Raw genomic sequence first — 288358 nt, 5'->3', positions numbered from 1 at the left:
ATTCCATCCTTACTTTTTACAGTGCCTCATACTTTCTTACTGGAAAGGTTAAAAAGGGCTCAAAGCATAGACAACCAAAAAGGGACTTGAAAACACCCATCGTACAACTTACAGACAATCAACCTAAATACCGTGACGAATCTTTTTCTGGATCAATTCAAGATAAATTAAAGAAATAAATGAGAAAGACAAGAAATTAAAAGGGCTTTGGAAGACTTTTATTCATGATATAAGGAAAGATTTCTTTCTTTCTTTTTTTTTTCTTGAAATGGAGTCTCACTCTGTCTTCCAGGCTGGAGTGCACTGGCGTGATCTTGGCTCACTGCAACCTCTGCCTCCCAGGTTCAAGCGATTCTCCTGCCTCAGTTACCAAAGTAGCTGGGGTTACAGGCATGCGTCATTATGCCCAGCTAATTTTTGTATTTTTAGTAGAGACGGGGTTTGTCATGTTGGCCAGGCTGGTCTCAAACTCCTGCCCTCAGGTGGTCTGCCTGCCTCGGCCTCCCAAAGTGCTGAGATTACAGGTGTGAGCCACCGCACCTAGCCAAGCAAACTACACAATTCTTTATTAATCAAAATGCTTGGAGAATAGTGTGGAGGGTATCTCCATTTGAAGGAAAGACAGATGAAAAGAAGTGTGTAATTTTTTTAAGGACCCCCAATATTATTTAAGTGTGGCAATCTCTTTTTATTTCACTAAGGGCTGTAACAAGAAAGTGTTGGCTTTTAGCTTTTGAATAAAGTGATACATATTCCAAACATAGAAAGTAATGCTGGTTTAGGAGTAGGGAGCAGCATTTCAGTTGTCATTTTGGTACTTTCAACATATGAAAATCTATTATGCCCCTGCTACAGGTATAATAGAACCTGTGGTGGAGATTGTGATTGTCTTCATTGGGTTTTTAATACTCATCTTTATGTTGCCCTGAATGCATACATGAAGTTTTTGCACCAGAGACAGATTATGATAATTACTGTGCTGGATTCCCTTGTCCTAGTTCTTATCCTTGGAGGCATGCAATGAGAACCAGATGTCATCCTCTATGAGGTCTGTACTGTAAGTGAGGAATTCTGAGAAAATGAAACTGAGCATTCATATAGAAGAGAAAGACAGCTGTCCTCCCCTTCTAAAAGAAGAGAGAAAAAAGGTGGGCATGGTGGCTCACACCTGTAATCCTAGCACTTTGGGAGGCCAAGGCGGGTAGATCACCCGAGGACAGGAGTTCAAGACCAGCCTGACCAACATGGAGGAACCCTGTCTCTACTAAAAATACAAAATTAGGTGGGCATGATGGTGGGCACCTGTAATCCCAGCTACTTGGGAGGCTGAGGCAGGAGAATCACTTGAACCTGGGAGGCAGAGGTTGCGATGAGCCAAGATTGCACCATTGCACTCTGGCCTGGGCAACAAGAGCAAAACTCGGTCTCAAAAAAAAACAAAAGAGAGAAGAAAAAAAAAAAAAAAAAAACCTTTACCCCTGGAAGGCAAGATGGAGAGGATCCTGGGTTCTCACTCTAACTTTTTGATTGATTGATTGATTGGTTGAGACAGGGCTCACTCTGTCCGCTAGGCTGGAGTGCAGTGGCATGATCATGGCTCATTGCAGCCTCAACCTCCCAGGCTCAAGCAATCTATCTCAGCCTCCCAAGTAGCTGACACTACAAGCGTGTGCTGTCATGCCTGGCTAATTTTGTAGAGATGGGGTCTCCCTGTGTTGCCCAGGCTGGTGTCAAACTCCTGGGTTCAAGCAATCCTCCCATCTTAGCCTCCTGAGTAGCTGAGACTACAGGTGTGCCCCACTACGCCTGGCTAATTTTTGTATTTTTTGTAGAGATAGGGGTCTCACTATATTGCCCATGCTGGTCTCAAACTCCTGACCTCAAGTGATCCACCTGCCTCAGCCTCTCAAAGTGCTGGGATTACAGCCATGAGCCACTGTGCCCAGCCTCTCTGTCAATTTTCTCTGGGTCATCTATATAGTTCTATCTTCAAGTTCATAGAATCTTTTCTCTGATATCTATATTTTGCTATTGACCACATTCAGTGAGGCTATATTACTTACATTTTTCAGTTCCATAATTTCCACTTATGTCTCCTTTATATTTATTTGCTGATACTTTCTACCTTTTCATTTGTTTCATGTTTGTAACTGTTCATAGAAGCTTTTTTTTTTTGAGATGGAGTTTCACTCTTGTTGCCCAGGCTGGAGTGAAATGGTGCGATCTTGGCTCACTGCAACCTCTGCCTCCTGGGTTTGAGCGATTCTCCTGCCTCAGCCTCCTGAGTAACTGGGATTACAGGCATGTGCCATGATGCCCAGCTAATTTTGTATTTTTAGTAGAGACGGGGTTTCTCCATTTTGGTCAGGCTGGTCTCAAACTCCCAACCTCAGGTGATCCGCCCACCTCGGCCTCCCAAAGTGCTGAGATTGCAGGCGTGAGCCACGGCGCCCGGCCTGAAGCATTTTTATAATGACTGCTTTAAATTCCTTGTCAGATAACTCTAGTGTCTGTGTTATCCCATTGTTGATATCTGTTAATTGTCTTTTCTCATTCAAATTGAGATTTTTCTGGCTCTCAGTATAATGAGTGATTTTTCCATTGTGTCCTGGACATTTTGGGCATTGTTAGGGGACCCTGGATCTTATTAAGTCTTCTTTTTTAGTAGGGCCCTGCTGATGCTGCCAGCAGGGAAAAGGGGTAGAAATCTAGGCTACTCATGTGGCCTCCACTGACATTCCACCCTACTGGAGGGGTTGGGGGAGGCCAGGGAAGAGCACTGTTACCATCAGGTGGAGGGCAGAACTTTAGGATCCCTACTCTTACCTCCTCTGCACCATCCCAGAAGAGTAGTGGAGGGGAGCCTCATGACTGCCAGGCAAGGATGAATGTCTAGGCTCTCTACTCAGTATTTGCTGAGGGCGATGGGGGTAGAAATATGTTTCTATACAATTTGGCTGGATTAGGGCAGTTTTGTCAAAAGGTTTCTGTCTTGCCAGACTGTTCCTTTCCTCATCTGTTGGCAAAAGAAAGCAGGCTTTATGGGGGAATTTTTTTGTCTACGTGCATTGACATTTTTGGGTTGTGGACTTCTCCAGCACCTAGCTCAGAATATATAAGAGGCAAAAAGAAAACCCAGAGAACTAAGCACCATGTTATTCCTTAAGTTTCAGGGTCCCTGGCCATTCCACTTCCTTTTCTCCACCTTTCAGAATCTTCTTATATTTGCTTTATATATAATGTCCAGGGGTTTTAGCTTACCTAAAGGGAAGAATAAGGGAAAATTCATCTGCTCCATCTTTTCTGGAACCAGAAGTCCAGCTCGCTTAACAGAAGATACTGCTTTTTTCCCCCTGGGTAACACTACTGTCTATACCTGGAGGAATGGGAGAAACTTTTCCAGCAAAAATAAAATCTAGGCTGGGCATGGTGGTTCATGCCTATAATCCCAGCACTTTGGGAGACTGAGGCAGGTGGATCACCTGAGGTCAGAAGTTCGAGATCAGCCTGGCCAACATGATGAAACCCCATCTCTACTAAAAAATAAGAAAAATTAGCCGGGTGTGGTGATAGGTGCCTGTAATCCTGCAACTCAGGAGGCTGAGGCAAGAGAATAGCCTGAACCTGGGAAGTGAAGGTTGCAGTGAGCCGAGATCATGCCATTGCGCTCCAACCTGGGCAACAAGAGCAAAACTCCATCTCAAAAATAATTAAAAAAATAAAATAAAACAAATAAAATAAAATAAAAAATGAAATTTAGAAATGTCTCTGTTCTTCCAAACAAGTTGAGGGGGTCCTTCCCAAGGGCCTCTGCTGCCCAGTATGCCCACAGTTCACTAGTGGAGGAGCAAGGGAGGCCCCTTAGAAAAAGTAGAGCCAGTGCAGATTTATAAGAGAAAAATGATTTGTTAGGGTTGGATTATCAGCATTTTTAAAATTCCCCCACATCCCACATTTCAGTATATAATAGGGAAAGGAAACATACATTTAGAAAGGGGACTTTAAAAGGTCACAACTAAAGCATTATGTACTTTTTTACACTTAATTTTTTTTTAGAGATGGGATCTTGCTGTGTTGCTCAGGTTTGTCTCAAACTCCTGGCCTTGAGCAATCCTCCCACCTTGGCCTCCCAAAATACCACTGCACCTGGCCAAAAACACTATACACTTTTTTCCCCCAGAACTCCCCCTGCCCCCAGGCAATGATTAAATAAAGAAAAAAAAATGTTCCCTTGTATTCTGGTTTTAATTTAGATCTTTACTTAATTGGACCTGTAACTTCTCACTCTAGGCTGTCTATCTAATAATTACAAAAAAAAAAAACAAGCAGATTGTAAAGGTGAAAAGTTATGAACCTGATGTAGACACAATGGTCATCAAAGACCGGACTTACATAACTGCTGAGGTAATGAGTAATGTAAGTGTTAATCTTCTTATTCTATAACTTTTTCTTGGTTGAATCAGCAGATCTGCCCAAGGTCTGATGATTGATCATGCCTGACAAGCTGGATGTATCAGATGTAGTTTTTTAAGGATTCACCTTTTCGTCTGCTTTTGGTATTTTCTATCTTAGGCTGCTAGCTGACCTCATTTTTCCCCTAAGAGCTTTTCTTGCAACATGAATATTGAACTGGTTATTGCAAGCTTTCTTATTAAGACAAACATCCAGGCTTCTACAGGATCTGTCTTTTTTACGAAACGTACCCTTCATTTCTTGCTTGTTCTGCTTATACATTTCTACTTTCTTTGCTTCTGATGGCTTCTGATTTTTCTTGTCCTGTTTACAGTTTATCTGAATTGGCTTCTCTTGCAGAGTTCCCTGTTTCTGATGATGGAGTTCCTTGAGAATCTCTACTCTCTGCTGTAAGATTTGGCATTCATTCTCTAGCAAAGCTGCCATCAACTGCAATGAATAGGTGTCATGGCTCAGTTTCTTCACCTGTTCCTCCAGCTCATGCTTAGCTGACACTTCATTATTTGGCTGGGTTTGGAAGTCGACTCCATTATTTCTGAGAGTTTCACTTACGTCTTTCTGAGATTTCTGATAGGATTTTATCAGTTCACTGAGCTCAGTATGTTGTTTACTCCAGTGTTCTGCTTCCTGTAGTAATTGCTCCATGTTGTTCCTAATTTTCATAGTTTCTTCTTGAACATTAAGGAGCCTGTTTTTCGCTTTTTCCTGACTTTGTTGAGTTTCGTTGACTTTTTTTTCTTCTAAACGATTTACCAAATCTCTTGCAAAAACTTGTACTATGTTCTCAGAGTCCTGGTTTTCCAATATCATCTCCTGTTTATGTTCATTCTCTTCTTTCTCTGGGGCTAAATTAACAGGCAGGTTTGTTGATAACATTTCATTGATTTTGTCAAGTCCTCTGATATTTTCTTTGTGGGCTGACACATCCTCAGAAATATTGGTTTCCTCAAAAAGTTCTTTTGCTTCTGTGATCTTCTCTTCAAAACCTGCCATATTTTTAAGAATATCTTTAATTTCTTTCAAGAGACTGTTAAACTTCTCTGCAGTCTGTTGTTCTGTAACTTGATGGCTGCTATTCTTTAGGGAAGGGAGAGAGCCCCAGGAGGAAGGGGAAAGTGATCCAATTTCGAATAAGGCAATGGTAATCCTAGGGTCCAGAGATTCTTGATGAGGATCAGGAGTAGGGTTAAGGGTTTTGGAGATGGTGGGCATCTCAGCTGACTTCGCAGAGTTGGCCATTGGGACAGAAGGAAAGCAGAAAACCTTAGAGATTCCAGGATGGACAGGTGATGTTCCTTCGTGCAAATGTGGCTGGAGATCAAGCAGAAGTCAGGGACCAAAGTTAAGGATTAAAATTGGGGAGCTGATGTTTAGGTGGAAGGTGGCATCTCAGACAGCCTTGTGGGGAGGAAGGGTGGGAAAGGGGACCAGGGCTGGGGCTCCATCTCTTCTCCTCTAGGCACCCGGTGTTTATTCTCTGGCCCTAGCAACCAGGTCTTTATTTTGTCACTGCACCATTGTGGCCTATCCGTAGCGTCACAATGGAAGTCTCTTAAATTCCTGCCCAGTGACTCCTGCATCAAAATCCACCTTGAGCTACCCCTACTCCTCATGCCAGAAAGAGCTCATCAACAGCTCTTCCCCTCAATTTCTAGGTTGCTATTCATCTCAGTCTAAATGCACTCAGTTACTTCCCTACCTCACCTCTATCCCCTCACAATCCTGACCTCAACCGCAGCATGTTTTGACCACTTAAGGGCATTGCTGAGACCAGTCCTCTCTGGTGAGGTACCCATCCTTTCATGGCACCCACAGGCTTTATTGCTCCCATCCTAGGAGAGATGTGACTGTAAGAGAAAGTTATCCACACAAAACAAAACCCTGAGAGTGAGAGCCTTTTGTGATTTTAGGAAAGTAATGTCAGGAGTCCCTCCATTCAAAAATATTCTACTGCTGCAAGAAGGGACTATCTGAATGGTTATTTATAATAGCAACACAATTACAAACTGGGACTTTTCTTGGCTTTGAATATAGGCATCCTTTAAGACAGGCTTGGCAAGCTTACTCGCAAATCATTTACATCAGGTGATAGAAAACTTTGACCATTACTTTTCACAGTAACTTATTTGGGGATTTTTTTTTTTTTTTGGCTCTTTTATTGATCCTCTAAGATTTCTACACTCTACACAGTAACTTGTTAAAATGACACAATTATGTTTCTAAAGTGTTTGATTAGCAGGGCATGGTAGTGTCTGCCTGTGGTCCCAGCTACTTGGGAGGCTGAGGCGAGAGGATCACTTGAGCCTGGGAGGCTGAGGCTGCAGTGAGCCATGACTATGCTACTTATTGCACTCCAGCTTGGGCAACACAGCAAGATCCTATCTCAAAAAATTAAAAAATTGGCCAGGTGCAGTTGACTCATGCCTGTAATCCCAGCACTTTGGGAGGCTAAGGCAGGCAGACCACTTGAGGCTGGGAGTTCAGGATCAGCCTGGGCAACATGACGAAACCCCATCTCTACTAAAAATGAAAAAATTAGCTGGGCATGGCAGCACACACCTGTAATCCCAGCTGCTCGGAAGGCTGAGGCATGAGGCTTGCTTGAACCCGGAAGGAGGAGGTTGCAGTGAGCTGAGATCGGTGACAGAACAAGACACTGCCTCAAAAAAAAATTGAAAAATAAAAAGCATTTGAAACAGGTAAATCTATAGTGGGTTATAGGAAAGTAACAAGTTTATTAAAATTCTTATATTTTAATAAACTGCTTTCTTGTCTTTTTGTTCTTAGGAGTCAGGTCTTGAGAATATAGAACTCAATCAAAGAAAACACTTCTTGCATATTACTTTTTCCTGGCCTTCAAAACCTTGCTAGCAAGCACTTTAATAGAAATTTACTTCCAATCTTAAGGGAAAACTCATACTCAGGTTTTTTTCCCCTAGAGAAGAGAAATTTATATGTTTTCTTTCTTCTCCAGTTACCAACTCACTTTGGCTCTAATTCCCTAAAGCCTCATGCTCATCTTTCAGCCAGCTGGGCTCCAGGCCATCGTCACTCAGATAGAGCAGGGTTGGTCTCTGTTTTTACTTGAAAAAGGAACACCTTTTCTAATTCACACAATGACAGCACAGATGCTAGCAACTGTCCTTATGCTTTAATTCCATTTTAGAAGTTCAGCATTGGTTCTGATTTCCCCCTTTGACTCAAGCATCATTTAAGACAATTTTTTAATCTCCAGGACAAGGGGAATTTTTTCTGATTCGATCATTAATTTCTAGGTTTACCATACTGTATTCAGAAAATGTCTGTAATATTTCTGCCTTTTGAAATTGATATTTTCTTTCTGGCCTAATAGATGATCAGTGTTCATGTATGTTCCCTAGATACTTAAAAAGAAAATGTATTCTCTATCCTCTTGTGCTTGCAGCTTTTTAATGCTCTCAGACATAAATCTAATATTGCTCTTGTCTTGATTTTTTTTTTAATGAAAACTGGTTTGAAGGTAGCATGGTCAAGATACGAAGATAATTTTTTTCTTTAATCTGAAAAGAGCCAGGCACAGTGGCTCACATCTGTAATCCTAACACTTTGGGAGGCTGAAGTGGGCGGATCACCTGAGATCAAGAGTTCGAGACCAGCCTGGCCAACAGGGGGAAACCCCATCTCTACTTTAAAAAAAAAAAAAAAAAAAAAAAATTGGCCAGGCATGGTGGCGTGCACCTGTAATCCCAGTTACTTGGGAGGCTGAAGCAGGAGATTCGCTTGGACCCGGGAGGTGGAGGTTGCAGTGAGCCAAGATTGTGCCACTGCACTCCAGTCTGGACAACAAGAGTGAAACTCCGTCTCAAAAAAAAAGAAAAAAGAAAAAAAAAGAAAAAAAAAATCTGAAAAGGATTTAAATATTTCCTTTCCCCTACAACTAGAATGAATTCCAATTAACAGTTGTTAATTTTATTGGAAATGTGTTTATGTTAGACACTGAAAGGTATATAGATGTTGAGAAACAAGAGCAGTCCTCTTGTCTCTATTGACCCATATTCCCCAGTGGATAACCACGAAGATTAAACACATTTGGACTGTTTTACAATTTCTATCCACTAAATTTCACATAGCTTAATGACTCATGAAAGAAAAAATTGGCTGGGCATGGTGGCTCATGCCTATAATCTGAGCACTTTGGGAGGCTGAAGTGGGAGGATCACTTGAGTCCAGGAGTTCAAGACCAGCCTGGGAAACATGGTGAAACCCCCATCTCTATTAAAAATACAAAAATTAACCAGGCATGGTGGCGCATGTTTATAGTGCCAGCTACCTGGGAGGCTGAGGTGGGAGGATGGTGTGAGCCTGGGAGGTTGAGGCTGCAGTAAGCCGTAAGCATGCCACTGCACTCCAGCTTGGGTGACAGAATGCGACATTGTCTAAAAAAAAAAGAAAAGAAAAAAAAGAAGAAAGAAAAGAAAAAGAACTGTTTCTAAAATTGTTAAGGTGACAACTTGTGTCAAATTTTTCTTTCATTTTCTGTTTCTGGGTTGGGGGACAGTGTCTTGCTCTGTAGCCCAGGTTGGAGTACAGTGGGGCAATCATGGGTCACCTACAGCCTCAAACTCCAAGGCTCAAGCAATCTTCCTGCCTCAGCTTCCTGAGTAGCTAGGACTACAGGCACGCACCACCACATCTAGCTAGTTTCGGTTTGTTTTGTAGAGGCAGGGATCTCACTATGTTGCCCTGGCTGGTCTCAAACTCCTGGGCTCAACTAATCCTCCTGCCTCAGCCTCTCAAAGTGTTGGGATTACAGGCATGAGCCACTGTGCCCAAATTTTTCTCTCTTTAAAACAAGACTGCCTTTACAAAAATATAAAATCAATGTTCTCCTTTAATACATTTGAATTTCAAAGTGAGTATCAAAATATAGAATGTAGGCTGAGCACAGTGGCTCATGATTGTAATCCCAGCACTTTGGGAGGCCGAGGCAGGCTCATCACTTGAGCTCAGAAGTTCGAGACCAGGTTACACAGCTTGGTGTAACTCCTTCTCTACTAAAAATACAACATTAGCTGGGTGTGGTGGTGTCTGCTTGTAGTCCCAGCTACTCGGGAGGCTGATGTGGGAGGGTCACTTGAACCCAGGAAGTAGAGACTGCAGTGAGTCGAGCTCCCATTATTACAATGCAGCCTCAGCCACAGGAGTGAGACCCTGTCTCAAAAATAAATTAATTTAAAAAAATAAAATATAGAATGTTTCTTTTTTTTCAATAGTACATTCTTTTTTTAATTTTTTAAATTATTTTATTTTATTATTATTATTATTATACTTTAAGCTCTAGGGTACATATGCATAACGTGCAGGTTTGTTACATATGTATACTTGTGCAATGTTGGTGTGCTGCACTCCTCAACTCATCAGCACCCATCAACTCATCATTTACATCAGGTATAACTCCCAATGCAATCCCTCCCCCCTCCCCCCTCCCCATGATAGGCCCCAGTGTGTGATGTTCCCCTTCCCGAGTCCAAGTGATCTCCTTGTTCAGTTCCCACCTATGAGTGAGAACATGCGGTGTTTGGTTTTCTGTTCTTGGGATAGTTTGCTGAGAACGATGGTTTCCAGCTGCATCCATGTCCCTACAAAGGACACAAACTCATCCTTTTTTACGGCTGCATAGTATTCCATGGTGTATATGTACCACATTTTCTTAATCCAGTCTGTCACTGATGGACATTTGGGTTGATTCCAAGTCTTTGCTATTGTGAATAGTGCCGCAATAAACATACGTGTGCATGTGTCTTTATAGCAGCATGATTTATAATCCTTTGGGTATATACCCAGTAATGGGATGGCTGGGTCATATGGTACTTCTAGTTCTAGATCCTTGAGGAATCGCCATACTGTTTTCCATAATGGTTGAACTAGTTTACAATCCCACCAACAGTGTAAAAGTGTTCCTGTTTCTCCACATCCTCTCCAGCACCTGTTGTTTCCTGACTTTTTAATGATTGCCATTCTAACTGGTGTGAGATGGTATCTCATTGTGGTTTTGATTTGCATTTCTCTGATGGCCAGTGATGATGAGCATTTTTTCATGTGTGTGTTGGCTGTATGAATGTCTTCTTTTGATAAGTATCTGTTCATATACTTTGCCCACTTTTCGATGGGGTTGTTTGTTTTTTTCTTGTAAATTTGTTTGAGTTCTTTGTAGGTTCTGGATATTAGCCCTTTGTCAGATGAGTAGATTGCAAAAATTTTCTCCCATTCTGTAGGTTGCCTGTTCACTCTGATGGTAGTTTCTTTTGCTGTGCAGAAGCTCTTCAGTTTAATTAGATCCCATCTGTCAATTTTGGCTTTTGTTGCCATTGCTTTTGGTGTTTTAGACATGAAGTCTTTGCCCATGCCTATGTCCTGAATGGTATTACCTAGGTTTTCTTCTAGGGTTTTTATGGTATTAGGTCTAATATTTAAGTCTCTAATCCATCTTGAATTAATTTTCGTATAAGGCGTAAGGAAAGGATCCAGTTTCAGCTTTCTACTTATGGCTAGCCAATTTTCCCAGCACCATTTATTAAATAGGGAATCCTTTCCCCATTTCTTGTTTTTCTGAGGTTTGTCAAAGATCAGATGGCTGTAGATGTGTGGTATTATTTCTGAGGACTCTGTTCTGTTCCATTGGTCTATATCTCTGTTTTGGTACCAGTACCATGCTGTTTTGGTTACTGTAGCCTTGTAGTATAATTTGAAGTCAGGTAGCGTGATGCCTCCAACTTTGTTCTTTTGACTTAGGATTGTCTTGGCAATGCGGGCTCTTTTTTGGTTCCATATGAACTTTAAAGCAGTTTTTTCCAATTCTGTGAAGAAACTCATTGGTAGCTTGATGGGGATGGCATTGAATCTATAAATTACCTTGGGCAGTATGGCCATTTTCACGATATTGATTCTTCCTATCCATGAGCATGGTATGTTCTTTCATTTGTTTCTGTCCTCTTTTATTTCACTGAGCAGTGGCTTGTAGTTCTCCTTGAAGAGGTCCTTTACATCCCTAGTAAGTTGGATTCCTAGGTATTTCATTCTCTTTGAAGCAATTGTGAATGGAAGTTCATTCATGATTTGGCTCTCTGTTTGTCTCTTACTGGTGTATAAGAATGCTTGTGATTTTTGCACATTAATTTTGTATCCTGAGACTTTGCTGAAGTTTCTTATCAGCTTAAGGAGATTTTGGGCTGAGATAATGGGGTTTTCTAAATATACAATCATGTCATCCGCAAACAGGGACAATTTGACTTCTTCTTTTCCTTACTGAATACCCTTGATTTCTTTCTCTTGCCTGATTGCCCTAGCCAGAACTTCCAACACTATGTTGAATAGGAGTGGTGAGAGAGGGCATCCCTGTCTTGTGCCAGTTTTCAAAGGGAATTTTTCCAGTTTTTGCCTATTCAGTATGATATTGGCTGTGGGTTTGTCATAAATAGCTTTTATTATTTTGAGATATGTTCCATCAATACTGAATTTATTGAGCATTTTTAGCATGAAGGGCTGTTGAATTTTGTCAAAGGCCTTTTCTGCATCTATTGAGATAATCATGTGGTTTTTGACTTTGGTTCTGTTTACATGCTGGATTACGTTTATTGACTTGCGTATGTTGAACCAGCCTTGCATCCCAGGGATGAAGCCCACTTGATCATGGTGGATAAGCTTTTTGATGTGCTGCTGGATCCGGTTTGCCAGTATTTTATTGAGGATTTTTGCATCAATGTTCATCAGGGATATTGGTCTAAAATTCTCTTTTTTTGCTGTGTCTCTGCCAGGCTTTGGTATCAGGAGGATGTTGGCCTCATAAAATGAGTTAGGGAAGATTCCCTCTTTTTCTATTGATTGGAATAGTTTCAGAAGGAATGGTACCAGCTCCTCCTTGTACCTCTGGTAGAATTCAGCTGTGAATCCATCTGGTCCTGGACTTTTTTTGGTTGGTAGGCTATTAATTATTGCCTCAATTTCAGAGTCTGCTATTGGTCTATTCAGGAATTCAGCTTCTTCCTGGTTTAGTCTTAGGAGCGTGTAAGTGTCCAGGAAATTATCCATTTCTTCTAGATTTTCTAGTTTATTTGCATAGAGGTGTTTATAGTATTTTCTGATAGTAGTTTGTATTTCTGTGGGGTCGGTGGTGATATCCCCTTTAACATTTTTTATTGCATCCATTTGATTCTTCTCTCTTTTCTTCTTTATTAGTCTTGCTAGCGGTCTATCAATTTTGTTGATCTTTTCAAAAAACCAACTCCTGGATTCATTGATTTTTTGGAGGGTTTTTTGTATCTCTATCTCCTTCAGTTCTGCTCTGATCTTAGTTATTTCTTGCCTTCTGCTAGCTTTTGAATGTGTTTGCTCTTGCTTCTCTAGTTCTTCTAATTGTGATGTTAGAGTGTCAATTTTAGATCTTTCCAGCTTTCTCTTGTGGGCATAGTGCTATAAATTTCCCTCTACACACTGCCTTAAATGTGTCCCAGAGATTCTGGTATGTTGTATCGTTGTTCTCATTGGTTTCAAAGAACATCTTTATTTCTGCCTTCATTTCGTTATGTACCCAGTAGTCATTCAGGAGCAGGTTATTCAGTTTCCATGTAGTTGAGCGGTTTTGATTGAGTTTCTTAGTCCTGAGTTCTAGTTTGATTGCACTGTGGTCTGAGAGACAGTTCGTTTTAATTTCTGTTCTTGTACATTTGCTGAAGAGTGCTTTACTTCCAATTATGTGGTCAATTTTGCAATTAAGTATGATGTGGTGCTGAGTAGAATGTATATTCTGTTGATTTGGGGTGGAGAGTTTCATAGATGTCTATTAGGTCTGCTTGGTGCAGAGCTGAGTTCAATTCCTGGATATCCTTGTTAACTTTCTGTCTCATTGATCTGTCTAATGTTGACAGTGGGGTGTTGAAGTCTCCCATTATTATTGTATGGGAGTCTAAGTCTCTTTGTAAGTCTCTAAGGACTTGCTTTATGAATCTGGGTGCTCCTGTATTGGGTGCATATATATTTAGGATAGTTAGCTCTTCCTGTTGAATTGATCCCTTTACCATTATGTAATGGCCTTCTTTGTCTCTTTTGATCTTTGATGGTTTAAAGTTTGTTTTATCAGAGACTAGTATTACAACCCCTGCTTTGTTTTGTTTTCCATTTGTTTGGTAGATCTTCCTCCATCCCTTTATTTTGAGCCTATGTATGTCTCTGCATGTGAGATGGGTCTCCTGAATACAGCAGACTGATGGGTCTTGACTCTTTATCCAGTTTGCCAGTCTATGTCTTTTAATTGGAGGATTTAGTCCATTTACATTTAAGGTTAATATTGTTATGTGTGAACTTGATCCTGCCATTGTGATATTAACTGGTTATTTTGCTCATTAGTTGATGCAGTTTCTTCCTAGCCTCGATGGTCTTTACATTTTGGCATGTTTTTGCAATGGCTGGTACCGGTTGTTCCTTTCCATGTTTAGTGCTTCCTTCAGGGTCTCTTGTAAGGCAGGCCTGGTGGTGACAAAATCTCTAAGCATTTGCTTATCTGTAAAGGATTTTATTTCTCCTTCACTTATGAAACTTAGTTTGGCTGATACGAAATTCTGGGTTTAAACTTCTTTTCTTTAAGAATGTTGAATATTGGCCTGCACTCTCCTCTGGCTTGGAGAGTTTCTGCTGAGAGATCTGCTGTTAGTCTGATGGGCTTCCCTTTGTGGGTAACCCAACCTTTCTCTCTGGCTGCCCTTAAAATTTTTTCCTTCATTTCAACTTTGGTGAATCTGGCAATTATGTGTCTTGGAGTTGCTCTTCTTGAGGAGTATCTTTGTGGCATTCTCTGTATTTCCTGAATTTGAATGTTGGCCTGCCCTACTAGGTTGGGGAAGTTCTCCTGGATGATATCCTGAAGAGTGTTTTCCAACTTGGTTCCATTTTCCCCCTCACTTTCAGGCACCCCAATGAGACGTAGATTTGGTCTTTTTACATAATCCCATACTTCTTGCAAGCTTTGTTCATTTCTTTTTCTTCTTTTTTCTTTAGATTTCTCTTCTTGCTTCATTTCATTCATTTGATCCTCAATCGCTGATACTCTTTCTTCCAGTTGATCGAGTTGGTTACTGAAGCTTGTGCATTTGTCACGTATTTCTCGTGTCATGGTTTTCATCTCTGTCAGTTCACTTATGGCCTTCTCTGCATTAATTATTCTAGTTATCAATTCTTCCACTCTTTTTTCAAGATTTTTAGTTTCTTTGCACTGGGTACATAATTCCTCCTTTAGCTCTGAGAAGTTTGATGGACTGAAGCCTTCTTCTCTCATCTCGTCAAAGTCATTCTCCATCCAGCTTTGATCCGTTGTTGGCGATGAGCTGCGTTCCTTTGCAGGGGGAGATGCACTCTTATTTTTTGAATTTCCAGCTTTCCTGCCCTGCTTTTTCCCCATCTTTGTGGTTTTATCTGCCTCTGGTCTTTGATGATGGTGACATACTGATGGGGTTTTGGTGTGGGTGTCCTTCCTGTTTGTTAGTTTTCCTTCTAACAGTCAGGACCCTCAGCTGTAGGTCTGTTGGAGATTGCTTGAGGTCCACTCCAGACCCTGTTTCCCTGGGTATCAGCAGCAGAGGCTGCAGAAGATAGAATATTGCTGAACAGCGAGTGTACCTGTCTGATTCTTGCTTTGGAAGCTTCCTCTCAGGGGTGTACTCCACCGTGTGAGGCGTGGGGTGTCGGTCTGCCCCTAGTGGAGGATGTCTCCCAGTTAGGCTACTCGGGGGTCAGGGACCCACTTGAGCAGGCAGTCTGTCCGTTCTCAGATCTCAACCTCCGTGTTGGGAGATCCACTGCTCTCTTCAAAGCTGTCAGACAGAGTCGTTTGCATCTGCAGAGGTTTCAGCTGCTTTTTGTTGTTGTTGTTGTTGTTGTTTAGCTGTGCCCTGTCCCCAGAGGTAGAGTCTATAGAGACAGGCAGGACTCCTTGAGCTGCTGTGAGCTCCACCCAGCTCAAGCTTCCCAGCTGCTTTGTTTACCTACTTAAGCCTCAGCAATGGTGGGCGCCCCTCCCCCAGCCTTGCTGCTGCCTTGCCGTTAGATCGCAGACTGCTGTGCTAGCAATGAGGGAGGCTCCGTGGGTGTGGGACCCTCCCGGCCACATGTGGGATATAATCTCCTGGCGTGCCTGTTTGCTAAGATCCTTGGTAAAACGCAGTATTGGGGTGGGAGTTACCCGATTTTCCAGGTGTTGTGTGTCTCAGTTCCCCTGGCTAGGAAAAGGGATTCCCTTCCCCCTTGTGCTTCCCAGGTGAGGCGATGCCTCACCCTGCTTCAGCTCTCGCTGGTCGGGCTGCAGCAGCTGACCAGCACCAATTGTCCTGCACTCCCTAGTGAGATGAACCCAGTACCTCAGTTGAAAATGCAGAATTCACCTGTCTTCTGTGTCGCTCGCGCTGGGAGTTGGAGACTGGAGCTGTTCCTATTTGGCCATCTTGCTCCGCCCCCCAGAATGTTTCATTCATTATTCTTTTTTAAAAAACGAAAGGTCTCACGTATTTATTACTCAACCCAGCCAAACAACACGCTCATAACTGATTCAGAGAGAAAAAAATATATTCCCAATAAAACGTCCAACTCTCCAGATAGTGGTGACATTTTCAGCTTGATATGGTAACGTGATCGTGACCTTCAGACAGCATAAATATGTGTGCCATCTCATGTGCAATTCCTTACAGACCTAGCTTGGTTCTTCTCCAATGTCTCCTTTTGGAGTTGTACCTGATTTTATTACCAGTTTTCATCCGAATCCACTGGGGAATGGGACGATTTTGCTTTTGTTTTTTAGCCAGGAATCACTTAATCCTGAAAGTCTTGTGAGAAGACATGGTGAGAAGCGGAGTCAGGCACACACCACGATGACGGAGAAAGGAAGAGCTCATTCATGACTCTTTTGGTATCAAGTGACAGAGACTAAACTCAAACCGGCTTAAGCCAAATAAACTGAGACAGAAAGGGTGGAAGGTTGAGAGTATCAGTGACTCATGCTTAACATGGTTAAGTTAACCAAGAAACCTATGGTTTCTGACATACCTAGGTTCAGGGGCTGAAGTTACATAATTAGAGCTGGACCTCACCATCTCTGAGGATTCTTTCTCTACATGGTGGTATCGGGTAGCTCCAGGTTTATATCCTACAAATTGAACAATCCCAGAGGAAAACAAATTTATCTTTCCTTATAGTTCTAGCAAAAGTGCCAAGGAAGGCACTGATTGGCCCAGGTAAGTCATATGTTCATGGAGTTTTGGGGTGGGTCAGCTCATGAACTGGACCAGGGAGGGATTAAGTGGCATAACGGGGGGGCAGTTATCAGAAGAGAGGGGAATGTGGTCGGGCACGTTGGTTCACACCTGTAATCCCAGCACTTGGGGAGGCTGAGGCCACAGACCCACTGAGGTCAGGAGTTCTGGACCAGCCTGGCCAACATGGGGAAATGCTGTGTCTATTAAAAATACAAAAATTAGCCGAGCATGATGGTGGGCACCTGTAATCCCAACTACTCGGGAGGCTGAGGACAGGAGCAATCGCTTGAACTGGAGAGGTGGAGGTTTCAGTGAGCCAAGATCATGCCGTTGCACTCCAGCCTGGGCAACAGAACAAGACGCCATCTCACAAAGAAAAAAAAAAAAAGAAAGGAAAATAGGGGAATGAGTGTCTGTCTGGCAAAACCAATAGATGCCTACCACACTGTGCCTACAACAGAATAATAGCACAAACCTCTGCTTTCTATCCAAATTAAAGATACGCTGTACCCCTTGGAGATTCTGGTATCTCCTATAAGAGTTGTGCAACCAGGCCAGGCACAGTGGCTCGCACCTATAATCCCAGCACTTTGGGAGGCCAAGGCAGGCAGATCACCTCAGGTCAGGAGTTTGAGACCAGCCTGACCAACATGGAGAAACCCTGTCACTACTAAAAATACAAAAATTAGCCAGGCATGGTGGCGCATGCCTGTACTCCCAGCTACTCGGGAGACTGAGGCAGGAGAATTGCTTGAATCCGGGAGGCAGAGGTTGCAGTGAGCTGAGATCACCCCATTGCACTCCAGCCTGGGCAACAAAAGCAAAACTCTGTCTCAAAATAAATAAATAAAATAAAAAGACTTGTGCAACTGATAATTACCCTTGATAATAATCGCTTATATTATTAACTCAGAGATAATCCTTTTTTATGTGGGAATCATTTTTTAACCTTTTATTTAGAAAAATTTTAGATTTAGAGAAAAGCTGCAAAAATAGTAGAGTTCCCATGTATCCTTCACCCAATATCCCCTAAGTTTAACTTCTTATGTAATTATAGTGCAATTATCAAAACTAACCAGCACGATGCTACTAAATAAACTACAGATTTTACTGGGGTTTCACCAGTTTCCTCTCTAATGTTCTTTTTCTGTTCTAGGATCCCACACTGCATTTTGTCATGTCTAATTTCCTCAGTGACAGGTCTCAATCTTTTCCTATTTTTCATGACACTTCTGAAGAGTACTCCTCAGTTATTTTGTAGAATTTCAATTTTCAGACAATTTTCCCTTTAGAATGGCTACCTACAAAAGCACTACTACTTCTAAAAGCATCATACAAATAATGATTAAAATCACACCTTGCATTGAATCCTTGTAAACATCAAGACTAACCCTTGAACAGTCACCAGCAATCAGTTATTATTCTTTGGTTTTTTTAAAAAACCTATTAAACAGGCCAGGAGCGGTGGCTCAGGCCTGTAATCCCAGGACTTTGGGAGGCTGAGATGGGCAGATCACGAGGTCAGGACATCGAGACCATCCTGGCTAACATGGTGAAACACCATCTCTACTAAAAATACAAAAATTAGCCAGGTGTGGTGGTGGGCGCCTATAGTCCCAGCTACTCAGGAGGCTGAGGCAGGAGAATGGCGTGAACCCAGGAGGCGGAGCTTGCAGTGAGCCACTCCAGCCTGGGTGACAGAGTGAGACTCTGTCTCTAAAAACAAAAACAAAAACAAAAACCTATTAAACAATTACATAAAATTTATATATATGTATATTTTGGAGTCAGGATCTGGAGTGCAGTGGTATGATCATAGCTCACTGCAGACTCAAACTCAGGCGCAAGCCATCCTTCTGCCTCAGCCTCCTGAGTCACTGGGATTACAGGCATACACCACCATGCCCAGCTCAAATATTTTTCATTATACCAAAAACTTTTCATGATATTAAAATTATTCAAACATATTTGAGCAATAAAATAAATGACTGTATTGGACTATAACCTAAATAATAAAATAAATATCTAGCCAAGTGCGGTGGCTCATGCCTGTAACCCCAGCATTTTGGGAGGCCGAGGCAGCGGATCACCTGAGGTCGGGAGGTGAAAACCAGCCTGACCAACATGGAGAAACCCGTCTCTACTAAAAATACAAAATTAGCCAGGCATGGTGACGCCTGCCTGTAATCCCAGCTACTCAGGAGGCTGAGGCAGGAGAATCACTTGAACCCGGGAGGCAGAGGTTGCGGTGGGTGAAGGAAGCCGAGATCGCGCCTTTGCACTCCAGCCTGGGCAACAAGAGTGAAACTGTCTCAAAAAAAAAAAAAAAAAAAAAAAAATTCTATGAAACCATAGGTTGTTGAATGAGTAAATAAATACAGGAAAAGAGACACTTCTTCTTCACCAAATAATTCCAATTAATATATAGCAAAGGAATGAGGGAAACAGAAACCATCCTTAGAACACCACTGTAATAACTGTTGCAGACAAGATCCTCCTATGGGTACTAAAATTAGGAGAAACAGGAATTTGCATAGTCTCAAAGTAATTAACAAGATGTTTGTTAAATACAAACGAAAAGATAGTAACTTCATAGTCGATAAACCCAGTAGATAGCTGTCTTACTGAGGTGATCAAAGCTAACATAACCAGAAATTAGACATATTCACATCATGTACCCTTTTGTATTGATATAGGAGTTAAAAAGAAATTACTTAAGCAGATAGGATACAGAAATCCTGGGTAAGGTTTCCCTTTTAATGAGAAGCAGCCCCAGGGCCAGGCACGGTAGATCACGCCTGTAATCCCAGCACTTTGGGGAGCCAAGGTGGGTGGATCAACTGAGGTCAGGAGCTCGAGACGAGCCTGACCAACATGGTGAAACCCCATCTCCACTAAGAATACAAAAAATTAGCCACGCGTGATGGCAGTCACCTGTAATCCCAGCTACTCGGGAGGCTGAGGCAGGAGAATCGCTTGAAGCCAGAAGGCAGAGGTTGCAGTGAGCTGAGATCATGCCACTGCACTCCAGCCTGGGTGTGACAGAGCAAGACTCTGTCTCAAAAAAAAAAAAAGAAAAAGAAAAGCAGCCCGCCAATCATTTCCTTTTCTACTAAAGAGCAGCCTGTAAAATCGAGCTGCAGACGTAAACAAGCAAGCTGGAAGCTTGCACCGGTGAATGCCAGCCGTTGTGCAAATAGGAATATACCACCTGGGACTAGGCATGTTCAAAATGGCGGCTCCATCTTCTGTTTTGGCAGCCACGTGTACCCTAAGGAACAGACAAGATGGCGCCAGCCCATTGGCAAGCTCATTTGCATAATAAGATTAGGGTAGGGCGACCAGCTTTCCCTGGCCTCTATGTAAGTGTCACACTTGGTCAAACCAATATGTGAGCCCAGGTAAACCAGACACCACCTTCTTCTCAAGCCTGCCTATAAAATCTGCGGCAGTCGGCTGCTATTCTGTGTTTTGGAGCCTCTGTCTCCCAAGTAGCTGCTCTCCTCTCTCCTTTCTGCTACATATTAAACTTTCCGCTCCTTAACCCAAGGGCATGTCTCTGTCCTTAATTTTCTTGGCGCAAGATGACCAACCCCAGGTGTTTACCCCAGACAATGATGCTGCTTCAAAATGATACGCTAAGAACTTACCACATCTGTGGCATTTTTACCAAAATTGCATCACCTCAATCTAATAATGATTAGAAATTAGACAAACACAAATGGAGACAAACTGCCATTATTGTGTTTTATGCGCAATGTGGTAGGCATCTGTTGGTGCCTCTGACAGTCATTTCTCATATGAAAAACTTTAATATGGAAATGTTTTGGTATAATAAAAAAATTTTATTTTATATAATTGTTTAACAGATTTCTTTAAAACCAAAGAATAATAGCTGGCCATGCATGGTGGCTCACACCCGTAATCCTATCACTTTGGGAGTCCGAAGTGGGAGGATCTCTTGGAGTTCGAGACGAGCCTGGACAACATAGTGAGATGTTATCTCTCCAAAAAAAGAAAAAAAGGGTAAGAATAATAGCTGCTGATTGGTGATAACTATTCAAGGGGTAAAGTCTTTACATTCACAAGGAATTCTATGCAGGGTGTGATTGTAAGCATAATTTTATGATGCTTTTAGATGTAGTAGTACACCTATAGGTAGCCAGTTTAGAGAGGAAATTGTCTGAAAATTGAAATTTTTATTCAAAAATCAAAAATTACAGAATCTCCTTTCTTCAGCATGTCCTTTTCTGTAACCACCAGGTGGTGCCATGAGCTTTAAAAATTACTATACGAATGTTACTTTTTTTGGTGGCGTAATACCTGAACTCTAGAATACGTGGAACCTTGGAGATCTTCTCATCAAAAGTCTTTTTTTTTTTTCCTAAGAGGCTTGCCCAACATTACAGCTAGTTGTGATGAGAGCTGGGATCAGAGTCCAAGTCTCCTGCCTTATTAAAGTTGCTGGAGAGGCAGGTTCTGCAGACAGGAGGCTACAGAAGAATTTTTAAAAATACCTGCTAAGTGTTATACAGAAAATGGATTATGAGGCCAGGTGCAGTGGCTCATGCCTGTAATCCCAGCACTTTGGGAGGTTGAGGCGGGTGGATCACCTGAGGTCAGGAGTTCGAGACCAGCCTGGCCAATATAGTGAAACCCTGTCTCTACTAAAAATACAAAAATTAGCTGGGTGTGGTGGCACGCACTTGTAATCCCAGCTACTTGGGAGGCTGAGGCACGAAAATCACTTGAACCTGGGAGGCAGAGGTTGCAGTGAGCTGAGATCGCACCACTGCACTCAGCCTGGGCAACAGAGTCAGACTCTGTCTCAAAAAAAAAGAGAAAGAAAGAAAGAAAAAGGATTATGAGGAAGAGCAGGCTTTCAACATTGGTGAGACTGACTTGCTTTACAAGGGCACTGGCAAACAAACCTATGTAACACAAATGGGATTTCAACTGACAAAAATGTTGAGACCGGAGGCTCACAAGAACCTCACCCTGTATTGCTCCGAAAGCTATAGTAACCACCAGTTCAATGTTTGGAGTGACTTGGTAGATTGTAATTACTGCAAATGATGAGAATCAACTCTACGTAGAAATAAATGTAATAAAAAGAAGTGCAATACTTCTGAAAACTCTAAAACAGTGCTGAAAGATATTAAAGCTTCAAATAAGTGGAAAAAGATCTCATGTTCATGGATTTGGAGACTTAATATTCTTAAGATAGCAATATTTCCTAAATTGATCCACCAATTCAACACAATCCCTTTCAAAATCCCAGCTGCCTCTTGCCAAAATTGACAAGCTATACATCCATTTGACAGACCTGGTGCAATTACTGTGTGCTGCTAAGTTTCTCACTACAGATGCAAGTGTCTTTGTACTTTCTGTCTGTCTTATTGTGGCAGCCAAGACTGAATAGAGGAAAACAGAGGAAAAATATGGACAGAGAAGTTTCGCAGATCAGAAATAACCTTGTAAACAGTGAAGAGCCTGTTTCACTTCAAAGAAGAACCCAAAATTTGAGTATACATGAGAAGTGTTGGGAAATATCTCCTACCACCCTCACCTGGTTGATCGCACTTAAGTAAAAGCTTAAAGGTTAGGCTAATGAAAAGCAAGTTGGGGAATGTGGGGGGGATAAATTGGCAAGCTGATCCCAAAAATCATATAGAAATTCAAGGCATCTAGAAAAACCAAAACAATCTTAGTAAAGGAGAATGAAGTAGGAAGGCTCATATTCACTGACAGTGATCAAGGCCGTGTGAAAGGATAGCCACATAAGGCCAGGCACGGTGGCTCACGCCTGTAATCCCAGGTGTGATTACCCACCTTGGAAACCCAAGGTGGGTGGATCACTTGAGGTCAGGAGTTCGAGACCAGCCTGGCCAACATGGTGAAATCCCATCTCTACTAAAAATGCAACATCAGCCAGGTCTAGTGGCACATGCCTGTGATCCCAGATACTTGGGAGGCTGAGGCAGGAGAATTGCTTGAACCTGGGAGGCGGAGGTTGCAAGAGAGCCGAGGTCGTTCCATTGCACTCCACCCTGGGCAACAAGAGCGGAAACTCCATCTTGAAAAAAGAAAAAAAAAAAAAAGAAAGGACAGACACATAAACCAGTGGAACAAAATAGAGAGCTCAGAAATAGAACCATACTAACATAGTCAACTGATTTTTATCAAAGATACAAAGGCAATTCGATGGAGAAATAGTCTTTTTCAACAAATGGTGATGAACAAATTGGACATCTATATGCAAAAACAATAAACTTTGACACATCTCACACCTTAGAAAAAATTAACTTTAAATGAATCATAGATTTAAATATAAAATACAGGCTGGGCGCAGTGGCTCACGCCTGTAATTCCAACACTTTAGGAGCCCAAGGTGGGTGGATTACTTGAGCTCAGGAGTTTGAGACCAGCCTAGGCAACATGGCAAGACCCAGCTACTTGGGAGGCTATGGTGGGAAGATCGCTTGAGCCCAGCGGGGCGGGGGTTGCAATGAGCAGAGATCGTGCTGTAAAACTGCTAAAGAAAACACAGGAGAAAGTCTTTGTGACTCCTGATTTGGCAATGACTTTTTAGATACCATATAATCTATGAAAGAAAGGTTTAATAAGTTGGACTTTCTAGAAATTAAAAACTTTCACTTGTGAAAGACACTGTGAACAAAATAACAAGTCACAGACTGGAAGAAAAAATTGCAAATTACATATGAAATCTGCTTATAAAATCTTCTGCAGTAGATTTTGGTATATATGATCATACACCAAACATAACATTCTCAGACTCTGAACCAAGTGAATGGACCCCCTTTAGCCAAGGGCATTCCAAAGGAGGCCTGAAAAACTAGTTCAGGCCATGAGGGGAAGAAGGGATTGGTTGAAGGGATTGCCTCGTTATACTCTCTGTCCTTGGAATTTAGGCACAGCTGACCAGCATTAACATTAAAACAGAGCTCTTAAGCTGTCCGCTGACAAAGCTGACTCTTTGTAGCAATAATATACCAAATTCCAACCTGGCTCTAGTGTAACATCACATGCCAGATAGCAGGCCCTGAAAGTGAAGTATTTTACCCCGAAATATATTTGCTTTTTGGTTTTTGGTTTTGTTTTTTTGAGATGGAGTCTCACTCTGTCACCAGGCTGGCGTGTGGTGGCATGATCTCGGCTCACTGCAACCTCTAACTCTCTGGTTCAGGTGATTCTCCTGCCTCAGCCTCCCAAGTACCTGGGATTACAGGCACGCACCACCCTGCCCAGCTAATTTTCGTATTTTTATTAAAGACCAGGTTTCACCATGTTGGCCAGGATGGTCTCAATCTCCTGACCTCGTGATTCAGCCGCCTCAGCCTCCCAAACTGCTGGGATTACAGGTGTGAGCCACCATGCCCAGCCTCCTTGACGTATTTTTTAAATGGCCCTGCAAAGCTGACTTTTATGGGGGAAATCTACATTCTGTAGAGAACCCCCTTCCCTTTCCAGATCTTTTCCTGACTCAGGAGAGATTAACTAAGAGTCTAGCACCTTTTATTTGAGACGGTCTCACTGTATCACCCAGGTTGGAGTGCAGTGGTGCAGTCTCGGCTCACTGCAGCCTCGATTTCCTGGGCCTCAGGTGATCCACCCACCTCGGCCTCCCAAAGTGCTGGGATTACAGGCATGAGCCACTGCACTTGGCCAACCGCTTATCTTAATCCAGAGTTCCTTTCTATTGATTCCAGATCTTTAGATAATAACATAATGTTTTTCAACCAACTGCCAACCATAAAATCTTTGACTCCATCTATGACCAGGAACCCTCCCCGTCCCCACTTCAAGTTGTCCCACCTTTCTTTCTTTTTTTTTTTTTGAGATGGAGCCTTGCTCTGTCGCCAGGCCAGAATGCAATGGCGCGATCTTGGCTCACTGCAACCTCCGCCTCCCAGGTTCAAGCTATTCTCCCGCCTCAGCCTCCCGAGTAACTGGGACTACAGGCACCTGCCACAACGCCTGTCTAATTTTTTATATTTTTAGTAGAGACAGGGTTTCACCGTGTTAACCAGGATGGTCTCGATCTCCTGACCTCGTGATCTGCCTGCCTCGGCCTCCCAAAGTGCTGAGATTACAGATGTGAGCCACCGCACCCGGCCAGGACAGTCTATAAAATTACTGGACTATTCAAAAAAGTCAAGATCGTGGCTGGGTGCAGTGGCTCACGCCTGTAATCCCAGCACTTTGGGAGGCTGAGGTGGGTGGATCACCTGAGGTCAGGAGTGTGAGACCAGCCCGGCCAACATGGCATAACCTCGTCTCTACTAAAGATACAAAAATTAGCTAGGCATGTTGGCGGGCGCCTATAATCCCAGCTGCTCAGGAGGCTGAGGCACCAGAATCGCTTGAACCAGGGAGGCAGAGGCGGTGGTGAGCCGAGATCGTGCCACTGCACTCCAGCCTGGGCAACAAGAGCAAAACTCCGTCTCAAAAAAAAAAAAAAAAAATCAAGATCATGAAAGCAAAGAAAGACTGGGGAATTGTTTAAAGGAGACTAACGAGCCTGAAAACGAAATGAAATATGCAATCCTGGACTGGGTCATGACTGGAAAAAAATGATCTATAAAAAGCATCAGTTAAATTTGAATACAGTCTTCAGATTGAAACTCACGCATCAGTACTTTTTAAAGTTCCTGGTAGATTTCCAGGTGTAGCCAAATTTGAAAATCAGTGGAGTTTCTCCCCTGGTCTTTATTTAGACCTCACTACAGGCCCAATTAAACCAGGCAGTTTCTAACTTCTGCATAGTGTCTTAGAATGTTTAGGAAGCTCTGAAGACAGAGAGATTATAAAGATGACATGCTATAAACCTAATATTGGCATGCTTTTATGGTAATTAATAAGACAAATGATTATGAAACTGCATTAAAAGAATTGCAGAGGGCTTGAATGATGTAAATAATTAATCTTTTTTCCTAATTACAATGATGTTCCTTAGTCATCAATTCTGCCTTCTTAATTTCTAAAGACAAGCTTCGATTGCTAAAGAGGCTGCAGTGAGCTGAGGTCACGCCATTGCACTCCAGCCTGGGCGACAGAGGTGAGACTTCGTCTCGTCTCAAAAAACAAAAAAGTAAGAAGGGCACACAATGAAATCAGCACGAGAGTTAAGTTTAAGAACCAAAGTAGCTTGTCTCTAGGTGTCAGATTTCAGTTCTCTTGACTGTCAGTACTAGAAGCCATCCCATGTTTTCCTCTGTTGTTGTTGTTGTTTTGTTTTGCTTTGAGATGGGATCTCACTCTGTTATCAGGCTGGAGTGCAGTGGCATGAACTTGACTCACTGCAACCTCTGCATCCTGGGCTCAAGTGATCCTCCCACCTCAGCCTCCCAAGTAACTGGGACCACAGATGCATGCCATCATGCCTGGCTAATTTTTGTATCTTTTGTAGAGACAGGGGTCTTGCCATGTTACCCAGCCTGGTCTCGAACTCCCGAGCTCAAGCGATCCACCCAGCTCAGCCTCCCAAAGTGCTGGGATTACAGGTATGTGTTGCTGCCCCCAGTCTCCAACTTTTCTTTCTTATTTCCTCTGGGCCCAGAACACCATACTGGGCCTTTTCAACTCCTCAAAGGTGTTTTTCACTATTTACATGTGCTGAAATTGCCAAGAAATAAAAAGCAATAGCACTGCCACGACATTCATCCTCCAGCTAGGGCTCCGTCTCTCCGCACTTTCCGGGCAAACTGCTGAGCACTTTCCATTTCCTCACTCCTACTCGCTCTTCAAACCATTAGAATCGGCCCTCTTGCCCAGAACTTTACCAGGTTCCCCAAAGATTTCCTTGCTAATAAACCCAAAGGACAACTTTCCATCTCTGTTAACTGGTCCTCAGCTATGTTTTACACTATTGGCCATTCCAGACACGCAGACCCAGAACAGCTTTGAAGTCAGACAGCCTAAATTCAAATCCTGGCTTGGCCACTCACTAGCCCAGCAACCATAGCCAGTTACCTAATATTAGAGCCTCCGTTTCCTCAAGCGTTGCATGGAGATTGTAACAATATGTACCCCTGGAACAGGTTGCCGTAAGTGCTGAGCACCATGTCTGGCGTTTGGTAAGCACTCAGTGAATTATGACTTTCTAATAAAAATTTCTCTTGTCAGTAGGCATGGTGGTTCATGACTGTAATTCCAGCACTTTAGGAGTCCAAGGCAGGGAATTGCTTGAGCCCAGAAGTTTGAGACCATCCTAGGCAACAGCAAGACCTTTTCTCTACAAAAAGAATTTTTAAAATTAGCTGGTGTGGTAGCACGTGCCTGTAGTTCCAGTTGGGAGGCTGAGGTGGGAGGATTGCTTGACCCTAGGAGGTCGAGGCTGCAGTGATCTGCGATTGTGCTACTGCACTCCAGTCTGGGCAAACAGAGTGAGATCCTGTCTCAAAACTGATCAATTCATCAATTGATGGACATTTGTGTTGTTTTCCCTTTTTGGCTATTATGAATTATGTTTTACTATGAACACTCATGTACAGGTTTTTGTGTGGACATATGTTTTCACCACCCTTGGTTAGCCCAGCAACTGTAGCCAGTTACCTAATCTCAGTTCTACTTGGAAGTAAAATTACTAGGCCATGCAGTAACTGTGTTTAACATTCAGAAGAACTGCTAAATAGTTTCCCAAAGTCATAATACCAATTTACAATCCCACCAGTAATGTAAGAGAGTTCCAATTTCTCCATATTCTTGCTAACACTTATTATCTTTTTAAATTTTAGCCATTCCAGTGTGTGTAAAGTGATATGTCATTCTGGTTGGGTTTTTTTTTTTTTTTTTTTGAGACAAAGTCTTTCTCTATTGCCCAAGCTGGAGTGCAGTGGCATGACCTAGGCTCACTGCAACCTCCACCTCCCAAGTTCAAGCGATTCTTGTGCCTCAGCCACCCAAGTAGCTGGGATTACAGGCACATGCTACCACGCCCAGTTAATTTTTGCATCTTTAGTAGAGACAGGGTTTCACCATGTTGGCCAGGCTGGTCTGGAACTCCTGACCTCAGGTGATCCACCCGTCTCAGCCTCCCAAAGTGCTGGCATTACAGGTGTGAGCCACTGCACTCAGCCCTCATTCTGGTTTTGATTAGCATCTCCCTAATGAATAGTGATATTTATTGTCTTTGCATATACTTATCAGACATTTTTATACCTTCTTTGGAGAAATATCTATTCAAATACCTTGCCAATTTTGAAAATGAGTTATTTGTCTTTTTATTGTTGAGTTGTAAGTGTTCTTTATATATTCTGAGTACTAGCCTCTTATCAAGTCAATAGTTGGCAAATATTTCCTCCCATTCTGTGGTCTGCCTTTTTCACTTTAAGAGCGTCTTTTTTTCCCCCCTCTCCAACTTTTATTTTAGATTCAGAAACAAAGCTATTTTCCCAACATATCCAACATGCTTCTGGCTCAAGGCCTTTGCACTGGCTATTCTCTTTGCCTGGGGGACCTTTCCCAGATCTTCACATGGTTCCCTCCATCTGTCCATTCATGTCTATCTCCTTAGGGCAGCCTTCTCTGACCACCACATATAAAGTAACATTCCCATGACTACCCCTTTCCTCTGCTTAGTTTTCCTTTGTAACCCTCATCCCTGCCTGAAATTGTATTATCAGTTTCTCTATTACTTGTCTGTTTCCTCTGTTAGAATGTAGTTCTACAAAGACTAGAACGTTGTCTTGTTCCGTGTTCTATCTCCAATGCTTAACAAAATCCATGAGTCATGAAAGGCACTTAATAACATTTTGTAGAATGAATGAATAAATGTAAGAAGATGGTGAGTTTCCCCAGTAAGGTTTACCGATGAAGCTATCCCAACATGCAGATGAGAGATAGACACTGTTTTAGATACCTGAAATGATCACCGGGGACTAGGTATAGGACCATCCACAGACACAGTTTCATTTTAACACATCTGTTTCACTAACACAAGAGTGAGGCCGGGTGTGGTGGCTCATGCCTGTAATCCCAGCACTTTGGGAGGCTGAGTTGGGTGGATCACTTGAGGTCAGGAGTTTGAGACCAGCCTGGCCAACATGGCAAAACTCCATCTCTACAAAAAATACAAAAATTAGCCAAGTGTAGTGGTGCATGCCTGTAGTCTCAGCCACTTGGGAGGCTGAGGCACAAGAATTGCTTGAACCTGGGAGGTGGAGGTTGCAGTGAGCCAAGATCATGGCACTGCACTCCAGCCTGGGTGATAGCGCAAGACTCTGTCTCAAAAGAAAAAAAAAAAGACAAGAGTAAGATATTCCATACGGGTACAATATCAGTAACAGAGGAGGCTTTCACCAGGTTCAAAGGGTGGGCCAACGATCAATCTTGGATTACTAAACATCTCTCTGAAAGATTTTGTCATTTTGGTCTTCCTGAAGTTTGTCGGAAATTCCTGGTTTTTTTTTTTTTTGAAAAATTATTTAATTTTGATATACACAGATCTGTCTCAGTCTAGCAGCTTGCATCTTCTTGCCAGTTAGAGCTCATTCTGGGTTATATGTTGTCAACTAGCTGTCACAACTTTTCTTAGCACCAAGAGAAACCTGGGTAAGATCTTTGCTTTCTGCCCTTCATCCTCCATTCCTCGAATTCTCTACTTGCAGAATTTTACCTACTCTGTAGCTGGTATGTCTTATCTTTCCCTTCCCTTCCCATTCTTTTTTTTTTTTTTTTAGATGGAGTCTCACTCTGTCGCCCAGGCTGGAGTGCAGTGGCACAATCTCGGCTCACTGCAGCCTCTGCCACCGCACCTGGCCTTGATGTAAGGTTTTATATTCATTTACTAGCAGATCTATGGCTTGATGCAACAAGCAAGAATTGTGATCCAACTTCTCTGTTTCCCAGCCCTTGCCAAGCCATCAACTCAGCACTCAGTTTGGATTAGAAATGGTCTACATGGTTTTCGACTTTGTTTGTTAACAAAGATTCCTTTTGTGAGACATGCATCGTCTGTTTTTTAATTTCTCAGTCTGGTCACCTGCAGCTATTTCAGCTGCACAATGCCATTACTCAAAACTTGAATTTCATTTTCTTTGTGAACAAGAGCACTTGCTATGTCTTTTGGAAATTTCTAACAGTGTTTGATTAGATCACCAAACTCACTTCAGTCTTCTGCTTCTTGTTGTAAGTATTCAAGTCTCTCTCTTTTTAAAATAGTTGAGGCCAGGTGTGGCGAGTCATGCCTGTAATCTCAGCACTTTGGGAGGCTGAGGCAGGCAGATTGCCTGAGCTCAGGAATTTGAGATCAGCCTGGGCAACAAGGCAAAACCCGTCTCTACAAAAAAATACAAAAATTAGCTAGGCATGGTGGCGTGTGCCTGTAGTCCCAGCTATGCAGGAGGCTGAGGTGGGAGGATCACCTGAGCCGGGGAAGTCAAGGTTGCAGTGAACCATGATTGTGCAACTGCACTCCAGCCTGGGCAATGGGATTGAGACCCTATCTCAAAAAAATGTATATATCCAAGTGTGGTGGGTACATACCCATAGACCCAGCTACTCGGGAGGCTGAGGCAGGAGGATTGCTTGAGCCCAAGGGGTTTGAAGTCAAAGTGAACTGTGATGGCATCACTGCACTACAGCTTGGGTGACAGAGCAAGACAATCTCAAAAAAAAAAAAAAAATGTAGGCTGGGGCAGTGGCTTATGCCTGTAATCTTAGCACTTTGGGAGGCTGAGGTGGGTGGATCACTTGAGGTCAGGAGTTTGAAACCAGCCTGGCCAACACGGTGAAACCCCCGTCTCTATTAAAAATACAAAAATTAGGGCAAGCACAGTGGCTCACGCCTGTAATCCCAGCATTTTGGGAGGCTGAGGTGGGCGGATCACCTGAGGTCAGAAGTGTGAGACCAGCCTGGCCAACATGGTGAAACCTCATCTCTAGGAAAAATACAAAAAAATTAGCTGGGCATGGTGGCACGTTCCTGTAATCCCAGCTACTCGGGAGGTTGAGGCAGGAGAATTGCTTGAACCAGGGAGTTGGAGGTTGCAGTGAGCTGACATCATGTCACTGCACTCCAGCCTGGCGACAGAGTGACACTCCATCTCAAAAACAAAACAAAACAAAACAAAACAAAAAAAACGACAAAAAAATACAAAAATTAGCCAGGCACGGTGGCGGGCGCCTGTAATCTCAGCTACTTGGGAGGCTGAGGCATGAGAATCGCCTGAAGCTGGGAGGCAAAGGTCCTGCCACTGCACTCTAGCCTGGGTGACAGAGCAAGATTATGTCTAAAAAAAAAAAAAAAAAGTTTAATTGACAAAGATCATATATAGTCAAGGCATACAACATGATGATTTGACATATGTGTATAGATTTTGTAATGATTATCATAATCAAATTAACGCATTCAACACTACCCTTGCTGTTCAGTAGATCCCTAGAACTTGTTCATCTTTTTTTTTTTATTTAGAAGTGGGGGTCTGAGCCAAGCTCAGAAATTGTTCATCTTAGAGCTGAAAGTTTATATCCTGTGATCAACATCTCTTCATTTCTCCTACTCCTCAGCCTTTGGCAACTGTCGTTCTACTCTGCTTCTACGAATTTGACTTTCTTAGATTCTACAAGTGAAATCATACGTTATGTGTCTTTCTGGGTCTGGCTTATTTCACTTAGCATGATGTTTTCTGCTTTCATCAATGTTGTTGCATATTGCAAGATTTTCTTCTTTTACGTGGCTTGAATAATATCCTATTGTATATATACACACCAAAATGTTCTTCATTCATTCATCCATCCATGGACACTTAGGTTGTTTCCATATCTTGGCTATTGTGAATAGTGCTGCAATTAACATGGGAATGCAGATACCTCTTTGAGATACTGATTCCATTTCCTCTGGATATATATTCAGAAGTAGGATTGCTGGATTGTATGGTAGTTCTATTTTTAATTTTTTTTCCCAATGACCTCTGAACTTTGTATTGGCCTCCTGCGCCCCGAAGGATACCCGGCTTCTGCTGGCTTAACGTCTTAGCACTTTGGTGTCGTTGGTCTCAGACACCCCTGTGCCGTCCACTATCCTGCGGGTGGTGGTCTTCTGGATGCTTTGGATGGAGTTGCTGCTGTCCAGGGCATCACCAGGATTGAAGCCCTCCCCATCTTCCAGCAGGCAGTGGTAGGTGGCGATCTCAGCCTCCAGCTTGATCTTGATGTTCAGCAGAGCCTCATACTCCTGGGTCTGGTGCTGCCCCTCTGCCCAGGTCTGTGCCATCTCCAACTCCAGGTGCAGCAGAACCCTGTTGAGCTGCTCCATCTGCATGGCATAGTGGGTCTCCACCTCCCTCAGGCTGTTCTCCAACCTGGCTTTCAGATTTCTCATTGAGTTCAGGTTGATCTCCAAGGACTGGATTTTACATCTCAGCTCCGTGAGCATCATCTCAGCAGCTCTGATCTCAGTGGACTGCTTGGTGCTCTCCTCAGTCTGCTAGGACCAGTACTTGTCCAGCTCCTCTCAGTTCTTCTGAGCCAACTTGTCGTATTAGGCCTGGATGTCTGCCATGATCTTGGTGAGGTCCTGAGATTTGAGGGCATCTACCTCCACAGTCAACCCAGAGCTGGCAATCTGGGCTTGGAGGCCTTTTACCTCCTCTTTGTGGATTTTCTTCATGAAGAGCAGCTCCTCCTGGAGAGCCTCAACCTCTGTCTCCAGCTGCAGCTGAGTGACATTGGTGTCATCAATGGTCTTGCGGAGCCCATGGACGTCACTCTCCTCAGACTGGCACATGGCCAGTTCTGTCTCACACTTGACTCTAAAGTCATCAGCAGCAATATGGGCATTGTCAATCTGCAGAATGATGCAGGCACTGTCCACGGTACTTGCGAAGATCTGAACCCTCAGGTCCTCAATGGTCTTGAAGTAATGCCCCTAGTCTCTCACCTGGGGTCCCTTCTTCTCCAGATGCTACCGGATTTTGCTCTCCAGCCTCCATTTATCAGTCTGCAGTCTCCTCACTCTGTCCAGGTAGGAGGCCAGATGGTCGTTCAGGCCTTGCATGGTCTCCTTCTGGATTTCCCCTATTCCCACCAGGTCCCAGACCGCAAGCCGCCCCAGAAGCTTGTGGAGTGGGACACCGAGATCTGGGAGCCTGAGCCCCTGGCACCTGCATAGATGCTGGCCATGCTGCTGACCAGCTGGGCCATGTAGCTGGGCAGCTGGACAGAGCCCAGGGACCAGTAGTTGGTGGAGGAGGTGGTGGAGCGAGTGGTAAAGCTCATGCTGTCTGGGAGAAAAGCAAGAGGACAGGACTCAGGTTGTGCCTAGGACCTAATTTTTTTTTCTTTTTTCTTTTTTTCTTTTCTTTTCTTTTCTTTTTTTTTTTTTTTTTTTTTGAGCCAGAGCTTCACTCTGTTGCCCAGGCTAGAATGCAGTGGCAAGATCTCAATTCACTGCAACCTCCACTTCCCGGGCTCGAGCAATCCTCCCACCTCAGCCTCCCGAGTATCTGGGACTATAGGTGTGTGCCACCACACCTGGCTAATTTTTGTATTTTTTTTATAGAGATGGGGTCTCACTATGTTGCCGAGGCTGGTCTCAAACTCCTGGGCTCAAGCAATCCCCCTGCTTCAGCTTCCCAAAGTGCTGGGACTGCAGATGTGAGCCACCACACCTGGCCCTATTTTTAACTTTTGAGAAACTTCCATACTCTTTTTCATAATGGCTGTACCGACTTACGTTCCCACCAACAATATACAAAAGTTCTTTTTTCTCCACACCCTTACCGAAATTTCACGTTCCTTGTCTTTTTGATAACCATTCTAACAGGTGTGAGGCAATACTTCATTGGAGTTTTGACTTGCATTTCTCTGACAATGAGTGCTGTTGAGCACTTTTTCACGTGCCTTTTGGCCATTTGTATGGCTTCTTTGGAAAAATCTATATTCAAGATCTTTTGCCTTTTTAAAAAATTGGGTTATTTGTGGCCAGGCACAGTGGCTGATGCCTGTAATCCCAGCACTTTGGGAGGCTGAGACAGGTGGATAACCTGAGGTCAGGAGTTTGAGACCAACCTGGCCAACATGGTGAAACCCCATCTCTACTAAAAATTCAAAAAATTAACCAGGCGTGGTGGCGGGCACCTGTAATCCCAGCTACTCGAGAGACTGAGGCAGGAGAATCACTTGAACCCGGGAGGTGGAGGTTGCAGTGAGCAGAGATCACGCCATCATACTCCAGCCTGAGAAACAGAACGAGACTCTGTCTCAAAAAAAAAAATAATAATAAATTTTAAAATTTGGTTATTTGGCTTTATGCTGGTGAGTTGTATGAGCTTCTTATTTTCTTTATATAACTCTTTTTTTTTTTTTTTGAGACAGAGTCTCACTCCATCACCCAGGCCTAAGTGAAGTGATGTGACCTCGGCTCACTGCAACCTCCGCCTCCCAGGTTCAAGCAATTCTCCTGCTTCAGCCTCCTGAGTAGCTGGAATTACAGGCATGCACCACCATGCCCGGCTAATTTTTGTATTTTTAGTAGAGACGGGGTTTCACCATGTTGGCCAGGCTGGTCTTGAACTCCTGACCTCAAGTGATCTACCCGCCTCGGCCTCCCAAAGTGTTGGGATTACAGGCGCAAGCCACCGCGCCCGGGCTATATTTTCAGATGTAAGGTTTACAGATATTTGCCCTGATTCCATAGGTTGCCTTTTCATTTTGTTGGTTGTTTCCTTTGCTACACAGAAGCATTTTAGTTTGATGTAGTTCCATTTGTTTATTTTTACTTTTATTGCCTGTGCTTTGGTGTCACAGCCAAAACAAAATTATAAAGACCAATGTCAAGACACTTTTCCCCTAATATCAAGAAGCTTTTTCCTGTGTTTTCTTCTTGGAGTTTTGTATTTCAAGTCTTACATTTAAGTCATTAATCCATTTTGAATTAATTTTTGTATATAATGTAAGGGTACAATTTCTTTCTTTTTTTTTTTTTTTTTGCATGTGACATACAGTTTTCCCAGCATCACTTATTTGTTTGTTTATTTATTTTTAATTTTTTGTTGTTGTTGGTTTTTTTTTTTTTTTTTTTTTTTGAGATGGAGTCTCACTCTGCCGCCCAGGATGGAATGCAGTGGCACGATCTTGGCTTACTGCAACACCCTCTCCCAGGTTCAAGCAATTCTCCTGCCTCAGCCTTCCAAGTAGCTAGCATGTGCCATTGTGCCCAGCCAATTTTTGTATTTTTAGTAGAGACAGGGTTTCACCATGTTGGCCAGGCTGGACTCAAACTCCTGACCTCAGGTGATCCACCCACTTCGGCCTCCAAATGTGCTGGGATTACAGGCCTGAGCCACTGTGCTCGCCCTATTTGTTTGTTTGTTTATTTATTTATTTATTTGAGACAGAGTCATACTCTGTCACCCAGGCTGGAGTGCAGTGGCATGACCTCAGCTCACTGCAGCCTCTGCCTCCTGGCTTCAAGCAATTCTCCTGCCTCAGCATCCCGAGTAGCTGGGATCACAGGCGTGCACCAGCACGCCCAGCTAATTTTTGCATGTTTTAAGAGAAATGGGGGTTTTGCCATGTTGGCCAGGCTGGTCTCAAACTCCTGACCTCAGGTGATCCACTCGCCTCAGCCTCCCAAAGTCCTGGGATTCGAGGCATAAGCCACCGCACCCAGCTTCAACATCACTTATTGAAGAGACTTTCCTTTTTCCATTGTGTATTCTTGATACCCTTCTCAAAGATTAGTTAACCATGTATACATAGTTTTATTCCTGGGCTCTGTCTATTGTTCCATTGGTCAATGTGTCTCTCTTAATGCCAGTATCATATTATTCTGACTACTATAGCTTTATAATATAGTTTGAAATTAGGGAGTGTGATGTTTCCAGAATTGTTTTTCTTTCTCAAGATTGCTTTGGGTATTTGGATTTTGTGTGTGTGTGTGTGTGTGGTTTTGTATGAATTTTATGATTGTTTTTCTATTTATTTCTCTAAAGAATAGCATTAGAATTGTGATAGGGATTAGAATTTTGATAGGGATTGAATCTGTAGATAGCTTTGTATACTATAAACATTTTAACAATATTGATTCTTCCAATCCATTAAAATGAAATAGCTTTCTATTTAGTTGTTTCCTCTTCTTCCCCCTCCTCCTTCTCCGTTTTCTTTGTAGAGGTGAGGTCTCACTATATTGCCCAGGCTGTTCTTGAACTACTGAGCTCAAGCAATCCTCCTGCTTCAGACTCCCAAAGTGCTGGGATTACAGGTGTGAGACACCATGCCCAACTCTATTTATTCTCTTTCTTTCATCAATATTTTATAGTTTTAAGTGTACAGATTCTTCACCTTCCTGGTTAAACTTATTCCTAAATATTTTCTTCTTTTTGGTGCTATTGTAAATGGGATCATTTTCTTAATTTCTTTTCTGGACAGTTCACTGTTAATGTATAGAATGTGTGTGGTAGGAGTAAAGGTATATAGATTTTGTATGCAATTGAAGTTAAATTGTTATCAGCCAAATTAGAATGTTATAATCATAAGGTGTTTTCTATAAGCCCCATGATAACTATAAAGAAAGAACCTCTGGTAGGTACATGCTATAGTTTGGATGTTTCTCTCCTCCAAATCTCATGTTGACATTTGATCCCCAGTGTTGGGAGTGTGGCTTAATGAGAGGCGTTTGGGTCATGGGGGCAGATTCTTCTTTAACAGATTAATCTCCTCTCTGGGTGGGGTGGGGAGGATAAACGTGTTGTCTCTCTGTTAGTTCCAGAGAGAGCTGGTTGTTAAAAAGAGCCTGTCACCTCCCACCTCTTTGTCACTTCCTCTCTCACCATGCGGTCTCTGCACACGCTAGCTCCCCTTCACCCTCCACCATGAGTGGAAGCAACCTTAGGCCCCTACCAGATGCCTATATTGAACCTTTCAGCCCCAGAACCATGCTAAATAAACCTCTCCTTTATAAATTACCCAGCCTTTTTTTTTTTTTTTTTTTTTTTGAGACAGAGTTTCACTCTTGTTGCCCAGGCTGGAGTGCAATGACTTGATCTCGGCTCACCTCAACCTCTGCCTCCCGGGTTCAAGCCAATTTTTTTTTGTATTTTTAGTAGACACGGGGTTTCTCCATGTTGGTCATGCTGGTCTCAAACTCCCGACCTCAGGTGATCTGCCCACCGCGGCCTCCCAAAGTGCTGGGATTACAGGCGTGAGCCACTGCATCTGGCCTCAGCCTTTCCTTTATAAATTGCCCAACCTTTATAGCAACATAAAACAGCTTAGGCTGCCGGGCGCGGTGGCTCAAGCCTGTAATCCCAGCACTTTGGGAGGCCGAGGCGGGCGGATCACAAGGTCAGGAGATCGAGACCACAGTGAAACCCCGTCTCTACTAAAAATACAAAAAATTAGCCGGGCGCGGTGGCGGGCGCCTGTAGTCCTAGCTACTCAGGAGGCTGAGGCAGGAGAATGGCGTGAACCCAGGAGGCAGAGCTTGCAGTGAGCCGAGATCGCGCCACTGCACTCCAGCCTGGGCAACAGCGTGAGACTCCGTCTCAAAAAAAAAAAAAAAAAAAAAAACAAAAAAAAAACAGCTTAGGCTGGGCATGTTGGCTTATGCCTGTAATCCCAGCACATTGGGAGGCCGAGGCGGGCAGATCACGAGGTCAGGAGTTTGAGACCAGCCCGATCAACAAGGTGAAACCCCATCTCTACTAAAAATACAAAAATTAGCCAGGCGTGGTGGCGTGCACCTGTAGTCCCAGATACTCAGGAGGCTGAGGCAGGAGAATGGCTTGAACCCAGGAAGCAGAGGTTGCAGTGAGCCAAGATTGCACCACTGCAGTCCAGCCTGGGTAACCGAGCAAGACTCGGTCTCTAAATAAATAAATAAATAAATAAATAAATAAATAAATAAAACAGCCTAAGGCTGGGTGCAGTGGTTCACACCTGTAATCCCAGCACTTTGGAAGGCCAAGGCTGGTGGATCACTTGAGACTGGGAGTTCGAGACCAGCCTGGCCAACATGGTAAAACCCTATCTCTACTAAAAATATAAAAATTAGCTGAGCGTGGTGGCACATGCCTGTATTCCCAGCCACTTGGGAGGCTGAGACAGGAGGATCATTTGAACCTGGGAGGCAGAGGTTGCAGTGAGCTGAGATAGTGCTATTGCACTCCAGCCTGGGTCATTAAAAAAAAAAAAAGAAAAAAGAAAGAAAAAGAAAAAAAAAAGAAAAAGAAAAAGAAAGGAATCAAAGCATACCACTACAAAAAAATTCAACAAATCACAAAGGAAGAAAGCAAGATTGAAAGAAACAACAAACTAGTCAGTAAATAACTAACAAAATGACAACAGTAAGTCCTTACCTATCAATAAATACTTTACCTGTCAATAATTACTTTAAATGTAAATGAATTAAATTATCCAATCAAAAGACTGAGTAGCTGAATAAATTTAAAAAAAAACAGATCCAACAATATGCTACTTACAAGAGACTCATTTTAGCATTAAGGGGACACACAGACTGAAAGTGAAGGGATGGAAAAAGATATTTCATGCAAACAGTAACCAGGGGAGAGCAAGGGTGACTATACTTACATTAGACAAAACAGTCTTTCAGCTCCCTCTCTCTCCTTCTGCTCCTCCCCCCTTGTCCCTCCATGAAAGAAAGAAAAAGAAAGAAAAAAGAAAAAAATAGACTTTCACTCAGTCTGTCATGAGAAACAAATAAGGTTAATATGTGATGATAAAAGGGTCAATTAATAGAGGATATAACAATTGTAAATATACATGCACCCAACACTGAAGCACCTAAATATAGAAAGCAAATACCAACAGAACTGAAGAGGGAAACAGCAATACAATAATAAAGAACTTCAGTACCCCACTTTTGACAATGGAATCATCCAGACAGAAAAATCAGTAAGGAAACAGAAGACTTGTATAATGCTTAGACCAAATGAACCTAACATCTGTTCATATATACAACATGCCATCCAATAGCAGTGGAATACACGTTCTTTTCAAGCACACGTGGAACATTCTTCCAGATAGATCATGTTTTGGGCCACAGAACAAGTCTTAACAAATTTAAGAATATTAAAATCATCTAAAGTATTTTTTCTGACCATAATGGTATAAAACTAGAAATCAGTAACTGAAGGAATTTTTAAAAATTAATATGTAGAAATTAAATGATATACTCCTGAACAAATCAAGAGTGAAATCAAAAAGTATCTTGAGACAAACAAAAATAGAAACACAACATGCAAAACTCATGAGATGCAGCAAACACACAGGTAAGGGGAAGTGGATAGCAATAAATGCCTACATTAAGAAAAATGAAAGATCTCAAATAAACAACCTAACTTCACGTCTCAAGGAACTAGAAAAAGAAGAACAAACTAAGCCCAAAGTTAGCAGAAAGGAGAAAATAAAATTTAGAGCAGAAATATTTAAGTATTTTAAATCCAAGGTCTTAATCTTGGACCTGTTTTGACCCTTTTGAATTCAGGCTTTGTCTCTTTACTTAAATTAACTTCATTAAAGTATGTTTCATTTCTGAAAGTTTTGCAAAAGCCCTTGTAAAAACTAGTGATATTTCCACTGAGTTCTTGTTTTCCAATAATTTTTTCTGTTTCTTTTCATTCCTGTTTTTCATTGTGGCCCAAAATAACAGGGGGATTTGCCACTGGCATTTGATTTGTTCCTTCAAGCCATTTGATTACATCTTTAATCCCTCAAAGAGATTCTTATGATTCTTATTTGTATCTTGGATTTCACAAAAGATTTCTTTGTATCTTTGATGCTCTCTGATAATCTGACAACTTTCTAAGACTTTTTTTTTTTTTTTTTTTTTTGAGACAGGGTCTCGCTCTGTCACCCAAGTTGGAGTACAGTGACTCGATCACAGCTCACTGCAGCCTCAGCCTTCACAGGCACAGGTGATCCTCCCACCTCAGCCACCCAAGTAGCTGGGACTACAGGCACACACCAACACACCCACCTAATTTTTTGTAGAGAAGATGAAGTTTCACCATGTTGCCTAGGCTGGTCTCATATTCCTGGGATCAAGCAATTCCCTCGGCCTCCCAATGTGCTAGGATTACAGGCATGAGCTACTGTGCCTGGCCACAGCATTTCTTTTTGTCCTGAAGAGGTTTTTTATTTCTGCAAGCATACTACCAGTCACTTCATATCTTTTTTTTTTTTTTTCTTTTTATCGACAGAAGCGTTCTCCACGAGGAAAATGCCAAAGTAATTACTTCCTAGTATGGCAGTTATAATTTCCCAAGGCACTTATTACAACTCAGGCCATGGAGATTAGACTGGAGGACAGTGATGTGGCAGAGAAGAGAGAGAAGTGCCAGAGATAAGAGCCTGGGCCCAGGAACAGGCAGTAGGTGACTAGTTGAAGCTGATTCCTGGCAGAGCCAGGGTGAAAAGAAGAGCCCAAGGGAAGAAAGAGCTGGAGCTTGGAATCCATTGCTCCCCACAGGAATGCCTGCTGTGTAGTATCTGGCTGTGGTACCCAGGACTGAATTATAGAATCAAGTAAGGCAGGCACATCCCCAGATCTTATTCCCACCCTGATGCAATTGGACCCTCTCCTCAGCAGTATGGCTAGTACTAGTGGTACCTTTCCAGAATGTTCCTTCAGGATTCTTTGCTGTCATCTGCCCCCAAGATTGTTGTAATACACACACAAATCTGCAATAAGTATGATGTGACTGGTACCTCTGAAAGTCACACCATCCACAACTTGCACAATCATATACAGTGGACTGTCCCTCCTACCTCCTGTAATGTGACCCCCTGCTTCCTCAAAGCCCCCTTGGGCTTCTTTAACTCCCTACCCTAACTTGATCCTAAAAATAAGCATTCCTGGCTGGGCACAGTGGCTCACCCCTGTAATCCCAGCACTTTGGGAGGCCAAGGCAGGTGGATCACTTGAGGTCTAGAGTTCAAGACCAGCCTGGCAACATAGGGAAACCCGGTCTCTACTGAAAATACAAAAATTAGCAGGGTGTGGTGGCACGTGCTGTAATCCAGCTTCTCGGGAGACTGAGGCAGGAGAATCTCTTAAACCTGGGAGGCAGAGGTTGCAGTGAGCCGGGATCACGCCTTTGCACTCCAGCCTGGACGACAGAGTGAGACTCTGTCTCAAAAAATAAATAAAAATAGGCATTCCCTTACTTCTGGGAAAGTTTGCGTCTCTAGCACATTTCATTTGACCTGCCCTCCCTCTTCCTTCACCCCCTCCCAGTATTGCCACTCAAGACAGAAGGTAGACCAGGCTTGGTGGCTCACACCAGTAATCACAACACTTTGGGAGGATTACTTGAGCCCAAGAGCTTGAGACGAGCCTGGGCAATGTAGAGAGACCTCGTCTCTAGTAAAAATGAAAAATTAGCTGGGCATAGTGGCCAGTGCCTGTAATCCTAGCTACTGAGGAGGCTGAGGTGGGAGGATTGCTTGAGCACAGGACGTTGAGGCTTCAGTGAACCATAATCATGCCACTGCACTCCAGCCTGGTGACAGAGAAACACCCTGTCTCTAAAAGAAAATCAAAGGAAACAGCTGGGCACAGTGGCTCACACTTGTAATCCCAGCACTTTGGAACACCCTGTCTCTAAAAGAAAATCAAAGGAAACAGCTGGGCACAGTGGCTCACACTTGTAATCCCAGCACTTTGGAACACCCTGTCTCCAAAAGAAAATAAAAGGAAACAGCTGGGCACAGTGGCTCACACTTGTAATCCCAGCACTTCGGAAGGCCGAGACAGGTGGATTACTTGAGGTCAGGAGTTCAAGACCAGCTCCGCCAATATGGTGAAACCCTGTCTCTACTAAAAATACAAAAAATTAGCTGGGCATTGGCCGGGCGTGGTGGCTCACACCTGTAATCCCAGCACTTTGGGAGGCTGAGGTGGGCGGATCACAAGGTCAGGAGATTGAGACCATCCTGGCTAATATAGTGAAATCCCATCTCTACTAAAAATACAAAAAATTAGCCAGGCGTGGTGGCGGATGCCTATAGTCCCAGCTACTCAGGAGGCTGAGGCAGGAGAATGGCGTGAACCCGGGAGGCGGAGCTTGCAGTGAGCCGAGATGGCGCCACTGCACTCCAGCCTGGGCGACAGAGCGAGACTCTGTCTCAAAAAAAAAAAAAAAAAAAAAAGCTGGCCATGGTGACTCATGCCTGTAATCCCAGTTACTTGGGAGACTAAGGCAGGAGAATCACTTGAACCTGGAAGACAGAGGTTGCAGTGAGCTGAGATCAAGCCACTGCACTCCAGCCTGGGCAACAGAGCAAGACTCTGTCTCAAAAAAAAGGAAATGAAAGGAAATAAGGTAAGCCCCTGAGGTCATAAGCATCCAGAGAAGCCCAGAATCTTAAAGGAAATAGTTAAGCTGCATAAGAAATTGAGTAGCATTTGATTTTGCTCATGAGAGAGAAGTGTAAGGAGGAGGGACTGGATATAGGAAGGCCCGGATCCGGGCGCGGTGGCTCAAGCCTGTAATCCCAGCACTTTGGGAGGCCGAGGCGGGCGGATCACGAGGTCAGGAGATCGAGACCATCCTGGCTAACACGGTGAAACCCCGTCTCTACTAAAAAATACAAAAAACTAGCTGGGCGAGGTGGCGGGCGCCTGTAGTCCCAGCTACTCGGGAGGCTGAGGCAGGAGAATGGCGTAAACCCGGGAGGCGGAGCTTGCAGTGAGCCGAGATCGCGCCACTGCACTCCAGCCTGGGTGACAGAGCCAGACTCCGTCTCAAAAAAAAAAAAAAAAAAAAAGGAAGGCCCGGATCCCAATCTCAGGTGTGCCATTAGCTGAACTCGTGTTTTACCTTGGGCCTTTTACTCTGGACTTCATAGATATCACCTGTAAAATAAGTGGCTTGAACTAGATGATCATGAGGGTACTCCTACATGTGTCCAGTGGTCAGGGGTTAGTGACCAGACTTTGAAGGAATAGTGATAAACCTAGAAAAGCGAACTACTCTTCTGGGAGGAGCTGACTTGGGGGAAGTTGCTCATTTGGGAGAAATAACTAACGGCGTATTACCTAGACCTGGACAAGCAGCCTGACTCTTTCCTTGTGTTATTTTCACACAAAGTCAGAGCCACATCTAGCTTCTAATTATGCAGAATTCCAACAAGTGTTGAATGTCTTAGGTAGGGTCCATTAACCAGGTTAATTAAGGAAGTTTCCTTCTATTTCTAGTTTGTCGTGAATGAATATTGACTTCTATCAAATGTTCTTTGATTTCCACATCTATTGAAAGGACCATGTGGCTTTCTCCTTAAATCTGTTAATCTGGTAAGTTAAATTATGTTGATATATTTCCTTCCCTTTCTTTTTTTTTTTTTTTTTTTTTTTGAGATAGAGTCTTGCTCTGTCACCCAGGCTGGAGTGCAGGGGTGCAATCTCAGCTCACTACAATCTCTTCCTTCCAGGTTCAAGCGATTCTCCTGCCTCAGCCTCCCAAGTAGCTGGGATTACAGGTGCACACCACCACTCCCAGCTAATTTTTTTGTATTTTCAGTAGAGACGGGGTTTTACCATGTTGGCCAGGCTGGTCTTGAACTCCTGACCTCTGGTGATCTGCCTACCTGGGCCTCCCAAAGTGCTGGGATTACAGGTGTGAGCCTCTGCACCCGGCCTCTTTTTTTTTGAGACTGAGTTTCACTCTTGTCACCCAGGTTGGAGTGCAGTGGCACAATCTCGCCTCACTGCAACCTCTGCTTCCCAGGTTCAAGCGATTCTCCTGCCTCAGCCTCCCAAATAGCTGGGATTACAGGTGCCCGGCTAATTATTGTATTTTTAGTAGAGGCGGGGATTTAGCATGTTGGCCAGGCTGGTCTTGAACTCCTGACCTCAGGTGATCCACTAGCCTCAGCCTCCCAAAGTGCTGGGACTACAGGCGTGAGCCACTGCGCTCAGCCTCTTTCTTTCTTTTTGAGACAGGTTCACCCAGGCTGGAGTGCAGTAGGGTGATCTGGGCTCACACAACCTCTGCCTCCCAGATTCAAGAGATTCTCCCAATTCATCCTCCTGAGTAGCTGAGATTACAGGCACTTGCCACCACGCCTGGCTAATTTTTGTATTTTAGTAGAGACAGGGTTTCACCACCTTGGTCAGGCTGGTCTCCAACTCCTGGCCTCAAGTGATCTGCCCACTTTGGCCTCCCAAAGTGCTAGGATTACAGGCGTGAGCCACCGAGCCTGGCCACATTGACATATTTTCTGTTGTTAAACCATCATTGTGGGGTGGGGAAGAGATGGAAGATTTAGGTCAAAAGATGCAAATTAGTAGATATGTGGAGTGGACAAGTCTAGAGATCCAATGTACAACATAAAGTCTATAGGTAATAAAGTTGTATTATATTAGACATTTTTGTTAAATAAATAGATTTTAGCTGCTCTTGTCACACACAGAAATGTAACGATGTGAGGTAAAAGTTATGCTAATTTGCTTCACTACAGTAACCATTTTACTATCTATATATATCCTGTTACATCATGTTGTAAACTTGAAATATACACAATAAAATTTATTTTAAAGAAACAAAAACACTGGGCACAGTGGTTCTCACTTGTAATCCCATCATTTTGGGAGGTTGAGGCAGGAGGATTGCTTGAATCCAGGAGTTCAACATTAGCCTGACGAACGTGGTGAGACCCCCATCACTATAAAGAATAAAGAAATGCAGCTAGGCGTGGTGGCATGCACCTGTAATCCCACCTACTGGGGAGGCTGAAGCACGAGAATTGCTTGAACCCAGGAGGCGGAGGTTGCAGTGAGCTGAGATCATGCCACTGTACTCCAGCCTGGGCAACACAAGGAGACCCTGTCTCAAAACAACAAAAACAAAAAACCCAAAACACCCATCATGGAATTATTATTATTATTATTACTATTATTTTGAGATGAATTCTCTCTCTGTCACCCAGGCTGGAGTGCAGTAGTGTGATCTTGACTCACTGCAACCTCTACCTCCCAGGTTCAAGTGATTCTCCTGCCTCAGCCTCCCGAGTAGCTGGAATTACAGGCATGTACCACCATAGCCAGCAGATTTTTGTATTTTTAGTAGAGATGGGGTTTCACCATGTTGGCCAGGTTGGTCTTGAACTCCTGACCTCAGGTGATCTGCCCACATTGGCCTCCCAAAGTGCTGGGATTACCGGGCTGAGCCACCATGCCCAGCTATGGAATTATTTTTGAATCATGTTATTTTTTTCTAGAATTGGATTGCTTGTATTTTATTTGGGGATTTTAACACTATGTTTATGAGCAATGTTTTTCATTTTTGCTTTTTAAGAACAAAAGAGAATTTATTGGCTCATTTAACTGGAAAGTTCAGTCATAATTCCCTCTATATTTATATATGAGAATGATTTTTAATTTTGTGTGTGTGTGTGTGTGTGTGTGTGTGTGTGCTGACCTTGTCTGGTTTGAGTATCAAAGTTAAACAAGTCTTGGAAAATGATTTGTGTAACTTTCCTTCTTTTCTATTCTCTGAAATACTTTGTGTAAGATGAAGATTAGCTGTCGTTTGAAGTTGTATTAAACACATCTCTGAAAATATCAGGGTGAACCACTCCTTAGGCAAGATGGTGTCTACATATCATGGACAAGCTTCCTAGTAAAACAACTACACAGGCAGGAGTGAATATTTTTAAAGTTATGTAACTGTATTGCTGAGCTAGCCAGAAAAAAAAAAAAAAAGGCAAGGGAAAGCAGGAATTCAGAGGAAGCAAGAAACCAGAACCTTCCCTCAGGACATCTCCAAATCTTGGTGAATTTGAATTTTAGTTTTGTTGGCTGGGTCAAATGCAGGAGGGTAGGTGACAAGGCCATCTCAAAGTCTTTTTCTTTTTTTTTTTTTTTGAGATGGAGTCTCACTCTGTCGCCCGAACTCCTGACCTCATGATCCGCCCACCTCGGGCTCCTGAAGTGCTGGGATTACAGGCGTGAGCCACCGTGCCCAGCCTCAAAGTCTAACAGAAGGTTTCCTCATAAAGTTGGGTCTACAAAGGCTAATTAAGCCCTCTGTGTGCAGGTAAACTAGAAATAAATGTTCTTAAGGGAACAGTAAGGAAACTTACTTATCTTGACCTTGTTGCTGAGTGGAGGGAGGGGGAAATGATTGCCTTGAAAATGTAAAACCAGTTTTTATTTGGTCACAAGGCTGTCTAGAGTAAATTTTCCAGTTGTCTTTGCAACTAGATATTGTCATGGGACTACATGTTCTAGCCAATGGGATGAAAGTGGAAGTGATTCTTGTATTTCACATAGGAATTTTCCACATATGTCCATGAATGAGATTTTAGTGTTCTTTTCTTGTGTTGACCTTGCCTGGTTTGAGAGTTCTTAGAAAGGACAAGGGTATTGGGGTGAATAGCTAGCAGTTTCTGCCACAGGAGTGCAAGATGTGAATGAGACATAGAAAGGGGTATCACAGAAATAGTATTTTCACATGAGCAGGAGGCATTTTTATTATTATTATTATTATTTTTTTTTTTTTGAGATGGAGTCTTGCTCTGTTGTCCAGACTGGAGTGCTGTGGAATGATCTTGGCTCACTGCAGCCTCCACCTCCTTTGGGAGGCCGAGGTAGGTGGATCATCTGAGGTCAGGAGTTTGAAACCAGCCTGACCAACATGGAGAAACCCTGTCTCTACTAAAAATACAAAATTAGCCGAGTGTGATGGCACATGCCTGTAATCCCAGCTACTCAGGAGGCTGAGGCAGGAGAATCACTTGAACCCGGGAGGCAGAGGTTGCAGCTAGCAGAGATGGCACCACTGCACTCCAGCCTGGGCAACAAGAGTGAAACTCCATTGCAAAAAAAAAAAAAAAAAAAAGGTTGTCTCAGGGGCATCAAGAGCATTGGTGAAGCAGCATTTCCTAAAAACTGCTCACTCTCGTCTCAGAAATTTTATTCTAAGCCACTGACATCTGTTCTTCAAGTTTTGATGCTGGCACTTTCTTGCTGTTACCAGAAGGTGTCAGGCAAAGATAACCATGGCAAGCCCACCACTTGGCCAACACAGAGGGTAACATGCATCTGCATTTCAGAAATATCGGCATGGCCGGGTGCGGTGGCTCATGCCTGTAATCCCAGCACTTTGGGAGGCTGAGGCAGGCAGATCACAAGGTCAAGAGATCGAGACCATCATGGCCAACATAGTGAAACCTCCATCTCTACTAAAAATACAAAAATTAGCTGGGCATGATGGTGCATGCGTATAGTCCCAGATACTCAGGAGGCTAAGGCAGGAGATTCGCTTGAACCTGGGAGGGGGAGGTTGCAGTGAGCTGAGATTGTGCCACTGCATTCCAACCTGGCTGACAGAGTGAGATTCTATCTTTAAAAAAATAAATTAATTAAATTAAATTAAATTGTATAGTATATATAGGTGCAGGGATCAATAAATAGACAAATAAAATGTAATAAAGAGCCCAGGAAACAGGCCCATGCATATATAGAAACTTGATTCATGACTTAGAGAGCATTGCAGACGAACAGGGAAAGTATATTTAATAATAGGTAGAGGAAAAATTGGCTGGCCACACTGGGAGAAAATTAGATCCCTACCTAAACCTACACACAAAAATAAATCATAGAAGATAAACACTGAGAGCAACACTATATAATTTTAAAAATATATACACGAGGACTATCTTTATTCTCATGCAGGAGAATCTCTCTACAACTTTACATAGGGAAGGATTTCTTAAGACAAAAGGAATCTTCTACATTAAAGTGAAGAATTTCTCAGCCGGGTGCTGTGGCTCATGCTTGTAATCACAGCACTGTGGGACACCGAGGTGGGTGGATCACTTGAGGTCAGGAGTTCAAGACCAGTCTGGCCAACATAGTGAAACCCCGTCTCTACTGAAAATACAAAAATTAGCCAGGCATAGTGGTGGGCGCCTGTAATCCCAGCTACTCAGGAAACTGAGGCAGGAGAATCACTTGAACTTGGGGGGCGGAGGTTGCAGTGAGCTGAGATCGTGCTATTGCACTCCAGCCTGGGCGACAGAGTGAGACTCCGTCTCAAAAAAAAAAGAAAAAAAAGTGAAGAATTTCTCATAATCAAAAAACACTATAGGTGGCATGTGCCTGAAGTCCCAGCTGCAGGAGACTGAGGTGGAAGACCACCGAGGGAGAATGGCTTGAGCGCAGAAGTTCAAATCCAGTCCAGGCAACATAGCGAGATTCCCTATCTCTCTAATAAATTGTTTTAAAAACCAACTAAATACTATAAAGATAGTAGCCACATACTAGGAAAAGACATATATAACTAACCAAAGATTAGCAGTGTTTATAGTAGTAGTAATACTACAATGATGATAATAATAATAGCAAAAAGGTATATAAAACTAACTATACATCAGGACTGGTTTTTTTGTTTTGTTTTGTTTTGTTTTGAGACGGAGTCTCACTCTGTTGCCTACGCAGTGGCGCGATCTTGGCTCACTGTAACCTCTGCCTCACAAGTTCAAACCAATTCTCCTGCCTCAGCCTCCCAAATAGCTGGGATTACAGGTGTGTGCTACCACACCAGCATTTTCTAACATTTTCAACACTTGTTATTGTGTTTTTAATTTTTGCAATCTAGTAGATGTAAAACGGTATATCATTGTGATTTCACTTTGGCTAGCTCAGCAATACAGTTACATCATTTAAGAACTATTTATTCCGTATCATTTACTTGATATCTCTCACCACTCCCATTTATTATACTGTGGGGAACTTGTTTCTTTTATTCCTTCACCACCACTTAAAAGAGGAAGTATAGATACCGAGAAAGAGGGGAGATAAAAGTTGTCATTCAGTTTGCCTTTTTTTTTTTTTTTTTTGAGACAGTGTCTCACTCTGTCACCCAGGCTGGAGTACAGTGGCACAATCATAGCTCTCTGCTGGGTTCAAACCATCCTCCCACCTTGGCCTCCCGAGTAACTAGGACTACAAGCACATGCCACCGTGGTTGGTTAATTTTTTATTTGTATTTTTTGAAGCGATAGAGTCATTACGTTGCCTAGGCTGGTCTTGAACTGCTGGCCTCAAGGCATCTTCACACCTTGGCCTCTGAAATTGCTGGGATTACAAAGCGTGCCATTTCAAAACCCCAATCCTCTTGTCATGTGTTTTTTTTGTTTTTTGTTTTTTTTTGAGACAGTCTCACTCTGTGGCCCGGGCTGGAACGCAGTGGCACAATCTTGGCTCACTGCAACCTCTACCTCTGGGTTCAAGCAATTCTGCCTCAGCCTCCAGAGTAGCAGGGATTACAGCACACGCCACCACGCCTAGCTAATTGTTGTATTTTTAGTAGAGACGAGGTTTTACCATGTTGGCCAGGCTGGTCTCAAACTCCTGACCTCAAGTGATCAGCCTGCCCCAGCCTCCCAAAGTGCTGGGATTACAGGCGTGAGCCACTGCATCCGGTCTGTTTTTGTTTTGTTTTGTTTTTTGTTTTTGAGACAGAGTTTTGCTCTGTCGCCCAGGCTGGAGTGCAGTGGCATGATTTTGACTCTCTACAACCTCCGCCTCCTGGGCTCAAGGGATTCTCCTACCTCAGCCTCTTGAGTAGCTGGGACTACAGGCATGCACCACCATGCCTGGCTAATTTTTTTTTGTATTTTTAGTAGAGATGGGGTTTCACCATGTTGGTCAGGCTGGTCTCACACTCCTGACCTCAGGTGATCCGCCCACCTCAGCTTCCCAAAGTGCTGGGATTACAGGCGTCAGCTACTATGCCTGGCTCCTTTGCTTTAAAATTATTTCACCAGAACAAAAATATAAGGCGAGACTAACTGTGTGAGCTGTCCTCTTCCTGAAATGCCCTTGTGAATCTTACCCTGCATTGGACTTAAGAGCAGAGATAAGGCTCCAAATGTTTCCAAACAGACAAGTTTGGAAATAAGTGGGTCATGATGGGATTCCCTTGCCCTGACATCCTATTACACAAGAGATAGTGGTTCTTGGTTCAGGTTCTTCCCTGCAATCGGAGGACCCCAATGTCAACTATGGTACACAGGGGTCACAGGGATTTACATCCTAAAATATTGATACCATCTGAACAAATGTTCAAATACCTGTTTGCCTGCAAGTACTTCCTGGGTGAATGATTGCCAGAGTTGGAGAACTTCTCAGATTAGGGTAAGGCAGTCTCCTCTTGAGGGTTCCCATGGAGCAGAGCTTAAAGGGAAGATGGAGGCAAACATCACTTATTGTACAGCTGCTCCAGCCAGGCTGACCACCAGCTTCTGGCTGCAGTGAGTGCATAGGCAGAGGCTGCAAGCATTTGACATTCTTAAAGACATCAACACAAAGAGGCTTTACAATGTCTACTGGTATTTTTTCTTCCCAAGCAAATAACCTTATGCTTATTCTTAGGGTAGCAGGTAAGATATTCTACTCTGTCTCCTATTTTTTCTTTTTCTTTTCTTTTTTTTTTTTTTTTTTTGAGATGGAGTCTTGCTCTGTTGCCCAGGTTGGAGTGCAGTGGCACAATCTTGGCTCATTGCAACCTCTGCCTCCTGGGTTCAAGTGATTCTCCTGCCTCAGCCTCCCAGGTAGCTGGGACTACAGGCACCCGTCATAATGCTCAGCTAATTTTTGAATTTTTAGTGGACACAGGGTTTCACTATGTGGGCCAGGCTGGTCTCAAACTCCTCACCTTGGGTGATCTGCCCACCTTGGCCTCCCAAAGTGTTGGGATTACAGGCATGAGCCACCACACCCGACCTGTCTCCTATTTTTTCAAAAGCCCTTATATTTCAAAGGCATTTGAAAATAATAGTACCAGGAAACCTTGTACCCTTTTTTTTTGAGACAGAGTCTCGCTCTGTCACCCAGGCTGGAGTGTAGTGGTACATCTCAGCTCACTACAACCCCCTGCCTCCTGGGTTCAAGCAATTCCTGTGCCTCAGCCTCCTGAGTAGCTGAGATTACAGGTATGTGCCACCATGCCCAAATAATTTTTGTATTTTTAGTAGAGATGGGGTTTCACCATGTTGGACAGTCTGGTCTTGAACTCCTGGCCTCAAGTGATCCTCCCTCCTCAGCCTCCCAATGTGCTGGGATTATAGGTGTGAGTCACCATGCCTGACTGAAATCTTTTTTTTTTTTTGAGACGGAGTCTCGCTGTGTCGCCCAGGCTGGAGTGCAGTGGCTGGATCTCAGCTCACTGCAAGCTCCGCCTCCCAGGTTTACGCCATTCTCCTGCCTCAGCCTCCCGAGTAGCTGGGACTACAGGTGCCCGCCACCTCGCCTGGCTAGTTTTTTGCATTTTTTTTTTAGTAGAGACGGGGTTTCACCATGTTAGCCAGGATGGTCTCGATCTCCTGACCTTGTGATCTGCCCGTCTCGGCCTCCCAAAGTGCTGGGATTACAGTGAAATCTTACTCTTCTAAATGAGAAACCTCTCAAAGTTATCTCCTTGATGAGGGTGTGAAGTCGTCACCAGTAACTTTTCAGGAGCCAGATGGTAAATCTGGAGGTTGACAACAGCAATTTTCACAAATTGCTACCTAAAGTTTTTGAGAGAGAATCCAGTTGAGCCTTTTCTCTGCTCAGTGGACAGCCTTTTACTTTCTTCCTTCTCTTAGTTTTACCCTTCCACTTTCAAGTCTACAATGTGGCTTTAACTCTGTGCTTTCCACTAATTGGTCCCATGTCCCAGTAAGCAAAATTTGATGCCTGTTGCCTGCCTCAGATTACTGTGGCTCAAGTCACATACACCTATGTTGAATTTCATATTTTGATTGGTAGATCAGAAATGAACATGCTTAGGACACCATTTGCTTCTTCAGAAACATAGTCTGAAGATGGAGTAAAGTCCACTGTGGTTTTTTTTGTTGTTCTTGTTTTTGAGACAAGAGTTTTGCTCTGTTCACCAGGCTGGAGTTCAGTGGCATGATCTCAGCTCACTGCAACCTCCACCTCCCAGGTTCAAGCGAGTCTCCTGCCTCAGCCCCTGAGTAGCTGGGGTTATAGGCGCGTGCACCACCAAGCCCAGCCATTTTTTCTATTTTTAGTAGAGATGAGGTTTTACTATGTTGGCTAAGCTGGTCTTGAACTCGTGACCTCAGGTGATCTGCCCACCTCAGCCTTCCAACGTGCTGGGAGTACAGGTGTGGGCCATCGTACCCAGCCAGTCTGCTTCTTTTAAATAAAGCAAAGTCATAAGAACATTTACTCTTGGCCTGGCACAGTGGCTCATGCCTGTAATCCCAGCACTTTCGGAGGCTGAGGTGGGCGGATCACGAGGTCAAGAGTTTGAGACCGGCCGGGCGCGGTGGCTCAAGCCTGTAATCCCAGCACTTTGGGAGGCCGAGGCGGGCGGATCACAAGGTCAGGAGATCGAGACCACAGTGAAACCCCGTCTCTACTAAAAATACAAAAAATTAGCCGGGGGCGGTGGCGGGCGCCTGTAGTCCTAGCTACTCAGGAGGCTGAGGCAGGAGAATGGCGTGAACCCAGGAGGCGGAGCTTGCAGTGAGCCGAGATCGCGCCACTGCACTCCAGCCTGGGCAACAGCGTGAGACTCCGTCTCAAAAAAAAAAAAAAAAAAAAAAAGAGTTTGAGACCAGCCTGGCCAACATGGTGAAACCCCGTCTCTACTAAAAATACAAAAATTAGCTGGGCACGGGGGCAAGTGCCTGTAATCCCAGCTACTCGGGAGGCTGAGGCAGGAGAATCACTTGAACCCAGGAAGCGAAGGTTGCAGTGAGCAGAGATCACACCACTGCACCACTCCAGCCTGGGTGATAGAGCAAGACTCTGTCTTGAGAGAGAGACAAAAAAAAAGAACATTTATTCTTGCTTCAGTTTGTAGAATTAGCATGGGAAAAAACACAAAAAGAAAATATCCAAAATTATTGATTGAGTAATGTCATTCAATAAATGCATACTTTTTCTTTTTTTTTTCAAGAAGTTGTTTCTAAACTTCTCATTTGGACTTCAGAGTCATTAACTTTCTTCATTGAGTGTTTTCTCCCTTTTCATTAAAGAGGGAAACAAAATGAAATAGTCTATGAACATTTTCTTATCATCTTTTCTCAGCCATTTAAAATTCTCCTTCTGTTGAATTTAAATGTTCTTCTGTAACCGAAATCCCATTATGAATAAACAGGCTGGACAGTCTTCCTGTAAAACCTCAGGGAGCTCCTTCCGCCTTTCTAACCTTCATAGAACAATGTAAACATCTTCCAAGTGAAACCCACAATGAAGGCCTTTTGTTGATTTTCATGGAACTATATGGTTGCACAGGCAGTGAGCTGGCGGTGGTTCTTTTAAAACCAAGCACCTCCAAAGACAGCTTACTTCAAAGTGTGCATCTTACAAAGTGAATTTAAAATAAACTGACAGGAGTCCGCTCTTTAAATACACATTAAAAAGATAAGTCAACACACAGTGCTGTTGTTTGAAGAAATGGGCTTACCTCTTGTACTTCCTCTCAGGAAATTAATTAGAATGGATTAACCAAGAAAACTGAAAAGATAGACTTGTCTCGCCTTTGTATGTTTTTTTCTTCCTCTCAGCCTCAAACGTAGCTGAATGTGTTTACTTGAAATCAGGATGTGGAAAGTTTTTTGAATTGATTTTAAAACCAAAGAAGTCAGAATAATTTTCCATGCTATTCAGAATCACAGGCATGAGCTCTGTTAAGAAATGTTTTTTAAATTTTATAATAAAGTTGAATAGTGACTATAATAATTTACCCAAATATTTATTTCTAAGTGAAGAAAATGGAGATTTAAAAAAAATTCAAAGATTATCACGTATTTTACTTAAGGAGGCAAAGCCTGTCTAAATAGTTTCCATATATATGAAAAATATAAAATATATATTATATATTTTGAGACAGGGTATCTCTCTGTCACCCAGATTGAAGTACAGTGGCATGATCCCAGCTCACTGCTGCCTCCTGTGAGCTCAAGCAATATTCCTGCCTCAGCCTCCTGCACAGTTGGGACCACAGGCATGCACCACCACACTGTAATTTTTAAATTTTTTTTGTAGAGACAGATGGAGTCTCACTATGTAGCCCAGGCTGATCTGGAACTCCTGAGCTCAAGCCATCATCCTGCCTCGGCCTCCCAAAGTGCTGGGATACACGTGTGAGCCACTGTGCCCAGTCCAGTTTCCTTGACACAAAGGATTATAACTCAAAATCTGAGTGTACCTGATTCAACTTAGAAAAAAATATATCAAGAGTAGTCTCCTAATCTAAGAGGACTTAAAAAATTAATTTGTTCCCAGGAGGGTTGAACAGGGCTGCAAAACCTGTTGAGCAACTCTCTACTCTCTTCATTAATTTGGAATTTGGGTTCCCTGGGGTGTGTAAAGGAGTTTTTCCTTTGTACTATCTACACTCAAAGGACTTGCCATGCAAATTAGTAATGTGAAAGGCATTAAAGGGAGAATCTTTAAAATACTAAGGCAAAATTTTTTTTTTTTTTTTTTTAGTTAGTCTCACTCTGTCGCCCAGGCTGGAGTGCAGTGTTGCAGTCTCGGCTCACTGCAACCTCCACCTCCTAGGTTCAAGCAATTCTCCTGCCTCAGCCTCCCAAGTAGATGGGACTACAGGTGCCCGCCACCACGCCTGGCTAATTTTTTTTTGTATTTTTAGTAGAGACGGGGTTTCACTATGTTGGCCAGGCTGGTCTGGAACTCCTGACCTCATGATCCACTAAGCACCATTACAGTGGTTTTAAAGCACCATTTAAAACTTTTAAAGCACCATTACAGTGCTGAAGAATCATTAGCTTTCCACACTTACAAACTAATTGATGAGTAGTACAAAAGGATTTCTCTTGTTCCCTTAAGCAGCTCCCCTAAAAATCGTGACCAGGCAATACCCTGCTAGCCTACTGCAGTCATTAAGAATAATTAAGAATTAGTAGTTACATTAAATTTTCTTTTTGCCTTTGGATCCATAGTTAAATAGTAAACCATTTTAAGGAGCTACTCCTGTCAAAAGCAGGTGGGAGGCTGCAGGAGGCGCCAGTGATCTTGGGTGAGCTGCAGGGGTAGAGCCAAGCCAGAGAGGGATCTGGAGCATGGAGCACCAACCTTTGTTTTGTAGAAGTTTAGGACAAAGAAAAGGAGAAAGGTTGGTAGCTGGGCCAAAGAGAGGTTTGTTGTTTAATTTAGGAAAAATCTGACCCAGTTTGCAGCTTGAGAATGATTCAATAGAAAGGAAGAACTGAAAATGCTTGGAAGAGAGGAAATAGGCGAGGTGATGGAATTAAAGGTAGATTGAAGGCAAAATTAAGAGATTAATGTTAACAAGAAAAATGAACAATTTTTAATCCTAGCACTTTGGGAGGCTGAGGCGGGTGGATCACCTGAGGTCGGGAGTTCAAGGCCAGCCTGACCAACATGGAGAAACCCCGTCTCTACTAAAAATACAAAATTAGCTGGGCATGATGGCGCATGCCTGTAATCCCAGCTACTCGGGCGGCTGAGGCGGGAGAATCTCTTGAACCTGGTCTCTTGAACCTGGGAGGCGGAGGTTGTGGTGAGCCGAGATTGCGCCATTGCACTCCAGCCTGGGCAATAAGACCGAAACTCTGTCTCAAAAAAAAAAAAAAAAAGAACGATTTTTATTTTAAGTTGGGCAGCTCAAGGAAAGTCCACACGGGATTAAAAGCAGGAGTTCTGGAGTCCACAAACTTCTGACATGATGCTCCACCAAAATGAGGGAGTAAACCAAGAAGGAGGACGCCAGCTCCAGAAAACCACAGCAGCAGCAGAAGGTGGCAAAGGGGAGTCCCAGGATGAAAGTGCAGCAGCAACCTGGAGGAATCCAGATTGCAGTAGTGCAGAGGTCTCTGGAACCAAGACAGGGCCCTCGGGGAAAGTGGAATGACAGACTGTCTGACATGGATGATCGTCTGGGAAAAAGGGATTTTGACAGGCCTGGCACAGTGGCTCACACCTGTAATCCCAGGACTTTGGGAGGGCGAGGTAAGAGGATCACTTGAGGCCAGGAGTTCAAGACCAGCCTGGTGAAAAATTACGACATTTAGCCATCTGTAGTCCTAGAGGCCTCGGAGGCTGAGGCAGGAAGATCGCTCAAGCCCAGGAGGTTCAGGCTGCTGTGAGCCAAAATTGTGCCATAGCACTCCATCCTAGGTAGGTGACAGAGAGAAACCCCATCTCAAAAGAAGAAGGAAAAAAAAAGGATTATGACATGAAAAAAGAGTCATGGTGGCTCACGCCTGTAATCCCTGCACTTTGGGAGGCTGAGGCGGGGGGAAGCCAGCACTCGTTGAGGCCAGAAGTTCGAGACCAGTATGGTAAAACCCCATCTCTACTAAAAAGACAAAAATTAGCTGGGCGTGGTGGCAGGCACCTGTAGTCCCAGCTACTCAGGAGGCTGCGGCAGAGCTTGCAGTGAGCTGAGATCGCACTACTGCACTCCAGCCTGGGCGACAGAGTGAGAGTCCATCTCCAGAAAAAAAAAAAAAAAAAAAGATTATGACAGATCAGATAGACAAGTGAAGAAGCAAGAAGAAGTACCTAGAAAACCATTCAAGTAATATATAACCCAAGAACTTAACGCATGCTATATGTTATTGTACTTCACTGTGTATAAATGTATGAACTCTCCTTATTTTATAGAGGACAAAACTGAGGTACAGAGAAATAAAGTCACTTCCTCAAGATTACAGACCTAACAAATGGTAAAGAACAAATTGATTCCAGGGTCCAGCTCCAGGGGTTCTAACCCTAACCACTAGAATATACTGCCTCTAACAGGAGGGATGAAAATAGAAAATAAAAGTAGACAAAAAATACTAATATTGTATACTATGTGGCTATGCAAGGCATAATTTTTACTAGACATAATTACATGTTAGCTGATAGCTTTTATGAAAACTGTGATGTAATTAGATTGGCAAGGGGGCAGGTGGAAGTGGGTTGAGAATTCAGCCTAAATGGAACATAAAAGAAACTGCAAAATAAATAGTGCCCACACATCAGGAAATAACAGCAGAAGAACACTATTTGAAAATATGAGGCCAGGCACAGTGGCTCATGCCTGTAATCCCAGCACTTTGGAAGGCTGAGGCAGGCGGATCACCTGAGGTCAGGAGTTCGAGACCAGCCTGGTCAACATGGTGAAACCCTGTTTCTACTGAAAAAAAGAAAAAAGGGAAGGGGAATGGGATATTGGCTAGGCGCCATAGCTCATGCCTGTAATCCCAGCAGTTTGGAAGGCTGAGGCAGGTGAATCACTTGAAGTCAGGAGTTTTGAGACCAGCCTGGCCAACATGATGAAACCCCGTCTCTACTAAAAATACAAAAATATTAGCTGGGGCTGGGTGCGGTGACTCATGCCTATAACCCCAGCACTTTGGGAGGCTGAGGCGAGTGGATCACAAGGTCAGGAGTTCAAGACCAGCCTGATCAAGATGGTGAAACCCAGTCTCTACTAAAAATACAAAAAAATTAGCCAGGCATGGTGGCAGGTGCCTATAATCCCAGCTACTCAGGAGGCTGAGGCAGAGAATTGCTTGAACTTGGGAGACGGAGGTTGCAGTGAGCTGAGATCACATCACTACACTCCAGCCTGGGTGACAGAACAAGCCTATGTCTCAAAAACAAAACAAAACTAAACTAAAAGGCCAGGCACAGTGGCTCATGCCTGTAATCCCAGCACTTTGGGAGGCCAAGGTGGGCAGATCACGAGGTCAGGAGATTGAGACCATCCCGGCCAACATGGTGAAACCCCATCTCTACTAAAAATACAAAACATTAGCTGGGCGTGGTGGCGTGTGCCTGTAATCCCAGCTACTCGGGAGGCAGAGGTGGGAGAATCACTTGAACCAGGGAGTTGGAGGTTGCAGTGAGCCGAGATGGTGCCACTGCACTCCAGCCTGGCAAGTGAGCAAGACTCTTGTCTAAAAAAAAAAAAAAAATCAGCCAGGCATGGTATGCCTATAATCCCAGCTACTCGGGAGGCTGAGGCAGGAGAATCACCTGAACCTGGGAGGCGGAGGTTGCAGTAAGCCGAGATTGCGCCATTGCACTCCAGCCTGAGTGAGACAGCGAAACTCCATCTCAAAAAAAAAAAAAAAAAAAAAAAATTATATATATATATATATATATATATATATATGGAGGTGAATAGGGGAAAACTGTTAAAATAATTGAAAGTGGTTGCTTCCGGAGTAGGGGCTAGAAGGTAAGGTATGGAGACTGGAGAGGATATTTTTTCATTTTATTTTTTGTAATATTTGGACACGTTTTATGTCAATGTCAATTTGTAAAATTTTGATGTTAAAATTTTTTATTTTAAAAATTAAAAAAATTGCCAGGTGTGGTGGCTCATGCCTGTAATCCCAGCACTTTGGGAGGCCGAGGCGGGTGGATCACCTGAGGTCAGGAGTTCGAGACCAACCTGACCAACATGGTGAAACCCCATCTCTACTAAAAATACAAAAATTAGCTGGGCGTGGTGGGCGCCTGTAATCCCAGCTACTCGGGAGGCTAAGACATGAGAAAAGCTTGAACCCAGGAAGTGAAGGTTGCAGTAAGCCGAGATCGCACCAATGTACTCCAGCCTGGGCAACAGAGTAAGACTACGTCTCAAAAAAAAAAAAAAAAAAAAAAGGGCCAGGTATGGTGATCCACACCTGTAATTCTAGCACTTTGGGAGGCCAAGGCAGGCAGATCACGAGGTCAGTAGTTCGAGACCAGCCTGACCAAGATGGTGAAACCCCATCTCTACTTAAAAAAAAAAAAAATTAAAAAAATTTTGCATATGCTGGGTGCAGTAGCTCATGCCTGTAATCTTGGGAGGCCAAGGCAGGTGGATTGCTTGGCCTCAGAAGTTCAAGACCAGCATGGGCAACATGGTGAAACCCAGTCTTTACAAAAAATACAAAAATTAGCCAGGCTGTGGTGGTGCATACTTGTAGTCCCAGCTACTTGGGAGGCTGAGGTGGGAGGATTACTTGAGCCTGGGAGGTAAAGGTTGTAGTGAGCCATAACAGCGTCACTGTGCTCCAGCCTTCCAGCCTGGGCAACAGAGAGAGACCCTGTCTCCCAAAAAACAAAACAAAACAAAAACAAACAAAAACCTGTGCATATATTAGTTTAATAGAAATAAATGACAGTGTAGCTATCAGAGAAATGGGGTGAGGGCACTATAGGGCTCTGATTACTTTTTGCCTAGGGCTTGCAAATTTATAGTTATTTGTTTCTAAATAAATACTTTGTTGTTTACTTTTAATTGAAATTAATTAAACTTCATCCACTAGACTGAGGTTCTAGAGACCTCATAAGTGAAAATTAAAGAAATTTCTCCTTTTATATTTAAAAACCAACAGAATACTTCACTAGGTTTTTTCAAAGTTGCTCATGTTTTAGAGAATTAGAATAATTGGAAATTAAATTTGTAATAAAGTTGCGATCTTGGCTCACTGCAACTTCTGCCTCCCAGGTTCAAGCGATTCTCCTGCCTCAACCTCCTGAGTAGCTGGGATTATAGGTGCCCGCCACCACATCCAGCTAATTTTTGTATTTTTAGTAGAGACAGGGTTTTACCATATTGGCCAGGCTGGTCTCGAACTCCTGACCTCAGGTGATCCGCCCACCTAAGCCTTCCAAAGTGTCGGGATTACAGGCGTGAGCCACCACGCCCAGCCAGTGTGTGGTGTTTTTAAACTCATCATTGAACTCTACCAAAAATATCTTCAAATTTAGGAGGGAGAAAAGCAAATTATAAGCTAGATATTATGTTATATATACATATATATAATTATGTTGTATAAAAGGAGCTAATTCAGTTAATTTAAGAAAATTTTTGTGGGGGAAATATTTTGCATGGTCTGCCAAGAGCTACAGTCTTATTAAAACAGGTCTGTTACTGCTGGTTACTGAAAAAGCCACATCAAAAGAGCTTGACTGTAAAATTACCTACATGTTATGAACATCAAGTCTTCCCTGAAAAAGTCTGCAGAGTACTTAAAATAAAAATTAAGGTGGCACTGTTTTGTGTTATGTCTGCTAGCATTACCTCTACTCTTGTTAACCAACCACGGATGAAAAGGAAGCTACTAACCAGACCTTAAATAGTAACTGCAAAGTCCTTGGAGCCAGAAGGCAGGTAAACCTCCAGATCTGGCCACATTCCTTTGAAAAAACTTTGAGTGGGGATGGGGAATGAGCCTGCATAGATTGTTGCTTTTTAATTTTCTTTTTCTTTTTTTTTTTGAGCTGTAGTCTCATTCTGTTGCCCAGGCTGGAGTGCGGTAGTGTGATCTCGGCTTACTGCAACCTCCACCTCCCGAGTTCAAGCGATTCTCGTGCCTCAGCCTCCCAAGGAACTGGGATTACAGATATGTGCCACCACTCTCAGCTAATTTTTGTATTTTTAGGAGAGACGAGGCTTCAGCATGTTGGCCAGGCTGGTCTTGAATTCCCAACCTCAGGTGATCCACCCACCTAGGCCTCCTAAAGTACTGGGATTATAAGCATGAGCCACTGTGCCTGGCCTCCTTTTTTTTTTTTTTTTTTTTGAGACGGAGTCTCGCTCTGTCGCCCAGACTGGAGTGCAGTGTGGCGATCTCGGCTCACTGCAAGCTCCGCCTCCCGGGTTCACGCCATTCTCCTGCCTCAGCCTCCAGAGTAGCTGGGACTACAGGCGCCCGCCACCATGCCCGGCTAATTTCTTTTTGTATTTTTAGTAGAGACGGGGTTTCACCGTGTTAGCCAGGATGGTCTCGATCTCCTGACCTCGTGATCCGCCCGCCTCGGCCTCCCAAAGTGCTGGGATTACAGGCTTGAGCCACCGCGCCCGGCCTTTTTTTTTTTTTTTTTTAAATGGACAGATCCTGCCTCATGTTTGTTTGTATAAATAGAAAAGAAGGGTACCAGCTCTATGCAGAAGCAGATGGCAGCCCAGGGCTCACACGAGTCCTTCCGTCCTCCCATTGGTAGACAGAGGTCTCTCCTCCAGAGCCTCTGTGGGTGTGCATGGGCACCCTTGGAAATTTGAGCTGGAGCTGGAACTGGAGCTGGAGCCGCAACTGAAGCCTGGGCTTTGGTTGGAGCCTTGGCCTTGGACTTTGGCCAGCAAAGCCAGCCTTGGCCAGATGGGTTCAAGCATGCTTCCTAAGCTTGGGGTGGGTGATTCAGCAAGTTGATTGAATTTTCAGCTGATGTCTTTTGGTATCTTGAGCTTGACCTTGTAGGGGTGAAGGGCAAACTTCCCCTTTTCCCTCTGAATGTTCACTGAAAATCAACTGACAAGGCAGATTAAAAGGAGAAAAGGCATACAAATTTATTTGAGCATAGTTTTACATGCCAGGGGAGCCTTCAGAATGAAGACCCAAAGATACAGGAAAAATGTCCTTTCCTTTTTTTTTTTTCTGAGACAGAGTCTCGCTGTGTTGTCCAGGCTGGAATGCAGTGAGCCTGATCTCAGCTCACTGCAAGCTCTGCCTCCCGGGTTCACGCCATTCTCCTGCCTCAGCCTCCTGAGTAGCTGTGACTACAGGCGCCCGCCACCGTGCCAGGCTAATTTTTTGTATTTTTAGTAGAGACAGGGTTTCACCATACTAGCCAGAATGGTCTCAATCTCCTGACCTCATGATCCGCCCACCTTGGCCTCCCAAAGTGCTGGGATTACAGGCGTGAGCCAGCGCACCCAGCCAAAATGTCCATTCTTACGTTTACATTCAACAAAGTATGGACAGCCATGTAGAAATGTGATTGAATAGAAAGTAAGTATATTGTTACCAGAAAGGGGTCCTGATCCAGTCCCCAAGAGAGGGTTCTTGAACCTCACGCAAGAAAGAATTCAGGGCAAGTACATAAAGTGAAAGAAAGTTTATTAGAGAAGTAAAGGAATAAAGAATGGCTACTCCATAGGCCGAGTAGCAGCATGGGCTGCTCAACTAAGTATACTTATAGTTATTTCTTGATTATATGCTAAACAAGGGGTGGATTATTCATGAGTTTTCCGGGAAAGGGGTGGGCAATTCCCAGGACTGAGGGTTCTTCCTCCTTCAGATCATATAGGGTAACTCCCTAATGTTTGTAAACTGTCCTGGTGCTGGTGGGTGTGTCCTTTAGCATGCTAATGAATTATAATTAGTGTATAATGAGCAGTGGGCACTACCAGAGGTCACTTTGGTTGCCATCTTGGTTTTGGTGGGTTTTGGCTGGCTCCTTTACTACATCCTGTTTTATCAGCAAGGTCTTTGTGACCTGTATCTTGTATCTCATCCTCTAAGAATGCCTTAACTTTCTGGGAATACAGCCCAGCAGGTCTCAGCTTTATTTTACAGTCCCTATTCAAGATGGAGTCTCTCTGGTTCAAATGCCTCTGACGCTATTAACTTGGTTCTGAAGATGAGGAAACTGAAGCTTGGAGGTCACCTAGCCACTTCTTGGTAGAGTTAGAATTTGCAACTTCCTGGCTCGAAAACTCAGGCTTTATCCTTTTCTGGTACCTTTCAATAGAGGCTACAAGTCCCCAGGTCATTTATTTATTTATTGAGATGGAATTTCGCTCTTGTTGCCCAGGCTGGGGTGCAATGGCACCATCTCGGCTCACTGCAATTTCCGCCTCCTGGGTTCAAGTGATTCTCCTGCCTCAGCCTCCTGAGTACCTGAAATTACAGGTGCCCACCACCACGCCTGGCTAATTTTTGTATATTTAGTCAAGATAGGGTTATGCCATGTTGGCCAGGCTCGTCTTGAACTCCTAACCACAGGTGATCCACCCACCTCAGCCTCTGAAAGTGCTGAGATGACAGGTGTGAGCCACCCTGTCTGGCCAAGTCCCCAGGTTATTAAGACTCTTTCTTCAGGTGGCAGACATCCACATTTCAGAGTCCTCTCACATAGGCATGGAAATAGCAATGCAGGGGAGGGAAAAATGGCTTCCCTCTACCCTTGTAGGTTCTTTGCTTGGATTGCAAATTAAATTGACATAGGACAGATTAACAGAAGAAAAACCATTTTAATTACCTGCATAGGCGGCAGCACAGGAATCTCACAAAACATGAAGGGCCAGGTGATTGAAGCTTATAGCATTCTGAGCTAGAAATAAATAGAGGCTTGGGGCTTCAGTGGGGACAGTGGGGAGGCGCCACAGGTTATAGGAGGGTTAGTAGAGGAAATGTATGGTAAATAATGTTGCCTTGTGGCCCTGTGCGGTGGCTCACACCTGTAATTCCAGCACTTTGGGAGGCTGAGGCGGGCAGATCACAAGGTCAGGAGTTCAAGACCAGCTTGACCAAAATGGTGAAACCCCGTCTCTACTAAAAACACAAAAATTAGCTGGGCGTGGTGGCATGCGCCTGTAATCCCAGCTACTGCAGAGGCTGAGGCAGGATAATCGCTTGAACCCAGGAGGCAGAAGTTGCAGTGAACTGGGATCATGCCAATGCACTCCAGCCTGGGCAACAGGGCAAGACTCTGTCTTTAAAAAAAAAAATTTGCCTTGTTATGCAGATAAAGTCTCTCAGGTAACAAAAGTTGTCTCTGAGCAGCTGCCTTCCTGACACAGATACTTTTACTATGTGGACTTCCTTTATAGATGTAAATTTGCTTTACAAAAGGACAGCTTTTCAGAACTATTCCCGTGTCTGCAGTTTCTCAGAATAACCAGCTTGAAATGTGGCAAAGAAGTGTATTTTGGGATAGCATATTTTGGTATTCTACAGTCACAATTTGGGGTGTTGTGGCCTGAGCCTCAGCAGCAAAAAGAGCACAGGATTCAGAGTTGGGAGCCCTGGATTCTATTACCAGCTCTGTCCCCTAACCCAATGGTCTCTTGTGAAAGGTCCTCGAGTTCCGATTGGAGTCAATTTCCCTAAAAGGCAAAGAGGAATCGGAGTTCCAGCTGGCTTGAACATTTGTAGATTTCGCGCCTTCCCTTTTCGCCCCTCCTTCCTCTCCACCCTTCTTCCCACCCGGAGCTACTAGGGGCCCAGCCCATTTCCCCAGGCCAGGAGTAAGGCTGAAGTGAAGTGACCGCGGCCGGCCGTAGCAAACAGGGAAGCTCATTAGAAAGTCCTGGTGAGAACCTCAGCTTCTGATGAGTCAGAACGCCACGGAGCAGGTTGCTGCGCTTGACTGATTGGGTTTACCCTATTTTTGTTTCGAGTTAGAGCCAACTGTCTTCATTCCTTTTCGTGGCTCTGAGTAGGACCTGCTCCATTATATCTCTTCCTCTAAACGCCTGCATCTGAGATGCTGGAAAACCCTGCGCAGCTCATAACCCAAGGCCTGGTTCCCATTCACCTTTCCTCTTCTTCTAAGCTGCCCAAGACACTCCTTCGCCAAAGCTCTGTCTGGAAACGAGTCCATCTAGGGTCAAGCCTTGCGTCATGTGCCAGGGGATTAGACGAGTGGATTCCAGGCCCAGTTTTGCTTCTTCAACTTTGCTGCGAGGCTTTGGGCAAGTTATTTAACCTGTCTGGGCTTCAGTTGCCTCACTGCTAAAATGGGTACGGTAATGTTTATTTGAAAGAGCAAAGGGATTGGCACAAAAATCGCATTAACAGAAATATCTTCATTCCAGCAGGGCGGGGTGGCTCACGCCAGTAATCTCAGCACTTTGGGAGGCCGAAGCAGGCGGATCACCTGAGGTCAGGAGTTCGAGAAAACCTAGAGACGGTCTCCCTCCCTTCTGTACGGAACAAGCAATTATTGGGCACCCTCTTTTTAGTGACTAGGCAGGGACGGAAAATGAGTCCTTGGGACAGCGCGGGAGGAGAGGGTGGAAAACGTACCACTATTTAGGGAAGCACGGAAAGGGCTCTCAATGGATCTCTCACAAAATGCCGTCAGGGCAGAACAGTCAAGGGCCCAGGGATTCGAGGAAGCTTGGGCGGAGCGGAGAGCTCAAAAGTTGAAAGTTTTCTTGGCAGATGAGGGAGGGAAAGGGATTTCACGAACAAGGATCTCGTGGGTGGGCTGTCCCAGTTGGCACGCGGCAGAGCGCAGACCAGCACCCGGCGGTCTGGTCTGTGCAGGACAGACAGGAATCGCTTACTAAGGCTCCAACCTTTTAAGAGTCAGCAACAAGCTCTTTCTCCGGATCTGAAGGCGGAGGGGCGCTGCGCCTTCCTTGGAGAGGGCCCGAGCGCGGCCAGACCGCGCACCAGACCCGGAACGTGGGGCCTGAAGGCTGGCGGCCGACTCCAGGGCTCGGCGCCCCAACCGGGAAGTGATCGCGGCAGCCCACCCGCCTGACGCCAGCGGAAGTGCGAGCCCCGGGCGAGCCTGCTTCGCCGCCGGGCGCCCGGGAAGGGGCGGGCGCGGGGCGGGGCTGGAGGCGGGTGAGGCGGGGCCGGCGGCGGGGCGGGGCTTGGCCGCCGTTGTTTTTACCCAGGCCTCGGCGCCTAGGCGCTTGGCCGAGGCTGATCTGCGTGCAAGTGTGAGCTGAGGCTGAGGCAAGCGCTGGAGGCGCGAGGCAGCCAGGACAGCCGGTGCGGCGCGGGGAGCCAGCGAGCGCGCCCTCGGCGTTAGCCGCCGCGATGTCAGCTCAGTGCTGTGCAGGCCAGGTGAGCGAGACCCGGCGCAGCGCGGGGGTTGTCAGATCGGAGAACCGGGCCAGGAGACCAGGCGTCGAGGACCTGCCTGGGTGCGCTCCCAGTTCCGCTGCCGAACGTAGGGCTCGGGTGGGTCACCTGGGCTGGCCCTGCGGCACTCAGCCGTCCGGGAAATCCTGTGCCCTGGGCGGGCGGGAAGGGGTAGGGGGAAGCCCAAGAGGCTACCCCGGGGTCTTCCCCTCCGGCCTCCGGGACTCCGCGTGGGGCGGGGCGTGCAGGGCTCGGGCGGAGGATCCCGACTGCTCCAGGGACGTGTAGCCTCCTGCACCCGGCACTGGTGAATAGCGCCGAGCTCCGTAGCCCTCTCCACTCTGCCTGTCGGATGAATCAGGAAGAAAAGTGGGTTTAGGCAACGTCTCCTTTGCTATGCCCTGAATAAAACTCGGGTCAAACAACCCAAGCAGGTTGCGCTTGGCATCTCGAAGTCGAGCGTGGGTTCTGTACCTTTGAAAATGTCTGAAAGCCTGACTTCCAAACTACCGGGCGCAGGTCTGGGAGAAGGGAAAACTCAGCCCTGCTTCCTGAATTTCCCGACCCAACCCTGGCTCGGTACTAGCACGACTGCCTGGGTAGGGCTCGAGCCTTCCTGTCTCTCTTTGCAAATAAACTTGCTCGAACCTGTTTTTTAACTCTCGCCTGTTTAAACCTATGATATCTTAAAACATTATGTCTCCTACAAGTTACTGCATCAGTGTAGAATTAGTACGTCTTAGCCCTGTCATGCTGGTTTCACTCCTTCCGCAGAGTTAGAAAAAACGAAGTAGGCGAGTCTCCTGGATGTGGAGCTCCTTTCTCTCTGTACATGTAGATTATCAGCGTTTCGGTACAGTTTTAATGGAGTGTTTTCACGAACGAATCAGACTCTGGGGAGCATCCAGGTTCGGGGTGTTCTTGCTGACACTCAGCCTTTCCACAGTCGAGGCCAGCTGTAAGTGATGCAGGGGATAAACTGTGGGTTTCTGTAACCGGCGATTATATTGGCAGATTATCTGTCCTGTTTGGAGTGGCCACGTGGAGCTGTCTTGGTTTTTGAGGTCTAATACTGTGCTTGGCATGCATTAAAGCTGGTCTTTTCAGAGTTGAGGAAATTGAGGCTTTTGACTACTGGGATGAAATGATTTTTTTCCCTGAGTCAGGCAGAGAGAGAGAGAAAGAGAATGAGAATGGTCCCCACCTTACCAGGTATTTGAGAACAAGGTGGACCAGCAAAGACTGTTTTCAGAAAGCTCTGCAAATCTTTTATTCTCGTTTTGAAATATTTCTCTCCAATATGATGCAACACTTTTTATTATGTAGTAATTATATTATAACTCTTTAGGGGCATCTGTCCTGGTCCCCTGAAGTCCCCTTGAGGCTCTTTCTGTCATTCCCAAGTGCCTAATTTAGGGCTCTGTAATTACCAGTATTCAAATGGGTTTTGTAAAAGAATTATTTTGCTATTGATGTTTTGGCAGGTTTCTAAAGTCTCCCCTCTTAGGACTTTGGAAAGAACCAAATCAAAGTTAACCCCTGTTTTCCCAGGCCTGCTGGAAGCATCGCAGTGGTGGGCCTCGGTGCAGTGTGATTTCCTGTGGATGGAGCGGTAGGAAGTTAAAAGAAAAGCAAACAGGCCAGGCGCAGTGGCTCATGCTTGTAATCCCAGCACTGTGGGAGGCCAAGGTGGTCGGATCACCTGAGGTCAGGAGTTTGAGACTAGCCTGACCAACATGGAGAAACCCCATCTCTCTAAAAACACAAAATTAGCCGGTTGTGATGACGCATGCCTGTAATCCCAGCTACTCGCTGAGGCAGGAGAATTGCTGGAACCCGGGAGGCAGAGGTTTTGGTGAGCCGAGATCATGCCATTGCACTCCAACCTGGGCAACAAGAGCAAAAAGAGCAAAACTCCGTCTTAAAAAAAAAAAAAAAAAAAGAAAGCAAACAAAACCTCACTTCACAGCACCATCAGAAGTTACCAATTCTTTTGTTTGTTTGGGCACCTACCTTGTGCCAGGAGCTGGCTATATAGTAATAAGTCAGACAAGCATCTCTGCTCTCAATGGCGTGTCTGGGCAGGGGAGATCATTCATAAACATGTAAACAATGAAACGATGAATATGGTACTGGTCCTGTCAGAAGGCCTGTGGTAAGCAACCTTGAGGAGGGTTGCTGAGGGAGTCTGAGAAGATGCCTGTGGAGTTGAGACTGCTCAGTGAGGAGAGGCAAGGGAGTCTAGGGTAGCTGGGGTGTCTTAGATGAGGTCAGAGAGAAGAGCAGGACCAGAAATGGCCAGAGCCTGTCAGCTGCCTTTGGACTTTGGATTTAATTCTGGTTGCAGTGAGAGGCTGTGGGAGCATTCTGAGCAGGGGAGAGCTGTGGTTTGATTTGCACTTAGAAGATACTTGGGGTGTTGTGCAGACTGGACTGTAATGGGGGCTAGAGTGGAGGTGAGGAAAACAGTTTGAGCTGGTCATGCAGCATTTGGTGAGGAAAACCCAAGTGGGTATTTGCCTCTTAGGGGCAAGCAGTGTTCTAGGCTTCAGTAGTGAACAAAAATCCTTTCCTGATGGAGCTCGAATCCTGGCAATCTGCTGTTGCTGTAGTCCCAGGAGGAGAGAGCGTGGTACCTTAATTTAGGCTATGACTGTAGGAGTGAGTACAGTGGGACATTGTTGGCTTTGGGTATATTTCAGAGGTAGAACTGGATTTGAGCAAGGATTAGAAGTGGGATATGGGAATGAGACAGACTCGGTGTCTGGCCTGAGCCACTGGGTAGATGGTGATAGCATTACTGAGGTGAAGTAGGAGGCTGCTAGGAAGAGGACATTTGGTGAGGAAAACCCAAGTTTCTTGGCTTTGTCACATTAGGGATGCCTATTATAAATTGAATGGAAATGGCAAGTCACCAATTAGGTATTTAAGTCGGGAGAAGTTTGAGGTCGGAGAGAGACATTTTGATGACTTTCTTTAACTGAGGACCATCATGAACAATATGTAACCCATAAAAGAGCCTGGGCTTTGGACTCAGGCCTGGGTTTCAATTTGGAAATCTGGACAATGAGGACTGGTGTGCTGGATGAGTTACTTACCCTCTATTACCTAATTTTACCTCAACTGTTAAATGGGTACTTCTTAGGGTTATTGTGAAAATTACATGTGATAAGTGTAAAGTCTGTAATATAGGATTTGGCAGAGTGTGAGGAACCCCCCAAATCTTAACTTACTAGTGGCCATTACCCATCTGCATCAGGATAATATCCAGATCATCTTATTTTATTTTTGTATCTACTCTGATATTCACTTAGATTTTGCTTAGGGTGTTGGCTAATGGATGCTAAGAAGGTAGAGATTACAGGGGAGTGGTCACTCAACACTTTATGGGTTCAAAGTTCTGTGCTAGGCCCCTAGGGACAAGGTAATGAACACAGGGCTTCCTTGTTCTCCTTTAACTTAAGGGCTATGTGGAGGTGGGAATGTGGGGGAAGTTAGCTATACAAAATGACAGTGCTGGCTGGGCGTGGTGGCTCTTGCCTATCATCCCAGCACTTCTGGAGGCTGGGCGGGTGGATCGCTTGAGGCCAGGAGTTCGAGACCAACCTGGGCAACATGGTGAAACCCCGTCTCTACTAAAACAAAAATTAGCCAGGCATGATGGTACACGACCTGTAGTCCCAGCTACTTGGGAGGCTGGGGCACCAGAATCACTTGAACGCGGAAGGTGCAGGTTGCAGTGAGCTGATATTGAGCCACTGCACCCTAGCCTGAGCAACGGAGTAAGACGCTGTCTCAAAAAAAAAAAAAAAAAGAAAAAAGAAAATGAGTGCGCACTGTCAGAGCGGAAGTGAGGTGTGTGCTTGGAAAATCTAGACAACCTTTTCAGGGCAGTTTGACAATAGGGATTGGGAGGGCTTACTGCAGGCAAGTATAGGCATGTATGACAATAATAATGCTGAAATTTATTTCAGCCCACAGTATGTGCTTTGTTTTTACATACATTATAATTCATTAATTCCTCACAAAACCCCTGCTTGGACTCCTTTTACAAGTGAGTCACCTAAAGTATAGAGAAATAAGTGAACTGATGTTACCAACTGACTGATGGTAGAGCCAGGCCTTGCATACTGGCCCATCTGACTTGAGTTGGGTGACTTTTGTACCAGACTACTATTCCTTATTATTCCTATATGAATAAATAATAATTGCTCCAGATGGACCCAATACAGTTTTGAATACCCTGCTGTCAGGCTGTTTTGGTAGATATTGTTGGCTGCCAGTGGTTAATGGTTGGATGAGGTTTAACTTCTCCCTCATGCCTAATTCAGGTCATAAAGATCAAGGTCACAGACCAAATTCTGTCACACATACAGACAGTGGCATACGTACAGAACAGTGATGCAGCCTGTTCTAAGACTTCCTGATGTTCCAGCTCTTTGACCTTGTTGGTGCTCTCATAGGCTTCTTGCCTGAAAAGTTCACCTGAGGCAGATGCACCAACATTCTAGTAGGCAAGACTCAGCTAACTTCTGGTTGGTGGGCAGCCAAGATTATTGCACCAGGAGGATCAAGCCCATGGTTGCCATTCTGAGTAAAAATTCACTCTGTCTTTTTTTTTTTTTTTTGAGACAGTGTCTCACTCTGTCACCCAGGCTGGAGTGCAGTGGCACAATCTTGGCTCACTGCAACCTCCGCCTCCCGGGTTCAAGTGATTCTCCTGCCTCAGCCTTCCGAGTAGCTGGGATTACAGACACCTGCCACCACACCTGGCTAATTTTTGCATTTTCGGTAGAGATGGGGTTTTGTCATGTTGGCCAGGCTGGTCTGGAACTCCTGACTTCAGGTGATCCACCCGCTTCTGCCTCCCAAAGTGCTGGGATTACAGGCATGAGCCACTGTGCCCGGCCCTATTCACTCTATCTTTATAGCCAGTTTATGCAAAGCAGGAATGCCCAGGCCCAGTATTTCCTGCCAGATCCTATTTCTAGATCACCAAGATTTTCCTCAATGAAAACCCATTTATGTGTGTATGTATTCATGTATGTACGTATGTATGTATGCATGTATGTACATATGATGTATGTATGTATGTAAAGATGGGATCTGGCTGTTGCCCAAGCTGGAGTGCAGTGGTTCAGTCATAGCTCACTGCAGCCTCCAACTCCTGGGGTCAAGCCATCTTTCCACTTCAGCCTCCTAAGTAGCTGGGACTACAGGTGCGTTCTACCATGCCTGGCCAGTTTTTAAAAAATTTTGTAGAGACGGGTCTGGCTTTGCTGCCCAGGCTAGTAAAACTCATTTCTAATGTCTGTTATGTTAATTAACAAAGCCTTGAATGCCACCAGGGACTATCCATTGTCAAAGATAAACAAAGCCAGACATTAGTTAAAGCAGTAAAAACATGTTTTATTCAATAACTATTGACTGTAGGGGAAAGAGCTGAGCTCCATTCAGTTTTGTGCCGAGGTGACTGGGCCTTTTAAAGTGAGCATAAGGGAGTAAGGAGGGGAGTGAGCGGTGGCTCAACAGTCAGGAAAGCGAAAAGTTACAAAAGGTTGGTCGGTGTAAATGCGATTAGGCCAGCCGTGTCTGCTAGCAGTGTGGCCTTTGATTAAATGTTTGCTGGAATACATCTTATCAGGCCAACTGATGCCCCTAGAATGCAGCTTAAAACACACACCCACATACACAGAGTCCATGAAGACTTATTTAAAAAATAAATGACATACCACATACAATAATGATGATCCCAGGCCGGGCACGGTGGCTCAAGCCTATAATCCCAGCACTTTGGGAGGCCGAGGCGGGCGGAGTTCGAGACCAGCCTGGCCAACATGGCAAAACCCTGTCTCTACTAAAAATACAAAAATTAACCTGGCGTGGTGGCATATGCCTGTAATTCCAGCTACTCAGGAGGCTGAGGCAGGAGAATCACTTGAACCCGGGAGGCGGAAGTTGCCGTAAGCCAAGATCAGGGCACTTTACTCCAGCTTGGGCAAGACAGTGAGACAACGTCTCAAAAAAAAAAAAATAATAATAATGATGATGTTTCCCCCAAAATGTCCTTCCTTCTTCACTGTAAAACCCAGATCTCTACTTTGAGGTCCCCGCTCAATTAATGTTTCCTCAGTAATGATCCTTCTCTTGTTTTGAGAGTCCTCACAGAATTTGTGCTTTGTAGACTTGATTGCACCACTTAGTACTGGGTCATCTGATTCATTGAAATTAAATCCTGGCTACTGCAAGGATGTTTCCTGTCTTCTCATAGGCAGAGCTCTTACTGTGACCTAGCTGAACCCCCTGTTGAGCTCTTTTGGTTACAAAACTCTTGTTCCCTATTGCTCTTTGTTTATAGTGATTGGAGATGTTAGGTCTTCATTTATATTACATGGTGCTTCCACTGGAAGGGATCCAGTTACAAAAATTCATTCTTTCCATGATGATACTGTTTTGAACAATGTGGGGAGTATTTGTGAAACAGAGGGAAATCACACATATCATTACCCAGAGAGAACAACATTTCGATGCTTTATATTCAGTTACTTATATTTAATATTTATTTATTTTTGAGATGGAGTTTTCGCTCTTGTTGCCGAGGCTGGAGTGCAATGGCGCGATCTTGGCTCACTGCAACCTCTGCCTCCCAGGTTCAAGCAGTTCTCCTGCCTCAGCCTCCTCAGCAACTGGGATTACAGGTGCCCGCCACCACACCCAGCTAATTTTGTGTTTTTAGTAGAGATGGGGTTTCACCATGTTGGCTAGGCTGGTCTTGAACTCCTGACCCCAGGTGATCTGCCCGCCTCAGCCTCACAAGGTGATGGTATTACAGGTGTGAGCCACCGTGCCTGGCCATTATTTATAATTTTACTTTGCAAAGTTGGGATTATGTTGGAAGTGTTGTATTTGATCCCACTCTTTCTGCAGAATTATGGGGTGACCGAGAAAGTTTTTTTAACATGCACCCACCACTTATTTGTAGCTGTTAATGTTTTCTGGGCTTACATTCATAAGTAGATAGTCTTCTACCTTCAAACTTGATGGTTTCTTTAGAGGTGTTAACATTGAATGTGTGAAAGTCACTTAACGAGCTTTTGCGTTAAGAGGTTTGGGTGTGTTTCTATTCCCAAAAGGTCAAAAGTAATGAAAAAAAAAAATCCCTAATTTCATCTCTGTTAGGTGGCATCATTGACAATATATTTCTGTCATTTTCAACATTTGCTTTAACTTTGACCTTTTCTTTTTACAATTGCTTTCACAGATAACGTCTGTCCAAATGGTGGTTGAGTCACTGTTTCCCTGCTGTATGATGGTGGCCATCCTTGCTTCCACTGCATTAACATTGAGACCTGTGTTTCTTATCACTAGCACTGGCACTTTTATTTTCCTATTCATCTTTATAAAGATGTGGGCAAAATGCAGTAAAATGCCCTATAATTGTTCTGTCAAGGTGATGTTTTGGTTGATGTTGGCTAAATGCGGTAGTCCCCCTTTACCTGCCGTTTTGCTTTCTGTGGTTTCAGTTACCTGAGGTCTATTGGGGTATGAAAATATTAAGTGGAAAATTCCAGAAATAAACAATTCACAGGTTTAAATTATGCCCTGTTCTGAATAATGTGATGAAACCTCACTCCATCTCACCGGGATGTGAATCACTTCTGGCCAGCATATCCATGCTGTCTAGCTGTCTACCTATGCTCCTCACCCCTTAGTCACTTAGGAGCCATCTCGGTTGTCACATCCACTGTCGCAGAATTGCAGTCCTTGTGTTCAAGTCATTCAAGTCACCCTTATTTGACTTAGGGGCCCCAAAGCGCAAGAGTAGTGATGCTGGCATAGTATCATAAGTGTTTGATTTTATTATTTGTTATTGTTGTTAACCTCTTACTGTGCCTAATTTAGAAATTAAACTTTATCATAAGGTCAGGCAAGGTGGCTCATGCCTATAATCCCAGCACTTTTAGAGGCTGAGGTGGGTGGATCACTTGAGCCCAGGAGTTAAGAGACCAGCCTGGGCAACATGGATAAACCCTGTCTCTACAAAACACACAAAAATTAGCCAGGGCATGGTGGTGTGTGTGCCTATAGTCCCAGCTACTTGGGAGGCTGAGGTGGGAGGATCACCTGAGTCCAGGGAGGTTGAGGCTGCAGTGAGCCATGGTTGTGCCACTGCACTCCAGCCTGGGTGACAGAGCGAGACCCTGTCTCAACAACAACAGAACTATCATAGGTATGTATATACAGGAAAAAACACAGTGTATATGGGGTTGGGTACTATCCAGAGTTTCAGGCATCCCCTGGGGATCTTGGAACACATCCTCCTCTAGTAAGGAGGGACTACTCTAAATAGCTCACTGGTGAGCTGATACAGGAAGGGTGGCTTCGAGGTGTCTTTGTGTAGTGTAGCTAAGTTCAAGTTGTCAGATAATCCTCCGTCACTTACCTTGAACAGTGTGGAGAGTGAAGTTTGCACTCTTAGTTGGAGAGTTCGCTTGACGGTTGCTCATTCAAATGTGTTTTCTTGGGCAGCTCTGTAGCTGACCTGGCAAGCTGACAAATAGCTTTGGGCTGCAGCAAGTCTGATTTTGTAGGCACCGTTGAGGAGAGGCCAGTCTGTAGGCGTGGAAGGCAGCCTCTGACTCATCTCTCTGTGCTAATTAAATAAGAGGTAACACCCCCTTCCCCATTGCTTGCTTCCTGCCCTCATTTTCTGTATAAATAGAGGGTGTAGGTTTCCCACAGATACTGAGTATCTGGGAGTGACTATGAGACATGGAAGCTTTACTTTTCCAGTTTTCCAGGTATTTTAATGTAATCATCAGTTACAGCCTCAGAAAGGGCACTGCAGTAATTATGGCATTGTCTACTTTTATTTCAGAGCAGTATGTGGCCAGATAATCTATGATAACTTGATGTTAAAAAGGAAGTCTTTCGTATAAGCTGATATGTCTACAGAATTAGCCATTGGATGTAATTCTTTGACCAAGCTATTTTTAGTATTTTAAGTGGTCATACCTGCCTAATTATAAAGACCCAGTGTTCTCTTAGTGTTCTGAGTCAAGCCGCATTGTTAGTGAATTTTACATATTGCTGTTTTCAGTTGAATTTAGGGTTATGATTGGATCCTGAGAGTAGTAGCAATCAAGTTACCAATCTAAACCACTGTGATTGTTCCCAAATATTAGGCATCTCAGGTAGTCCACAGTAAACCTTTGCATCCCTGCTTAAAATGTATTTCAAAACATTTCCAGTGAGAATATCTCCATATTCTTGTAGCTTATATATTAATGGTATTTCAAAACATTTTAGAACTTAATATGAGAGAGTCAGTATAGGGCAGTAGGAAATTCAAATAGTGAGTTGTGTGATTACACAGAACATCTGTTTGAATTTTAAAAGGAAGCAGGATTTTACTTTTGGCTTTTCTTCCATAGTTTGCCTTGTGAGATTAAAATTGCTGATGTTTAAGGAAAGCAGCTGTTGTGGAAAAACGTAATGGGTTTTTATCAGAGAGTAAATTTTGAAACAATTTGTGGGTTTTTGAAGTAAGGTTACAGTATATAGTGATTAGACAGCATTTTTACTCCCTAATGAAAACTGTCTAGTCAAAACAAAAGTGGGAAAAACACATGTATAACCTCTTAAATCTTATTTATGAAAAGATAACTAGAGGAGATGGGAAAATCAGACTTCTGTTTAAGTATCATTTTTATAAACTGGCTAAGTGCACTTTGAAACAAAATTCATGAGGTCTTTGTGGAATGCCTTTTCCGTTTTGTTTTGTTTTGTTTTTTTTGTGCTCACATTATGTCTCAGCAATTTAATGGAGGGCTGATTTCCTAATGCTTTGATCCTTGGTAAGTGTGGTTCACCCGAACTAGGGAGGAATTCAATCTTTTGTTCTTGATTCCATGCTCATTGATCTCCTCCATTGCCATTCTCGAAACAATGGCAGTATTTTGTTTCCATAGTAATGACACTGTTTGCTCCAACAGGATTCTATAGTGGTAATTTTTCTGTAGCTTTGCTAGCCTTATCCCTGAGGACTCTAGGACTGTCGGACTTACTTAGTTAGCTGTTACTCTTTTTTTTTTTTTTTTTTTTTTTAAGAGCTTACAATCCCTAAAGTAAAATGTCAATTGATAAATATTCACTGGGGCCAGGTGTGGTAGCTCACACCTGTAATCCCAGCACTTTTTGGGGCTGAGGTGGGTGGATCACCTGAGGTCAGGAGTTGGAGACCAGCCTGGCCAACATGGTGAAGCCCCGTCTCTACTAAAAATACAAAAATTAGCCAGGCATGGTAGCATATGCCTGTAATCCCAGCTACTCAGGAGGCTGAGGCACGAGAATCGCTTGAACGTGGGAGGCTGAGGTTGCAGTGAGCTGAGATCATGCCATTGCATTGCAGCCTGGGCAACAGAGTGAGACTGTGTCTCAATAATAATAATAATAAATAAATAAATAAATAAATAAATAAATAAATAAACATTCACTGGGTACCTAGAATAATAAAGTTCAGAGGCTGTAGCTAGCCCTGCTTGTGCTTGGGAGTGACCTGTGAATAGATGCTGAATTTGCTAGCTGTGTGAGACTGTGCCTGGGACAGACTGGATTGAGGGTTTGTTTGCTCAGCTTTGCACCTTTTATCTTTTGGAAAAGGGGAAGAAGCTGGGGGTCCCTTGGCAGGGACATTTGCCCCCAGAGGTGGATGAGCCCACACAGGGGAGCATGAAGAGAGTGGGTCCTCCTTCCTGAATGGGCTCTAGGGATCCATGCAATCCTGCAGTTGCCCACACAGTTGTGTTGTTTATGTCCTGAAACTTTTCCAAGAAGAAAGTCCCCATCATTTCTCAGCTTCTCAAGGAAATCTGACCTCAGGAAAAAACAGCTGTAGTATGAGAAGGAAAGCCCAACCTTGGAACCTTGAGAAACATCTCCAATTTAAAAGGCAGACATTCCCTGTAGCCAACGGGGAAAGAAAGGAAATTAAGTGAAGGTAGAGCCTGCCTGGAGGGTGGGGACAGGTGTGGAGCTGCTGGCCTGGTCAGAAGACAACCTGAAGTCAAGTGAGAGAGGAAGATCAAAGATCAGTGCCTGTGGATTTTTAAGAGTGCTGGCTTATCCGGAGGCTGAGGTAGGAGGATCGCTTGAGTCCAGGAGGTTGAGACTGGGTGAGTTTTGATCTACTACACTCCAGCCTGGGCAGCAGAACGAGACTATGTTTCTTTTTTTGTTTGTTTTTGTTTTTTTGAGACAGAGTCTCGCTCTGTCACCCAGGCTGGAGTGCAGTGGCGCGGTCTCGGCTCACTGCAACCTCTGCCTTCCGGGTTTAAGCGATTCTCCTGCCTTAGCCTCCCAAAAAGCTGGGATTACAGGTGCATGCCACCAGGCCCAGCTAATTTATTGGGCCAGGTGGCAGACATCTGTAATCCCAGCTACTCAGGAGGCTGAGGCAGGAGAATCGCTTGAACTTGAGAGGCAGATGTTGCAGTGAGCCAAGATCACGCCATTGCACTCCAGCCTGGGTGACAGAATGAGACTCCCATCTCAAAAAAAAAAAAAAAAAAAGTGCTTGGGGGTTTTGGCAGCCTCAGTTTCCAGGCAGCAGAAGGTAGAGAAATGCTGGGGAGCTGAGGGACTGAAGCCCGGGAGGGGAGGTTATTATCTTTTAAGATAAAAGGAGGAGCAGATTAAGAGCCTAAAGAGGTCTGGGCTAACCCTTAAAGGATGGTAGTAGGAAAACAGCTTCCTGCCCCCAAATTGCAGGATGTTGAAGTTTATTCTTTAAGTTCTGCCAAAATCGAGTCCAAGGGTAGCCCTCTATCCCCTTTTTTCTTCAAAGAAATCCCCCACTTTCTGTGCTCTCCCCCACCTTCTTTTTCTATCAAAGTTTGTGGAATCTTGTCAACTGGGATTCAATTCTTTGAACAATTCTGGAGAAGCAAGTCTAGTTCTGGTGAGATCCAGGTTTTGCTGCTTGCTTGATTAATTCATTAATTAATTTATTTATTTTAGTAGAGACAAGCTCTCACTGTGTTGCCCAGGCTGGTCCCAAACTCCTGGGTTCAAGCAATCCTCCTGCCTTGGCCTCTCAAAGTGTTAGAATTACAGGCGTGAGCCACCATGCCCAGCCTTGCTTGATTTTTGAGGCAGGTCATGGAACCACAGAAACTCTTGGAAGATACCTTAAAAGGCATCTGTTTTTAATGACCCATCTGAAGCTCAGATGTCCATTTTAATACCCCTCTTCAGTGTGCTTCTATGTTTGAATCACTCCAGTTTTGGGGAGCTCACTACTGTTCCTAGTTCTTAATTTTTCTTGTTAAGTAGGGGAAATTCCTGTCTTGTCTCCCTAATGTTGTTAGAGAGATAAAATCCCCTTTAACAATATTAGTGATTGTTGAAGGGATACAAATCAGATGTTATATGTAAGAGTCTTTTTTTAATCTGTAAAGTGGTGATGCAGTGTGTCAGCGTTCAATGTAGGAAGCCAAGATCGCCCTAGGTATTTTAAAAAGAAGAGGATTTACTACAGGGAATTAGGTATGTTTAAAAACTAATAGTAGAACTAAAGGAGCAAGAATGAAGGGGCCACCCACTCTTGAACTTAAGAATGTTGCCTAAAGACCGGAGTTCTGTCTAGGTCCTGCTGCTCAGCACACAAAAAGCCAATGACTGAGATGGACAAGGATTGCCAAGGAAGAAGGCTTTAATCGGGTGCTGCAGCCAGGGAGATAGGAGCTTGGTGTCAAATTCATCTCCCTGACCTGCTAAAACTGGAGGTTTGTGTAGCAGGGAAGAAATGTAACAATGTGTAACATTTTGAGATACAGTCTTGCTCTGTCGCTCAGGCTGGAGTGCAGTGGCCCAAGTCTTGTCTTACTGCAACCGCTGTCTCCCGAGTTGAAGCAATTCTTTTTTTTTTTTTTTTTTTTGAGACGGAGTCTCGCTCTGTCACCTGGGCTGGAGTGCAGTGGCCGGATCTCAGCTCACTGCAAGCTCTGCCTGCCGGGTTCACGCTATTCTCCTGCCTCAGCCTCCCGAGTAGCTGGGACTACAGGCGCCAGCCACCTCGCCCGGCTAGTTTTTTGTATTTTTTTTTCAGTAGAGACGGGGTTTCACCGTGTTAGCCAGGATGGTCTCGATCTCCTGACCTCGTGATCCGCCCGTCTCGGCCTCCCAAAGTGCTGGCATTACAGACTTGAGCCACCGTGCCCGGCCGAGTTGAAGCAATTCTCATGTCTCAGCCTCTGAAGTAGCTGGGATTACAGGCATGTGCCACCACGCCCGGTTACTTTTTTAATTTTATATATTTTTTTGAGATGGAATCTCACTCTGTTGCCCAGGTTGGAGTGCAGTGGTGAGATCTCGGCTCACTACAACCTCTGTCTCCTGGGTTCAGACTCCTGGATTCAGTCCTGCCTCAGACTCCCGAGTAGCTGGAACTACAGGTGCATGCCACCACACCTGGCCAATTTTTGTATTTTTAGTAGAGACAAGCTTTCACCATATTGGCCAGGCTGGTCTGAAACTCTAGACCTCATGATCTGCCCACCTTGGCCTCCCAAAGTGCTGGGATTATAGGCATGAGCCACTGTGCCCGGCCTAATTTTTGTATTTTTAGTAAAGATGGGGTTTCGCCATGCTGACTAGGCTGGTCTCGAACTCCTGACCTCAAGTGATCCGCCCACCTTGGCCTCCCAAAGTGCTGGGATTACAGGTGTGAGCCACCACGCCTGGCCTATTTTTCTTTTTTTTTTCTTTTTTTTTTTTTTTTTTGAGACGGAGTCTTGCTCTGTCACCCAGGCTGGAGTGCAGTGGCCGGATCTCAGCTCACTGCAAGCTCCGCCTCCTGGGTTTACGCCATTCTCCTGCCTCAGCCTCCCGAGTAGCTGGGACTACAGGCGCCCGCCACCGCGCCCGGCTAGTTTTTTGTATTTTTTTTTTAGTAGAGACGGGGTTTCACCGTGTTAGCCAGGATGGTCTCGATCTCCTGACCTTGTGATCCGCCTGCCTCGGCCTCCCAAAGTGCTGGGATTACAGGCTTGAGCCACCGCGCCCGGCCATGGCCTATTTTTCTAAAAGGGTCTTTTTTTAAGTATTTGGTAGATACTAATATAGCCGTACCACCCTTTTGGCTTTTGACTAATCTGTCTTTATACTTAAAAGTATGCTTTTTATAAATGTGATGGAAATGGATCTTTCTTGCTTTTTAATCCAATCTGACAATCTTTGCCTTTTTGTGTTGTTTCATTTTTCTGTTTTTTTTTGTTTTGTTTTGGGATGGGATCTTGTTCCATTGCCCAGGCTGGAGTGCAGTGATACTATCACAGTTCACTGTACCTTCAATGCCCTGGGCTCAGGTAATCCTCTCGCCTCAGCTTCCCACGTAGCTAGGACTACAGATATGCACCACCTGGCATGGATTTTTTTTTTTTTTTTAATTCTTTTTTTGCAGAGACACGGTCTTACTATGTTGTCCAGGCTGGTCTCAAACTCCTGGGCTCCAAGTGATCCTCCTGCCTTGGCCTCCCAAAGTGCTGAGATTACATGTGTGAGCCATTGTACCCAGCCAATCTTTGTCTTTTAATTGGATGCTTGGATCATTTACATTTAATGTAATTACTCATATGTTTGAGTTTAAGGCTATAAATTGTTGATCAGTTTCCATTTCATTCCCTTTTTTTTCTATTATTATTAATTAATTAATTAATTTATTTATTTTTTGAGATGGAGTCTCGCTCTGTCACCCAGACTGGAGTGCAGTGGCGTGATCTTGGCTTACTGCAGCCTCAAACTCCTGGGCTCAGGTGATCCTCCTGCCTCAGCCTCCTCAGTAACTGAAACCTGACTCATTTCCTCTTCTGTTCTTTGTTGTTACCTTTTTTTGAGGAGAGGGCTAATTGAAGATTTTTCATTGTCTTTATGTGTCTTTTTATTTCTTTTTAGTATTATTATTATTTTTCGAGACGGAGTCTTGCTCTGTCACCAGGTTGGAGTGCAGTGGAGTGATTTTGACTCACTGCAACCTCCGACTCATGGGTTCAAGCAATTCTCCTGCCTCAGCCTCCCGAGTAGCTGGGATTACAGGTGCGTGCCACCACGCCTGGCTAATTTTTGTATTTTTAGTAGAGATGGGGTTTCATTGTGTTGGCCAGGATGATCTCAATCTCCTGACGTCATGATCCACCCACCTTGGCCTCCCAAAGTGCTGGGATTACAGGTGTGAGCCACTGCACCCAGCCTTGCCATTTTATTTCTTAAGTTGTTCTAAGGATTACAGTATGTAGCACCTTGAAAAAGGGAGAAGCATCAAAACTTTTTTCATTAGTGATGGAAACCAATCACTAGGTAGGCAGCTCAATTTACTAGATACTGATTTAATCTTGAAATGATGAATTAAGTAACATGACATGAAAACTAATTTAAAAGCAATATTTTATGCTTTACAGAAATACACGGCTGAGGCCGGGTGCGGTGGCTCAAGCCTGTAATCCCAGCACTTTGGGAGGCCGAGGCGGGTGGATCACGAGGTCAGGAGATCGAGACCATCCTGACTAACATGGTGAAACCCCGTCTCTACTAAAAATACAAAAAACTAGCCGAGCGTCGTGGCGGCCGCCTGTAGTCCCAGCCACTCGGAGGCTGAGGCGGGAGAATGGCGTGAACCCGGGAGGTGGAGCTTGCAGTGAGCCGAGATCGCGCCACTGCACTGGGCGACACAACGACACAACGAGACTCCGTCTCAAAAAAAAAAAAAGAAATACATGGCTGAGCACAGTGGCTCATGCCTATAATCCCAGCACTTTTTGGTTTTATGATTTAATTATCTTATTTATCTTACTATCTTAATTTTATGATTTAATTAATCATATAAACATTTATTTTCCTTTTGGACGTTTAGTGTAATTTTTTTAAAATGATTATAAATACTCTACACTAGAGCCCTGGAAATAGTTCTGCTACAATATACAACATGACATATGCATTCTAAAAATTACCACATTAAGCAGAACTGCACAATGAAACCACATATCTCATAGGGAAAATTTGGTTAAGGGCACAATATTCTAAAACTTTGTCAGTGACACATTTGAAAAAAGGAACTGAATGAAAATGATATTATAGTTTTATAAATGTTAAATGGTTAAGAAATACATAACTACTATGGTAAATTTGGCATTTTATTTGAAAAAGTCTTGAAATTACCTTTCAAGACTTTTGGGTTGGAGAGTTAGGCTTGGGTTTGGAGAGTTAGGCTTTTGAGCAGTTGGGAAGCAGCAGGAGGAGGGTTATCTGGAATTGGATGGAAAGTTTTCACATCACATGTGTTTGGTGTGACTCAGTGCACTTGTTGAGCTGAGTTGTGTGCATTTTGTGTATTACCAGGGAGCTCAATTCAGCTTGGTGCAGTTTTCTACCTGGTGTTTCTCAACAGACAGAAATGCACATCCTATTATGCCCAATTGTTCCTAACATATCCATCCTGTTGGAGCAATTTTGTGTTTTCAAAGTCAGTATAGAATAAATAGCTCAGAAACCTTGGACTTGGAGAGCTTCAGGAAGGCTGACCAAGCCTTGCTCCTGTTAGCTGTCTGAGGGAGGGAGCTGGCCCCAGTGACTTCCTTTGGACCACCTCCCAGAAAACTGGCACTGGAAGGGTCTTCTGCTCTTCTGACCCAATTGTGCTCGATTTCTTCTACTGTAATAAACAACTCCAGAGGCAGGAACTTCCTATCTTTGGAGGCAGCTCTACTTCGCCCTTAGGGAGCTCTGTTTTAATTCTTCTTCCTGCTGGCCTCTCAAGGCTGCAGTGACTTGCCTATATCCTGGGGAGGGATACAGCTATTTTTGTATAATGAAGTTAAAAGAGGCAGAGTGGAAGGTGGGCATGGTCTGTGGCTCCTGGCTCATAGGGTACCACAATGGGATCGATGTTTCTGTTTCTGATTGTAAGAATGCAATTTCTTTTGTAGTTCATAAGCATGATGACTGGGTTTTCATGCTTGTCTGTGAGATGTGCTTCCCTTCAATCTTGTCATGTTGTTGGTACATTACCCATCTGACATGGAAAAAAAAGGATCCCCAGTATTCTCCCAAACCATAGACTGAAAATTGGGACATGCTGACAAAGGGGAAAAAATACCAGACCTTTTAGCACATTCCAATAGTTTTTAAGGATAATGGTCGGACAGTTTGAAATTAGAACCATTGTGGGAAGTCTTTGGTTGGCAGCCAGCCAGAGAAAGTCTCACAGCTGCTGCTGAGGTTTCTGATGGGCATAATGCCCATTGCTCCAGGTCCTGCATTGCCATTCTCAGATGGCTTATGGGCTGTCCATGGGGTTGTGAGAATCTGGGAGGTCACAGTCTAATTCTGGAGCTAGAAGGATCCTCAAGGCAGTGGCATTTCCACCTAACAAGTTATTTCCAGGAAACAGGTCCCGGAGCACAGGGTATCTTCCAAGGCCACACAACTAATCAGCTCACAGCAGGTACTGCCCCGTGCTCTCCTAGCGTTTCTATTTCCCAGTGCCCAGTACACACTTGGCCTTTGGTAAATGATGAGAGCATGAATGAGTGGATATTGGGCTTTTCCCCAAAGATAATCTGCTGTGTTTGCTGAACAGTTCAACAAAGAGCTCATAGCTATGGATTTTAAACACAGTCTTATGATTTGATTATTTGAATCTCGGATTGGGTTTTTTTTGTTCTTTGAGAAGGAGTTTTGCTCTGTCGCCCAGGCTGGAGTGTAGTGGCAGGATCTCAGTTCACTGCAACCTCTACCCCTCTGCCTCTAGGGTTCAAGCTATTCTCCTGCCTCAGCCTCCCAAGTAGTGGGATTACAGGCGCCTGCCACCACGCCCAGCATATTTTTGTATTTTTAGTAGAGATGGGGTTTTGCCATGTTGGTCAGGCTGGTCTTGAACTCCTGATCTCAGGCAATCCACCTGCCTCAGCCTCCCAAATGCTGGGATTACAGGCGTGAGCCACTATGCCTGGTTTCGGGTTGGGTTTTTATGCTGTATTTTGTTGTAATAAAATCAGTTTAAACTTTTTGTTCCCTTCCTTCTCTTAAACTCCCAAGCTGTTATTTTCCAGAAAGTTCTGCTGTATGCATGGATGATAGAATTTAACAGAAAGCAGGTTTTAAGACTGTACTATCTCACCATTAGTGTAGTTGGTGGAAGTTGCAGGTTGCTGAGTAAGGGGCATGAGGCCATTTAAATGAGGCACTTTATGCAAATCATTTTGCCTAGCAGCGGCTTCTGGCTGGAGGCTTTGAAAAGCATGAAGCTGTAAATTATTTCCTTATGATAGAGGGCGGGTAGGAATGAGGGTTGCCGCGGATTGCAATTTTTCTTTTTTCCTTTTTTTTTTTTTTGAGACAGAGTCTCGCTCTGTCGCCAGGCGACTGCAGTGGTGCCACCTCTGCTTACTGCAATCTCCGCCTCTTGGGTTCAAGCGATTCTCCTGCCTCAGCCACCCTCAAGCGATTCTCCTGCCTCAGCCACCCAAGAAGCTAGGACTACAGGCGCCCGCCACCATGCCTAGCTAATTTTTTGTATTTTTAGTAGATACGGGGTTTCACCATGTTGGCCAGGATGATCTCGACCTCTTGACCTCATGATTCGCCTGCCTTGGCCTCCCCAAAGTGCTAGAATGACAGGTAGCCACTGCGCCTGGCCGATTGCATATTTTTTGGAAGCAAGAGGTCCAGCAGGGCTGACTCCCTGACTTCTTTTTTTTTTTTTCTTTTCTTTCTGGAAGAGGGGTGTGGCAGATAGCTGGACCCAGTGCTTGAAAGGAACACAAATGCTTATTTCATTTGCCCTTCATTATGGATTGCTTGAGGGTATTCTCTGATTATTAGAGAGAACTGGCAATGGCGGAGAGGTGGCTCTTGCTTGTAATCCCAATACTTTGGGAGGCCGAGGTGGATGAATTGCTTGAGCCCAAGAATTCGAGACCATCCTGGGCAACATAGTGAAACCCCATCTCTACAAAAAAATACAAACATTAGCCGGGCGTGGTGGCGTGCACTTGTAGTCCCAGCTGCTCTGGAGGTTGAGGTGGGAGGATCACCTGAGGCTGGAAAGTTGAAGCTGCAGTGAGCCATGATCGTACCACTGCAACCCAGCCTGGGTGACATGACAAAAAGACATGAACAAAAAAAAAAAAAAGAGAGAGAGAAAGCCCTCCACTTCTCTTCTTAGCATTTCATTCTCCTTTTTCATGTTTGTAAAACAATTAGGGAGTCCTGTGCATAGCTGATATTTAAGTTACCCCCAGATGCCGATAGCACTCACCAGTCTTTGTGAAAACACTACCCCTGCCTTTACTACCAAGGATGCACCTGGCCCCTGGGGCATGCAGTGATACTGCCCAGAAAAGAAACACTAGGACCGGGGACAGTGGCACACACCTTTAATCCCAGCACTTTGGGAGGCTGAGGCGGGCGAATCACCTGAGATCAGGAATTCCAGACCGGCCTGGCCAACAGGGTGAAACCCCATCCCTACAAAAATACAAAAAAGCCCGTCATGATGGCGAGAGGCCGAAGCAGGAGAATCTCTTGAACCCGGGAGGCAGAGGTTGCAGCGAACTGACAACGCACCATTGCACACCAGCCTAGGCAACAGAGCAAGACCTCGTCTCAAAAAAAAAAAAAAAAAAAAAAAAAAAAAAAAAAAAAGAAAAGAAAAAGAAAGAAAGAAAGAAAAGAAAAGAAAAAGAAGGCCGGGCGCGGTGGCTCAAGCCTGTAATCCCAGCACTTTGGGAGGCCGAGACGGGCGGATCACGAGGTCAGGAGATCGAGACCATCCTGGCTAACACGGTGAAACCCCGTCTCTACTTAAAAAATACAAAAAAAAAAACTAGCCGGGCGAGGTGGCGGGCGCCTGTAGTCCCAGCTACTCGGGAGGCTGAGGCAGGAGAATGGCATAAACCCGGGAGGCGGAGCTTGCAGTGAGCTGAGATCTGGCCACTGCACTCAAACCTGGGCGACAGAGCGAGACTCCACCTCAAAAAAAAAAAAAAAAGAAAAAGAAAAAGAAACACTGGACCAGGTGCGGTGGCTCATGCCTGTAATCCCAGCACTTTGAGAGGCTGAGGCGGGTGGATCACCTGAGGTCAGGAGTTCGAGACCGACCTGGGCAACATGGTGAAACCCCTGCCTCTACTGAAAATACAAAAGTTAGCCGGGCGTGGTGGCATGCACCTGTAATCCCAGCTACTCGGGAGACTGAGGCAGGAGAATCACTTGAACCTGGGAGGTGGAGGTTGCAGTGAGCCAAGATGCCACCGCACTCCAGCCTAGACGACAGAGCGAGAATCAGTTTCAAGGAAAAAAAAGATTTAGTACTTAAGCTACGCGAAGTATTTGATGGGAGGAAAAGGACAAACCTGCTTTCTACTGAGAATTAATTTAAACATATTTTTGATGTGGATTTTTTTAGGCTTTTTTGTTCATATAGTTCAGAGGCGGTGTAGCAGAGAAGTTAAGAGCCAGTTCTAAGTGATGGGAAGCCTGAGTTCCAATATGTTCTCAGCCATTTACTGGTGGTGTGCCTTGATCAGTTACATCATCTGTTGGTTGTTTAATTCGTACATCTGTAAAATGGGGTAATCCCTAGGATCTCCTTTATAGGATTTTGCACTTGGAACAGTGACTGGCCCACAGTTTGAGTTCATAAATGTTAGATGTTGTAGTTATGGGGAGAACTGTCACTCTTCCTTGGGATACTGATATCCAAATTGTAAGCTGTCAGTAAGCTTTCTTTGAAGTTTGCTCCACACCCTTTCCATTAAAATAAGTAATGTGTAGATCCAATATTTAACCATGATAAAATGGGTTAAAAAGGAGTCCATTAAAAGTATTGAGAAAAGATGGGTGACCTTTTAAAATAATCTAAAATGGCCAAGGTTTTTCTAGACACAAGATCCATAAACCAAATTAAAGAAAGAACTCAGATGACACACAGTGATTCGTAGAACAGAGATCCACTTGCCTTAATTTGCACAGTGTTCTCATAAATCAACAGAAAGGACACATAACAGAAAAATTTAAAAGGTTAGGGATCATTTAGGAAAAAATGCACATGCCAACAAACGTGAGAAAATGCTCAGTCTTACTTATAATTTAAGAACTACAATTCAGCCAGGCACGGTGGCTCATGCCTGTAATCCCAGCTAATCAGGAGGCTGAGGCACGATAATTGCTTGAACCCAAGAGGCAGAGGTTGTAGTGAGCCAAGATCATGCCACTGCACTCCAGCCTGGGCGACAGAGCAAGACTCTGTGTCAAAAACAAAACAAAACAAAAATTACAATTAAAAATGAGAGAGTTTTCATTGGCAAAGTTGAAAAGAAAGGTGAAAGAAAAACCTACTCTTCTGGATTTGTGTTTGTTCACTTATGGAGAATTTATTTTGTCATAATCTCTTTGAATAATAAATATGTTCTTGGGTCTAGCAATTCTTCTATTGTATTAGAAGTAAACTTGGAACATCTTAAACACTGATAATGAAGACTAATTTAAAATAAAAAGTTACTAGCCTTTCGTACAATGAAATATGTTGCCGTTAAAAAGGATGAAATTAACAATGGAATATTATACAGCCTTAATAAAGAAGGAAAACTTGTCACATACTACAATGTGGGTGCACCTCAAGGACATTATGCTAAGTGAAATAAAAGTATATAATAAAAGTCACAAAAGGAGAAATACTGTATGATTCCACTCATATGAAGTGTCTAAAGTAGTCAAAATCATAGAAAACAGAAAGGCGGTTCCCTAGGGCCCAGGGGAGGTGGGAAGGAGAACTAGTGTTTAGTGGGTATAGCGTTTCAGTGCTGCACAATGAAAAAGTTATAGAAATCTGTTGCACAACAATATGAATATACTTAACATTACTGAACTGTACACTTAAAAATGGTTAGGATGATACGTTTAATGTTATGTGTGTTTCACCATAGTAAAAAAAGAGTAAGTTAAATCTGTATGTACAGAGAGGAACAGGTAGCCAAGCTAACAGTGTTAGTTAAGTAGGGCTTATAAAAAGAGGAGGTTAAAGAACACTATGTCTATGATGAACCCAATTATGGTTTCTAATTTGAAAGGCACATATGTTTCCATGTATGTAGATACATATATACACAAGAATTCTGAGAGTTTTAAAGATACCCTAGAAGCTGCCACCAGTGGTTATGGCAATAGAGTAATAATAGGAGGTTGGAGGGTAGGGGATAATGTTGGGGGCATTTGTTTTTCATTCAACAATTTTAAAGCTTATTTTAGCAAACCTAAATGTGCGAAATTCATCATGCTTTATAATTGTATTTGCTAGCATTGTTTTCATTGTGATATCATCTCTGCCCTTTGTGGTGGTAGTGGTGGTAGTGTGTGATGTGTTTAGAAGTAGGTTTGGAGATAACAGAGTTTAACCCATTTTTGCATTAGAAAGGAAACATCAATTTGGTTGCACAACTGGTATGAATATGTGGTGTAATTTTTATCAACATTGTTCACAATTTACATATGTAAATGTAGATTTTTCTTAAGTGTAGTGAGGTAAATGGAACTGGAAAAAAAAGGGTATGCCAATCCTAAAAAAAATGGTGCTAAGATTAAACTGTCAGATCAGTCTTTGTCAAGTGCTCCAGCTGGCTGTGGATTATTAGGAAGTATTCAAAGGGCTGCTTTGGTACAAGACAGGAAAATTGCTGGAGAAATGACTGCTCTGGTGCTAAGATTCAGCCATTTCAAATGGGCAATCTCTTAAACGTAAAAGTTGGGGCCGGGCACGGTGACTCATGCCTGTAATCCCAGCACTTTGGGAGGCTGAGGCGGATGGATCCCAAGGTCAGGAGTTTGAGACTAGCCTGGCCAATATGGTGAAACCCTGTCTCTACTATAAATACAAAAATTAGCCGGGCATGGTGGCGGGCACCTGTAGTCCCAGCTACTCGGGAGGCTGAGGCAGAAGCATCGCTTGAACCTGGGAGGCAGAGGTTGCAGTGAGCCGAGATCATGCCACTGCACGCCAGCCTGGGTGACAGAGCGAGACTCTGTCTCAAAAAAAAAAAAAAAAAAAGTAAAAATTGAAAGATCTATAAAATACTTTCTGTAAACTTTACAAAGCATTTTATAGCAGACTAATAAGAAACACATGAAGCAATTTCAGCTCCTAAAGTCCTGGGAATTTGCCTTTGGGAATACTTTATTCCTATTTAAATTAACAAGCGTTCCAAAAAAAAAGTCCTAGTTTTATTTTTATTCTTAAAGTGACATTGGAGAGATGTCCACACTTCTCCAATGAGCAGAGATGTCCAACCAAGTGATTTTAAAATTATTATTTGAGGTTTTTTTAAAACTTATCCTAAAATGGCTATTAGGTTATTTTTAACTAAAGAAATTATTATTATTATTATTATTATTATTATTATTTATTTTTTTTTTTTTTTTGAGACGGAGTCTGGCTCTGTCGCCCGGGCTGGAGTGCAGTGGCCGGATCTCAGCTCACTGCAAGCTCCGCCCCCCGGGTTTACGCCATTCTCCTGCCTCAGCCTCCCGAGTAGCTGGGACTACAGGCGCCCGCCGCCTCGCCCGGCTAGTTTTTTATATTTTTTAGTAGAGACGGGGTTTCACCGTGTTCGCCAGGATGGTCTCGATCTCCTGACCTAGTGATCCGCCCGTCTCGGCCTCCCAAAGTGCTGGAATTACAGGCTTGAGCCACCGCGCCCGGCCAGAAATTATTATTATTATTATTATTATTATTTGAGATGGAGTTTTGCTTTTGTTGCCCAGGCTGGAGTACGATGGTGTGATCTTGGCTCACCGCAACCTTCACCTCCTGGGTTCAAGCGATTCTCCTGCCTCAGCCTCCCGAGTAGCTGGGATTACAGGCATGCGCCACCACGCCCCCTGCTAATTTTTTGTATTTTTAGTAGAGGTAGGGTTTCTCCATGTTGGTCAGGCTGGTCTCGAACTCCCGACCTCAGATGATCCGCCCGCCTTGGTCTCCCAAAGTGCTGGGATTACGGGCTTGAGCCACTGTGCCCGGCCTTAAAGAAATTATTGATAAAGTAAAAAGTAGTTTCACATAGCATACAGCCCAGTCATTTGAAGTGTGCAATTCAGTGGTTTTATAGTATATGTGCAGAGTTGTGGAACCATCATGACAACTTAGTTTTTGTCACCTCTATGCTTATTAGCAGTCACTCCCAGTTCCCTCCCAGACTCCCTCAGAGTCTTGGCAATTGTTAATCTACTCACTGTCTCTATGGACTTTCATAGACATTTCCTATTAATGAAACCATATAATGTATAGTCTTTAGGACTACTTCTTTAACTTAGTATGTTCTCAAGGTTCATCCATGTTGTAGCATGTGTCAGTACTTCTTTTTTTGTTGTTGTTTTTTTTTTGAGACGGAGTCTCACTCTGTCGCCAGGCTGGAGTGCGGTGGCACAATCTTGGCTCACCACAACCTCTGTCTCTCGGGTTCAAGCGATTCCCCTGCCTTAGCCTCCTGAGTAGCTGGGACTACAGGCGTGTGCCATCGTGCCCAGCCAATTTTCATAGTTTTAGTAGAGATGGGGTTTCACTATATTGGCCAGGCTGGTCTCAAACTCCTGACCTCGTGATCCGCCCACCTTGACCTCCCAAAGTGCTGGGATTACAGGTGTGAGCCACTGTGCCCCGCCAGGTACTTCATTCCTTTTACCACACTTTACTTAAACCCGTTTCTCAGCTGATGATCGTTTGTTTCCACTTTTTTTTTTTTAGATAGTCTCGCTCTGTTGCTCAGGCTGGAGTGCAGTGGTGCGATCTTGGCTCAATGCAAGCTCCGCCTCCCGGGTTGACGCCATTCTCCTGCCTCAGCCTCCCGAGTAGCTGGGACTACAGGTGCCCGCCAGCGCACCTGGCTAATTTTTTTTTTTTTGGTATTTTTAGTAGAGACGGGGTTTTATGGTATTAGCCAGGATGGTCTCGATCTCCTGACCTCGTGATCTGCCCGCCTTGGCCTCCCAAAGTGCTGGGATTACAGGCATGAGCCACCTTGCCTGGCCGTTTTTGTTTTTTGTTTTTTTTTTAAAGATGGAGTCTTAGTCTGTTTCTCAAGCTGGAGTGTGGTGGCACAGTCATGGCTCACTATAGCCCTGAACTCTCAGGTTGAAGTGATCCCCCTGTCTCAGCCTCTCATGTAGCTGGGACCACAGGTGCGTGCCATCGCACTTGGCTCACTTTTTGATATTTTATAGAGATGGGATCTCACTATGTTGCCCAGGCTGGTCTCCAACTCTTGGGCTCAGGTAATCCTCCCATCTTGGCCTCTCAAAGTGCTGGGATTACTGGCATGAGCCACAGCACCTGGCCATTCTTAATGAGTTAATTTTTATCTGTGGTATAGGGAAAGGGTCCAACTTCATTGTTTTGCATTTGAATATCCAGTTCCACCAACATTTGTTGAAAAGACTGTTCTTTCCCAGTTGAATTATCTTGGCAGAATTAGTTGACTGTCAGTGTTAAGGTTTATTTCTGGGCTTTCAATTCTATTGATTTTTTTTTTTTTTTTAATTTGACTGTATGTTGGAAGAATTATTCATCTGGAATTTAGGCCTACTGAGGCTGGTGGTCATGACGCTGGAGGTTGTGTTTTGGGAACTGGTGACCAGTCATTCTTAGATGGTTGACTCATCTTTTTTGTGACCATGAGTTTTAAATATTTACAGAGATTTAAGTGTAAGTAACAAAGGCCTGCAGTAGATGCTGTTACAGGCATGAGAAATGATTTTGTTTATACAGATCACAAATTATAAATACAGTGGCAGTGGTCACTGGAGCCATCCATATATCACAGTTAAACTGTTCTCCTGAGTAATGGAGTTGTCAGCACTGAAGTACACTTCCTTGCCATATGGCGCAGTAGCCGGTTCTTTATTTAATATTTTCATTTACTAAGCAATAACTTAATTGGAAAATGAATTTTGATTGAGTTTTCTATAGTTACTGTTTTTTAAAAGTACTATTCCCTTTTTCTCTTTTCCACTTTCAATTTGGTGAGGTAGTTAAGAATACTGGCTTTGAAATTACCTGGGACTGTTGCAGTGGCTCACACCTGTAATCCCACCACATGGGAGACTGAGGTGGGAGGATTGCTTGAAGACAGGAGTTCGAGACCAGCCTGGGCAAAACCCAATCTCTACAAAAAATACAAATAGTAGCCAGCTTGGAAGTGTGCGCCTGTAGTTCCAGCTACTTGGGAGGCTGAGGAGGGAGGATTGCTTGAGCCCAAGACGTCGAGGCTGCAGTGAGCTGTGATCATGCCACTGCACTCCATCCACCAAGAAGCTGTGACCTTAGGCAATTTATTTCCTAGAGTTCAAGTTTCCCAACTGCTACAGAGGAGAAAAATAATAATAACAGTAATACCTGACAGATTGGGAGAGATTGTGCTGGTGTCACAGAGTCTGTGACAGCACTTGGAAGGGAGTGTGCTGCATAAATGAGAATGGCTGCCGTTGTTGCACTATTATTTGTTTTATATGGTTATAAAACTTCCCTCAAGCTCCCTTTGAAAAGGCAAATCAGTAGTTGGCAAACAAATTCAAAGAGCCATAATTTCTCTTTCTTTGTTTGTTTCTTTCTTTCTTTGTTTTTTCTTTCTTTCTTTCTTTCTTTCTTTCTTTCTTTCTTTCTTTCTTTCTTTCTTTCTTTCTTTCTTTCGTTCGTTCTTTCTCTTTCTCTTTCTCTCTCTTTCTCTCTCTCTCTCTTTCTCTCTCTTTCTTTCTCTCTTTCTCTCTTTCTTTCTCTCTCTCTCTCTTTCTTTCTTTCTTTTTCTTTCTTTCTTTCTTTCTTTCTGTCTTGCTCTGGAATGCAGTGGCGGGATTGTGGCTCACTGCAACCTCTCCCTCCTGGGTTCAGATGATTCTCCTATCTAAGCCTCCTGAGTAGCTGGTGCGTGCCACCATACCTAATTTTGTTGTATTTTTACTAGAGACAGGGTTTCACCATGTTGACCAGGCTGGTCTTGAAAGCCTGACTTCGAGTGATCTGCCTGCCTCAGCCTCCCAAAGTGTTGGGATTGCAGGTATGAGCCACTGTGCCCGGCCAGTAGCTTTTTGGTCAGGTGTGAGGTTTGAGTGATGGAGTTGGGGATGCTAGAGCTGCAAGTTCCTGGAGCAGGCTGAGCCTCCAAGAGGGAGCGAGTCCCTTGGGTTCCTTCTGCCCTGGGAATTTCCTGAGCAGTGGGAGGAGAACTGGCAACTAGGTAAATCTCTCAGAGTTTGAGGAAATGAGATGCTACTTCTTTGGAGTGACTAGGTTTAGATCCCAGCCCTGTAAACCTCTGGCCTTCCTTTTCGAGGACACTAAGAATAATATTGACAATTAACGTTCTAAGTTCCTTGAAAACATTCTCAGTCTTAATAATCCTATGATGTAAGAACTACTGTTGTGTCTGTTTTGTATGAGGCAGCAGAGGCACAGAGCATTTAAGTAGCCTTGTATTGAATGAAATGAGCATGTATACAAGCTAACATTAAACACGTATGGGCCAGGCACATGTGCTGAGCACTTTACATGGGTGATTTCATGTAATCTTTACAGATGTTCATCATTATAACTTTATATGGCTGAACAGGTCTGTGTTTTGTTTTTTCCTTTTCTTTTTAATTAGTTCCTGTAAGCGGAATGTCTGTGTTTTTGTATTGCTTCACTGGCCAAGAGATTTCTCCCTACGTTAGAGAGCAAGTTTCTGTTGTTTACTTTTACCCTTTCCTAGTGTTGACTTAAACAATGAATGTTCAATGTAGGCGAGTTCAAATTCTAGTTTGTTTATATTGATCACTTTTAGTTACTCAATAACTTTAAAAGTTGGTTGCAAAACTATTTCATTTTTTGCAGTCTCTGAAAAGAGGATTCTGAGATGTTAAAGTAGCAAAAAAAAAAAAAAAAAAAAAAGTGTGTAAGTATGTAAAATGCCAGGCATGGTGGCTCACCCCTGCAATCCCAGCACTTTGGGAGGCTGAGGCAGGTGGATCACTTGAGGTCAGCAGTTAGAGATCGGCCTGGCCAACATGGTGAAACTGCATCTCTACTAAAAATACAAAAATTAGCCGGGCATGGTGGCGTGCACCTGTAATCCCAGCTACTAAGGGGAGGCTGAGGCACAAGAATCGCTTGAGCTCAGGAGGCAGAGGTTGCAGTGAGCCGAGATCGCACCACTGCACTCCAGCCTAGGCAACTCCATCTCAAAAAAAAAAAAAGTATGTAAAATATTGGTGGTATTTTGAGAAAAAGGAAATTTTCTGAATTTATCACTAAATTTGTTTTAAACCTAAATATAGTTTTTGTTTTCCGCCTTTTTCTTTTGTTCTTGTTTCTTGTTATAGTTAACTTTGAAGAGTTTGGAATAATCTTTTCATTTATATTAGAGTGTGAGGTATTCTAATGCTATCAACAAGAAAAAAACATGAATTACGTGGGAAATTTTAGACATGGACATTTTGTGCAGGCAACTTAAAATTTTTATCTTGGCTGGGGATGGTGGTTCATGTCTGTAATCCCAGTGCTTTGGGATTGAGGCTAGGAGTTTAAGACCAGCCTGGGGAGTATAGCAAACAAAAAATAAAATAAAACAACTAGCAGGGCATGGTGGCATGTACCTGTAGTCCTAAGTACTTGGAAGGCTGAGGCAGGAGAATCATTTGAGGCAAGGAGTTCAAGGCTCCAAAGAGCTACGGTTGCACCATTGCGCTTCAGTGTGGGCAACAGAATGAGACCCTTTCTTAAACAAAAAAAAAAAAATTCTTAATAGTGTAAAGAGAAAGGCAATGATGAAAGATTTGGATTGTGATTCAAATTTTATACACACTACAAGTGCCAAACTCAGTTTTCACTCTGTTTTATGCCAAGTGTCTATACATTTTTTCCTTCCTTCCTTACCCCCCTCCCCTCCTTCCTCCCTCTCTCCCTCTTTTCCCTCCTTCCCTCCCTCCCTCACTGTGCTGCCCAGGCTGGAGTGTGGTGTCGAGATCATAGCTCACTGTAGCCTTCTTGACCTCACAGGGTCAGGTGATCCTCCCATCTCAGTCTCCTGGGTAGCTGAGACTACAGGTGCATGCTACCATGCCTGGCTATTTTTTTTTTTTCCGTGTTATTTGTAGAGATGGGGTTTTGCCATGTTGCCCAGGCTGGTCTCGAACTCTTGGGCTCAAGTGATCACCCACCTTGGCCTCTCAAAGTGTTGGGATTACAGATGTGAGCCACCATGCCAGCCAACTGTCTGTACTTTTAACCAAAGTCCAGAATAATTGCTAGAAACTTTTAAACCTTCTTACTCTGTGTAAACACAGTCTTTTTCTTTTTTGTAAGTCAGAGTCTCACTCTGTTGTCCATGTCTCACTCTGTTGTCCATGTTGCAGTGCAGTGGCACTATCTTGGCTCACTGCAACCTCTGCTTTCCGGGTTCAAGTGATTCTCATGCCTCAGCCTCCTGAGTAGCTGGGACCACAGGTGTTCGCCCCCACCCTGGCTAGTTTTTGAATTTGTAACTTTCAAATGATTGACTACAAAAATCAGATAGTCAATCTAAAAATAAACATCTACACATGCGATTTTTTTTTTTTTTTTTTTTTTTTTTTGTATTTTTAGTAGAGACGGGGTTTCACCATATTGTCCAGGCTGGTCTCAAACTCCTGGCCTCAAGTGATCTACCTGCCTGGGCCTCCCAAAGTGCTGGGATTATAGGCGTGAGCCACTGCTCCTGGCTGTAAACACAGTTTTATTATGAGGTGTGCTGTGACTCTCTAGAGACAGCTCTGCTCTAGAGACGGCACCATAGCAGCACAGGAAAGAGTTTAGGGCCTGGCTGACTGAGTTCCTATGTCGACCTTAGGAGAGACCTCAGTTTTCTCGTTTCTGAAAAAAAAGGAATTCTATTTTCCTTTTTCTCTCTTTTCTTCCTTTATGTTTTCTCTACTTATTTTGTCTTTTCCTCATTTTTCTGTCAGTATAGCTTATAAAATTTTTTCTGATTATAAAAGTAGGCCATAGGCCAGGCGTGGTGGCTCATGCCTGTAATTCCAGCACTTTGGGAGGCCGAGGCGGGTGGATCACCTTAGGTCAGAAGTTCGAGACCAGCCTGGCCAACATAGTGAAACCCTGTCCCTACTAAAAATACGAAAATTAGCCGGGCGTGGTGGGGGGGGGGCTCCTATAATCCCAGCTACTCGGGAGGCTGAGACAGGAGAATTGTTTGAACCTGGGAGGTGGAATTGCAGTGAGCTGAGATCACGCCACTGCACTCCAGCCCTGGGCAACGGAGCCAGACTCCATCTCAAAAAAAGAAAAAGTAGGGCATATTATGCCAAAAATTCAAGTAATGATCCTGTCTTATTTGTGAAAATATGGCAGTATGAGTATTTACTTTGTGGGATTGTTGTGAGGATGAAATGAATCCATGCTAAGAACTGAGGACCTTACCTGGCACCTAGAAAATGCACAATGCAATTTCCTATTATTTAAAAAAATTATTATTAGTATCACTGCCACAAATTGCAAGAAGAATGAAGAATGGCTTTTGGAACAGTGGTGGGATGCCCAAGGCTGTGCTGTGTTCTCACAGCAAGCGTTGGGAATGGCACATCTCAAGGTCAGGACTAGCCCTCAGGAGGGGCAGGTGAGGGAGATGCAGCATCCAGTGGACTCTTCTGACTGCTGTGGGTGCATGCACCTGCTTTAGGGTCTCTCTTGATTTTATGTTTCTCTACGGGAGTAGGTGGAGGAGGGGTCAAAACAGTATATTCCAGGTATCCTGAGATCTGGCAAAGGAAAACTGGTTTTAGAACCCTGTTGGACTTTGGAATCAGAGATTAGGATTCTGGTTTATCCCAAAGTGGCTTCTGGAAAGTTGGTTAACCTCTGAGACTCAGGTTTCCTCATCTGTCAAATGGAGATTGTGATACTTCTATCAAAGGGTTATTTTTGGCCGGGTGCAGTGGCTCATGCCTGTAACATGGCAAAACTCCATCTCTACTAAAAAATACACAAAATTAGCCTGGCGTCATGGTGTGTACCTGTACTCCAGCTACTTGGGAGTCTGAGGCACGAGAATTGCTTGAACTGGGAGTTGGAGGTTGTAGTGAGCTGAGATCGGGCCACTGCACTCCAGCCTGGGGGAACAGAGCGAGACTCTCTCTCAAACAAAAGGTAGGGGGGGTGGTTTTTTTTTTTTTTCCTTTGGGGTGATTAAATGAAGGGTCTTGAAAGCACCTTAGAGTAGTGCCTTGATACATAGGAAGTACTTAAAAAATGGTAGGTAACTATTACTTATAATGAGTGCTGGGTAGAAGGATCTCCTTGGTTACCGAAGACACTCCCATCTTGAATTTTGGTGTCTTGATGGAAGCACAGGATATATTTCTCTGCCTCCTTAAATTGTTGAACGTGCTGCAAAGTTTGACACTTTGAAATAGAACTGGGGCTCTGGGACTTGGTTCTGTCTTTAGGGCTTTGCTTTCTGCCCTTGCGTACACACACATGTGCATGGTGAGTGCATATTACACAGGTGCATGGGATAACCCTACTCTTTCAAGGCAGTATGGAAGCAGCAAAGCTTGCTGTCTTTGTCTTTTCGGGTGTTGCTGGTCTCTGTCAGCACCATCAAGGCTTTGCTGCTCATTGCGCTCACCCAGCAGGGTGCTATTAGAAAGGAGAATGAGTTTCAAAAATAAGGTAACTTATCCAGGCTTCACATTTGTCTCTATGTTGGGAATAATGCTACTCTCCCTGCCTGCCTTGTGGAGTGGTTATAAGGATAGAATGAAAGGAAGGTTGTGAAGGCGTGATCAAGGTGTTACACCAATCATTAAACATTATAAAGTATTGCAGAGAAATGGACTTCGGAGTCACCGGCAGAAATTCCAGTTCTATTTACTAGGTATGTCTGTGTTATTTGATTCACTTTCTCATTATAATAGAGGTAGATGATAACAACGTAGGGCTGTGATAAACATTAAATTCTGTAACATATATAAAGAAACTAGTGAAGTATATGTTGCACAAAACAGGTACTCAAAAAGTTGTGTTTGGGTCTGTCAGGAGTTTGAGACCAGCCTGGGCAACATGGTGACACCTAGTCTCTACTAAAAATACAGATGTTAGCTGGGTGTGGCGTTGCGCCCCTGTAATCTCAGCTAATTGGGAGGCCGAGTCAAGAGAATTGCTTGAACCCGGGAGGCAGAGGTTGCAGTGAGCCGAGATCATGCCATTGCACTCCAGCCTGGGCAACAAGAGCAAAACTTCATCTCAAACACACACACACACACACACACACAAACACACACACACACACACACACAAAAATCACCGCCAGAACTTCTGGGTTGGATCTGGTGAGGTCACAATTTTGGATTTGGTCCCCATGTGGTCCAGTTTTGTTCTTATGGAGTAAATCTCTGTTTCAGAGGCCACCATATCACATTTCCCAAGTCTCCTTGTAGACACCTAACTTGTCAGTGATGAAGTGAGGTAATAACAGGAGATAATGATTCAGCAAAGCTTTGTCCGGTCACTGAGAAATTACCTTGAAACAGTGGCCCATCCACACTTGCAAAGTGGGGGTGATTCTTCTTCAGGGAGCACAGCGCAGCAGATTTTCCTCTAGGTCCTCTGTGTGTGTTCCTCAGGGTCTGGAAAGTGCTTACCCCAGAGAGTGAGCTTGGGACCATTTGTATTAAAGCTATTATTATTATTATTTGAGACAAAGTCTCACTTTGTCACCCAGGCTAGAGTGTGGTGGTGTGATCACACCTCACTGCAGCCTCCACCTCCTGTGTTTAAGTGATTCTCCTTGCCTCAGCCTCTCAAGTAGCTGGGACTGCAGATGGGCACCACCACGCCTAGCTCATTAAAAAGTTTTTGTGGTAGAGCTGATGTCTCCCTGTGTCACCCAGAGTGGTCTCGGACTCCTGGGCTCAAGAGACCCACCTTAGCCTCCCTAAGTGCTGGGAGTGTAGGCTTGAACCACCGTGTCTGGCCATTAAAGGTAGCCTCAAAACTCATTTTATAGTATTTATTTTCTTTTGATGTTCATTGATTTTTTTTTTTTTGCCAAAGTTGTCTTGCTTTTTAATGTAGACCAATGGAATGCATTTTACAGACAACGAAACATATCCTGTATGGTGGGTAGCAAATTAAATAGGCTTTTTACTTTTTTTCTACTCTTTAATTCTTTACCTATTAAAATACTGCAGTTTTCTGTTTATTTAAAAAACTTAGGAAATTCATGCTTAATGTTAAACCTTGAAAACATAGACAAAGTAAACGAAGGCCATCTAACATCCCATAATCCTGGTTAATAGTTTTGTGTATTCATCTTTCCCAAGGATGTGTCCGTTAGCATTTTTTCCAGGTTGAATTACAGACACCTTTTTCAGAGACTGCATACTACTCTCTCGTGATTCCCTTACCTGTTATAGTGAAGTCATGTGTGATCTCACTGGAAACTTGCTTTCGTTATTTGCCATCACCAAAGGGCCCTTCTGAGTGAAGAGCTAGGGCAGCTGGCTGGTGGGCGTGCGGCGTGTTATCATCACTTGAACACAGGATTGTTAGTTAAAGGTGTCTGCTGTCGGCTGATGTCAGATGATCCCCTGGGGAGGTTTTGTTTTTGTTTTTGTTTTTAAACCCTGTAGGCTCCAGTTCTGCTTCAGCAGGTCTGGGATGGAGCCTGAGACTCCCCATGATGCCCAGGCAGCTGTTCCTGAGTCCCCTTTGGAGTGCCATTGAGCCAAGGTCCCTAGCATGGCTGAGTGCTCTCTGCTCCTGGAGTGAGGTAGTCTCTGCTTTTGTTCTGCTCAGGGCTGACCTGTTTTGGGGGGCTTCCTCCACTTCCTGGCTCTTTTCCCTCATCTACACTGCTCAAGACCCCATTTCTTCCCTGCTGTCTCATGCTCACATCCACACTCCTCCCACACCTCTGCTGCTGTCACTCCAGCAGGCTCCTCCATCTCCCCAGGCCACCCCTCCTCCCGCCACCACTCCCACCACCATTCCCACCACCACATCAGAGTCCTTTTTTTTTTTTCAGTTACTACTTGATTGCCCTCCTCCCCGCTTCACCCCTCAGGCTCCTGTCTGGGAGCCCTCAGATTCCTTTCTCTGCATGGAGAGCAGAGACTCCCACCTCAGAGGCACCATCAGCCAGGTGTGTCCTGGCCCCGAACTGGCTCTCCACTTGGGGCTCCCTGAGTGTTGAGGCCTTGGATTTCCTTGCAGGGGAAGGAAGGAGGGGTGAGAAAGATCCAGAATCTTCAAAGGAGCCTTCTTTGCCCAGTCCAACATCCACTCCACCCAGCTGACTGGAGAAATAAATGCTAGGTTTGACTGAACAAATAACAGTAATTAAGATCTGTTTCCTGAACAGCCTCCCGCTTCGGCCTGTTTACTTTGCAGCCCAATAACAATTCGTTCAGTCAGCCTGACATTGAGGTCCATTGTGTTTGATTTTGATGCCGGGGTGCTGGTCTTCACAATCTAGGGCTGATAGAAGACTTCTGCCTTGTAATTTTAAAAAGTAGAGGGAACGCCACTGCCAACATGAACAAGTTACTTGTTTCTATCTCTCTCTCTTTTTTTTTTTTTTTTGAGACAGTTGCGCCCTGTCGCCCAGGCTGAAGTGTAGTGACGGTATCTGGGCTTACTGCAACTTCCGCCTCTCGAGTTCAAGCAATTCTCCTGCCTTGCCCTCCCGAGTAGCTGGGATTACAGGCACATGCCACCATACCGAGCTAGTTTTTTTGTGATTTTAGTATAGACAGGGTTTGGCCATGTTGGCCGGGCTGGTCTTAAATTCTGACCTCAGGTGATCCACCGGCCTTGGCCTCCAAAGTGCTGGGATTACAGGCGTGAGCCACCGCGCCTGGTCTGTGACTTGCTTCTATCTCTGTACTCCCATATTTGGTTGTGCAGCCAATACTCTGAATGAAAAAACAAAAAGGTAAAGGTTGGTGGGTGGTGATGTAAGGTTATTTTCATTTCTGTTGATGATAGAAGAAATAAGTATGATAAGCACCTTCATTTGGCCCTGGTTCCTCTTGTAAATGTATTTTAAGAACATAAATAGGAGTTTCTCAAGCTGGGGGTGAGGGGGTAATTGCACGACAGTTCTCTGCCAGGTGGTGCCATCGAGGCAGCTGGTACTTGAATGCAGGCATCCTCACAAAGGCTGTCTAGGGCTTTGTGCCAGCTTGCCTTGGAATGAGGAACTGTTTCAGAAGTGGGTGGAGGGGTGCTGATAAAACCCACTGGGCGTCTGGCAGTGCTTACTTGAAAAGGCAATGAGCAGTGGCTATTTGTTTGGGGGAAAGGCACACACCTATTCATTCCTTCCACTTCAAGCTATAAGTGGAAGAAGAAGATGAATTTCAAGGATGAAAAGAGAGCAGAGCTGGGAAGAAGGTTTCCTGAAGTCGGAGGGATGATGAAGGCTAAAGCTAACTGTGAGAAAAAGTGTTTTCTCAGCTGTCGAAAACAGTGCAGCTGCTACTCCAAGAAAAAAGCTGGTAAACCAGAACTTTCATGTCACCACCAGGCATCCAGAACACAGGGTGGGTTAGAGGAGTGAGGGTGACCCTGTAGGAGGGATGCGTGTCCTGAGAGGTTAGTGTGGGCCTCTGGCTCCCTTTCCCCTTCCCCTTCCCCGATTCTGCCTCTGAGCACTGGTACTATCCCGGTACAGCTGTGGTTTTCCAAACCAGAGGCCTGTTGTCTGACATGTCATTTTCTGATTTATGTATTTATGTGAAAAATGTTAGAAAGGCTTGAAATAATCATCTTGTATTGAACACTGTGAATCCTAAAGAACAGGATTTTATGGGATCTAGGGTAGGTGAAGTGTGCAAGTTTTTCCTTGTACAGAGCCCTTGTTGCTAGACTAACCACCTTGAAAGAGAAATATCTTGTTACTGGGCAGTGCAGTGAGTCAGAGGTGTTCTTTTGAGTAGTGAGCCCTTTCTGTGATGTGGTTTGTGGGGAGAGCAGCCAGTGGTTGAATCTGCGTGTGGGGTGATTTAGTCGGCTGCTTCCAGAAGTGGAGGAAGGGAGGTAGATCGGGGTGGGCATTACCATAGCACAGCCTGTAGCTGTTCAAGAGCACCAGACTTTTTTTTTTTTTTTTTTTTTTTGACGGAGTCTTGCTCTGTAACCGGACTGGAGTGCAGTGGCGTGATCTCGGCTCATTGCAACCTCTGACTCCCTGGTTCAAATGATTCTCCTGCCTCAGCCTCCCAAGTAGCTGGGATTACAGGCACGTGCTACCATGCCCAGCTAATATATTATATATACATATATATGTGTGTGTGTGTATATATATATATTTTCTTTTTTTGAGATGGAGTTTCACTCTTGTTACCCAGGCTAGAGTGCAATGGGGTGATCTCGGCTCACTGCAACCTCTGCCTCCCGGGTTCAAGCGATTCTCCTGCCTCAGCCTCTCGAGTAGATGGGATTACGGGCATTTGCCATCATGCCTGGCTAATTTTATATTTGTAGTAGAGATGGGGTTTCTCCATATTGGTCAGGATCTGCCCACCTTCACCTCCCAAAGTGCTGGGATTACAGGCGTGAGCCACTGCGTCCAGCGAAGAGCACCAGTTTTATGGCCACCCCAGGGTTAATGCAACATGTGCCGGCTTTTCATTTTAACTGTCATGATGGATACTTTTCAAAATGTATTAGACTTTGAGAGACCTAACTGCCTTCTTACTAGGATCAGCAGAGCATTTTTTTGTTTGTTTGTTTGTTTGTTTTTGAGATGGAGTAGAGTGTTTTTTAAAGCTACTAACGATGACTTCATTTACTTGTCTCAAGTGTCTGTTAGTATATTGCACAGTAGATACAGAAGTGTGGAATCCAGAGGATGAGTTACTAGCTCCTTCCTCTTCCAGACTGCTGAGTTGTTTGCACTGATTTGTTTTTTGATGCACCACTGATGCTTGTCACTAGATTTGTCCTTGAGCCAAATCACCTAACCTTTCTGGGCCTCAGTTTTTACATCAGGAAAATACAAGGACTGGACTAGATCAGTGCAGGTTTTGGAACGTAGCCGGTTTAGGTTGAATTTTCTGGATGCCGAGTTTGATTTAAAAAAATCCACTAGCCGGGCGCGGTGGCTCATGCCTGTAATCCCAGCACTTTGGGAGGCCGAGGAGGGCGGATCACAAGGTCAGGAGATCGAGACCACGGTGAAACCCCGTCTCTACTAAAAATACAAAAAACTAGCCGGGCGAGGTGGTGGGCGCCTGTAGTCCCAGCTACTCAGGAGGCTGAGGCAGGAGAATGGCGTGAACCCGGGAGGCGGAGCTTGCAGTGAGCCGAGGTCGCGCCACTGCACTCCAGCCTGGGGGACACAGCGAGACTCCGTCTCCAAAAAAAAGAAAAAAAAAAAAAAATCCACTAAAATATGAGCTTCCTGAGAGCAGAGACTATACTGCCAACTCCTAGAACCGGTACCCAGTCACTAGTAAGCATTTAATAAATACTGTATGAATATATAACTACCTGTGTGGTATTATAATGCATCTGCATGTGTTACATATTGTGCAAAGAATTTCGTTTGGTGGGGAAAGAAGTGCACTCGCCGCTAAACCCTTGAAGCTTCTGGGGCACTTGAGTTCTAAGGTCCTCTGCACTCCAGCTCTCTGAGAGCAGTGAAATGAGCTCCTTTCTGTTTCCATCCCAGAGCATACGGGCATCTAGCTGGCACCGGGGCCCGTCACCAGCCTAGAAAGCACTCCGTGGCTTGGCAGCGTTTGGGGATTGGGCTGGCACATAGCACCTCTTGGAAAGGGCTTGGCAGGTTTCTCCCTTGCAGCATAATCTCCATGACACAATGAGGCAAATTTTGGGTTTAGTGTTTCACTGACTGCCGGTTGATAAGCTACTATTTATAAAGTAGAACAAGCAAGGTTTCTGCCCACCTTCTTTTTTGCTGAGACTATTTAAAACTGACTTTATTTTATAAATTAAAAATAAAACTTTTAAATAAACTTATTTTAAAAGTAAAACTTTGTAAAATAAAAATATCAAAATAAATATTAAAATTAAAAATTAAGAATTAAAAAGTAAAAATCAAACTTACTTTATAAATTAAATAAAACTAGTTTTTACTGTATTTTATTTTATTTGTGTTTTTAGAGACAGAGTCTCACTCTGTTGCCCTGGCTGAAGTGCAGTGATGCAATCTCAGCTCTGTGTAACCTCGACCTTCTGGGCTCAATTCATCCTCCTACCTCAGCCTTCCAAGTAGCCAGGACTACAGGCTTGTGTCACCATGCCTGGCTAACTTTTGTATTTTTTTGTAGAGACAGTGTCTCTCTGTGTTACCCAGGCTCGTCTCAAACTTCTGGACTCAAGTGATCGACACACCTCGGCCTCCCAAAGTGCTGGGATTACAGGCGGGAGCCACTGTGCCCAGCCCTAAAACTAATTTTAAAAAAATATTTAAAACCCAGTAAGTACTTTTGTTTTCTCCCATTCTCCTACACGTCTCCGTTTTGAGTTTCAAGGTTACATTTTCTTATACCTTTTTCTTCTAGAACTTACTTACACCTTTTTCAGCCCTGTTCTGCCACAGGTATTTGTTGCTTCAGTGGATGCCAATGAATGTTCCAACAGCTCTTGATTTTTCCTCAGTGGAAATGAAGGTGTAAAGACGGCTTTAGCTTTCCAGCAAGTGTTCTCACACACATAAGTTGCCAGCATGCTCTCCTGTGTTCAGACTGAAGGTGGTGAACCCCGACAGTCTGACTGTGGAGATGTCCCTTGCTCTTCACCCCTAACTCAGTGCTCTTAACTGGGGAGCCATTGTCTGGAGACGTTTCTGATCATCACGCCTTGCAGGGGAGAGGGAGAGTTGAGCAACTGGCATCTAGTGGGTAGAGGCAGGGAGGGATGCTGCTGAACATTAGCATCCAGTGTACAGGACAGCCCCCCAAGAGAAAGAATTTTCTGGCCCCTAGTTAATAGTGTTGAGTCATAGAAACTTTGCTCTGAAGGATCTGCCCCTCAGGAACGTTTGTTTTCTGTTGAGCTGTCAGAAGGGATATTGATTACCCTTCAACCTCAAACCTTATAGATCTCACCAACCTGCTAAAATGTATTAAGTGTGATATGATATTTTTTATTTTAAGGTAGAGGTAACGATTTTAAGGTAAGGTAACGATTCAAATAATCCCACTGCTGTCTGAGAACAGAGGACTTGATAAACATTCTTCTGGTGCTGAAAGTAACCCTAACCTCCTGAGAAGGAGACTCCAAAAAAGGGGAACATCTTTATCTCAGACTCCATTGTAACCCCAAAGCTGGTTGCTGGCTTTGTATGTGTTCAGAGCCTGTTCTTGCCCATTTCAGGCTTGGTTCTGATGGCTGGAGATACTAAGTTGACCCTTGACTGTTCGTTTCACGGAAATGTTCAACGTGGAAAATAACACAACTCTAGTATGTTGAAACTCGTTTGAGAAACCACTTGCCAGAAACTCTTCTCTCACAGTCCCTACAATCCTGCTGCCACAGTTATGGGCATGATGATGAAAGCCTTGGCGCTTTAGAGGATTCAATGAACTCAAAATAAAATTTAAGAAACCCAGATAAAGGAACTATAAGAGCATATTTCTAGGCTAGGCAGATATACAGCTTTCTGTTTCTCTAACTTCTTGAACTTTTAGGTAGCCGTATTAATCTGTTCTTGAATTGCTATAAAGAAATACCTGAGACTGGGTCATTTATAAAGAAAAGAGATTTAAATGGCTCACCATTTTGCAAGCCGTACAGGAAGCATAGCAGGTTCTGCTTTGGGGGAGGCCTCAGGAAGCTTCCAATCATGGCAGAAGGCCAAGGAGGAGCCAGGTGTCTTACATGGCAGGAGCAGAAGCAAGAGAGAGAGAGAAAGTAGGGAGATGTCACACACTTTTAGACGACTAGATCTCATGAGAACACACTCCCTGTTGTGAGAACAATACCAAGTGGATGGTGGTAAACCATTCATCAGAAGTCTTCCCCCATGATCCAGTCACCTCCCACCAGGCCCCACCTCCAACATTAGGGATTACAGTTCAACATGAGCTTTGGGTGTGGACACAAATCCAAGCCATATCGATAGCTGTTTTTTTCATTTTATTTTTAATTGTTTCAAATTCTACCAAGTGTTGATTTATTTACATCAGTGAAACTCTAAAAAGTTTTACAAGGCGTAAGGACGTTTTTTTTTTTTCTTGCAGGGTAAAAAACACATACATAAAATTTACCATCTTAACTATTTTTTTGAGATGGAGTTTTTGCTTTTGTTGCCCAGGCTGGAGTGGAGTGGCATGATCTTGGCTCACTGCAACCTCTCCCTCATGGGTTTAAGCAATTCTTTCCCTCATGGGTTTAAGCAATTCTCTCCCTCATGGGTTTAAGCAGTTGCCCAGGCTGGAGTGGAGTGGCATGATCTTGGCTCACTGCAACCTCTCCCTCATGATTTAAGCAGTTCTCCTGCCTCAGCCCCCCAGGTAGCTGGGATTACAGATGTGTGCCACTTTGCCCGGCCAATTTTGTATTTTTAGTAGAGATAGGGTTTCACCATGTTGGTCTGTCTGGTCTCCAACTCATGGCCTCAAGTGATCCGCCCACCTCGGCCTCCCAAAGTGCTGGGATTACAGGCATGAGCCACTGGTTTTTGAGCCATATTTTTAAGGGTATAGTACAGTAGGTTTTTCTTTTTTTTTTTTTTTGTCTCAATTATGGTGATAGTTCACTCTGGCTGTTTTCTTCCAATGACATAGCTGAAGTAGGGTTTGATTTACTCATTGGCTGATGCATTTAACAAATATTTGAGGGCTTACCACCTATGAGGTAGAACAGGAATGTTTTGCTTTCTTCCAAAATAGAAACCTGTAATGTTTTTCTAATTATAAGGTGTATGCTTGTTGCAGAAAGTTCAGAAAATACAGAAGAGCATAATCACTCATAATTCTACAACTCTGTTTACCTCTGTTGATGTATTGGTATATCCTTCTAGTTTGTGTTTTCTTGTTGTTAGTGCTGATCTACGTCTTGTTATATTTTTACCCAAAATCCTTTCATACGCTACACTATTATATTAACTATTTTTAGTTTATACAGTGTGGATGTCTTTCCGTGGCCATAAATTTTTCTGTATAACCTATATAATCATTTCAGTGGGTGTATTATATTCTATAATATGAACCTTCCATAATTTAACTGATCTTAAATCTTAATCTTTTTATTGGACATCTAGGTTTCTTCTCATAAACCACATGTAATAGATGTGTAATAGATGTCATGTAGATGGTCATCTTATGTATATCTTTGTTTTCTTGCTTAGAGAGTGTAGAATCAAGGTCTCTTGTTTACTGCGGCATTCCCAGGAATTGACAAAGCACATAGCACGTGTAGAGTATAGTAAATATTAGCTGGCTGACTGGATGGCTTGGCTATTTCCATAGAATTAGGAATAGGGCTTTTAATATGGGGTAGGGTTTGGTGAGGCAGGGAGCTTGGTGATTGGGGTGGTTGAGCTGCTTGGGGCAAGACACTAGAAGAAGCCATCCATGTTCACTGAGGCCAGAGTCTGCATGGGAGACAGGAAGGGCACAGAAAAGGAAGTGACCTCTTCATATACTTGCTGAATGGTTACTGTACACACAGGGGCAGGGAAGAAAAATTGTTTCCTTTTTCCAATGTAGCCTGTCTCCCTCCTGTAGGAAACCGAGGTTTGAAGCCAGTTTCAGGCCAGTGTTACCTGTCTTGTTCACGCGCTTATGCCAGCAGTAAGTGGAGAAGAATGGCAAAGAGCCTACCAGATTTAAATTAAGTCTAGTACTTGCCGATTCTGTGATCTTAAGCTGCCGTTTACCCTTTCTGAGCCCTGGTCTCATCTCTGTAAAATAGGGATGATTGTAACACATAATAATTGTTGTGCCTTGCAGACAGTAAGAGATTAATAAGTGTTAACTGTTGCTAGCTAATATTATTATGGATTCAGTAAACTTTCTTTCTTTCTTTTTTTTTTTGAGATGGAGTCTTGCCCTGTCGCCCAGGCTGGAGTACAGTGGCGCGATCTCAGCTCACTGCAACCTCCGCCTCCCAGGTTCAAGCGATTCTCCTGCCTCAGCTTCCTGAGTAGCTGGGATTACAAGCATCCACCACCACATCTGGCTAATTTTTTGTATTTTTAGTAGAGACAGGGTTTCACCATGTTGTCCAGGCTGGTCTCAAACTCCTGACCTTGAGTGATCTACTTGCCTCGGCCTCCCAAATGCTGGGATTACAGGCGTGAGCTACCGCACCTGGCTGATTCAGTAAGCTTTCATAGGTTGCCATGTATTCTTTTGTATGGGGGAAAGCCACTGTAAGCCCCAGATAAACCACGTGTATGTGTTGAGTTTTCTAGAATACAACCATTTGTGAATTAGGAACTACCTGCAGTTACACTGTTTGTTCAGTAAAACACTCCTTCATTGAGCAGAGGAATTTTTGTGCTTGTTCTCCTAGCTTTTAAGTTGCACCATGCCATTGCATAGCTATCAATAAAGGACAGTACCTGGCACTGTGGTGCCAAGAGGGAGGGTTTACCAACACCTCCCCACCCCCACCCCCCACCCTACCACTGCCCTCTTGCAGTGGGAAGAAAGGTCTAAGTTCAGTGGAAGCTATTTCTGAGCTTGAGATGGGAAGATGAAGCTGCACAATGTTGGTTGTTGGGTCCAGAATTTCAATGAATGTTGCTCTTCAAAGTAGAGAATTGTTCATTTCTTCTGCACATCACAGTTGACTCAAAGGTAACCCTAAAGCTTCAAAAGAGAAGGAAGGGAAGGAGACCCTACATGGCATGGGTAGTGTTATGCATTACTGAAAGATGTGGAACTCTAGTTAAAAGATGCAGTGTTGTTTACTTGAATGAAAACCTCTGAACCCAGTTTTATGTTTTTAATGCATTTCTTCTATTTCCTTGGTACTACAACCTCCCAGCATGCCCAGGAACACCTGAGCTCTAACAGCTTGGTCAGCTTCAATATTTGAGGAACTTCCCCACTGTGCCCCATCCCACTGCTGTTTATTAAGGAGCAGTATTATAATTTTTGTAGCTCACAGAAAACTCTTAATGTCTTTCCTTAGCTTTGCTAGGTCTCCTGTATTTCCAGAAATAGGAAAGGGGACTGAATGAAGGGTGGTGTCACACTTTCTTTTACGGTTTGGACTTAGTTTAGACACACGAAAGCCAACTTGGCTGTCCAGCCCCATTGAGGAGGAAGTCCTTCAGAACAGTTGGTTTCCACGTGGCCAAGTAGCTCATGCTCCCCAAAACTCAAGCACTGAAGCTAAAAAATGTGACCCACCTTTGGGATCATTCTTGTGACAGAAGTGTCCTAAGCACTTATTTGCTTAGTATACTTCTTTCATTCCTAAGTGGAATGAAGGTAACAGAACATATGTCCTGCCTGGGCCATTGTCATGAATATGTGGTCACACTGCCGTGTGTGAGCTGGTACCATGCAGAACATAGACCATGCAGCAATAGAGTGATGCTTACATTACTGGTGTGTCAGCTAAAGAAAAATCAGGCTTTCAAACCAACCTCGTTTATTCAGAAATCTTGCTGAAGATTGCAACCAATAGTCTTTCAGAGAGTTTCTGTTAGACTGCTCCAAGCCAGAGTTTCAGCCCGCAGTTTATAGACAAGTGATGGCAGCTCTTCCAGTCCTCAGATGTTACGACAGATGTGCTCGAGTTAGATTAGACCAAGATCTCATGAAGGTTTGGGTGCAAGAGTACATGTGGTTATAGATGATAGAGGCATAGTCATTAATCCTGTCAGATATGTACAGAAAGAGGCAAGGCCTAGGGGCATTGAACGTATCTGATCCAGGCAAGAGACTTGGGAACCCGTGCTGTGTGCTGCTGGTCATCTTCAGGGCGTTCTTCTGGAGGGCTGCATTCAGTCAGAGTCAGGGGCTTTGTGGGATTCTGCTGATAAGGGATTTTGTAAAATTCTGCAGGCAAGCAGAACAAGCAAACGTGGCTTCTTATATTTGCCATTTTGTCTCACTTGTGGGGTGCTTAAAGAGCTTACCGCTGCTCCACTTTTTAGTTCTGGCTTCTCCTTTTGGTTGGTTTTCTCTCCTTGCTGTGGGGTTGACTCATCGTGCTTGCCCGTTGCAGTTTGTTTTTCAACATCTAAGAAGTTACGGATGCTAAGGATATCCAGTTACCTCTTGCAGGGTTGACAGGAGTGTGGTGTGATGCCACCATGCTATCTTTCCATGCCTGTGGCAGATGGTACGAAGTGATCACTGCACTTTCCCTGATGAAACTTTCGGCCTTAGGAATCCTCCTCAGCACAGAGTTTCAGGCAGCCGCTGCCCATCCGTTGGATGTGGGGTGACACCTGTTGATCTACCACCCATCGTCTACCTGGGTTCCTTCCACTTACAGGTGATGACAACTAAGACCCAGAAGGGCAGGTCACTTCGCTAGAGTTGAGTCCAGCTTCTCTGGTTCTCCCCAGCAGTTTGTCCTCTTGGTTGCTGTGGTTTACGAACCTGATAGTCAGGCCTTTGGAACTGTGACAATAAGACTTGAGAGAGGGAGACAGAGACCCTTTTATGATTAAGGTGCATGTGTTGTGTGTGTGTGCATGCCAATTTTGGAATATGTTTGGCCTTCTTGTTGCCAACTGGAAATTCTAGGTAATGAAGGTATTGTGCTTTTTAATTTAACAGAAGAAGTACTTGGAAGTTACTACCAGCCCTAGCTCATGTTTCTGTGAGCATTTCCTCACACACCTAGATCAATCCTTGGAAGGACCATCTGTGCCCAAGGCCGGTGCGGAGGACAGAGAGGAAGCCGTATTTATTTTTTGTAGTATGTGTGTGTGTTGCGGGGCTGGTCCGTGGGCTGGAGAAGAAAAATAACAGTAAGTGGGAGGCCCAGCTTCAGGTAAGATAAGCAAGAGCCAGCTTATCCTTTCATTTTGATTCTTTGCCCCGGCAAGGACAAAGCACCTCCTATTTAGAAAAGCCTTTGCCATTCCTGCGGTTGGAGGGAGGGTGTGCCAGGCTCTTCGAAAGATTTTCCTTTGCAGTATGTTTGGGGGAGGGGAAGCTTCTTCAGAAAGGAAAAGCCCGACCTACAGCAATACCACATTTGCAAATGCTTTTATATCACTATCGTTCAGCTTAGTTGCTTTTATTTTATTTTGTTTCTTTTTTGAGACAGGATCTCTGTGGCCTAGACCAGAGGGCAATGGTGCAATCTCTGCTCACTGCAGCCTCGACCTGTGGTCCCAGCTACTCGGGAGGCAATCCTCCTGCCTCAGCCTCCCAAGTAGCTGGGACCACTGGCATGCACCACCACGCCTGGCTGATTTTCGTATTTTTTGTAGAGATGGGGTTTCACCATGTTGCCCCAGCTGGGTTCGAAATCCTGAGCTCAAGTGATCCACCCACCCAGTGCTGGGTGCCTCCCAGAGTTTTGGGATTACAGGCATGAGCCACCACACACAGTTTACTTTTCTCAAGTAGTAGTTTTCTTCATTTTTTAACTATAAGAGTAATGCATGCACATGGTAAAAACCCAACCAGGAGAGCAGAACAATAAGTATAATGGATGTCCCCTGTCCCTCCCCTAGGCCTGTTCCTGAGGTAGTCGGTGTTAGTGGTCTTATATCTACACATATGTGTATGTACATAGATATGAAATAGTAGGGCATACTGCCTGTGTTAGTTGGCTGGGGCCACCATAACAAAGTAACACTGACTGGGTGACTTACCCAACAGAAATTCAGCTTCTCACTTGTGGAGGCCAGACGTCCAAGAGCAACGTGTGTGCAGGGTTGCTTTCTTCTGAGGCCTCTCTCCTTGGCTTGTAGATGGCCACCGTGTTGCTGTGCCGTCCCTGTGTGTGTGTCCTTCTCTTCTTAGAAGCCGTCCTGTTGGATTAAGGACCACCCCTGTGGTCGTATTTGCCTTTTAAGTACCTTTTTTGTTGAGACAGAGTCTGGCTCTGTCACCCAGGCTGGAGTGCAGTGGCACGATCTCTGCTCACTGCAACCTCCGCCTCCCGGGTTCAAGCGATTCTCGTGCCTCAGCCTCCTCAGAAGCTGGGACTGCAGGTATGCGCCACCATGCCTGGCTAATTTTTATATTTTTAGTAGAGATGGGGTGTCACCATGTTGGCCAGGCTGGCCTCGAACTCCTGGCCTCAAGCAATCCACTCGCCTTGGGAGTTGGGATTACAGGCGTGAGCCACTGCACCTGGCCGAACTTAATTACCTTTTTAAAGGCCCTATGGAAATACAATCACTTTCTGAGGTACTAGGGGTTGGTACTTCAACATAGGAATTTTGGGGGACACAATTTAGCCTAACACACCTGACGTGTTGTTTTAAAAAATATTTCATTGTATAGGTCGTAATTCATTTAACTAGTCCCTGGGTAGCTGGAAAATAAGGCTGTTTCCAGTGTTTGCTATGAACAGTCTCATACCTAAATCTGTGTCTTTTTGGAAATATATCTGTGAGAGGAGTTTCTGGAAGGATTGCAAGCATTGCCCTCCAAAGATATTGTTGGACTCCTTTTGCGTGTGTGAATGTTACTTCCTGTGGAGGAGGAGAGTTTGCAGTATCTACAAATTAACGCCCTTAGTATTCTCTATGATTCAGTGCTTGCATGGGAAATTGAGTATAGCATGCAATCACGAACTTGGTCCCATGGAGGGGATTGCCACCCACTGTGTGTGAGGAGTGTGACTTTACCATACGTTATTCAGCCAACATCCATTTACTGAGCCATTGGGGGGCAGGCACTGTTTTGTTCATTTGTTTATTTATATTTTTAAAAACGAGGCTTAGATTTTTTTTTAGAGCAGTTTTAGGTTCACAGCACAATTAAGAGGAAGATACAGAGAATTCCCATATATATCCCCTCCCCGCTCGCATGGCCTCCCCCATTATCTGCGCTTCCCACCAGAGTGGTACATTTGTTAGAATTGATGAACCTACCTTGACACGTCACTACCACCTAAAGTCCATGGTTTACATTAGCGTTCCCTCTTGGCGTTGTATATTCTATATTTATTTGTTTTATATGCTGTGACTTTTTCAGTAAAAGCTGTATGCCCTCTTGGAACCAGGGGTAACGAAACCCTGGCATTTCTCTCCAAGCTTGTGAAAGCACCAGTAGTTCCAGCCAGGAACTGATTTTTTCCGTTTTGAAAGTGAGTGACGTGCTCAGTGTCTTAACCCTGTAGGTGGCAGGGGCTGGATGTGAACCCATTTTATTCAAAGGTATGCTCTTCCAGAAACAAGTGGTCAGTCAGCAGGACTGTGAGATTTCCCTAGATGCTAACATAAATATTTCTTTTACGGATGCTGTTTTGAATTTCCACCTGGTGTATATATCAATGTGTAGCTTAAGGATAATGTGCTTGAACCCTTAATTATTAGCATAGTTTACTTTGATAAATCACTTTTGGGCTAGTAGAAAAAGGCTAGTCCATTCTAATATTCGGAATGTGTGTGTATAGGTACACATATATATAGACACATAAAAATATATGTACATATGTAAATTGGTAATACTATAGCACTGTATAGAGTAAGAGTGAAAATGAAATTTGGAAAATCAGATCCATACAATGATACATGACTTTAATGATAGAATGGGGTTAAACCAATATGACTTTCTTTTTACATTTTCCACAGTCGCATCCCTTTTGCTATTTGTCTGCCTTTAGATGATCAGTTCCAATTAGGCTCACAGTGATGTTTGTATCTGTTTGTTTTTTCCCTCTGTGGAAATAATAGTTTAAATGTTGATTCAGCTGTGGGAATGTTTTATTGTGGGAGGCATTAACTGTTTCCAAAATACTTATTTTCCCAAATAGAATAAGTATTTTGTTGATCACATTTGAACTTGAAATACAGTGAGATGTTATCTAAGACCACATGGTAACAGAGAGTTAGCAACCAGCCAGGCATGGTATCGTGGTGTCCTGTGCTTATAGTCCCAGCTAAGGCTGAGGCAGGAGCATCACTTGAGCCCAGGAGTTTGAGGCCAGCGTGTGTAATACAGTGAAACAGTATTTTACAGTTAAAAAAAAAAAAAAAAGAGCAATCAGTGAAGGAGGCAGTTAGGAAAGGGTTCAGGAGGCAGGGCCCAGAGAAAAGCCAGCTAAAGCAGTGGGAGGGGACAGTTGTATCTGTGTGTGTTTAAAATTGGGGCATGTGATTGGAAAGAGGTCAGTAAAATCAGAGATTGAGAACATCAATGAAGGAATTGTAAAGGAAAGTGGCCCATAAAACACCCACACATGCAGTAATGTTAGGATACCACTTATGTATTCTCTTATCTCAGCCTGAGTAGAATGTCTTCTTTTACAAAGCAGTGGCTTCGTTTTGTGAGTCAAGAAGAATCTGGAGGAAGCTGGCTTAGAAAATTGGATGTAAGATGGAGAGAGTTGGTTAGGAAAAATTTGTAGCGATGAAATAGTACAGAATGACAATGAACTCAAACAATGACAGTCTCATGAAGTAGATGAGATAACTAGGGAAATGCCTGTAATTTCAAGATCTGTCACGCCATTGCTATGTTGTCTTACCCATATGCCTGTGATCTTAGCTCATTGTAAATGATGTTTATGGTGTAGCATTCTAATTGGTGCTTGTTTTGAAGCTTTGCAGAGTCTCAAACTTCCTTCCAAATCATTATCAAGAGATTGAATTGTTGGGCTTTAGGTTTATATAGAATATAGTGTTAATACATACAAATTTTATTGTAATTTGCAGTTTATGGTAATTTCTTGTAGCATTCCCTGTTTGCTTAACAGGGACTCCTTTCTGGCGCCAGGTGTGTCTGATTAGGTTATCCAAGAGACTATGTAGTACTTCTGCCACCCCCACTTTATAAACGAGAAGTCTGGAGGGGTTTTTTTGGTTGTTTTTTTTTTTTTTTTTTTGAGATGGAGTCTCGCTCTGTCGCCAGGCTGGGCGGCAGTGGAGCGATCTCAGCTCACTGCAATCTCCACCTCCCTGGTTCAAGCAATTCCCCTGCGTCAGCCTCCCGAGTAGCTGGGACTACAGGTGCTGGCCACCACGCCCAGCTGATTTTTTGTTGTTGTTGTTTTTTGTTTTCTGTTTTTAGTAAAGATGGGATTTCACCATGTTGGCCAGGATGGTCTTGTTCTCCTGACCTCAGATCCGCCAGCCTCAGCCTCCCAAAGTGCTGGAATTACAGGCATGAGCCACTGTGCCCGGCTGAGTCTTGAGTTTTTAAAGGGTAAATAACTTGTTTGTAGTCCACAGCTAGTAGGTGGCAAAGCCAGACCACAAACCCAGCCACGCTTTGAGCCTGAGCTTTTAATCACCATCCTCTGTTGCCCTATAGTTTAATCAATATTCACGTTCTCCAGATAAAAGATGTGTATGCTGTTAGTGGTGTAGCAGGAGCTCTGTATTCCTCTGGGCCCACATCCTACTAATGAACCTAAAAAGCTTACAATTTGGGGCATGAAGCTCTGGTAGAAATGCAGTGTAAAAGGCACCCATTTCTTTTGAGCTTCAAGTTACATACTCATTATTTCCTGCAAGGGTGGATGACGGCAGGCATAGCCTTTCCCATCCCAGTACCCTAGGTGCTTGTACATTCATCCTTAGGCTCATGGATTTTGACAAGTCCCTTTTTGAAACTGTCTAGGGTTGATGCTCATGTTGTCTGAGGTGTTATCCAAGCCCGTTGTCTCACGGCCAAGAAAAGTAAGGATTAATGTGAACACAAGGGTGAAGTTGGAGTGAATGAAGAAAGCTCTGTGCAGCGGAAAGGAGGACCTGAGTGGGTCGCTGTTTTTACAGTTGAATCCGAAAGCTTTTGTGAGAAACTCCCCTCATCTGTGTAGCTGTTTGTGTAACTTCGCTTATCTGAGAAGCTGTCTGTGTAACTCTCCTTATCTGTGCAGACGCCGCCTGTCTTGGGTAAACACAAAGTGCAACACCTCATTTGTATAACTGTGTTTTAGGTAAGCCTCCCCCCACCACCTCCCCGCTCCCTGTGCAAGTTCCCACGGAGCCCACTGTGTATATGCTGGAGAAGGGGAAGAAACTTCTCCCTGGGAGCCTGCTAATCACGGAAAGAACAAAAGGCTTCTATGCTGGGCCCTGCTTTCTTATCAGTGCAGCTGCAGTTTAGTTTTTCCCCAGGCAGCTCTATTTGTACGTATAGCTGATTTTTAGGCTGTATCTCTGAGGACTAACCTTAGCTGTCTGCCTAACTGATTTTTCCTTTTCTTCTCCCTCACTTTCTTGGGCCCAACTTTTTGTTTTTCATGTTCTTCCCACTTTGTTTACTAGTTCTTGGCTTCTTCTCTTGCTCTTAGCTGATTCTAGAAATCTTTTTGTCTAAGGGTCGTGATTATAATACTTCAGATGAACTGTGCCTTTTCTGTGTAATAATTGGGCATCTCCCAAACCGTTGATGGTTGTCATTAAAGAGAGCACCAGAACAATTCCGATGAAAGCTTTGTTCACACACCGAACTGTTCCTGCATGCTGTATGGTCAAGGTACCTGGGAAGAATGGTCATCTTGTAGCTTGGAAGGTCAACCTGCAGAAGGCCTGTGTGAATACATTGGTAAAGTGGTGTGACGCAGTACAGGACACCAACTGGGCGTGCCACAAGTTAATTCGGTTCTGATGCTAGCTACCTAGAGTTCGCACAGACCCCACAGGTTAAGGGCTCGGTTCCACAAGACTTTTCTTCCCATTTCAGATGCCAATTGCGAATCTAAGTCTCCCGTACTTCTGACTGACCAGCTGTAAATCAGGGGTTCACGCCCTCTTTAGGTTCAATAATTGGCTAGAATGGCTCACATAACTCAGGAAAACTCTTTACTGGTGATTACCAGTTTATTATAAAGGATACAAATGAACAGCCAGATGAAAAGGTACACAGGGCGCTGTCTGGAAGGGTCCCAAGCACCAGAGCATCGTTCCCGTGGAGTTGGGGTACACCACCCTCCCGGCACATGGATGTGTTCATCAAACTGGAAGCTCTGAATCCCATTGATGAGGGTTTTTATGGAGGCACTATTATGTACATGTGACTGATTTAAATCGTGGGCTATTGGTAATTAGCTCAGTCTCCAGTCCCCGCCCAGGTGTGTGCTCATGAAAGTTCCAACCCTCTAAACCACTTGGTTGTTTCCACTAATATAGCCAGCCTTCCATCCTGAAGCTATCGAAGGGCCCAGGAAGAGTTGCCTCATTAGTACAAGCTCTGGTATGATTGAAAAGAGCATCAGTAACGAAATTCTCTCCTGTTAACCTCTATCACTCAGGAAATTCCAGAAGTTTTAGACGCTCTTGCATCAGACCAAATTTCATATATATATAGAGATACACACACACACACACACACACACACACACACACACACGCATATATATATATAGTAATGGCAAAAACCACTATTGCTTTTGCACCAACCTAATATGATTTTTTTCTTTTTTCCTGGTCATGTTTTTCTTGGAGACAGCCTCCCAAGTAGCTGGGACTGCAGGTTTGTGCCACCATGCCTGGCTAATTAAAGAAAAAAATTTTTGTAAGAGATGGGGTCTTGCTGTGTTGCCCAGGCTGATCTCAAACTCCTGGGTTCAAGCGATCTTTTCACCTTGATCTCCCAAAGCTCTGGGATTAAAGGTGTGAACCACTGCACTGGGCCTTGTTTAAAAATATATATATATGTATGTGTGTGTGTGTGTGTATGTATGTGTATATAAAATATACATTAGATATAGCTTGTCTCTATATATACACATGTTTATATATAAATATATACACATATATAAAATATATATACACATATTTATATATATAAAAATATATATACACATATTTATATATATATAAAAATATATATATATATTTAGAGACAGGTTCTTGCTATATTGCCCAGGCTAAACTTGAACTCTGGTCTCAAGCGATCCTAGTCTTAAGTGATCCTCCAGCCCCCCGAGTAGCAGGGGCTCCAGATGTGAACCACAGTGCCTGGCCATATTTCTTATTCTATCGCAGTATCATGCTCTAAGCAGATGCTTTCTGTTCCTTTTCTAGCTGGCCTGCTGCTGTGGGTCTGCAGGCTGCTCTCTCTGCTGTGATTGCTGCCCCAGGATTCGGCAGTCCCTGAGCACCCGCTTCATGTACGCCCTCTACTTCATTCTGGTCGTCGTCCTCTGCTGCATCATGATGTCAACAACTGTGGCTCACAAGATGAAAGAGCACGTAAGTTTGTCTGTGTTCAGCTCGTCCTATTTCCGATGTTTGATGAGGGTGTGTGGGAAACACATGATTTAGAGGATGGGGCCCATGTACCCCCCTGTGTTTTGGGGTATACCTGGTTTCCTTGAACCTTCCTGAAGCCTGCTCTATGTTTTCCAGGATCCAGTGCCTTCTGGCTAAACAGGAAAACCAATCAACAGCTTGATCTTTAGTACTAGTGTAGATGCTATCTGATGCTTTTGGTGGAGAATTCTTCTTTTAATTTTTAAATTTTAAAACATTTGTGTAGATTCATGGGGTACAAGTGCAATTTTGCTACATTGATACATTACCTTGTGGTGAAGTCAGGGCCTTTGGTGCCTGCATCCCGGGAGCAACACACGTTGTACCCACCAGGCAGCCTCTCATCATCCAGCCCTACAACCCCTGTGTCCCCATTGTCCATCATTGTCCATCAGTCATTGGACGCATCATGGACACGTCATTGTCCATCACAATCGTCTGTTTGTCAGACAATTATGTATTTTATCTTAGCCTTGTTTAAAGCTGTTCCTGATGAAATATACAATCTTTTCTTGTACACTTCTGTCCTTTTCCTTTGTTATAGGATGGCTGCCAGGATTTTTTTCTTCTTTTTTTTTAAGACAGAGTTTTGTTCTTGTCACCCAGGCTGGAGTGCAATGGCCTGATCTTGGCTCACTGCAACCTCCACCTCCCAGGTTCAAGCTATTCTTCTGCCTCAGCCTCCCTATTAGCTGGGAATACAGGTGCCTGCCACCACAGCCAGCTAGTTTTTGTAGCTTTATTAGAGACAAGGTTTCACCACGTTGGCCAGGCTGGTCTTGAACTCCTGACCTCAGGTGATCTACCCACCTTGGCCTCTCAAAGTGCTGGGATTACAGGCGTGAGCCACTGTGCCTGGCCAGCTGCCAGGATTTCACATAGCAGCTGAAACACTTAATTTGGCCTATATGAGAAGTATGATAAAGCTTAGATATTCTCACAAATAATGGGGAATGGGAAATGGGGCATTTTCCACCTTTCTAGACAGGTTGCTTGTAGGGTGAGTGGTGTCTTCATGGGTGAGGGGTGGATTTTCAGCCATTCTTTGGTCAGAAGTAGGCCTGGTGTGTGATGCTGATAGAGATACATGCGGGACCTCTTTTTCTTGAATTTCCTTTTTTCCCCCATAGTAGTCCTCTTAGATCACAGGGGAATGTGGTGGGAATTTTGAGAGAGCCCAAGAAATAACACCATTCTTTGCCTGCTGGGTTCTAAGCAAATTGACAACGAAGACTAAGATGTCAGCAGGTTGCCAGACGTCACCTTTATTCCTCATAAAACTGATGTGAGACTCTGTGGCTCATATCTGCAGGGAAGCAGGCTTTTACTGAACCCCCAAATGACTCAGACTTACCCAGCAGGGCACCATCAGTGCCCGGGAAGGGCAGACTTCTTTGCAAGGGCGCAGTTTGCCAGGAAGAGAGAGCAGCAGGCATGTTCCCTTGGGGCAGCTCTTATTCTAGAGATAGAGGGAGAGGAAAGCCTTGCTTTCCAAATGCCATTTCCCCTTGCACACTGACCACTCCGCACTGCATCTTCCCAGCTGAACAGGTGAGGAGGCGGAGGGAAGTCCGGAGCAGGCTCTGATGGAGCTGCCCATAGTAGGGATGACATTGCCTAGGGCAACACCTGAGCAAATGTTCGCCCCAACCTGTGCTGAAACTAGGGCTATTTTATTTTTTTATTGATTGATTGATTTTTCTGTTGGGGGGTGGATGGAGTCTTGCTCTGTTGCCCAGGCTGGAGTGCAATGGCGCGATCTCAGCTCAGCTCACTGCAGCCTCCACCTCCCGAGTTCAAGCAATTCTCCCACCTCAGCCTCCTGAGTAGTTGGGATTACAGGCACGTGCCACCACACCTGGCTAAATTTTTGTATCCTTCTTTAGTAGAGATGGAGTTTCACCATGTTGGCTGGGCTGGTCCTGATCTCAAGTGATCTGCCCGCCTCAGCCTCCCAAAGTGCTGGGATTACATGTGTGAGCCACCATGCCTGGCCTTGAAACTAGGGCTATTTTAAATACACTCAAATATTTCAAAACAACCATTTTCTTAACAGGACTTTGTATATTCTTATTCATTAAAATAGGCCCTCTGAAGCTTTCTGTTGCATAGTGCCTTTATAATTATGGTTGTATGGTCTTGGATATAGTGGATACTACAGTGGAATTTGGGTTCCTCTCTGCTTGAAACATTGGTTCAGTCCTCAGTAAGACACTGTAGTGCGAGCCGTGGGGTGTTCAAACTTGTGAGAAATGGAGCTTATAATTCAGAAGAGAAGTTATGAAGTCTTCAAAGGTCTAAAACAAGGCAGAAATTAGTAAGAGTCTCGCTCTGTTGCCCAAGCTAGAGTGCAGCGACACAATCGTGGCTCTCTGCAGCCTTGACCTCCCAGGCTCAATCGATCCTGCTGCCTCAGCCTTCTGAGTAGTTGGGACTACAGGTGTGAGCCTCCATGCTGGCTAATTTTTCTATCTGAAAGGGCAGGTTTTAACTCTTATTCTGAGCGTCCACTTAATCTTCCATGTACTACTTTTTTTTTTTTTTAAGTAATACAGTATTCTCTTTGTAAATTCAACAAGGGTGATTTTCTGAATCCATTAAAGTGGCTTAATGATCCACTGTAGTACTATGGTGGGAACTCTGGTGTGCACTGGATGTAGTGTGATCCCTGCCCTTAATAAATTTCTATTCTTTAATAGAATTAAGCCCTGCATCCAAAAAAACAAAATCTGTTACTATACAAATAGGTGGTATCCCTCAGTAGTGAATTTATTGAGACATTAGAGGGAGAGATAATTTGGGAGCCATTGGTATGTGTTTTAGGACATGAATTTCATAATGATAATATTAACACCTGATTACCATCCAAGTAACCTGCCCCATGAAACAGTTCCTAGCAATTCCAGTCAGTATTTATGCTTTCTGATGGTTACGGAACATTTGAGAAACAGAGGATGTTCACTGGTGTTGCTAGGAAAGGCTTCGTGAAATAAGTGACTTGTAGGGGTAAAATAATAAGTATTTTAATAGCTAATTATTGAGTGATACCATGTGTCAGGTTTTATTCTGAACACTTTACCTGTATTTTCTTTCTTCGTCAGCACTGTACTCACCTGAACAGTAGGTACTAGCATTACCCCTGCCCTACGGATGAGGAAACTGAAATATCCAGCCATTTAAGTACCACACCCAAGGTCTCCAGCTATTAAATGGTGGGGTTGGGATTTGAACCTGGTCTGAATGTGTTGTTAGCTACGAGGCTGTGTGACTAGAGAGGAGGGAGAGGCACGTAGAGAAGGGCCAAGAGGAGAGGGGAGGTGAAATGGCCATATCTTGCAGGAATTGTAGTGCCAAGGTGAAGTGTTTAAACATGGTCTGTGGTAAGTGGGAAGCCATTAGAGATTTTGGAGCAGGAGGCTATCATCATGGAAGCAGAGGGAGATATTTTGGGAGGTGAGCCTAGAGGTGGTGGTGGTAGTGGGCACAGGGTGACTTATGGTCAGCGAACAGAGAGAGGGAGGAGGAGAGGAAAGGGCAACCCTGATGTCCCTCACAGAGGCTCTTGTAAATGTTTCTATGCCTGTCCCCTGAATGTACATATTTACAAATGGTTTGGCTGGGTGTCCTGCATAGGGAATGAGATCCCTGTGGGTGAAACCAATCCTTTTCCAGCTTCAGCGCCTCACAAGGGGGCTGGCCATCTGGCCACAAAGTCAGCTTGTTTCGTGGCCTACAGAAGAGAGGCTGACTTCATCCTCAGGCAGCGCTTGCGGGCGGGGGTTGAAAGGTCCCCTTGTGGGGATGCACACTGGGCTCCTGCCGGAGTCCTCACCCCCTCTTTGTTTGTTGGCCGTGGAAGTGCCTGAGACTGTGACTGGAAGAGGAGAAAGAACTGCATGCTTGTAACAGCCCAGATGGGAGTGTGTAAGTGCCTCCTACCCAGCGTTCTGCCAGAGTCGCGTGGGCCTTTGGTATGTGGGTTAGGAGCTCAAGGGCAGCTCCCTTGTCAGTTATTTCCAGTTTTTGCCTTGGTTTCAGAATGTGGCCTGTGTTTAAGTTTGGAGACTGCAAGGGATGCTGGGCCAGACTTTGTCCTGCTTCTTTTCTTTAGGGAAACTTCTTTCCCAGGAGAACTTTGGCTCAGAGAAAGCTCGACTGTGCTGGTTGAATAAGGCATCATTCTGTCTTCTCTTGGAGCATTTCCCCATCTTAAAACATAAGGGCTATTTATTTTGCAGGTCATTCTTGTTATTAACCATGTCGTTTAAGCAGGTACACACTCATGAGATTTGATACCTGGGGGATTAAAAATCCATTTTAGAGGGCTGGATGTGGTGGCTCACGCCTATAATCCCAGCCGTTTGGGAGGCTGAGGTGGGCGGATCAGAAGGCCAAGAGATCCAGACTATCCTGACTAATGTGGTGAAAACCCATCTCTACTAAACATACAAAAATTAGCTTGGTGTGGTGGCGCGTGCCTGTAGTCCCAGCTACTCGGGAGGCTGAGGCAGGAGAGTTGCTTGAATCCAGGAGGCGGAGGTTGCAGTGAGCCGAGATTGCACCACTGCACTGCAGCCCTGGCGACAGAGTGACACTCCGTCTCAAAAAAAAAAAAAAAAAAAAAAAAAAAAAGGTCCATTTTAGAATGTAGAATGCAAAGGGAAAAAAAGTGGGCAAAAAAGTAAAGCCTGCCGACCCAAACTGCTAAGTCAAGGTGTAACTTCTGTGTTTGAGGAAGATTCAGATTTAGGCACCCTGGGAAGCCACATGGGTGATTAGGGAGGGAGGAGAAAGGAAAGTTTTTGTTTCCTAGGGAGTAGGGTCCACTAAAACCTGTACTGGAGAAGGAAGGATGGGTGACCTGTGCAGCCCCCACTTTCTCCCCTGAGAGCTCAATGTGCCAGGCCAATGTAGGAAGAGCCATAGATATTCCCAGCCTGAAACATGTTAGATCTGTTTCCTTCATTCCATGTTACACTGTCCACTCCTTCCCCATCTTCCCCTCAAGCTCCCCAGCCCTAGGCAGCCACTAATCTATTTCATCTCGGTGGATTTGCCTACTCTAGATATTTCATACAAATTGAATCATACAATATATAGCCCTCTGTGCCTGATTCGTTTCCTTCCTTCCTTCCTTCCCTCCTTCCTTCCTTCCTTCCTTCCTTCTTTCCTTCCTTCCTTCCTTCCCTCCTTCCTTCCTTCCTTCCCTCCCTCCTTCCCTCCCTCCCTCCCTCCCTCCCTCCTTCCCTCCCTCCCTTCTTTCTCTCTCTCTCTTTCTTTCTTTCTCTTTCTGTCTCTCTGTCTGTGTGTGTGTCTCTCTCTCTGTCTCTCCCCCTCTCTCTCTTTCTCTTTCTCTCTCTCTCTGTCTGTGTGTGTGTCTCTCTCTCTGTCTCTCCTTCTCTCTCCCAGATGGAGTCTTACTCTGTCATCTCCCAGGCCAGAATGCAGTGGCACGATCTTCTGCCCCAGCCCTCCAAGTAGCTGGGATTACAGGTGCCTGCCACCATGCCCGGCTAATTTTTATAATTTTAGTAGAGACGGGGTTTCACCATGTTGGCCAGGCTGGTCTCGAACTCCTGACCTCATGTGATTCGCCTGCCTAGGCCTCCCAAAGTGCTGGGATTATAGGCGTGAGCCACCGCATCCGGCCCACTTAGCATGTTTTTAAGGCTCACACTGAGGTTGTAGCATATGTACTTCATTCCTTTAAGTGGCTAGATAATATTCTGTTGTATGAATATAACATATTTCATTTTTATTTTTATTTTTTTTTTTTAAGATGGAGTTTCACTCTGTTGCCCAGGCTAGAGTGCAGAGGTGTGATCTCGGCTCACAGCAACCTCTGCCTCCCAGGTTCAGGCCATTCTCCTTCCTCAGCCTCCTGAGTAGCTGGGATTACAGGCACGTACCACCAGGCCTGGTTAATTTTTTATATTTTTGGTAGAGACAGGGTTTCACCATGTTGGCTAGACTGGCCTCGAACTCCTGACCTCAAGTGATCTGCCCGCCTTGGCCTCCAAAAGTGCTGGGATTATAAATATACCTATAATATATTTTATTTATCCATTTGTCAGTTGATGGACATTTGGGTTGTTTGTACCTTTTGGCTATTATAAATTATGCTGCTATGAACATTCATGTACTGATTGTTGTATGGACATATGTTTTCATTTCTCTTGGGTTTATATCTAGGAGCAGAATTGCTGGATTGTGTAGTAACTTTAAGCTTTTGAGGAACCGCCATATTGTTTTCCAAAGTAGCTACATCATTTTCCATTCCCACCAGTAATGTGAGATATTCAGGATGAAGTCATGTATTAAGGTTCACATTTCTCCACACCCTCACCAACACTTAATGGTACATATTATTTTATTTTAGTCACTGTAGTGTGTGTGAGGCGGTCATCTGCTCTTTGCCTGTGCCTCTAACACTGCCCTCTGCCTTTCCCGTTTGCTTGCTTTCCCCCGGGGCAGCTTGTTCATTTCTGGCTTTGATTATCCTATCCCCATATGTGCATCTGCTTGTAAAGACACCCTTCACTCAGGACAGTGCTGAGGACACTGGTAGATTCTTTCTTCCTGCATCTCTGCTTTTCTAGATCCTGTGTATACTTTTCCCCAGACTGGACATAAAAGTCTCAGGCTTCCACTCTGCATTCCAGTCAGTCACGAAGATTCAGCCACGCCCCGCTCCCTGGTGCTGTATATTACATTTGCCTTGTTTGAACTTGGGTAGTTCCCAAATGTGCCCAGCTGCCCTGAAACTTCTTTCTCCAGATCACTTAGCCCGTTAGTTAGGCTGAGCTGAAGGTGCTGTTTGCTACATTTCTCCCAGATGATACCCTGTTTCTAAATTCTGGGGTCACCACAGTGTAGTGACTGTAGGTTAATACCAGTGGCTACTTTCCTTAAAAACAACTTGGATTTCCAAAGGCTATTCATAAGCTCATATTTTAGTCCCTTCACAGTGACATGTTAAAATACTTGAGTGGTTCTTGGAGTTGACAGAGTTCTTTGATTTGTTATGTTTGAAACTCTGAAACTGGGGAGATGAGCTACTTTATTTCCTATTTTTAACCTGAAGAATTAAAATAAATATGAAGCCATGATGGTAAATATTCCTTGTGGGAAGCCCTCCTTGTACTGGTTCCAGGGATCCAAAAATGCCTGAAACAAGGCCCCTTAAAGGAGCAAGTTAAAGAGTTGAGTGGAAAACGGCTGCAGCTCATATGTATAGCAAGTGTTCTGCCTTGAGAAGAGACAGCAAATATGGTGGTGCTAAGTGTTCTACAGAGAAAACAATGATCTTTTTAGGATATAATTTGTTTTTTAAATTTGTATAAATTTATGGGGGTACAAATGTAATTTTGTTACATTGATATATTGCTTAGGATATAATTTGAATACATTGTTAGAATTTTTGTTTTTTTTGAGACAGAGTTTCACTGTTGTTGCCCAGGCTCGAGTGCAATGGCAGGATCTCAGCTCACTGCAACCTCCGCCTCCCAGGTTCACAGGATTCTCCTGCCTCAGCCTCCCGAGGAGCTGGGATTACAGGCATGCGCCACCACACCTGGCTAATTTTTGTATTTTTAGTAGAGACAGGGTTTCTCCATGTTGGTCAGGCTGGTCTCAAACTCCCGACCTCAGGTGATTCACCTGCCTCAGCCTCCCAAAGTGCTGGGATTACAGGTGTGAGCCACCACACCTAGCCAATGGTTAAGAATTTTTAAAAGCAGAAAAGTTCTAAGTGGTCATCTTAACCAACCTGTCTTTTGACAGGTGAGAAGCTGTGGCCCCGGAAATGAAGTGACTTGTCAGAACTGAGACACCAGGTGTATCTGGGATTAGAACCCAGGGCTGCTGGTCGCCTGGCCAGTGTGTCTCCTATTTGTGCAACTAGGTTTGCTTGTTGGTCATATATTCACAGAAGTCACAGTAAATGCCTTTTATCAAGCATATCCTTCCTCCACTTCCTAGACTTTCTTCTGGGCCAGGAGGTAAGAAGTATTACCTGTGGAAATAGCACTGCCTGGGGCCCTCAGCAGCGATCTTAGCTGAGTTACATTTCCCATCTGCCTCCTTCCTGTTGTGATGACCAAAAGCTGAGCTCAAGGGATGACTGTTATTCTGAAGTAGAAAACAGAGGTAGCCACAGAACTAGTATTTATTTATTCACTGGCTTTGCATGTAAAATAGAACTTGTTTTCAGGTAGTGTTTGGTATAACCATCTTTTTAAAGCAAACATCATCAATGAAAAATATTCCACTTTGTTCCAAAATACTGTGCAGTTTGTCCCAGTGTAAAATGACGGGTCTTCATACCGAAGCTGGAGAGTTTGGCTCTTGATTTTCCTTTGCTATCTAGTGGTTGAATGTTCAGGGCACACTGTACCTGAGACCCGCATCAGGGGCTGGCATAGGCACGTTGAAACCCCAAGTAGAACTCTCCGTTCTCAGCTTGTATGCTTTTGTGTCAGAACAAGTGTCAAATTAACAATAACAAGAAAATATTGCTGACCCAGTTCTTTGATTCTGGAGTGCTTTTTTAAAATCCAGCTGAGATGGAGTGCTTTTCAAAGTTCTCTTTCTGAATAGCAACTGAGTTCATGGTACTGTTTTACCTTATGTGTCAAATTATCAAGGAGGAAGTTTTTGAGATTAAAAGTGGGTTGGGACCATCGAACCTCAAGCCCATTGTAGAACTGAGGGAAAATTCTCACCATGGCCTTTTAGAATCTTCCTGTGGGGAACTGGCTTTGAGGTTTTGCCTCTTAAATCCTCTGAGTTCCTTCCCCTCCAAGTTAGGATGACTCTGGAGACATGTTTCCAAACAGTTTTGTCTTTTGGTCTAAATTTCATCCAGACATAACATGTGAGAGAAAGCAAGGAGTCCCTGTACCCTCGTATGCGTCATCCGTCATTGCTGGAGCCTCATCCTCCCCCATACAAGTGGATGCCGGGAAATAGTGGTGGGAAATCGTTTTGTACTGGAGGCAGCAATTTGAACTAATGGATATCCTGCTGAGAGTCTTTTTTTGAGCCTGAACCAAGGACAAAGAGGTTTGATCCTTGTCCAGTAATAATGAGCTTGCCAGGAGGCAGCAAATTGGAAACAATACTTACTGTCTTTGGTCTGTGAGGATCCATTACCTGCACCTTTCGGGGAGCACCAGGTGTCAGCTGGATCTCTTTTAGGATTGGTCTGGCTGTGGACGGGAGAGAATGATAAGATGTGAGAATGAAATTTTTCCTGACACGTTTTTTTCTGTAATCATCTAAAGCGTCTGTTAAGCAACTGTCCACAGACAGGGCCTCGGAGTACCCTGCAGATAAATAGAACAGACAAGAGCTTTGGAAACGAGCATTGTCAGCCATCATAAACATGGGGCTGGAGGGAACAGAGAAATGGCACAGCGAAGAATGGAAGAAGATAAAGTAGCCTCAGAGCGATGGGAACAGGAAACAATGCATAGATACTGTGAATAGCTGAATCTTGATACTCTGCATAGAAATTTAATAGGATGGTTCTGTGACTTGATTAAACTGTAATCCGAGCTCATTCTTCAAAAGTTTAAAAAATTGCCTAGCTGTCATTCTTTCAAATGCAGGTGGAGAGCACCCTGAAAGGTACTGGGGCACCATTATTGTCCCCATAGAGCTGACCCTCAGGTAGGGTAAAAGAGAGCAGTTTGGCAAGTGTGTCTGGACGGAGCCTGTGATGCTGAACTGTGTGTGTCTGAAAGTTAAAAATATGTGAACTCCATTAGTGGATATTGGACAGTGGTGTCAGCTTAGCTATGACTCGGCTGACCTTCGGGGTCACATGGTAACTCAGGAATGCTCTCTCCATTCTGGAGACAGCTGAGGTGCCTGGGAGGTTTATAAAAGGGAATGAAGTGTTTTTGCCTCCTCAGCAGGGCTGAGCATAATCACAAGGGGTTGGGTATTCTGGGGGTGTGGTTTTAAAATTTCAGCGAGACTGTCTCTGCAGTCTTCAAATAAATCTAAAATTATCTTTCGACATGCTGGCTTTCATCAGTGTGGGGTTTATTTTTGGTTCCATGGGGTGTGTTTGTGTGACAGATGTGAGGACGTTTTCTGTTCCAGCTATTGACGGCTTCTGAGCCACAGAGATGAGCACTGGAAGCTCATAGACACGTTCTCCCCACATTCCTTCCCACCCCATCTGAAAAACTTTCTGTGGGTGGATAAATTAAGGTACTTTATTTTCTGCTAAAAAAAAATGACATATGGGAGATGTACAATTTGATTCACTTAAGGCCCAAGTTTCATTTGAGGACAGCCCTGAAGAGGGGAAGAGTCTTCATGGGAGAAGGCAGGAGTGGAGGGTTGGGACAGCTGGAACGCAGCCCAAAGGAGCTGCTCCTTTGGCTCCTGATTTGCAGAGTAAGTTATCACCAGTTGTCACTTGCTTTTGAAATGTGCATTTGTACTTAAGCAGTTAAGAGTTAGGCACAACTCCTCAGCTGTTCTTCCTAGCAGCGCAGGGGTGGGGCAGACTTTTCCTACAAAGAGCCAGCTAGTACACACTGGAGGCCCTGTGGTCTCTGTAGCAGCTCTCGCCTTTGTAGTGCAAAAGCAGCCAAAACAGTATGCCAGCCAATGGCATGGCCAGCCAACGGCATGGCCAGCCAACAAGTGTGGCTGCATTCCAATAAAACTTTATTTACATAAATAGGAGGGTAGCTGGATTTGACCCACTGGCTGTCGTTGGCTGACTCCTGTGTTAGACCCTCCATGGTCTTATATGTGTTATGTGCAGTTATTCTGCCGTCTCTCTGAAAAGGGAAACGTCAGTGGCCTAAACATTGTGCTCAGAGTACCCAAGTTCTTGCTTAAGTTGCAGATAACTGACTAGGCTGTGTGAACCACATACTGGGTAGACTAGGTAAGAATAATGTGGCAGTAAATTAGTATGACATGTTCAATGGTAATTACGTGTGTGTGGCATTTTGGAATAAATGGCAAATTGTTTACAGGTTAAAAAAAAAGTCATTTTTTTTTCTTTCTTTTTGTTTTAGAGACAGGGCCTTGCCCTGTTGCCCAGGCTGGAATATGGTGGCACGATCATGGCTCACTGCAGGCTTAACCTCCTGGGCTCAAGCGATTCCCTGCTTCAGCCTGCTGAGTAACTGGCACCATAGATGTGCACCACAATGCCTGGCTAATTTATTTATTTATTTATTTATTTATTTATTTATTTATTTATTTATACAGATGGAGCCTCCCTGTGTTGCCCAGGCTGGTCTCAAACTCCTAGGCTCAAAGCGACGATCCTCCTTCCTCAGCCTTCCGAAGTGCTGGGATTATAGGTGTGAGCCATTGTGCCTAGCCAGTTGTCTTTTTATGTACTCTGTCGAAAGACAAAATTACAAATTTAGTTGGAAAGTTGAACTGGATTTTATTTGTGATTCTAGAATGTGAAGTAGAGCAAGTGTTGCAGTTAGCTGAGCAGAGGAGGGTGTCTTTATAGGCAGAAAAGGCTTGAAAAAAGCAGAAACAGAACAAAGGTTTAAACCAGAGAGGATTTCCTTATTAGGCAGACTCACATTGACTGGAATCTTTCAGGTTTTTTTTTTTTTGGTTTTGGTTTTTAAAGAAAACTGGCCCCCAAATTCAGTGGCGCTTAGTACAACTGGCTTCGTTTTGGTTTGATCTGGTCTGCTGGGGCCTGGTGCAGGAGTCAAAAACAATGGCCTCTCCTACTAAACTTTAACAATCCAAACCAAGCATTTTGCTGATCCAGGAAGAAGCGGGGATGGAGAAAATGACCGTCTGGGCGCCCTAGTTCCCCAGCTGCAGGGCACTGTCATTCAGTTCCAGGTCTGATGTAAGAAAGATGCTGGGGCCAGAAACTTAAATGTCTGCCATGTCCTGGTTCCCACCACTAGAATGGGGGAACAGGTAATGGGGCTTGCCAATCTTGAGGTTATAGGTATGCTGTAGAGTCCTGTCTTTTGGGGAATATTAGGTCCTAATGTCCTGCCTAAGGCAAACATCATGACTAGTCCGAATTAACTGTGAAAATACTTGAAATATCCATGAAGTAGAGCATAGTTTTGTGCATACAGCATTTCACTAGTAGAACGTTAGCTCCTTTTAGCATGAACTTTTAACCTGTTTTATTCACAGGTCGTATCCTCCTAATTTAGAGTGATACCTGCACATGGTAGTTGGGAATGAGTGCATGGATGATCAGACTGTATGCTGTAATACATGTGTATAATTATGTCATGTAACATATAGTATGGAATGAAGATTAGACATGCAAACTCTGAATTCGCTGGATTTTTACAAATTATATGTTCATGTGTGTAATCCCAGCACTTTGGCAGACCAAGATGGGAGGATCACTTGAGCCAAGAGTTCGAGACCAGCCTGGGCAACATGACGAAACCCTGTCTCTACAAAAAATACAAAAATTAGCCAGGCAAGGTGGCGCATGCCTATAGTCTCATCTACTTGGGAGGCTGAGGTGGGAGGATTGCTTGAGCCAGGGAGGTGGAGGTTGCAGTGAGCCAAGATTGTGCCATTGCACTCTAGCCTGGGTGACAGAGCGAGACCCTGTCTCAAAAAAAAAAAACAAAACTGAAGACAGTTATGTAAATAGTTGAACTTGCAAATAATGTATCACCACTGCGTTCCACGTCCACACATTTAAGAAGCAAGCAAGCTAATTTTGACTGAGTGAGGTGGCTCCCGCCTATAATCCCAGCAGTGTGGGGATGCTGCGGTGGGAGGATCTTGTGAGACCAGGAATTTGAGACCAGCCTGTGCAACATAGTAAGACCCTGTTTCTACAAAAAGTAAAAAAGTAGCGGATGTGTTGGCATGCACCTCTAGTCCCAGCTGCTGGGAAGACTGAAGTGGGAGGGTGGCTTGAGCCCAGGATTTTGAGGCTGCAGGGAGCTGTGATTGTGCCACTGCACTCCAGCCTGAGGGACAGAGCAAGACCCCTTCTCTATTAAAAAAAAAAAAAAAAAAAGAGGCTAGCAGATTTGAGGCTTACTTAGACTATAAGCATGTGTTTTCTCTAAATGGTTAGAATAGAAAGACCTGCATGTTTCAGCAGTTAGTCCTCTCTTTGTAGAAATTTCACATTTCTATGTTCAAGAGATATCTTTCCATCAGCCGTGTTCACCTCAGGGCAGCCCAGTGTCTTCTGTTAGAGCCTGTGTTCTGTGTGGCGCCATAACCATATTTTCTAGCCGAAACAGAAGTTCAGACCTCCGTAGCTGTGGTTTTAAGTTGTCTTGAGTTAGGAATAGATTTATGTGTTGGGCTTAGAGGGCCCTATTCACTCTCTTCCTGGCTTTTGTTTTAGGGGTAGTGCTTACAAAGACCCTCAGAAATCTCGAAGATTGACTTGTAGACCGTGCGGGGGCAGCACAGGAGTACCTGTTGAGAGATGGTGTGTCCCTGGCTCTGCCTCTCTTGCCGGCACCTCCACTCCTCTCTTCCGCTGTCTCTATTACCCCCAATTTCAGAGTTTCCAAAACCCTCCTTATGGAGAGTTTGGCAGTATCCGTTCAAATTTTAAATGTACTAACTTTATGAGTTCTGTCATAAAGCTGACTTTAGCTTCTGTCCTTCTCAACACTTTACATGTGAACAGAGAGATACACATAAGGATGATATCCATGGTACATTATTTATAATAGTGAAAAAAAAATCAGAAAAAAACCAAATGCCTACCAGCAGGGTAACAAACTAGATTAGAGTCAATCAAGTTGTAGAATTCTAAATTTTTATTTATTTTTCTGACACAGGGTTTTGCTCTGTTGCCCAGACTAGAGTGCAGTGGCACGATCATGGCTCACTGCAGCCTCAACCTTCTGGGCTGAAGTGATCCTCCAACCTCAGTCTCCTGAACTCTTGGGCTCAAGAGATGCTCCTACCCCAGCCTCCTGAGTAACTGGGACTACAGGCGTGCACCACCATGCCTAGCTGATTTTTAAATTTTTTGTAGAGATGGGGTCTCTCACTGTGCTGCCCAGGCTGTTCTTGAACTCCAGGGCTCAAGTGATCCTCCTGCCTTGGCCTCTCAAAGTGCTGGGATTACAGGTGTGGGCCACTGGGCCCAGCCTAGAATTCTATGTAGTATGTAAGAAGATGCAAATAGATTTATGTGTTAAACATACAGCAACCCCCAAGACGTAATGAATGTAGAATAATAGCACAGCAAAGGGTCTAGAAAGATCCACTCATACCTGGGGACAGTGGCACCTCTAGGGAAGCAATCAAGTTAAAATAGAGGCATTGATGGTCAAGGACACTGGGTTATTTGTATTTTCATTGTAATTTACACATTTGGCAGTAAAAATATAATTGTTTTGCTTATATAAGTGCAAATAAAATTGAGAGTAATCCTTTGTAGTTAGATTTTTTTCTTTCTTTTTTTTTTTTTTGAGATGGAGTCTTGCTCTATCTCCTAGGCTAGGGTGCAGTGGTGCAATCTTGGGGCACTGCAAACTCTGCCTCCCAGGTTCAAGCGATTCTCCTGCCTCAGCCTCCCAAGTAGCTGGGATTACAGGTGCCCACCACCGCGCCCAGCTAATTTTTGTATTTTTTAGCAGAGACGGGGTTTCACCATCTTGGCCAGGCTGGTCTTGAACTCCTGACCTCGTGATCCACCCGCCTCTGCCTCCCAAAGTGCTGGGATTACAGGCGTGAGCCACCGTGCCCAGCCTTGCAGTTAGCTTTCTTGAAAGTGTGGGTAATACGCTCACCAGGTGCACTTCCTGATGGTCTCCTCAGTCTGGAGCTCAGCTGCTGCTTCCACGGTGCTCTAGAGAATGTTCCCATCGAGGTTCCAGATGACTGACTCCTGCTGCCAAATCCACTGTTACATCAGAGTCCTCATCACATTTGCCCTCTTGGCCATATTTGACACTGCCAACGGCTCTTTCAACTTCTCTCTTGCCTGGCACTTTTTCAGTTTCCTCCCGGATTTTTTTCTTCTTCCCAGCTCCTAAAGGTTTGCATTCCCCAGGATTCTGTGCTTGGCTCACCTCCGTCTCCCTGCTCACTTGCACATTCTGTCTGGTTGCCTCCTTTGCTGTGTTCACTTCCAAATCTCTCTCTCTAGTTGAGCTCTTTCTAGAGCACTCTTGTTTAGTCATCCTCCCACACTACTTCATACAGATACCTCCAGTGCAACCTGTTATTAGGTGAATTACTGCTCCACCACCCTGAAACTGCTCGCCTGCAGTTCCTATCCATGATTGGCCTGCCAACCTAAAAACAAGTTCCTAGGCCTGGGTTCTTCGACCTTTATTATAGGCCACATCAAATCAGGAAGCAGACCTGTATCCATTCTACAGCCCCAACCCCCACTACTGCTGCCTCTTTGAAGAGCTACAAAACTTTTCTCTGGGAAAACTGTTTTTCTTTCATAATCAGTAACTGGTGTGGTTCTTGTTTGCACCATCTGCCTTTAGTTTTTGTTTTGTTTGTTTGTTTTGAGACGGAGTTTTCGCTCTTGTTGCTCAGGCTGGAGTGCAATGGTGTGATCTTGGCTCACCATGACCTCTGCCTCCTGGGTTCAAGCAATTCTCCTGCCTCAGCCTCCCGAGTAGCTGGGATTGCAGGCATGCACCACCACGCCCGGCTAATTTTGTGTTTTTTTTAGTAGAGATGGGGTTTCTCCATGTTGGTCAGGCTGGTCTTGAATTCCCGACTTCAGGTGATCCGCCTGCCTCAGCCTCCCAAAGTGCTGGGATTGTGGGCGTGAGCCACCGCGCCCAGCCTTCTGCCTTCAATTTTCCCTAATTCTCTCCATAGAGATTGAAATGAGTTGAATCCTGTTCTGCATCTGTGGAGGAGCCTTGTTCCCATAGTCATTAGTCTTCTGTGAGTTGTCTCCTTTGGAGCTTGTTGTTTAACAGTTTGCTTAGAGTTGCTTTCTGGCTGTTTAATCCTCTCTATGAATCTCTGATCCTGACAAAATATTCATAGTGGAGGAAGAGCTGTGAACTCGCAGTCTCAGTCTTTGCATGCTTTTTGAGATTAATTTTCATTCCTCTTTTGGCTTTTAATAATGATACAATGTAGATTTTTCTATTAAAAATGCTCACATAACCCTAAGAAAAGAGAAGCCAGTACTGGTTGTTGTTATTGTGTATTAAATAGCCCCAGATCCCCCAAAGGCCTCAAAAGCAATCACTTACTGAGAAATGAGTCTTGGTTGCCAAGAGGCTGCGTAAGGAAAGAGGGAAGCTGATTTTAGTGTTCCCCATTTCATGGCTGTTGTCCACTGGCCAATCACAGGAAGTCCTCAGTGTGGTGGGCCCTGGAAGTACTTCATGGAGAAAAACAAACTGTCTTGGAAAGTTTGAAGATGAATGGAATATCAGAAAAGGGAGAGGCAGACTGGGAGACGTTCTAGGTTCTGAAATGCATTTTCAAGTGAGGGATATTAAACAGAACTTGCAAATCTAGTTCTTCTAGTTTTTATGAACTTCATTTATCCCTCATGCTGAGCTGCCCAAAGCTTTCTTTGAAATTTGATATTAATATGATGAAATGTAAGAACAATTAGCTTTGCTAATACTGCATTTTCTTTTTCTTTCTTTCTTTCTTTCTTTCTTTCTTTTTTTTTTTTTTTTTTTTGAGACGGAGTCTTGCTCTGTCGCCCAAGCTGGAGTGCAGTGGCGCAATCTCAGCTCACTGCAACCTCTTCCTCCTGGGCTCAAGCTATTCTCCTGTCTCAGCCTCGCGAGTAGTTGGGACTACAGGCGTGTGCCACCACGCCCGGCTACTTTTTGTATTTTTAGTAGAGATGGGGTTTCACCATGTTAGCCAGGCTGGTCTTGAACTCCTGACCTCAGGCAGTCTGCCTACCTTGGCCTCCTCAAATGCTGGGATTATAGGTGTGAGCCACCATGCCTGGCCTAATATTAACTGAGTCTCGCTCTGTCGCCCAGGCTGGAGTGCAGTGGTGTGATCTCGGCTCACTGCAAGCTCCGCCTCCAAGGTTCACGCCATTCTCCTGCCTCAGCCTCCCAAGTAGCTGGGACTACAGGTGCCCGCTGCCACGCCCGGCTAATTTTTTTGTACTTTTAGTAGAGACGGTGTTTCACCGTGTTAGTCAGGATGGTCTCGATCTCCTGACCTCGTGATCCGCCCACCTCGGCCTCCCAAAGTGTTGGGATTACAGGCGTGAGCCACCGCACCCGGCAATATTGCATTTTCTAATTTCAAGTAACACTGTTACACAACTACAACTTTCATCTACTTCCTCTCCATTTCTTAAGAAGCCACTCCCAAAACTCCCAAAACTTATACATGTTTTCTATGTTTATAGCATCTGGGCCCCTGGCCAATTAGACCTGTAGGTCTTCCTGTAGCTTTTTTGTTGCTTATTTGCCTGGGATTGAAGTTGTTTTAGGGACATAGCTAGCATCTCTCCTGTGTAAACAGAATTACGTGAATTTTCTTCTCCCTTGCATCTTGTTGAGTTTATTACTTGTTTTCATGTTTTGGAAATGTTTTTCCTAATTTGTGAGATCAGAATGCTTTCTTCTGGATGGTGGCTAGGTCTCTGAAGGACAAGTAGCGAGTGCTATTTTTTGGACCTCAGTTCTAATATAAATGTACCAAGAAAGATTCACCTTATTGACAGGCCGAGCGTGGTGGGTCACGCCTATAATCCCAACACTTTGGAGGTCCGAGGTGGGTGGATCACCTGAGGTCAGGAGTTGGAGATCAGCCTGGCCAACATAGTGAAACCCCATACCTACTGAAAATACAAGAAGTTAGCCGGACGTGGGGGCAGGCGCCTGTAATTCCAGCTACTCGGGAGGCTGAGGCAGGAGAATCACTTGAACCCAGGAGGCAGAGGTTGCAGTGAGCTGAGATTGCACCGCTGCACTCTAACCTGGGCGACAAGAGTGAAACTCTATCTTTTTTTTTTTTTTAAAGAAAGTTAATCTATCAATCCAAAGGTAGTAGATCCTTTGGTAAAGTGAATAGAGCATCTACTGGGTTCTAAGATGTTCAGTTTCCCACCTTCTTTAAATTGGAATGCATTAGTTTGTGGATCGTGTAATGTACCTGAGTCTCTTCCCTGAAATTCTTTTTATATAATATAATAGAGTTTTAGAATTAAAGAAGCTAACTTAATGACTACTATGGGTTAGCAACTGTGATAAGCACTTCACAGGCATTATCTGATGTCATTCTCAGGCAAGTCCGTGAAATGGGTGTCAGTATTGTTTCATTTTACAGATAGCACTTGAGGCTCAGGGTGTACACGTGTGTAGCTAACTCAAGTTAGCAATGGAGTTAGGATTGGAAGTCTTATGAGCCATTTATTCTTACTTGATAGTTTGTGGTTTTGAGTTTGGTTGCTTTGAGGATTGAAAGGAAACGCCTTGCTCTCAGGGGTCTGTATAGAAGGAACATACAGGCTGGGCGCGGTGGCTCACGCCTGTAATCCCTGTACTTTGGGAGGCTGAGGCAGGCAGATCACCTGAGGTTAGGAGTTCGAGACCAGCCTGGCCAACATGATGAAACCCCCATCTCCTAAAAATACAAAAATTAGCTGGGCATAGTAGTGTGTGCCTGTAATCCCAGCTACTTGGGAGGCTGAGGCAGAAGAATCGCTTGAACCTGGGAGGCGGAGGTTGCAGTGAACTGAGATTGCGCCACTGTACTCCAGCCTGGGCAATAGAGCAAGACTCTGCCTCAAAAAAAAAAAAAAAAAAAAGAAAGAAAGAAAGAAACAACATACAATGTGTGAGCCTCGCTTAAGTGCCCTATCCTTGGGTGCCCAGAGCCAGACTTAAGAGGTAACACCCTTAGCAGGCACGTCCCCTTCACCCGGTGGTGTGGAATTTATATGTGATGTATTTTTTCTTTTTCCAAAACTGGGGTGGACTTTGGAACAGAAAATATTTAATCGGAGCAAATTCCCCTTGCCAGAATCCTGCTAGCTTGTTCACCTTGGAGATTCTTTGCCCAAAAATACTCACCACATACTGAAAACTAAATGTGCTAAGTCACCCACAGAGCATAAAGGAGGTCTTGGTTAGGATTTGGAGCAGGGGGTTGTTTACCTGCTTTTGATGAATATACAGTGCCAATGTACTCACCCTTTGATGAGCCTTAAAGGGCCAGATTCTGGAGTAAACAAACAAGGGAGGGGATTTGTTGGGGATGGTGGCTCAGCCTGCTGCTGTTAGCATTCTCCTTGAAATGGATTTTGGAGGAAGAAACAAGAGAGGTAGGGAAGTAGAGAATGTCTAAAGGTGAAAGATGGGCTGGTGTAGATGGAAGAGGAGCTAACGTGCATGTGTTATGGGGGAGATGTGGTTCAGGAATTGGAGTTGCTGATGGAGTGGAAGAGAGAAGATGGGGAAGAAAATAATTTAATGAATCGTTTTAGAGCAATAAATCCTGTGTAAATGAAACAGCCTAATGAATGAGGTGGTATGGCTTCTCCATGAATGTAGTTTTTACAGATTCAAAGCAATACTACCTCCTCGTTACTGGCACTACTCATACAGGTGTAACTTTTGTTTTGGGTTAGACTCTGAAACATTCATTTGTGTATGTCCCCTACCATATTTCAGCACCTTAAAAATTTAACAATGCTGTTTGATCACTTATGTTTAAACACAGCTAAAAATTCAGGTTCCTCCAGAAAGCACCTGTGTGACTGACTTCTTGCGGGTGCTTCCTGTATCCAGCCCCAATTGCTATTCTAAAGCAATTTCCAGACCAGACTGTTCTCATTGGGATGCCCCTTGGTGATACCCTAAGAGCAAACTTCTGCTCTGTTCTTCACTTCTGCTCTCTGTCCCCTGCCCGTTGTATTCCTCCCTCCACCCCAAACAGTAATGCCATAAAAAAAAAGAAGAAAACAAAAGAGCTTTATCTGATTCTTCTACTTCATTCTTGATTCTTGTCATCCATGCTCTCCTGCCAATTGTGACCTCTACCTGCAGAATCTCTGGTTTCTCTGCCTGGGGTTACCTTCTTCACCTGTTCCCAATGGCCTTCAGACTTGTCCCCTTGCCTCAAGTCTGTACCCTTTCGCCGCGTTCTTCCACTTTGTAGCCAAAGATGTTCTAGCTTCAGTAGTGCTTTTCCCCTTGCTTATAGGATGGGGGCCCGACTGCTAAGCCTGGCATGCACCTGGCCCTTCCCAGCAAGACCTTGCCTTTGTAGGGAAGGGAAAAATGGCTCCCTTCCACTCTTCTAGGTTCTTTCTCTGGGAAGCAAATTAAATTGACATAAGACCAATTACAGGAGAAAAAGCAATTTTAAAAAGGGTCAGAGAGGCTGAGCATGGTGACTCACACCTGTAATCCCAGGACTTTGGGAGGCCGAGGTGGGCAGATCATTTGAGGCCAGGATTTCAAGACCAGCCTGGCCAACATGGCAAAACCCTGTCTCTACTAAAAATACAAAAATTAGCCAGGTGTGGTGGCGGGTGCCTGTAATCCCAGCTACTCAGGAGGCTGAGGCAGGAGAATCACTTGAACCTGGGAGGCAGAGGTTGCAGTGAGGTGAGATTGCACCACTGCACTCCAGCCTAGGCAACCGAGTGAGACTCTGTCTCAATTTAAAAAAAAAAAAAAAAAAAGGTCAGATGATAGAAGCTTATAGCATCTTGAGCTACAGAAAGGAATAGGGGCTTGGGGCCTCTGGGAGTTGCTGGCAACATGTAATGGGAAGGTGAGGGGAAGAAATGTATGGTGAATAAACATCTGATACACTTTACTAATGTAGATTTCCTCTATAGATGTAAATTTTTTGTATAAAACAGCAGCTTTGCAGAGCTACTCCTTTGTCTGCAGCTTCTCAGAGTAATGAGCTTGAAATATGCAAAGAAGAATATTTTAGGGTGGCATGTCTTGGTTTTTGTGAGTGACGCCAAGGTCAGAGGTAACCAGGTCCACGAACATTTGTGTCTTTCCACAGTGTTGGACTTTTATTGATGCTATTTCAATTACAAAAGCCACCAGCTATGTGGAGTTCCCAGGGAGGCAATTCTTCTTAGTACTTCTCATCCACTCGTTAGATCTGTAGGCACACAGGTTCCAGCCTCTGCACCAGCCAGTCAGTATTGGAAACCGTACACAATTGTATACTCTGTCAATATATAAATGTTACTGATTAAACATTGCACAACAAACAATATAACATTTAACATTAAGAGAAAGGGAATAGGAGAAGGGTTAATGAACTAGTCCAGGGAAAGCAACAAAGAAAAGAAGAATTTCCTGGTCTGGGCTGGTCAATCTGGTTGGTTGTGCAAGAAAGTCTTTGATGTGGGCAGAGCCTTCAGGGGCAGATGCCAGGTGCTTGTCACTAGTTACAACGGTACCTACCCTTTTTATACCCTTTTTAGAGTCCTCCAGTGAGGACTGATAGTTGAATACTGTGCTTGTTTATCTACTACTTATCTGGTTGGACGCAGTCTTTATTTATCAAGAAAAACATCTTGTCTCTGTTGTGACAAAATGGCATAAAAAACGTCATAAAAAATGTACAGTTTTAGGAATTTGCTGAAAACAAAGTGTTGGCTATTTCCTCATGAAGTCTTTCACATGTCTTCATGAAAATGGAGCTGGCCAGGTATAATGGCTCACACCTGTAATCCCAGCACTTTGGGTGGCTGAGGCAGGTGAATTGCTTGAGTTTAGGAGTTAGAGACCAGTCTGGTCAGCATGGTGAAACACCATCTCTACAAAAAATAAAAAATAAAAAATTAGCTGAGCTTGGTGGTGCATGCCTGTAGTCCTAGCTACTCAGGAGGCTGAGGTAGGAGGATGACTTGGGCCCTGGAGGCGAAGGTTGCAGTGAGCCAAGATCGCGCCACTGCACTCCAGCCTGGGCAACAGAGTGAGACCCTGTCTCAAAAAAAAAAAAAAAAAAAAGGAATGGGGAGAAAATGGAACTCTTTGTTTGTTTGTGAAAAGGAAAATAAACCCTCTCAGCACTGCCCAAACTCTTTTTGCCAAAGGGAAACTTAAGACTGGAGAGACAGGTGACACTGCTGCTGTCCCCTCGCACCTTGCCTCCCTGCTTGACAGATAGCTGTGACTTCCCCACCTTATGTCAAAGTGCTATGCATTAGCCAGACCCCTGGAGAAGGCAAAAGGCCTCGTGCATCCCAGATGACTGCCCTCAAATTGCTCATAAGTAAATTCTCTGCTGGCCCCTAAACCTTTCAAGATGTGTATCTTCCTGTAGAAAAGGACATGTCAGCTGTAACTTTAGTTCTGTGACCTAAGTCTAGCTCCCTGTCCATGGAATTGCAGTCTGTTACATTTCACACTGACATTGCCCATTACAAGCTTTTCTTCCCAGGTGCAGAACAAAGACAGGAGAGCAGTCATGTCTCTGCCTACCCTGAGACTACATAATTAACTCTTTCTTTACTCCCTTTTTGAATGTTTATTGTATCTCTTGTATAGCGGAGTTTACTGGGCGCTAGTTAAAATCTAAGGAGAATGTCGCGTTTGCCTCACCACCTGCCCCTCTTTTCCTGTATGCCTTCTCCCCTTTAAAGAAATGGGTAAATACTGAGCCTTCTGCAACCAGTTTGGGAGCACCGACCACAGAGGATTCTGTGACTTGTGTGTTTCTCAGCAGCCTCTCAAGCTCTGGCTTAATTATTCCCCATTGAGACTCTTGCCTCAGTCTCTCATTTGGGTTGACGTTTGTTTATGGAAATACTGATAGCCACAGATATTACTGTTTCTTCAGTATCTTTTCTGGAGAAGGAACTGTAAATTCTCTTCTTTATCACACTTTACTTTTACCTTCAGTTGTGTTGCTATGTTTTTCTTTGTGATACTTTTTCTTATGAATAATAGTTATAATGTGATTTAACTTATTTTCTGTTCAGAAGAGTGTTCAACTTTGATGTTGATAAGAAGCAAGTTTTTTATGACTGACCAAATCCTTATTTTATGACATTACTAGGAATGTGCTGCTTGTTCATTGTGTAAGATTTTGATTATTCTGATAATGAAAGTGATGATTTCACATTGAAGCCTTCTAATTTGGCTAGAATAAACTATTGTCAACATTTGTCAGAAGATTAAGACCCATTAATAAAGAACTCCAGTGGATCAAGAAAATACCCAATTAATAGCCAATTCAGAGAAAAAAACAGATGGCCATAAACTTGAAAAAAGATGCTGAATCTCACTAGTAATAAGGAAGATGTACATTAAAACAGGATAGTGGGTTTTTGCCTTTAAATTAGATGTCCCGGTTGGGCAATGTGCAATCTCAGATATTACTGGTAGGATGTAAATTGGTACAGCCTTTGAAAGTACGATTTGGCCGAGCGCGGTGGCTCAAGCCTGTAATCCCAGCACTTTGGGAGGCCGAGACGGGCGGATCACGAGGTCAGGAGATTGAGACCATCCTGGCTAACACGGTGAAACCCCGTCTCTACTAAAAAGCACAAAAAACTAGCCGGGCGAGGTGGCGGGCGCCTGTAGTCCCAGCTACTCGGGAGGCTGAGGCAGGAGAATGGCGTAAACCCGGGAGGCGGAGCTTGCAGTGAGCTGAGATCCGGCCACTGCACTCCAGCCTAGGCGACAGAATGAGACTCCGTCTCAAAAAAAAAAAAAAAAAAAAAAAAGAAAGTACGATTTAACTCTTATCTTGAAGTTTAAAAATGTAGACACGGGTTGAATATTCCTAATCCAAACATCTGAAATGTGAAATACTCTAAAATTTGAAGCTTTTTTAAGTGCCAACATGATGCTCAAAGGCAAGGCTCACTGGAGCATTTTGAATTTTTTGGGTTAGGGAACCTTAGCCAGTAATATAGTGTAAATATTCCAAATTCCAAAACACTTCTGGTCCCAAGCATTTTGGATAAGGGATGTTCAACCTGACTCCTTGACCCACTAATTCCATTTCTAGCTCATGTGTCTGTCCTACATAAATAATGGCACAGGTGCAATGAGGCATGAACAGCAGTATTTATTGAATTAGTGTTTGTGATAATAAAAACCAACTAAGAAAATAAAATTTAAAAACACTCCCCAACAAAAACATAAGATCAGTGTGAGAATGGTTATTGATTTTGAACTAGCCTTTCTACTATAAAAGATAGTGATGAAAAAGAATGTGGTGGGATTTTGTGTATTAATAGAGAAAGACTCTTCATGCCTTATTGTTTATTTTTGTTCTCTTTTCTTTTTTGAGATGGAGTCTTGCTCTGTTGCCCAGGCTAGAGTGTAGTGGTGCGATCTTGGCTCGCTACAACTTCTGCCTCCGGGGTTCAGGCAGTTCTTCTGCTTCAGCCTCTCTAGTAGCTGGGACTACAGGCACACGCCACCACGCCAGGCTAATTGTTGTATTTTTAGTAGAGATGGGGTTTCACCATGTTGGCCAGGCTGGTCTCGAACTCCTGGCCTCAGGGGATCCACCCACCTCGGCCTCCCAAAGTGCTGGGATTACAGGCACAAGCCACCGCACCTGGCCCGGCTTATTGTTAATTGAGAAAAAATATTGCAGAACATTACGCACAGTCTTTTATTTTAAAAAGCTGTTTTAATATATTTATTATATGTGTAGTATGATATGAGTGTATGTATGTGTGTTGTGTATGTATATGTGGGTGTGTTTTATATGTGTATACACACACATTTATCTATGTGAATTAATACAAATACTCTACCCACCAAATTGTTTACTCTTCTGAGGGAGGGGAGTGACATTCTGGGTGGATAGTAAAAGAAGTCTCTGATTTTTTATTTCTGTATATGTATACATATCAACAAAAATATATCCATGTATTGAAATGGGATTTTTGGCCAGGTGCAGTGGTTCATACCTATTATAATCCCAGCAATTTGGGATGCCAAGACAGATGGATTGCTGGAGCTCAGGAGTTCAAGACCAGTCTGGGCAACGTGACGAAACCCCATCTCTACAAAAAAAACAAAAAACAAAAATTAGCTGGGCATGGTGGCACAGGCCTGTAGTCCCAGCTACTTGGGAGGCTGAGGCAGGAGGATTACCTGAGCCCGGAAGATCGAGGCTTCAGTGAGTTGTGACCGTGCCACTACACTCTAGGCCGGGCAACAGAGCGAGAGACCTTGTCTAGGAGGGGGTTTAAAAAAAGGTAATTTTTGTGAAATCTGATGTTGGCTTTCGGAAGTCATTTGGGGCAAGTAAAGGCTGAATGTTACTTTATGATCACTGTATCTTTAAAAAAGATTCAGAGAAAATTAGAAAAATCTCTGTTTAGAAGATAGATCCTCAGTCTGTTTCTTTATGCACACGATCCATTTCCACAGTGGATGTTGTGGTCGGCTGCGTGAACACTCCGTGACAGTCCCCCTGTCACTCAGTTGTAACAGAAGACTTTTCTAAACTTTCTTCTCAGATTCCTTTTTTTGAAGATATGTGTAAAGGCATTAAAGCTGGTGACACCTGTGAGAAGCTGGTGGGATATTCTGCCGTGTATAGAGTCTGTTTCGGAATGGCTTGTTTCTTCTTTATCTTCTGTCTACTGACCTTGAAAATCAACAACAGCAAAAGTTGTAGAGCTCATATTCACAATGGGTAAGTATTTCAGTCTTCTTGGGGATTTCTTTCTCCTTTCTTATGTTCAGGACAGTATTCCAGGATCCTGTCTGTCCACCAGACACTGTGACTGCTAGTTGAAATTGTCGATTTAGGGGAAGGTGGAACTGATACTTAACCACATGGTTGCCTGAAAGCTAGAATCTTATTTGTAACACCTGGTACCATGATGTGAAATTTATTCAAGACAAAGAGTTTATTTCTTGTTCCAAGACCTTCCCCCGGGTCATTTCCACCCATGCAATAAAATGGTGTTTTACACAATTGGAGGCTGCACTGAGTCTGATTATGGGAAAAAGCATTCTTCGAGTCACCTAATTACTTTCCCTTGATTAGGAGAGAACATTGCCCAATGGCAGAATCATGGATTGACATGCTTTACCTTCTAAGAGGTCCTTTGTCCTTGAATGTCACTTAAATACATTTCCTCTTTTTTTTCTCCCCTCCCCCCCTTCTAGCTTTTGGTTCTTTAAACTTCTGCTGTTGGGGGCCATGTGCTCAGGAGCTTTCTTCATTCCAGATCAGGACACCTTTCTAAACGGTACTAATGGGGTATTTTGGGTACCTGTTTGTTTTGTTTTTACCCATTTTGTCAGATTGCTCAGAAGTGCAGTCCAAAGTACCTTTGATAGTTTGAATTAATGTTTTTCTTTTGGCTTCAAAAGAAATTCCTGGCTTACCTGCGCATACTTTTTCCACCATTGCCTGTCTACCTCCCCTCTTCTCACTACCGCATGCCACTTCCAGGCAGGGTGTAAGAGGACTTCGGTACTCTGCTGGCCTGGGAGACCTTGTTCTTTCCAAGCACTGCACAGAAAACCCAGAAACAGGGAGCACAGGGCTGTCAACAGTTAAATGTCTGCTGCAGTGATAGTGGGACAGGAAAAGCATCTTTCAGTCTGTTTTTAAACTTACCTTATGTCAAGCTCCGTAGCATTGAATTATATTCTTTATTGTTAGAACCTGCCTTAATTCATTAATATGAAGCCTTTAATCATAGCTGAAACAGGGGGCTCTTTTTTATATGAGCTGAGGGAAAAACCTGAATTTCAGTGGTTCAGAGCATTTTGTTCAACCCAAATGGATTCACTTTCCTAAGTAAGGTATTAATATTTAGGCCGGGTGTGGCAGCTCACACCCAGCACTGTGGGAGGCTGAGGCGGGTGGATCACTTGAGGCCAGGATTTCGAGACCAGCCTGGCCACCATGGTGAAACCTCATCTGTACTAAGAAATATAAAAATAAGCCAGGCATGGTGGTGTGTGCCTGTAATCCCGGCTACTCTGGAGGCTGAGACATGAGAATTGCTTGAACCTGGGAGGCAGAGGTTGCAGTGAGCCGAGATTACACTGCTGTACTCCAGCCTGGGCGACAGAGTGAGACTTTGTCTCAAACACAAAACTAAACTAAACATTTAGATTGTGTCAGTTTATAAGGAATAGCCATAATCCTTCATAAGTTATGTATCAGGGCCTGGCTAGTTGTTTTTCATATACTCCCTAAGTCTTGCTTTTACCTAAAATACTGTTAAAAGTTTTAAAATTCTCTACAGAGATCCTTTTATGTATTAGAATGTGTATTTGGAGAGAGAAGAGACCTAGAAACCCTCTGGTCTAGCTCAGTCTTTTTTTTTTTTTTTTTTTTTTTGAGATGGAGTCTTGCTCTGTTGCCCAGGTTAGAGTGCAGTGGCGCAATCTCGCCTCACTGCAGCCTCTGCCTCCCGGGTGCAAGCAGTTCTTCTGCCTCAGCCTCCCGAGTAGCTGGGACTACAGGCACGTACCACCACTCCTGGCTGATTTTTGTATTTTTAGTAGAGACAGGGTATCACCATATTGGCCAGTCTGGTCTCGAACTCCTGACCTTGTGATCTGCTGCTGCGCCCAGCAAAGCAAAGTCTTTTTTTTTTTTTTTTTTTAAGACCAAGTCTCGCTCTGTCACCCAGGCTGAGTGCAGTGGTGCAATCTCAGCTCACTGCCACTTCCACCTCGCAGGTTCAAGCGATTCTCCTGCCTCAGCCTCCTGAGTAGATGGGATTATAGGCACCAGCCACTATGCCTGGCTAATTTTTTTTTTTTTTAGTTGAGTCGGGGTTTCACCATGTAGGCCAGGCTGGTTTCCAACTCCTGACCTCAAGTGATCCGCCTGCCTCAGCCTCCCGAAGTGCTAGGATTGCAGGCATGAGCCACCGTGCCCAGCCCCAGCTCAGTGATTTTTATAGACAAACTGGAACCCACGTGATGTGACTTATTCAAGGTTAAAAGATGGCCCTGCCATATTTGTGGCAGAGCCAGAAGTCGAGCTGAGTCCTTGTCCGTCCCCTGTCTGAACCTTGTTTCCTTACTGGTCGTTGTTGACTTTTTACCCAGTAAAATTTGAACCTTTGATTTTTCTGGCAGTCTGTGTTAGCTTTTAAGTTGTGGGTCATTGTGGATTTTATGAATGAGGGCATGTGTTAGGGTACCTGGCAGATGTCGTGTGGAGGATGAGCTTGGATATTTCAGGGTCAGACTGCCTGTGTTCAGATCCCAGCTATACCATTTATTGACAGAGATGTTGTCAACCTACATAGATTCTCAATTTTTCTCTTCCGTAAAGTGAGTGAAACTTGTAATACATACCTTATATGGTCATGTGGGAATTGAATGTGTTAGGTACACTTACCTAGTAAAAATTAGCTGCGGTTATTCTCTTTTGAGCGAAATACAACGAAAGGTTGCCTCATTGTGTTCTTCATGGTCTTTTGCAGCCTGGCGCTATGTGGGAGCCGTCGGAGGCTTCCTCTTCATAGGCATCCAGCTCCTCCTGCTCGTGGAGTTTGCACATAAGTGGAACAAGAACTGGTGTGTGCCTTTATGGAAAGCTTCCCATTGACTCACAGAAACTGCCCAGTTTTGATAAAGGCTGTACTCAATTGCATTGCTAGGGATTTGCAGTTTTGTTTCTCTTTATACCTGCTTTTTTGTACCTCTTCATTTACTCCTCTCCTTCGTTTACTTCTCACGTTTTGACCCCCTGCCCCTACTCCCTTGTTTGGCCTCTAAGTCAGCCAGTGGTGTGAAGTAGCCACACTCAATCCCCTGCTCGTACCTGTCAGTCTCTGGTTTTGAGGGTGGCTAAAAAATTGGGTAGGCTTCATCTTAGCCTCCCATCCTCATGAAATTAAAAGTAAAATTAAAAAGTGAACACAAAAGTCAAACTTTGGAGGTGGAGATTCATCTTCTGCAGACTATGAGATAGAATAGTTCCCTCCTTTAAAAAAATGTTTGGGTCAGGCATGGTGGCTCATGCCTGTAATTCCAGCACTTTGGGAGGCCAAGGTGGGAGGATTACTTGAGCCCAGGAGTTTGAGACCAGCCTGGGCAACATACTAAGACCATGTCTGTATAAAAAATTAGCCGGACATGGTACAACATGCCTGTAGTCCCTGCTACATGGGAGGAGGAGGTGGGAGGTTCACTTGAGCCTGGTAGGTCAAGGCTTTGGTGAGCTGAGTTCACACCACTGCAGTCCACCCTGAGTAACAGAGCAAGACCCTGTCTCAACAAAAAAGATTTTTAAAATTTCTTTTCAACTTCCCAAGAGGGGAAAAAGGACTCCTTCATTAGGAAGATATGTTGTGCTACCTTAGAAAACCATCCTGTCTTTGAAAAAGGTAGACTCCTTCTAAGTGCCTTGGAAGTTGAGTTCATATCCTGGGCCAAGTGGGAGATGCCCAGCTATTAATAGCTACTTTTATTTCTTGCTAAGCCACACTGAGAAAATGACAACCGTTGAGTTCTAAGACCTAATTGACCCTTTTTGTGATTCTGGACAAAGCACTTAGCTGCTTTCTGCCTACCTTTTTTTTTTTTTTGTGGGACGGAGTTTCACTCTTGTTGCCCAGGCTGGAGTGCAATGGTGCGATCTCGGCTCACCGCAACCTCCGTCTCCTGGGTTCAAGCGATTCTCCTGCCTCAGCCTCCGAAGTAGCTGGGATTACAGGCACATGCCACCACACCTGACTAATTTTTGTATTTTTAGTAGAGATGGGGTTTCATCATATTGGTCAGGCTGGTCTCGAACTTCTGACCTCAGGTGATCCACCCGTCTCGGCCTCCCAAAGTGCTGGGATTACAGGCGTGAGCCACTGTGTCCAGCCCTAACTTTCTTTACTTATAAAATATGAATAAAAACAACTGCCTATTGTACCCAGTAAGGCTTTTGTTTTTTGCATATTTTACAGGAATCATTTTATTTTATACTCAAATTTTTGAAATCATAAGTGCCATATGAATGTGAAGTTTACTTTTACCATGGACAAAACAAAATACACTGTCCAAATACTCTCAATACTTTTTATTCTGAATATGTTGTTCAACTTGGTAGTTGTTGTTTTCTTTTGGTTTTAAGGATCAAATCATGAGGTACAGCTGTTGTTGGGATGCATAAGTGAAAAGATAGAGTTAGTCATTTGACTCTTTGTTAAATATTGGATTAAGCATGGCCAAATATGAACAATTTTCAAATGGTTTACACAACACTGAATAGTCATACAAGTAGTCCTACAGATATGTTTTGCTATGTTTTAAAGTTCTAAACTCTATAATTATACAGATGTCTGCATTTGAAGTGGGCTGTTGTATCAGTTATTGTACAGAGTCTGCATTTTGAGTTATCCATGAGATCCAGTAATTTATGTTGTGGTCTCCACTAGATCTTGTTTTGAGGCAGCACCATTTTCTTTCTTTTTTTTTTTTTTTTTTTTTTTGAGACGGAGTCTCACTCTCTCGCCTAGGCTGGAGTGCAGTGGCACGATCTTGGCTCACTGCAACCTCTGCCTCCCGGGTTCAAGTGATTCTTCTGCCTCAGCCTCCTGAGTAGCTGGGATTACAGGCACATGCCACCACACCCGGCTAATTTTTGTATTTTTAGTAGAGACGGGGTTTCATCATGTTGGCCAGGATGGTCTCGATCTCCTGACCTCGTGATGCACCCGCCTTGACTTCCCGAAGTGCTGGGATTACAGACGTGAGCCACCGCGCTCAGCCTGAAGTTTTCTTAAAGATAAGCCAAATGGGTGACTATAATTGTATGGGACCCTATTTTCTCAGTAGTCCAGAAGAAATAATAAGTTGGAAGTGAATTTTAATTGATTAAAAATCACTCTTTCCTTGATTATTCTGAATGTGCTTTCTTTCTTTTTTTGAGATAGAGTTTTGCTCTTTTTGCTTAGGCTGGAGTACAGTGGTGTGATCTCGGCTTACCACAACCTCCGCCTCCCAGGTTCAATGGATTCTCCTGCCTCAGCCTCCCAAGTAGCTGGGATTGCAGGTGTGTACCACCACACCCAGCTAATTTTGTATTTTTAGTATAGACGGGGTTTCACCATGTGGGCCAGGCTTGTCTTGAACTCCTGACCTCCAGTAATCCATCCACCTTGACCTCCCAAAGTGCTGTGATTATAGGCGTGAGCCACCACACCTGACCTGAATGTGCTTTCAATTTGATTTTTGTATTAGAAAATAAATTCATCATCCTAAAATTTTCACAAGTATACTTCAAATAAGGAACTTCATGGTAAAATATTAACAGTTTTGATCCTTGGTGTCTGATCTGCCCATTAAATAGTATGTTCTCTTGAGAACACTTGTGCTTCTTCAGTCTGACTTTAATGTTTTGATTGATTCTGAATCCATTTGCTGGGACTAATTATTGATGCCATGTTTTTAGCAGGCATTTTGGAAAAGTTTTTTTGCTTTAAAAACTTTCAGAAACTCAGTTAGAATGACTTAAAAGCTCTGCAACAAATAGTGTTACTATTATCCAAGCTTTGAGGCATATATGCCAACAAAAATCCCTATTGTCAACATGTTTATAGTTTAACAGACTCTTGCGTATAAGAATCTAGAAAATATGCTCATTGCTCTTAATAGAATAACTAAAGTACCTTTTCTTCCCTTTTTCATTTATCTCTTTGTAAACGTCTTGAGAAGTAGATGATCCTGAAAACAGTAGAGTAGAAAGGTCTTGGGCCTGGCAACCAGGAGATGCAGATTTCAGTACCCCTTTCTTTTCTTCTTTTTCTTTTTCTTATCATTATTATTATTATTATTTTTTTTTTGAGATGGGATCTCACTTTGTCATCCAGGCAGGAGTGCAGTTGTGTGACCATGGCTCACTGGAGCTTCAATTTCCCAGGCTTAAGTGATTCTCCCACCTCAGCCCCCTGAGAAGCTGGGACTAGAGGCATGTGGCACCACACTTGGCTAATTTCTTTTTTTTTTTTTGGTAGAGATGGGGTTTCGCCACGTTGCCCAGGCTGATCTTGAATTCCTGGGTTAAAGAGATCCTTTTGCCTTGGCCTCCCAAAGTACTGGGATGACATTGTGTTCGGCTTCAGTGCCCCTTTTAATGCTTGCTCTTTCACTCTTTCACAGTTGGCCTCTCTGACCTCAGTTTTCACACTTAAATAATGTGTTTGGACTAACTGGTGTGTTCTTTTTTTTCCTTTCTAGCTCAAATTTTGTGGTTTACAGTGTCAATTCTCTATTAGAATTGAAACAAAAGGCTTTAGGTGTCAAGTGTAAAGACTTTTTTTTGTATTTTTAGTGGAATGGGAGAGCACCAGAGGGCCTTAAGAAGGGAGGAATATAATCTGTTTTAAGTCAAGAAAGGTGAAAAGATGTCAGAGGTGCAAGTAAGGAGGTCAGGGGGAGACAATCCAGGTGAGGGAGGAGTAGTCTGGAACTCTGTGGTACCAAGAAGCTGGATCCTCATATGTTCCAAAGCCAGCTCTGAGTGGAGGTGGGTGGGGGAGGGGAGAGCAGCAAGAAGCTTCCAAAGTGACCGCAGTTCTTCTGTGCTGTTCTCCCTTCCCTTCCCCTTCCCCTTCCCCTTCCCCTTCCCTTCCCTTCCCTTCCCTCTTTCCTTTTCCTTTTCCTTTTCCTTTTCCTCTTTCTTTCCTCTTTCCTTTCTTTCCTTTCTTTCCTTTCCTCTTTCTTTCTCTCTTCCCCCAATAATGGGAAGATGGAATTGCTGTTTTCTGAGGTTGGGATGATTGCACAATGGCAGGTTTGGGGGAGGGAGGAATGGGGGTGTCAATATCAGGAAGTTACCTTAGCCTGAATGTGCTAACTTTGAGATGCCAATTAGACCTTCGAGTGGGTCTCCAATTGTTAAATGAACAGTTGGTTAATATAAGTGACGTTCAGGGGAAAGGTTGGGGTTGAAGATTTAACTTTGGGATGGACTGTAAATATTAATTAACTGTAAGAAAGTCCTTCATATTCTAATAACATAACCAAAAAGAATAGTGAATAGAAGTGTTGGTCATCTCCCACCCACAAACCAGTCAGCAGTGTTTACCTTTTTCTGTATAATTCATGCTGTCTCCCCATCATCCATTATTATTTGCTCTTAGATTGTTTTTTCCTTTTTAAAATCCCATTTTCTCTCATTTCCTTTGTACGCCTTTTATGTTAGAATAATTCCAAGGCCATTGGAGTGTCTGGCACAGTTTCAGGAATATGACGGTCGTTCTCATTTTGGCCTTTCCTCCCTATTTTCTTTGTTTCTGGCTGCAGGAATTTTTTCATCATTAAAACATTTTAACTGGGTTGCTTGAACACTTTCCAGTTTTGTGAGGGCATAAAGTAAGTTGCTTTTTCTGTGAGGTTTGGGAGAATGTGGTTACAAAGAGCAATTTAATCATAAGGCAGATGACAATGATTCATTCAATTCATTCTCCCTGTTGTTCTGTCTAGTTCATTTAGCATTTATAGATACTTTTCTTTGTTCTGAACAATTTCCTTTTTTGTGTGAGACAGGGTCTTCCTCTCTTGCCCAGGCTGGAGTGCAGTGGCATGATCTGGGCTCACTGCAACCTCTGCCTCTGGTGTCCAAGCGATTCAGCCACCCAAGTAGCTGGGATTACAGGCATGCACCACCATGCCCGGGTAATTTTTGTATTTTTGGTAGAGATGGGGTTTTGCCATGTTGGTCAGGCTGGTCTCGAATTCCTGACCTTGTAATCTGTCCGCCTTGGCCTCCCAAAGTGCTGGGATTACAGGTGTGAGCCACTGTGCCCTAATTTATTTTTTAATTGATGTATTGTAATTGTACATATTTATCAGGTACATTTTGACATGTTGATACATATATGTCATACAGTAATCAAATCAAGGTAGTTGGCTATTCATTACCTCATGGATTTATCATCTTTTTCTTTCTTTCCTTTCTTTTTTTTTTTCTTTTTTTTAAAGAGACAGAGTCTCACTCTGTCACCCAGGCTGGAGTGCAGTGGCACAGTCGTAACTCACTGCAGCCTTGAACTCCTAGGCTCAAGAGATCCTCCTGCCTCTGCCTCCCAAGAAGCTAGCTAATTAGCATGTCCAGCTAATATCTTTGTTTTTTGTTTTGGTTTGGTTTTTGGTTTTTGTAGATGGGGTCTTGCTCTGTTGGCCAGGCTGTATCATTTCTTTGTGTTGAGAATCTTCAAAAGCCTCTCCTCTAGCTGTTTTGTAATATACAATACCTTACTGCTAGCCATCATCACCCTACCATACAGTTGATCACCAGAATTTATTCCTATCTATTTAACTTTTTTTAATGTCAAATTTTCTTTTAGTATTCCCTGATACTATTTTAGATAAAGAAGCAGCACAGTTACAGGCCCTTCTCTTCAGTTCAAGGAATAAAGAGCTAAGGTCAGCCAATATGGTTCTTAGTAAAGGTAATTCTCTTTTCTCCCTAAGAAGATGGCATCCACAAGAGCTGTGGCAAAACTTTGTTTCTGTTTTTAAAAGTTTATTTATTATTATTATTAAATATTTAGGGCCAGGCACAGTGGCTCATGCCTGTAATCCTAGCACTTTGGGAGGCAGAGGCAGGTGGATCACAAGGTCAGGAGTTCAAGACCAGCCTGGCCAAGATGGTGAAACCCCGTCTTTAATAAAAAGACAAAAACTAGCCAGGCATGGTGGTGGGTGCCTGCAATTCCAGCTACAAGGGAGGCTGAGGCAGAGAATTGCTTGAACCTGGGAGGTGGAGGTTGCAATGAGCCAAGATCACACCACTGCACTCCAGCCTGGGCAACAGAGCGAGACTCCATCTCAAAAAAAAAAAAAAAAATTTAGACAGGGTCTCACTCTTGCCCAAACTGGAGTGCAGTCATGGCTCATAGCCGCCGTCATCCACCCGAGTTCAGGTGATCCTTCTACCTCAGCCTCCCAAGCAGCTGGGACTACAAGTTTGCACCACCACACGCTGCTAATATTTCTAATTTTTGTAGAGACAAAGTTTTGCCATGTTGCCCAGGCTGGTCTTGAACTCCTAGCTTCAAGTGATCCGCCTGCCTTGGCCTCTCAAAGTGCTGGGATTACAGGTGTGAGCCACCTCTCCTGGCAGCACTTTGGAGTAGAGACTATGGCACTTTGGGGCTCTATGTTTATGGAGAAAACTTGGAGAAGCCCAGTGAAGAGCAACTTTTTCTTCCTGCCAAAAACTGACCCAGGGTGGTTCACAGTTAGAATGGAGAAGCTAGAATAAAGTCTGTAGGTGGCTAAAGGAAATGAAGAGTCTCAGGACTGCTCAAACTCATTACACCAAACAGAGTTAAACCTGGAGACAGAGTCACGTGACACTGCTGTCTCTCTCCCACCTGCCCATAGATAGCTGTGACTTCCCAACCTTGTGTCAAAGGACTACACATTAGGTAGACCTCTACAGAAGGCAAAAGGCCCCGTGCATCCCGGATTACTGCCCTCAAATTGCTCATAAGTAAATTATCTGCTGATCCCTAAACCTTTCAAGATGTGTATCTTCCCATAAAAAAGGGCATATCAGCTGTAACTTTTGGTCTGCGACCTAAGTCTAGCTCCTTGTCTATGGAATTGCAGTCTGTTACATTTCACACTGACAATGCCCATACAAGCTTATCTTCCCAGGTGCAGAACAAAGCCAGGAGAGCAGTCATTTCTCTGCCTACCCTGAGACTATATAATGAACTCTTCCTTTACTCCCTTTTGAAATGTTTATCATATCTCTTGTATAGCGGAGTTTACTGGGCACTAGTTAAAATCTCGGGAGAATGTCGCGTTTGCCTCACCACCTGTCCCCTTTAAAACTGCATGCCTTCTCCCCTTTAAAGAAATGGGTAAATCTGAGCCTTCTGCAACCTCTTTGGGAGCACCGACCACAGAAGATTCTGTGACTTGTGTGTTTTTGGGTGCACCCTCAAACCTCTGGCTCAGTAAACCTCGGTTGGTTGAGACTGTTGCCTCAGTCTCTCATTTGGGTTGACATTATTCATTTTAATGAATGAATACATTTGCTGCAGAAAGTGGAATTCTCTCAGTGTTGAGAGAAAATTCTAAGCTTTAGTCAAGAAGTTTCCATATTTACCAGAACCTTCTAGCTTTGATAGAGCATAATCACTGCTAAAATCATGTGTTTTCTGGGCAGCTGGGTACCAGTGCCTGTGGCCTGTAGTATTAGTTACTGCCTGAGGGATGGTGAATGTTATCAGAGAATGGTGGGCTTCATTGACTTGTCTTCTCTCCTCTCCCTCTTACCCACTTCCCGGAGAAACAGGACAGCAGGCACAGCCAGTAACAAGCTGTGGTACGCCTCCCTGGCCCTGGTGACACTCATCATGTATTCCATTGCCACTGGAGGCTTGGTTTTGATGGCAGTGTTTTACACACAGAAAGACGGCTGCATGGAAAACAAAATTCTGCTGGGAGTAAATGGAGGCCTATGCGTGCTTATTTCATTGGTAGCCATCTCGCCCTGTGTCCAAAATCGTAAGCATGGTTTTTCCATTCTTCCTTATTTATATTTTCCTAAGTGTCTTTGAGCAAACTCAATGGTTTTTTTTTTTTTTTTGAACTAGTGTATTCCTTAACTTACTGTGGATGTGTCAGTAGTGGGCAAGGTGGGGCTCCAGTCTCTTCATATCTCACGCTCGAGCTGTGATAGCCAAGCATTTCTCATGTCAAGAAAGACCTGAACTTAACGAAGTCAATGAATAGGAAGATACTGCCTTTGCTAAATAATGTACCACAAGGAGCCTTTAAATGGGAAATGCCTTCCAAGTATATCAAGTCAGTTGTTTATGAGCTTGCCTACAATCTCTGTGTAAAAGTTGAATGAAAGGGCCGCAGAAAGGGTTGGTTCTCGGGTCATCTTTCACTCAAGGCTGTGGGCAGTGTGGTCTGGGAGTCAGGAAGCAGGACATCCCATCCCAGCTCAGCCAGCAGCTGGCCCATGTGCTAACCTTCCTTAGACCCAGGTTCTTCCTCAGTGAAGTCAGTGGAAACATGTGAGCCTGACCTTGCTCATGGTCATTTCAAAGCCGGAAGGAAGAGACAGTGGGATTTGAAAGTGCTTTAGGAAGTATACATGTGAATTGTCATTTAGAAACTACTCTTGGTTTCTTAAGCCAGGATATAGTGTCTTTGGGCTTACAGTGAGATGTCCCTGGTCTGATGTTTTTTTGTGGGTGTCGGACCCTATAGGTGATGAAAATGCGCATGACATTCAGGTTCTAGGTAGGAAAATATAGGCGATAAATTTACAGCCCCCTTGAATCCTTTCTAAAATAGTGGTTTAGAAAGGCAACTAGTGGTCGGGTGCGGTGTTTCATGCCTGTAATCCCCACTTTGGGAGGCCAAGGCAGGCGGCAGATCATCTGAGGTCAGGAGTTCAAGACCAGCCTGGCCAACATGGGGAAACCCCGTCTCTACTAAAAATACCCAAAATAATTAACCAGCTGTGGTGGCGCACGCCTGTAGTCCCTGCTACCTGGTTAGGCCGAGGCAGGAGAATTGCTTGAACCCGGGAGGCAGAGGTTGCAGTCAGCCAAGATCCCCCGCTGCACTCCAGCCTGGGTGACAGAGTGAGACTCTGTGTCAAAAAAGAAGAAGAAGAAGAAAAAAACTAGTCACAAATACTATGTTTTCCTCTACTAAAAATTTTAAGACCATTATTGAAATTGAGAGTATTTGCCTAATCCCTTTAATTGATCAGTTAAGAGTTCCTAGAACAACTTGATATTCTGATTAAAATCTTTGGGTTAAATCTTTATCTTTTGAAATAGGGATAATGTTCTGAAATATTTGGTTTAGTACCATTAGGTGCTAAGGGAAATCTTATTCCCTTGCCAAAGAGCAACATTATAACAGGGTCTGTTTTATGTCTTTATCGGTAATTATAATTTAATAATGATAATTTTGGAAACAAATTTGACCACAAGACTGAATAAAACTGCATCCTTTTATGTCAGTAAGTGGTCGAAAATTTCACGGGAAAAAAAGAGAGATCCCTTATCACATCCTGGTTACTCTGAAAGATCTGAACCTTTAGTTTACTTGAAATATTATAACTTTCAAAAATTAACAGATGGCTTGTGAAGTTTCAGAGAAAAATGAACACTTATACACTGTTGGTGGGAATGTAAATTAGTTCAACCATAGTGGAAAGCAGTGTGGCAGTTCCTCAGACCTAAAAACAGAACTACCATTAGGCCCAGCAATCTCATTACTGGGTATATACCCAAAGGAATATAAATGGTTCTCACATAAAGACACAGGCACACGTATGTTCACTGCAACACTATTCACAATAGCAAAGATATGGAATCAACCTAAATGCCCATCAATGGTATACTGAATAAAGAAAATGTGGTACATATACACTATGGAATCTGTGGAATACTGTGTAGCCATAAAAAGGTAAGAGATCATGTCCTTTTCAGGAACATGGATGGTGCTGGAAGACATTATCCTTAAAATGAACACAGGAACAGAAAACCAAATACCACATGTTCTTGCTTAAAAGTGGGAGCTAAATGATGGGAACATATGGACACATAGAGGGGAACAACACACACTGGGGCCTATCTATCAGAGGGTGGAGGGTGGGAAGAAGGAGAGGATCAGGAAAGATAACTAATGGGTACTAGACTTAATACCTGGGTGACGAAATAATCTGTACAACAAACCCCCATGATAATTTTCCCCTTACAACAAACCTGCATATACACCCCAAAACCTAAAATAAAAGTTAAAAATAAATGAATCAATAAATAACCTTAAAGCCCTTCTCCCAGTGAATGCTGAGCCCCATAGCCTTCCTCTTTAGCCAAGAGCAATTCTTGTATTCTGTTCCCAAAAGCTTTTTGTCCATTGGCAGGTAAGAGCTTTTTGTCCTATCATAGATTGTGGTATGTGATGACCTTGTAGAATCCGGAATACATCCCCTGTGAAATCTGGTTTACCGCTTACTCCCCTCCCCAACTAAGCTATGCGGTTTTATCAACAACGATGGTAATTTTTTTTCTGATCTTGGGATTTAAGAACTAATGTTACAAACCTCAGGGAGACTAGTCAATGTGTTTAAGTATTGCCATAGGCTTGATAAAGTATTGGTAGAGAACTTGGCAGAACCTGACATCTTTAAAATAGCAATGTTCAGCTCAGTGTGTAACTTTCTCCCCCTTAATATCTTTTTAGTTTTATCTGAGAAACACACTACATTTTTTTTTTCTCTTTTCTTTCCTTTAAAGGTGGATGCTCAAGTTTGAGGACTGTCATGGGGACTGTCAGGTTTTTTAGGCATATGCTTTCTTTTTCTTCAAATTAAAACCTGTTGTCTGTCTGTCTCTTGTCATTTTTCAGGACAGCCGCACTCGGGGCTCCTACAATCAGGGGTCATAAGCTGCTATGTCACCTACCTCACCTTCTCAGCTCTGTCCAGCAAACCTGCAGAAGTAGGTAAGCCAGCCTGTTAGGGGGCTTGTGTTTGCGGTGTGAATATTTTCTTTCATGGAGGAGTGAACTATTGTTTAAATATTGGAGAGGCCATGGAGATAGAGAGCAGAAGGATGGCTACCAGAGGCTGGGAAGGGTTGGGGGAGGTTTGGGAGGAGGTTGGGATGATTAATGGGTACACAATAAATAGGAAGAATGAATAAGACCTAGTATTTGATAGCACAACAGGGTGACTATAGTCAAATTTAATTGTACATTTAAAAATAACTAAAAGAGTATAATTGGACTGCTTGTAACACAAAGGATCAATGCATGAGCGGATGGATACCCCATTTTAGATGATGTGATGGTTACATATTTCATGCCTGTATTAAAACATCTCATGTACCACATAAATATGTACACCTACTATGTATCCACAAAAATTAAGTTGAAAAATAAAATTATTAGAAGTGTACTAAATCACAATAGAGAGATGATCTAGACTTTTTCATCTCTCTTTTAAAGTTAAAAAAGTCTTTAACTTGGGCTATGTAAAGGAAAATTCCCTTTTTCAATTCTTCCTGGTGTGTAGGACAGACAGGAGGAAAGGTTTGGCTGTAGAGTTTGCTTTTAGGCCTAAATAACCTCTTAATTTAGTTGTATTTCTTTTGTTTTCTGACTATAGCCGTGGAACAGAGAGAGTGGAAAGAATGTGGGGGAGTGGGGAGTGGGGAGCAGGATCTGAGCACAGATCCCGTGATTTACTGGCTATGTGACCTCAAACCACTCGTCCTAAATGACATTTATTTACAGAGACAGCCGACCATAGTGATTAGAGCATGAGCTTTGAAGTCGGACTGCCCGGTTTATAGACTGATCCTGCTACTTAAGTAACTTGCAGAAACTTAACTTACCCTCCCTATTACTTTTGTGATGTATAAATGTAAATATATACACACATACATACATATATACATACACATAAGCATATATAAATGTATGTTTGGGTATATTTGAGCTTATATAAATCAAATTAAATAAATGTAGTGTCTAAGAAAATTGAAGTTGTTTCCTCTTAAATTTGGAAAGCTGGTGCAATGATAATTTTGAAAGTTTTAGCATATATACATACTATTTATGGGCTTGTCCTTGTTGCTATTTACAGTGGAAAGTAATGTAAGTAGAGGTCTTAAGTAAGTATTGCCTATCCTGGATTTAATTTTTTTTTTTTTTTAATATTCTATCTTGACTCAGTAAGTGTACATAAATTTCGTCTCTTTAAGACTTTCTTTTATGTCTGTTTATGTATTAATTTCTGGCTTTAACTTACTGGGATTTTAATTTACAATATTTTTTAAATGACAGGTATCCCTTTAAAACAGAAAAAAAGGCTGAGCATGGTGGCTCATGCCTGTAATCTAAGCACCTTGGGAGGCTGAGGCAGGAAGATTGCTTGCAGCCAGGAGCTGAGACCAGCCTTGGCAACATATGCATCTCTACCAGAAAAAAAAAAAACAAAAAAAAACAGAAAAAAAGTTATTTTAAATTTCAAGTGCTCTACATTTTTTAAATTAGCTTAAGAATAAAGATTCTTGAAACCACAGCATACACAGGGAAGTTTATAGCATTAAATGCCTACATCAAAAAAGCAGAAAGATCACAAATTAACAACCTAATGTTGTACCTGGAACTAGAAAATCAAGAAGAAACCAAACCCAAAGTTAGCAGAACAAAAGAAATAACAAAGATCAGGGCTGTGTTGAGTTGGCTCATGGTTGTAATCCTAGCACTTCGGGAGGCTGAGGCAGGCAGATTGCAGGAGCCCAGGAGTTTGAGACCAGCCTGGGCAACATGGCGAAACCCTGTCCCTACAAAAAAATACAAAAAAGTATCCAGGCATGGTGGCGCACATCTGTAGTCCCAGCTACTCGGGAGGCTGAGGTGGAAGAATCCCTGGAGCCCCAGAGGTTGAGGCTGCAGTAAACTGTGAGCTCTTATTGCACCACTGCACTCTACCCAGGGCAATAGACAGGGGCTTTGTCTCAAAAAAATGAAATAAGGAACTAAATAAAATACAGACCTCCCCCCACCAAAAAAAAGCCCATGAGAAAAATACAGAGGATCAACAAAACAAAAAAAAGTTGGTTTGTTGAAAAGATAAACAAAATTGATAAGCCCCTACCAAGAAGAGAGAAGACCAAATCAACAAAATTAGAAATGAAAAAGGAAAAATCACAATAATACCACAAAAGTACAAAGATCATTACAGACTATTATGAACATCCATATACTTACAAACTAGAAAACCTAGAGGAAATGGATACATTTCTGGAAAGCAAGAAAGAATAGAAATCCTAAACAGGCCAATGATGAATAGTGACACTGAATCAGTGATTTAAAAAATCTTCCAATAAGAAAAAGCCAGGACCGGATGGAGTCATAGCCAAATCCTACCAAACATATAAGGGAGAACTAATACCAGTCCTCCTGAAATTGTGCCAAAAAATGGAGGAGGAAAGAACTCTCCCTGACTCATTATACAAGGCCTGATATATCACCCTGATAACCAAAACCAGACAGGGATACAACAAAAAAGAAGATTATAGACCAATACCCCTGATGAACATAGATGGAAAAATCTTCAACAAAATACTAGCAAACACAATGTAATAGTACATCAGAAGATAATATACCATGATCAAGTGGGCATTATACCATGGATGCAAGAATGGTTCAACATATGCAAATTTATAAATATGATACATCATACATTACATATTACATAAACAGAATTAAAGATAAAAACCATGTGATCATTTCAATAGATGCAGAAAAAGCATTTGTTAAAATTCAGCATCTTTTCGTGGTAAAAAAAAACCCTCAATAAAGTAGGAACATAACTTTTGAGAACTGGACCAAGATAAGGGTGCCTACCTTCACCATGCCTATTCACCATAGTACTGGAAGTCCTAGCCAGGACACTCGGGCAAGAGAAAGAAATAAAAGGCATCCAAATTGGAAGAGAGGAAGTCAAATTATCATGTTTGTTGATGATATGATTCTGTATCTAGAAAACCCAAAAGGTTCCACCAAAACACTCTTAGATTTGTATAATGAATTCAATAATATTGAAGTATACAAAATCAACATACAAAAGTTACTAGTGTTTTGGCAGGGTACGTTGACTCACATCTGTAATCCCAGCACTTTGGGAGGGCAAAGTGGGTGGATCATTTGAGGTCAGGAGCTCAAGACCAGCTTGCCCAACATGGTGAAACCCTGTCTCTACTAAAAATATAAAAATCAGCGAGTCCTGGTGGTGCACACATCTGTAATCCCAACTACTTGGGAGGCTGAGACAATAGAATCACTTGAACCGGGAGGGGGAGGTTGCAGTGAGCCAGGATCACACTACTGCACCCCCGCACCCCAGCCTGGACAACGGAGCAAGACTCCGCCTCAAAAAAAAAAAAAATTAGTAGTGTTTCTATACACCAGTAATCATCTAGCAGAGAACCAAATGAAGAAGCTGATCCCATTTACAATAGCTACAAAAAATAAAATAACTAAGAATACATTTAATGAAGGAAGTGAAAGATCTTTACAATGAAAACTACTAAACACTGATGAAAAACTTAGAGGGAGGGGCCATAAGTAGGGGCACATTCCTGTGATCCCAGCACTTTGGGAGGCCAAGGTGGGAGGATAGCTTGAGGCCAGGAATTTGAGGCCGGCCTGAGCAACATAGCAAAGCCCCATCTCCACAAAAAATTTACAAATTAGCTGGGTGTGGTGGCATGCACCTATAGTTCTAGCTACTCATGGGTTTGAGGTGGGAAGATCACCTGAGCCCAGGAGCTTGAGGTTACAGTGATCTATGATCAGGCCACTGTACACCAGACTGGGTGAAAGAACAAGACCACGTCTCAAAAAAAAAAAAAAAAAAAAAAATGCAAGCAAATGGAAAGACATCCCATGCTCATGGATCAGAAGAATAAATATTGTTAAAATAACCATATTGCCTAAAGCAGTCTTACACATTCAGTGCTATCCCTATCAAAATACCAATGATATTTTTCACAGAAAAACAATCCTAAAATTTGTATGGAAACAACAGAGCCAGAATAGGTAAAGCAATCCTAAGCAAAAAGAACAAAGCTTGGAGGAATCACACTTCAAAGCTGAAGGAGTCCCTTCTTCAAATTATGCTACAAAGCTACAGCAAGCAAAATAGCATGGTATTTGCATAAGAATAGATCCATGGAACTGCATAGAGAACCCAGAAGTAAAGCCACATATTTATAGCCATCTGGTCTTTGACAAAGTTGACAAGAACACACACTGGGGAAAGGATACGCTTTTCAATAAGTGGTTCTGGAAAATTTGGATTTCCTTATGCTGAACCCCTACCCTGTCTCTCACCACATACAAAAATCAACAAAAGGTGGATTAAAGACTTACATGTAAGACCTGAAACTATAAAAATACTAGAAGAAAACCTAGGAAAACTCTTCTGGATATTGCTCAAGGCAAAGAATTCATGACTAAGACCTCAAAAGCACAGACAACAAAAACAAAACCAGACAAATGGAACTATATTAATCTAATTAGCTTCTGTACAGCAAAAGAAATAATCAACAGCGTGAACAGAAAACCTGCAGAATCAGAGAAAATATTTGCAAACTGTGTCTTACAGGGGAGCAATATGCAGAATTTACAAGGAGCTCAATTCAACAAAAACCACTAAATCCATTAAAAAGTGGTCAAAGGACATGAATAGACATTTCATTTTTTTTCTAAATAAGACATATAAATGGCCAACAGGCATATGAAAAAAATGCTCAACATTGCTAATCATCTGAGAATGCAAATTAAAACCATAACTAGATGCCATTTCACACCAGTCAGAATGGCTAGTATTAAAAAGACAAAAAGTAACAGATGTTGGCAAGGATGTGGAGAAATGGGAACACTTACATTGTTGATGGGAATGTAAATTAGCATAGCTACTATGGGAAACAGTGTGGAGATTTCTCAGAGAACTAAAAATAGAGCTACCATTTGATCCAGCAATCCCACTACTGGGTATCTATGAAAAGGAAAAGAAATCATTATTTCAAAAAGATACCTGCACCTCTGTGTTTATCACAGCACATTTCACAATAGCAAAGATATGGAATCACCTTAAGTGTCCCATCAACAGATGATTGGCTAAAGAACACGTGATTTGGCCAGGCGCGGTGGCTCACACTTGTAATCCCAGCACTTTGGGAGGCCGAGGTGGGCAGATCACGAGGTCAGGAGATGGAGACCACGGTGAAACCCCGTCTCTACTAAAAATACAAAAAATTAGCCAGACGCGGTGGCGGGCGCCTGTAGTCCCAGCTGCTCAGGAGGCTGAGGCAGGAGAATGGCGTGAACCTGGGAGGCGGAGCTTGCAGTGAGCCGAGGTTGAGATCGCGCCACTGCACTCCAGCCTGGGGTACAGAGCGAGACTCTGTCTCCAAAAAAAAAAAAAAAAAAAGAAAAGAAAACGTGATTTATATGTATACAAATATATATATATGTGTATATATCCACACAATGGAATACTATTCAGCCATAAAAAAGAATGAAATCCTGTCTTTTGTAGCAACATGGATGAAACGAAGCCATTATCTTGAGTGAAACAAGCAGACACAGAAAGAAAAATACTGCATATTCTCACTTTTAAGTGGGAGTTAAATAGTGTGTACACATGGGCATGAGTGTGGAATGATAGTGAAGTCTCAAACATAGGAAGGAGGGAGGGGATAGATGGTGAGAAATTACTTAATGGGTACAATACATATTATCTGGGTGATAGATACACTAAAAGCCAAGACTTCTCCGCTATATGTAAAAAAGCTAACACTTGTACCCCATAAATTTATACAAATAATAAAAGATTCCTTAAACCACAGCATACACAGTTATGTTTACTGTTTCAAGTGCAAATACCAGTCATAATTTTAGTCTCCCCGGCCGGGCGCGGTGGCTCAAGCTTGTAATCCCAGCACTTTGGGAGGCCGAGACGGGCGGATCACGGGGTCAGGAGATCAAGACCATCCTGGCTAACACGGTGAAACCCTGTCTCTACTAAAAAAAAAAAAAAAAAAAAACAACAAAAAAAATAATTTTAGTCTCACTTCAGACTCTTAAAACGTACACGTTTGTAAAGTGGTTTCTAGAGTGTTATTTTATGTTTATGTTACTTGCTTTGGTGGCAAAGTTGGCAGTCAGACCTAGGTTGGGTGTTCCAAATGGAAGACCCCATGTCAGGTAAAAGGTAAATTACCACTGATGGTTATATTATAGGAATCTTTGTTACGTAGTGTTTAGAATAACTCAGTTTTGCTTCTGTTTCACACTACAACAGTCAACACAGAAGGTTTCTGTGACACTAAAATATGTGGAGATTTGTCCCCACCAGCAAGCAGGCAGTAAGTTCCGCAGTGGGCTTCAATTGGGTGTCCTCCAATCCAATTCGGATGCTCCAACTGGAGATAAGGTCAGATCCCACAGGTTGAAGGCTCAATTCCACAAAACAGCCCTACCCTTCCCGCTGGTCAGAAGTCCGGCCCCCCAGAACTTCTGACCAACTGTTAGGGCTCCCACAGTTACCCCTTCTTTGGAATGGATTAATTTGATAGAGTGGCTCACAGAACTCAGGAAATACTTATCTTTATTGATTTATTACAAAGGATATTTTAAAGAATATGAGTAAACAGGCAGGTGAAAATACATATAAGGCAAGGTCTGGAAGGGTCCCGAGCTTCTGTCTCCATGGAGTTGGTGTGGCTGGGTTCCTAACATGTGGATGAGGTCGTGTTCACCTTCCTGTAAGCCTCCAGCTCTCAGAAAGCTCTCTGAACCATGTCCTTTTGGGCCTTTTATGGAGACTTCATTACACAGGCATGATTGATTAAATGATTAAACCATTGGCCCTTGGTGATCAACTGTCATTTCTCCCATTCCTCCCATTCCTGGAGTTTGGAGAGTGGGTCTGAAAGCCCCAACCCTCTAATCCTACCTTGGTCTTTCTGGTGACCAGCCCCCATCCTGAAGCTGCCTAGGGGCTGCCAGCCATTAGTTCATGTTTAACATACAAAAAGACACCATTTTGGAGATTTCAAGGATTTTAGGAGTTGCTTGCAAGTAAATGCGGATGAAGACCAAATACATATTTCACAATATCACATGTGGTCACCCATATTTTAAAAAAAACCTCAGGAGGTTTCCAAGTTGTAGACAGATATCGCAATTATCATATCACATCTAAATAGCTTCTCAACTGGTTTAGGAGCTATTGTTGGCTGTTGATTCACCTCAGCACTGCTTGGTATTTGCACCCTACCGAAGATAGTAGGGGCTGCCCTGTCAACTGAAAAATGCGCCTGACTTGTCTTTTTACTGTTGTTTGAATAGTACTGAAAATGAGCAAGACTTTCTCCTTAGGTCTTGCATCTGTTTGAGCCCCATGGCACTGAGCTGGAATCTGAGGGTCTTGTTCCAAGGGTGTGATGATGTGGGAGAATGGTTCTTTGAAATAGAAATCCAGTCTGCATGGAAACAGCCTGTAGAGTAGAAGTTTCCAGTGATAAGTGTTCACTATTCTAAGGAGGTACACCACAGCTACCTGAGTTTTGCCAAAACGAGTGCTTCTGTGAGTTACAACTGGACTTTCTATTTCACTATGATGACTTTGTTTTTTCTTTACAAGTTCTAGATGAACATGGGAAAAATGTTACAATCTGTGTGCCTGACTTCGGTCAAGACCTGTACAGAGATGAAAACTTGGTGACTATACTGGGGACCAGCCTCTTAATCGGATGTATCTTATATTCATGGTAAGTCTTGGGAGTTACTCAAGGCCATTTTTGCAGAGTTTAAAATTGCAGGAAAAGAATTGAAATAACTTTCAGTTGCTGTGAGGCTGCAGAAACAAATACCATTTGAGGAGGGGGGAAAACAACCACAAGTAAAAAGGTGAAGAGCATGAACTCTAAATATTTGAACTTCATTTACCTTACTTGTTTTTATTTGGGGTCAGTAAAGCAAATATATGGTATGTTGCAGCACCATTGCCTAACACCCTTTAAAAGATGGTTGAATAGTAGTTTGCTGTACCCTTACTGGAGGGCAGGGGAGCACAAAGTAAAGAAGAGATAGAATGTGCCAGCACGTCCTGGCAGCTTTCTAATCCAAAGGAAATAGCTTTGTTCTGCTGTTGATGGAAAGAGTACAAAGTGCTGCATGCGTGGTCATTCTGTTCAGACAGGAAATGTTCCTTCTCTTTTCTGCTAAAACCCACAATGCTGTTGTTCACTAGGCAAACCAGCTCCTCCAAAAGTAGATGTGATACATAAGTGGGCTGTGTTTCAGATGCTTGTGGTGGGTGTTATTCCACCTTTAAAAGGCTTAAAAGATTGCTAGAGGGAGAAAAGTCAAGGATAGAAATGGCTAGTTAATCTGGATATATATTTTGCTGATAAGTAAGCTTCCCTTTGACAGTAACTGTTGGAACCGAACTGTCGATTCCCTCCTGGGCAGGGGTCGCCGCGAAGGATCACCGACACGAGATTCACAGCAGAGAGTTATTTATTACTAGCGCGCTAGGGTCCCAAGCTCTAAGTTGGCCCTGGGACCCCGAGTGCTTGTTACAGGTTGTTTATATAGGCAAACACAAGTTCAAACACAGCTTAAGGCGCGAAATTCAAACAAAGCTTTAGGCGCGTGGTAATTGGGTCTGTCTATGGCCTGAGCAAGGTGTCTTATGCTAATTGGTTAGAGCAGGACCTTATGAGGTTTTTTTCTCCTGGAGTTGTTGATTCCGGGAACTTCGAGGCAGGGTGGGACCCCCGGAATTGGCAGGGTGGGACCCCATGAGGTTGTTTCCCGGAATTGGCAGGGTGGGACCCTATCAGGGTGGGACCCTATCGAGGCAGGGTGAGACCCTATCCAGAGCCACCTGGTGTTAATTTTTTCTATATGAGGCCTAGTTTCTAAGTTTTATGAGGCCTAGTTTCATAACCTTTTCACATTTAGCCTTTACTTCTGTGTTTACATTTTGTTAATGTTCAGTGTAAAAATTCAATTCCATTGAATTGAGTCATAGGCACATTATAATCTTCCTTTTTGCTGAAAGTAAGCACTCCTGGTGGCGATAGCTTGTATAAATACAATGTCTTTCTGAGCATGTTGGCATTTTCTCTTACCTCCTTTAACAGCTTCTGCTATTAGAAAGGGACCAACAGGGACACAGGCGTTTTGGAGTCTATTTGCTCAGGGTCATGCATCAAGCCATAAAATGCTTGTTTTGCAGGTGGGTGTTAAGATGATGGTTACATACATTCATTGTTGGCCTGTGTGTGACAAAGTGACAGAGTCTCCTTGTTGCATAATGGACTCTGGTGACTTCTTTCTGGCCTTTCAATTTTACTAATTCCTAAGTTTTTCACTGAGTACCTACAATACAGGAAGCAGGCTGCGTGGTGCAGTGGCTCACACCTGTAATCCCAGCGCTTTGGGAGGCTGAGGCAGGAGGATCAGTTGAACCCAGGAGTTTGAGACCAGCCTGGACAACATAGCGAGATCCTGTTTCTTAAAAAAAAAAAATCAGGCATGATGGCACGTGCCTGTGGTCCCAGCTACTCAGGAGGCTGAGATGGGAGGATCACTTGAACCCAGGTGTCTAAGGCTGCGGTGAGCTAGGGGTAACTCCACTCCAGCCTAAGCAGCAGAGTGAGACCCTGCCTCTTAAAAAACCAACTATGAAGATATTTGACAGAATAAAATCATATGTTTTTGTGGGTTACTGGGTACCTACGAGCATATGAAAAAAAATATATTTGCCATTGGCCGGTGCGGTGGCTCACGCCTGTGTAATCTCAGCACTTTGGGAGGCTGAGGTGGGTGGATCACCTGAGGTCAGGAGTTTGAGACCAGCCTGGCCAACATGATGAAACCCCCATATCTACTAAAAATACAAAAATTAGCTGGGCGTGGTGGTATACACCTGTAATCCCAGCTACTCGGGAGGCTGAGGCTGGAGAATTGCTTGAACCCAGGAGGTGGAGGTTGCAGTAAGCTGAGATCACGCCATTGCACTCCAGCCTGGGCAACAAGAGAGAAACTCTATCTCAAAAAAAAAAAAGAAATTCCCTTTAGATAAAGTAAAGTTTGGATTTGCTGTAAACCCTTCAATGGAAAAGACGGCAAAAATTCTTCTTAGCCTCCTGCATAGGGTTACCACACACAGGGCATTTCACAACATGGAATTTTCACCCTATCATATTTTCTCACTATTTCTAGCAGGTGTAAAGAATTCTTCTGAGTTGGCCCTTGAGTGAAAGATGATGAATAAAATGTTGTCTCTTACAGGACTGAGTCACCATAGTGGAGATTGGCAAGGGCTGGTCTGTTATTCCCAAAAGGTGTCAATTTTCAAAGTTGATAGCTACTTAAAAAATATATATATATATGTCTAGATGCCAGCAACAAACATTGTTATTGAATGGGTAAACCACAGAACTGCAGTGCCTGATGGGATGAGAACATATAAAACTACAGACCCTACAAAGTGGAGACGAGGACGACCAGTCTGCTCTGTGGGTACTTCTGTAATGTGTAGGCGAGAGCACACTCTGTGGGCTGGGCAGTTAGTGCCCCCAGGAGTTAGTTCCCCCGGGGCCCATGTGATTGATGTTTGCTGTAATTATCCACTGCAGCTCTTCAAGGGGTCAGCTTTAAGAACACTGAATTCAGGCTTACTAGGGCCTGGGAATAAAAGGGATGCTGTACGAGTGGGAGTCAGCCCAACTAGGGTTTTTTCAGATCTGGACTTCTGAAGAGTTTGTTTTCCTTCCTGACTCAGAGGAATGAAAGGTTGGAGGATGTTACAAAAAGGCCACATCGTCTGGGTGGGAACTGTCATTTGAACATAATTGCAGGAATATCTAGGATTCTTGACAGAAATTGTAGGAAGCCAGAGACTATAGATAGTATGTAGGTTAAAGGGAGAAGAAGGCCAAGATTGCCTGGGGTCCACTCTTTTGTAAAGTTGTAGAAGACTGGGAAACTCCCCAGCTCCTCTCTTTCCCTTCACCCTCCAGAGCCCCCAAGCCCCACCCCCAAATACTTGTTTCCTTTGGGGTGTCTCCGTCCTGACTCTTGCAGCTGGGGCACCCTCTAGACGTATGTTTTAATGTTTGTAGCCTCAGCTCAGAAGAAGGGCTCAACCCAAACCTACTCCCTGCCTTTCTGCCTGGGGCCGCCTTTTCTCCAGAGCCTCCTTCCATTGCACCCAGGAATCATTGCTGTGAAAGAACATCATAGCTTGGACCCCATGTAAGCCCTCACCTTGGTCCACTTGTGGGGTTCTCTGATGGCTCTTTTTATTTTTTTAGACAAAAAACAAATTTTTAAGGCAAGTTCTCACTATGTTACCCAGGCTGAGTAAACTCCTGTGCTCAAGGGATCCTCCTGCCTCAGCCTCCCAAGTAGCTGGGACTACAGGCATAACCGTGGCACCTGGCATTCTGTTGACTCTTTCTCTCTCTTTCTTTCTTTCTTTCTTTCTTTCTCTTTCTTTCTTTCTTTCTTTCTTTTTTTTTCTCTCTCTCTCTTTCTTTCTTTCTTGTCTTTCTTTCTGTCTTTCTTTCCGTCTTTCTTTCCATCTTTCTTTCTTTCTTTCTTTCCGTCTTTCTTTCTTCCTTCCTTTCTTCCTTTCTTCCTTTCTTGACAGAGTTTTGCTCTGTCACCCAGGCTGGGGTGCAACGGTAAGATCTCAGCTCACTGCAACCTCCACCTCCCGGGTTCAAGCGATTCTCCTGCCTCAGCCTCCTGAGTAGCTGGGATTATAGGTGTGTGCCACCACGCCACCATGCCTGGCTAATTTTTGTATTTTTAGTAGAGATGGGGTTTCACCATGTTGGTCAGGCTGGTCTTGAACTCCCAAACTCAGGTGATCCGCCCACCTTGGCCTCCCAAAGTGCTGGGATTACAGGCGTGAGCCACCATGCCCAGCCTTGATGGCTCTTTCTATAGGCCCATCCCTCCACACCCCTTTAGTCTGGAACTTGTGCTGTGACAAATCCTGGTCTCCACAAACTATTTCTTAATTCCTCCCTTGGTCTCTGGATTTTGACTGAAATTGTTATTCTGTTGCCTTTAATTTCAAACTATCAGCCTGGAGAGGATCCTGGAGTTGATCAGGTCAGTCTCCTCATTGTACATGTAAGGAGGCATGGAGTCTATACCTGTAGCTCTCTACTCCCAATTTTGGGCAACCTTTCCTTGAGGCTTCTTTGCGGGAGTATTTAGGGACACTGATGGATAGTCTCTCCCTGCTCTTTTTCCTCAGATGGCTTGGTGTAATGTCCCCTGAGGGAGAAAGATAAACTGGATGACTTGCATAATTATATTATTACAAAGCATTTGCGCCGTAAAGTTTCCTGGCCATTCCACTTTTATCTGTGTTTAAGAGAAAAAATAATTCTTAATATTGAACCATCTTTGAAAATATCCTTTTAAATATAAAACTGGAAAAAGTAAGAATCTTTATTCAATGTCAAACAACTTCCTAGTTTGAAGTGGGTTGGTTTGCAGGTTGGTGTGATAGCATTGGCGAGGGGGTTGGCTTACAGTAAAAAAAGTTGGGAAATCAAGGAAGGATATTTATTTTTTTGGTACATTCTGGGTCTTTAAGGGGTGGGTGGGGAAAGGAGGGGGGAGATTTGTATCTTCATTTTGGGAATTCTGCTCTGGGCTGCCTGCCAGCTATAAATCTTCAAGTTAGAAATCTTCCACCCCGTGGCCGGGTGCAGTGGCTCATGCCTGTAATCCCAGCACTTTGGGAGGGCAAGGTAGGTGGATCACCTGAAGTCAGGAGTTCAAGACCAGCCTGACCAAAATGGAGAAATCCCGTCTCTACTAAAAATACAAAATTAGCCGGGCATGGTGGTGCATGCCTGTAACCCCAGCTACTTGGGAGGCTGAGACAGGAGAATCGTTTGAACCCGGAAGACAGAGGTTGCAGTGAGCCGAGATCGAGCCCATTCCAGCCTGGGCAACAAGAGCGAAACTCTGTCTCCAAAAAAAGAAAAAGAAATCCTCCACCCCATGCCCCAGGTTCACAGAGAGCCCGGGTCTCCTTTGGGTTCTATAGCACAGGGGATCATGACTGATCTTTATCATTGCACAAAGGCTGGGAATAGTCATGGGATCTGTCAAGGGACTGCCCTGTACGTTTGTCAGGGAGGCAGAATGTGTGATCTCCAGGAAAGTATGGACATGTTATTTAGAGATTTTCTGTGGTCTAGTGGACTTTGGCCAGCTTCAGAAGCATCTGCAGTGCCAGTGTTGAGGGGCACCTGCATTGTCTATTCTTCTGCCAGTGTGAAGGGGTTCTGAGCACTGTAGTGGTTCTGCAGGGAAACAGGGCATGGCTATTTTTTTTTTTTTTTTTTTTTGGCTGTCACCATGACTGCAGAGCACTGCTGGCATTTTGGCTGGGTTGGGGTGAGGTGGCAGCAGGCAGAGACAGTAAACACGCTGTGGTGTGTTAGACATTCTCCGTACAATAAAGCATTGTCTTAACCCAATGCTGTAAGTCTCCCTCTATCCCCACGGGAAATACTGAATTAAAGTCACACCTATCTTAGCCCAGGAAGAGGAGAGGTAACCCAGGAATTGTTTTATAGCAATTTGAGCTGTGTTCGCCAAACAGTGGTCTTTGTAATAGCCTGAATGCAGATAATAAGAATTTACTAGGCTTTAAGAGCTTATAAAAAAAAAAAAAAAAACCTTTTCTTGATAATTCCAAGAAGAGTGTTGTATGGAGAAAGGCTACAACTGAATAAAGATCTTTTTTTTTTTCCTGCAACATCCACCTCCCGGTTCAAGCGATTATCCTGCCTCAGCTTCTCGAGTAGCTGGGATTACAGGTGCCCCCCACCATGCCTGGCTAATTTTTACATTTTTAGTAGAGACAAGTTTCACCATGTTGGCCAGGCTGGTCTCGAATTCCTGACCTCAGGTGATCCGCCCGCCTCAGCCTCCCAAAGTGTTGGGATTACGGATGTGAGCCACCATGCCTGGCAACTGAATATAGATCTTAATGTAGGGTAACATCTACCTGTAGAAGTCACATGGCATTAGTGATGCTCTGAGTGTAGTTCTTTTTAGAAGTAAAAAAACCGTCCCCATGTTAGGCCTCTTTGATGGTGAAGTGGCAAAGGAGCCCAAATAAAGAGCTTTGTTTTCTGGAAATTATGTTAATCCAAAGAATTTATAGAGTAGAATATTTACTCTTGAGGCTTTTTCTTTTTGAGATAGACTCTCACTTTCTCACCCAGGCTAGAGTACGGTAGCGTGATCTCAGCTCACTGCAACCTCTGCCTCCTCAGTGTCAAGCGATTTTCCTGCCTCACCCTCCTGAGTAGCTGGGATTACAGCTGCCGGCCACCACACTTGGCTAATTTTGTATTTTTAGGAAAGACGGGGTTTCATGTTGGCCAGGTCTGGAACTCCTGACCTCAAAGGATCCACCCACCTCAGCCTCCCAAAGTGCTGGGATTACAGGTGTGAACCACACTGCACCTGGCCTATTCTGAGCCTCGTAAACAATGAATGTTACCTTTCAAATGAAAATTTATGATACTGATCTCTTCTTAAAATTAAAAACTTGTATTTTCCCCTCTGGAAACTATACACTGTACTAAATCAAAACTTGTATGCGCAGAATATGTGCCACTCTTTTTTTTTTTTTTTTGAGGCAGAGTACCTCTGTCACTCAGGCTGAAGTGCACCGGTGTGATCATGCTCGCTGCAACCTCCCAGGCTCAATCTAGTCTCCTGCTTCAGCCTCACCAGTAGCTAGGACCGCAGGCATGTGCCACCACACCTGGCTAATTTTTGTATATTTTGTAGAGACAAGGTTTTGCCATGTTGTCCAAGCTGGTCTCGCACTGCTGGGCTCAAGCGATCTGCCTGCCATAGCCTCCCAAAGTACTGAGATTACAGGTGTGAGCCACCACACCCAGCCGGGCCACTCTTTTTTTTTTTTTTTTTTTTTTTAAATTTAAGTTCTAGGGTACATGAGCACAACGTGCAGGTTTGTTACATATATATACATGTGCCATGTTGGTGTGCTGTACCCATTAACTCGTCGTTTACATTAGGTATATCTCCTAATGCTATCCCTCCCCCCTCCCCCCACCCCCCGACAGGCCCCAGTGTGTGATGTTCCCCACTCCCACCCTGTGTCCAAGTGTTTTCATTGTTCAGTTTCCACCTACGAGTGAGAACATGCGGTGTTTGGTTTTCTGTCCTTGCAATAGTTTGCTCAGAATGATGGTTTCTAGCTTCATCCGTGTCCCTACAAAAGACATGAACTCATCCCTTTTTATGGCTGCATAGTATTCCATGGTGTATATGTGCCACATTTTCTTAATCCAGTCTATCATTGATGGACATTTGGGTTGGTTCCAAGTCTTTGCTATTGTGAATAGTGCTGCAGTAAACATACACGTGCGTGTGTCTTTATAGCAGCATGATTTATAATCCTTTGGGTATATATCCAGTAATGGGATGGCTGGGTCAAATGGTATTTCTAGTTCTAGATCCTTGAGGAATCTCCACTGTCTTCCACAATGGTTGAACGAGTTTACAGTCCCACCAACAGTGTAAAAGTGTTCCTATTTCTCCACATCCTCTCCAGCACCTGTTGTTTCCTGAGTTTTTGATGATCGCCATTCTAACTGGTGTGAGATGGTATCTTATTGTGGTTTTGATTTGCATTTCTCTGATGGCCAGTGATGATGAGCATTTTTTCATGTGTCTGTTGGCTGTATGAATGTCTTCTTTTGAGAAGTGTCTGTTCGTATTCTTTGCCCACTTTTTGATGGGGTTGTTTGATTTTTTTTTCTTATGAATTTGTTTAAATTCTTTGTAGATTCTGGATATTGGCCCTTTGTCAGATGGATAGATTGCAAAAATTTTCTCCCATTCTGTAGGTTGCCTGTTCACTCTGATGGTAGTTTCTTTTGCTGTGCAGAAGCTCTTTAGTTTAATTAGATCCCATTTGTCAATTTTGCCAGCCAGGCCACTCTTAAATGTCGGATCAGGTGTTGTGTTCCTTGGGTGCGCAGTCACCGGGAGATGTTTCTGTCTTTGTCTGACCAGGCACACAGGAGGTGGAGTGGCGTGGGTCTGGATTAGCATCCGTCGTTTCAAAGCAGAAATGAAAATGATGCTGTTGTGCTTGAGCGGATCACAAAAGAAGCAGCAAACTTGGATCTCAGTGGCTTCTGTATGAGGAAAGCGTTTTATTGTTTATCTCTGTCTCATTGATCTCTTCTCTCTTTGGGAAAGAGGATGAGATTGCACAGTGTTGCTCCATGGGGTTCGCTGGATTGAGATGAGTGTGTGTCCCACCTTCCCATGAGCAGACCAGCTTCTTGAGTACCAACACGCCCTGCCCATGTCAGGCCAGCTCAGAAGCTACCTGATGGCAAGATTGTTGCCTGTGTCAGTGAGTCCCCAGTGCTTAGAATCGGGCCTAACACGTAGTGGGCCTTCAGTAAATATTTGCTAAATCAATCTCTAAAGTTAGCTGGAACGCTAAGTATGGTATATATTTCTATTTGCTTAAAATGTTCTGTGTTTTTGTTTTGTGGAGACGAGGTCTTGCTGTGTTGCCCAGGCTCTTCTCAAACTCCTGGCCTCAAGGGATCCTCTTACCCACCCCTTCCTCTCAACGTGTTACAGGCATGAGCCACTACCTCTGGCCTGTTTTTGTTTTCAGAAAAAATAAATTATTTTGCCCCCTGCAAGGCAAATTTTCTAACATTTTACCTTTCTAGGTCTCAGGGAAGTGGCAGAATTTTTTATTACATCGACTGCTACTCTGTTAAATTTCCAAACAGCAAGCCTTGTTCTGCTATAGACTATCACAGTAAATAACTGCGACTTTTGCTTTCACTCCCTTGCTTTCTGTTGCCATCTCTGGGTTCGTTGCTTTTGATTCCCTCTGAGCAAGACTAGTCAAAGGGAGGGAAAGAGAAAGTGAAATTAGAAAACTATTCTAACATTTGAGGGAGGAGAGGCAAAAAGCAATACTGAAAACCAAGATATCTTACTTCTCTACCTACAAACTTCTTTGCATAAAATGATCTAATGCAATCCGTGTAAAATGATATCAACTATAGAATCAGCCAGCCAATTTTGGAATAAGGAGAGATTAAAATAGATTGCTTTGATTTAAGTCACCTGAACGGTAGGTTACACCACGGCTCTCGTCAGAGTACTGGCCAGCCGGCTTTCCCCTTCGTTCCATGTTAATACGCCCAGCTGACTTTTGTTTGTTTCTTAGTTTGACATCAACAACAAGATCGAGTTCCGACGCTCTGCAGGGGCGATATGCAGCTCCTGAACTGGAAGTAAGTTCATTTCCTTTTCCTGTTCTGCTTCATCTCAGAAGATCCATTTCTCAGGAGGACCTTTTGTGTTTGTGTCTTTATCAATCTGCATTCCATGATCCTGTTTTTCTGCTTGGGAAAAAAGAGATTTTTGTATAGAAAAATGAATGCTGGCCGGATGTGGTGGCTCACACTTGTAATCCCAGCACTTTGGGAGGCTGAGGCGGGTGGATCACCTGAGGTCAGGAGTTCAAGACTAGCCTGGCCAACATGGTGAAACCCCATCTCTACTAAAAATACAAAAATTAGCCAGGTGTGGTGGCACACACCTATAGTCCCAGCTACTTGGGAGGCTGAGACACGAGATTCACTTGAACCCTGGTGGCAGAGGTTGCAGTGAGCCAAGATCATACCACTGCACTCCAGCGTGGGCAACAGAGTGAAACTTTGACTCAAAAAAATAAAAGAAAAAGGAAAAATAAATGCTTTCCTGCTTTCCTTTGTATGCTATGGGATTAAAATGAATCAGTCCATTCTTGATTTTCTGTAAGAAAGCTGGCCTTTTGGGTGGCATCCTGCCACTCGCCCCCAAACAGAGGCTTGGGTAACCTTGTCAGGCTGCACCCTGCGCTCTTCCCTTGCCATAATGGGGTCTGGGTGGGTTTTATTTTAACTTCTGATCCATCCACCTGTTTCATACTTGTCTGTGCCCTCCATACACAGCATGGCTGTGAGATTATGTAATAACTGTTTGGAAGGAAGGAGAGAGGAAAGGGAAGGAACTGTATCTGCTTTGCCTGACGCTGTTGAACGCTGTTGACACTGTTGAACCTTATGTCAGTTCCATCAGGTGAGCGTTTTGTCAGGTAGAGTGTTAGGAACAATACATTGGTTGCCTGCACATTCAGAGCCTCCAGGTGTTCAGCAGGTGCCTATCAGTCAACAAAATGTCCGTTGCTTTCTTAATTGTGCAAAGGTCTTTCTGGGGCTCTCCTCTACCAACATCAGAAGGGTCTAATCAGATGGAGGCAGCCAGGGAAAGACTCAGCTGTGACCCAAGAATGAAAAGAACCAGGGGTTCCAAGCATGACTAAGACTTACAGCACTTGCTATGTCCCAGGCACTGTTCTAAGTTCTTCCTATGTGATTTCACTTAATCCTCATAAAAACCCAGTGACGTGCTGTTACCTCCATTTTACAGAGGGGAAAACCAGCAGAGTGAAGTCATTTAAGCCTCACAGATTTTGATTTGCCAGAATGCAAACCGTGTACTCTGGCCCCAGAGTCTGTATTCTTGACCACTGCTGCCCAGGAGCTGAGCTGCTGAACCCTAGTTCTTCCTGCTGACTGGGGGCAGCTGGCATCCGGCCACCGCGTGCGTTCTAATAGCTTTCCATGGATGGAAAAGCCCTGGTGTCTGTCCAGATATGGGCACTTTACTCTGCAGCTGGATGTCTGGGGATGGGATGGTCTCTCTTGCACCTGACCTGGAGATAGTGAGCCATTATGAAGGGTTGTCAGTCTGCCAGCATCATTCTCCAACTCTTTCTGTTGCCCAAAGGAGAAAACTGTGCTGAGTTTGAATAGGTTACTGCCTATTATACAGAAGAGAATGGTCTGTAGAAGAGGTGTTTGTTCTCACCATTGACTAGGTGACCACCTGCTGAGGTTGTATGATTATGGTTTCAATGTCCCTATTGTGTACAGAGTTCAAGCTCAAAGAACAGCAAGTCTCCAAGTTAGATTGAAGAGAGGATGTTTTTCTTCTCAGTCCAAGGGAAAATGTCCTAGTGTTTCCTTCTGAACTGGAGAGCATGCAGGATGGAAGTTGGTTTGCTCTCCTGCATCACATTTCACAGGATACAACTTTGAAAGTGAGAGTTCATAGTTTCTTACAGTAACTTGAGCTTCAAAAGAACTAAGACCTCAGCATACCATGTCTTGGGCCCACTGAATGAATTAGTGGTTTTTAGACCATGCCACTTAATCCAAGCTCCTGTTAAGGCTAATACCTCTGTTAAAAGTTTCCTTGTCAAGCAGGGAAACAAGGGCTTGGCCTTGATATGCAAATGAGATGAAGGCTCAAGCTCTCATATTCTCATCCTTGGCTCATCTGTTCTTTGTAGTTGAAATATCTTCAGCCACAAAGTGCTAAGGGCACTGCACTTCCCAGGTAGCCTTCATACTGTGTTTACCAGAGTCTTTCTGAAATCACGTACTTTTTTTCTTTTCTTTTTATTTTATTTTATTTTTTTGAGACAGGGCCTCTGTCACCCAGGCTGGAGTGCAGTGGTGGGATCACAGCTTACTGCAGCCTCAAACTCATAGGCTTAAGCAGTCTTCCTCCCTCAGCCTCCCAAATAGCTGGGAATACACATAACCTGATTTTTAAAAATTAAGTTTATTGTTTTGAGTAGGTAAGAAATAATGGCTGGGCGCGGTGGCTCACGCCTGTAATCCCAGCACTTTCAGAGGCCGAGGCGGGCAGATCACCTGAGGCCTGGAGTTCGAGACCAGGCTGACCAACATGGAGAAACCCTGTCTCTACTAAAAATACAAAATTAACCAGGTGTGGTGGCACATGTCTGTAATCCCAGCAACTCAGGAGGCTGAGGCAGGAGAATTGCTTGAACCTGGGAGGCAGAGGTTGCAGTGAGCCAAGATCGTGCCATTGCACTCCAGCCTGGGCAATAAGAGTGAAACTCCATCTCAAAAAAAAAAAAAAAAAGAAAGAAAAAGAAAAGAAATAATGATTTAAAAAATTCACAAGGTACCAGAGATGCCTCAAAGGCAAGCATTCCCTCCATCCCTGTCCACGGCCCATGCAACAGCTTGATTTTGATAGGAAACATGGGTAGGCTGCTTCCAGATTCCTTCGCTTTATTATTTCAGATTCTACTGGCTTCACCAAGCTCCTAGACACCACGTTACCTATTGTGAATCATGGATCTTGGCATCCCCATCCTGCATTCGTCTGTCCCAGCTCTGACACTAAGCTAGTTTGGTGACTTTGGCCAGTTAACCTGCCTGACCCCAGTTTCCTCAGCTGTACGCAGGATAATAATAAGCCCAATGCAAAGGTCAAAGAGGATTTAATGAAATAGCATTGAAGGCAAAGCACGAGAAGGGAACGCCGGGGGAGTGGGGCTCTTGTCACATTCACTGGGTTTCACATTAAGTTCTCCAGAAGCAGAGGCTGAGGCAGTTTGTTGTGTGGGATATTTATTAAAAATCAGCACATGTGGAGGGAGAAGGGGAAGGAGGCAAAATTGGGCAGAGGGTGAAGTTGAAGGACAGTGCAGCTGGACAAAGCCTCCCTAACCCCAGGGGCCATGATGGCACAGCCTTTACCCTTGCCGTGATCAGCCATTCCGTGGCGGTTACCCAAGAAGGGTAAAGGAGCTGCTGTCTCAAGGCTCTGCTGCCAGCATTCATGGTAGCAGGAAAAAGCATCAAGTCCATGGATGAGGATCTCTGGCACATCTCCCTCCATGGTGTTTCCTGTCACCAATGCCCAGCACACCTGGGAAAGAACAGTCCACATCTTTTGAAGGGATACATGCAATTCAGGGCCTGGGAGGTTGTTCAAATAAGGGTTACTGCTGCCTTACTGAGGTGGACTAGAAATAGAACACAAGCCGCCTGACTGTTGCTTTTGCTTTCACAGATAGCCCGCTGTTGTTTTTGCTTCAGTCCTGGTGGAGAGGGTAAGCAGAGTACTTTTATTCTTTTCATCTGTGTGACACTGTAGTCCTATAGCTCTAATCTGTTGTCATTTGGGTTTCAGACACAAATAACTTGAATAGTAAGGGGAAATTTATTCTAAAGCTGATTGACTGCTTATATACTTTTCACATTCTTCCTGAAGGATAGCTGAGTTTAGTTTGTGTTGTTATTCTGGTAGGGAGAATCAGTCCAAATTTTGGTTTATATGTAAGTTAAATTATACAGTGAGATTTAGAGAATCAGAAAGCACATTTTAAAAAAAGGAATGATTTGGAAAATACCAAGAGGTCCTGATACCTTATTTTGGGGCCATTTCATTCCTTCACCTTACTTTCCTTCTTGGATTGGAGGATTCCAAGGGCTTAAGAACTAACTCTTGTTTTACTCTCTCTCAGTTTCTGCAAAGCTTATAGTAAGTTTTACGTCTTTAGGGGTTTTTAAGGGTTCTCTTTCTGTTAAAATAAATGTGGCAGACCAGGCGCAATGGCTTATGCCTATAATCCCAGCACTTTGGGAGGCTGAGGCAGGTGGATCACCTGAGGTCAGGAGTTTGAGACCAGCCTGGCCAACATGGCGAAACCCTGTCTCTACTAAAAAATAATACAAAATTAGCCTGGCCTGGTGGCGTGCGCCTGTAATCCCAGCTACTCAGGAGGCTGAGACAGGAGAATGTCTTGAACCTGGGAGGCGGAGGTTGCAGTGACCCATGATCGCACCACTGTACTCCAGCCTGGGCAAAAAGAGCAAAACTCCATCTCAAAAAATAAATAAATAAAAACAAATGTGGCATTAGGTAACTCTTCCTATTATGGGAGTTGCTAGGGTGGGGTGGGGGTTTTGTGCTTAGGGCACAGATTGAAGTTGCCAGAGGGTACAGATGGCTTTCTGGCATCTTTTCTACTGACAGCCCTGTAGAATTAGCAAGTGTGGCTTTGCTGGATGGTAAACACACACATTCACTCACTGAGCCTGGGCTCCCTTTGTGCTTCACAGACACTGAAGAGCAGCAGCAGGGGAAGGAGGGACCCCGGGTCATTTATGACGAGAAGAAAGGCACCGTCTACATCTACTCCTACTTCCACTTCGTGTTCTTCCTGGCTTCCCTGTATGTGATGATGACCGTCACCAACTGGTTCAAGTGAGTGGCCCATTTGCTTGGGTATTTTTGAAGTGAAGTCTTAAAGTTAAGAGTTAAGTGCTGTTCATGTTTGTTTGTTTGTGAAGGAGTCTCACTCCGTTGCCCAGGTGGAGTGCAGTGGCACAATCCTGGCTCACTGCAACCTCTGCCTCCCGGGTTCAAGCGATTCTCGTGCTTCAGCGTCCCGAGTAGCTGGGATTACATGCACACGCCACCATGCCTAGCCAATTTTTGTATTTTTAGTAGAGACGGGGTTTCGCCGTGTTGGCCAGGCTGGTCTTGAACTCCTGACCTCAAGTGATCCACCTGCCTTGGCCTCCCAAAGTGCTGGGATTATAAGCGAGTTCCGAGTTTTAACAGTGGACGGGTATGTTTTAACCCTGGAAACTGGTGATGCTATGGCAACTTTAAGAAAATGGAAGGTTAGCTCTATATGGACAGTCTGGAAAACATGGTAATGGAGGAAAAATGGGAATTCCTAAGCATTCATCTGCCTTTCAGAAAGAGAAAATATCCCTTTTTTTCTACTTCAAATTTTGTATATGTTCTTCCCCATTTTTCTTCATTTTCATCACAAAAGTTGGAAACATCTTTTTTTAAAATACAAACTAAATGTGTAATTATGAAAAGTAACAATGTGGTACCCCCACCCACCTCTACTCCCCCCACACAGATAACCACTGCTAGGATGTGTATTCCTTTTCTGTGCATTTATAAACCTACGTAATTTTTTTTTTTTTTTTTTAGATGGAGTCTTGCTCTGTCGCCCAGACGGGAGTGCAGTGGCGCAATCTCAGCTCACTGCAACCTCCGCCCCTGGGTTCAAGTGATTCTCCTGCCTCAGCCTTTCTAGTAGCTGGGACTACAGGCACTGCTACCACGCTGGCTAATTTTTTTTTTTTTTTTTTTTTTTTTAGTAGAGATGGGATTTCACCATATTGGCCAGGCTGGTCTTGACTTTGTGATCCACCCGCCTCGGCCTCCCAAAGTGCTGAGATTACAGGCATGAGCCACCGCACCTGGCTAATTTTTTTTTTTTTAATGTAAATGTTATTGTACATGTTTCCCCCTGGAGGCTTTTTTTTTTTTTTAACTTGGCAGTACATGATTGACCTGACCTTCCCTGTCACTATACAGAGGTTCATACTTTTTCTGCAGGTCCACAGCTTCGGTTGTATCATAATTTGTTTGACTGCTAAGTTAAGCTTAGACATGTAGGCTTGTTGTACTTCTTTTTATCATTCATTCAACAGATGTGCAAGTGGCTCCTATGTGCCACGCGGTTCTAGGAGGCAGGGTTTATAGTCTAGCGGGAGAGACAGACTATGATCCAAGTCAAATATGGTGTGTTAGATGGTGATGACTATTGGGGAGAAAAATAAAATGAGCAAAGGGAATTGGGGTAGGGGTGGTGGGAGTGGTGGTTTCAAGCACAGTGAGTGGAGAGATTCTTCCTGAAGGAGGAGAGGAGAAGGGAGCTTTAATGCTTCCCAATGATGCTGTGGGAACTGCTGGAAATTTTTGGCTTGGGAAGCTTAAGAAAAGATGGAGAAAGCTATAATTAAAAAGGCAGATAATAACAAATGTTGAGGAAGTGGAGAAATTGGAAACCTCTTACATTGCTGGTTTGAATGTGAAATCTACTTTGGAAAAGAGTTTGGCAGCTCCTTAAACAATTAAACATTGAGTTACAATGTAATCCAGCTCTTCCACTCCTGAGCGTGTACCGAAGACAAAAAGAAAACTAGGTCCACAAAACTTACACAGGGATGTTCATACCAGCATCAATTATAATAGTCAAAAAGGGGAAACATCCCAAATGACCATCACCTGGTGACTGCGTAGAACAAGATGTGCTGTATCCATACAATAAGACACTAGTTAGCAATAAAAAGGAATGAAGGACTGACACATGCTACCACATGGCTGAGACTTGGAAATGGTACGTGAGGCAAAAAAACCACACACAAGAGGCCATGTGATTCCTTTTATATCAACTGTCTGGAATAGGCAAATCCATAGAGACAGAAAGTAGATTGGTGAATGCCGGGGATGGGCCGGGGGGCCATGGGGAAGGGGAGAGCACCTAAGAGGTGCGTGGTTTCTTTTGGGGGTGATGAGAATGTTTGGAAACGGGTTGTGTTGATGGTAGCACAAGTCTGTGTATGAATGCATTAAAAGCCGTTGAGTTGTACATTACAAATGGAATGTGAATTAGCGAATTGTATCTCAGTATGTTCCTGCTTTGACCGCGGCTGGGTCTCTTGTTTCCACAGTTACGAAAGTGCCAACATCGAGAGCTTCTTCAGCGGGAGCTGGTCCATCTTCTGGGTCAAGATGGCCTCCTGCTGGATATGCGTGCTGTTGTACCTGTGTACGCTTGTCGCTCCCCTCTGCTGCCCTACCCGGGAGTTCTCTGTGTGACGATATCAGCGGTCCCCTGGGCTTTGTGGGCCTACAGCCTGGAAAGTGCCATCTTTTGAACAGTGTCCCCGGGGGTTAAGCAGGGACTGGTGCCCTGTGCCTGAGTGGGTCTGAAAAGGCTGTGAGGAAAAAAAAAAAAAAAAAAAAAATCTCCTGATTAACTTTTTACTTTTGAAATTCAAAAAGAAACTACCAGTTTGTCCCAAAGGAATTGAAATTTTCAACCAAACTGATCACGGTTGAAATATCTTACCCCTAGAAACTGGATACTGGTTATGTTGACTTCCTTCTGCATGTTTTTGCCAAAACAGAATTTGGGAGACAGCATCTTTTCACAGGGATACCTGTGAAATACCTTGTGTGGCCAGTCGTTCTCATCCTTGGAATAGAAAATATGCCAAAATCTTGAGTCCCCAGCCCCTAACAGAATCCAGACCCCTCTCACTCACTTCCGCCTCTTAGAGCCTTGTCCCCAGGCGGCTTTGAGGACAGGACTCAGCCTGCAGGGCCCCTGGTATTTATAGGGTGCAAGAGGTGGCACCTGCTTTTCAACTGTACCCTCAGTGCTCCCTCCTCATGGCCCCTAAACATCTCCTTTTGAGGTTGTGATGCTGGGAATCACAGACTTCACTCTCTGCCTGCACCCTTCCCCGAGGTCTCATCTTTTCTGGGTCCCACGTCTTTGTAATAATGTGAAAAAGCACAATTTGCCTGGTCACCCCCCGCGTGGTTCTCCACCATATTATCACTACCTGATCCAAGTTACCGCAATAAGTACGGCGCTTATTTATGGTGTTATTCACACGATTATAGAACAAGATTCATGTTGTTTTCTTTGCCTAAGCAACAGAGGGCTATCATTCTTACTTGTTTGTGCTGTTAATAATGATAATACTTTTAGGTCCTTAACTGAAAAGCTGCTTCGTGTTGAAGCCCGCTGCATGCACTGCTCTTTCAGGTGTTGAGGCCAGCCCCTCAGTTTCTTCTCCACCTTGAGGCCTTTGAAACTGTAAAAGCAGAAGACGTTTTGTGTTCTGGATCTGTAATGTGACCATACCGTTCAGGTTCATTCTGGCATCCTTGGAGTAGATTCGCTAACGTGAGAATTTCTGAGGTGAGGATCTCAGACACACTGACCAGAGGAAGCCTGTTAGGCAACATGTGGGAGTGGCCGAATATACTTAAAGAGAGGTGGGCAGAGGCAGGTGGATCGCTTGAGGTCGGGAGTTCAAGACCAGCCTGGCTAACACAGTGAAACCTCATCTCTACTAAAAAGAGAAAAATTAGCCGGGCATGGTAGCGTGTGCCTGTAATCCCAGCTACTTGGAGGCTGAGGCATGGGAATCACTTGAACCTGGGAGGCGGAGGTTGCAGTGAGCCAAGATCACACTCCACAGGAATTTCCAAAATCCATACTTGCAAAGTAATACAGAAACGTGACTTTTGGCAGCTACCTAAGATGATGCCTATTTTTAGCATTGATGTTCTCAGGCAGGGAAAAGGTTTACTTGCTGGAAACTCCTGTTAGAATTTCATTCGGGATGAAAAGAATCTTCTCGCGCTCTCTGGAAGTGAGGATCTAAGAATAAAAGGCTCAGCCTAGTCATTTTTTTCTGTGCTCTACTGTATGAGTTGGGCAGAATTGAGTGCCACCTAAGCTGAGCTTCCGTGTGCCAAAATGCTGGTGGGTGAAATTAGTAAAATTCTTTCTATTCATTCCTTTGCCTTCTCCCAAGAAAACCCATGGGGAAACAAATTACAGGGGATGAATTCCTTTAGAACTTTCCCTACTTAAGAGTGTTTGAGATTCAGTTTCAAAAGGCACTCCATCTGTGTGTGTGGTTAAGAGAGCCTTGTTTTGTAAAGTCCATTAAATTTCGTTTTGTAGGGCAGGAGCTCTGTACTTAGCAGTTCAAAGATTGATCCGGAGTCGCAAAATGAAAGGCTAACTGGTTCCCCAAGGAACCAGTTAGGGTACAGGAGCTCCCTGGGCCAAGAATGGGCTCAGGGAGTGGGGCTGCGTGTCATCCACAGTAGCTGTGTTGCAGTGGCCTAAGGCCTTGGAGGTTGTCTTTAGGAAACACCCTGAGGAGAAGCAGATCAGGGGCCCGGGCAGTATTGTGACTAGTTTCATTGTTTTCCTCCTGCTGAGGTCTAGCAGAGCCTTTACTTTGTCTTCTTGACTGGGTCTGGCTGCCAGCTGGTGTGATTTGAGAAACTGACCTTACGCTCAGTCAAGGTCAAGCTGACAAGGCCTTGGATTCCTTGGCTGGCCGTGGCTGGCCCTTTCCTCTGCAGAAAGCAGCTCAGGGAAGCCCAAGCAAGGGAGTGTGGCCGGTGGAAGGCCCTCGTCACTTCCTTCTGGAGCCAGCCCAGCCACCCCATGTTTTCCAGATGCGTGAGTCTGGTTTGTGACATCCTGTTCCCTTCTGCTGGTTGGTCTAATGCAAGAGGGAGAGTTACAGTTGCTCTGAATTTTATTCTCAGCTGAAAATGTTAGCACATGTATCTGGATGAACAAAAGAGATGTGGATGTATCTGAGGATGAGGGACTATCAATGCAAAGTTAATGTTAATGGTTATTAATTGTGATATACAATTCTCAGGCAAGGAGTCAACATTACTGGATTTAAAGAACCTATAGTTTTGTGCAATTGTGATTTAAGAAACTGGAAACATTGTGCCAATGGCTTTGACTTGCTCTAACAATGGTGTTCATTTGATTAACTCACTGATATCTTTTAAAAATAATAGACATTTGCTTCCTATACCTTTTTGTACATGACTTAAAGAGTATATTCCCAGAAGCTGCTGGTCAGACACATTTAGGGATGACAGATGAAGAGGATTTTTTAAAGCTGCATGTGAATATCTCCTCTGTGTCATTTGTCTGATGTAGAAAAGTTTTCCCCTCATTTTTATGAGTAAAAACACTAAGTGGGTGGCGAGGGGTGGGGGTTTTTATGGGAGTGTCATAGCGAGACATGTTACCTGACTGGAGGCTAGAGGCTGTTTCCATTATAAGCCTTCGGAAACCCAACCACGTCTTTCCTGGGTCTAGCTTTTTTTTAAATACTCATTGGTTACTTTTATTTTTGCCCCCAATTTCTTGGGCAAAAAGCTTCTTCATTTTGTCTGAAGAAATTGTTTGCCAGAGGTATTTGGAGCCTCTCTGAAGGGGAGATAGAGTGGGGGTGGGCTGTGGGGAAGGTGGAGTTATTGGGGTTTTGGGGTTCTGTTTCCATACAACATTGTTTATTTCTGATTCCTCAGAAGATCCTTCATTATGAATAACTTCAGTGTAATGTTAATTTCCCACCCTGTGCCAAAATTGTCATCTTTGGCCTTTTTTATTTTTTTATTTCTTTTTTTTTTTTTTTTTTGGAGATGGGCTCACTCTGTCACCCAGGCTGGAGTGCAGTGACATGATCTTGACTCATGGCAGGCTCGACCTCCTGGGCTCAAGGACCACCTCCCAAGTAGCTGAGACCACAGGTTTGCACCATCACACCTGGCCAGTTTTTATTTTTTTGTAGAGATGGGGTTGTCCAGGCTGGTCTCAAAACTCCTGAGCTCAAGCAATGTGCCCGCCTTGGCTTCCCAAAGTGCTGGGATTACAGGCATAAACCACTGCACGCAGCCTACCCTCTGCCTTTTTAAGATGACGTATTTATTTAATTTTTGCCATCATTGGTGCTTCACCTTCCTGCGAAGGAAATTCCAGAGCCTGTATTTAAGCTGCCTAGGCTTTTACCCTCCCTTTATTGCCTTTCTAAATAGTATCTCATTTGGTGTACTCTAGTATCCTATACCTCTTGGAAGTGAAAGAGGACCCAACCTACAACTAAGAAGGGACAAACCTTGAACTTAGTAAGACCTTACACACCCAGAAAGAACATGGGCCCTCCTTCTTCAGGGACAATGCAGGAGCCACTTGGCCTGCGGAATTTTCTGAAGGCTATTTTCTGTAACTTGCTAGTTAACTTAGTTTTGCATTTCAGACAGAGGTGTGCTCTGTAATGTTGGGCCTTTGACTTCACAGGACTGGAGAGCTGTCCACACAGATGTTTAGACCTTTCTCTCTCTCTCTCTTTTTTTTTTCTTCCTCAACAAATCTTTCACAGAGGCAGTCATTTTGAAAGGTTGAAATATTTGGCCTTTACCAAAGAGCTTTTTTTTTTCCTTAAGCAAAATCCTTTCAGAAAGAAACAAATGGGGAAGGGCAGATTAAGAATGCATATGTCCCAACCCACTTCTATAGGAGTTTAATCATATTCACATGAGCAAAATTATGGAAGAACTCTTTAAGGTAATCCTTTGGGATAAAGGATCCTGGGACATTCTCTCAGGTAAAGAAAGATTACAGCAGATGCGTAATATATGTCTCGAGAGCTATTTATAAGAAATTTAAGAGGATTGTTTTGTTTTCCTTTATTAAAGATTTAAGCCTTTTTTACTTTGCAAAAAGAAAACTACAAAAGTTTTATAGATATAACTTTGCTAATTTTTTAAACTTTTCTGAAACAATTAGCTGTAGCCAAATTATGTGGTTACGTTTTGCTACGTTAGAATTTGAAAATGCAGTATGTCTGGTAAATCTACTGTTTGAAATTTATAATTGTCTCTGATATGATTAGAATTTTGGTAACTTTTAAACGTTGTTTTCCCCCTTTAGTCATGGACTTCTATTTGTTTTTTAGTGTTAATTTTTCTATACAGCATCTGAATTGACTAGGCTTTTCCTATGTAAAAAACTCAAAACTTGTTAACTCTGTACTTTAATAAAATTTGAAATTAAAACTATGTTGTTTTTTTCTCTTCTGCTAGATACATATATAATTAAAGTACTCAAGTTAGTTGTTTCGCAGACATGTTGCCTTCAGATGTTAATGAGCTCTCTCTTCAGTTTCATGGAGTATATGCTGATCCCTTAATTGACAAATAAAAGATACATATCTGTGGTGTGCAACATGATGTTTTGAAATATGTATATATTCAGGAATAACCAAATCATGCTAATTAGCATATGTATTACCTCATGTTTTTGTGCTGAGAACATTTAAAAGCTCACAGTAATTTTTTTTTTTTTTTTTTTTTGGAGACAGAGTCTTGCTCTGTCACCCAGGCTGGGGTGCAGTGGCGTGATCTCGGCTCACTGCAACCACCACCTCCCAGGCTCAAGCGATTCTCCTGCCTCAGCCTCCCAAGTAGTTGGGATTACAGGCATGTGCCACCATGCCCAGGTAATTTTTGTATTTTTAGTAGAGATGGGGTTTCGCTATGTTGGCCAGGCTGGTCTTGAACTCCTGACCACAGGTGATCAGCCCACCTCAGCCTCCCAAACTGCTGGGATTACAGGCGTGAGCCACCGCACCCAGCCTACTCTCAGAATTTTTAAGGTAGTGCAAGTTTCCCAACTAATCACCATGTTACACAGTAGATCTCCTGAACTTACTCGTAACTTCTGGCTGATATTTTGTGTTCTTTGACCAACATCACCCTGAACTCCCCTTCACCCAATCCCCCACCTCCAGCCCCTGGTAACCACCTTTACACTCTGCATCTCTTAAGTCATGGATCAGTAAGATAATGGATCTTAAGATCCATGGATCAGTAAGATCACAAAGTATTTGTCTTTTTGTGCCTGGCTTATTTCACTTAACCGTGTCCTCTAAGTTCCTCCAAGTTGTTGCATGTTGCAGGAGTTCCTTCTTTTTGAGGCTGAATTTTTTATTCTGTTGTGTATATATGCCACTTTTCTTTTCCTTTTTTTTTTTTTTTTTTTGAGGCAGAGTCCCACTCTGTCACCCAGGCTGGAGTACAGTGGTGTGATCATGGCTTATTTTGGCTTTGACTTCTTGGACTCAAGCGATCCTCCTGCCTCAGCCTGCCGAGCAGCTGGGACCACAGAGTGCAACACCAAGCCTGACTAATTTTTGTATTTTTTGTAGAGAGAGGGTCTCACTATGTTGCCCTGACCTCAAGCAATCATCCTGCCTCAACCTCCCAAAGTGCGTGGATTACAGACGTGAGCCACTGCGCCCAGCTCACATTTTTTTTCTTTTTTCTTTTTTTGAGTTAGAGTCTTGCTCTGTCAACCAGGCTGGAGTGCAGTGGCACAGTCTCGGCTCACTGCAACCTCTGCCTCCCAGGTTCAAGGCAATTTTCCTGCCTCAGCTTCCCGAGACTTCCTGGGACTACAGGTGGCCACCACCACACCTGGCTAGTTTTTGTATTTTTAGTAGAGACAGGGTTTCACCATGCATGTTGGCCAGGCTGGTCTCTAACACCTGACCTCATGATCCGCCAACCTCGGCCTCCCAAAGTGCTGGGATTACAGGCGTGAGCCACTGCGCCTTGCCACATTTTCTTTATATATTCATTTGTGGACACTTGTGTTGATTCTATATCTTGGCCATTGTGAATAATGCTACAGTGAACATAGGGGTGTGGATATCTCTTTGACATACTGATGTCATTCCCTTTGGATATATACCCATTAGTGGGATTGCTGGATCATATGGTAGTTCTACTTGCAGGTTTTTGGATTTTTTTGTTGTTTTTGAGACAGGTTCTCACTCTGTCACCCCAGCTGGAGTACAGTGGCACAATGTCAGCTCACTGCAACCTCCGTCAGCCTCCAGGTTCAAGTGATTCTCCCACCTCCACCTCATGAGTAGCTGGGGTTACAGGCGCGTGTCACACTGCCCGGCTAATTGTTGTATTTTTTGGGTGGAGATGGTTTCGCCCTGTTGGCCAGGCTGGTCTGGAACTCCTGACCTCATGATCCGCCAACCTCGGCCTCCCAAAGTGCTGGGATTACAGGCGTGAGCCACAGCACCCAGCCTGACTTGAGCACTTTTTCATATATCTGTTGGCCATTTGTATGTCTTTTGAGAAATGCCTATTCAGTTCCTTTGTCTACTTTTTAAGTGGGTTGTTTGTTTTCTTGCTATTGAGCAGTTTTGAGTTTCTTGTATATCTGGAATATTAACCCCTTATTAGATGTTAAGTTTGCGAGCATTTTCTCCAATGCTGTAGGTTGTCTCCTAACTTTGTTGTTTCCTTTGCTGTGCAGAAGCTTTTTAGTTTGATGTAATCTTATTTGTTTACATTTTCGTTGCCTAGTTTTAGTTTCAGGTTTTAACAGCTAAGTCTTTAATTCATTGTAGGTTGATTTTTGAATATGGTATGAAATAAAGGTCTAATTTCATTCTTCAACATGTGGATATTCAGTTTTCCCAGCACCAAAAAGACATTCCTTTTCCCATTGTTGTGCTAATTGTTGAGAATATAAACATGAAACCCCAAGCTTTTCTTCTTCCTCTGAAAGCTCCTGTGGACCACACTGCCTTTTTCCTGCCCTTATGCTAGTGACACCCTGTCCTGAATATGAGAATTGGAGTAAAGCATTTTTTTGTTTTTTTGAGACGAGGTCTCTTGCCTAGGCTGGAGTGTAGTGGCGTGATCATAGCTCACTGCAGCCTCCAGCTCCTGAGCTCAAGCGATTGTTCCACCTCAGCCTCCCGAGGGCTTGGGGCTACAGGTGTGCACCGCTATGCCTGGCTCATTTTAAAAATTTTTGTAGACACGGGGTGTCTCTGTTGCCCAGGATGGTCTTGAACTCCTACTGTCAAGTGAGCCTTCTCTCTTGGCCTCCCAAAGTGCTGGGATTACAGGTGTGAGCCACCACATGGCGCTTAACCATTTTTAGGTGTACAGTTGAGTAGTATGAAGTGCATAGTAAGTTCACATTGTTTTGCAGTCAATCTCCAGAACTCTTTTCAGTTTGCAAAACAACTCATTAAAGAACTCCCTGTTCCCTTCTTCCCCTCTCCTGTGGCAACCATAATCCTACTTTCTGACTCTGAATACGTCATTTGCTTTTTTTTTTCCCCCCCTCTGCTTGTTCCCACATAGATACTGATAGTCTTCAGCTCTTCCAGCTTTTGATTTTCGATTGTGCTATCTAGTTGCTATTTTTATGTAGCAATTCAGGAAGATCCAAAAACTATGCTTCTACCATTGCCCCCATCTCTTCCATTCACACCTGAACTTGCCACAATAAAGCTTTCACACAAATTGAAAACTGCTTTTGAAAGTCATGGGTGACTTCCATGTTGCCACGTCCATCGTCCTTACTTGACCTATCAGAAGCACGGGACACTGTGAACAGTTTACACTGCACTGCAAACCTTATTCAGATTTCATACACTCATCCTTACTTTTTGAAAGGGATTCCTCTTCACGTTGTAGAAGGAATGCGGGAGGCAGATAACTTGTCTTTTTAGTTCTTAGGTCTGTGCACCCACAGAGTCATCCCTGTGGCGCCTTATCCACACACAACTGGACCTGATTTACTTCCTAACTCCATCTTCTGGGTCGGCCTTCCTTTACCATTTGAAAAAGCGTGATTGGGCCTGGCGTGGTGGCTCATGCCTGTAATCCCAACACTTTGGGAGGCCAGGAGTTCAAGACCAGCCTGGGCAGCATGGTGAAACTCTGTCTACAAAAAATACAAAAATCAGCCGGGCTTGGTGGCACGTGCCTGTAGTCCTAGCTACTCCAGGGAGGCAGAGGTTGGAGTGAGTTGTAATTTGTTCCTAACCTCCAAGCTGTCCTTGTTCATTCCTAGGTGCAGGCTGAACTAACTTTGGGAGGAACTTAGCTTATAGTTTGTTTTGTTTTGTTTTGAGACAGAGTCTCACTCACCCAGGCTGGAGTGCAGTGGCCTCATCTTGGCTCACTACAACCTCCACCTCCTGGGTTCAAGCGATTCTCCTACATCAACCTCCCGAGTAGCTAGGACTACAGGTGCATGCCACCACACCAGGCTAATTTTTGTATTTTTAATAGAGACAGGGTTTCACCATGTTGGTCAGGCTGGTCTTGAACTCTTGACCTCAAACGATCTGCCCACCTCAGCCTCCCAAAGTGCTGGGATTACAGGTGTGAGCCACCACACCCGGCCTATAGTTTAACTTTGAAACAAAGATGGTACTAGCCCTTTCCCTGAACAAACTCCCTTTTGGCCTGGGAACTATAAACTGCCTTTGCAGGACTAACAAATTAGCTACAAGATTAGATATTATGGTTTAGGAGTCATGCAGCTGGAGGCGGCAAGATTCTAAACCCCCTCCAAATTGCTCCCCCAGATAACAGATATTTTGCAGACCCTACACTTGATGGATCAGCTGTCCCTATCCAGACTGATAAACTGGTTCATCTGGTCTTGTGGCCCCCACCCAGGAGCTGACTCAGCACAAGAGGACAGCTTCAACTCCCTCTGATTTCATCTCTGACCTAACCAATCAGTAGTCCCCACTTTCTGACCCCCTGCCCACCAAATTATCCTTAAAAACCCCATCCCAAGTCTTTAGGGAGACTGATTTGAGTAATAATACAACTCCAGTCTCCCGTACAGATGACTCTGTGTGGATTAAACTCTTTATTGTAATTCCCCTGTCTTAAATTGAGTCTGTCTAGGCAGTGGGCAAGGAGAACTTGTCGGGCAGTTACAGCATCTTAGATTTGTTCTTTGCCTCCAAGTTTTATTTTGCTTTTAGAACACGCTGCTAACTGACTCAGTCTTGGGCCTTCAATATTCTAAAATTTGATTGAAAGGTGAACATTTCCCTCTTTAGTTTATCTCTTTCTGTACTTTATCAACTATCACAAGCCAGTTGACATTTTCAGCATTCTGCATGAAAATGTCCTTAGCCAGTTCATTAATACATGTGTCATCTTCCACATTGCTACAACTGACAGTGTAATTGAGCAGCCAGTATGTAACTCAGGCCCCCTTTTCTCTAGCCCACAAGAGCAAGAGTAAGCTTTTCCTTCCTGTTTTAGGCTAGTGTTAGGCCTTTCTTGCATTGCTCTAACAGAATACCTGAGACTGGGTGATTTATAGAGAAAAGGGGTTTATTTGGCTCATAGTTCTGCCGGCTCTATAAGCATTGGTACTGGCATCCGCTCGGTTTCTGGAGAGGCCTCAGTGAGCTTTTACTCATGGTGGAAGGTGAAGTGGGAGCAGGCACGTCACATGGCAGAACAGGAGCAGGTGGGGAGAGATACCACACACAACCAGATCTCATGAGAACTCACTATTGTGAAGACAGCACCAAGCCGTGCAGGATCTGCAACCATGACACCTCCCACCAGGCCCCACCTTCAACGCTGAGGATTACATTTCGATGTGAGATTTGGGAGGGACAAATATCAAACCATATGAAGACCTCCACCAACAGCCTTCTCACTGCTCTTCAGTCTTCTATGTGTTACTTGGTCCCAAACATGTAGCATTTAGCGTTAGCTTTTCATTCCAGTAGTATGTCACGTTCTGGTGTCAATTTTTATTCCAGTCCCCTATTACTGTGTAATGTCGACCTGAAAGAAAGAACTAAGGGCCAGGCATGGTGGCTCACACCTGTAATCCCAGGACTTTGGGAGGCCGAGGTATGAGGATCACTTGATCCCCAGAGTTTGAGACCAGCCTGAGCAACATAGTGAGATCTTGACTCTACAAAAAATTTAAAAATTAGCCAGGCATGGTGGAAAAAAAAAAAGAACTAAGGCAAATGCATATAGGTGAAGAGTTTATTTGGGCCAAATTTGAGGCTTGCAACCTGGGAAGCACTTATATACCAAGTCCAGGAGGTGCTCCAAGTTGGGGTGGTTACAAGTAGATTTTAAGGAACAAAATGAGATACAACAAGGTGGTCTCAGCATGTTCATATAGAAACACCATTAGTTAACAGAAATAAACTAACAGATGATGAGCTAAGGAGTACAGCACTTCTTGGAATAGTCATCAGTTTGTGATTAACCCAGACCTGGAGTTCTTTATAGAAGCAGGAGGGGATCTAGGAATTTCAGGAGAGTAACTGTGGGGTCTCGTGCTTACTCCCCTGTGGCCTGTGCTATTTAGTTCATCTCTATTTGTCTCTTTTGTCATCAGTAATAAATCACCCTAAAACTTAATGGTTTAAATCCACAATTGCTATTATTTGCTCATGGTTTGGGGGTGAAAAATTTGTGCAAAGCATGTTGAACATGGCTTATCTCTGTTATCTGGTGTCTGCAGCTTCAGCTGGCTGGCTTGAAAGCTGGGGGCTGGCAGAAATGCTCAACTAGGCCAAAATGGCTGGGCCTTGGTTCTCTTCTACATGTCTTTCTCCACATGCCTTCTGGGTTCCAAGAAGGAGCATTTCAAGAGGTGAAAGGAAGGTTTCTAAAACAGTTCCAAAGGCCCAGCCTGAAATTTACAGTATTACAGAATCTAGTTACAGAACTAGATTCTGTTGGTCAGAATTGGTTTAGGGTCAGCCCAAATTCAAGGAAAAGGGAAAGAGACTCCATCTCTTCTTAGGACAATGGCAAGATCACATTGCAAAAGACTGTGTGAGGTGTGAGATATTTCTGCTGCCATCTTTGGAAACACAATTTACCACACCCTCAAAATGGCTTCCCGTCTCCTCTGAAGTAAAAGCCAAAGTCTTTACAGTGGTCTACAAAACCCTGCATGACCCATTCCCTATCCCTGCCTCAACTACCCTTTGCCCGCTCTGTTCCTGCATTACTGGCTCCCTTGCTGGTTCAAATCCAGGAGGTATGCTCCTCCTTCCCCCTCTCCACCGCAGGCTCTCTGCACATACTCTTTCCCATACTGGATGCTTCTCCCTTGGATAGCACTTGGCCCATTCTGTCATTGAATCAGTCTGTTCTCACGCTGCTAATAAAGACTTACCTGAGACTGGGTAATTTACAGATGAAAGAGGTTTAATTGACTCACAGCTCCACATTGCTGGGGAGGCCTCAGAATCATGGCTGAAGGAGAATGAGGAACAAAGTCACGTCTTACATGGTGGCAGGCAAGAGAGCATGTGCAGGGGATCTACCATTTATAAAACCATCAGATCTCATGAGACTTACTGACCATCATGAGAATAGCATGGGAAAGACCCAGCCCCATGATTCAGTTACCTCTTACTAGGTCCCTGCCATGACACATGGAAATTATGGGAGCTACAATTCAAGATGAGATTTGAGTAGGGACACAGCCAAACCATATCAGTCACCATCCTCACACTCTTCCTCAAATATGTATTACCTTTTCAGTGAAGTTCTCTCTGACGATTCTATGTAAGATTTCACCCTCTCCCTGAATTTCTTACCCTACTTTACTGCTTTATTGTTTTCTATAGTACTTATTACCATCCAGCCAACTATATACATTTTCTTACCTTTTCAGTTTGTCTTCTGTGACACTAAAATTCAAGCTCCCTGAGGGGTAGGGATGTGTTCACTCCTGTATCCCCAGTGTCTAGAATGATGCCTGGTACATAATAGGTGCTTAGTAAATAGGTGACGAATAAATGAAAAAATGGATGGATAAAAGAAAGAAGGATTTGTGAATGGCACTAGTGAAAAACAAGACATTATAGTGCCTTGTGAAGGACTTTTAAATGCCAAATGAAATGTCTAAATTAAATTTAGGGAACGGGACATAGGAAAGGGTGATATATAGGTAGATGGTAGATGATATCCTTCTAGGCGTATGTAAAGATAAAGATAGGTGCTGGAAAGAAGAGATTTGAGTATCTGAACTTAAAACAAATTATATCAAGGTTATGACAAACTGGGAAGATGTAATTACAGATAGAGTCCTGTTGTATTGCCCAGGCTAAAACTCCTGGACTCAATCAAGTAGCTGGGACTACAGACGCAAGTCACCACACCCAGCAATATATTTAGTAATTAAAATGCCTTATTATTTTTTTCTTTTTCTTTTTTTTTTTTTTTTTTTTTTGAGATGGAGTCTCATTTTGTTGCCCAGGTTGGAGTGCAGTGGTGCAATCTCGGCTCACTGCAACCTCTGCCTCCCAGTTTCAAGTGATTCTCCTGCCTCAGCCTCCCGAGTAGCTGGGATTACAGGTGCCTGCCACCAGGACTGGCTAATTTTTGTATTTTTAGTAAAGACGGAGTTTCACCATGTTGGCCAGGCTGGTCTCGAACTCCTGACCTCAGGTGATCCACCCGCCTGGGCCTCCCAAAGTGCTGGGATTATAGGTGTGAGCCACCACGTCTGGCTAAAATGCTCTTATAAACCAATAAGAATATAATAGGAAAACAGTTGTTAAAAAAAACCATGAAACTATCCTTTAATCTTACTAGTAATTAAGGAAATTTTGTTTCACGTATCAAATGGAGATTAATTTTCAACTAAGCACTGGAGACAATGTTGAGGAAAACTGCATTTTGTATGTTGTGGTGCAAATTGCCTGGCACATTTAGCAACATGTATCAAAACTGTTAAAAAATGACACACCTTCTGACCTGGCAATTCCAATTTAAGGAATTTCCCTAAGGAATTAATACTAAATAGTTTCAACTATTTAGTTACAATAATATTCAAATAGAGTTCATAAAAGCAAAATAATAGAAATAATTTAAATTCACTTAGAACATCTATACATGGAAATGTTAACATAGCTAATAAATATAGTGCTGTAGAAAAATATCTTATTGAATGTGTTCTGAATGCCTTGTAAAAAATAATTTAGATAACTGTTGCCAGGCGCAGTGGCTCATGCCTATAATCCCAGCTACTTGGGAGGCTGGGATAGGAAGATCTTGAGGCCAGGAGTTCAAGACCAGCCTGAGCAACATAATGAGACCCTGTCTCTAGAAAAAAAATTGTTTTAAAAATTATCCAGGCATGGTGATGCACACCTGTAATCCCAGCTGCTCTTGAGGCTGGAGGCGGGAAGATCCCTTGAGTGCAGGAGGTGAGTTCCAGGCTGCAGTGAACTATGATTGCCCCACTGCACTCCAGCCTCAGTGACAGAGGGAGACCCTATCTCTAAAACAAACAAACAAAACCTTTGTACAGTGCTATCCAAGTTATGCACACATGCATAAATGTACTCATGTGCGCACATGGACCCAAAGGAAATGTACCCAAATGTTCACCTACCATTCTCTCTTCACAGCGGCATCTCCTCCCTGCTTTTCCCCCCTCCATATTTTGGGAAGTTTTCTAGTAGGAGCAGCCATGTCCTTTCGGTACAACTCTCCTGTCATAGCTTCAGTTAATTGATCCAAGAGTGGACTTTCCATCTAAGCTGGACAATCAGTGTCTTTCTGGAAATTTGGACTTGAGACTGAAAGAATGCACTTTGCACTTCGAAATGGCTGCTGCCTTGAACCAAGGAGTTTGGAAACTTAAAAGATGTTGTTAGTAACTGTTTTAGCCTCATTGACATAGAAAGAAAGTCAATTTGCAGAAAGATAATAGGATTAAAACAGCTGTGCAGAGGATCAATTGTGGAAGAGAGGAGAGGGAGGGAAAGAGTAAGAATGAACGGACTTCCTGGATTTCCTTATTATGTTCCAGTCTGCAACTCTAATCCATTCTAGAGGCCCAGCTTAATAAAATAATAATGATAGCCAATGTTTATTGAGCACTTAGCGTGTGCCTGGCATAATTCTCACAATGATCCTATGGACGTTACTGTTCTAATCCCCGTTATGGACATGGAGAAAAGGCAAACTTTTCTTAACATCCTTACTAATTTGCTTTCACAGAAACTGCCAGATCTTTCCTCTCTCCCCAGTTCCCTTTCCCACCTCCTCTTTTCTTCACTGCCTCTCCTCCCCACAAGATGTTCCCCTTTAGGTCAATCTTTCCTTTCCATATGCAGTGTTTTCTCTGGGCTTCTTTATTTATGTAACCATTATATCAGTAAGGAATCGCATTTGATGAATGGACCACAGGAACTTAAACACCTGGGATGTTGATTCAGCAGCTCAAGGACGTCAGGTCAAAGATTACGGTGGATTTCTGGTTTGCCCTTGTGGCCCCCTGGAGCTGCTTTGCCAATCCATCTGATCTGCATTCCAGTCAGAAGACTCTGAGGGCACTGGGCTCTCTGGAGCATGTTTTAGGGCAGGAAATATCAAGATGAGTCTGGAAATATCTTCTTATTGCCAGAAAACAAACATAAAGATCCTTGGAAGATGACTAAGTTATGTCTAGTCATAAGTTTTATCTAGAAATAAGTTTTGTAACCATTATAGTATTTTGTGGATATTTTTCTGCTCTTTATGGTAAATAAAGAGACTGATTCATTAGACTCAAAATATTAGTAAAAATTTATAAGACACTGATAACTAAGTTTGAAATAGTGTTCAAATATTTTAATTGCTATAATTTATTAAATTTGTAGGGTTAAACTTTTTAAGCTCAGCATGTTTTCAGTGTTTAAGATTTTGCTTTATTGTTTTTTTCCTCGAGAAATCAATTAAAATTAGATTGTGATTTGAAATGTCTAAAACTTAATTTTGAAAGTTTGATAAATATTTGGGAGTACTTTATCAAACTTACAAGTCAGTTAGGTATTCATCAAAACCAAATAAAAGTAGATAATAAAATATTAACAAAATTGATTTATAAATTAACACAAGTTTAGTCTTCAAAATTAAGTTTAAAAATATATAATTTAAATATATAAAATATAAGTTGAAATTAAAGGGAATATTTATTTCAATGCATAAAGGCTCCCTTCAGACATAAGAAAAACTCAGTTGACATTTTGGAGGTAGGTGGTATCAGTTAGTGTCAGCTAAGTTATGCTGTGGTAACAAGCAACTCCAAAACCCTCAGTGGTTTACAATTACTAAAGTTCAGTTCTTGCTCACATTACATGTCAATTATGGGCTACCTGTAACTTTGCTTTAGGTTTTCCATCCTGGGACCAGCAGTCTCTATTTGGGATATTGCTGGTTTCATGGAAGAGAGAATGAACATAGTAGAACCACAAGATGAATCAGAGCTTCTGCTTAGAAGTGGCACACATCACTTCTGTTATCATTGCATTGGTCAAAGCAAGTCTCATGGCCACTCTTGAGGCCAACGAGGTGAGGATATGTAATCCTCCCACAAGAAGGGACACCTCAAATCACATCTTTAAGGCTGATGCAATGAAGCAGAGAAGTATTATTTTCCCCAGGGTGGGGCAACAAATATTTTGAGTAACAAAATCTACTGTAATGGGGAATAGGAGGTTTTTAAAAAATTCTTACAACTTTGTTTTTTTCCGTGTCACAGAGGCTGTCAGTATATCCTAACATAGAAGTGATTGTCATTGCGTCGGGGTGTTGGAATTATGGTGATTTTAATCTTCTTCTTTGAAAGTTTTTGACAATGAGCATATATTAATTTTGTAGTCAAATTAAAATTTTTTAATTAAAAATTTAAATTATGCCAGGCATGGTACCTCATGCCTGTAATCCTATCACTTTGGGAGGTCAAGGTGGGAAGATCACTTGAGCTTAGGAGTTTGAGACCAGCCTGGGCAACATAGTGAGACCCTGTCTCTATTTTTATATAAACAAATAGGCAAAAATGTTGATGAAAAATTTTTTGTAACCAAATTAAAATTTATAAATTTTGTTTGTACAAAAAAGGCAGTGGATAACTAACTAGTTTTTAATATAGGAATGGTAGTATATATAGAACAGTGTTTTAGAAAAATACATCTCACAACATTGAAGAAGAAAGTGTATATTGGAGATTTTGTGTTTTAGATATATCTCAATCTGTCAGTTTTGAAAGAATGTGGCTATGAAATGGAGTGTGTTTGTTAAAGAAATAAGTAAATCAGTAAATGAATGTTGGTTTGTTGGGTGGAGAAAGGCTTAGAAGCATCTTGCACTAAAAGATACATTCGTTTGTGGTTATCTGGCTGATGTCATGAAATTCTGACTTATACCACCGGGGAAGATTACATTTCTCTTTGGCAGGAAACTTCAAATTTAGTACAGCTTGGACCTCACTGCATAGTCATAGTAAAAACTTTTGTACTTAATTGACTCTTTGTTCGCTTCTGGCTTTATAGTGGCTTTCCTGATGAACTAGCTTTTTATAATCCAAATTGGATCTGTGCCTACTTGATTGTTTATGTCCCAATTCTACTTGGTGGTCAAGACTGAATCAGATTATCAGTTCCTCCTTCTCTCTTTTTGACTTTCTGTGTATTCAACTGAATTTTCGTTATAATGACTCCAAAGTACTCTTCTCTTCCTTTGTCTTGTGGTCACAAGAAAAATCACGAGATCACATTGATGGATGACTCATGAGCTCTTCATCTTTCTGATAGAGTCTCTGAACTGAACCAGCTTGAGTCTAGGTTTGCAGGAAGGCTCTTGATTCAGCCTTGTGATTCTGATGAATAGATGGCAGTAGAATTTATCTCTCTCTCTCTCGATCTTGCTTTTCTTTTGCAACTAATATAACTTTATTTACATCGATTTTCCTCCCTACCCAACCCACTGCATGTCCTTTTCTTGACCCAGGTGATGACATTTCTTAAACCAGTTTACTCTTCTCCATATCCGAGGCTGCTCTTGTAGGTCACCACTGTAACTCCACAGTTAATGCAGCAACTGCCCAGCTGAGTCTTTCCATCAGACATCCCGAATCCATTCCAGTCACGGTGAGCTTTCAATAATGCAAATCAAGTCATCAAGGTCATTCCTGTGTAGAAAGCCCATTGCCTTCATCATATACTTATGGCTTTCAAGTTCCTTCATATCTAGTCTCTGTCCACCTTTCTAGCCTACCTCCCTGTACTCTCACTCCAATATACCTCATGTCAACCAGATACTACTTTTGGTCTCCTCAAATGCCTTTCCTTGACAGTGAACCTTGTTTCTGCATGAAACACTCTTTATTACCCTATTTCTATCAAACTCCCTGATTTTCAAGGTTCATTTCAGGCAGCATGCTCTCTAGGAAGCATTTCTTGGCAGGCTGATCCTCAGCCCAGCCTCTGATCTGATTTAGGCCATAGATTGAGCATAACATGTTTCACAGTATTGTAATTGTTCATTTATATGGTGGTATCTCCTCACATTGAGGGTAGAGATTGTGGTTTTGGTTTTTGTGTTTGTTTTACCATTGTATACCTAGCATCTAGCATAAGGTTGGGATGTATAATTGCTAAAGAATGAATGGATAGATGCCTACACAAGGAAAATCTCTCGCTAGACCATGTTGGTCAGTAACAGGTACCGGGAGGCACAGAGTCTAAGAGTCTGGCATGTGACACATGACCGCTGTCTCACTGTGCCATCAGGAATGGAGTGGACCCCTATAGGGATATCTGTCCCCCTACATGTTTGGTGGAACCATCCCCCTTCTCTCCCCTCCCCTCCACACGGTGACAGGGATGGGCTCCTGATTGCCATGTTCATAAACAAGACTACCTGCAACTACTCCCCACCCTGGGTGGGAGCTGAGCACTGTTAGTAAATTGATCTTGGATGGTGCCTGACCCAAGGTGGTTTGATCTGTGTCCTTCTCCAGGAACTTGGAATCAGGACATACAGAGAGTTGTCTCTCTGCAGGTGACAAGATAAGCACAGGTCCTGTCCATGGTCATATTTTTGGCCATTTGGACCAGAGAACCCTGTTTGCAAGAAGACAAGATTTCTAAGATCTGAGAGAGAGCAGGCCCTGATTGCTTTTCCAGACTCTGGCTCTAGGGTTTTCCCATGGCCGCGCTGCTTTCCTGAGCTTGAGGTTCCATGAAGCACTCCTGTATCCTTACATGAAATTTCCTTGTATTTAAGCCCTAAATCTCCCTGAAATATAAGGACTGTGGAAATAAATGAAGACCACCCAAATGAGAAAAAACAAAGCCTACTATAGAGAGCTTGCAAGGTGGTTAGCCACCATCACTTGTGTTTGGCAGACACTTAAAGGCAGGCAGAGATGTGGAAAAGCCTTGTAGTAGAAAAAAGGGAAGACTCTGGGCGTGCCCTGAGACTGTTGGCATGGGGAAGCTGCAAGTGGGCCAACTAGAAGGACAGTGTGCTATGTGATTGGTTAGGGTTGCCCATTTGACTTTCTCTGGTTAGTCTAAAGTTGGAGGTAAGGGCAAAAACTAGGGGGGCTGTCAGTTTATTAATCGAGTCCTGGCCATTCGGGACCCATTGCTAAGGGGGTTATTGCTTTGCTTCCTGGACTGGTTACTGCAGATGATGTGTTGGCTTCCCAGGCTAGTTGCCACAGATTGTGGGTCAGGGTTCGATTTTGATATCTAGTCTGGCCATCTGCATATTCAGTATCTCATGACAATACCTCTCTCTCCTTCCTTCACTGGGAAGCTTTGTAAAACCTTCTGAAATTTACCTGGCTAAGTGCATAGTATGCGCAGGAACAGTTTCAGCTTTTGGAAAGGGAGGATGTTTTAGAACAAGAGGCACAGAAACAAGGATATATGTGCCACGCCAAGAAGCATTATTCCAGGACACGATATCAGAATAAGCTACCTTCCCTTTCCATAACTTCCAGGGCTGGTGGAAAGGGGAGGTCAATACTGACGGACCCTGAACATTCTCAGGTGCCAGGACCCACTGGGAGAGTGAAGGTGAGCACATTGGGCTTTGAAGTCATTCTGCTCAACTTTGTTTTCCTTGACAGCAGCTCCACTTCTAAGCTTTGGATTTGGGGGCTGGTCAGATGGGGAGCTGGATCATCTCTGCTCAAAGAGCTGCAACTGATGCCCAGACTATGTCATGTCCTCACCATAAGGGCAGGAAGCTCCCTAACAGACAACTGAGCACAAGGAACCGAGCAAATGTAAAGCCAAGAGCATATTCAGATATCGTCAGTTTTTATTAATAAAATATAAGTGAGGAAGCTGGGCATGGTGGCTCACACCTGTAATCCCAGAGCTTTGGGATCCTGGGATCCTCCCAGCTGAGATGGAAGGATCTCTTGAAGCCAGAAGTTTGAGACCAGCCTGGGCAACATAGTGAGACCCCATCTCTATATAAAAAATAATAGTTAAAAAAAAATCAGCTGAGAATGGTGGCATGTGACTGTAGTCCTAGCTACTCAAGAGATTGAGGTGGGAGAACTGCTTGAACCCACGAGTTTGAGGTTACAATGGGCTATGATCGCCACTGCACTCCAGGCTGGGAGAGTGAGACTCTGTCTCAAAGAAAAAAAAAAATGATGACAAAACAGATTTAGAGAATGTATTAGTTTTTTTATTTCTGCTGTGACACATCACCACAAATTTAGCAACATGAATTTATTAGTAGACAGTTCTGTAGTCAGAAGTCCAGGCAGGCTTGCATGAGTTCTATGCTCAGGATAGCACAGGGCTGAAAATCAAGGTATTGACTGGGCGGAGCTTTTACCTGGAGGCACCGAGAAGAATCTGCTTCCAAGCTCATTCCAATTATTGGCTGAATCCAGTTCCTTACCGCTGTAGGTCTGAGGTTTCTGTTTCCTTGCTGACTGTTAGGCAAGGGCCACTTTCAGTTCTTTGAGGTATTCCTTCTCATGTGGTCCCGCCATCTTCAAGCAGCAATGGCACTTGAGTCTTCCTCATACTTCAAATCTCTCCAAATTCCTCTTCTGTTGTGTAAAGGGCTCTTGTGATTAGATCAGGATCACCCAGATCATCTCCATATTTTAAGGTTGACTGACTTGAAACTTTAATTACATTTGCAGAATCCCTTCACAGGAGTACCTAGATTTGTGTTTAATTAAATAACCAGGGAACAGGAATCTGAGGGAGGCTGTGATGGTTAATACTGCGTGTCAACTTGATTGGATTGAAAGGATTGATCTTGGGTGTGTCTGTGAGGGTGTTGCCAAAAGAGATGAACATTTGAGTCAGTGGGCTGGGAAAGGCAGACCCACCCTTAATCTGGGTGGGAGCAATCTAATCAGCTACCAGCCCTGCTAGAATATAAGCAGGCAGGAAAATGTGAAAAGAGAGATGGGCCTAGCCTCCCAGCCTACATCTTTCTCCTGTGCTGGATGCTTCCTGCCCTCAAATACCGGACTTCAAGTTTGGACTGGCTCTCCTTGCTCCTCAGCCTGCAGACGGCCTATTGTGGGACCTTGTGATCGTGTGAGTTAATAAACTCCCCTTTGTATTTATATATTGATATATATATTCCATTAGTTCTGTCCCTCTAGAGAAGCCAGAATAATACAGAGGTCATCCCTAGAATTTGTCCTACTACAGAGAGATTGCAATTTACACCATACGGGAATTGTGAATAGAACAAAATGTTTGCACATATGTTGGGTACTGTGTAATTGTTATTTGGAGGTGGAGAAAGCGGGTGAACATTTCCTGACTGATATGGTTTGGATGTGTGTCTCCTCCAAATCTCAGGCTGAAATGTGATCCCCAGTGTTGAAGGTGGAACCTGGTGGGAGGCATTTGGGTCAGGGGGCAGATCCCTCATGAATGTTTGGTGCCCTCCCTGAGGTAATGAGTGGGTTCTCACTCTATTAGGTTCACATGAGAGCTAGTTGTTTAAAAGAACTTGGCATCTCCTCCCCTCTCTCTCTTTCTCTCTGTCGCCATGTGACACACCTGCTTCTGCCGTGATTGGTAGTTTCTTGAGACCTCACCAGAAGCAGATGTGGGTGCCATGCTTATACAGCCTGCAGAACCATGAGGCAAAATAAACCTCTTTTTAAAATGAATTACCCAGTCTCAGGTATTCCTTAATAGCAATGCAAAATGGATTAACACACTGACTATAGGTTAGTTGTAAAATAGATCCAAAAAGTGTATGATATAGTTTAGTTGGCCCCTCCAAATCTCATGTTGAGATGTAATCCTCAGTGTTGGAGGTGGGGCCTGGTGTTTGGGTCATGGGGGTGTTTGCCTCATGCCTTGGTGCTGACCTTGTGATAGTGAGTGAGTTTTTGTGAATAATCAGGGAACAACAATCTCAGTGAGGTCATCCTGAGATTCTTCACCACCACGCCCACTCTCACTCTTGCTTCTGCTCTGCCATGTGAGATGCTTGCTCTGGCTTTAAGTAAAAGTTCCCTTAGGCCTCCCCAGAAGCTGAGCAGATGCCAGCACCTTGCTTGTGCAGCCTGCAGAATCATCAGCCAACTAAAACTGCTTTCTTGGCTGGGCACGGTGAGTCATGCCTGTAATCCCAGCACTTTGGGAGGCCGAGGTAGGCAGATCACCTGAGGTCGGGAGTTCAGGACCAGTCTAACTAACATGGAGAAACCCTGTCTCTACTAAAAATATAAAATTAGGCAGGTGTGGTGGTGCATGCCTATAGTCCCAGCTTCTCAGGAGGCTGAGGCAGGAGAATCACTTGAACCTGGGAGGCGGAGGTTGCAGTAAGTCGAGATCGCACCATTGCACTCCAGCCTGGGCAACGAGAGCGAAATTCTGTGTCAAAACAAAACCAAAAAAAGCCCCCAAAACTCCTTTATTTACAAATTACCCAGTCTCAGGTATTTCTTTATAGCAATGCAGTGTATTTCTTTTTTTTTTTTTTTTTTTTTTTTGAGTCAGAGTCTCACTCTGTCCCCCAGGCTGGAGTGCAGCCTGAATCTAGGCTCACTGCAACCTCTGCCTCCTGGGTTCAAGCAATTCTTATGCCTCAGCCACCTGAATAGCTGGGATTACTGGCATGTGCCATCACACCTGGCTAATTTTTTGTATTTTCAGTAGAGATGGGGTTTCACCATGTTGGCCAGGCTGGTCTCAAACTTCTGGCCTCAAGTGATCCACCTGCCTCAGCCTCCCAAAGTGCTGGGATTACAGGTGTGAGCCACCACGCCCAGCCATGGGTATTTCTTTAAGCAACTACATTATAACCTAATATGGTATGTGGGCTTATTTCTCATTTGCAGAAAAGTCCAAGGCAGGCATTCAGGTTGATAGATAGCTTTCCACTACCTAGTAACTCAGGCATCCAGGCTCCTTCCATGTTGTAGATCCCCAATTCCCTAGAGCCTATCACCTGCATCCAAGTGATGCAAGACAAAAGAAAACATAGAGGAGGCATATCTGTTCTTTAAGCCTTCGCCAAGAATAGGTACTATAACTTAGAACCATATCCCCTTGGTGAGAACTAGTGTGGCTGTGCCTGGCTGCAAAGGGTGCTGGGAAATACAGTCTAGCTGTGTATGAACAACAAGAATAAATGGATTGGTGAATAGTAGCAGTCTCTGCCTCAATCTACCATGAGCTGGCACTTTACATAATTATCACTGAATTAACACCACAACCCTGGCAGGTACATCCCCTCTTTATAGAAGAGGAAGTTGAGATCCAAAAAAATGAAGTGACTTGCCCAAGGTCCCACAGCTATTATGTGGAAGACCCAGGATTGGACCCTAATCCTGTTTAATTTCTAAACTCTTACTCTTTCCAGTATTACATATTGACTCCTAGGTAGCAAGCGCCTGCCTAGGTTTGACTATAATTTGATTGCTATGGTTGAGTCAGAATTACCAAAGGGGGATATTTAAAATGGTTGGTTCCTATCCCCACTCTACTGAAGCTTTGTTTAACCAGACTGGTAGAGGCCCCAAAATGTGCATTTAAACAAGCTCTCTGGGTTATTCAGATGTGCTGTAATGTTTGTAATATGCCAGAGCAGCTTTCCCTTCTGGGATGAGGAAATCATTAAGGTAAATTCCCAGTTGTAGTCTGGAAAAGTCCCCCTCTCTGGGATTTGGGATCATAATTCATTTATGAATTTCTGGAACTTCTCTGGCGTAGCTGACCTCCCATCTGTAGGAATGACATCATATGGAGGGATTCAAAAAATGGTAACAACAGTGCAGTGAGTGCAATTAGTTCTACGTGCCTGCCCAGGTGGCCTATTCTCTGCTGACAAACCCACCCAGCTGATCCCTGCACTGCTCAGGTTGGGGTCACTATTGGCTGCTTTTAATTCCCTTCTTTAGATCCCTGTGGAATCTTACATAATTGGTGATATTGGCTGTCTAGGGCACTTGTTCAGCCAGTTTGTCACCTCACCTTCACTAAGGATGGACTGTTTGCAGACTTGTGCTAGACTTGTGAAGGAAGCAGAGATAACTGCTGCTCCTAGGAGCTTGTAGCCTAGCGGGGTAAACCTACCGTTAGTAATGAGAGCTACCAATTATCAAGTATTTTAACATATTAGCTTATTTAATTCTATCAAACAATCCCGGGACATAGGCATTATTGGTCGTTTTCCAGAAGCTGAGGTTCAAAGATGTTAAGTAACTGAATCAAGGTCATCCAACTAGTGAGTGGTGGTGAGGCTGGTATTGGAATCCAGGTCAGTCTACTTCTAAAGTCCATGTTCTTAGGCACCCCGAGTAGTGGACCAAATGTTGGTGTAATGGACTGAATATTTGTCTCCCCAAAATTTATATGCTGAAATCCCAGCCCCCAAGGTGATGGTATTTAGGAGATGATTAGTTCATGAAGATAGAACCTTCATGAATGAGGCTGGGTGTAGTGGCTCATACCTGTAACCCCAACACTTTGGGAGGCCGAGGCGGGTGGATCGCTTGAGGCCAGGAATTCGAGACCAGCCTGGCTGCCTGGCCAACATGGCAAAACCCCGTCTCTACAAAAATAAAATAAAATTAGCTGGACATAGTGGTGTGTGCCTGTAGTCTCAGTTACTCAGGAGGCTGAGGTGGGAGGATCACTTAAGCCTGGAAGGCAGAGGTTTCAGTGAGCCAAGATTGTGCCACTGTGCTCCAGCCTGTTGGCAGAGGGAGACTCTGTCTTAAAAAAAAAAAAAAAAAAAAGAGAGAGAGAGACTAGAAGCTTTATAAAAGAAAGAGTGATCCCTGGCTCCTTCCACAATGAGGACATAGTTAAAAGACCTCACCAGACACTACAGCTTCCAGTGCCATGATCTTGGACTTTCAAGCCTCCAGAACTGTGAGAAATAAATGCTTGTTGTTTATAAGCTACCCAGTATCTGGTATTTTGTTATAGTTGCCTGAACAGTCTAAGATAGATGGTTCCCAAAATGATGTCCATATCCTAATTTCCAGAACTGTAAATGTTAACTTTGCAGATGTAATGAAATTAGGGATCTTGATTTGAAGAGATCACCCTGGATTAGCCAAGTGATTTTTTTTTTTTTTTTCTTTTTTTTGAGATGGAGTCTTGCTCTGTCACCCAGGCTAGAGTATAATGGTACAGTCTCAGCTCACTGCAACCTCCACCTCCCAGTTTCAAGTGATTCTCCTGCCTCCGCCTCCTGAGTAGCTGCAATTACAGGAGCCTGCCACCACGCCCAGCTAATTTTTGTATTTTTAGTAGAGATGGGGCTATCTCTACTAAAGATGTTGGCCAGGCTGGTCTCAAACCCCTGACCTCAAGTGATCTGCCCACCTCAGCCTCCCAAAGTGCTGGGATTACAGGCATGAGCCACCATGCCTGGCATGACAAGTGTTTTTATAAGAGACACACTGAGGAGAAAACAGACACAGATGAGATGATAAGAAGACTAGGTAGGAATTGGAGTGGTGCAGCTACAAGCCAAGGAATGCTGACAGTCACCTTGGCTTGTAGCTGCACCAGCTGACAGTTGGGAGAAATAAGTAATAGATCGCCCCCTAGATCCTTCGGAGGGAACACAGCCCTGACAACATAGTACTTTCAGACTTCTGGTCTCCAGAACTGTGAGAGAATAACTTTCTGTGTTGTAAATCACTGGCTTGTGGTCATTTTTTTTTTTAATAGCAGCCTCAGGAAGACTAATACATTCTCTTTGTTTTATAAAAGCAAAAGCACAAGGCAGCATATAATTCAAGGCTGAAGGAGTGTGGCATGCTGACAGATGGTAAGAAAAACTGAGTATCAGAGAAAGACACCAAATCGAGTCAGTGGCTCCGTGTGGTTATCAGTTAGTATGTGTCCCTTTCTCTTGTGTCCAACTTACATCATCACCATCACCTATTATTGAGCACTTAATATGTACTAGGTCCCAAGCTAAATGCTTTGCCTAGATTGCCTCAGTTAAGCCTCGCACTCATTCTATGAGGTAGGTGCCAGTATTTGCCTATTTTACAAATGAGGAAACTGAGGCTCAGAGAGGTGAGGTCCCATCTGCGGTTGGACAGTGAGTAAACAGCAGAGTGACGACCAGAACTCAAGTGTGTCTTAGTGCAGAGTCTTGGCTTACGTGGTTCCTAGCCATCTTCCATGTTAGTTTGTTCTTCTGCATATGCTTAGTCATTGTAGTTAAGAGCTCTGGGCCAGGCACGGTGGCTCACACCTGTAATCCCAGCACTTTGGGAGGTCGAGGCAGGCAGATTGCCTGAGATTGGGAGTTTGAGACCAGCCTGGTCAACATGGCGAAACCCCATCTCTACTAAAAAATACAAAAAATTAGCCAGGTATGGTGGCACTCGCCTGTAATCCCAGCTACTTGGGAGACTGAGGCAGGAGAATCAGTTGAACCAGGGAGTCAGAGGTTGCAGTGAGCCGAGATTGTGTCACTGCACTCCAGCCTGGGTGACACAGCAAGACCCCATCTGAAAAATAAAAAGAGCTCTACAGTTTCTGGTGACTTGAGCCAGCGGGAGTGGAATGAGGCGTGGCTCTATGAGCCCGAGTCCTGTAGTGTACGACATCCCCCTCCAGGCCAGAGCAGCCTGCCTCTGTGGATGTTTGTTAATGAACGAGTGAACATATGGGTTGGGCTGCCAGCAGAGCTCTGCCTATCTCAGGGCCACAGGAGAAATTTATGTCATCCTCTTGGCAGGTGTGCCACTAGTGTCTGAGCTCAGTTACTGAGCTTCTTCCCACTGTGGGGGAAAAGGCGGGTGAGCCTGGCTCTCACGCTCTACCTCATCCACGAAGCCTGGAGAGTGGGGAAGGAGGAGTATGGAGATATAGCATGCAAGTCTCAGGGAAAGGAACGGAGAAAATGGACTGAAGTTTCTGATGAGGTTCATAGTGATCTGGATGGCCTGGGCCTGTCCCATTCTCTGTCCAGGAAGAGGAGGGGAACACAAGGTAAGATTTTAATTTCTATTTTGTCCCCAGAAACTATCAATGTTGTAGACTTAAGGCCTCTTACGAATATCCTTTTTGCAAGAGGGGATGGAAAAATCTCTGGCCCCAACTCTGACAGGAAAGCCTGGTTTTAGTGTTGAAAATGTGATTGAATACAGCTTGCTTTTCTCCAGGGAGGAGAGACAAGATGGAGTGCCAGAGAGGCCTAAGGCAAGGTGCCTATTTTTGCATTGCTGCAGCAACGTGGAGGCTTTCTGCCCTGCCTCACACCCTTCATCCATCAGCCCCAGCCTTCCCCATCATGGTTTTCCCAGATGAGGCCTGATTGTTGATTTCTTTCACGCGTGTGTGTAAGTAACATCTTCTATCCCTTTCAGTGTTGAATTAACTTAGTGACCAACTCATTAAGGACTGCTTATCAAGGCTTTCCCTCCTTTCTATAATTTTACCCGTTGTCAGCTTTGACAGAACTCCCACTGAAGGTTTGTCAAAGAGCCATTAAAGAGTTCTAAATGGTCTTGCTTGCAGAGGGCACCTGCACTTGACCTCTATTTATACTTTTTGTAGTACTCTTGCCTGGCCTCAGAGATGCAACTGGGATTGAAATTATATTTACCAAACATCAATATATTGATATTAGACCTTAAAATAAGAAAGTGTAAAACAGCAAACATCTATAGTCTTTTTGCAGTAAGCAGTAAACTCAGGAAATTTTTATTCATTAATTCCTTCCTTCAACGGAATTGTGATTAAGAATACCTGCTATTTGTCAAATTCTAAGAATATGAAAAAGAACAAATTCTACCCTCAACTTACTCAAAGTCTAGACAGCAAAGCAGGAAATAGCAAATAATTACTATATGGTGTGATATGTACCACAGACTGAAGAGAAATATACTGAAAACTGAGAATTCAAAAAATATTGAATTAATGGTTGGTGGGTTCATAATAAGCAACTACAGTAAATGAGGAATATTAGAGGGTTATTCTGAACCTGCTAAGATCATTGGAGACGACAACCTTGGACAATAGGTCTGGTTCCTGGGTTGGGTAATGAGAAAGGCTTGGGCTAGACCTGGGGTGCATTTTAGCTATACCATGTGCCCCCAGTTTCACCCTAGCAGCAATGATCCTTGGCAGCAGTTTATCTGCTTTATTTCTCCCCACCCCATTTTTATAGTAAAACATCTGCTAAAAATGATGTCAGTAAAAGCAGTCCCTATAGTGAAGTTGAATGTCATTTCTGGGACACTGGATGTGTAACAGTCGCACGTAGGGAGTGGGTGGCTCCACTTTCCCTAATCAAAAATAGGGAAGTCCTGGCATTGAGCCAGGAGGGTTGGGCAACTGGATTGGGAGGCAGAAAATCAGTCATTGTCTCTGCCTTTTCCCTGGTTTATGGAGTGTCACAGCTCCAGAGACACACCTTTCTTGTCTATAAAATGGGAATAATGTTTGCTTCCACCTTACTCATTTAAAAACATTTCTTACAATTCCTAGTCAGAGTTATTTGTCAGAAAGCTTTTGTGGATGGTGATATGGTTTGGCTCTGTGTCCCCACCCAAATCTCATCTCAAATTGTAATTCCCCCATGTTGAGGGAGGGACCTGGTGGGAGTGATTGGATCATGGAGGTGTTTTCCCCATGCTGTTCTTGTGATAGTGATGGAGTTCTCACAAGATCTAATTTTTTTTTGATGGAGTCCCACTCTGTTGCCCAGGCTGGAGTATAGTGCCATAATCTTGGCTCACTGCAACCTCCACCTCCCAAATGTCAAGCTATTCTCTTGCCTCAGCCTCCCGAGTAGCTGGGGTTACAGGTATGTGCCACCATGCTGAGCTAATTTTTGTATTTTTAGTGGTGATGGGGTTTCACCATGTTGGCCAAACTGGTCTCGAACTTCTGACCTCAAGTGATCTGCCTGCCTCAACCTCCCAAAATGCTGGGATTACAGGTATGAGCCACTGCACCCGGCCGTGATCTGATGGTTTAAGAGTGGCAGTTTCTTCTGCATGCTCTCTCTCTTCTGCTGCCATGTAAGATGTGCCTTGCTTCCCCTTTGCCTTCCGCCATGATTGTAAGTTTCCTGAGGCCTCCCCAGCCATGCAGAACTGTGAGTCGATTAAACCTCTTTTCTTTATAAATTACCCAGTCTCAAGTAGTCTTTGTAGCAGTATGAAAACAGACTAATACAGATGGCCAACATTTTGGTTAGGTGAAGATGTTTAGCTTTCAGTTGTTTGTTTGGGCTCACTTCTTGTAATTTAACATGGAGACGGTGCTGAAGAAATGGGGCCTAGGGCAGGTCATTGTTAATAGAGGGAAGGATCTTGGGAACATTGGGTTATCTTGAAGGCACCCAGAGATGGGAGTGTGAGTGGAAGTAATCAGAGTCTGGCAGCAAAGGCACCAGGCCTGGGAAGCCTCGCCCACAGGCATGGGGGTGGGGGCACAGCATGGCAGAGGTTATGGGTGAGTGCCATCAGGTGGTGATGCATGATGTGGTTTGGCTGTGTCCCCACTCAAATCTCAACTTGAATTGTATCTCCCAGAATTCCCACATGTTGTGGGAGGGACCCAGGGTGAGGTAACTGAAACACGGTGGCCAGTCTGTCTTGTGCTATTCTCGTGACAGTGAATAAGTCTCATGAGATCTGATGGATTTATCAGGGGTTTCTGCTTTTGCTTCTCCCTTTTTCTCTTGCCGCTGCCATGTAAGAAGTGCCTTTTGCCTCCTGCCATGATTCTGAGGCTTCCCCAGCCATGTGGAACTGTAAGTCCAATTAAACCTCTTTTTCTTCCCAGTCTCTGGTATGTTTTTATCAGCAGCGTGAAAACAAACTAATACAATGCATATCCCCTCGTGCCCCATCCTTGCTTTCCTTAAAATGAGAGTACTGAGGATGCGTCCAGACCCGTCACAGAAGAAATATGAATGGCTATGCCACTCAGAAAAAAGTGTTCAGCCACATGAGAGTTAAGCAGAATGCGGACTAGAAACAATACTAGATTTACCTACTAAATTGGGAAAAAATAAAAGAAGATAATGGACAATGCCGATCATGTCTTGAAACAGGCACTACTGCTAGAGGGGATGAATTTGTTGAAGCTTTCTGGAAATAATTCAACAACATCTATCAGGAACTTTAAGGATATTTAAACTTTTGTTCCAATATCCCAATCCTGGAAACCTACTCTAAGGAAAAAAAGAGATTACAGGGTTAGAGATTTCAATAAAAACATGGCCAGAATAAAATTATTTATAGTGGAAAAAAATTAAACAACTTCAATGCCCCCAAATAGGGCAAGCATTAAGTAAACAATAAAAACATCCATAGGATAGACTATTATGTAGCTATTAAAAACATACATTATTTTTTTTTGAGACATGGTCTCACTTTATTGCCCAGGCTGGAGTGCAGTGGTGTGATCACAGCTCACTGCAGCCTTGAACTCTTGGGCTGAACTGATTCTCCCACCTCAACCTCTTGAACACCTGGACTACAGGTGTGCACCACCATGCCCAGCTAATTAAAATGATTTTTTTTTTTTTTAAAGAAATGAGGTCTCATTATGTTGCCCAGGCTGGTCTTGAACTCCTGGGTTCAAGTGAACCTCCTACCTCAGCCTCCCAAAGTGCTGGGATTACAGGTGCTAGCTATTGCACCCAACATAAACATCATATGAAGGGGCGGCCTGCTCCTCCACACCTGTGGGTATTTCTTGTCAGGTGGGACAAGAGACTGAGGAAGAAATAAGACACAGAGACAATGTATAGAGAAAGAACAGTGGGCCCCGCAGACTGGCGCTCAGTATACGGAGGACCTGCACCGGCACCGGTCTCTGAGTTCCCTCAGTATTTATTGATTACTATTTTCACTATCTTAGCAAGGGGAATGCGGCAGAAGAACAGGGTGATAGTGAGGAGAAGGTCAGCAAGAAAACATGTGAGCAAAGGAATCTGTGTCACAAATAAGTTCATGGGAAGGTACTATGCCTGGATGTGCGCGTAGGCCAGATTTATGCTTTTCTCCACCCAAACATTTTAGTATAGTAAAGAATAACAGAGCAGCATGCCGTCAGCTTATCTCACCTCCAGCCACAGGCCTTCTCCTATCTCCGAATAGAATGAATGTACAATTGGGTTTTATACCAAGACATTCCGTTCCCAGGGGCATGCAGGAGACAGAGGCCTTCCTCTTATCTCAACCACAAGAGGCCTTCCTCTTTTACTAATCCTCCTCAGCACAGACTCTTCATGGGTGTTGGGCTGGGGGACGGTCAGGGCTTTCCCATCCCACAAGGCCACATCTCAGGCTGTCTCAGTGGGTAGAAACCTTGGACAATACCCGGCTTTCCTGGGCAGAGATCCCTGCAGCTTTCTGCAGTGCATCATGATGCCCTTGGTTAATCGAGAATGGAGAATGGCGGTGACTTTTACCAAGCTTACTGCCTGTAAACGTATTGTTAACAAGGCACATCCTGCACAGCCCTAGATCCCTTAAACCTTGATTCCATACAACACATGTTTCTGTGCACACAAGGTTGGGGCTCAAGTTACAGATTAACGGCACCTCAAGGGAAAACAATTGTTCAGGGTACAGATCAAAATGGAGTTTCTTATGTCTTCCTTTTCTACATAGACACAATAACAGTCTGATCTCTCTTTTTCTCCCCACATCATACTTTCAAAGAATAACTGACATGGATAAATGCTTTTCCTACAGTGTTAACTTCTTGGTGCTGGGGATCTCAGTGCAGATTGGTATATAAACCACACCTGTGCATGTGAAAGATTGGAAGGATATTTTCCAAAGTGCTGAAACATCATTTCTGAGTTGTAGGATTGCAGGATTATTTCCTTCGTTACATTTTCCAATATTTTCTAACTATTCTAAAGTGAGTTGCACAATTTTGATAAGGAGGGGAAGATGTCATTAAAAAGTGATTGCACCTGCCTGACTGCAGCCAGCGTGCTCTGCTGCCAGCGGATCCTCTGCCTTAGGCAAGAGGCAGATTTCATGAGCCTGAAGACCCTGCCAGGAAAAGTGCAAGGAATTCGAACAATTCACCCTGGGGTCTGGCCAGGCCTGGTGGAGAGAGGGATGGGGCAGAAAAGCCCATCTGGGAAGAGGGGCCGTCTTTGTTCTCAGGTGCATCTCCAAATTGAGCTGTGCATCTCCACCTATGGACTCCCAGGACCCCAAGTTAAAGAGGAATTGCTGGTGCCAGTCTGAAGGCCCAGCTAAATGCCACCTTGACTCTGGGGCTGTGTGCCCAGTGCCACCTTGAAGAGTGAGGGGATGTGGCTGGACAGACGCTCAGGTAGACCCAGCTTCCGCCTCCCGCTCTGAGCGTCTCAGAGCAGCGAGTGAAGAGCATCACAGTTTGCTCTAAAAACCCATAGAGCAGCTTGACTGGGAGTCCTGGTTTCTGCTCATGCATTTGAGACTGAAATTTCCCCCTGCTGTATTGTCTAGCACTTTTCCACTCTGCTCAGTAACATCAGCATCGCCAGGGAGCAGGTTAGACGTGCAGAAGCTCGGCTCCGGTTTAACAGAACAAGAATGTGTAGTTCAGCACATCCCCGGGGGACTCAGGAGCACTGAGTTTGCAGCGCTGCTCAGCTCCCCTCACAGGGGGATGGACCTCAGACTGGACTGGGCTCGGGAGAGCAGGGAGGAGGAGGAGAGCACTGAGGAGCTGCGGAGTGGGGGCCTGTGGGAAGCCCACTCCAATCAGGTGGGATGGAAGCAGAAGTGGCTCCTGAGGGGAAGCAAGAGCAGCTGGACAGAGCACGGAGTGACCCTCATTTCTGCCACTTGGGATTAAAGAGGCGGGGCAATAGCTTATTCCAGGGCAACCTCCTCTGGGAATGTGTAGAGTGTGGGGATCGTCTCCCTATTCCTCACAGGGTCCCTGGAGCTTGGTAGGAAGCAGAAGGTATTATTTTCATTTTCCAGATGGTTTTATAGGGGCTGGGGGAGGGAGCCTGGGAGGTTGCCAGCCTACTGGGAAAGCTCAGAGCCCTCTCCTTGCTCTAATGGTGCCAGCTGGCTCTCGGGCCAGATAGGAAGGCTGTGCCCAGGCACGCCATCATTCCAGATCCCGGGAGAGTTGCCAGGAATTGGGCTGCTGGGTTTTCTCATCACAGCTGAGGCCCTTCAATGGAGCATCTGGGAGGTACAGGGAACTTGGGCTACTTTCTTTTCTTTCCTTCTTCTTCTTCTTCTTCTTCTTTTTTTTTTTTTTTTTTTTTTGTAGTCCATTTTATTAATTTTCCTCCAGTTTTATTAAGGTATAATTGACAAAGATGAGCCACTGTCATTTCGAAGGGTGGTGGTTGTTCCCAATGTATTACAAATGCAGAAATGCTAGCCAGGCACAGTGGCTCACGCCTGTAATCCCAGCACTTTGGGAGGCCAAGGCAGGTGGATCACTTGAGGGCAGAAGTTCAAGACCAGCCTGGCCAACATGGTGAAAACCTGTCTCTGCTAAAAAATATATATATATAAATTAACCGGGCCTGGTGGTGCACACCTGTAGTCCTAGCTTCTCAGGAGGCTTAGGCAGGAGAATCGCTTGAACCCCGGAGGCAGACAGCCAAGATCGTGCCACTGCACTCTAACCTGGGCGAGTGAGCAAGACTCTGTCTCATGAAAAAAAAAAAAAAAAAAAAAAAAAAAAAAAAGCAGAAATGCCAAAACAAGTTAAAATGTTACAGTATATTTTAAAAAATATTTTAAAGAAATGTTACATTTTAAAAATGAATGCTTAGAAACACATCCCAGGTGCATATGGATAGAACTTTATACTATTTTGCTAGGGCTGCCATAATAAACTACTGCAGCCCTAGCAAGGGCTAGGGCTGTTTAAGCCCTTAACAGACATTTATTGTCTCGCAGTCCTGGAGGCTGGAAGCCAGGCATCAAGGTGTTGGCAGGGTTGGTTTCTGAGGCCTGTCTCCTTGGCTTGCAGATGCCATCTTCTCATGTGTTCATCTGGTCTTCTTTCTGTGTGTGTCTGTGCCAATTTTCCTCTTCTTATAGATACACCCTTATTGGATTTGGGCCCACCCTCACAACCTCATTTTAACTGACTGACCTCTTAACTCTATCCTCCAAATCCAGTCAGATTCTGAGTTGCTGGGGGTTAAAACTTCAACATATGAATTTTGGAGGGATATAACTTGGCCCATAGCAAACATCATTTGGAAATAACATCAAAAGTCTAAAAGTCCTTACTTGAATGTAAAGCCCAGGCCCAGGGGCCTTCTTGCCCTTACCTCTGTCTGTGTCCTGGACTCTTAAGCCATCTTGGTGGGGAGAAGGAGGTATCTGATTTTTCCTGTTGGTGTGTTGTCTTACTCTGTTTGGGCTGCTAAAACAAAAATACCATAAACTGGTGTCTTAGAAACAACAGAAATTTATTTCTCACAGTTCTGGAGTCTGGGAAGTCCAAGATCAAGGTGTGGGAAGATTCAGTGTCTGGCCAGACCCAGTTTCTGGTTCGTAGATGGAACCTTCTTGCTGTGTCCTATCATGGTGGAGTGGGTGAGCTAGCTCTCTGTGGTTGCTAAATCCTAATCATGACGGCTCTGCCCTCATGACTGAATTACACTTCAAAAGTCCTACCTCCTTATGCCATCACTTTGGGGTTTAGGATTTCAACTCATGAATTTTAAGGGGACACAAACATTTAGTCCATTGTATGTGTGGGGTGGGTCAAGAAGAAAGGTCCTCTCTCCCTCTTGCCCTACTGGCTGCTTCTTGCCCTCTGAGTTCATCTCCTCTTTGCCCTCATGTGGATTCCAGCAGCTAGCTTCCCTTTTGGTAGGAATGTTTGAGGTTGTGGCTTCAGCTGATGCCCATGGCTGGGCACAGTCTCCCCAGGGGCCAGGATTCTGTTGCTCCTGTGGTTGGGGCATGCACGAAGTCCTGCCCAACGTGGCATGTTCTGTCACTGAAGATGTTCCTCAAATCTGGAAAAACAACCTTGAGGAATTATTCAGTAATCACAAAGTATAAAACCTTCCAGTGTTTACCTCTGCCCGGGAACCTGCCCTTTTAGATGAGGAAATTCTGGCCGGGTGCAGTGGCTCATACCTGTAATCCCAGCACTTTGGGAGGCAGAGGTGGGCAGATCACCTGAGGTCAGGAGTTCAAGGCCAGCCTGGCCAACATGGTGAAACCCCGTCTCTACTAAAAATATAAAAATTAGCTGGCCTGGTGGTGGGTGCCTGTAATCCCAGCTACTTGGGAGACTGAGGTAGGATAATCGCTTGAACCCAGGAGGCGGAGGTTGCAGTGAGCTGAGATGGCACCAATGCATTCCAGTCTGGTGACAAGAGTAAGACTCCATCTCAAAAATAAATAAGTAAACAAATGGATGGATGCATGGATGGATGAGGAAATTCTCTTTCAAGTCTTCCTTTCCTGCAAAGCCACCTGTTATGGGTTGAATTGTGTCCCTCTAGAAAAGATATGTTGGAGCATATCTAATACAGGGCTGTATTAGTTCGTTTCACACTGCTGATAAAGACATACCTGAGACTGGGTTACTTATAAAGAAAAAGAGGTTTAATGGACTCACAGTTCCACGTGGCTGGGGAGGCTTCACAATCTTGGTGGAAGATGAAAGGCACGTCTTACATGGCAGCAGGCAAGAGAGAAAATGTGTGCAGGGGAACTCCCACGTATAAAACCATCAGATCTCATGAGATTTATTCACTATCATGAGAACAGCACAGGAAGGACTCACCCACCATGATTCAACAGCCTCCCAATGGGTTCCTCCCATGACATGTGGGAATTATGGGAGCTACAATTCAAGATGAAATTTGGGTGAGGACACAGCCAAATCATGTCAAGCCCTAACCCCTAGTATATCCGAATGTGGGTTATTATAGAGGTAAAAAAATTAAAATGAGGTCACTAGGATGGGCCCTCATCTGATATGACTGGTGTCCTTAAAAGGGAGATATGTGGGTACAAAGACAGACATGCATAGAGGGAAGATGATGTAAAGAGACACAGGGAGAAGATGGACATCCACAAGCCAAGGAGGGAGGCCTGGAGCAGACCCTTCACAGCCCTCAGAAGAAACCAGCCCTGCAGACATCTTGATTTCCTAGACCAGTTCTCCAGAACTGTAAGGACAGTAACTTTCTGTTGTTTCAGGCAGCCTTAGCAAACTGATACACCATTTGTGTACCTCTTCCCCCTTGCACTACTTCTTGTTCACCCAGCTGCTCAGTCTTGGGCTATACACAGATCACAAGCTTCCTGAGAGCAAGGACTAGGATTATATTCTCCTTCTCAATCCCACAGGCCCCGGCATGGTGCAGAAACTCAATGAAACCATGTTGATTTAAAGGACTTTCCCTCCCTTCCTCTGTTCCCCTTCTTCTCTTAGACTTTCTGGCACGGTTTGTGTAGGAGGCTGAGCCTAATAAATGTGGTCCTTGCTGGTGGGCCTAGGGTACGGCTGTGCATTCACTCAGCTCTTGGGTTCTTGTGACTTGGTCTTTCTTTCAACTTCCAATCTGATGCTGGGAACAATCTTGCTCAGCCGTAGCATGTATCACCGTGACCTTGAAAGGACATCACAGTGCAAACATGGAAATCCCCAAGAAGCTCTAGGGTTCAGGGGAGGGCATCCCAGGGAGGCCTCTCTGGGTGGTGAGGGGGTAGGGAAAGGGTCTTCTGGCTGCTCCCTCCGGGAAGCTGCCTTAAGGTCCCAGGGCTTGAGATATCACAGAAGCCTGGCTCTCCCTAGGGGTGGCAACCTTGGTCTCCCTGCAGACCCTTCTCAGAGCATGTTCCATTTGAACTTTGATGACGACAGCCTCTAAGCCTGGGGTGCCCGCCCCTGCTCTGTCCTCAGGCGCAGCCCTCACAGCTGCAGGTGTGCTAGGGATTGCTGACGGGGAGGGGAAGATACTGAGGGGCCCCAGAGGGACGGGCACTGTATGACTAGAAAGAAGAGGCACCCCCGGAGGAAGCGGGTGGGCTTCTGATGCAGGGAGGGGCCGTGAATTTGTACACAGTGGGGGGGCCTGTGCTAGGCTCTCAGAGGGTGCAGGAACTGGACAAAGTGTTCTGGGGCTCAGGGGAGGGAGTGATCACATCTAGCTGAAGGGGTGGAGAAGCCGCACAGGGGAGGGACATCTGAATTAGGCCCTGGAGAGTGACCAAAAACCCATAAGGAAGAGTGGAGGCTTCAGAGCTGCCCGCAGTCCTCCTTGCCTGGCACCTGAAGGTGTAGCCCATGGTGGGGAGACACTGCTGGCCGAAGAGACCCATTTCTTCCAACTCAGTTGCCAAGGATGGGCCTGTGATGGACCAAGTGCCAAGGGCATTTTAAAGAACAGAGCACATCAGGAGAGTGACAGGAAAACAGATTTGCAGTATTAACCCCACTTTGCCGTTCTCCAACTCCCTGTCCCCCTCCAACTTCCAAGCAGGTGACTTCCTGGCTCATTGCCTCAGCTGTGGAATGTGACAGACAGGAAGGCAGGACTGGACCTGGGACTCGAAAAGCCCAAAGCCACTCCAGAATGTACAGGACTCCAGATCTAGCCAAAATATTTGGCATATGGGAGGTTTGATGAGGTGGTGATTTCCTTGGTGGTGAGGGGAAGAAGGAAAGCAACGACAGTACAGAAATGGGGGTCCCTGGGAAACAGGGGGCAGATTGTCCTGTTTCCTGCAACCTAGAAAGAGCCCTGGGAGACCGCAGAGAGGTAATGGCTTGTGTGCGTGTTGAGGTAGATGGCATCTTGCCTTCTAGAGGTTCTCATCCCAGCATGGTTCAGAACAGAACCAGTTCCTTCCCAAGACAGCCACAGTAGGGGCAGCAAACCTTCAGCCTTAAAAGGACCATGACCTTGACAGGGCATCTGTCTAGTGACTGGGCTGAGAGGTGAGTGATGGTGGCTGCCCTGCACACCTCCAGGGATGTGCTCACACGGCGGCCTCTGCTGCAGGCAAAACTCTAAAGATACTCCCCCTTCTCCAGTTCCCCGTTTGGTCAATCAAACGCAAATTTAGGTTCTGCTGGGAAGGGGCTTTGCAGATGGAATTAAGGTTACTAATCAGCTGACCTTAAAATAGGGAGAAAACGCAGCACATCCAGGTGGGCCCAATGTAATCAAGCAGAAAAGGAAGGCGGAAGAGTCAGATACCGCAGAAGGCCGAGTGCATGATCTTCCAAGTGTGAGAAGGGTCTGCTGCCTCCTGGATGATGTGCAAGGAGCAAAGAAGGAACTCTAAGGAGCTAAGGGTGACCCTAGCTGCCACCTAGCAAGTTTACCCACAAAGAACTGAACTGGGCCAGCAACCTGAACGAGCTTAGAAGAGGATTCTTTCCTAGAGTCTCCATCTGTAAGCCCAGCACAGCCAACACCTGGTAAGACCCATGTTGCACTTCTACAGAAACTGTGAGAAATAGTTTGTGTTGTGTTAAGCCATTATATTTGTGGTAATTTGTTACAGCAGTGAGAGCAAACTATATAGTCTTTGAATAGTGGTCTGCAGTTGTGTAGGGCACAAAGTAAGTGACAATAGGCATCCTCCAGACACCCATGTGACAAAAGACAATAAAGACCCCATTTCCCAGAGCTCAGTGGGACTTTGACAACATCCTAGGTTCAGGGCATGGGTACATTCTAAATCAACAGAGATTATGTTTCTGCCACATTGGCAGGATAGGAATCAAAGTAGAATTAAACTCTGTGACAGAAAAACAGTTTGTTGGCCGGGCGTGGTGGCTCACGCCTGTAATCCCAACGCTTTGGGAGGCCGAGGCAGGTGGATCACTTGAGGTCGGGAGTTGGAGACAAGCCTGGCAACATGGTGAAACCCTGTCTCCACTACAAATACAAAAATTATCCTGGCGTGGTGGTGCACACCTGTAATCCCAGCTACACGGAAGGCTGAGGCACAAGAATTGCTTGAACCTGGGAGGGAGAGATTGCAGTGGAGATTGCGCCACTGCACTCCGGCCTGGGTGACAGAGCAAGACTGTCTCAAAAAAAAAAAAAAAGACAAAGAAAAATGGTTTGTTTTCTGCACACCTGAACTTGTGGCCTAAGATTGGGACCCACTTCAAGAGATCTTGCATTAAATGGAGCTGGAATTAAGGCCTCCTAAATGCTGAGAGCTTCTGTGTCCAGGTTAACTTTCAAAGGATAGGAGCAAGAGGGAGGAAGGCAGAACAGATAAATAGTTGCAGAGGCTCCCAGACAGGTCTTCACCCCAATACAGCCGGACCCACGGAACCTTCCACCAGCCCAGAGAGGCTTTGCCCTGCTGCTTACATGCAAGAGGAGCTCTGGGGCCTGACTGCTGCTGCGTGGGGGAAGAGCCAGCTGTCTGGGGGCTCTCAAAAGTACAGTCCTGCTTTCTCTGGCTTCCCACTGTTGGGACTCAGAAAACAGTACTCAAAAATGAAAGCCTCAGAAGTTAAACATTTTTCTCTGCATATCTGCCCTCCTGTCTCTCAGGCCCATTCTCCCCTAATCTAGCCATAGAAACTAGAATCCCTCTTCCCCATAGAAACCAGAACCTCTTTTCCCCAAAGCTGGACATAAATCCTAAAAATATTACTCTTATTTTCCCTCTGCCTTTCTGTGTAAAAACTGGCCATAAATAAATGATCCAACTTACCTCGTTTGACGAGGTCATAAGACTCCCATTCCGGAGAGGGTCCTGTCCCACACACAGAAGGAAGGGACGCTGTACAGAGAGGCCAAGAATCTACACAGGCCTCACTGAATCTCCCAGCTCAGTCTATTAACATTAGATCATACCCTTTTTTGTCCAATCGCATTTCTACATAGCTGTTCATACTTCGTTAATCCTAAGCATTAACACGGCCAATTTCCCCATTATCTTTGGGTTTTCGTTCTGACGTCTCCTGTGTATAAACGTTCAATAAATGTGTATGATTTTTCTCCAGTCAACCTGCTTTTGCACAACACATCTCACCAACAGGACTAACCTTCCTTAAAGGCATCCCCTTGGCTCCTTGCACCAGATAGGAAGGAGCAGGGGTTCCTGTGCTACAGCCAGAGCAAGCCTGTGGGCAGCCCCTAAGTGAGGTGTGTGACCTGAAGGAGGGCTGAGATCTAGTGGCTGCTCCCAGCACCCTGGTGACTTGGGAGGGCTGATGGACCTCCTAGGGGGACCAAGCATGCCAGGGACTCTGAGCCAGGCACTGGGCTGCATGCAGAAAGCTCGGGGTGTGTGACTTGATGGAAGTTCTCGTGGCCATTTGATGACCTACCTTAGATCCTCTTTGGGGTCCTGAATGCTGTGAGGCATCGGGGTCACTGGGGACACCAAAAAGCCTCCTGGGAGAGGTACATAAAGTCCTGTGGCATAAGGGGTGCGAGCTCCACGGTCAGGGTACTAGGTCCAAATCCTGGCTTTTCTCTTTATTAGCTGGGTGAAACTGGGCATGCTTCGTAACCTCTCTGGGCAGTAGTGTCCTGATTTATAATTGGGGTTGTTAAGATGATTTTCTTGTTTGCTTTGTTTTAAGACTTTAATGAGATAACTCATGAGAAACAATTGGCGTGTAGGATGTGCACATTCTCAGCTATGATAATGCACAACAGGCCTAGAAAGGGAGGTTTTGCATTTGATAGGATGCAAAAATCCTATTGAAACTGCTCTATGAGTAGTTAGAGAAGAAGGTGTGGTTACTAGGAGTCAACAGAGGTTCCTGTGCAGTGGACAGTGGTAGCTTTTGGCTGTATATCATCTAACCCTCATTTTCTAATAGCATCTATTACTTTTTATTTTGGGGGACCATACTCTTGGGTTGTAGGGGGAAAGTGCCCTTTCATTCTAGACCCAAATGGGTCAGATCCTCCCTTTCCTACCTAGCCATGGGTTGGGCACATGCCTTTGGCTTGGCCAGTTACACTCTTTGTCCTGGAGATTGTCTCTGTGTCTCTTAGTGGACTCCTATTAGGTAGATATTGGGTCTTCTGAATTGATCATCTTTTCTCCCATTTTCTATCTCTCTATTTATTTTTGTTCAATTTTCTGGATAGTTATCCTACTTTATCTTCCAGAGTTTCTGTTGAATTTACTACTTCTGTTGTTATAACTCCATCTCCAATAATTCTATCATGTTTTCCTTTTTCTTTTCTTTTCTTTTTTTTTTTTTTTTTGAGTCAGAGTCTCGCTCTGTCGCCCAGGCTGGAGTGCAGTGGCCTGATCTCAGCTCACTGCAAGCTCCGCCTCCCGGGTTTACGCCATTCTCCTGCCTCAGCCTCCGGAGTAGCTCGGACTACAGGCACCCGCCACCTCACCCGGCTAGTTTTTTGTATTTCTTAGTAGAGATGGGGTTTCACAGTGTTAGCCAGGATGGTCTCGATCTCCTGACCTCGTGATCCGCCCATCTCGGCCTCCCAAAGTGCTGGGATTACAGGCTTGAGCCACCGCGCCCAGCCTTTTTTTTTTTTTTTTTTTGAGACAGAGTCTTGCTCTGTTTCCCAGGCTAGAGTGCAGTGGTGTGATCTCAGCTCACTGCAACCTCCGCCTCCTGGGTTCAAGCAATTCTCCTGCCTCAGCCTCCCAGTAGCTGGGATTACAGGTGCGTGCCACCAGATCCAGCTAATTTTTGTATTTTTCATAGAGATGGGGTTTCACCATGTTTGCCAGGCTGGTCTTGAACTCCTGACATCAGGCGATCCGCCCCACTCAGCCTCCCAAGTGCTGGGATTACAAGTGTGAGCCACCATGCCAGGCCTTGTTTCATGTTTTCTGATTATCTCCCATCCTCTTCTGTTTCTCTTTCATGGATGCATATGTTTTCATATTTCATAGAGGATATTATTTATAGTGTTTTCTTTCATTTTGTTTTGAGGGATCCTCTGATCCCTTATAGTTTCCCTCTTTGTCCTCTGAGCTGCTTTTGTTCTGATTATTTGGTCTCTCACTTTTTAAAGTGAGGCACTAAAAAGTGAATGGAAATTTCCCTGGGCATTCCCACCCTATCACCCCACAATTGACAATCATCATCACGTTGATTTCTGCCCTCCACATTTTTTCCAGAATGTTATTTTAACGCTTTTCATTATTTTATATATTCCATTAAGCTAATGACCATATTTACTTGTAATTTCCCAATTGTTTTTTTGGACATTTTTTTTTTTTTCCTGGCTCTGAGAGAAAAGTTTGCTATAAATATCTTTCTACATGTGGCTTTTATTTCTACCTAAATTATTTTCTTGGAATAAATTCGAGGAGTAGAATTACCAGGTCAAAAGCTTATGGGTGTTTTCATCAGTCTTTCCTGTGTGTTGCCAAATTTCTAATGGTAGTGGATACAGGTGCCATAGCAGCAGCAACAGGAGTACAAACCTCCCAGCAGTCTTTTTTTTTTGAGACAGGGTCTTGCTCTGTTGCCCGGGCTGGAATGCAGTGGTGTGATCATGGCTCACTGCAGCCTCGACTTTCCAGGCTTAAGTCATCCTCCCACCTCAGTCTCCTGAGTAGCTGTGACTACAGGTGTGCACTACTGTGCCTGGCTAATTTTTTTTGCATTTTTTTTTTTAGAAATGGGGTTTCATCATGTTGCCCAGGCTGGTCTTGAACTCCTGAGTTCAGAGATCCACCTGCCTTGGCCTTGCAAAGTGCTGGGATGACAGGTGTCTGCCACTGCACCTGGCCAGCACTTGATTTTTGAGTCTTTTCTTTATAGTTTTTTGTTGTTATAAAGGTACAACATAACACCTTAACCTTATTCTTATTTGAATTTGTCTATCTTTGAGTATTGGTGTGGTTGAACATTCTTTCATCTAGAACTGGGAAAATTAGCTGGGCGCAGTGACTCATGCCTGTAATCCCAGCACTTTGGGAGGCTGAGATGGGTGGATTTCTTGAGGTCAGGAGTTCAAGACCAGCCTGGCCAACACAGCGAAACCCCATCTCTACTAAAAATCCAAAAATTAGCTAGAAGTAGTGGTGCATATCTGTAATCCCAGCTACTTGGGAGGCTAAGGCAGGAGAATTACTTGAACCCAGGAGGCAGAGATTGCAGTGAGCCAAGATTGCACCATTGCACTCTAGCCTGGGCGACAGAGGGAGACTCTATCTCAAAAAAATAAAAAAATAAAAAAAATAGGGAAAATCAAGCCTGGAGAAAGTCTGTTAGATATAAAAAAGTTCATAAGAGAATTTCCAAATAGAAATAAAAGCAACATTATTTTGTGTTAGCTGTGATTCTTAACCTGGGGTCCAAGGGCTAGGTGGGTTGACTCCCTGAAATAATATGCAGAGTTTTGTGACCATATGCACATTAGCATGGAGAGGGTCCTTGGCATTCATCACAATTTCACAAGGATCTGGACCTAAGAAGGCTCACTTATAAGATGGAAGATTTCTGCCCCAAGTAGAAAAAAGGCAACAGAGGAAAGCTCTCGAAGGCCACTTTCTGTTTGAAATCGCATCCCGCCACTTGCTAGCTCTGTGATCTTGAGCTAATTATTTACTTCTTTGTGCTGCAAGTTTCCTTGCCTGTCAGGTTAGGTGGAGGTAAAAACAATAGCATCTATTTCATAGGATTGTTGTGATTAAATGAGTTGACCCAGGTCGAGCACTTTTAATTTAATTTGTATTTTTAAAGGAGTTGCGTTCTTGTTCTGTGGCCCAGGCTGGAGCGCAGTGGCATGATCATAGCTCACTGCAGTCTTGAACTCCTGGGCTCAAGGAATCCTCTTGCCTCAGCCTTCCAAGTAGTTGGGACCACAGGTGCACACCACCACACCTGGCTAGTTAAATTACTTTTAATAGAGCCTGGCACATAGTCAATGTTTAATAAATGATGTTTACTGTTAAGAATTATTAATAACTGGAGCCTTCCAACAATAGCAGAGGTGACATCATACAGCAGTGAGTTCCCTGTCACTTGAGGTGTTCATGAAGAAGATAACAGCTGTCAGGCAGGCTCTTGAGGGGATCCCTGAGTTGGGAGGGAGGAGGAATCTGGCATTCTGAGTTTCTGTGAATTAAATTTTCCTGTTGGGCATGTGGCAAATGGTGAGACTAGCAGTTCTCAAGAAGCCAACAGGCCTCCAGCAGGAGTGACAGCTGCGCCTGCTAATATGGAAATGTACTTCTGAGCAGGCAGCCTGTTTCAAGAGCATGTTCCTGGCCCGTTCTCCTGAGGGTGCAGGAGAATAGTTTTTGTTTTTGTTTTTGTTTTTTTCTTTTGAGTCAGAGTCTTGCTCTGTTGCCCAGGCTGGAGTGCAATGGTGCGATCTCGGCTTACTGCAACCTCCGCCTCCCAGGTGCGATCTCGGCTTACCGTAACCTCTGCCTCCCAGGTTCAAGCGATTCTCCTGCCTCAGCCTCCTGAGTAGCTGGGATTACAGACGTGCACCACCATGCCTGGCTAATTTTTTAAATTGTTAGTAGAGACGGGATTTCACCGTGTTGGCGAAGCTGGTCTGGAACTCCTGACCTTGTGATCCGCCCACCTCAGCCTCCCAAAGTCCTGGGATTACAGGCATGAGCCACTGTGCTCGGCCTGAAGAATAGTTTGAAAAAACCAAGTGCAGTTTCTTCACCATTCTGTGCAGAGAGACTAGGAGTGGGGAAATCATTCTTGGTGCAAACAAGATAACAGAGCAGGGGTTGGGGGCAGGGTGTATGGCGCAGGGGCAGAGTATGAGCTCCCAGTAGCTTTGTTGACTAACATATTTACTGAGCACTTACCAAAGGCTGTGGGCTGGGTGTGATTGCGGGTGGTGAGTGGGGTTAAAAATACAAATTAGATCCAGTATCAGTGTCTCCTCATTTTTCTAGTTTTCATTGTCCTTACTGGATTTCTAGGCTATTCTTGGAAGGGCAGTAAAGCTCAGCTGAGTGGCTGAGTGATATGATTGTCTTTGGGTAGTGGGCTCAGAGAAGAGTTGGAAATTTCTTTTTTTAATTAAGATAGGGTGACTCAGCCTGTCACCCAGGCTGGAGTACAGTGGTGCCATCATGGCTAACTGTAGTCTTGAACTTCTAGGTTCAAGTGATCATCCCACCTCAGTCTCCCGAGTAGCTGGAACTACAGGTGTGCACCACCACACTCAGCTAAGTCGTTATTTTTGTAGAGATGCGGTCTCCCTATGTTAACCAGGCTGATCTCAAACTCCTGGCCTCAAGTGATCCACCTCGGCCTCCCAAAGTGCTGGGATTACAGGTGTGAGCCACTGCACCCCGCCAGAAATTTCTATATATACGTCTGTGTGCATGCTTTTGAGCACAGGGTATGCCTTCAAACTTAATATTCCCTAATTTTGGAGTAAGTAAAATCTGAGTGCTGAGGAAGGTTTGCCTCTAGTCAGCTCCCCCAGAAGCAGACCCTGAGATAAGGATGAGTGAACCCTCTTTATTTGGGAGGTGAAGCACCTCTAGACTGGGGAGGGAGGAGGGGGCCATTACCACTGAGGGCAGCTGGAGCCTAATCATGCGGGAACAATGCAGGGCACATTCCTCAGAGGGGCTGAGACTTTTCACACCCACTCCCTTCATCTCATTGGAGCCCCATTCCTTAGGTCTCCTAAATCCCCCGCACCTCTAACATAGGCAGAAAAAGCAGCTTCTGCACCAGAGGAAGCCCAGAAACAAAGAACTACAGGTGCTGGTGCTTTGACATCCGTGAATGACAAAGTGGAAAGAGAAATGGGCAGGCCACCAAAGCATCTGCCACAGTGTTTCCAGCAGGGATGAAACTCCCTCGGTGTGAGTGGGGCCGGGTGTGCATGGGGAAGAAAGATGGATTCCATCGAGCTCTTTCTCAAGCCTGGTCCTCTGTAAAAGGTTGTCGGTCTGTGTACTTCATAGAGGCAACTGGCCAAGAAGGCACGGGTGGGATGAAATCAGCCTGGGTTCCACCAGTAAGCACCATATGGGTTCGAGGCACTCGGAATAGACTTAGGTTTTAACACCAAGAAAAGAGGGAGGTGTGAAGTCTGATGGGTGAGAGGAAGGCGAAGAGGGGGGAAGCTGGGGCCTGAGAAAGCCGAGGTCATACCTGCCTTCCACTGTTGAGTCTCTGCTCATCAAAACCAGAAGTGGGATGGCCTCCCAGGAGACCTCTGAAATTTCATCATGTACATTCTATCAGCGCATTTTCTTTTTCTTCTTTCTTCTTTTTTTATTTTTTGAGACAGAGTCTTACTCTGTCACCCAGGCTAGAGTGCAGTAGCACCATCGTAGCTCACTGCAGCCTCAACCTCCAGGGCTTAAGCTATCCTCCCACCTCAGGCTCCCAAGTAGCTTGGACGACAAGCGCATACCACCACATCCAGCTAATTTTAGTATTTTTTGAAGAAATGGAGTTTTACCACGTTGCCCAGGCTGGTCTCAAACTCCTGAGCTCAAGCGATCCACCTGCCTCGACCTCCCAAAATGCTGGGGTTACAGGCGTGAGCTACGGCAATCTGGCACTGCTGTTTCTTTGCATCCTCTAGAGAGAAACCCCCTTTTGGACTTTACCCCTGACCTGGCCTACCCGAGGCAATTCTCATAGCAGGAAAATGAGAACCATGAGTCTGTAGCCCCAAAACCTGGGATCTGGCCTCAGTTTTGCTCCTAACTAGCCATGTAACCCTGACAAATCACAGAGGCGACTGGGCCTCAGTTTTTCCAACTGGAAAACGAAAAGGCCAAAATAAAAAGCTTCCTGATGACTCTTTAGATGTAAGATTTGGTGAGTCTGTGGTTCTGGATACATGACTTTATAAACACTTCCCCATCCTGAATTTCTTTTGCATTAAGGAGGATTAAATTTAGCTGGAAGTAACAGTAAAGCCCCAAGAACAGATGTAGATTTTTCATGTCCACAAAGTCCAGTGATAGAAATTTTATGGTAAGTTACTGGAATGTTACTCCACGGTGTCAGTTCTATCTTGTTCTCTGCGATGACACTTCTATTCCCAAGGCTTTCTCATCAACTCAGGACAGCCTCTGGAGTTTCAGCCATTATATACATATTCCAACCTAGGAGGAGGGAGAAGAGGATGAATAAGAAATACTAACCATCTGGCCGGGCACGGTGGCTCACGCCTATAATCCCAGCACTTTGGGAGGCCGAGGCAGGCGGATCATGAGGTCAAGAGACCGAGACCATCCTGGCCAACATGGTGAAATATAGCCAACATAGCCAGGTGTGGTGGTGCATGCCTATAATCCCAGCTACTCGGGAGGCTGAGGCAGGAGAATCACTTGAACCCGGGAGGCGGAGGTTGCAGTAAGCCAAGACTGCACCACTGCACCCCAGCCTGGCGACAGAGGGAGAATCCATCTTTAAAAAAAAAAAAAAAAAAAAAAAGTAGCCATCTTTAGAAGAAGATTCCCAGAAGCTACCATGAACTTTTTTGCTTATATCCCACTGATCAGAACTTAGATGGCCACAACTAACCTGGGAAGTGTAATCTTTTATTCTGGGCATCTGGGTTCCTGCAAAAATTTGGGGCACTATGACTATGAAAGAAGGGTAGAGGCCGGGCGCGGTGGCTCAAGCCTGTAATCCCAGCACTTTGGGAGGCTGAGACGGGCGGATCACGAGGTCAGGAGATCGAGACCATCCTGGCTAACACAGTGAAACCCCGTCTCTACTAAAAAAAATACAAAAAACTAGCCAGGCGAGGTGGCGGGCGCCTGTAGTCCCAGCTACTTGGGAGGCTGAGGCAGGAGAATGGTGTGAACCCGGGAGGTGGAGCTTGCAGTGAGCTGAGATCCGGCCACTGCACTCCAGCCTGGGTGACAGAGCGAGACTCCGTCTCAAAAAAAAAAAAAAAAAGAAAAAAAAGAAAGGGTAGAGCAGGTATTGGGGGTGACTGCCTCATCTTCAGTTTCTCCAGGTTTGAGACTCACCAAATAATCCACTTCAGGTAGACTCTGTCCCTTGTCATGTGTCCAGTCCCAGGGGTCTTCACTTTGAGTTCGGCTCCTCCAGCTCTGCAGGCATTTTGTGGTTATTGGCCTCAACTTTTAGGCCCCTGTTTCCCACTATTTTCTCATTTGTGATGCGTATGATGACCTAGCACCTCAATTATTCTTTGCACTTTGTAAGCCCAAGGCGTCCTTCAGTTGTTGGAGATAGGGGACTGATGTTTTGGGGTCCCCAACACCGCTACATTTAAGTGGTTGGCTAGAAAGTCTCATCGGAAGCTTTCTAGACAGGGGTGTTTAGAATGAGGCTCTCTTTGGACCCAGGTAAAAACTCTGAATTAAGTAAGTTTGAGTTCTTCCAATAAACAAATGCCCTCTAAATAGAGAGAGAGAATCTAGTGATTGGCTGAAGCATAACTCAGCATCTACTTATGCTCACAGTTATACTTTATTACAGTGAAAGGATACAAGGCAAAATCAGCAAAAAAAAAAAAAAAAAAAAAAAAAAAAAAGGTATATGGGGCCCAGTCCAGAAAAAACCAGGGGGCAAGCTACCAAGAGTCCTCTCCAGGTGGAAGTCACATAATATGTGCTTAATTTCCCCAGCAATGAGTTGTGACAAAGCATATGAAATGTTGGCCACAAGGGAAGCTCATTGGAAACGCAGCTCCCAGGGTTTTTATTAGGGTCTGGTCCCATAGGCACCTTCTCCCTACCACGTACCAAAATTCCACCTCCCAGAAAGAAAGCAGATGCTCGGCATAAACCACACTGTACAGTCAAGACACAGTGAACCACTCTTATCAGGTTCAGAAATCATAGGAACACTCTGGAAAGCCAAGTGTGCAGATACCAGCCAAGGCCCAACTTTGCAATTAGGCCTTTCTAACTAAGGATCACCAGCCATCTCGGGCCTGCTGTTAGCTCTTCTCTGCACACCCGATGAATGTGTGCTGTAGCTATAAAAGAATTTCAGATTTTGGAGCCAGAGTCAGTGATGCTTGGTTTGAATCTCTCTCCATCTATTGATAAGGTAGGTGTCCTCTACCTGAGACCTCAGCTCCTGTCGGCTGGCCCTCACTGCACCCCTATCCTCTCCAGGCAATGGTGACAACCCCTAACAGGTTGTCAGCCAGAATGCCCCCAGACTGAACCAAGGGTTGGGCTGCTTGTTCTCACAGCCCAGTAACGAGACGCAGATAAACCGGGAAAGAAGAGAGTTTATTTCTGTAACCGGGTACAGGGAGAAGGCCAGGAAAATATCACAGACCAACTCAAATTTACAAAGTTTTCCAGTGCTTATATACCTTTGAAGCTATGTGTCTATGTGTAAGTGTGCATTCATCAAAAGACACAGTGATTGATTCCCTCTAATCCATAACTAAGGTCTGAGTCCTGGAGACCTTCCTCCGGAGCCTCAGTAAGTTTACTTAATCTAGATGGGTCCAGATGCTGGAGGTGATTACCCTTATCTTGTCTCCTGCTGAATTACGGAGGTCTGGGGAGTTCTTTGCTGACCCCCAATAAAACGTGTTTAATCCTAAACGTGGGTACAAGGAATGTAAGAATTTCTTTGTTATTTTGTCATGCTTCCAGGCCCAGGAAAGGCCTAGGAAGACTCTTGGTGGGCTTTTGTTACATTCCAGCCTTTGTGTAAGGGCACTGGATCTTGCAGCCTTTAATATTGAATCTAAGCACTCAGGCAGTGCTGAAACAGTTGTCATGGAGGCCTGCCTGTTTAGCTGTTAGTGAGACCCGACCTTCCACAAGAGGGGTTGAGTCCCAACCTTCTCCATATCCCCTGCAGGCCGCACAGAGCGCCTGGGAAATCCCAAGTATGGAGTCTCATACTCGATCACTTACAGTGCCAGGTAGAAACTAACATATGTGGACACTGTGGTGCATGGAGAACACAGGCCCTTTTCAAGGTTTCTGTGCATGAATGCAGATAGAGGCCGGAGTTTTGACTTTTTAAAGAGAAGTTGGAAATCCAGGTTTTTGTGTAAAAACACTCAAATTTTAAATATTTGCTCAAGTTAGCAAATAGAAAACCCAACAACAACCACCGAAACACTATGTGGGTCAAAGAATTTTTGACTCAAGTAATTTAGGTCACGCAAACTGTCCTGGGCCAGGAAGCTGCCTGCCCCTGCCCCCTGGAAGGGTTCTCCCTGGCAGGGATGTTTAGGATGAGGCTCCCTTGAGACCTGCTAAAACCTCTCAGGATTAAGTCTGGGTTCTTACAGCAAACAAATATCCTCTAAATAGAGCGAGAGAATCTAGTGGTTGGCTTTGAGGTGCAGTTAATTTTTTTTTTTTTTTTTTTTTTTTTTGAGACAGAATCCCCCTCTGCTGCCCAGGCTGGAGCGCAGTGGCACAATCTTACTGCAACCTCTGCATCTGAGGTTCAAGTGATTCTCCTGTCTCAGCTTCCCACGTAGCAGAAACTACAGGTGTGTGCCACCACATGTGGCTAATTTTTGTACTTTTAGTAGAGATGGGTTTTGCCATGTCAGCCAGGCTGGTCTCAAACTCCTAACCTCAAGTGATCTGCCTGCCCCCACCTCCTAAAGTGCTGGGATTACAGGCGTGAGCCACTGCGCCCAGCCAGGTTCATTTACTTCTAAACTACACTATACTTTTGCAGTTACGATCAGTATTATTAATCGGATGACAAAGGCTTTCAGTCATACAGTGGCCTGGACTAAAATGGACTGGCTTTGTGTACTTTTAAAATCCCTCCCAGTACCTAGCACAGGGCCTGGTATATAGTAATTGCTCAGTGTGTGTCTGAAGAATGAGTGAATGATGAGTGGATCGATGAAGAATGGCTCTTTGCTTTGCTCATGGAGAAGACTCGATCCTGTGAATTTAGGCTGAGGGAATACCTAAAAGAAGCTGAGGCTTCAGTGTTCATTCAGAGACTAATTCGCAATAACTCAAATTTAGGTGGTGGTTTCCTTCCTATGTGGTGGTTGTTGCTTTTTGTTGAGATGTTTGTTTTGATAAATAAGAGTTCTTTTTTTAAAGACAGGATCTTGCTCTGTCACCCAGGCTGAAGTGCAGTGGTGCAATCATAGCTCACTGCAGCCCATCCACTCAGGCTCAAGTGATCCTCCCACCTCAGCCTCCCAAGTAGCTGGGACTACCGCGCACCCTACCATGCCTGACTAATTATTAAAACATTCTCAGTAGGATGGTCTCACTATGTTGCCCAGGCTGGTCTCAAATTCCTGAGCTGAAGGATCATCCTGCCTCAGCTTCCCAAAGTGCTGAGTTTTCAGGGGTGAGACACCACTCCTGGCCAATAAAAGTGTTCTTAAGCCCTGAACTATTAGCATATAGCATAGTGCTAGGAGCAGAGTTTAAAAAATTGTAGTTGTTGTTATTCTTTTTTTTTTTTTTTTTTTGAGACAGATACTTGCTCTATCACCCAGGCTGGAGTGCAGTGGCGTGGTCTCAGCTCACTGCAACCTTCGCCCCCACAAGTTCACGCCATTCTCCTGCCTCAGCCTCCCGAGTAGCTGGGACTACAGGCGCCCGCCACCACGCCCGGCTAGTTTTTGTATTTTTAGTAGGGATGGGGTTTCACCATGTTGGCCAGGATGATCTCGGTCTCCGGACCTCATGATCCACCCGCCTCGGCCTCCCAAACTGCTGGGATAACAGGTGTTTGTTATCCTACTTTTAATGAAATTTAGTCATCTTTTAGCGAAAAAAGTGGCTGGTTTAGGGGTTATTTTTAGAGGATTGCTGCCCCCTAGTGGATGATATGAAAGAGACAAGGGTTTGAGGCCTCTTGGCCTCTCCAATTCCACAAATTTGTACTTTACTGAGGGGTGGAGGGTGAGATAAACATGGCACGGTCCTCATCCTCCAGGAACCTATAGAAAGCCTATAGAAAGGGCTACTGGGACTTTGGAGATGTTAGTTCTCAAGCCCTGATCCTCAGAATTCTGGTAGGAGGGGTAGGAGTGGGATGGAATTGTTGTGAGGAAAACTCCTTAAAAATATGCTAATGGAGAAAATTTTCCATTCAAATCTTCCTTCCATAAATTTTCTTAGACATTAGATATCTGCTACTGTTTACTCTAGTAGGTGCTACAAAATAAATAACTAATGAACACCTATTTAGTAAATACCCCTAATGCGGCAGCACATACTCACACTTAGTTGGATGCTTGTGAACATATATGTTCACAGCAGTGAAATTCTATTGTGCTTTGCAGTGTGTAAATTTAATGTTACTCAACAAGTTAAACTTAACGAAAGGGAGATTTGTGCTGAATCACAGCTTGGATAATGGATAAAGGCAAACCTTCCCGCCAGCCCCAGTGTATCCTAAGCTGTGACTTCCTAGGTGGTCTCCTCCGGGCCAGCATGGGAACTGCGCTCAGCCACCCGTCTGCCTGGGGCCCTCAGCTCATGGGCTATTTGTGGAATTTCTAGGGTGAGTGATCTGGCCTGGTTTAAACACAGGCATCTTTTACTTTTAGGAACAAATCTAAACAGTAGGAGGCCAGGTGTGGTGGTTCATGCCTGTAATCCCAGCACTTTGGGAGGCTGAGGTGGGAGGATTGCTTGAGCCCAGGAGTGTGAGACCAGCCTGGGCAACATAGTGAGACCTCATTTCTAAAAAATAATTTTTCTGAATTAGCTATTGAAGTTGTTCACAATATGTTGTGGTAGCACTTTGAGATATTGACCCATTTCCTTTTCATATTTCCCTTTGCACATGTCCTCCCATTCAGGCAGAGTGGACTCTGGGCCCACTATATCAGTGAGGCTGTGGTGGTGTGAGTCAGAGCCAGCTTGCAAACTGTTCTAGTTTTTGTGTACCCTAGAGCTAAGCCCATAGTTGAATTCTAGGGTTTTTGGGAGTGTCTTAGTCCATTTTGTGTTGGTATAACAGAATATGACAGACTGGGTGACTTACAAAGAAAGAAAATTTATTTTACACGGGAGGTTGGGAAGTCTGAGATGGATCAAGGTGCCGGTATCTGGCAAAGACCTTTGTACTGTGTCCTCCCCTGGTGGGAGATGGAGGGGCAGAGAGCATAAGAGAGCAAAAAATGCAACTCACAGCCTCAAGCACTTTTATAACTGACATTAATCCATTCACAAGGGCTCTGCCCTCATGAATTAAACACCTCCCATTAGGCCTTATTTTTCAAAAGTGTTGTATTAGGGATTAAGTTTCCAACACATGAGCTTCAGGGGTCACATTCAAGTCATAGCAGGGCGCAAGTGAAGGAACCCTGGGAATGGAGAAGATTTCTTGGCCAAAAGCAAGAGGGAGAATGAAGCTTCCCTCCTCATATTTGAGAAGGATTCTCCCATACTGAGAGGGAAAGAAGGGAGGCCTGTGGGGGCTTTCTGCAGTCCATAGGTGAGGGCCAGTAAAGGAATGGCTGCAAAGGTTCACACAGATTTGAGGTCCCCAGTGTGGTCTGTTAACTCTAACAGAGTTTGGGGGGTGGGTGCTGACGATGGTCACGTTGGAAGGAATCTGTGTGGATAGATGTCCTCCTCCCCAAACACCTTGGTACTGAGAGACATCCTAGAGTCTTGATTCTGGAAAAAGAATGGGAACCCCAAGAAAGACTAAGGTTATGTTTCTCTTGAGTTCGGCACAATAAGTTCTCAGAAGAAAAACAAGGTGAAATTTGGGAAAGAAAGTTGTTTTTTCTCTAGGACCTGAGTTGAAGGCGTGATGCATGTCCACTCCATAGCTGAGAAAGTAGACAATGTGAGGAAAATACTTTTCACTCTTTCATGATGAGCCAAGGAAATAAGCTAAAGTTACTTTTCAATCAGGTGGCGCAGCCAGAATAGGAGAGCTTTCATTGTGGAGGCCTCATTCACCCCAGCCCTCCAGATAAGCAGACATGTTTAGGCACCCTTAAAATTTTTAATGTAGCAGGGAGAAGAGAGAGGTGCTCCTTGCCGCATTGCCACACCAGGGCTCCAAGTTGGGGCTAGTGCATTCTTCAGGCCATGTGTCCTGGCAAATGAGGGGTTTGAGAGCTGACAGCAGGAGAGCTCAGGCCCCCAGCGATGCTGCAGCCAGCTGCTTGGTGATGCCCTGGAGCCGGGGAGAGCTCAATCAAGGTCCTTTATCCCTCTGTGCGGTGACAGTCCCCGGTGTAGAAAAGGGCAGTGCTCTGGAATGATTGTTAGCCCCTTATTTGGAATTGAGGACGCATTTCCCCAGATCTTCACCCCTTAATAAAAAAAAAATCAGTGCTGACTGTCACTGTGTTGGCTTTTATTGATTTTGTTATTTGCTTATAAGAGTAGCTTTTGTACACAGAAAACACAATTTATGGTGACTGGTTTTTAAAATTAATGTTTGATTAAAGTTACAAATTGCAAAACCTTAAGTATAGAAGTTCAACTTAAAAATCTTATTACTCTACTATATTCTATAAATATACAAATCTATTACTTTATAGCAAAATTTATAATTACTTGTAAGCTTTTGATTAATGTCTAGTGCCATTTGTAAACTTAATTAAATTTCTTTAAATGCCCTAAATTCCATTTATAAATTTAATATATTTATAACACAATATACTATGCTAATTTGTAACACATTATAAACAATAAATTTAAATTGCATTTATAAAGTTTATTATTTTTATGTCACTTGTGTGACAAAACCTGCCTATGCACTTAAATAACTCTTGTAAATTAAAAAAAATTTATATAGTGGATTATAAATTATTTGAACCACCTCAATATCATTTATGTATTCAACCAAATTCTCCCTACCTTCTGATTTAAAATCACAAGTCTGAAATCAAATACTCAACTACAGACAATCTCCAACTTATAATGGTTTGACTTAAGATATTTTTGACTTTATGATGGACTTATCAAGATATTAAATGCATTTTCACTTATGATATTTCTGACTTGCCGTGGGTTTATCCAAGGATGTAACTACGTGGTAAGTCAAGGAGCATCTGTATGCATTTTAAACTAGAATCCCATGTTGAATTTATTGCATTCTCTATGCCAAATTCTCTTAGATATTTCCTGTACTTCGCCACATATTCAAACATAATTCCCAAGCACCACACAAAAATATTAGGATGATGGGTCCAATTGACTTCAGCATCTCTGTACTTAGTTCTACAATTGTAGAATTATTTCTCAGGAATAAAAGACCCTTCTCCACTAAGGAAACTCTACTGCCTCCGGAAATTTGGGGTGCATGTCAGTTGGCTGAGGTTGTTTGTTAACCAGTGATTTGGGTGAGGTGGTAAAATGTGGAGCTTGCAGGAGGCTTTCCTTAGGCCCGAAGGAAAGGTTGTCTTTTACAGAAAACACAATTTATGGTGACTTTGGTTTTAAAATTAATATTCTATTAAAGTTACAAATTACAAAACCTTAAGTTAAAAAACTCAACTTAAAAATCGTATTACTTTACTATATTCTATAAATATGCAAATCTACTTATTACTGTACAGCAAAATATATAATCACTTTTAGGCCTTTGATTAATGTTTAGTCCCATTTGCAAACTTAGTTAATTAAATTTCCTTAAACACTCTAAATCCCATTTATAAACATAATATATTAATTTATGACATAATATACTATGCTAATTTGTAACATTAAAAATATATTTAAATTTCATTTATGAATTTTTTTTGTCATTTGATGAAAACTACCTATGTGCTTATATAATTTGTAAATTTAAAAAATTTATATAATGGATGAGAAATTATCTTAATCACCTCAATATTTGCATATTTAACCACATTCTCCTACCTTCTGACTTAAAAATCACAAGTCTAAAATCAAATACTCTCTTTGGGAGGCCAAGGCAGGAGGATCATTTGTGCCCAGGAGTTTGAGACCAGCCTGGGCAACACAGTAAGACCCCATCTTTACAGAAAAAATACAAAAAATTAGGTGGGTATGGTGGCACGTGCCTGTAGTCTTAGCTTCTCGGAAGGCTGAGGTGGGAGGACTAGTTGAGCCCAGGAGGTTGAGGCTGCAGTGAGCCAAGACTGCACCACTGCACTGCAGCCTGAGCAACAGTGAGATCCTGTCTCAATAATAATAATAATAATGATGACGATAAACCAGATATTCAGCTATAAACAACTCCCAACTAATGATGGTTTGACTTACAATTTTTATCAAAACATAACCCTATTTAAATTGAGGAGTATCTGGACTTAATGATGGATGACTTAAACTTTTGACTTGGCTTTATTGGAGTACTAAATGCACTTTGGACTTAAGATATGTTCAACTTATGGATTTATTAGGACACAACCCTAAAAAACCCTAAAAAACCATTTAAAATGCATCTGTCTGCATTTTAAACTGGAATCACAAGTTCAATTTATTGCATTCTCTAATTATGCCAAATTAGATATTTCAAGTGTGTTGCCACATACTCAAACATAATTCCCCAACACCACACAAAAATATTGGGATGATGGGTCCAATTGACTTCAGCATCTCTGTACTTAATTCTAAAGTGCTAGAATTATTTCTCTGGAATAAAACACCCTCACCCACTGTGGAAACTATACTGCCCCAGGGAATTTGGGGTGAGTGTCTGTCACCTGAGGTTGCCTATGACCAAATTGGGTGGGGCTGTAAGATGCGGAGCTGTGGACACTGCAGGGGGTTTCTTCATGCCACTGAAAGGTTGAGCCACCCTTTACAGTCCCGATGTTACTGGGGACCCCAGGCGTGTATCCCAAGCAGGGGTACCCCACCTCTCACCCCTAGATTCATGCTGTACATTATCTATTTTTCCCACAGCCTCGCTTCTGGACCAGATTCTTTTTTGCTGCTTGAGTCTGTTACCAGTTGTCTTCTAGCCTAGGCCATAAAAAATGCCTATAAATATTTCAGTAGAAGGTGGCTGGATTCGATATCCTCCGCATTCCCTTTAACTCTATAGCCTGTCTCCAAAATTAACCTAAGGATAATCACCATAATACTTCTGGAGCCTAGGACTAACAACCTGGATGGGGAGAAGGAAGAGCTTTTTTTTTTTTTTTTTTCCTTTTTCTTGGGTGTAGGCAAAAAGGGCTGCACCTCCCTTTGTGCACCTGCTCCCATGCCCCCAGGCCTCCTCTGGCTGCCCCTAGTGTCCTCATCCTGCCCCCAGAGATCTCCCACACTTCCCATGGGATTCTACTCATCCATGGTCTTTTCCCCACAGTGACAATGCCTCTTTTCTTTCCCAGTCACGCCTCCCATTCCCCTAGTACTTAAAAAAAAAGAGAGAGAGAGAGAGAGAGAGAGAGAGACAGAGACAGGATCTTGCTATGTTGCCCATGCTGGACTTGAACTCCTGGGCTCAAGTGATCCTCCTCATTCAGCCTCCCAGGTAGCTAGGACCACAGGCGTGCACCACCATGCCCAACTCCTCAGTCTTCTCGATCTCCATGAGAAGTCAGGAGGTGAATGGGCATTGGAATGAATTCATACTAGTTGGTGAGAGACTGATGGCCACTCAGTCCTAGAGGTGTAAGATTCAAATGAGGCTCTTACTAACCTAATGGAACTGTAATAGGAATTTGAGTCATTGTGCTAAGGTTGAGTATAACAAGTATTCAAGAAGCCCAGGGAGTTACTGGGGGGAGAGGGGGAGAGCATACCACACCTGCTAACTCACCCTCTGAGTCTCCAATTGGCTAGTTTCTCTCGAGTGCTTCCTGATTTTTACTTTTTTTTTTTTTTTTCCTTCAGACAGGTCTTGTTCTGTCACCCAGGCTGGAGTGCAGTGGCATGATCTCAGCTCACTGCAACCTCTGCCTCCTGGGTTCAAGAGACTCTTGTGCCTCAGCCCCCTGAGGAGCTGGGATTACAGGCATAAGGCACTGCACCTGGCCTAATTTTTGTATTTTTAGTAGAGACGGGGTTTTACTATGTTGGCCAGGCTGGTCCCAAACTCCTGACCTCAAGTGATCCTCCCGCCTAGGCCTCCCAAAGTGGTGGGATTACAGGTGTGAGCCACAGCACCCCGTCCATTTTTACTTTTCTTACTTCATTTCTTATGCAAGGTATTTTCTGAAAGCCTCACGTTTTCTATATCAGCTTCAAAAAAAATAAGGAGGGCCAACTAGGAATAGGACAAGGTAGAATAATCACTTGTGTGCTGATAAATGTTTAACCACCAGTTCTCTGGAGCCCTGATTTGTAGTGTTTGCCAGTTTCTGTGTAAATACTCCCACCATGGCCAATTTGAAACTACCAACAGTTTAACTGGCTCACAATATTCCTAAAACTTGAATAATTGGCTCTTATGAGCTGGTAGGAGCTGGCTTCAGCACACTGCTGGATCTACATGCATCTTTGTTTCTTGTTTTGCATAAAAAGTTTTGTCTTCCCAAAAATGAAATAAGCTCCCTAAGGGATGGAATTATGTTCTAGATCTCCTGTGGGCCCATGGTTTCTAAAACAATTGTAGAGACAAAAGATTTAACCAAGAGTCTGTTTCCTGTGGACATACTGTGTTCTTGGGGCTTGCACAGCTGACAGCAGGGAGGCTGCCCCAGGGGTGGGCATGGCGTGGGTTGCCTCCTCCTTCCACCAGCCTCAGGGAGAATATAGGAGCCATAGGACACTCACTCTTGTTGCCCAGGCTGGAGTACAGTGGTACCATCTCAGCTCACTGCCTCCCGGGCTCAAGCGATTCTCCCACCTCAGCCTCCCAAATAGCTGGGACTACAGGCAAGTGGCACCACAACCGGCTAATTTTTGTATTTTTAGTAGAGACAGGTTTCGCCATGTTGGCCAGGCTGGTCTTGAACTCATGGCCTCAGGTGATCTGCCTGCCTTGACCTCCCAAAGTGCTAGAGACCACAGGCAAGCACCACCACACGCGGCCCCATTGGAGTTTTTGATGTAGGAGATCAGATGTCCTGGATTACAAGGCAACACACATCTCCAGTCTGTACACGAGAGGAGGATGTCCAGAAATCCTCCAGATCTCATGCATGCACCGTTGTATTTTCTCACTCTTAGCCATGGTAAAGCTGTGGTGTTTTTTCTTCATAAATGATTTAATATATCTCTACGAATTCTGGGATAAGAAAATTTATAACCACACAGCAAATTCTTTGAAACTAAATTTCTAGAGAATGTATACAAATTTGCTTGTATCTTTGACTTACAACTGAGATACAAGAAAGGCTAGTGTACAAATTAGGCAAGTTTCTGCCCTGTACCTCCAGCTACTGGTACCATAAATAGAGGATATGTTGTGACTTTTTGAGTTGAGGAGGGCTTTTATGATCATATACACTCTACTGTCCTTTCACTTAAGAGGCATTCATTCATTCATTCTTCGTTTATTCAGCAAACATTTATTGACTATATACTACATTCCAGGTACCGTGGGGATATTGATTGTAATGACATGCTCCTTTATTGTCAATATGCTTACAATCCACTAGGGGGAGCCAAATATATAAATAAGCTTAAGAATGACGTTGAAGGGGCCAGAATGGAAGTCTAGAAGGTGTGGGATGGGTGGAGAGCATCAGAAAGAATTGGGCAAATCTGTCCCAGGACTAGGTCAGAAAAACACCTTCCTAGGGAAGGTGCCCCCCGAACATGTGTTTCTCGAGACCCCTAAGCCAAAATAAGGAAGCTGCCGAGGTGAGCATGGAACGGTTAGGCGTTTTGTATGGAACAAACTGGGGGGACCCCAGATGAGACCTCTGGCCTGGACCTTGTGATTCACGCACAGGCTCATCTTACCGGCTACCGGGTCTGAGAAGAAACCACCACCCTGCAAGTTAACGGGGATCCCTCACACGAGAGCAATGTCTGAGCAACACGGTTTTTAAAAATGATCTCCTTTATTGCCACATTCATATAAAACATTTTGATTTATTTGGGTTGGTAAAAGAAAGCCACAGTGTATATAAAGAAAATTAAAGGAAGTTAAAAAATATATGGTTTTAGTGTTCGGAAAAGCAGTTACGGATTGCTCTCTTGGTTCAATTATCCAAGCGGTCGAAATTCTGGGTTTGAAACTCTTGGAAGTCCTCAGGGATGGTGTCTGCAATAGGAATGCGCACAGGGAGGTTAGCGAGGTTCCTTCCACCCGGACCCCCGCCCGCGGCGCAGGCGTCCCGTAGGGGGCGCTGTTAGCCCGCCCAGGAGGCCCCGCAGGCCCTCGCCGCCATCTTCTCCTGCAGGCTGCTTTGCAAACCGTTGGCTTAAAGCCCGGGAGTGCTCCTTCCCGGCCCTACAGAAAATCAGCAGGCAGAGTGGGTTTTGCATCTATGGTTATGTTTTAACTACATGAAAAAATAAAGGCTTCCTGTAAATTAAATCTGACTGGATTTCTCACTGAATCCCAAACCCTAAACCATGCAGTCAAATTCTGTGGGTCTTAATTTCCACATGCATAAAATAGGATAAATGCGATCTGCTTTTTACTTCTGGTACACAGGGACTATCAGGTTTTAATGACTACGTGGTATGAGCGTTGGGCTTTTGGGGGGAAGTGCGGTATAAAAATAAGGTGGCAGTATTTGACTAATTCTAGTAACAATATTGAATAGTAATGAGAATGCACGTTACCATTGCAGCGATACTTGAGGTTGGACCAGATGATGTTTTCTTGAGAGAAGCAGAAAACGCCAAGTCGGCCTCCACGCATTGTGGTGTCTATGGTGACTCCAGAGTCAGCCACCAACTCGGAGCCTTCATAAAATCGTACCCTGTGGACAACACAGCCGGAGGGGTCTCCATGAAATCCAACCCGGGTAAAGTGCTCACTGTGAGGCCCAGGGGCCCCGCTTCTTATACACACCTGTGTCTTTACTCTGTTTTAGGCTCCATTTCTCGCTGACCTGGATTATGCTGTAGCTGTTCCCCCTTACTTACTAGACTGGAAGTCCCTGAGGGCAGGGACCGTTTGTGTGTCCCTGTGTGTGTGTGTATGTCTGGGGGGGTGTTTCTTCCCAACTTCTGTCTCTCACAAGGCTTAACATGATGTTGGGCACACTATCAAACTTGAGTTAAAAATCAAACCAAACCTGATGTCATGAGTGAGAAAGTTTTGTGTCTTCATTGTCATGTGAGTCGCCTTGTCTATATACCATGCTTAAAGACTTCTGCTTTTCCTTTGGTCTGATTTCTCTCTTTTGGTGGAATCTCAGAGCTTTGATTCTCCACAGGATTCAGCTCTCCCTAAGTAGAGTTGGAGGAATCTGTGTGGACACTTTGGGTTGTCACAGGGGCACTGAGTGATGGCAGCCAGGGATGCTGGATGGCGTGCAATGCCCTAGAGAGAACAATCAAAACCTGTCCTACATTCCCTACACTTCTGGAGTGTTCCTCAGACACCAGGGTAGGTAAAGAGCAACTATCAGGGCCTAGAACCTGACTTCCTTTCACTTGTGAACATCAAATATATTTTGCACACATTTTAATGTAAACTGTATTTTCCAGGGTAAATTGAGAAAACTACTGAGTACTTTGTTTGAAAATTAACATTCTAAAATGTTCACCATTTGAGAAATTGACATTGCTGTCATCAACACCAGTGTAACATTTAAGTCACTGACACAACAGTCTGTGTTAGAGTGTCACCTGCATAGTGATTCTAGGTATGGGTGCAAGTGTCTATTTCATTTTGTCTTCTGGTGTGGCTGTGCTCAAGTATTTAAATTATCTTGTTATAAGTTTTTCTTATTTCGCTATTATATTGTTAGGGCTCAGACTGATTTTCTAGATTATATGTGTAGGTAGGTTGTAATTTCTATGATTCCATTTTGGGATGGAAAAGGGGGCATTTCAAAATATTATAAAAAAGGGGCATTGAGCTTAATAGGGCTGAGAACATGATCATCTTACTGTGAGACAAAAAGAGTACATTTGACATAATGTCACAAAGAGAAACAAAACATGGATTTGCCCTCATGACTTTCTTTTTTCCACGAGGCTGTTTTCCTGCCCTGAGGAGGAGAATGCACTCAGTACTGCTTCCTCAATATACTACATAGGCTAGGATGGGTGTTGAGCTGCAAGTTCAAATGAAGAACACTATCTACATTTCAAAGATACAGCCCTAAGCCTCCTAACTCCCGAGAGAGAATACTAAAAAAAAAAAAAAAAAAAAAAAAAAAAAAGTCCTATAAAGAAACAAGACAGACTACTTTGGCTTACATGACGATTACTTCGTGCCATGTGTAGTAGATGCCAGACTTTGTGCTAGGCACTGGGGAGACCAAGATAAAATAAGATACAGCCAGGCACGGTGGCCCACGCCTGTAATCCCAGCACTTTGGGAGGCCGAGGTGTGCGGATCACAATGGCCAACATGATGAAACCCCATCTCTATTAAAAATACAAAAATTAGCTGGGTATGGTGGCACATGCCTATAATCCCAGCTACTTGGGAGGCTGAGGCAGGAGAATCACTTGAACCAGGAAGGCAGAGGTTGCAGTGAGCCTAGATCACACCACAGCACTCCCATCTGGCAACAGAGTGAGATTCTGTCTCAAAAAAAAAAAAAAGATACCAGTGCTGCTCTCATGCAGTTTGTGATCCAGTAGGGAAGACAGACTGTAAGGGGCATAGTGCAGTCAGGGTGAAACGTGCACTAGTAAGTGATTACACAGGGCCCAGAGGTGCCACAGGGGAGGGTGTGGAGAAGAGACCCTGCCACACCTCTTACCTCATACCGATTGGCATGTCTACCCTCAGGTTTCTCTTCAGAGCATGGCAGGAGGGCACAGCCATCCAAATGCACCAACCCCACAACGCTGGGTCCTCCCCTCAACTCTGTTCCTTCTCTCCCCATCTTGGCCCTTCTGTCCTGTCCGGGTGGTCTGTCTGAGTCTGAGTGCCTTCTCCCCCACTTCTTTTCTAGGTTCCCCACCCTGCAGTCACAAAAGTCCTGGCATGTCCTTGGGGACTATCCTAGGTCAGAACTGCTCAGGGAAGTGAAGGCTCTGGGATGCAGAACAGAGGGTGCTTTGCTTCTAGGGCAAGGTAAGGAGATGGGGCCTCTACCTACCTGATGTAGCCCACCTGGGGCCTGTGCTGTAGGAACCAGCGGTAGGACACCTTGTCCTTCCAGCCCACATTCCTGGAATCCTTCCACAGCAGCCTGACCTGGTCACTGGTGTCCCCCGTGTGCCACAGGGAGTTCCGGAGATGCTCCCCTGGACCTGTCTTAGACTTCACAGCCTGGACGATGACACAAGCAAGGTTTTAGGACAGGACCCAGGCACCACCCTTCCCACTTCCTGGATCTGAAGTGATGATCCAGGTTACAGTCATGGTTATCATCCGGCTGCCTTGGATTCGAAACAAAGCATAAACACTTAAATGTCATATCTATGGAGGTGACCCCAACCTTTTACTACTAAGCCTTGCCCAGTATTCCACCACACATTCCATGTTGTTCCTGCTGCAAATCCACTGCTCCCTACATTTGCCCAATGAGGGCTCCCATCAAACGTCTGGCTACTTAAGTCAGCCTTGTGTCCTAGCAGGGGTGACAGAAGTAGCCCATGAGCCCTCCTGTACAAAGTTGGACCTATCGATGAAACTGATTAGCCAGTTTCCAACACGGTGTGCCTGAAGGTGCACTCTAAACCTCCCCTCCCTCTGACCTCACGTAGGCTGGGATTCCCACCATTAGAGGTTAGAATGTAGCTGGTACACAGGAACGAAGGCAAGGCCCTGGGTCAGCTGTCGTCTTCCCTGACTCTAACGTTAGCATAAATGCATCAATTTTTTAGATTAAGTACCATATGGGAAAACACAACATCTGGAAAAAGATGAAGGGTCCAGAAGAAAGGGCGATGAATGACTTCAAACCACCAATACCTTGAGCTGAATGCCAGGTTCTGCAACCGCTCGGAACGGGGTGGCTTGCCAATATGTCTGCTCCGTCTGCTTCCACATGACCACGTAGAAGCTGGAGCTATCTTGGTAGCCAAAGATAAAGCCCGCATAGTCATCATCTGTCTGGGTATTTACATGGAAGGTCCCTTCGAAGTCAACTCCATTAAAAGCCGTGTACCCTGTAGGGACCAGATACGATTAGAACAACAGACAAACCACACCAGTAGCTGGAAGAATTCTATGCGAGTGGCAACTGAGGCCCTGGACGTACCCACTGCCAGGCCAGGATCACTGTTCATGGTCTGCACAATCTCCATGCCCTGCAGAGAGAGGTGAGGGAGTTCAGAACAGTCTTGAAGGGGTCAAGTAACCCTGAGGAAGCTGAAAACCTCAGGCACCGCGAGTGAGTGGCCAGTGATGTCTGACCTCCATATAAAGATTTCATCATCAGAATAGTTGCTCTATCGTGTTATGTGCTCGAAGAAAGCATGTACTTGTAAAGAAGGTTAAAATAAGCTCAAAGCTGAATAGAAATAAGTTTGCTGAGACTGTCACTTAAGCTGATCGAACAGGCCTTTAACTGGGGAACATACAACATATACTTCTAATCAATGTGACTTGCTCTGTGACTCTGGAAAATCTACTAAGCCTCTCTGTTCTTGCCTTTCTTGGTTACACAATGGGGGGGATACGCAGAAGGCAGTCTGCTGCAGAGATCAGAACTGTCAGTTCTAGGGTCAGACTGCCTGAGTCCCAAGCGCAGTCATCTCAGCTACTTACCACAGTGCTACCATCATTAAGATGCTACAATCATGAAAGCTGTAGCAGACAATTTCCTCCTCTGTAAAATGGGCATAATTGAAGTAGTCTGTCATAGGGCTGTTGAGGAATAAGAGCGATGTGAAGAATGCCTGGCTCATTGTCTGCACCCTCTAAACATGACCTACCACTATCAGAAGGGCCTCTGTTGAGAGGCAAGGCTGAGCCGTTGCCGCCCATGTGACACTCACCTGGTTCAGGACCACCCAGTTGGGATCGATCTGGGCATCCCCTTCAGGATCCAGGACCACGGTCTGGTAAGCCCTGAAGTCGGTCAGGGTGACCTCTGCGTTCTCTGGGCAGACATCGATCCGATCGATGACCTGGTCCTGGTCAAAGTCAGACTCACAGATGTCTCCCACTCCGTCGCCTGAGTGGGGTGGAAAAGGACAGGGGCTCAATAGCGCTCACACCCACTGCCACTCCTTGGCAGGGAAAGGGGCTGCATGAGGAATAGAAGGGCTCAAGCTCCCACAACCAGGGCCATGATTTCCCATTAGTGTGGGGAGAGGAGCCCTGGGGTCATGTCTGAGCTGGTCCCAGGCCCCATCCTGGAGTCCTTGTACTGGGTGACCAGGCCAGTCCTCCCAGAGCTTTTAGAAAGATCAATTTGAACAGTTGCCCTCCACTCTGTCCCCATAAAAGTTCTTATTACCTACAGTTGGGTTCACCAACTGGTGGATCTTAAGCTTGACCTCACATAAGCAAACGTCTACAGCACTTTCTGGACTGTAATGTGTAGAAAACAGGGAAATTATTGTTACCAGAATATCTCTAAGACTAAGTTCTGGTGGCCCCTAGACTGAATGTGGCCCCCACGTGTGTGTTGTTCAGCTCACATGCTGGCATTTTTGCATGTGCACTGCTGTGGACGGGCACGCCCTCTCCAGGTCACCGCAGTCCTCAACACTCCCTGCTGTCTCATGTCTGGCTTGGTGCAGACATTTTCTTATCTGCCTGGCCCCCGCAGGCATCTGTGTTTGTGAACCTGGCATATACCACTTCTGTGCCATTCTCTCTATCCTGCTCCTTTTGTGGGACTCCCAGTGGAAGGTGGCAGGTGGCAGGTAAGATGGGGGAGCAGCTCTCCAAGCCCTTTGGGAACTGAGCCACAGTGTGTGGCTGCTTCCCTGACCTGTGTGATGGCATCCTAGGGTTGTTCAGGAAGATGCAAAGCAGCTCAGTCCTGACTTAGTTGGAGAGTGGTGTCTACCAGATATCTGCTGTCCACACAAGCTGCAGCTATGCAGAGAGGCTGGGTATGGAGAAGCAGCTGATGGGAGCTGGGGATGTTCTGAGTTGGTGCCTGGAGAGAGGCGTGCCCCCACGTGCCTGGCTGAAGGGAGCGCAGGGGTGCTGCGCGGCTTTGGGCTGAGCCTGCTTACTGTTGCTATCCTCCTGGGCTGGGTTGGGGACCAGCCGGCAGTTGTCTGGTCCAGGGGGCACCAGGTCTGGGATACCATCATTGTCATCATCATCATCACACTCGTCACCAATTCCATCCTTATCGGTGTCCAGCTGGGCACTGTTAATGACGGTGGGGCAGTTGTCTGTGCTGTCCTGGTGCCCATCTCCATCACTGCGCGAGAAAGGACAGGTGATGTGGCTCACAGTTCAGCCGGGAACAGGAAGGATCCATTCTTAGGAAGGAGAGTCTGTGCTTGAGGTTTTTTTTTTAAACCAGGGATGGCTTTTAAAATCAAGCCCACTGGGGTCATTCCCTAAGACAAGGCTGCCCTATGGGCCTCGGAGACAGCTTTTCCCATCCTCGCCCTCTTGAAACAAGTGAGTCATTTCCTACTCAAGAAGATAAGGGTCTATTTCTATGACTTGTGACCAGATGCTCCTATCAGTCCCTGGGAACTGCTAGATAATATTCAACTCAGAGGACGTGTGAGGGGAACAGAGTGATAGGCAGTGGAACCAGACAGCCCAGTGTAAATCCTGGCTCAGGCACTGGCCAGCATGTGACCTCAGGCAGGACATCTGACCTCTCTATGGCTCAGGGTCCTCATCTGTAAAATGAAAATAGTACCCACCTCAGAGGGTTGTTAGGAAGATTAAATGATGAAAATCAGGATTTTGCATATTAAATTTCAATATATGAAAAAGTACTGACTCTTAGGAAGCCCTGCAGTGTTTTCTGGATATTACTCTTCACAATCCATGGCTAGTGGATCCCATGAGGATTCAGACCTGAACGCCGTGGGGAGAAGGACTAAGTGAACAGGGTCATGCCTTCCCGAGGGGAACATGTAGGCCAGGCTCAGTGCTGGTCTAAAGGACATCTCAGAACTCTCCTTCTCTGTCCACCTGACTTTCTGGGCTGAAAGGACACCTGAAAATGCGTCTGCCCTGCCTCCAAGAGGTGTCCTGGAGCCTGAGACCGCTCATGGTTACTCTGGAAAAGAATTAGTAGTCCTTTGGCCCTGGTCCACCTGCGGCCTGTCCTGGGCCAGGAGCTGCCCCTGCACCCTCTTGGAGAGGGGAGCCAAGGACCAGACCACGCTCTATGGCCACACTTTCCAGATGGTACACGGGGACAGAAAGAGTCCAGCAAAAGTGAAGCCAGCCTGGACAAGCAGAAGATGATGTGGCTCAAACAGCAGAATCCCTATGCATGCAGCAGGCTGCTTTATAAAACACAAGACTGAGCTATTTCCATTAGCAGCCGTTCTATAGAGCCCTGAACATTTTTATGCAAAAACAAGCAGTTCCTGTCCTCTTCTCCAAGGTTCAACTTTGTGGGAATTAAAGCAGAGCAGAATGAGTCATTTGTTTTGGGCAAATATCTAGAGGCTGGTGGGATAGGATATTTTAGAAATTAATGTAGATAGTAGTCAGAGTGCAAGATGACCTGCACCAGGGAACATTCTTGATGCACATTATTTAGGGCAGTTGTCAGGATACAGTCCCACCTTCCCTGCAGAAGAGGAGAGCGACATCTGACGTCAGGCTCTGTTGCTGACATGCCTTTCCTTGTACTGTGATACCAAGAATAACATGGCTCCTGCTTTCTGCATGTCACCCTTGGGCCAGTGCTGTGCCAGGAGCTTTATCTACATTATCTTGAATTTTCGCCATAACCTGTGCGATGCATTTATTTATCTCCTCTTTGCAGGTGAAGAAGCTGAGATGCCAAGAGACTGTGAAAAATGTTTAAGTTCACTTAGCTAGTACAGTCGGGCCTCTGTATCCGCGGTTCCATATCCGCAGATTCAACCAACTAAGGATTGAAAAGATTTGAAAAAGAACAATAAAAAATAACATAAAATAAGACAAATAAGAAACCATTGCAGTATAATAACTATTTACCTAGCATTTACATTGTATTAGGTATTATGTAATCTAGAGAGGATTTTTAAGGCATATGGGAGGACAGGTATAGGTTATATGCAGATACTACATCATTTTATATAAAGGACTTGAGTATTTGAAGATTTTGGTATCCTGGGGGCAGAGGGATGTCCTGGGACCAATACCCTGGGATACTGAGGGATGACTATATGTACTTTGCAGCAAGGACACACAGAATAATGAAAAAGATGCACACTTTGGGAGGCTGAGGCAGGTGGATCACTCAAGGCCAGGAGTTCAAGACCAGCTTGGCCCACATGATGAAACCGTGTCTCTACTAAAAATACAAAAATTAGCCAGGCATGGTGGCACACACCTGCAATCCCGGTTACTTGGGAGGCTGGGGCACGAGAATTGCTTGAACCCAGGAGGTGGAGGTTGCAGTGAGCTGAGATCACGCCAGCCTGGGTGACAGAGCAAGACTCCATCTCCAAAAAAAAAAAAAAAAGAGAGACGTGGCTTCATAGGAGCTATCCTTGAGTAAGGTTTGGGTCAAGAACTGGTTTCTACAGGGCAACCTCTGATCCAGGTCATCAGGAGAGAAATTACCTCTTTTTTTGCTTTGTCTTTCAGAATCCTTTCCCTCTCACCCTTGCCCTAGCTGCCTTTGTAAGACTTCCCTAAGGAGATGAAAGGGTTTAGAACCTTGGGTTGCAGGTGCCTCTAGGGCTGAGTGGCACACGTCTGTTTTTGGTGATGTTCTTCCAGTATCTGATCAGTTGATCCAGCCTTGAGTCTTAATGTAGGACTCCATCGTGTTGAGCTAGGAGGGTTGACAAAACTTACTTCCACAGAACAATTCCACTTAAGTAAGGGAAACGGAATTTTAAAAATTTCAAGGAAATTTCCAGAAAATAATAGCAATCCCTCAGCAAACTGACAGCCTTCTATTTTGGGACGATGGTGAAGTTTTCCTGAGCTGAAAGATGATAAAAATAAAAGAGCTAATATCTACTGAGTGCTATGTATGTAACAGAAACCATAATAAGCACTTTCCATGGATCAACTCCATCTTCGCGATGGTCCTATGAGCTAGATCTACTGTCATCCTCATTTTACAGATGAGAAAATTGAGGCACAGAAGTACTAGGTAATAAGTATTAGTATAAGGTTAGCTGGCATGTAAGAGAAGGAGCTGAGATTTATATCTAGCTGTCTTATTCCAGAGCCCATCTGTGAAGCATGATGCTATATTACCTCTCCTGAAATAGATCTCACTTGCTGGAGTGCCTAGTACCCTATTCTGACACTGTTATCCCCTATACAGAACTTTCAGGGAGAATTTTCATGGTAATCCTGACCAAAGGCAGGGCTATTATCCCACCAGCAGCTCAGTCAACCCAGAGAGATCCCAAGGAATGGAGCGGCAGGAAGTTCTGAAATTTAAAACCCTCTCTGGATGTTGCATCTGGCTCTCTGCAGTTGGGAGACATGCCATACCTGTCCTGATTGGTGTCACAGGAGTCCCCAACCAGATCATTATCCACATCAGACTGCAAAGAGAACAGCGCATGTTATTTATTCCTGGGCTTGCATGTACAGAATGTTCCAGAGAAGGCAGAACTCACCCATCATCATTGGATTTGGGGAATTATTTCTCTGGAACTGGGGTGGTGCAAAACTGCAAAAGGACAACACCATATTGGTGTAGGCACAATGCTGAATTTTCAAAAAAGCCTTCTAAAATATCAAGCTACATGGATGGGCTGCCCACACACCAGATGAGCTGATTGGAAAGGGGCGCTGGGGCAGCATGGTGGCAGGTGGAGGCATAGAACTCTGGCATGGGTCAGAGGGAGCCAGCCATAGGTACGGGGAGAAGACAAGTTGATTTTGCTTTGCTGTTGCAATTTGAAATTTGGCCAAAATTGTGAGTGAGTCACAGAGGGCAACCATGACTCCCCTGTCTCAGGGCTTTAAAAATAAATGACACATCATACCCAATTATCCAGACAGGAAGGAGGAGTGAGAAGGGAGATGCAACACATCACTGGCTGAACTGAATCTGAAATGTCCATACATAGGCTGTGTAGGGGTTTAGGGACTAAAGGGACACAAGGCTCCCAATGGTTAATTTCCATGTTCCATTTTCCTTTCTGCAGGAGAAATACTTGTATTGAGCATCATGAAGCTCGTGTTGCTAACCTCACAGGCAATCGACAGCCTGGGAGATAGTCCCTAGGGCTTCAGATCTCGTGTGGTGCTCATCCCACCATCTTCAGGCCCACAGTGTGTCCTTTCTCCGCCTCTGCTTTGTTAGGTAAGTGGCAACAGCTAAGAGGCTCTGCTGTTTTTCTAGACACCCGTCTTAAATGAGTCTTTGCATAGAGGAATTCAGCCTGGAGTTTGAATTCCCCAGTATCCTACTAACCTGGTTAGGGTTGCTGATATCAGGACAACTGTCACAGGCATCCCCCACACCATCACCATCCTTGTCCCGTTGGTCACGATTGGGAAATCTTGGGCAGTTGTCCAGAATGTTTTTTATTCCTGTGAGAAAGAAATGCTACCTTGAGTCAGGGGGATGTCACTGACTTCTAGGTGCCGGAGAGATCAGGCACACGGTGAGTCGCTTCTGCCTGGGCCAGTGTCACACAGGGACTAGCCTTTTCAGCAGTTATCCAGAGGTAGCTTCAAAGGATGGATCCTGGGAGACTTAAAAATGAACAGCTCTCAGAGGTATTTGTCGACTGAATTCTAATTTGTCCAAGATGTCAAAGGCTATGATAGCAACCAGAGGAGGGGATCATGATGGCTGTATGGGCTGACCCTGGAGAGGGAGGATCTCATGGGTATCTGAGCTATGACTGAGACCCTAGGGCTCTAGGCAGTGTTGTGTTGGAGCTGGTCCATCGTGTCCCTCTCTCTCTTCAGTTTTGTGTTTGATGATGTCACATTGGTAGCTTGAAATCAGCAATGAGGACAGTATGGAGTTACCTCATGGAAACTGGCAAATGCTACCAACCAGGGCTTTCTGTGGTTTGTTTACCAGCACACCACTGGAAATGGGTCATCAGTTAGGCTTGCAGAAGGTGAGGTCATGTTTTAGGGGGGGTGCTCAATGCCTTCTCATTCAGTTCTTCACTTCTGGGTCTCTCACGTGTAGAAAGTCTAGTAGCGAGTGAGGAGAGGTAGAAATGGGAAGGGAGATGCCCACGAAGACACACCCTGATAAGACACTGCTTGAAGGGGTCCTACAAAGTTTCTGGCAATGATACAAAGTCCTGGAAACATCCAGAGCCATTAAGTAGTGGAGTGGGCTGTGGAGTCTCCTTCCACAGACACAAGTCCACCTTGGGCCCTCCAGATGCAGGCCACAGTGAGCCACCCACAGCTGGAAGGCCCTGAATCAGTCATTCTATTCCTACTCTGGAGAGAGAACAATGGAACAAGGTCAATTGAATCCCAGATAAAAGACAAAAGCAAGATAAATCTACCATCTCCATCCATGTCATCATCACAGGCATCTCCTCTTCCATCCCCATCTGTGTCTTTCTGGTCATTATTTAAGACACTCAGGCAGTTATCACAGGCATCTCCAAAGATATCTTTATCGCTGTTCCTTTGGTCCACATTGTGAATCAGGACACAGTTATCCTAAAAGATGAAAGGATAGAACATCACTCAGACTTTTACTAAATCCACTTCCCCCATTGTTAAGAAGCGTCAGAACTCTGGTGGCCCAAGTTTGTCAGTTTTATATTTCAAACATTTGTGAATCTTAAGGAGTAAAAAGCTGCAGTGCTGTGGAATGCAGGCATGGAAACTAACATTTGGGATGATTCATATACACAGTTGACTTCACAGGCTTTCTCCCATCATCCCTGGTACATGGCAATTCACAGGCCCTCCCAGCAAAGCAGATACCTGCTCATTCAGGATCCCGTCTCCATCAGCATCCTCGTCACAAGCGTCGCCAATGCCATCTCTGTCTGCATCTTCTTGGCCAGAATTTGGCACATACTTGCAGTTGTCCTTAGGGGGAAAACGCAGTTCTGAATGACATCCTACATGTGTGTTAAGCTAGTAACTGTTTCTGACCTCAACACACTGTGGCTTTATTGTTGGTGACTGTTTCACTTCATCTGAGATGCAGCTACTTTACAAGTGCAATTTTAAATTAGATCCATAGAACCTCTCCCCATAGAAGATGTGACTTTGGAAAGCCACAGTGCATGTGTGCCTACTGTCACCCCAACACCCCTTACCTTCTTACAGTTCCTGGCAGAGCATGGCAGTTCTTCATCAGGGTAACTGTCGATGTCCACATCCTTTCCACAGACATAGCCATCGCCAGCCCAACCGACTCCACACTGTAAAGGGAAAGCCCATCAGAGGCCTGGGAAGCTGAGCCTGGCAGGGAGCTGGGGGCTGACAAGGGCCTCTCTGCTCCTTTGCTCATTCCCAGGGGGAGGGCCCAGAGTCACTCAGCCTTGTTGGGTGGGGCTTAGAAACTATTTAATTGCACTTGAGTAGTGTGATGGTTCCCTATTCAAAAGATGTAAAGGGAGACGTAGAGAGAAAACTCTCCCTCCCACTCCCACTTCCGCTTCCAGAACAAGCAGAGCAGCAGAAGGGAGACGGGAGGAGGGGACCCAGAAGGTCACAGGGAACTGGAAATGCAGAGGGACGGAAAGCTGACCTGGGGTGGGAGATAAAGGAGGGAGGAGGGAGAGAGTCTGAGGAGCAGAGTCTGGGCCAATGGAAATCAGACTTATGTGAGCACAGGTTAAATTTCCTGGCCTCACCACCCAAAATAAGGAGCTTCCAGACCAGTGACTTCCTCAGCCGCAGCCTGCCTATTCTCAATCATCTGTGCTCTCCCTCTACAACCAGGATTCAGGAGGCAGGACTCCAGAGAGACCCTACCGGGCTCCTGGTTCCTGCTCACTCGCCCCAGCAGGGCCTTTGGAAGGCCTGGAAGGTTGATCCATGAGGTTGGTCCTTGACTCACTTTAATGAGGAAAAAATGTCCTCTAGGAACAAATACATTTTTAATGAGCCATTTTCTGGCAGATTCAATTATTTTAGTAGTCACACCAAGTTTATTAATCCTTTACCATCTGTCGTTGTGCCTTATTACAAATTCAAAAACATATTAAAAGCCCCATCACCCACCATCCCAGGGGAGTTGTCAATTTGTTCACAGAAAATGGGGGATTTCAACAGAGATATACACTTGCTTCTCAATGACTGCTTTTTGGTAATAAACAAGCCCAACCATGAGGAATTCAGGAACTTGCTGGGGTTATTCCCTCTCTGATACAGCACATTCCTCCATCTGACCTTGTTACAGAATATCTGTATTGCCAAGGAGGGCTGACTTTATTATATTTATTTATTTAACTCATTTTTGACTCTTATTTTTCCTATTTGAAAAGTGATAGGCTCATTGTGGAAAACTGTGCATGCATAAAGATAAAGAAGCATAACTTTGAGACAAAGAAGATGGAAAAGGGCTCTAAGAATCCATCATGCTGCTCAGGGGTGATCACTGTGAACCGGTGAATCCAGAGTCTGACAAGCCACCTGCCAAAGGCCTGGTACCCCGGGAAGTGCAGAGGAGGGGGGCAGCTGAAGTCTGCTGATTTTTCAGTGCCTAGGGTCCCCAGGACTTTGGATCCTTGGATTTGGGAATGGATGGCAGGCTGAGGACTCTGGATCCTTGGATTTGGGAATGGATGGCCGCAGCGCACCCTCTCCTTCACGTAGGGCCCACTACAAGCTCAGCATGAGACCCATGTCAGGCCCTGCTGTGACTGCTCTACTCTCTTCCCAGTCTCCCCTCCCCAGACCAGCTCCAGGGCTGGATAATGCACAGGAGGCGTGACCATTCACGGAGCTGTCCCTGATTAGAGTGGAGGTAGACATAGAGCATGGCACCGTCTGGCCCCTGCCAGTCACCTGCGGGAGACGGGAGGTTTCTCCCCGAGGGCCTATGACAGCCCCCACATCTCCACGGCGGCCCATCCCCAACAGGAGCGTCCAGGCAGACACTGTGGAAGTCGTAAGGATGAGGACAATTAGAGATGACAGCAGGTATGTTGTCATTATACAGGCAAGTAGACGGGGCAGAAGAAGGAAAGCGGAGAAGAATGTTCCTTCACCTCCCTGCTGCTGGCTTCTGGGCCTTTCCACAGAAGGTGCTTGGGAGCTGGGGCTTCACTGGAGGCTCTGGCATTCAGGTGCCCAAGTAGACAGTGTTGCCCCACAGCCAAGAGGGAGAGAAAAGGCAGCTGATGGTTAGATGGATGTCAGGCTGCTCCCCACAAACTCAGTGGACCCTGTTCCTATTACACTGCATGCTCATTTTGATTGCAATGCTTTCATTTTGAAGTACTTTTACCCCGAAGCACGTAGAAACTGGAGAGAGGTGATGTTAAAAATGAAGGAGGAAAAATGATAGAGGAAGTCAAAAATGAAGAGGAAAAATGATAGAGGAAGTCAAAAAACAACTTACCACACATGTCACATCCCCCTGCCTCTCTTCAATGCACCGGGCATTCACACTGCAAGGGTTCAGCTCTGGGTTTCTGCAGTTTCTTTCCATTTTGCATCCTCTTATCTGATCACCAGTATACCCTGGCTTGCAAGGCCCACAGCGGTAAGATCCCTGCAGGGAACAAAGATCAGGTGATGAGCTGAAAGCTGTGAGCAAAGGTACAGTTTGAGCAAAGGTACGGTTATTGTGTCTATTTTCACAGGTACTCATTGCTGGCAGGATTCAGGCATCAGACCCCTGCCTGCCTCTCTGCTTACATGTAAGATCGTGTGAATGTTGGTGAAAACACCATCAGACTGGAGGCTGTGTCCGGCCACTCAGACAAACAAGGAATAGAAGTGAGGGAAGTAGGCTGCACAGTGAACCAGACACTGAGTTGCCTGTGCCACCGTGGAGGGCATAAGGGGAGAGGCCAAAAGTTCCAATGAAGTCCTGGGAGGTGGTGTGAGAAGCTTACTCTGGGGACAGGGAGATGATCTGCTTAAGAAGCAAGTTAATTTTTCTTCTTGCTGTTCCTTTGGCTCTTTTACAATGGAATGACAAAGGAATGGGTGCACAGAGAAATGCTGGTGGCCTGCATTGAGAATTTCTGATGAGGCAGACTGAGAAACTGACAAATGAGCTGTCAGCTCCACTGCAGTGACACTTCAGGGGCCAGGTTTTTTAGCTTTTATAGATATAATATATATATAATATATATAATCATACTGCACACAATATATGTAATACATATTATATAATATATAAAAATCAAAATTAAAATTTTCATTGTTATTGAGGTAAAATTGACAAAACTGAATATATTGAAAGTGTGCAGTGTGATGATGTGATATACATATACATTGTGAAATGATTACTAGTCAGTTAAGTAACACATCCATCAACTCACATAGTTGCCTTCCCCTTTTTTCTTTTTCAGTGAAAACACTTAAGATCTGCTCTCTTAGCAGATTTCATATCTATAACATGGTATTATTAACTAAGTCACCATGCTGTATTTTTCATCTTATGCAGTTTTATTGGCATAAAATTTATAGATCGTAAAAGACATCCATTTGAAGTATGCAGTTTAATGATTTAAGTCACTCACAACCTCTTAATTGCCACATCCAAAGCACGCTTTCCAACGACCTGTCTCAATCTCAGCCTCCCTGGTGATGCTGCCCACTCGCTCCTTTTTCTGGCTTCTGCTCTTTTTCCTTGGCCTAGTCCTTCATTTTTGGGGTTTCCTGGAGTTCTATTTACTGTCTACTTTCCTTCTCTCTAGGTGGCTCAGTCATTACCTTTACACCAAGATCTCGCAAATCTATTTGCAGACTACTTTGTCCTGGTAAAAGCTGAGAAGCAATAAATCCCCATCTATTCCTAAGCAATATAGCATTGTGGAGAAGAACTCAGGCTCTGTAGCCAACCTGGAAGTCTTCTAAGATGTGTGACCTTAGTATAAATACGTAACATTTCTTCTTTTTCTTTTTGGAGACAGGGTCTCCCTCTCTCACCCAGACTGGAGTGCAGTGCCGATCACAGCTCACTGTAACCTCAAACTACTCTTGGACCAAAATGATCCTTCAGCTTCAGCCTCCTGAGGAGTTGGGACTATAGGAATGCTCCACCATGCCTGGACTTAATGATGTAATATTTCTGTGCCTCAGTTTCTTCAATTGTAAAATGTGGATAATAATAATACCCGTTTATGAGGTTGTTGTGAGGATTAAAATAAGTGACTCGATAAATGTAAAGTACTTTTACTTACAAGGAAACAAGGAACCTAGAGGTTGGAAAACTTTCAAATAGTCATACACGTAATCAGTAGTTCTTTTCTTGATAGTCTATTCTGGTACATCTTTTATCTTGGACATAGTTTGACAGGAACTTTCAGAAATAAAACCCATATCTGAATACTTAAGTTATAGCCATCCCTAAGTGCTAAGCACTTCAATTTAATACAATGAAAAGTTTTGAAAAGTTTATTTTTATTTTTATTTTTTGAGACTGAGTCTGTTTTTTTTTGTTTTTGAGACTCTGTCGCCCAGGCTGGAGTGCAGTGGCACGATCTCGGCTCACTGCAAGCTCCACCTCCCAGGTTCACGCCATTCTCCCGCCTCAGCCTCCCGAGTAGCTGGGACTACAGGCGCCTGCCACCAGGCCTGGCTAATTTTTTTTTTTGTATTTTTAGTAGAGAGAGGGTTTCACTGTGTTAGCCAGGTTAGTCTCGAACTCCTGACCTCGGATTGAAAAGTTTTATGAAAATAAAGAATGACATTTGGGGATTGTGTAGTCACCAGTAAAACACTGAACTATTAACATAAACTACCAAGCTCTTCACAATTTTAAAATACAGGAGTAATAATTTATTCAATAAATAGTTATCTAATGGCCTAATATTGCAACTTTGGTAGAAAATAAAGGACAAACTTGGCACTTATAAAAGTATTCTTACATAAAAATTACTTATATACAGTTACTCATATTAAATACTTCATTAGCACAAACTTTTGCCCTTATTCTGCCAATCAAATATATTATGCCCGCATGTTCTAGGTGTGTTTGGAAGCTATGGTCTATACACATACACTTGTTTTAATAGCCAGTTCTGCTTTGATAACAACAGCTGTGAGAAATACTCACCAAAGTATTAATGCAGATCGAGTTGGAAACGCATGCTCCATTTCGACACTCATCAATGTCAGTGCAGACCTAGTGCAGAAAAGTTCAAAGAAACTTTAGCGAGACATGCTGCTTAAATAGAAATGCAAATAAATCTCCTTTGTTTTGCTATCTGTGTGTGAAGTGAAGATGCAGAATTTCAGGTAGAATGGTCATCTGAGGGTTATTTGTGCCATCTCCCTGCATTTGTACCAGTTTGTACTTAATCTAATTGCAAATGAGAATTGCTTTCATGGCATTGAAAGTTATTCAGAAAAGACAACTTGTGTAATTCATCTGTTCCACCACCTTGTTAGGTTAGGAAAGTTTTTTTTATCTTGCTTGGGACTCAGTGTAGTTCTCCTATCTGAGGATTCTTAGCTTTTTTCAATTCTGGAACATTCTCAGTTTCCCCCAACTGCTTTCTAGTCTTTCTTTGGAACTACAGTTGGATGAATATTGGACTTTCTCGTTAATATCTTCTTTTGACTCCTAACCTCTTGTTATATGCTTCATATCTTTATTTCTCTGTGCTGTGTTCTAGATGATTTCTTTAAATTCACCTCCTAGCCTATGAAATCCCTGCGAAGCTGTGTCTAATCTGTTTTGCCCATCTATTGAGTTAAGGTCAATGATTTTCACTGATAAAAGTTTTATTTGGCTGTTTTTCAAACTTGTATGTTTTTCTCACATCGCCCTACACTTTTGTTGTTGTTGAGACAGGGTCTTGCTCCGTTGCGCAGGCTGGAGTGCAGTGGCACAATCACAGCTCACTGCAGCCTCGACTTCCCAGACTCAGGTGATCCTCCCACCTCAACTTCCCAAGGTAGCTGGGACCACAGGCACGCACCACCACACCCAGCTAATTTTTTTGCGTGTATTTTTTGTAGAGATGGGATTTTGCCATGTTGTTCAGATGGGACATTGCCCTGTTCTTTAAGTATGGTATTTATTTCTTTACCTTTTTATATTTACTTTATATTTATCATGTTTCCTCATGGTAGTTTCTTTATATAAACTGCCATTTTTGTTTATGAGCATATCTTCAGTAGCCCAGATTTTGCCTGTGGGCATTCCACTGGCCCTGAATTTTGGCGTGTCTTTACAGAGTGGTGTGTCTTTGACTTGAGACAGGGCCCTGGGGATTTTACCTTTTCATGGCTGGTTATGATTTTAATTTTTTGGCTTGTGTTTCTGCATTTTATGTATAACACAGATTTGGAACTCATAACTGTATGTGTTCCACACTGTATGTGTGCCACATTTGTTGTGGGTAATTTTCATTTTTGTCAAGCATGTCTTAAAGCTGAAGTCAAGCTTCTTTATTGTTTCTTAGGGCTAGTCAAGTTTTCCTGTCTCCTTGTAATGGATAGAGTGGTTCTTTGAGGGTCCTGGACTTACGCGGGGGTGTTAGGCCTTTCCAAAGTTCCCAGACTCCATTGCTGCATCCACTCCACACAGGGGGTAAAAGCCAGGTCCCCGTTCCTAGGACCCAGACCTGGCTCCCACCTCCCAGGATCTGCTGTGGCATCAGTTCTTAGTCACAGTTCCGGCTTTGAGTTTTCTCTTTGTTTCTGGACACTGCGTCATTTCCTTTTGTTTCTTTTCACTTTGGAATGCAGTAACATTTGCTGTTAAATTTTAGCAAGGTGGCTCCCTTCCACTTCAGTTCTGTCTGCCATGTTACTGGAAGTCTATTGAGAAGCGTTCCTTACTACCTTACACCAAATACCTTATATTTTGTTTTGTCTATTTCCTTGGTTTGTTCTTAGAGATTCTGTCTTTAGAGGACTCTAACAGCCTCTTGTCATTCCTATATGTCTAGCTTGCCTACCTTTTCTAGTCTAAAAAATCATGCCCTCTAGAACCCTTTGATAGGCAGCTAGGAAATAATAAGCCCCTGCCCTTCTTCAAAGCTAATAATTTCTCTAAAGTAGTAAAATATATTTATAGACCAACCATTTTTAAGGGCTAAAAACATCAAAAAGAATTTCACAGTCAGTCAGTTAAATAATGACCAGGATATAGTAGAACATTTGGAAATAAATGGAGACTGTCAAGAAGTACTCAAGTGCTTTATGGCAATTTATAGCTTACATAAGAAAAAGGGGAGGTTGCCTTGGGGGATTATTTCTACTCTTAAAATCCCCTCATCTCTGAAACAGCTTCGGATTGGCAACAATGACTCTATAAAAATGACCTAATTTTTCAAAGCTTTTGTTTCCCTGGTTCTCAACTTATTCTGCAGGACAAAATGTTCAACGGCCATCAACAAAATAAGCCTGAAATTATGACAATAGCCATATTACCCCTTTTACTGTTTTTCCAGTAATACTCTATTATCCCATCTTAAAAGCTTCCTCCCTTCTAGGTTTTATAAATGTAAATACTTAGAAATGGTTGAAAAACTTCCTGATTTGCTCATTTTGCACCATGACATTCCACATGGCCTTGGCTGCTCAAGGAGGTCAAGGGTTACACCGAAGAGGTGGGAACCAACCACAGTTGTTCTGTTAAGATGAGAAATGAATAGAAACCATGACTTCAGCCTACCTGCTTGTTTGACTTGGCAAAACTGATCCCAACACCCTGCACCATGGGCCCTGTGAAGCCCACTGGGCAGGCGTCACATCTGAAGCCAGGAGACAAATTCACGCAGCGCACGCCTGGGTAGCAGGGATGGTATTTGCACTGAAGACAAAAAAGTCCAAAGTCTTTAGCCACACCGAGAAAACACTCCAACTTTTCTTCATCTATTTGCACATACTTGTTTAGTCATTTAACTATCTTTTGGTGGAAAAAATAATAAAAGGAAATAAAGGCTTCCAAATCCAGTTACCCACTGAATCCCTGACTACACAATCTAACATTGCTTTTTAGTGGGCTCTGCTGTATTGTAGAATAATGGCACATCTATGTTGAAAGGGTCCTTGATATTAACCAGCCTACCTCTCAATGTAATAAGCTCCCTGATATTCTGACACGGAATTTGCAAATCTCTGTGAAAGGACTATGTCCCTGGACCACTTAGCTGGCTGTTAAGATGACTCCAAAAGCATCAGCAAACCAACTACTCAGTCAGAAAGACCTTAAGAAGGCAAAGCCAGGGCCGGTGCCTCTTCAGTACCACATAATCCCTCAGGGCCTGTGCCTGCCTCCATGTCCTGTCAAGTCCATGCTATTCCAAGGCTCTAGGAAGCTTGGAGATTGGTTTTTTTTTTTTTTTTAATCCACTTCAACTAATGTAAAAAACATGACCACTTCCTGCCCTTTCAGAAAGAGGAAAATTCCAGCTCACAGATAAAAACCAGATGCAGTTCAGTGAAATGTGTGCAGATGTTTCTCCAATTGAGGGATCACTAGAGACCATCTTAATTGCTTACTACTAGGGAAGGTAATCAGCTGAGTGTTACTAAGGTTACCAAGGGCCTGCAGGAGCCCCAGGGAGCCAGTGTGCCTAAGTTCCCTACCTGTGTCTCTCTCCTGCGCTTGTCCTTTCAGCCTTCCTCTGGCTGGGTGGGAAGAGAAGGGCACATTGAAGGCACATTTTGGTGGCAGCCTTGCTACCTGCTATGAACATTACTTTGCGACTAGACTGATGATTGCCTAACCATGTTTTTTGTTTGTTTGTTTTGAGACAGGGTCGTGCCCAGGCTGAAGTGCAGTGGTGCCATCATGGCTCACTGCAGCGCCAACCTCCTGCCTCAGGCAATCCTCCTACTTCATCTTCCAGAGTAGCTGGGACCACAGGCACATGCCACCATGCCCCGGTAATGATCATATTTTTTGTAGAGGTAGGGTTTTGTCTTGTTGCCCAGGCTGGTCTTAAACTCCTGAGTTCAGGTGATCCTCCCACCTCAGCCTCCCAAAGTGTTGAGATTGCAGGCTTGAGCCACTGGGCCTGGCCTGCCTAACCATGGTGTTGAAACAGTCTCTTCTGGGGCTCTGCCAGCCGGTCAAACAGCTGGATGTGCCTCCTCCGGGGCCCTCCCTGGGCACGTTTAGTTACTAATAGGTTACAGGGCCTCCCCCTTGTTGGTGTGACATTCCCCTCTGCTCCTTTGTTTTAGGAAGCCTGAAGAAATCCATGGTGACTCCTGAAATATACCCTTACAAAAATCCTCCCCTTCTACATTTGCAAAAGTGGGGGAAAAACAAAATTGTAGCACAGACTGCTTAAGAGAAATAACCAATGCAAATGTCAGCGTGTAAAGCAGAAACGTCGGCACTGTAGCCAATGGACCAGTAGAAGAGTTGGAAACGCAGACGAAAAATGACAAATGCAGCCATAACCTTGGGTCATGTCTCCTTCCACCATCCCTGTGTCTCAGGGTCTCCAAGCAAGTGGTTTTGATGGAGCCTGGAGGACAGCCCAAGTCAGCCCTTAATCATCAGCCTGGCTTCTTTTTCCAAAAGCTGCAGGGTAAGGAGGATACTTAGGGATTCCCTCCCGGTCTAAGTGAACTTTTACCTCATCCACGTCAATACAGGTGATCCCGTTTCCTGTGTAGCCCTCGGGGCAGGGCCCACACTGGAAGCCATCTCTGCTGTCGGTACATTGGACACCTCGGAAACATGGGTTGGAGTCACACCGGCGAGGTGGGCGTGTTGGCGGTGCAGGGGGTGCTGGGGGTACCACGGTGCTTGGGGTTGGAGACTGAAACTTGAGAGGACCTAGAGGAAAACAATCATCCACAGGCTTATTCACCGCCAGGAACATATACGGAAGACAAAACAAAATTTAGTTTCCCATTGAACTTTTCCTCCCTCCCCTCCAACTATGTGGTAGACCTTCAGAAACTGCGGTTAACACAGACTCACCGCAAGCCCTTCATCAGCCTGCATCATCCGACTCAGGCGAGCCCATTACTAGGAAAGCACTTACCGCAAGCCTGGCATTCAGCTATGGTGTTTCGCAAAAATGATGTTTCCTTAACCTTTAAAAATGAGAAGAGGAAAAGGATTGAAAAGGAATGCCTGAAATCATCCAGGAATGAAAGAATCCATGTGGAGCTATCTATGTAACACTTTTTTTTTTTTTTTTTTTTGAGACAGTCTCAGTCTGTTGTCCAGGCTGGAGTGCAGTGGCACAATCTCAGCTCACTTCAACCTCTGCCTCCCAGGTTCCAGCGATTCTCCTGGCTCAGCCTCCTGAGTAGCTGGGATTACAGGCATGCACCACCACGCCTGGCTAATTTTTGTGTTTTTAGTAGAGACGGGGTTTCACCATGTTGTTCAGGCTGGTCTCGAACTCCTGACCTTGTGATCCGCCCACCTCAGCCTCCCAAAGTGCTGGGATTACAGGCGTGAGGCACCACACCTGGCCCTCTGTAACACTTCTTACAGTAGCATTAGCAGCCCTTGGTGGCTCCCGCTCTGCTTAGAGCCATGGTGTGTTCATCATGAACTTGGCCCCCATTTCCAGAGAACTTCCAGTGGATCCCTGCTGTGGGGGGCTGTGTGGGCCCCTGGAGGTCTGACTCAGAGGCCACCTCCATGCCTGCGCAGGCCTGCAGCTCCACTAGCTTGTGGGGAGCTGCTCTGAGAAGAGCAGGGCTTTTCTGATGATATGCCCCACTTGTTACCTGCTGTCGCAGAAGGTCCTTCACCTCTCCCAGGAGTTGGTTTAATTGTGTCATTTGACCCAAGAACTGCCGGTTAAAGTCCCCTGTAGGAACAGCAAAAGGCAAAGAGTTTTCAACCAGTGATGGTCATTTCTAAGTGACTCAAAACCAAAAGATACCCCAGGAAATCATCATGACAAGATGATTCAAAAACCCAGAATATTTGAATTTAATTTGGGGTAATTTCTTTAATTCAGCTAAAAACAATGATAATGATGCCACTGACTATTTGAGTCTAAATTCATGTGAATCATAAAAATAAAAGTTTAATGAAAATACTCCTTGCCCTGGATTTTGTTCAAGAGCCTGATTTTCATAGATACGTTTTGTTGGGCTGCTCTGTTGACAGTCCCACTTTTTGGTGATGGGACCCTGCCTATTCAGGGTCTTTGGAGTTTGTGTTGATGAAGGTATGCAAACTGCCCAAGAGCCCACACCTGTGCCTGTGGCAGCCAGCGGCTCGCTCTGCTGCAGGAAGCAGTCTTGCAGGCTGGCCACCTGGAACAGTGAGCCTCTCACCACCAGCTTCAGCTCTTCCAAGAAGTCCTGGAAGAAATCACATTCATACCACAGATTGCTGACACTGTTGAAAAGCCAATGTGCTTGCCTACTCACGCAATTTTCATAATCAAGTAGTCCTGTATCGCTGGACCCTCTGACATCTTACATAATTTTGTAGGATCACATTTTTTCCTAAAGCCTGCCAGCCCTATCTTTTTGATTGAAGTGAATACGTAAGTAGCCAGCAGCCTAGGAAAATGCTGGCATTGCCACCAAGAGGGCTGAGAAAAGGAAAGGCTCTTTTCCTACATGGTAAAGGAGTTATTTTGTGACGGGAAGCTCTTAAGAATTGTCTGTAATTTGTTTATGGAATTTAGATCGCAATAAATAAGGTGTTAATCCCAATTTTAAACAGTATTAGTTTTTGGATGTCTTGACTCAAGGTTCTAGCAAAGCCTGTGATTTCTTCGGGCTATGAGAATGAATAATATCTTCTATGATCATTAGGCAGTTGGCATCGTATTTTTACATTTTGGGTTGATATTATTCATTGTTAGTCAAAAAGTAAATTTTCTTGCCCTTTTATCTTGTGAATTCTGCTTGCAATCACTTTTATTATATCTATATACAACCAAACGTTTATGTTAACTGCCAAGGTCAAGTCATCATCCTTATATAGAAATGAGCACAGCTGAGGATTTTCAGAGGAATTCTGCTTTTTGATTTAGCTAAGATTTAGGCAACATATGCTATTTAACACATACTGTATTGGACATCAGACTACAATCTCTGCAGTCAGGACAATGACTGGCTTTGCCCGCCACAGTAGCACTAATGCCTAGAATGTGCCTATTTGTTGACTGACTGAATGAATGAGTAGGTGACTATGAGACTGAGCCACTGTGATCACTACCGATGGTCTAACGAGGTAGAGCTTCTGAGAAAATTCCAGTAAGTACAGTTTCTGATGACTTTGTCAAGGCTGAGTCCTGACTTTTAGAAATTGACTTATTTGGTGGTGAACACTAATTTCTGAAATGAGCAGTGACACAATTTCTGACTGTCATTCTGATTATGTGTGCTACTTTGGGGATTCAGAAATAAAGTTGAGCACATCTTTCTATTAATTTTTTTCCATATGTAAATCTACATTAAAAAATCTCTCTATGTATATGACTGAAAAACAAAAAAAACCCCAAACCTTGGATTTTAGCTTTCTTGGAATTTCCGATTAAAAATGCTTCCTGTTGTTCAAGCGCAAAACTTCTAGGATCAGATTCATAGTTTTTATATTGCTATCTAAAACTGTACAGCATTCCTACATGCAATGGAAATTATTGCTTACACCCTGCTTCTCTGTACAAAGGGCTCAGAGTAGCTTGTAACCAAAGCATATATTAATATAATGAATTAACAAAGGGAATGGAAAGTGAGGATTGAGAGGTAGCAGACAAAAATAATATGGGCCATAGCAGATGAACATAGTTACTGATTTGACATAGGCTTATATAACAGATGAAATTCAGGAACTTTAAACCAGTTATGCATTATTGGAAAGGACAAAGAATACTAGTTCTTTATAGAAAACAAAGCACTGACTAGCACCCAATTCTAAAAGAAATGTATGTGGCAATTTCTACAGCAGGTGCAATGATAGAATAAGAAAAATACCATCAACATGGATTAAAACAGAAGACAGAGGTGATGTCTTAAGACCAAATGGAGCTAAGCTATAAGCTCCCTTTTGTTAGTGGATGTTCTGACAAGACCTGCGAAAATGCTGTTCCGACAGCTTGGCAGTTTCCAATCATTCTTTTTTATTTTTATTAAAGAAAACTGAAAATAGATAACGTCATCACTCTGAGGTAGTTATTTTTATTTTTGCCCTTCCTTTCCAACTTTACAATTGTATCCATAGTCTCTACTTACCATTGAAAGCACAAGCTCTCAATTTTGGCATCACATTAGAATTGGTGTTTTAAAAATGTGCTGATGCCTAGGCCCCACCCGACAGATTCAGATTCGGTTTGTCTTAGGGACAGCCCCCTAGCACTTGCTTTTCAAGCTCCCCAAGCGATTCTGATGTGCAACCGACATTAGACCCACTGACCTGCAGCAGGAATTTCTCAGCACACTCCTCTGCACTCCCTAGGCACCGGCAGCTCATTTTTCCACTTCAGAGAATGGTTTGTGCGTTCCTACCTGTGGCTTCCTCTGGAAAGTCCTCAATTCAATGGTCTCAGGATTCTGGGAGAGGCCGGCAAAGGCCCTGGGGAGATTGTGAATGGAATCCACCTGGATGCAGTCCAGGTAGAGCTCTAGGGAGCCAGCCCCTCGCTGCAAATTGCTCAGCCTCAGGAGGAGCCTGTGCCGCCTTCCGTCTGCCAGCTGCAGGTTGTTGAAAACCACCAAATGGACCTTCCCGTCGTTCTTCAGGTAACGGAGGATGGCTGGAAGCAAGCACAGGTCAACGAATGGTGTGATAAGTGGAAGAGGGGGAAGTGGAGGGTCAACGAATGGTGTGGTAAGTGTCCCGTGCTGAACAGCCTCCTGGTAACACGACTGGGTTGCTGGACAGAATGTGAGTGAGAAATAACCTCAAATATTAATTCACCATCTTCTGTGTGCTAGGCACTGGTTCAGGCACTGGGAACCAACTCTCCTCCTGAGAATGTTTTGCGCTGATGGAGAAACAGATAATATGTGGCAAATTTGAAAATAAACAATACAATTCTCATATAGTGGTAAGTACAGTGAGCAAGCAGAACCCCATCTGAAAGCAAACTAAACTCTAAGTAAGCCTAGAGCATGAATCCATTCATTCACCAAACACTTGCTAAGCACTACCATGGGGCTGGGGGCTGTCCTTAAGTGCTTTAAATACTTGATTTCTCCCTCCTCCCCCATTTTTTTTTTTTAAAGACAAGATCTCGCTCTGACCCCCCGGCTGCAGTGCAATGGTACTATCTCAGCTCACTGCAACCTCTGCCTCCCGTGCTCAAGTAATCCTTCTATCTTAGCCTCCTAAGTAGTTGGGACCACAGGTGTGAGCCACCACAACCAGCTAATTTATATATTTTTTGTAGAGTCAGGGTTTTGCCGTGTTGCCCAGGCTGGTCTCGAAATCCTGAGCTCAAGCGATCCACCTGCCTTGGCCTCCCAAAGTGCTGGGATTACAGGTGTGAGCCACTGCACCCAGCCTAAATACTTAACTTCTACTCACTGCAACCAAATGCAATTGGAATAATTATGGATGAGGAAAGTGAGTCTCAGATAAGTGAAGGCACTTGGTCAAGGACATAGGAAGCGGCAGGACTAGAATCTGAACTTGAGTATGGTTCATTCCGTGACTAAAAAATGCAGGCATGCACAGGCCTTAGTCAGCACACATCAAATCGCGTGTAATCTGTCATATTGTCCCTCAGCAACCCATCCCTGAATTTAACAATGCTCAGAAAATAAAAGGTATTGGCTGGGCACAGAGGCTCATGCCTGTAATCCGAGCACTTTGGGAGGCCCAGGTGGGAGAATCACTTGAGGTCAGGAGTTTGAAATCAACCTAGGCAACATAGTGAGACCTCATCTCTACAAAAAATAAATTTAAGAAAATTGGCCAGGCTGGGCCTGGTAGCTCACGCCTGTAATCCCAGCACTTTAGGAGGCTGAGGTGGGCAGATCATGAGGTCAGGAGTTCAAGACCAGCCTGACCAATATGGTGAACCCCCGTCTCTACTAAAAATACAAAAATTAGCCAGGCCTAGTGGTGTTTGCCTGTAGTCCCAGCTACTCGGAAGGCTGAGGCAGGAGAATCGCTTGAACCTGGGAGGTGGAGGTTGCAATCAGCCAAGATCACACCACTGCACTCCAGCCTGGGTGACAGATGAAGACTCCATTTCAAAAAAAAAAAAAAAAAAATGGCCAGGTGTGGTGGCACGTACTTGTAGTCCCAGCTACTTGGGACACTGAGGTGGAGGACTGCTTGAGCCTGGGGGATTGAGGATGCAGTGAGTCCTGATCGAACCACTGCACTCTAGCCTGGGCAACAGAGTGACCCCGTCTCAAAAAAAAAAAAAAAAAAAAAAAAAAAAAGAAAAAGAAAAGAAAACGTATCCATGGTTGTAAAAGGACTCCCACCTTATTTTCTGTTTTTGTTTTTGTTTCATTTCGGTTTTTTTCCCTATGTGGGTAGCTATTCACATATCTGCTTAAGCCCACATATCTTCTAGTTTTGACGGAGTCTCGCTCTGTCGCCCAGGCTGGAGTGCAGTGGCCGGATCTCAGCTCACTGCAAGCTCCGCCTCCCAGGCAGCCTTGCAGCCTTGTTTTTTTAACTCCATTATTGTCCTGAACATAGGAGGCCCTTAGCTAAAATCTTGGAAGTTGACCCTTTGTGAGTGGAGCCCATTAGTTAAGGTTTGCTAGAAAGACCAAAGTGATTTCAGCTGGTGTCTAAACATGCCTCCAGGTGCACCCACAGGTACCATTCCCAAACCAGCACTCTGGGAGGCCAAGGTGGGCAGATCACAAAGTCAGGAGTTCAAGATCAGCTTGACTAATATGGTGAAACCCTGTCTCTACTAAAAATACAGAAATTAGCCGGGCATGGCTAATTTTCACTGGAAACAATCCCGGGAACAAGGTTGGAGGCTAATTGCAAATATTGCTGATAAGGGAGGTGGTAAACACATCATTGCAGTTGCAAATCTCTGGCCAGTCTTTAGCTGTCCCAGGGTGGGAAAGCCTTAAGTAGAACTTAAAGTAGAACTTTTCTGGAGGGTAATTTAGTCATGTGCATCAGAACCTCAAACATGTATAAACCCAACAGCCCAGCATTGCCACTTCTAGGAACTAAAACTGAGGAAATTAAAGAACAAAAAAGAAGCACTTCAGCACTGTCCTGGGTTATAGGAAAAAAAAAAAAAAAAAAGCAGCACCAAGATGTATGGATGAGAATGTTCATTTCAGAAATACTTATTGTAATCAACACTTGGCACAACATGTATGTCCAAAAGGAGAGGGCTGGCTACTTAAATTACACTATAATCATAAAATGGAATACTACGGAATAGCTGAATTAAAAACACAAAAAGACATTCCCAGTATTTTGTTAAGTTAAAAAAAAAAAGGAGGTTATAGGTCAATATGGGTTAATTTAGAAAAAAGTGTGCATGTGTATATATATACATATATGTATACATACATACCTAGAAGATTAGAAGAAGATATGTCTACATTAATATGGTTATTTTCTGGGTGCCTGGATGGTATTTTTTTTCTTCCTGCTCATCTTCATTGTTTTAACTTTTCTACAAGAAACAACCATTACTTGTATATAAAAATAATAAAGAAATATATTAGACATATACACCCAGACTGTGTTGCTGTTAATCTGTGTGATTTGTGGCAAGTAACTTGGACCATCTTTCTCCTCAGGTACCTTTTCTGTAGAGTGTAAATGCCAAGATGGTGCTGCCGGCAGATGAACTAGCCAAGAATACCTATTTACATTGCAGTGTCGCCAAAGAAAAGAATCACTACTGTGGAACATGAAGGATATATTTTAAGGCTTTCTCCACATTAGGCTTTCTAGGTTCATTTTCCCACCCTTCTGAACTCTGACTGGATTTTCCAGTTGACCACAGTCTGAAGAGAGCCAGTTGACGTGAGGTTCTGTGACCTACAGAGATGGTGGGAGGAGTCAGACGGGAAATCTCTTATGTCGACGTGGTCACCACCACTTGCTTCCTGAGGTAGAAGAATCAGAAAGACCTGGCAAGACAGACTAGCTAGAAGGGCTTTCTGATTCCAGAACAATACTAACTTTCCTGAAGCAAAGTATTAAATAAATATAAATAAATGGTAAGATGTATATAAATGTGGTATGAAGAGGAAGAAAATAATGGAATGGAGGAAAATAGACCCAAATAGAAATTCTAAGGTATTTCTAATCTGGGATAGAACAGAATCTTCTCCTTTTATTTAATATTAATTGTTGAGAATTCACATGTACCCCTTAAATATGTAAAAATTACATATCAATACAAATAATTTAAATCTGAAAATTTTTTTAAATGTTGAGAATTTACAATAGTAACTGCACAGCTGGAAATTAGAACCATATATAGTAACCAAAAGAGGGAGAAACAGAGTCCAAACATATGCACTAACTCAATTTTATAAAAACTTCTATTACATTACTATTTAGAACAGTTTTGCAAATACCTGGAATTTTTACAGGCCAGGAAAAATACCACTTGGACCACCAAACTTGAATTAGGTCACACACACACTCACTCACTATCTCCTTATTTCAGTTATGGCCACTACCTCTGTTCTCTACATTAACTGTTTCAGAGGATGCACATACTGGCTTATAACAAAAACTCTTGATTTTTCTTCCCCAAACTAAGATTTCTGTGAAATCCAAAGGAAATATATTTTCTTGGGCATGTTGCTTGCTTTTAACAGGGCTTCACAGGGCATGTGGGCCATGGTTTATTTTCATAACTAAATAGCTGGGTTTAATTTGATGAATAGTACCTAGTGGGATACTTTATATATAGCAGGTGCACACTAAATGTTGCTAATATAAACTTTCAACGAAAAATTAAATGATTGCATTTAAAGCTTTGTATATAGAAAATAAAGTTCAGAGAGTAGCAATTCAACATCTAATTCAAGGTAGCAAAACCTCCTATTGTGTTCATACTCTCATTGAAGTGGTTTCTGTACTTCTGCCTTGCTTTTTGTTGCAATGTAACACTCAAATGACAAATCCCTCATGCCCCTAGATCTCATGACAATAGCAAAAGAAAACACAGGCAAAGAAAACCATGGAAACTTCCATCTTCACAATGTCTGTTAGCAGAAAAATTATCAAGTGCCTTGACATTTCCCATTCTTCACAATTGATCCAATACTCATTTCTCTTATGGCTTCCATTTTTCATTTTCTTTTTTATTGCAAATTCTTTACTTCAGTGCCTCTACACTTATTTTATCATCAGAGCAGTTAGACTACCCAGAGGGCAAGCAGCCTCAGGAAGCTCAATGTTTTCACATCAGTCATACAGAGTCCGGGAAAAGCAGAAAGTTCTCGCCCCAGGAGCCTGCAGCCTGTTGGATGCAAGTTTTCTTCACCTTCTCCAGAGGCAGCATCATCGGGAAGGGGAAGAGAACGGACAGGGTTCCCTTCCTCTTGCCAGCCCCCTTTCCCGGTGCTCATCTCACCCTATCTTATCCCAACACATCCACACATAGTAGAAGGAGCAAAACGCAGGGGAAAACACTACAGAGGGAGGAGGATGACCGTTTCGTCCCTCTGGGAAGGAAGAAGCAGCCAGGCCCCTGAGGCTGGAACCATTCCACCTCCCAGCTTGACCACACCTCTGCCTGGCCACCACCCTGGAGAGCATTCAGGAAAACAGTCACTGGGTATGAAACGGCCTTTGCCAAATTATAACTCAGGAAATTATGGCAGTGAAAGAAATCAGACCTAACTGACTCTATCTAGCTTCTAACACTTAAGCTTTCCTTGTTCATTCCTGGGCAGAGGCCGAACTAACTTTGGGAAAGAATTCAGTAGATGGTTTGACTCTGAAGCAAAATTGGTAACAGCCCTTTCCCGAAGACTCCCTTCTTGCCTGGAGACCAGTCTGCCTTTGAAGGACTAATAAATTAGCTACAGGATTAGAAATGACAGTTTAGGGGTCATGCAGCCTCTGGCTCCAAGAGTCTGAACCTCCCCAAATTGCTCCTAGGGTAACATCACTATTGTAAAGCCTAACATCAGTGCTTGAGATATTTTGCAGACCATGCACTCGACGGATCAGCTGACACCACCCAACCCAGTAATCTGGCCCAATCATTTCTGCCATCACACCCAGGAACAGAAGACATTAAGAAAACCTAACTTCGACCCCCTATGATTCCATTTCCAACCTGACCAATCAGCACTCCCCACTTCCCAAGCCCCTACCTGCAAAATTATCTTTAAAAACTGATCCCCGAATGCTTGGGGAGACTGATTTGAGTAATAAACTCCAGTCTCCCACACAACCAGCTCTCCGTGAATTACCCTTTCTCCATTGCAATTCCCCTGTCTTGATAAATGGGTTCTGTGTAGGCAGCAGGCAAGGTGAACCCATTGAGTGTTTCCAGGTACAACTGTTTCTTCAGCTGTAGCACATTCAGTTCGCATCCTCAGTTTTCACTTACCACCAGCTGCACAGGCTTTCTTGGCGATTGCAGCTGGTTATCTTGCAGGGTTAGTACCGAGAATGCAGTGCAGATTGGATTGGAATTGAAGGCTGTCAGTCAGTGGGTGCTCAAATCTCAAACGACGTCTCTGCCTCTGCTCCACCTCTGGGCTTCTCTGTTAGATTCCTGACTCCCCTTCCTACTTTAGGGCTCTTTCTGCATGGACTTTTTGGACTGAGAGATTGAACTTCTTAGAGGACTGTTCTGATCAAGTTATTGCCTCCTCAAAGCAAGCAAGGAAGCAAATGAAATCCTTCAATAACTCCCTAGCGGATTCTAAATAACGTTTCAACTCCTTATCCCAGGACTGGCCCTCATCTTCCCACCACCGTAAGTCCCTCCCTGCTGCCAAGTCTATATCTTGCTGATTTTCCCACATCCCATAGTATCTGAGGGCACCACTACAACTACCTATGAAGTGAAAAAAATAGATAAAATAGAGTGTGTCCACTCTGACTTTTATTACTCACAATTATGTCTTTTTTTAAATGTGGAACACTTTGTTGGTTATATAAATCCTTTCCCTCTAAACTTGGCATCTTTGTGTAATTGACAATTTGGGGCCCGATTTTATGGCACTGTCCAAAAGCTACACTTCCATGCTTGGGACCAGCCGGACACAGGAACCACATAGCCCAGTCTGATTAAATACGATTTCAGTGACTGGCAGCAGATTAAAAAGCAAGCCCAGGCCGGGCGCGGTGGCTCAAGCCTGTAATCCCAGCACTTTGGGAGGCCGAGACGGGCGGATCACGAGGTCAGGAGATCGAGACCATCCTGGCGAACACGGTGAAACCCCGTCTCTACTAAAAAGTACAAAAAAACTAGCCGGGTGAGGTGGCGGGCGCCTGTAGTCCCAGCTACTCGGGAGGCTGAGGCAGGAGAATGGCGTAAACTCGGGAGGCGGAGCTTGCAGTGAGCCGAGATCCGGTCACTGCACTCCAGCCTGGGCGACAGAGCGAGACTCCGTCTCAAAAAAAAAAGCAAGCCCAGGCAATGAAGATTTGAAATATTGCCATCTTCAGAAAGAATTTTCAAAAGGTGCTTTCTGAAAAGTGGACCTGGTAGTCAAAAATATTATAATATGTTGAATGTCAAAGTTATGAAGCAGGGTGCCAGCTTTAAAGAACTGGAAATGATAATATTTTTTCTGCTTGGGCAAAGGAGTCCAGAGTGGCCTGGCCTGCAGGCAGCAAACTCACAAAGGTAGTCCGGCACTCTTTGCTTTATTTGGCAAATGGCTTTGCTCTTTGGCACTTTTAAACATATGATGGAAGCAATCATTGTCAACCTTTCCTCTTCTTTTAAAATAATTGTACATTTAAAAATTGCCTCCTTGACATTAATGTCTCTTGTGATGGATATGCTTGTTTGCCTTTGCTTATTTATCTTCATGCCCTATACACGAGGTCTTTGTAACTTTAGTGCTTTGGAAATACATAGAAAAGGTAAATCAGCAAACTGCTTTTTCTGAAAGTACTCTGGGTGACTCCTAGCTGTGATAAATGCAGTCTGTTTCAAAGTTTTCTTATGGCAGTTTGGACAATGTAATGTATACAGAGTATACATACACACACACACACACACACACACACACACACACACATCTATCTAGTGAAAGAAAACACAGCAATTATGCTAAACATCTGCTGAGGACTTTCTGTTTTGAAAAAGTATGAGATTCATCATAGTATGCAACTATCTGGTAGGCAACAAAGCTGTGAGTGTGCACAGAAGCCCAAGGTCATGTTACAGGAGACAGATGCAAAGCAATTTCTTAAGCGCCTATGAAACTTCTCTAGCCTTGGTAGAATGACAAAATACTACCATTATAAGTCATCCAGCTTAATATCTCACTTCACAAATTCCTTCAATAAAAGTGCAGCCTCTACCAGCACATTTCCAGTAACAAGGAACTCATTACTTTGCAGAGAAGCCCATTTCACTTTTGGATCACTCTCCAAGATTTTCCTAATACAGAGCCAATATGTTTCCTCTGTCTTCTACCAATGGATCCTAATTTTACTCTTCAGAGCTAGAGAGAGGTTTACTCTGATCTTCATTCCAAATGACATTTTTCAAATATTATTTTAAAATTATTTTTAATTATTTTTATTTTTTTGAAACAAGATCTTGCCCTGTTACCCAGGCTGGAGTGCAGTGGCATGATCATGGCTCACTGCAGCCTCAAACTCCTGGGCTCAAGTGATCCTCCTGCCACAGCCTCCTGAATAGCTGGAGCTACAGGCATGTACCACCAAGTCTGGCTAATTTTTTAAAAAATGTATTTTTGGCCGGACGCAGTGGCTTATGCCTGTAATCCCAGCACTTTGGGAGGCTGAGGCAGGCGGATCACGTGGTCAGGAGTTTGAGACCAGCCTGGCCAACATGGCGAAACCCTGTCTCTACTAAAGACACACGCAAAAAAAAAAAAATTAGCCAGGTGTGGTGGCGCGTGCCTATAATTCCAGCTACTCAGGAGGCTGAAGCAGGACAATTGCTTGAACCTGGGAGGTGGTGGTTGCAGTGAGCTGAGATCATGCCATTGCACTCCAGCCTGGGCAACCGGGTGAGACTCTGTCTCAAAAAATATATATATATATATATTTTAATTTTTTACCCAGACTGGTGTTGAATGTGTGGGCTCTAGTGATATTCCTGCCTCAGACTCTCAAAGTGCTGGGATTACAGGCATGAGCCACTGCACCTAGCCCTTTTTTCAAATATTATAAGGCAAATTTCATATTTTTCATGTCTTCTGTCTGGCTCCTTCATTTCTCTAGTTCCTTTAACTTTTCTACTTAAATGTGGTAAACAAAACAAAACAAAACCCCAAAACGGGGCCCAGATAGGTGCTCTTTTTGTGACTCTTTTCAAGATAATCTTTGACTTGACAGTGTCCCTGTGAAATGTGTCCAGGACTAGACACAGTATTAGATGTGGCCTGGACAGTTAAGAGTACAGTGGGACTATTAGCTTCCTTAACCTGGCCATATGTATGCACTAATGAAACCTAAAGTGTAGGGAGCTTTTTATAAACAGTTGCATCACAGTATCTGTTCATTCATTCATTTGGCAAACATTTTTGAGTATCCATTATGTGTCAGGCACTATCCTCAACACTGATTAGGATTTGTTGTTGATTAGAACTCTTAGGATAGATGTCTCACATCCTGAACTTCTGCAACTTGCTTTTCACTCCTAGTTGACAGCTTTACATTTATTCTTGTTGAATTTAATCTGATTGATTTTGGCCCATTGTATTATCTGGTAGGAATTTGTAAATATGAATGATAGCATCCAACATGTTCAACTCTTTTCTAGCTTTGAATTGCAAACACGATAAAATGCTGTCTTTGCTCAAGTCACTGACGTGTTGGACAGTTCAATACCCAAGACAGAGCCGTGTCAAAAACCACCAGATAATTTGCTATACAGTGACTTATCAACCCCTAGCAGTACTATAATCTAGCTTATTCTTTTTTATATTATTTAGAAAGGTATAATAAGCAACTTTATCCAATTCTTTTCTGAAGTCAGATACATTATGCTGACAGCATGTTTTTTATCTATCAGCTTTGAAACTTTATTGAAAAAAAAGTTTGGCATGATTTATTCTTAGTAAATCCATTTTGTCTTTAAAAAAAATCACAGATTTCTTTTCTAGGCAATCCCAAAATACATGAATAATCATATAACCCTCTGGAGCTCTGTCCTAAATTTCAGTAGCCTGTGGTTTTCAGAATCCACCTTCCCTTCTTTATAAAAATGGAAACATTTGCCTGTCCTGTCTTTTAGGACCTTTCTGTTCGCTACGATTTCTAAATGATACTAACAGTGGCTCCACTATCACTTTCTTCACTAACTATCCCAATATGTAATTCATCTGGACCTGAATAGTTAGTCTCACTAAAGAGAGTGGGTGTTTTTCTGTTATCTCCTCACCTAGCTTGGATTTTTGTTTTCTTTTAACCATTCTTGACAATTTGAGGAACATTCCCCTTGATGGGTAAGACAGAAACAGAAGAGCCATCTATGACTTACCTCAATCACCTGTTAATCTCCTATTACCTATTCCAGGAGGTGGGCTTATTTCTTCCATATCTTCCATATCTCATTCTGAACATGGCTAAAAACACCCATTTTATTATCTTACGTGTGAATCACCAGCTTTGACTCAATTAGGTTTTAGCTTTTCTGTCCTAATTTTTATAGTTTTGTGTCAAATTTTAAAATTCTTTCCATCTTCTGCATATGACCACTTTAAAATTAAGCTAATTCAAGGGCATCTCATAGGAATACTGTGAAAGTTAAAAGGGAAAATAGACTTTGAGCTTTTAACACAGTCCTGGTACATTAAAAAGACTCCATAGGGCTGGGCGTGGTTGCTCACGGCTATAATCCAAGCACTTTGGTAGGTTGAAGCAGGCGGATCACCTGAGGTCAGGAGTTTGAGACCAGCCTGACCAACATGGAGAAACCCTATGTCTACTAAAAATACAAAAATTAGCTGGGCCTGGTGGCGCACGCCTGTAATCCCAGCTACTCGGGAGGCTGAGGCAGGAGAATTGCTGGAACCCAGGAGGCGGAGGTTGCAGTGAGCCAAGATTGTGCCATTGCACTCCAGCCTGGGCAACAAGAGCGAAACTCCATCTCAAAAAAAAAAAAAAAAAAAAAAGACTCCATAAATATTATTATTAATGTTTGAGGCCCCTCAATTTTTCCACTTATTATTGGGTCTAAAATTTTATTTTTTAAGCTCTACCATCTCTCTTAATCTATATTTCTCTTTAGCTTGCAAGCTTCAGAACCACTACTCTGAACTATTTGCATGTCCTCTCCTTAGGCTAAGGAGTTTGACTGACACTCTCTGGTCATTACAGCAAACACTTTGGGTTTCCTTCACTTCACAGCACCAAGTTGTTCTGAGACAATCATACTAAGACTAAAGAAGCAGTTCTCCTTTTCTTCTTCTGAAAGGTGAAACTGTCATCAAGGCAAGCCAGGAGTTCACCAAACCATCATCATTAGAAAACAGTTGCCTAAATAGTGGACATCTCTCTCTTTCTAATACTGTTTAAGAATATGAAAATTTTATTGAACCTCATAGTCTAAAGAAAGTTATTATACCTTATATAATTCAGTTCTTGCAATCAACCTGAGAGGTAGCTATTATTATCCCCATTTATAGGCAATCAACCAGGGCTAAGAGAGATTCAGAGATGTATTCATAGTGATGCAGTTTGTGACTCAAACTCAGGATACAAACTGGAAAGTTGTCTTTATGCCAGATACTAGAAGAACATCAGCCATATCTTCTATCCAGCCAGGTGGTTTCTGTAGGATGCTTATTTCTATCAAGATTTAAAGCCTGTATTACTAATAACCTGGCAGATCACTTCTACCAGAAATACTACCTGTATCCTCTTATATCCTATTCCAAAAGGCCTTCAACATTTATTCATTTAAAAAAAAATATATATATATATCTCTTTTGGCATGGTGTGGTGGCTCAGACCTGTAAGCCCCACACTTTAGGAGGCTGAGACAGGAGGATCACTTGAGGCCAGGAGTTCGAGACCAGCCTGGCTAACATGGCAAAACCCCATCTCTACTAAAAGAATAGAAAAATTAGCCGGGTGTAGTGGTGCGCACACGTAGTTCCAGCTACTCGGGAGGCTGAGGCAGGAGAATCAGTTGAACCTAGGAGGCAGAGGCTGCAGTGAGCTGAGATCTGGCCACTGTACTGCAGCCTGAGTGATGGAGCAAGACTTTGTCTCAATAAATAAATACATAATTTTTTTTTTATTACCTACTGTGTGTCAGATATTGTAGAATCCCAGAATTTCACAATGGTGTATGTCATTTTTCACGAACAAGTCTATTCTTCTCAGCCTCCATTTATTCTTTTCAATCTGCCCATGAACCACTTCCATGTACAAGGCACCTTGCTAAGTGCTGCAGCAGATGCAAAGATAAGGGCTGCATAGTCCCTGTCTCAAGGGAGCTCCCAACCAAATGGAGAGAAGACCTAGAAGTAATTCAAGTACAAGATGAGCTAAGATGAATGTCTTCCTTAAGAGGTACAAAGTCATATTAGAAAGAATATCAGAAGGAGCTGGAGATGAGTCTTGAATGTGTAGGATTTGGGTGTCGAGAGGTGATGTAGGACATGTGCCGAGGGAGCAGAGAGCAGGAACAAAAGGATGGAGGAGAGACAGCATGTACGGCCCCAAAGAATGGCAATAGCCTATCTTGCTGAAGCTCAGGCTGCATGGAGGTTGGAATGAGGGATAAACTGGACAGGCTGCTTGGGGCCATGCAGTGGAAGCCCTGAATGCCTCACTGAGACATGGGTACATTATTCAGTTTGGAAAGGGGGCCACTAGAGGTCTCAGAGGTCAGGTGTATCTTGATCCAAATTATGTCTGTGAACAGTAATGAGGTGGTCTGGGGTAGGCTGACTTGGAGAGGGTGAGAATAGCAGCAGAGAGCTCAGTGGCAAACTCTTTCTTTGCAGTCTTCATTAGCTACATTTTAATTTGTTCCAGAAGGTCATATGGGGCCCAGATGACCAAATTCTGCTCTTTGATGCTGTGTAGTCACCCTCCTTCATCGCCTAGTCCTGGACTTTAATGGAGGAAAGGGTGTGTTTTATTTCCTACTCAGGTGTTTTAAGTCAGTAGAGATCCATTTGGATTTCTTCTGTTTCCCTGTTTACCACGCAAATCAGCAGAAGAGGAGATCAGCTGAACCTTGGCCAGATGAACGCTGTCTGGAGCCTACCACGTCCAGGAAGATAATTTATGGAGGGTTGTGCGGAGCATTATGTCAAGCCAGCATGGCTACCACTGAACACTTCAGTGGGGAGTCTCAACCACAGGCTCTGTCTTCTCCTTAGATCTGATGAACCCAGTGACTTCTTTTTATTGTTCCAGTCAGAATGGACTTCTCCTTCCTGGAACTTTATATTCACCAGCGCTGGCAAATCTTCGTACTTTTTCCGACTGCTCCAGTGAAACAACTTCTCTGTGTCACTTCAACTCTCCAAGCTCTAATAATACCATAAATCCCTCTTTGCCTTATAAGAATTCTCATTTCTAGATTCTTCCAGGACTCCTTCTGTCCCCATAGTTTCTAAGAACAATTTATCTTTCCTAATAGGTTGGAGGGTAGGGAGATGTTCATCTTTCAGTTCTTCATCTCAAACCTTTCAAGTTTTCCTCTAAAAATTTTTTTTTCTTTTGAGACAGAGTCTCGCTCTGTTGCCCAGGCTGAAGTATGGAGTGCAGCGGCACGATCTCAGCTCACTGCAACCTCTGCCTCGTGGGTTCAAGCAATTCTCCTGCCTCAGCCTCCCGAGTAGCTGTGACTATAGGCATGTACCACCATGCCCGGCTAATTTTTGTATTTTTAGTAGAGATGGGGTTTCTCCATGTTGGCCATGCTGCTCTCGAACTCCTAATCTCAGGTGATCTGCCTGCCTCAACCTCCCAAAGTGCTGGGATTACAGCCCCTAAAATTTTTGATCTGCTGGTATTTACAGCTGACTCACATTACTGGTGATTCTTCAGAGGAAACATAGTAACGATTCCCTTACCCTCTACCTACTGCCCATTAAATCTAGTGCTACTCTTGTCTATGCAAAATGAAAGGATCAGTTCAGGGGAAGTTGCTTCCTTGTGCTTCCCAGCAACACAGACTTTCCACAATGGGCTCACAAATACTGACCAATTTAGAAATAGAGGGTGAGAGGCAGTGAGGGCAAAAGCTCGGAGCAGTTTTTTACACTGTAGAGGAACTTCTGGCCATTAAGCTGGATGAACCAAAAAAAAAAAAAAAAAAAAAATCTTTGCAATGCCTCTGAAATAGACAGGTTAGGAGAAGTTGCTGATCCACAGATGAAGAACGGTGATTTTTACAGATCACAAACTGAGTAGCTGGGTTGTCAGAAGGTGAGCAGTTCCTTCAACAGATGCTAGGCAAAATGGGGCTGTTTGATTCAAGGCAGAGACATGGGCAGAATCTCCTCTCATTAGGGCTGAAGATGGGAAAAGGGGGACAGGAATGGTTGACCCATCTGCTGGCTATGTCCCCAGACTCACTTTATTATCTGACACCTCCTTACGGCCCCTGACACGCTGTGAGCCACATACAGAGAAAGCAGACCTGGGAGTAGAGTGGAAGCAGGGAAGAAGCATGTTGGAATTTGACAGAAAAGAAGGGGTTAAAATCCCATTCCTTTACACTTTTAACTTTAGAGTCCTATGAAAATTAAGAATTAGAAACTTCTTTTATTTCCTAATGCCTACAGATTTAAGTGTACAATCACAAGCACAATCTAAGAGAGAGTTTGAAGCACTAGGAAGTGTCTACTTTGTAAAGCAAACTGAAATAAACATAAAATCCAGCCAGAAGAACCAGTTCTCCTATTTTATTAAAAGCATGAAGCAGTAGGAACACACATCTGTCACATTCCTTAATAAACAGGAACAGGTGTTGTCCCCCGGGCAGGAGTGGAGGAGAAGGCAATGAAAAATAGTGACCATTTTCTTTGGGACTCACTTCTCAGTGCTTATAGTAATTTACTATGGCAATAAAACAAATGACAGCAGAGGAATCAAACCAGTGACAGGCCTGTGTCTGGCATGCACAGGGAGAAAAGAGCCCTATTCGTCCTGTTCTACTGGTTAAGGTCTATTCTCTCCATCACAGCCAGGTAGGTGCTTATGGAGCTAGGAGCTAGGTCTACTGAGCACTGGCTTCAAAGGGAACATAAGAATGGTATGCGGTGGCTGTCATGGGCTGAATGTTTGTATCTGCCCCTTCCTCCTGCCCCACCAAATTCATATATTGAACTCCTACTCTCCAGCGTGATGGTATTTGGAAGTGAGGGTTTTGGGAGATGATTAGGTTTAGATGAGGTCCTGAGGGTGTGGCCCTCATGATGGGAATAGTGACCTTATAAGAAGAGACACAAGAGAGCTTGCTGTCTGTCTGCATCATGTGAGGACACAATAAAAAGATGGCCATCTACAATCCCGGAACTGGGCACTTACGAGGATCCAAATCTGCTGGTGGTACGGTTTGGATATGGTCTGTCTGTCCCCATCAAAACTTGTGCTGAAAGTTGGTCCCCAGTGTGGCAGTGTTGGGAGGTGGCGCCTTGTGGGAGGTGTATGGATTATGGGGGTGGATCTCTTATGAATGGCTTGGTGCCGTTCTCGAGATAGTGAGTTTCGGCTCTTGTGAAAATGGATTAGTTCTCAAGAGAATGGATTAGTTCCTGAGAGAGTAGGTTGTTATAAAGCTAGGATGCCCCTCAGGTTTTCTCCTCTTCCCATGTGTCTGCTCCCTCTTTGACCTTCTCCACCCCGTTGTGACACAAGAAAGTCCTTGTCAGAAGCCAGGGCCATGCTCTTGAACTTGCCAGCCTACAGAACTGTGAACTAAATAAATCTCTTTTCTTCATAAATTACCCAGTCTCAGGTAGTCTTTTATAGCAACACAAAATGGACTAAGATGGCACCATGATCTTAGACTTATCACGCTCTAGAACTGTGAGGCGTAAATGTCTATTGTTTAAGCCACATAGTCTATGGTATTTTGTTATAGCAGCCTGAGCTGCCTAAGATAGTGGCTGAATTGTCCCTTGTCCTGTCTGCTCCAGAACTGGATTCAGAATAACATAAGGATGAGACAATGTCAAAAGCCATCTTGGTCACAGCAATTCTTCTTTTTTTCTCCCAATGTCACTTTCTCCCTGAACCCACCACCCCCATATAGGTAAATGTACAGTAAGAAGAATTCAATATTGAAAATTGAGATGACTAGTGAGTGAGAATATAATTGTACAAGAAAACCATCTCAAAGAAAGTATACCCCTAATCCTGGAATAGAAAAAGGAGATTTTTAAGAAAATAATTTCAGCAAATTTGCTTACCTTTGTTTAAGCGTCCCATCACAGTAAATTCAAAATATTTACTGTTGTCAGTTGAAGAGTAAAGACCGAAGATGGTGGCTGAACTTTTAGTCTGCAGCTTGAAGGTGGAAATCACATAGAGATCATTCAGGGCTTGATCTGTCAGGACTGGCAGCAGAGCGCCTGGGTTCACCCTCTGACTGGAAGATGGGAGAAGGTCAAAGACTGGGGAGAAGGGAGAAAAGGGGTATAAGTGAAAGATTCAATTTGGGGGAAAACAGGGTTTTTTTTGGTTGGGGGGGCAATTTGACAGTAAGCTACAAAGTAATGTAAACTAATCTTGTAATCCCTTTTCCATATTGCCAAACTCACCAGTTCTTCCCTGTTACTTTTACAGTGGCTGGACATCTGAGCCAGAAGAAATATAGCACAATATTCATCACTGGGTATAGCCTTCAAGAGAGGACTGAATTTGCAAACACAAAATTGGGTTTGGCTGAACAAGTAGCTCTGAAAATGCCCACCAGGAAAAGCACTAAAGGCTTAAAGTACAAGGGGGACTGGTGAATGCATCCAAGCCATTGCTTTACTGATGTCCCCAAGCAGTGAATTTCTGTCACAGAGTCCCTTAGGCACCTCCAGGACCAGAGCCAATTGTGTTTTCCTGGTCAGTGACAAATGACAGGAAATGCAGCAGAAAACATGGATATGGTGGTAGATGTGCTGGCGGAAAATGATTTGCTACCTTTGTGAGACCTAAGTGTTCCCTTTGTGCCTTTACAATTTTCCGGCATTTCTCTGTTTAAAAAAATCCCAGTGTGGAAACAAAACGAAACAAAATGATGTGGTGTCTGTTTCTTGACTATATCTTGACTTATAGAGTTGGTCTACAAAAATCAGAATCTGCATCTGTATTTGTATAAGTTGCTTTTGATCAAGCAAGCAGTACTTTCTCTCACAAACTTTGTAATATTTATGAAAGCTGTGAGAGAGTATGCCTAGAGTCATTTAAAAGGCAAAGGCCAAATTTGGGTAATACTCTGTAGAAGTTACTTAGTGTATCTATTAGCATATGCAAATATCACTTGAACAATTACATAGCCTGCAGAAACTTCAGCACCTACAGCTGTCTCTTTGATATAATAATCTAGTTATTAAATGGGTAATATTGACAATTGATAAAGAGTTCTTACAAATCAATAAAATGATAAGCATCCTAACAGAAAAATGGGCAAGGAATATGAAAAGGCAATTTACATAAAAAGAATTACAATGACCATTAAGTATATAAATAAATGTTCATGTATTTATCTAATGATGCAGGAGTTGCTAACTTAAACAATAAGATATTGTTTTCACCATCGAATTGGAAAATTAGTAAATACAATAGTACTCAACTGTGAGAGTTCAGGGAAATGGGCAGTCTCTGTACCACTGTGTAACATTTAAACTAGTATAAACATTTTGAAGACAGTTTAAACAACAGTAATAAAGGCTCTAAAACATATGTGCTCTTTAATCTAGCAATTTTACTTATGGGAATTTATCCTATGGAAATAATGAATAACATGGTAAATTATTTAGGTATAAGAATATTAGACACTAGTGGTAATTCTAGAATTTCTATTTAGGAAAGAATTAGGTGAAAATCTAATTGGAAGAGAGGTAAACCTGAGCTCTGTTGGCATAGCAATTTGCTATGAAAATATTAACTGTTCTTAGCAAAAAAAAAAAAAAAAAAAAAAAAAAAAAAAAAAGAAGGGCTTGCCTGAGATTGAGGGGATGGTTAAAATCATCCCAAACCATCCTGTGACACTCGCACTTGTTCAATAAATTATTATTTACAATATCATCACCAAAAACAACTTAAGGGTTCTATATTACAACCCTGGCTAAATGTATTTTGATTCTTCCAAAAAGCAGAATACTACCTAATTTTAAAGTGTAGCTGAATACTTACAGATGTGGAAAGATGTTCATGATACATTAAAAAAGGATTCTAAAACTGTATGTATAACATAATTCCATTTGAAATATATTTTCACGTAGAAAAAGATTTGAAATGAAAGACAACAACATGTTAATGTTAATAGAAGCTATCCCTGGGTTGCATAAATATAAGTTTTAAATTTCTTCTTTATTTTTTGCTTTTCTAACTTTTATCTTTGCTACAATGGGCAAGTATTGCTTTTGTAATAAGAATGAATAAAAGTTCTAAAGCAAACAGGCAAAAACCTAATTACTCAAGAATGTCTACCCTTTTTAAAAGACAATTTGTCTTCAAACTGGATCTATATTGTATTTTTCGCATGTACCGGGGTCCTTACACAGTAATGAATTTAATATGAGACGTGTTGGAAAGTAGAACATTTACTGTGTTCCTCTTAGTGCCTATATCCCTAAACCACAAACACTGTTGCCTACTGCATTTCAAAAGGGAAATTGGATTTTTTAATCTTCAAGAGTATTGGAAATTTTACATTTCCACTAATGAGGGCAAAGGGAAATAAGGTATTATGTTTTAAAGTTCCATTCAGGACAAAACATCTTCAGAAAAGAGATATGTTTTTAAAGTATGGGAACTACCTTCAAAGCAAAATTCTTAGTACTCTTGATTTTTGCTTTGACTATGATCAGGTCCATGATGTAACTCAAGCTAAACTTGCTGTATTTCCATCTATGGTTTGTCTGATTCGTTTGCATCTCTCTCAAGAGGCAGAGATGGGATTACTTAGTAATGAACATAGAGAGTGTTTTGAAAAGGAAATGAGACACTACCATTTTCTATTAATGTTATTATGTTTTAGTAAAAGTGCCAGGATCAAAGCACAATCCTCTAGTGTTAGAGGTGAAATTACTGCTATCAATGAGCCCAGCAACCATGGTATGTAAATTGAATATATACTAATTTAAGACTAGCAATGCAGCTCAGAGGAAGAAGGAGATAAGCAAATTATCCTGTTAAGCCTGATGATTGCAGACTAGATAATGCAATAAAAGAATCTAACAGAAAGTTGACTTAATCAGATCATTTACAGCAACTAAATTAACCAGATAATTTAGGTTATATAGGCTGAGTTCAAGTCTCCATAAAATGGTCAGGTATGTCTGAGAAACAGCACACCTAAGGCACACCATGATGCTGTATGTTCAAAAGTCAAGAATGCATATAATGAAAAAAAATTATACCTATACATTCAAACTTGCCAAATATCACCACAATAAGACTTTTGAAGCATCTTTAAAAGCTTCCTTTCCTACCTTCCTAGAACTATGAGGCACAGACTACAGCATTTCAAATATTTCAGCACAAACTAAAAGTTAGCAGTACTCTAGCCCCTGAAATCACAATTCTGGTTGTCTGGTCTGGAATGAAAATGAGTTATTTGGCGAAATGCAGTTTAAATGGGCGATTCCAGCAGCAGGAGGCAGGGGAGTTGAGAACACCCTCATAGGCATTCTTTGCTCTGGCTTCAAGAGGAAAAACAACTTTTACTTCAAGTTGTGTGTCTCTTCCAGTTTTATTTCCATAGTAATAAATCAACCCAGGCACCAAGTTCAAACACATGAAACTCACCCCTACCAGTTAGGGCCAGTTAGAGCCCTAAGATTTTTTTTTTTTCTTTTTTGCTTAAATTATGTCTTTCTTTTGGTCTTTACAAAAAAACTGTTTAACTGCTTTCTACCCAATGGCTATCTCACACCCATTTAACCAAGGGGTTTGAGGACTGTCCAAGTATCTTTTCACATTATTTGTATTTTTACCTTTTCATAGAAAAAGACTTTTTAAAAAATTATAGATTCAGGGGGTACACGTGCAAGTTTGTCACGTGGGTGTATTGCATAAGGTGGGATTTGAGCTTCTAGTGAACACATCACCCAGTGAACGTAGTACCCAATTGGTAGTTTTCCCAACCCTCACCCCCACTTTTGGAGTCCCCAGTGTCTACTGTTTCCACCTTTATGTCCATATGTACCCACTGTTTAGCTCTCACTTGCGAGAACATGCTATTTGGTTTTCTGTTCCTGCCTTAATTAACTTAGGAAAATGGCCTCCAGCTGCACTCATCTTGCTGCAAAGAACATGATTTCACTGAAAAAGACCAGGTTTTCAGCCCTTCCTATTTATCTCAGAAATTAAGACATCAAGCCAACTCCTGAAAGAAACGTTCTCTTTGGCGTTCAAGCAAAGTCAGAGCAGAAAATGCAGGTGGCAGGGCAAGTAGAGTAATTCTGCATCTTTCTCAGGGATGTCAAGAGCAGACTCTGGGCGAACATCGCTATGCCTATGGAAGAATTTAGGGAGCAAGGCTGCCTGGAGGGAACAGGCACAGGATGCAGGACCCGGAGTTCACCCTACACCAGAGCCTAACATGTTAGAGGTCTAGCGCCGTGTAGCAAGTTTTGAAGGCAACCCCGCGTCTTTGCATAGTTTGAATCAATTTTACATCCCCCACCTATTTAGGGAATTGTTCCCATCATTGGATAATCGAATTTCAGAAAATTCTAGACTAATCACTACCTCCAATCACAATATGCTTTTTTGGGCCCGGGAGGAACAGAGAGGGGCTGAGCAAGGCCCCAGGAGCACAGGGCCGAGCAGGTCCCTCCTCCACTCGCTCCGCGGATGGGGCACCCGGTGCCTGTAGCCCCCGGGACCGACCCGAGCCCACTTACCCTGGGGGGTGGCCTGGGCGCCGGCCGCCAGCCACGGCTGCAGGACCAGGTGCAGCAGGAGGACGGCGGCTCCGCGCGGGGCCAGCATGTTGGCTCTTCCTGCTCCCCGCGAGGCCTGGGGCGAAGGCGGCGTTGGCCCTGTCTGGGGGTCCCCGGGTCGTGCGTTGAACCTCGGTCGGGGCCCGGGCCGGCGGCGCAGGTGACCCGTGCTCGGCGTCCGGGCTGCCGTCGGAGGAGGCGCTCGCGTCCCGGCCGCGCGGTGCTTGGTTGCTGGCGGCTGCGCTCCGCGGCCGCGGCCCGGCGCTTTATGGTGCGGCCGGGCGGGGGAGGGCCTGGGCGGGGGCGGCCCCCTTGGCGGGATCCCCTGTCCCGGGAAGAGCTGGGCAGCTGGAGCCGCAAGCCGGGGCCGCAGGGAGAAGGGCGCGGGTGTGAGGATGGGAAGGAGCCTGGACGGACCAGGTCCTGGGGTGGGTGTAGACACGGCCCCGACGCGCGAGGGTAGGAGCGAAGATGGGCAGTCGGGGCTGGAGAGAAAGGGGTGCTGAGCAGAGGCACTCGGGGCCACAGGGGAGAAAGGAGCGGGAGGAAAGGGGCGAAAGGGAGAAGAAAGTGACACTGACCCACCAGCTTTGGGCACCTTCAGTCCCCCACCCTTGTGCTCCTTTTGTTTTCTAAAAAGAGGACTATCCTTTGGATCGGCTTTGAACGCCCACCTTGAGAAAGAATCCTGAAGTTCTCCAGGAACGCTC

General features: G+C 44.0%; 3 protein-coding genes, 1 long non-coding RNA gene, 1 other non-coding gene and 1 pseudogene across 12 annotated transcripts; 3 read left to right on the top strand and 3 right to left on the bottom strand.

The window, feature by feature from the left end:
* Window positions 1–4563: 4563 nt before the first annotated feature.
* On the bottom strand, window positions 4564–5775 carry SPZ1 (spermatogenic leucine zipper 1). The gene has a single exon (XM_005557269.4). It carries the CDS (start codon window positions 5710–5712, stop codon window positions 4564–4566), a length of 1149 nt encoding a protein of 382 aa, XP_005557326.2. The 5' UTR covers window positions 5713–5775.
* Window positions 5776–16091: 10316 nt separating this feature from the next.
* Window positions 16092–16334, bottom strand: LOC102130770 (large ribosomal subunit protein eL39-like; annotated as a pseudogene).
* Window positions 16335–65103: 48769 nt separating this feature from the next.
* Window positions 65104–186519, top strand: SERINC5 (serine incorporator 5). 8 transcript variants are annotated; one of them, XM_065546409.1, is made up of 13 exons: window positions 65104–65255; window positions 115035–115353; window positions 117446–117613; window positions 143064–143242; window positions 143722–143804; window positions 146010–146103; window positions 153833–154044; window positions 156919–157014; window positions 164735–164861; window positions 174386–174452; window positions 178099–178138; window positions 179151–179295; window positions 181572–186519. In XM_065546409.1, exons 3-13 carry the CDS (start codon window positions 117530–117532, stop codon window positions 181717–181719), a joined length of 1275 nt encoding a protein of 424 aa, XP_065402481.1. In that variant the 5' UTR covers window positions 65104–65255; window positions 115035–115353; window positions 117446–117529; the 3' UTR covers window positions 181720–186519. The 8 variants fall into 8 exon arrangements, with proteins under 8 accessions (XP_065402481.1, XP_015306881.1, XP_065402482.1 ...); XM_015451395.3 differs by lacking the exon at window positions 115035–115353; XM_065546410.1 differs by lacking the exon at window positions 115035–115353 and having other exon boundaries at window positions 65104–65335.
* On the top strand, window positions 82241–82344 carry LOC123574296 (small nucleolar RNA U13). The gene has a single exon (XR_006699179.1). It is a non-coding gene; the product is annotated as a small nucleolar RNA U13 (small nucleolar RNA).
* A 54755-nt stretch (window positions 186520–241274) lies between the features above and the next one.
* Window positions 241275–287888, bottom strand: THBS4 (thrombospondin 4). The gene is made up of 22 exons (XM_005557265.4): window positions 287610–287888; window positions 282954–283157; window positions 266955–267202; window positions 264689–264797; window positions 264213–264295; window positions 263513–263564; window positions 263099–263301; window positions 261181–261318; window positions 258610–258678; window positions 255940–256092; window positions 253688–253792; window positions 253347–253454; window positions 252917–253076; window positions 251851–251969; window positions 250920–250972; window positions 247508–247701; window positions 246314–246492; window positions 245575–245623; window positions 245286–245482; window positions 244468–244640; window positions 242024–242163; window positions 241275–241496 (listed from the first exon to the last, which is right to left on the bottom strand). Exons 1-22 carry the CDS (start codon window positions 287695–287697, stop codon window positions 241435–241437), a joined length of 2886 nt encoding a protein of 961 aa, XP_005557322.1. The 5' UTR covers window positions 287698–287888; the 3' UTR covers window positions 241275–241434.
* On the top strand, window positions 242032–244443 carry LOC135971318 (uncharacterized). The gene is made up of 3 exons (XR_010587422.2): window positions 242032–242208; window positions 242623–242795; window positions 244321–244443. It is a non-coding gene; the product is annotated as an uncharacterized lncRNA (long non-coding RNA).
* Window positions 287889–288358: the final 470 nt, after the last annotated feature.

This window comes from Macaca fascicularis, chromosome 6 (genome assembly GCF_037993035.2).
Source record: "Macaca fascicularis isolate 582-1 chromosome 6, T2T-MFA8v1.1".
Lineage (NCBI taxonomy): Eukaryota > Metazoa > Chordata > Mammalia > Primates > Cercopithecidae > Macaca > Macaca fascicularis.
The sequence above is the reverse complement of the archived record's forward strand: the minus strand, read 5'-3'. Positions and strand labels throughout refer to the sequence as shown.

What these genes read in the sequence shown, in the direction of transcription:
- THBS4 (XM_005557265.4), bottom strand. Translation starts at nt 287,697, where the DNA reads ATGCTGGCCCCGCGCGGAGCCGCCGTCCTCCTGCTGCACCTGGTCCTG. An exon ending in GATGGGACGCTTAAACAAAG is followed by an intron (nt 267,203 to 282,953) that starts GTAAGCAAATTT and finishes GCTTGCTTCCAG; the next exon opens with CCATCCTCCGTTACCTGAAG. An exon ending in CTGCCAGGAACTGTAAGAAG is followed by an intron (nt 253,455 to 253,687) that starts GTAAGGGGTGTT and finishes TTTCCCCCTAAG; the next exon opens with GACAACTGCAAGTATGTGCC.
- SPZ1 (XM_005557269.4), bottom strand. Translation starts at nt 5,712, where the DNA reads ATGGCCAACTCTGCGAAGTCAGCTGAGATGCCCACCATCTCCAAAACC.
- SERINC5 (XM_065546408.1), top strand. Translation starts at nt 74,039, where the DNA reads ATGAGACATGGAAGCTTTACTTTTCCAGTTTTCCAG. An exon ending in TCAGGACACCTTTCTAAACG is followed by an intron (nt 143,805 to 146,009) that starts GTACTAATGGGG and finishes GGTCTTTTGCAG; the next exon opens with CCTGGCGCTATGTGGGAGCC. An exon ending in CAGCAAACCTGCAGAAGTAG is followed by an intron (nt 157,015 to 164,734) that starts GTAAGCCAGCCT and finishes TTTCTTTACAAG; the next exon opens with TTCTAGATGAACATGGGAAA.